At 34.8% G+C, this 288358-nt stretch overlaps 23 protein-coding genes and 2 long non-coding RNA genes across 44 annotated transcripts in view; 14 read left to right on the forward strand and 11 right to left on the reverse strand.

Annotated features, from left to right (window-relative positions):
- LOC140675979 (monocarboxylate transporter 9) overlaps positions 1-4755 on the forward strand; it is a 16629-nt gene extending 11874 nt beyond the window's left edge. For all 3 annotated transcript variants that reach the window (XM_072910566.1, XM_072910575.1, XM_072910571.1), the window contains 3 exons: positions 1-809; positions 916-1201; positions 1313-4755. The exon at positions 1-809 is cut by the window's left edge and continues 2035 nt beyond it. In XM_072910566.1, coding sequence (XP_072766667.1) covers positions 1-809; positions 916-1201; positions 1313-1494 — 1277 coding nt within the window. In that variant the 3' untranslated portion in view covers positions 1495-4755. The remainder of the gene's footprint in view (positions 810-915; positions 1202-1312) is intronic.
- Positions 4756-5989: 1234 nt separating this feature from the next.
- LOC140663089 (monocarboxylate transporter 14) lies at positions 5990-14693 on the forward strand. Of its 4 annotated transcripts, none has more exons than XM_072886976.1 (7): positions 5991-6363; positions 11351-12875; positions 12953-13113; positions 13295-13448; positions 13513-13779; positions 13863-14084; positions 14166-14693. In XM_072886976.1, exons 2-7 carry the CDS (start codon positions 11550-11552, stop codon positions 14622-14624), a joined length of 2589 nt encoding a protein of 862 aa, XP_072743077.1. In that variant the 5' UTR covers positions 5991-6363; positions 11351-11549; the 3' UTR covers positions 14625-14693. The 4 variants fall into 4 exon arrangements, with proteins under 4 accessions (XP_072743081.1, XP_072743077.1, XP_072743079.1 ...); XM_072886978.1 differs by lacking the exon at positions 5991-6363 and adding an exon at positions 9932-10360; XM_072886979.1 differs by lacking the exon at positions 5991-6363 and adding an exon at positions 10437-10692.
- Positions 14694-14794: 101 nt separating this feature from the next.
- Positions 14795-20039, reverse strand: LOC140663090 (uncharacterized). Of its 2 annotated transcripts, none has more exons than XM_072886982.1 (7): positions 19698-20039; positions 19284-19396; positions 19010-19225; positions 17971-18389; positions 16620-17325; positions 16306-16537; positions 14795-16215 (listed from the first exon to the last, which is right to left on the reverse strand). In XM_072886982.1, the coding sequence occupies exons 1-7, from the start codon at positions 19789-19791 to the stop codon at positions 16010-16012; spliced, it is 1986 nt and encodes a 661-aa protein (XP_072743083.1). In that variant the 5' UTR covers positions 19792-20039; the 3' UTR covers positions 14795-16009. The 2 variants fall into 2 exon arrangements, with proteins under 2 accessions (XP_072743083.1, XP_072743082.1); XM_072886981.1 differs by having other exon boundaries at positions 16303-16537; positions 19698-20037.
- Positions 20040-22201: 2162 nt separating this feature from the next.
- Positions 22202-44734, forward strand: Step (cytohesin steppke). 3 transcript variants are annotated; one of them, XM_072886984.1, is made up of 7 exons: positions 22202-22362; positions 23668-23741; positions 39941-40546; positions 40655-40766; positions 41158-41385; positions 41528-41597; positions 41694-44734. In XM_072886984.1, exons 1-7 carry the CDS (start codon positions 22284-22286, stop codon positions 41779-41781), a joined length of 1257 nt encoding a protein of 418 aa, XP_072743085.1. In that variant the 5' UTR covers positions 22202-22283; the 3' UTR covers positions 41782-44734. The 3 variants fall into 3 exon arrangements, with proteins under 3 accessions (XP_072743085.1, XP_072743086.1, XP_072743084.1); XM_072886985.1 differs by lacking the exons at positions 22202-22362; positions 23668-23741 and adding an exon at positions 25485-25736; XM_072886983.1 differs by lacking the exons at positions 22202-22362; positions 23668-23741 and adding an exon at positions 27638-28478.
- A 653-nt stretch (positions 44735-45387) lies between these two features.
- Dd (CTD nuclear envelope phosphatase 1-like protein dullard) lies at positions 45388-49008 on the forward strand. 3 transcript variants are annotated; one of them, XM_072886988.1, is made up of 5 exons: positions 45388-46107; positions 46941-47007; positions 47098-47299; positions 47460-47677; positions 48016-49008. In XM_072886988.1, the coding sequence occupies exons 1-5, from the start codon at positions 46018-46020 to the stop codon at positions 48159-48161; spliced, it is 723 nt and encodes a 240-aa protein (XP_072743089.1). In that variant the 5' UTR covers positions 45388-46017; the 3' UTR covers positions 48162-49008. The 3 variants fall into 3 exon arrangements, with proteins under 3 accessions (XP_072743089.1, XP_072743088.1, XP_072743090.1); XM_072886987.1 differs by having other exon boundaries at positions 45389-46116; XM_072886989.1 differs by lacking the exon at positions 45388-46107 and adding an exon at positions 46520-46627.
- A 1730-nt stretch (positions 49009-50738) lies between these two features.
- Positions 50739-53436, reverse strand: Pex14 (peroxisomal biogenesis factor 14). The gene is made up of 4 exons (XM_072886986.1): positions 53257-53436; positions 52774-53097; positions 52358-52593; positions 50739-51395 (listed from the first exon to the last, which is right to left on the reverse strand). The coding sequence occupies exons 1-4, from the start codon at positions 53305-53307 to the stop codon at positions 51227-51229; spliced, it is 780 nt and encodes a 259-aa protein (XP_072743087.1). The 5' UTR covers positions 53308-53436; the 3' UTR covers positions 50739-51226.
- A 535-nt stretch (positions 53437-53971) lies between these two features.
- Dcp1 (decapping mRNA 1) lies at positions 53972-56516 on the forward strand. Its single transcript, XM_072887232.1, has 4 exons — positions 53972-54355; positions 54573-55026; positions 55113-55580; positions 55680-56516. The coding sequence occupies exons 1-4, from the start codon at positions 54147-54149 to the stop codon at positions 55917-55919; spliced, it is 1371 nt and encodes a 456-aa protein (XP_072743333.1). The 5' UTR covers positions 53972-54146; the 3' UTR covers positions 55920-56516.
- Positions 56517-56550: 34 nt separating this feature from the next.
- LOC140663227 (BMP and activin membrane-bound inhibitor homolog) lies at positions 56551-76267 on the reverse strand. The gene is made up of 3 exons (XM_072887235.1): positions 75735-76267; positions 58110-58367; positions 56551-57823 (listed from the first exon to the last, which is right to left on the reverse strand). The coding sequence occupies exons 1-3, from the start codon at positions 75874-75876 to the stop codon at positions 57561-57563; spliced, it is 663 nt and encodes a 220-aa protein (XP_072743336.1). The 5' UTR covers positions 75877-76267; the 3' UTR covers positions 56551-57560.
- A 2032-nt stretch (positions 76268-78299) lies between these two features.
- LOC140663226 (uncharacterized) lies at positions 78300-90161 on the reverse strand. Its single transcript, XM_072887234.1, has 5 exons — positions 87130-90161; positions 85989-86130; positions 84423-84881; positions 80351-80482; positions 78300-79139 (listed from the first exon to the last, which is right to left on the reverse strand). The coding sequence occupies exons 1-4, from the start codon at positions 87509-87511 to the stop codon at positions 80434-80436; spliced, it is 1032 nt and encodes a 343-aa protein (XP_072743335.1). The 5' UTR covers positions 87512-90161; the 3' UTR covers positions 78300-79139; positions 80351-80433.
- Positions 90162-95853: 5692 nt separating this feature from the next.
- Positions 95854-98408, reverse strand: Spx (Spliceosomal protein on the X). The gene is made up of 5 exons (XM_072887233.1): positions 98254-98408; positions 97940-98023; positions 97459-97733; positions 96817-97362; positions 95854-96317 (listed from the first exon to the last, which is right to left on the reverse strand). The coding sequence occupies exons 1-5, from the start codon at positions 98285-98287 to the stop codon at positions 96030-96032; spliced, it is 1227 nt and encodes a 408-aa protein (XP_072743334.1). The 5' UTR covers positions 98288-98408; the 3' UTR covers positions 95854-96029.
- Positions 98409-98493: 85 nt separating this feature from the next.
- Hbs1 (translation elongation factor EF-1alpha (GTPase) HBS1) lies at positions 98494-103324 on the forward strand. The gene is made up of 9 exons (XM_072887231.1): positions 98494-98725; positions 99045-99110; positions 99204-99497; positions 99567-99605; positions 101088-101637; positions 101723-101952; positions 102065-102260; positions 102335-102540; positions 102644-103324. The coding sequence occupies exons 1-9, from the start codon at positions 98683-98685 to the stop codon at positions 103096-103098; spliced, it is 2079 nt and encodes a 692-aa protein (XP_072743332.1). The 5' UTR covers positions 98494-98682; the 3' UTR covers positions 103099-103324.
- Positions 103325-103538: 214 nt separating this feature from the next.
- Positions 103539-104633, reverse strand: LOC140663228 (selenoprotein K). The gene is made up of 4 exons (XM_072887236.1): positions 104438-104633; positions 104246-104330; positions 104038-104112; positions 103539-103952 (listed from the first exon to the last, which is right to left on the reverse strand). Exons 1-4 carry the CDS (start codon positions 104454-104456, stop codon positions 103853-103855), a joined length of 279 nt encoding a protein of 92 aa, XP_072743337.1. The 5' UTR covers positions 104457-104633; the 3' UTR covers positions 103539-103852.
- A 244-nt stretch (positions 104634-104877) lies between these two features.
- LOC140676125 (transmembrane protein 209) lies at positions 104878-107946 on the forward strand. Its single transcript, XM_072910835.1, has 8 exons — positions 104878-105071; positions 105171-105296; positions 105374-105675; positions 105761-106078; positions 106187-106320; positions 106422-106748; positions 106865-107086; positions 107188-107946. Exons 1-8 carry the CDS (start codon positions 105025-105027, stop codon positions 107314-107316), a joined length of 1605 nt encoding a protein of 534 aa, XP_072766936.1. The 5' UTR covers positions 104878-105024; the 3' UTR covers positions 107317-107946.
- A 95-nt stretch (positions 107947-108041) lies between these two features.
- On the reverse strand, positions 108042-115433 carry LOC140676124 (uncharacterized). Of its 3 annotated transcripts, XM_072910832.1 has the most exons (4): positions 115217-115433; positions 114493-114570; positions 114042-114381; positions 108042-113452 (listed from the first exon to the last, which is right to left on the reverse strand). In XM_072910832.1, exons 1-4 carry the CDS (start codon positions 115388-115390, stop codon positions 109947-109949), a joined length of 4098 nt encoding a protein of 1365 aa, XP_072766933.1. In that variant the 5' UTR covers positions 115391-115433; the 3' UTR covers positions 108042-109946. The 3 variants fall into 3 exon arrangements, with proteins under 3 accessions (XP_072766933.1, XP_072766934.1, XP_072766935.1); XM_072910833.1 differs by lacking the exon at positions 114493-114570; XM_072910834.1 differs by lacking the exons at positions 114042-114381; positions 114493-114570; positions 115217-115433 and adding an exon at positions 113688-113843.
- An 872-nt stretch (positions 115434-116305) lies between these two features.
- On the reverse strand, positions 116306-120137 carry Spt (Spitting Image). Its single transcript, XM_072886407.1, has 12 exons — positions 120009-120137; positions 119622-119837; positions 119346-119534; positions 119098-119271; positions 118881-119005; positions 118304-118806; positions 118010-118212; positions 117739-117940; positions 117461-117652; positions 117282-117374; positions 116906-117193; positions 116306-116773 (listed from the first exon to the last, which is right to left on the reverse strand). The coding sequence occupies exons 1-12, from the start codon at positions 120060-120062 to the stop codon at positions 116463-116465; spliced, it is 2550 nt and encodes an 849-aa protein (XP_072742508.1). The 5' UTR covers positions 120063-120137; the 3' UTR covers positions 116306-116462.
- A 241-nt stretch (positions 120138-120378) lies between these two features.
- Positions 120379-121238, forward strand: LOC140662790 (MAD2L1-binding protein). Its single transcript, XM_072886425.1, has 2 exons — positions 120379-120797; positions 120884-121238. Exons 1-2 carry the CDS (start codon positions 120379-120381, stop codon positions 121236-121238), a joined length of 774 nt encoding a protein of 257 aa, XP_072742526.1.
- Positions 121239-122029: 791 nt separating this feature from the next.
- Positions 122030-123515, forward strand: LOC140662789 (probable alpha-ketoglutarate-dependent hypophosphite dioxygenase). The gene is made up of 2 exons (XM_072886424.1): positions 122030-122435; positions 122550-123515. The coding sequence occupies exons 1-2, from the start codon at positions 122217-122219 to the stop codon at positions 123150-123152; spliced, it is 822 nt and encodes a 273-aa protein (XP_072742525.1). The 5' UTR covers positions 122030-122216; the 3' UTR covers positions 123153-123515.
- A 1347-nt stretch (positions 123516-124862) lies between these two features.
- Positions 124863-129043, forward strand: H (transcriptional corepressor hairless). Of its 3 annotated transcripts, none has more exons than XM_072886417.1 (4): positions 124863-125826; positions 125955-126513; positions 126765-127577; positions 127691-129043. In XM_072886417.1, exons 2-4 carry the CDS (start codon positions 126171-126173, stop codon positions 127723-127725), a joined length of 1191 nt encoding a protein of 396 aa, XP_072742518.1. In that variant the 5' UTR covers positions 124863-125826; positions 125955-126170; the 3' UTR covers positions 127726-129043. The 3 variants fall into 3 exon arrangements, with proteins under 3 accessions (XP_072742518.1, XP_072742519.1, XP_072742517.1); XM_072886418.1 differs by having other exon boundaries at positions 125958-126513; XM_072886416.1 differs by having other exon boundaries at positions 124863-126513.
- Positions 129044-130093: 1050 nt separating this feature from the next.
- Mta1-like (metastasis associated 1-like) lies at positions 130094-144751 on the forward strand. 4 transcript variants are annotated; one of them, XM_072910116.1, is made up of 12 exons: positions 130094-131314; positions 133230-133297; positions 133555-133648; positions 136919-137101; positions 139156-139401; positions 139525-139793; positions 139911-140099; positions 140197-140619; positions 140719-141316; positions 141566-141712; positions 142380-142644; positions 143172-144751. In XM_072910116.1, the coding sequence occupies exons 1-12, from the start codon at positions 131200-131202 to the stop codon at positions 143308-143310; spliced, it is 2736 nt and encodes a 911-aa protein (XP_072766217.1). In that variant the 5' UTR covers positions 130094-131199; the 3' UTR covers positions 143311-144751. The 4 variants fall into 4 exon arrangements, with proteins under 4 accessions (XP_072766217.1, XP_072766222.1, XP_072766213.1 ...); XM_072910121.1 differs by lacking the exons at positions 130094-131314; positions 143172-144751 and adding exons at positions 132487-132689; positions 142805-142972; XM_072910112.1 differs by lacking the exon at positions 130094-131314 and adding an exon at positions 132490-132689.
- On the reverse strand, positions 144674-146166 carry LOC140675528 (uncharacterized). The gene is made up of 3 exons (XR_012048400.1): positions 145718-146166; positions 145157-145297; positions 144674-144862 (listed from the first exon to the last, which is right to left on the reverse strand). It is a non-coding gene; the product is annotated as an uncharacterized lncRNA (long non-coding RNA).
- A 598-nt stretch (positions 146167-146764) lies between these two features.
- Positions 146765-152826, forward strand: LOC140662779 (protein ECT2-like). 2 transcript variants are annotated; one of them, XM_072886408.1, is made up of 12 exons: positions 146765-146863; positions 147334-147544; positions 147659-147794; positions 147935-148144; positions 148416-148562; positions 150597-150731; positions 150902-150971; positions 151178-151302; positions 151385-151784; positions 151881-152303; positions 152379-152530; positions 152650-152826. In XM_072886408.1, exons 1-12 carry the CDS (start codon positions 146851-146853, stop codon positions 152785-152787), a joined length of 2160 nt encoding a protein of 719 aa, XP_072742509.1. In that variant the 5' UTR covers positions 146765-146850; the 3' UTR covers positions 152788-152826. The 2 variants fall into 2 exon arrangements, with proteins under 2 accessions (XP_072742509.1, XP_072742510.1); XM_072886409.1 differs by lacking the exons at positions 146765-146863; positions 147334-147544 and having other exon boundaries at positions 147663-147794; positions 147969-148144.
- An 8751-nt stretch (positions 152827-161577) lies between these two features.
- LOC140662785 (uncharacterized) lies at positions 161578-162743 on the reverse strand. The gene has a single exon (XM_072886419.1). The coding sequence runs from the start codon at positions 162741-162743 to the stop codon at positions 161625-161627; it is 1119 nt and encodes a 372-aa protein (XP_072742520.1). The 3' UTR covers positions 161578-161624.
- A 5867-nt stretch (positions 162744-168610) lies between these two features.
- Positions 168611-172490, forward strand: LOC140662792 (uncharacterized). Of its 2 annotated transcripts, none has more exons than XR_012046174.1 (4): positions 168611-168833; positions 169412-169587; positions 169677-169886; positions 171596-172490. It is a non-coding gene; the product is annotated as an uncharacterized lncRNA (long non-coding RNA). The 2 variants fall into 2 exon arrangements; XR_012046175.1 differs by lacking the exon at positions 168611-168833 and adding an exon at positions 168881-169049.
- Positions 172491-173598: 1108 nt separating this feature from the next.
- LOC140662791 (dynein regulatory complex subunit 7) lies at positions 173599-180515 on the forward strand. The gene is made up of 2 exons (XM_072886426.1): positions 173599-174445; positions 180334-180515. Exons 1-2 carry the CDS (start codon positions 174071-174073, stop codon positions 180481-180483), a joined length of 525 nt encoding a protein of 174 aa, XP_072742527.1. The 5' UTR covers positions 173599-174070; the 3' UTR covers positions 180484-180515.
- A 10-nt stretch (positions 180516-180525) lies between these two features.
- On the reverse strand, positions 180526-183942 carry Dan (uncharacterized). Its single transcript, XM_072886414.1, has 2 exons — positions 183444-183942; positions 180526-183332 (listed from the first exon to the last, which is right to left on the reverse strand). Exon 2 carries the CDS (start codon positions 182368-182370, stop codon positions 181084-181086), a length of 1287 nt encoding a protein of 428 aa, XP_072742515.1. The 5' UTR covers positions 182371-183332; positions 183444-183942; the 3' UTR covers positions 180526-181083.
- Between the last annotated feature and the right edge of the window lie 104416 nt (positions 183943-288358).

Consider the following 288358-nt stretch of genomic DNA (forward strand, 5'->3'; position numbering starts at 1 on the left):
AGAGCGAAAAGCTCTTTTCTAGCTTAGTAAGTCTGCCTACCTTCGTGAAAAATAGGGAGAAGGTACCTGTCGAGGTACTGGAACTACTTAGCACTAACAAAGCCGTTTACAATGTTCTCTTGCAAAACTATCCGAGTCTTTTGATATCGTCGAAGAGTTTTAGCGATTCGGGAGCGTTGCACGATCAGCTGAGTACACCTTCGGCCCGCTTTATACCTACGCCGAGTCCATTAGCTGAATTAAAAATTGAAAACGGTAAAGACAGGGATATTGGGGGGCGCGAGGACAATGACGAACAAACACTCCGCGGTGAGCAACACCACGGTGGGCAATCGGTAGAACCGGCGTACTTATGGTGGCTGAAGAAAATTGATTCCGACACTCCGTTGAGGCGTTGTTCTAGCACGCAGGAACAACCGAAGAGACTGCCAACCGCGTATCTAAATGACATCAGAATGCACAGGCATAGTCTGACATACAGAGGCGCCATGCTGAATATCAATCGGTATCGTTTGAGAGCTTCGAGCTGCCCGGACATTTATAGAAACTCGATGACCACCATCGCCAAGACGAAGCTTGTCTGGTACGCTGGACTCTGGGAATTCTGGGACTTGATTGTCGACATGCTCGACTTTTCGTACTTTGCCGATCCGAGGTTTCTGTTATTCGCTGTCAGCAATTTTCTCTTGCACACGTGGTACGACGTGCCTTATGTCTATCTGACGGATAATGCGATCGAGGTTGGATTCAGCGAGACGGATGCGTCTATTCTGATCTCGGTAATCGGGATCGCCAACATGGGCGGCGAGGTAAGCGGCCGAGCAAAAACGGGGGAAAGAAAATAGCTAAAAAAAAATGACGCTCCGATTTGAATAGTTGCTTGTGTAATAGTCAAAGTGGAACTTTTTATTACAGATTTTTCTAGGCTGGGCCGGTGATAGAGCATGGGTGAACGCGTCTATCGTCTATGCGGTGTGTATGGCGCTCTGCGGCGCCGTCACCGCTCTGATACCCATAGTTGTCAACGATTATTATACCTTATGTGCAATCTCTGGTGCCTTTGGATTATTCATCGCAGCGAATTACAGTCTCACCAGCATCATCCTTGTCGAGCTGATCACTTTGGAAAGGTTTACGAATGCTTATGGCCTTCTGTTACTGGTCCAAGGAGTAGCCAATCTTATGGGTCCTCCGTTAGCTGGTAAATCTTTCCTCTCTCGAATTTCGTTTTTTTTTTGTTTTTTTTTTTTTTTTTTGCATATATATTAGAAACATTCCGAGCGAATATATACTAAAGATGATTTTTTTTCAGGATGGTTGTACGATATTACAGGCACATACGATCTCTCCTTCTACCTGGCGGGCTTGTTCATCGCATTAAGCGGCGCGTTGTTATTAGTGATGCCTTTGATCAGCTTGTACAGAAAATATCGAGGAAATGAATCCGAGGAGGGAACTGTCGACAAGGATTTCAACGAGATAGATAATGTGTAAATATTTATCGAAAGAAGAAGAAGCCAGAGACGAGCGACCATTGTCTGCATATTATTATTGCACGATATTACAATGGAATTGCAACGCAAGATGCAAAAATTGCCACAGTACTCCTTAATTCCGTAGCAGTGTCAGAGTCCGCGATACATATATATATATATATATATATATGTATATATATATATATATATATATATATATATATATATATATGTATATATATATATATATATATATATATATATATATATATATATATATATATATATACTGCATGAAAGTCGCTCGAGCCGGCTGTGGTGTATTACATAGTTATAAGTTTGTGTCGACATGTCTTTGGCAGGTCATCGACAATTAATGCGACAACTAATGCGAGCGACTCAAAGAGTATTATGTAAAATGAATCACATGTAGCAAATCGTGTATTATCAACGGATTTTGATTCTGCGTGACTATCAGCGGACGACGTTTCGCTGCTAACTTTTGCTAAGGTTACCAGGTCACTTCTAATCTCTTAGACGTATTGCGTAAAGGAAATTATTTCGAGAGTGAGTATAGTTTTAATATTTTCAATAGCATAGAGTGATACTACGCGATATAGAGTAAATACATTGTACAAATTAGGGGAACGCGCTGCTCGTGATAATATATAAAGGGCCTGCGAAGAGAGAAAATTCGATTCGTTATAAGCTATTATTATCGCGTTGCTGTTGATAATTTGCCGAAGCAGATATATATATACATATTTGGCACTGCAACAACAACTAAGTATAATTTCGAATCTCAGGATATACTATCAACATTTAATGCGTATGTACATAGATTTTGAAATCCGACGCACGTCTGGTGTGACCTCTCTCATTTGCGTGTACAAAAAAAAAAATCGTACGAATTCTAATACAGCATGCTTCTAGTAGTCGCTACTCCTTCGTCAAGTGCGTTGCGTATTCCGAAGCTATATTGTACAATTGACAAGTTATCCCTCTCCTCGCCCTCGGATAACGCGAAAGGTATTGTAAATTAATCACCCCGCACCAGATATCCACGACCTTTGTAATCATCATCGTGTAACGTGCATCCTTCGCATAGAAGTGTTGCGAGTCATTCGTGCATTTTAACAATTCACTTGAATTAAATGTTTAATTAATTTAAATTACATGTGATTCGTATCTAGTTTGATTCTCCAATCAAATGGAAATGTCAATAAGTGCTTAGAAGTTTTCTCAAGCAACCGCGAAATACTACGTCATCTGGACCTGGGACATAAGTCCGTGAGTTTCAATGAAGGAAAATATCTCGCTCGAGTTTATTTCTTTTGCTTTTTTCAATTTCGTTTACTTTTGAATGCAAGCGGAACAGTAAGTTAAATAACCCGTAAGTTAAATCCATCTTTTACAAATGGAATTTAAAGAATAGAAATATTGTGTAATATTTCTTTTAATTTCTAAAACAAGCAAGTGAGACACAAACAGTTAATCGAAAGGTAACTTTAATAGAATTGGTAGCAGACTTTTTCATTTCGAGTTCATTATGATGCACGAATTTCGTTCGAAATAACATATGTCTATAAAATAGGCATGCGCGTATAGCTTTTCTGTGATCATAAACTTGCCTCTTTATCAATTTTGCGAGCTACAAATAGACTACTACCTCCGTTACCATAGTGTATATGCGTACATGCGTGCGTGTGTGCGTGCATGTGTTCGTTCTTTTTTTTTTTTTTTTTGTTTTTATAAAGTATAATCCATATTTGCACTTAGATATTATACACAAGTGATTTTTTTCTTTTCTTTTTTTTTTTACCAAAAAAAAGGGGAAACAAGTCACACGTCATTGTAGCGAGTTTCGATTGTAAATATATAATAACACGAGCGAAGAGAATAATTGTAAATTGAACACAAACAACACAATGGATTTATTGATAAAAAAGAGTTTTTATTGCTCTCTGTGTATGTGGAAAGTCCTAAGCGAAATGTACATTACTTGACGAAATTGAAATCGCGCCGTGCATTTCGATGAAAATTAACGTCAAACGAAATAGAAGTTTTTTAAAAAACTAGTCAAAAATCGCACTACAATATTTTAGGTACTGTCGATTTCACACAAAAATTTTATATTCCAAAGATTTCTCTTATATATATATAGTATATCGTCGTAGGAATACACGTACGTATAACATTATAATATACGAGGCCTTTACACTAAAAGAAAATACGAAAAAATATTTATTGCTTTGAGATATTAAGAATTAAATCGATTAGACGGCAGGTAACTGATTGTATGAAACGAGAGTTTCAAATATTTTTTATTAGTGCCGCGCGTAATAATCTGGTACCCGAAAGTAAATAATCGCAACACCCGAAATCGGAATTTTGAATTTCGATCAAGCGTATTTTTTCGATTCTAGAGATATGATCGCGATTGGTGTCTTATATAATTGTGTCCGGTGCCAAGTCCAAATTATGTGAATGTAATATAATTTTTCTCGCAGCATGTATGCTCGCATTATACATCACACGCGTACGCAGCCTTATATGGCATCTACGAAACGTATAAAGCAATATTTTAATATAAAAAAAAAGGAAAAAAATTGTGTATTTCATATATTTACGATATCAGGTCGCCGGCTTCGCGAGAGACTGACGACTTTCAACGGTAGTATTAAGCGATAGTTATTAAGAAGAGGAGAATGGGACGCAAATAATCTGTGAAAGAGTGAATTCGAGAATCTTTAATAGAATTGTCAAAGTGTGATTTCAATCGAATATCCCAGAGAACGATTCCTTCCAGTAAAAAAAAAAAAAAAAAAAAAAAAAGATGAAAAAAAGTAGCGAAGCACGAAAGCGTTTTAGCTGACGATATAATCAGCATTCCACTTATATTTATCAGATTGCGAAGTTCTTTTAGATTTTGGCATTCTACGAATTTCCGAAGAATCTTCAAAATGCTATCGATTATCAATTTCCGGCGATTTTAATCGAGTTAATTAGATCGTTACGATACCGATCTAGCGTGTCTCTACTACATCAAATACCTTATATATTGGCGCAAATCGTTATACGAATTTTCAACGTTCTTGTTGACTCTTAAATATTAAAAGAACGAGTCTGCGATTAGTCTTACACATGTATACATAAATTCTTAGCCAATGCCGATTCCTAGAACGATGCGATGCATCGGTTCAGTTTTACGTAAATCCTCTCATGTATTGGAAAATATCCGAAGATGATCCGAATAAATATCGTAGTGGTTTCTCGACAACATTTATATGATTGATTTCGTAATAGCGAATTCCACATTTCCCGTTTTACATACAAACTTTGACATTTACGATAAAAATATTAAAATAAAAATTTACAGTAGAACTTTTTAATAAACGAAAAAAAAAAAAAAACAAGCAAACTTGTTTCTAGAAACATCATCTTTTTATAATTTTTAAAAAAGTTTTTAGTTTTTTTTTTTTTTTTGTAAATTGAGTGATTTTAAATTTAGTTTTTATTTTAAATTGATTTTGTTCGTTATTCCGATTTATATATTAGAAAGAATTCTATGTAATTTGGATCATATGCGTTTGAATTGGATCACGCGCAGACAGCTGTATGTTGAATTACCGACGACGAATTGTCATTGACATCGGGTGGCATCGGGTAATGTCGGATGACGTAGGATGGCGTCACATTGCGCCGCATCGTGTTGACATAGTCGAGATAATTTTATCGATCGGTCATTTATTTTCAGATTTATTTTTGTGCTTTCTCACCGTGCATAAAAAACCTTTTCATTGCCGCGAATGTCGACAAATTTTGTCGAAAATATAAATAGTACGTGAATCACACACACATATATATATATATGAATATATTAAAAAAGAATTTTTATAAAATACTTAATTACATTTCATGAAAAAGATCGAAAATTAATAATTTATCATCATTTTTAATCTCAAATTAGAATATTTCGTTATTCATTTACATATATAATTATAAAACAAAAGATGGAAAACGCGATAAAAGTATCTGCGACGTATCAAATTACGATTTTATTCAACTTTGATAAAATACATACGATTACATGACTTTTTCTTATCAAGTATATAGTGAAAAAATTCATTGTATTGATAAAAACGTATTGCCTGTTTAGTATCAAAATGCGGTTAATATCGCGCTAATATTTTATCTCTGATATATATATATATATATATATATATATATATATATATATATATATATATATATATATATATATATATTAAGTGACGTTAGTCCCGCGGTATGCGCGGTTTTATCAACTTATCATAGCTTTCTCGCCAACGCAATTTTTCGACATAGCGAAAAACGATCGTCGAGAGAAACGAGTCGAGGGTCGAGGCTGAAGGCTGAAGGCGTAATGGCAGAGCCAGCCAGCCAGCAGCGAGCAGCGAGACGAGCAAGGTGAGGCAAGGTGAAGCGTGGTGGGGGAATTTCGGGAAGGATGGAGGGGGGAGAGGGCGCGACGAGACCGTGACTAGGCGAGGCGAGGCGAGGCGAGGCGAGACAAAGCCTGGCGAGACGAGGCCGACACCGACAACCGACACGCGTGCTCCGTTCGAGTCTCGAGTCAGGTGCGGCGCGTCGTCGAGAACCTTTCCTATGACGTGGATTCTGAGGCTTCTGAACCGCATTCTCACTCTGTCAGTGTACTGGGTGTCCCCAACCGAGACGGTCGCGTGATATCGCTCACGCACATTATTGGGAAAAACGTGCCGAGGGCACGCGGATGCTCGAAATCGTCCCTGCTATAAGTCGGCGCAAAACGCTCTTTCCAACGAGGATCGTGCCAGGCTACACGAGGTCTCCGGATTTTCTGACAATTTGCGCGAGTTGCTCGTTGGTAAGCTCGATGAGTAAATAAGAAGCTTTGAAACGCGTGGTGTTTTCGCATGCAATTTCCTTCTTTTCTCCTTTTTTTTTTTTTTTTTTTTTTTCGCACACTGAGCGTATGTATGGATTCAATAATTATACCATCTCCGACAATGTGACAAGGTGACTGAAAAAATTCCATTACTAACACGTAACACCATTTGTAATAGACGTCGTTACAATTGCTGTTGTTATAATTTTTTTTTTTTTTTTTAATTATAAACTTTATTTTTCGTCACCGTGATTCGGCTGCAGAAACGTGTTCCTGTGTTTTAAACTGTGCCGGTATTAGAGGCGCTAAAATTTGAAAAGAATGTCTAGAATTTTAGATGTTTCTAGACGCGTCTGTCGTTTTATCTGTTGTTAAAATGTGCATTTTTCATTTATCATGTACGGTCGTACGTACAATTTACCGGAAGTTCTGCGAGTAAATTGGAATTGTGGGAGTTTATCGAATAAATAAACTTGTTTATTCGCGTTGACATAACTTTTAGATAACAAAACTGAATGATTAATAATTGTGTTTACTTTAATTCCTCGTATATTTGTCATTTTATCACGATATGCATTTGTGAGTAAATAATTACCGCGATCTATTGGACATTTATGACCGCGTATTCAATCGTCAACTATCTGAAGAAGTATATAAAATATTTATTAGGATATAAATTTTCGGCCAGTTTGACAACTATACACAGACAGTTTAAAATTTATATAACCTTTTAATATCATCTTGATCTGATTGAAATTTTTTAAAATAATTTCTTCCTTTTATATATTTATAGACGCTTGTACATATTTCTTCCTAATTTTGATGAATCGCGTATATTTATTCTGAAAAATCAAATATATCGATATATTGATAAAAATTGAACATATACGATACATCGATTCTTTTTCTAAATGAAAGAAGAACATTGCTAGTTCGCTTTGTATATTACATAATTTTTTCTGTTATCTATAATTGTTTCGTCTAATTTATTCAATTCTATGTCAAGCGTTTACATTCTATACAATTGTATACAATTGATGCATTTTAAAGAGGCATAAACTCAAGATACATTTCAAAGAAATATAAGCCCAAAATTTTTCTCACATACAAAATTCATATAATCAATTCATATGAATATATTATATTTTTGCTATCCTCTCACTTTCTCTTTCTTTCATCAGCAATATTGAAAGTTCACTGATAGCCGCGTCTTGATTAAAGAGCAATTAAGGTGACAGATACATTAAATTAACGATAAAACTTTATTGTTTCAAGAATTAATATTTTGCAAAAGAACCCTGTTCATTCGTAAAATAATCCTATTTAAATACGCATGATTTGATATGATTCACATGATAACGTTTCATCATATCGATCCAAAATGTTTGATATGGTAAATTAAACATTTGTACGTATGTATCTGTGCCCGAGATAAGTAATCTAGTAAAACTCCAATTATTCTGATGATTTTATCAAAAATATGAAAGAAGTTAAATTTACTTTTTCATTGAAAAAGAAAATACATTTAATAGCAATTTCTTCATTTTTTTCAGACACATGAAACAAAATTGTCAATTTTCTAATGTTACATCACGAAAACAGCCACAAAGATCATTTATTAATTTTTTTAAATTTAATATATACAAGTACAGTGATGTTATAATTAAATTGCCTTTTTAAAAGGAATATAAAGCTGCAGCGCGAATGTTCTCTATTCGTATGCGCGAGTTGTTTTAAAAAATTTCTACGTGCACATGAATTTTATGGTATATGAGAAGTAAATTTTATTGGAAATTTAATATCCCTTTATTTTAGTAGAGAGACGGACATTCACGCAGAAATCGACCAGTCGGTTTCCATGGTGATCATACCCCTCCGCCAACTCTTATATGACTCTTAACTACCTACTTTCGAATCTTTTGCTTACATTTATTTAAACATATTTTAAAGACATATGTGAAGCAAGTCATTTGTGATACGTGCAATCAAAGAAATAATCGTTAATATTTAATTTATGTACCATCGATTGCATTCCCATATAAAATACGTTCTTGCATGACATGTTCTGCGAGGCATGTTAATGATACCCTATTATTTTTTTGACAAACCTTTTTTTTAACGTGACAAGCATAATCATAAACTAATAAATGTATAATGAGACATATAATGCTTTCTTCAGACATTTCGGCCGTAAATTTATGTCGCGATCATAAATTTTTATATTAATTTCATAAACTTTAAACGAGAAAGCAAAAATATTCGTGTAATTTCTTATCAAAATCAAATATTGATAATCGTACATGCGTAAACGTTTAATTTTTTACAACGAAAGCTCCGTAAAAAAAAGCTTTTAATGACATTTTCGGTGGATGATGTCATCACACGGGACAGGCCGAAGACTCCAATCTTACCAATCTTACGTCAATTAAAATATGACGTTCCTTAAACTTCTTGTTAAACTGACAGTTTATGCGTATGACAAGTATATATAAAATATAACGCTTCTTGATTCTAAAATTGCTTCTTGTCCCACTAATGACTTTATTCATCGAAAATTTGTTGAAATAAAAATTGTGAAGAAGTTCTTAATATACTGCAATATTAGTTCTCTCAGTTTCAAGGCTCATGAATTTGACGTTTCAAGCTTAGATTTATAAATACACGTTATTATGAATTGCCAAAAGAATTCTCCACTTTACGTCGAAAGTCGATAGTTGTCCAATGCCAAAGTATTAATAGATTATCGTCCGACGAAAGACTTCTAATAATAAATGTGTCTGCAATTGAAACTTTTGGGACGCTCAGGTATATTTTATACGAGAAACAATTTTTTTTCATCTGTTTATAATATAATATAATAGAGTACAAACGCCCCAGTGGCAATGCTAATACAATAAATATGCAAGAAATAATATTTTATATTTTTTTGAAATAAGTAAATGTTAAATATTTTTTTTTTGTATAGTTAAACTGCAGGTATATATAAATACATACATGATAATGAATAATTAGAGATAAAGACAGTAATTTCAAAGAAATATTTAGATATTACAATACTTTTCATATACCAAATATAGATAGTATAAAAAATAATAAAATTATAAAAAAAGCTAATATGTATATTGATAATTAATAATTTACTAAACAAACATTTTATAATGCAATTTGTTAAATATCTTACAAATTGTTTAGTACCCAATTATTTTGTATGCTGTTTCATTGGAATTAACATCGTGATTACGATGTTTGAGCAAATGTGTGCTCATCACAAATAAATTTTAACTCCGATATATTCTTGCACATACAATAAATTAGCAACACTTAAGCGAAAGAAGCGTTGATATAATTCCTTACAATTAAGCGCATGATACATGTAGAGATATATCCGATGAAAATAAATATACATACGTACATAGCGAAGAATTTATTTTTCTTGTATATTTGTTGATGTAATAATTAGTTTATTATAATTACATATTTTATATAAGTATATATATATATATATATATATATATATATATATATGTACCTAATTTACACATTGAAATATAATTTTTTTCTGTGTCGATAGAAGAGAGATTACGAGGAATGCTTCGCATGCACGTAACGCTCTGTAATCAATAATTATGCATGAATAGATATGCGCACTTTCTCTAGATTGGATCCTTTTTTATTTCAGGTATTACGCACTGACACGAGCACATTTCTTTCCTTGTTACTGATAATTTATTTTACAGCTTCTAGCATGGTGGATATACTTTTCTGGTCGATCGATTAAACGCCAGTCGCAAACGCTTTGCTTTACTTCTCGATTGATTAACTAACGAACTCACTTTATCTAATCCCACTTTTCTTTCATTTATCAATGATTGTATATTATAATTATTGCTCACGCCGACGAGTGTCGCAAGTACTTTTCCTACACCTATACACGCATGCACGTCTGCGCAAGCACGTTATTTACATTATCTCGATGGTGAGTAATTACTGATTTTTCTCTTTATTATAATCACTTGCTTTATTTCTTTCAAAATCTCGTCTTGAAATAATATAATACAAATTATTGCGTGCACGAGATTTTTCTCACATGCATATATTGCACAATAACATACTTTTTTGTATCTATCAATATGAGTATCAAGTGCCAAAACGTGTATAATTTTGTCGCCGCTTGTTACGAAAGATATAAAGGTATAGAGAATTCGCGTACCTTGTTTGTTTTGTATCTATTACAAGGATTTTGCGCACACAACATTTGGCAGTTGTATCGAAACCTTGACATCAAGTGGATCTTTGTTATCAATAAGCGTTTGTAATTTAACCGTTTTCTTATCGAGTACATAATTCGATATATTATTAAGAAAATGCTTAAATAGTTTAATACAGCATTAATAAATAAACATGTTGCAACTCCAGTAATTGATGTGTATGCGATGATACATACAATTATACACTCAAAAAAAATATTTTGCTAATGTAGATAGATTTTTTTTTCTAGATGTCTCAATTAAAATTTGTCGCTACTTTTTGTATCTGTTGGAATATTGTTTGTCACGTATAGAATTTATAGCAGCAATATTCTAGCAATATCTCTAGAAAATTTAGATCTCATTGTCAAATATTAATCATAAATATAATAATTGTCCTTGACAATAGGTCTTAAAGATAGGCATCGCAGAAAAATGTTCTGTCTAAATTACACTAATAGTACAGATATAAATTCTGTCTCATTTAAATTGATTACGTAAGTGGGAAATATATGCAGTATCACAGTATTTGCTAATAATTTATCTGTTTCAGTTAATTTTTCACACCTAGAAAATTTTTCTTAATTTTCTAAGTTGCAAGATCATTTTTTTGAATGTATCACCTGTATTTCTCACGCAAAGATTTTGTCGAAATTCTGTTCTCGCATGTATATGCGACACGTGCGATCTTATTAATATATTTGAAAATCCTTTTATAGGACGAGCGACTCGAGCGACTCGAAGGTGCGTGCATGCTGAATTCGGTGCGGTCAACGTTTTGCGAATCGTCCAGGATCGTTCCGAGGATCCTTATGGTAACCGGAGGACAAGGTGGATATCATCCGAGCGAGTTCCAAGGGCTGAAGGGCTGGCGGCGTCGTTGGATTCACTCGGCCATTACTTATATTTAGAGAGACAATGGCCAGCAGGAACGAGGCTGACCTGCAAGAGATTCAAGTAGAATGCAACGACGACTACAATAGAAACAACAACAGACATGATAATAATTACAGCGATCGCTTTGCTGGAAAGGAAGATGGGTGCGCAAAGAAAAACCACCAGAGAAACCATCCGAGTCAGCCAGGCAAAGCCCCTTTGGTGGGCTGGCGAAATGGGAGTCCCACGATCTGTTTCACGACTTCCGTTAAAAATAATGTCGATTTGGTGGACAACGCAAGAAATAAACACGAGACCAGTCTGGATTCGACGGAGAAGTCCAACGACGCGTTCGAGCCGATCGAGAGGAGCGGAACACCGAGGAAGGTTCAAGAAACACTCGATCGCGAGAAATATGTCGAATCGAATGTTAATACAATAATGAATCGCCGAGTCAGAGATTCTATCGATTCCGATAGTATTATTTTAAAACGCGAGGATTCCGTAGGTTCTATCGAAAAAGAAACAAGGCGTAAGAAACCGAAGATACCAGACGGCGGTTGGGGCTGGGTAGTCGTTTTGGCCTCTCTGATCATCTCCATGATAGCTGACGGCGTCTCCTTTAGCTTTGGTTTACTTTACATCGAGTTCCTTCATGAATTCGGCGCGTCCAAGTCCAAAACTGCTTGGATCGGTTCACTTTTTATGGCTGTGCCGCTTCTATCCGGACCGATCATGTCCGCCCTCGTAGACCGTTATGGATGTAGGAATATGACCATCATCGGCGGCATGATATCGGGATTGGGCTTCATACTAAGTATCTTCAGTAACACTATCGAGGTAATGTACTTGACCTTTGGCGTAATTGCGGGTCTCGGTCTGGGTTTGTGCTACGTCACCGCGGTTGTGAGCATCGCCTTTTGGTTCGACAAGAAACGAACCCTAGCTGTAGGTCTCGGCGCATGTGGCACCGGCATTGGTACGTTCGTATATGCCCCGATGACGACATACTTCATCGCCGAGTATGGCTGGCGAGGTGCTTGTCTTCTCCTGGCCGGCACATTCTTCAACATGATCGTCGCGGGGACTGTTATGAGGGATCCGGAATGGTGGATCCTGGAGCAACAGAGGCAGGATCAAACCGTGCCAAGGAAATCAAACATTCGATCAGACGGTACAGTAAAGTCAAACGGAAGTCCATCGGACGAGTTCCCAGGTGTCGAGGAGCTCCGACGATTACTCAGAAGCGACCAGGCGCCCGAATATTTTTTACAGAACCTAAGTACGAGTACCGAAATGGCCGACGGTGTTAAGAGACATACGACGAGCGTGGTTAATCTGCCGACTTTTGTAAAGCGGAGTGAAAAGGTGAGCGATAAAGCGACGATTTCTTCGATATTGTCAGTTTTTGTAAATGAATGAATTGAAATGTATGAGATTTTCAGGTGCCTTTGGAAGTATTGGAGTCCCTACTAGGCAATTCTAGGCTCTATACTGTTATTCTGGAAAATTATCCTAGTCTTCTAAAGTGTAGAAGTTTGTCCGATAAACAGCTGCAGGATTCGACGGGGGAGATTAATAAAAGAGGAGTCACTATGTCAATGAGGTTAATCATTTACTACCTGTAATTATAATATAGGTTTTAGTGATAATTCTTCATCAAATCCCTCTTTTCCATCAATATGTTCCTATATAATAGTTTAGTTGCGCGATACTTTAATATTCGAATACATGGAATCGAATACAACACGCCGCGGTATTTAATATTTCTATTACATTCTACAAAGGCTGAAACGAGCACCGGAATCAAAAGTGATCGCCGAACAAAGGAAAGATTCATGTCCGACATCCACTCATGCACCGACGAAACTTGTTTCCAACAGAAAAATGTCCAAGAAGGAAATAGAGGAGACTAATCCCTTGCTGGCGAAAGAAGTCACGGTAACAAAACGTTACTTTCGATTATGGATATCGTCGACTCGCACATCAAGCGAATACTTTCTAGGTCATTCCGACGGAAAGAAGGAGATCCGTGTCTAAACGTTACGTTGACGTTGAGCCACAGGCAAACGTCATCAGGACCGATTCGATACCTTGGCTCAGACGACAGTTCAGTACCAACACCCATTATTTCAAGGATATCAGAGTCCATAGAAATTCTGTCATGTATCGTGGCGCTTCCCTAAATCTGCACAAGTACAGACTGAGAGCAAGCAGTTGTCCCGACATCTATAGAAACAGTATGATCACATTGGCTAAAGAAAACGAACAGGTATTTTAACGCTCGTCATGTTGGAAGGGGTAGGTTTGTTTGTGTGTACACTGTACAGATGTAGAATTCCGTATCTTATGCAGAAGTGGTACGACGAGCTGATGGACCTGTTAAAGAACATGTTGGACTTTTCAATGTTTCTCGAATTGCATTTCCTGCTGATGTCACTGTCGACGATATTGCTATTCACATGGTTTATCGTTCCATATTTCTACCTTGCGGAGCATCTGACTAGGAATGGTTACGATGAGTCCGATGCTGCTAATCTTCTCAGCATTATCGGCATAACAAATACCATTGGAATGGTAATCTTAAATCATTAGAGTAGTCCGCTCTATCCTCGAATCAGATGAGATTCTCTCATACTCGGTGTTGCTCGCTTTTAGATCGTTCTAGGCTGGGCTGGTGATCAACCTTGGATGAATGTCAGTAAAACGTACACCTGGTGTCTGATAGCGTGTGGAGTGGCTACGATATTGATGTCCGTCTTTACCCATAATTACCCGTTTCTAATGATGACCTCGGCAGCTTTTGGCCTGTTTTTCGCCAGTAATTTCAGCTTCACTCCTGTTATATTGGTCGAGCTGATTCCTCTGGAAAGATTTACTACCGCTTACGGTCTAAGTTTGTTATGCCAAGGAATCGGGAATCTTCTCGGACCTCCGTTAGCTGGATGGTTATTTGACGTCACAAACGCCTGGGAGCTTTCATTCTTTATGGCCGGCGGTTGGATTATTGTCTCTGGAATCTTTGTAGGTATTATACCGTATACAAAGAATAGAAAAATTTTCGGCAGTGGACCGATCGAGATGGAACGAACGAATGGAAATGACAGTTTAGCATAAAGCGAATTATATTCTTTGTTTTTACACATGCATGCACAGTTATTCAAAGATGGAGGAAAAACCGGACAAATATTTATCTGCTCGAAAAAAAATGTTAATTTAACGTACGAATCTCACTACACATTTACATCAAATATTACGCAGTACGACAAGATAAGACGTTCATCATATAATGAATATTTTTCAATCGTTTATTTATAGTGAGAATATATTTTCACGTATATACAACGTATTCCTTGTAACTTTCTTTTTTTGTACTTAAATTATTCATGTCGCGCAAATGATTATATTCATGTAATAAAACATACAAATCGGTTAAAAAAAATATATCATGCACTTACTTAAAGCTTTTTCTACTCAAAGTACGCTTTAATAATGTACAAGTTGCGTATGACAGACTTAATTGAATAGAATTACATAAAAGCGATAAATATTTACTTGTTTGTAACGTACTTACAATTAGTCTTGTTACAAGACACAATGGTATTAAGAAATCAAAAGATATATTTTATAATGTGTTTTTGTAAAACTCATATGATGAGATGAGTTTATTTTCAGTAGAAACTCTTGTAAACGCTTAAAACATTTAAATACATGTATGCTTTAATAATGTAAAGAAGCGACGTGTTAACAATTTATAATGAAATTTGTTTCCCAGATAATGAAGTTGTTTCATAGTTTTATATAGTATATTATGTGCTTATGATGTAATATCATTGCACGCAAATGTTTTTAAAAGTTTTTTTTGTAAAACTTTTATTACTTTAAAGATCCAAAGATTAGATAGTCAAACTGTGACATATTAATGTTCACTATTATGTATTTAGAAAGAGCGTGAAAATTTACCAAAAAAATTCGCAGCTTTTCGTTAAAGGAAATCTGCCAATCGTTGAATTTTTATTTATTTTACTTGTTCGATTTACATTGTTGCGTGTAATATATAGTGTGATATATGACATTAAATATGTAAATCTGTTAGTATAATACAAAAAAGATGTAAACATGTTTTATCTTCCATTTAAACAAGCATTTAATTTTAAATATCAATATTATATTCAGGTACTTTTTTGTCCGAAGAAAAACTAGAAAATTATTTACGAAATGGAAAGATCTTTGTATGAATAGAATATATTTACAATTTATTAAGTGCTCTAAAGCTGTCAGAATCTTATATGTCAAATAATTATTATGTTTACATGTATCTTTTCCGAAATGTGAACAAATTAAATATTTATTATTAATGGTGTTAAAAATTTTATGTTACCGTTTCACGTTACCATGATCGGGATCGACTGAATATTATTTATCTGAAAAGACGTGAGAGAAAACAGAATGAAAAAAAATTCAATTCCCCGTCCTTTCTCTATCTCCATTGATGAGTTATCTTAGTATCCTGGAGATGTCATTGGATTGAGTGCATTAGGGCTTGGACTTCGACTGGATGCCCTCGGGACACCTAGAATGCTGGCGAGATTTTGTATACTTTGAGGAAACATTCTCGCTACGATGAAATGCTGCGGGCTGATTAACGCGTCTCCCATTACACCAAGGCGTACGCCGTTTCCAAGCCTGTGTAAAGTTATTGACATGTCTAAAAAAAAAAAAAAAAACGTATACAACTTGATGCAGTGAAAAATACAACGTACAATAGATATCGCGCGAGTAATAAAATATATACTACAGTTTCCTTGCGGTGGTCGCCAATAAATCGCACCGTCTACGCCTTCCACAGGTAGATCACCGTCGACATGCGTCAGACACAGAGAATATCTTTTCGACAGTTGATTCAAGAGTAATTTTAAAATGATGGCAGGTACGCAGCACGAGATGAATCCGCAGGAGGTTTCCGCTGCCGTGATCGCATAAATCGCGCTCTGCCTAGATCTGGCTTCTTGAATGTTTCGCTGAATCACCTTTAGGAACCGTGATACGAAAGCGTTGGAGAGAGTTGTTCGAGCGAGTTGTTTCATGCGTGAATAGGTATCCGATTCTCACCTGTAGTATCTCGACAAGATCGTCGTGAAATAACGGCGTCCTGGTGGGTAACGCAAGACAGAGGATACCTCGGGCCTCGTGATTCCGCAGGAAAACGGCCCGTTGACTCACAAACTTGACGGTCGCGAGCACGTCGTCTGGAATATCGACGGCCGAATGCCTGAAATATTCCTTCAAGGTGTCTACGGTGGCTGCTAAGAGAATTTCCGTCTCTGTCGCACCGGTTACGTTGGCGATTTTCCGCACGTGTTCGATGTCGATCTCCTCCGACCAGGCCACCACCTTCCTACCGCACGGAGAGATAGTCTGCAGTTGATTTGACTGAGGATGCTTCAAAAACAACTCCTCGACGATGATCTTGGGTGCTGTTACGGCTATCCAGCTGATGGACACCACCTCTCGGATCGCTTGGAATATCAAAGGGAGATAACAGGACAACATGTACGTCAAGGTATCCGGATAGTAATGTTTGTGTCGTGATTTTAGGGCTTGCAATTCTCGAACGAGTAGAAGCGGCGTTCTTAAGCACGACGTGACCATGATGTACCAGGACAAAGCAACGCAAGAGTAAAGGATGTCGACCGGATTGAAAGACTTTGCGATGGACTCGAGAATCATTCCAGAATTAAAGTTCCTCTTGCTCGATTCGCGTTGGACGATTGCTAAAAACTCGAGGAATTTCAACCCTTCTGACTTTCGGCATTGTCTGCAGAGAGTTACGGAAAAAAATTAGTATTCAAAGTTGAGACATATAGTTGTTATCAGAGTTGGGAAAGTTTTACTTTAATAAAATAACTCGTTACCGTTTCCGTCACTCAAAATATATGTTGCCTAGAAAGTAACTATAATTTCGTACTCGTTATTGAAGAATGTAACGAAGTTAGTTTTTTCCTTACAAAAAAATTAATTTGTAACGCCGTTACAATTACCGCGAAAAAAAGTAACTGTAACGGTAACGACGTTACAAGTAACGCAGGTATATTATATATTACCTTTTTTTTAAACACATTTCAATATTTAATCAAGTAAAAAAGCTCTCTCTAATTCAATAAAATGAACAGGTTTAGAATAGGCATAAAGAGCTATAAAAATAAAAAAAAATAATATAAAAATATGAATTTAATAATTAAAAATAACGTGATTTGTTAACATCCAGATGTAACATATCACGTTATTTTTGATTATTAAATTCATATTTTTATATAATTTTTTTTTACAGCTTTTTATGCTTATTCTAAACCTGTACATTTCAATATTGCTGTTAATTTTGTTTAAAGTACATTTGCCTAAATAAATATGTACGAACGAGAAAAAAACAATTCTCAATATCTGGCAGAGAAATCAACCATACCTGGCCAGCTCTTTCAGAATACATATTAGCACTATCACCGCAATTTTGACGCATTGAGACACTGCTATTCGCTTCTTCAGGATCTCCGGTCGTTCGATGGGATCATTGTTGTAGAGGAAATCGTTCCAATAGTTGCTGAAGCTCTCGATGAGCATCTGTCGAAGGCGCGGTAGAGCGGTGGGCTCAGCATACAGGTTCGTAAAGGGCGAATCGCTCTCCTGACACGTCCAGTTATCCGCCGAATACTTCAACGGCAGGAAATCCGCTAAAGTCAGATGTTCCTGTCGCAGAAGCAAATGATGCGCCCGTACGAGGCATATCTGACGCTCTTCTCCTCGTACGAAGCAATTCACTACGTGCACCTGCCACGGCGATAATCTCCTCGGAAGAAATTTCGACGTCACGTCGCTTATGTAATCCTACGACAGAATAGTTGAAATCTTCCCAGATAGCAAGTACACGACATTTTGACGTCAAAATATGATCAATTCGAACCAAATATAACGTGTGATGACGATATTTCAAGACGTTAAAAAGACGTGACTTTATGACTATCTTAGACCTATTAGTGACATTTTAATGACATTTGATCACGAATCTTCTTCTCTAGCGTGAATTCGTAAAAAGTGAAAAATTCATTCACAAATATTGAATTCCTTAATGAAACTTTTCACGAATTCACGCTAGAGGAAAAGATTCATGATCAAATGTCATAATCAAGTCCCAGGTTATAGAGGAAATTCATGTTAGGACCCTAAGGTATAGAGAATTGTAAATATCGAAATTATACACACAAGATTATTTTAATAATTTAAGATATTATGAAAACTTAAATGAGTTTTTAGTTAAAAAATAACAATACTTGGGCGATTAATAATAATGGCATAAGAATCATGATTTTATGACATTATTTGATCACGCGACGTCATTGAACCAGAAATGACCAGTTTTCGATGTCAAAATGACATGTGCTTGCTAGCTGGGTTGCATTGAAAGCCAGAACCGATCTTTGCAATTAAAGAACAAGATAGATGCCGACCTGTATATTGTTGTCGGTGATGGGACGACCGCGAAACGAGCACGGTGAATTGACGAGGTGGCTGTCGACGGAGTAATCAAGTTCCTTCCAGACGTAGACGCCCCATCGTGTGAACAGAGCCGATCTGAGGTATTTTCTTGTAGACGCTAGATGCACTAGGTGATTCTTCACGCCCTTCACGATCGAGCGTCCTTGCACGAGAAGCGTGCAGATTCCCTGTATCGGTGATCGCAGTAGCGATTCGAATTTTAATTCTTAATTCGTCAATACTTACATGAGCGCGTCCCTGATCCAAGATACTGCGAATACTACTCTCTTCCACCACGACGTAATTCGGATACTTCCACTTGACGAAGCGTATCCAAGATCTCTGTGTCCACGTCACCACTTAAAACACTCACGCATGTTATATATATATATATATATATATATATAATTAAAGCGCGATATATCTCGTAAAATGATTCAAAGACGAAGCAGAAGAATGATTCATATCATATACGCGTTTATATGTATATGTGCACAATTTTTAAATTACAAATGAATAAATATCAAAAGCAATCCAAAGTCACACAAAGCAAGAAAAAAAAATCGTTAAACACGCTTGATCTATTATCTGCAGTGCACGTAATCTTGATAGGTTTTTAAACTACCAAGTAAAATAGTTTCCTTTATCGAAGATAGTTACCTAAATACCCGATAAAGAGAAGAGGGACCAGAAATATCGTCAGCGCGAAACTGAAGCCGAGATTTATCATCCAAGAGACACCGACGCCGACCATGACCTGGTTTGCTCCGTCAATCACCGATATTTTTCAATTATTTAACAATGGGAGAGCTTTGGACCGGAAGCGAGCTGCGCTCTTGCAGCTTTCGACCTTACTGCCAGTGATGCAAGTCGGCGGAATATAAGCCGCGGCAGCATCCGCGTTCGCGTATCGGGATGCAGACGATTATGTATTCCGAGTCTGACCCTACGACCCGTTACAAAAAAAAAAAAACTTCGAGAGGCCAAACAGACACTGGTGAGATATTATTACTCCTCCACCGTCTCGCCATTGAATATCAACTTGAGAGGTCTTGTCAGAAATATACGAGTTATCATTGACAACCGTTCGCGATGGAAAGGGCGGGGGAGGAAGATAATGAATGTCCTTTGGTCCCGAAACTTCTTTCGGGCGAAGATGACTGTTGATCTGAGTATAAAGAGTTGCCGCTTTGATATAAAATTCAATCGAATATTATGCTGATCCGATCTATTTAACGATGAAATTATTTTCTTAATTAAAAGCGTAAAGAATCTTCACTCCTTCTCTCTCCCTTTAAAAAAATCTAATTTTTTATTTTGTCCAATCTATTATCTGTTGCGTATATTTTTTATATGTTTCAAGTTAAATATTGTTATTAAAATTGTATTCGCGGAATATTAATCTACTTCAATTATTGCATCTCGAACAACAATTAGCACAATAATTTATGTCTACGCGTAAATAATGTAAAGTATATTTCACATGATATCTATATCAGCATTGAGTAAGGTTGTGTCGTAAATTTCAAAATTACGTTTACATGAATTGTTTACATATTTCTACACGATATTTACATGGATTTTTTTTTCATAGATTATGTAAACAACGTAAATTATGTAAGCAATTATAAATTAAATATTTGTAAAACAGTAATTATTATAAAATAGAGAAAGACAGGGAAAAATATTAATATAATAAAATTAATAAATATAATATAATATTTTATAATACAATATATAGTATTTATTTTTTTAACAGTATGAAATTCAGTTTATTGAATCCTTTGTTGAATTTTCGTGATCATTTTCGTCATCATAAATATTAAAATTGCGTCATTATCTATTTAAACCATATACAACATAAACGAAACATTTTCAATAAACTATATTTTACAAATCATCCATTGTTAACCTAAATGATATGTTAAATATAGTTTATATTGTTTACGCGTAGATGTAGACTATCATAATTATGAGTAAATGTCCAATTTTGATATTGACATTAAATGTCATTATACTATATACAGGGTGTTCTGTAATTGATGAAAAACCTGCTAATGGCAGATTCTTAGATCATTTGGAGACGATTTTTCTTCAGCGAAAATGTGGAGGCATCAATAATTTCCGAGTTGTAAAAGTTAATAAAAAGAAGGCGCTTTTCGCAAATTAAATTTTTTGAAGTTAAAAAATTTACCAAAACTACATTCTTCAGTTAATTTTAGATAGAGTTTACTCTAATAGAAATTTTATAATCCATATAAACTTAATACATGAAAAATTGATGTAATTTTGAAATTATGACACACTAACTCTTTATTTCCAACTATTATCGTTAATCGAAAAGAAGGTTTTCAAATATTAAATGTAACCGGAAAATAAAAAATAAATTATATCTAAAATACCGACGTAATGGCAGTGCTTATTCAATTTAAATTTTCGCTAACAAAAGATTTGTCCAGCTTTTTAAACTTTAATTGAAGTACAATATTCACGAAAGGAATACATTTTTCGAAATTCAAAAAATATATATTTTATTTATTATACTTTTATTTTTATATTTATTCTTAATCCTTGCCTTTCGACTTAGGATGGAATCCAGCTTACATGTTTTATGTATTTACATATAACTATTTCATATCTTGAATTCTATAAATCATATGAGTACTCTAATTTTACCAAATATAATCCAAAATATATAAAATAAAATAAACTAAACTGAAATGAACTAAATAACTCTATAAAAATATAGAAAACATAATAAATATCATATATATATATATATATATATATACAAACATCTAAATATAAATATAAAATAACATAACTATATAATTTATAATTCCTTGAAACAAAATATGTCAATCTACTTTTATCCAGAATTTTAAGTTAAAATAAAAATCAAAATTACAATTAAATAAAAATTAAACTTACAATTAAAACTTAAAATAAAAATCAAAATTAAAATTAAAATTAAGATTAATATCATAAATATTATTAATTAAAATTATAAGATTAAAATTCGAAATATATATATATTTTTGAATTTTTCATTCTCTTTGATAGTTGATAATGCAGTGCTCGTGACTCGCAACGAGTTTCGTAGAGTCAGCTGGAGATGTCGCTGGCGTAACGTGAAGCTGCGCTTGACAGCGCCAGACAGCGCCAGTATCAACGAAAATGGAGCTGCTCGTGTGAAGGTGGGCGACTTTGTGCGCGCGTGAGTCCGGAAAGTGCTATTTCTCGGAAATGTGGCAAGATCTGGGCGGTCTAGGAGGTGTAGGAGTGAACCCCGGTGCTCATCAGGTCGACCAGTTCGGAACGACGGGTGAGCATTTTTCGCCGGGATAAACTCGGACACTCCGATCGTGCGTACGCCAAGACCCCGTATATATGTACCAAGTTACACCGTAATCGAGTCTCTTTCTACGCGAGACAAGGCGCACGCGCTCTCACTCTCCTTGTCTGTTGCACGCGTACATACGCGTAGTAAACAAAACGGAACGCGAACGCGAACGCTTCCTCTCGCTTCGCCCTCGCACGAAAATCTTCCGATGCAGCGAAAATCGATGGCGACGCCGTTGCACGTCGGAGAGGCGCGACTCTATTCCTCTCCTATTTGACATCAATTCCGTAATACCTCGTATTTGTAACGTCCAGCTGAGAAATGTATATTTCTGGGAGAGAAAAAGGATAGAAGAGTTTTTTTTTTACAGATTTTTTTTTTTCATCCGAAAAAGGCACAATTTACGTTGTGCTCGTCTCACTCTTCGGAGCAACGTTTCATTAAATGTATGTTATTTCGCAAACGATTCTTATATCCGAGATTTACTTAATGAAGAGTGAAGTTGGTAGTACGTAGTATTCCCCCCCCCCCCCTCTCTCTCTTATTCGTTTAATTGACGTTTAGGATGTGTGAGATATCCAAGGTAATCGGAGAGTATCTTGAATGAAACGATTGACACGTTCAGAGTGACGTCGTAGAGGAATTATTTATTTATTGTTAGATAAATTCAGAGCTTTTCCTTTTTGGTTCGAGATCTAATCAGGCATTGATAGAGCATTGTTTTAATGCGGAAGTCGGAAACCGTTATAGTGACTATTAAAACTCCAGTCGCGCGCATCTCGAGTTTTAATTATTCCGCCCAGTCCCCCTTTGATATACTTAACTTACTTAATTTAAATTATTATCTAAGTTAACATTTATTCGGAGAAAAAGATTAACGTAAACGTAAAATATAATTTCACGCGAAATAAAATTATTACGACATCAAGATGTGAAAGTGATAGCTTAATTAAAATTGTTTCTAATTTAAGAAGAATTAAGCTTGATTGATTCAAGTTTACCTATCGCATCGCAGAATTTTTACAAATTATAACGATCGTTTAAGGTTTCTATGGCCTATATGCAGCCTTAATTTAAAAGCCCTATTTTTAGATCTTTCGGTAAATTGCTGCTAACGAGGACTCCCAACGGGGTCTCGCAACGGGGACATCCCGATGTGTAATCGTCCGTTCCTTTAACAATTATTCGAGACGCAGAAATTTAGAGAAATGAATCGGGAAAGAAATGCGCATGTGTTTTTCTTGAAATCGATACATCTCTAATTTAGTGATTATTTTGTAATTGCAGAATTGACTCCCGAACAACAAAAGATTCTGATAGATATTAGACGAAAGAAAACAGAGTTGCTGCTCGAGATACAAGTGAGTATGCTCTATTTCGACTATAATTTTATTTTATAATAAAATATAATCAGAGAGAGAGAGAGAGAGAGAGAGAGAGAGAGAGAGAGAGAGAGAGAGAGACAGAGAGAGAGAAAAAAGAAAGGTAGAAAAAGAAAAAGTAACATAGCTTGAAGTAAGAAATATAAATAGAAAATTATTAGAGTGTAACTTTCAATATTAATATCTTTGAATGTTTCTCTGATTGTTATTGTAAAAGCTCTACAATTACTCAAAGTATGTCAAATTTCTGAAATAAATTTTCTATATTAATTAAATATTTAATACTTCATCTACACTAATTTTATCTAAATTAATTTTGCATAATTAATATAATTAGCTAGTTAAATAGACATATTTATGAGTACTTATGAGTAATATTTATATACTTAGTATTTATGAGTACTTGTTAAATCTTTGAAGAGAATACAAAATTAATGACATTTCGCTATTTAATGTAATGTAAAGAAACGTAAAATATTTAAAAAATTACTTTTTCCAAAAGGAAAAAAGAATGCCAAGCGTAATGTTTGAAAAACAATGAAATGATATTTTTTGTATAATATTTTGCATAATTTAACAGGCACATGCGCACTTAGCGTGCTCTTCTTTCTTTTTTTTTAAGATAATATTATACTCGACAGCATTATGATAAATATGATAAAAAACAATAAGTCGGGCGTCAAATTTTTAATAAAATATCTTTTCCATAAATGGCGAATGACATTACTTCTCAGAAATTTATATATCCACAACAAAATAATACATATGTATACAATTAATAGAATGCAGTATGAAATGTCACGTTTATCATTCGTAGATGCAGTGATACAAAACGAACCTGTTTTACCGGTGTATTGTGTTCCGAGTAGATCTATACTCACGATAATGCTATTTAAATATAAAAATTTTATATTAAAAAAATTTCATATTTTCTCGCTGATATCATCAACTTTTTTTTATAACGACAGGTTTTTTTAATAAAAATTAAACAGATAAATAAGCAGACATGTTGGACATGAAAAAAACGATAATAAAATAATATTTAAATTATATTCAAATATTTGAGATGGTTTTATTGCGAGGCATTCACTACGAGTCTTTCGAATTTATATACAAATTGTTTGGCAAAAAATAATTAAATTGTAACTGTTAGATTATTTTTATCGTGTATTGAAAAAAATACAAAATTTATCTTTTATATCTCGTTATAATTTTTAAATTACATTAGTTTCAGTAAGTAAATATTTGTTCTGCTTTTTTATTATGGAAATTATTTTATGAAACTGTAGAAAAAATTACTTTTATTCCTCGCGCGTGGTGCGTATCATAATGCAGCGATTAATGCGTAAATACAACGGCATATGCAGTTCCATAAGAGCACGCATCTGTGTACATATTATATACATATATATTTAACCAGAAAAATTCCAGGATGTTCTTATGATAAGACCGTTTCCGTAATGACAACGATAGTCTTGCTTACTCATCTGTTTGTAAGCTGTTATCTGTTCAACGAAATGTACGCGTAGTTGGAGACATCACGAGCATTTGGATAGATTTCAGAAAAAAAATAAATAATATATATTACCATTAAATGATATTACTAAATTTGATGAAAATCTCATTTCCGTATCATTTCCGTATCATTATTCTGTTCGAATTTACGCGCTCGTTTCTCCTTCTAGTTGTGAAATTTGGGATATATCTAAACAGAATCGCAAGTCACATACGTCGAAAGTTCTGTGTACAGTTTATCGCGATCGATATAGCATTCGATAATTTGTAGAGATAAATATCATAAGGACGCATCGAAAGGAATCTTTAGATAAGTTTCGTCGTCGTTGCTCGGTTGCAACTCTTAACGCGTCAATGATACGAAATTCTTCTACGTTTCGAGGCAATTGGAACAGATTCGGGACAAACTGGTCGTGTTCATCGAGTTGTCTTGGTATACGAAGCAGACGTCGTCAACAGGTGACGCACAATTAATAGCTTTTTATGTGAATGACATTTCTTATCATTGAAAAGTTGACGCGTTAGGTCAGATTAAATTCTTACCTGTGTCATTGACGTTGACAATTATTGTGTGCACACAAACAACAGGTACAATTAATTTATTGTTGTTTATTCTAACCGATTAATTAGTTGAAAATTTACGATCTGAGATCTCTTAGAGTCTTGTTTTTTTTTTCGGTTGAATTTGCATCAAATTGCGAAAGCTGCTATAAAGTACGATGCATAACAAGTTGAGAATTAATTCAGATTAGCGATGTGAGGAATATGTCAGTGGATTGAACGGTGCCTTTTTTTCTCCAGTTTAATCGATTGCACGGGTATTATATTCGCCAATAGTTTGAGCTTGGACAGATTCCACAAGATAGTTAATAGTAATTTATTATAACATATAATGTATAATGTTGTCTCAGGAAATCCCGTTTCAGAAATTTCCATATATATTTCCATTGTGTAGATACACACGCAAACACACATATCACATTTGATATAAAAATGAAACTAATTACACGCATGCAAACAATATGTTGATAAAAACATGAATCTTGTACTTCTTGAAAACATTTATAGAAACTGGTTATAATAAAGAATATTTGTACAGCACACATTGATACGAATACAAATAAGGTAACTTTAGATTATTAATGATGTGACGCATATGCATAAATTGTACACGACATAAGTAGTTTCCAGGAAAAATAGACTTAGCTGACCATTAACTGACACATCTACTATTTCATAATAACGTTAATGAACCAACGTCATTCCATTCTTTATCCGCGTTGATCGAATCGTTATCGACTAGACGCGTTATATACTTATATTAAATTGTATAAACGCATATAATGTAATTATTCAATATAAAAATATTACCCTACATTTAGATTTTCGTGTTATTTAAGTACGCGACTAAAAATGGATCCTCGGTTATTTTTAAAAAAGAATTATCGATATAATTAACGCTTAAAAGCTTTTATTCGAATAATTTCTATTGTAGTACTTAGCAGCTCATTAAAATATGACTCGTGTTCTCGTCATCCGCGATTAATAAGTAATCTGAATTTGACAAAAGCCTTGAGACTCGATAAAATGGAATGGATATTAAGAGCAATCTGTCGGATTGATTTAAATGTATAAAATAAGCAATATTGAAAGGCATTTGGCACAAATCGATTATCGATTACGCGTTTCCAATGCGAGATTATGCTCTGATCACGATCACGCGATTAACATGTGTATGCATGCGAAACAGGCGCGTGTAGCAGGTCGATCTTCTTGCGGTCGACCTTGTAACATGTATAGCAGGTGCATCGCCGAATTCCAAATCATTATTGGACGTTCGTTAAAAGTTGAAGGCCACATTCATTATATTTTTATTCGATAATGTACGCCCCGTTTTTTTTTTTTTTTTTTTTTTTTTTTGTCGATGACCTTTAATCATCTTTCGGGTCATTTAAAATAATCCCGACCCCCGAAATTTTTTATCTTTCCGAGTGAGAAAAGCTGGTTCAGGCAGAGAGATTTTTACAAGAATCTCTCTCTCTCTCTTCAGAATATATATCGTCATCTGCGAAAGAAGACAAAGATTATGAGTCATCACGGTCGAAAATTGACATGAGATACAATTATTACGCGCGAGTTTTATCAGAGATTTTTTGCATATCTCAACGAGATATTTAGTATTTATATACGTATATATACATATATATTATACATATACATTATACATATACATATACAACGAATATATACGTTCTTGGAAACGTGCGTCTCACGACGATTGCAAATATTTGCGCGCGAGTGCAAACCGCGGCCGCTATGAGGCGCCAGTGTGCGGCAACCGCTGCGCCGCGAGAGGCGACAAGCGCTCGCCGCCAGTTGCGGGGAATCGCGCGAGGGTGTCGGACGTGGTCGGTGATTGTGGTCGCCGGCTCCAGCCTCTGGCTCGCTTTCGGTCGGTTTTCGGTCGGTCGTTGTGGTTTATCGCGCTCGAAACGTATCGTCTTTATCTTCCCCTCCCCGTGAAACGTATTTGTTGCCTTTTCACGTGACTCGATTATTCATCTTAATGGTACGCGAGGAATTTCACTTTCCCACGAGTAGTATATACGCGAAAACCGGGAAGGAAACACGCACAGGTATAATTATATAAAGCGCGCTTAAAAGAGTCACCGTCATCATCGTCGTTGTCGTCGTCGTCGTCGTCGTCGTCGCCGCGCGGGTCGGTCGTTGCACTTCCGACCGCGTGCTCTGCGACCCTTGTACCTCGTCTATTCTTCTTCGGGTCGATGTATAACGCGAGCGATGTTACGGCTTAAATGTGACCGAGACGGTGAACGACGCAGATTCGTGCGAAACGCGTGTCGTTCATCATCCGGGAAGACGGGACACGGTGAGGACGGGAAGTGAGGGAGCTCCCGGGGACCCGGGGAAAACCGGGTGGATAAAAAAAGTGTGCGGTGCGCCGGAAATATGATCTTTACCGGCAGATCGGTGGACGCTCTCGACGAGATGCGCGGCACCGTTGCAGCTGGTGTCCGTTCGGCAGTGGATGGCGGCGGACGTCGAGATGCGAGCGCGGTCGCGATCGCCGCCGGATGGTTCTCCAGTTTGCGGAGACCTGGCAAAAAGAACAAGAAGAACCTGAATCAGAAGCAGGCTAAGGCTAAGAGCGCCTGGGACCTCAGCGTCTTGTCCACCCCGGTTAGTCGGCCTACGATATTCAATTTCGTATTCTAAATTTGTGAATTAAATGCGGATCGCGGAAATTGTATAGCGACATGTACAAAGGTACACACATCGCCACGATCTTGCAAGGCGGGCTCGTGCCAATTCGCCAGATTTATTTCTAGATATCGTTCGCAGCGTTGCCTCGTCAACACGTGTGTAGTGATAGATGTTGAAGGGGCGTATGATAAACGGCCAGGAAAAAGTTTACCGAAAGAGTCGCAAAGTTCTTAGGAAAAACCTGTGATTTTACAAACGAGAATGACGTCAGTATTGTAAAATTAATGGTTCGATTAGTCTACGACTATTCGTGAAAAAGACATTACAACGAGTTAAAATTCCATTATATTCAAAAGTTTTGCTCACGAAAATCGCAGCGATGTTTCAACTCGAGCTGCGACATTGTCTTCGTGACTCGTTTCAGGGTCAAGAATCAAATGCAAAATAGATGTTGATCGTTTCTACCGGCATGAATGTGATATTACATACACGTGTATGTAATTGTGCGCGCGCGCGTATATGACGACAGGCTCGAATCAAAACCGTTTAGTGATTCATTCTTTATCGGTGACAGTAACTACAATCGAATATTTGTCGTTAATGATGCCTCACGAAGATAATAAAATAGTATTACTCCGCGTGTCGCGTGACGTCACGAGTTGCAGATCGTAGACCGAGTTAGAGAGATTTATTTATAGATAGAACCGGGACGTCCACATTTTCGATACGTTTGCTATCGATATATATACATACATGATCGCGTTATAGTTTAAACATTATATCAATATTTTAGCAATATGTGCTATACAAAGAATAGATAAAAGAAAATATTATACGTGATATGTTTGTGTGTGTATATGTATACATTAATTACATATTTATGTCCAAGCAAAATTTGATTTTGAAGCCGAGACCGAAATCGAATTTCGGTTTTTAAGTCAGTTTCTACCGAAACTTTTTTTTTTAGTTAAGTTTAATAAATACACAGTAAAAAATAAAATATTAATTTTAACATTTTTTGCATGCCCAGAAAGTCCGCTCTAAATTTTAAATTAAAACTCATTTATTGTATGTTACTTATTGACAAATTAGAAATGTTAATAAGTAATTTATTTTTGATATTGTGACTTTAAGTGTAATGTAAAAATAACATACAAATTAATTAAAAAAAGTACAAAAGAATAGTTTCAATAATTTGTAAGAAATGTTGATAGACATTTTAAAGTTCATGATTACTCGAAAATTTATTTCAACTTTTCTTAGAATGTTAAACTGATTTTGAAACATGTTGATTGTTTGAAATGATGTGTTAAAAGCACTCAAAATAATATTCCATTCCTAAAAGACATACACAAGTGTTAAGTTATGAAATTGACATAAATATAACACATGAAAATGTTATAAAAATAATAACGCATCAGTTGTATGTTAATTTTACATTGAAGTAGTAATCAAAACGTGGTAACACAAGAAAATTTTAACATATGGACGCAAAATTTTTTTACTGTGTATTTATCATCAAAAACGATAAATTATTGCTTAAAATTTCGTTTTTAGAATCCAGTAATGAGAATTTCTAACGTTTATCATACCAAACTTATAATTGGAAAATTTTTACTCTTATTTTCTTTGCGAACTATTTATCATAATAAATATCTCAAAATTTCAAATCAACTAATATGCTCGTAGTAATATTTTATTCATGTTGGTTAATTATTAAATTCAATAATTTGCCAATAATTTGTCAATAACAATTATTTATAACTAAAATAAAATAAACGTATTAATTACTTATTTGAAAAATAAGAGTTTCAATTACATGAAATGTTACAAAATAAAGTTGAAAATTCTTTTTTAAAAAAAGAAAAAACAAAACAGAAAATATATTCCATATTTCTATAGACAAAAAATACTTATCTTTTCTTATTCTTATTTGAAAAAAAATAAATATAATTAATAATTAAATTAACGGAATTAATATACTCGTAACATTATTTGATTAACAATTTATATTGATTAACAATCTCAATAATTTGTCAATAACAATTATTTATAACTAAAATAAAACATTAATTACTTATGGTAAAATTAGGAATTTCATATGAATTATATATGAAACGTTATCAATTAAAACTAAAAACCCTTCTTTGAAAAATAAAACAAAACATTTTCTTCGAACAAAAGATCTTTTCCTATTCCTATTTGGACAACAATAGACGTAATTAATGAAATTGTTTTGTGAGAATTAATTTCCCTAAAGCTAGCAACAATATTGAACGACGAACGTAATTTCGGTAGCAGCTGAACATTCGGGCATTTTTTTAGATCAAAACTGAAACTTACAATTAGTCGAATCTTTACCGGAATACTACATATAATTATTATATATAAATAATTTTAGAAATACATATATATTGTTAAAATTTCTTTTTTCCTGAATGATGAGAAAAAAGTAGACGGAAAGATTAAAAAAAAATTCTATACATATGTATTACAAAATTTAAATCTTTTTACATGCATTTTTCATTGTATTTAAATGATTTCTATTCGTATTTTATTCTATACGTATTTTACTACATATATCGAGAGATTTTGTTTGTAGAATATAATATATTCGACTCTGGTGTGTATATGCGACTTGGAAATGGCAAAGTGCCTCTCGACGATAGCGTGATTTATCTCGACAGTGTAACGCGAATAATTGCTCTGGCAATTAATTCATTTATTAATCGTATAAGAAGAGTAATGGGTCGAATCTAATGTTTCGTGACGTCTCTCCTCCCGCCGTTCTTTCCCTAATACACTCGCACCATTTACCGCCGATAAAAGAGATTAGCCGGGTCAGTGATAGACAGACCGTCCCGTTCGAATTCGGTGACACGAATACAGTGACACGATAAGCGCGAATGGATGGATGAATGTGTTAGCGAGCGCGTAACGATAGATTTAAATAGCTTACTTTGACATGTCTTTCACCCGGGGTTGTATCCATTTACATACTAAGGGGGATAAATATAATTCTCGCAAGATGAACGAGGTGTGTTTGCGACCGGCCATTCGACCCATATATCCCCGAGAGCGTACTATATTACGAGGAAAAAAAGTTACGTCGATTTAATCAGCTAAAGTGGATTATGCAAATCGGAAAAAAAAAAAAACAAGAACGTAATATCGTAAATAGTCCCCTTGCGTTCGCGACATTCTATCGTTGCTTCGTCCAATGATACGATACGATCGCACGCAACGCGGATCGGGAACAAGAATCAGATGGATGTGATATGTACAAAGATAGACAGAATTTATCTCGCGTAACGTTCGACTAGACAGCGAATTAACGAGAACTCGTTGGTGACGCGTTGCTTCCGACGCCCTAAGTAACCGGATACTCGCTATTTGCACACCTAATATACGAACATTAACGCGAGCGTGGTTGGCGAGAATCAATGTGCATTGTTGATTTAATGACTAATCGACAACTTGCGTGTTCGCTTACTTCCTATTGATTCATTCAGCTGCGTCGCGTCGAGATATCGTTATCGTTTGCGCGCTGCAACAGGATGTCTATTCTCTGGGAAAACGTGGAAAACTTGGAGTTTTTAAAGGTTTTTCAAGGGTTTTTATCTTTCAAGGAAAAATCAAGAAATTCTCATGGAATTTTATCGAGACTCGGGAAATTTTTTTCAACACGTAAAAAAAAATATTTTGTTAACGTAGATAGATTTCTAGATGTCTCGATTAAAATTTATCGCTACTTTTTGTATCTGTTGGAATATCGTTTGTCACGTATAGAATTTATAGCAGCGATATTCTAGCAATACCTCTAGAAAATTTAGATCCCATTGCCAAATATTAATCGCAAATATAATTATCCTTGACAATTATAAGCCTTAAAGATAGGCATCAGAGAAAAATTTCCCGTCTAAATTACACTAATAGTACAGATATAAATTCCGTCTCTGTCATTTAAATTGATTAAGTGCAAAATATATGCAGTATTACAATATTTGCCAATAATTTATCTCTTTCAGTTAATTTTTTACACCTAGAAAATTTTTCTCGAAGTTGCAAGATCATTTTTTTGAGTGAAACAAATTCTTTTCTGTTCTTATATTGTAAACTGATAAATCAAATAGTGAATTGGTTTTAAACTACCTGTCTTTCCGTTTATATATTCAACATATCTTACCGAGTGTTGAATATGCAGTACATATTTTTTATTGTAATTTTCAGTGATAAAAAATGACACATGTTATGCAAATGAAAAATATTTATTTTACGAAAGCTATTCAGTATTTTCAGTAAATTTGCAAATCTAACACTTGAAACTTGGGTGGCTCTGTGTTTTTTTCTTCGTATGAGTAAAAAACTGAGGGAAACCGTGTACAATAAAAAATCTTATTTTAAAACGTTTCAACAAAAAATCTTTAAAATATTCTCTTTACTTGGAATTTTGAACAAAAATACCCGGAAGATCAGAGAGTTCTTTTGCAAGATTTAGTTAGGCAGACATCCTGTGGAAGGTTACCCGGGTATTCAACGCGTTTCTTTCAAATTCCTTAAACATTTCCTTGTGTGTTTTAGATATTTTTACAACAGTCGGAAATAGAGAGACTTTTGTGCCACTTTTGTGCCACTTTAGAGGCCGCGAAACCCTAAAAGCTCCAAGTCATTGTTCGTTACACTTAAGTAACGGGAAAACTTTCATCGAAGCACTTGTACGCGCTCGCGTTTCTTCCGCGGATTCGTAACTCCTGGACAACGGCCAAGCGCGTGGTTCTCTTCAGCTTTAGGAGAAACCGCGTAGAGAATTTGGCGCGCTTGGCCGCCCTCCAATTACAACCCCCCGCCCCCGTCACGTCACCGCAATCTTATTGAATAATTCTTGCGTGAACGATCATTTGAGCTTTTTATTTTATCTATTATAGCCTCATAGTTTAAAATAAGAAATTAATATTAACTTGAAGAATTATTAATTATTAAAGAAAAAATTAAAAATGGAAAACCGAACATTTGTGTGTTTATTTAAATTATTAGTTGGAATCAAAATGGATCGTGTGCTGCTTCTGGGCTTTACGCGGTTTCATAAAGTATTACATTATTTTATCGGGTTTCATAAATTTTTCAAGTAGAGTATAAAGTGTAATCTTTCTGTATATCTGTGCGAAAAGTATACAATTGGTAAAAAGTTTACATTTTTGTTAGATATAAAAATAATTAGAGAAATCACGTATATATGTATATAATAGGAAATTATTTTTATTGTGGATAAAGATAGAAAGTATAATAGATGCGAGATAAAATATTTAAAACCTTAGGATATATGTATTCATATTTCGTGCAATGTCCATGACACAATTGCATTATTTTTGCATAATTGGCAGCATAAAATCACCATATACATCACATCTTTTGTCGAAATTGATGCGTGAATGGTTTCGCATTAACATAATATCAATCTTACAATTAGATTCTGACAGTGATTTTCAGTACGATACTTTATTTTATTAATGATTATTACAGCTCGATTTCGCGCGTTTATAACAATATGCTATTTATATTTTTAGTTTATCGATTATTTCGATTAAACAATCTAAATGTATCAAAGTGTCTATTTCTTGAAGAACCTTGGAAAACCTAGTATTCTCAAGGATTTTTGTACTAAAATGGAAAAATCAGGAAATTCTGATAGAATTTGATTGCGAGTGAGAGATTTTTTCAAAACCGATTATCTCTTTGATAATTTTGCCTTTATATTGTAAGAAATCGACAATCAATCATCTATTTGTTTAAAATATAATATATTATAAAGCTGCATCCAAAACAAATCTCTAAAAAAATTATCTTTATCTAAAATATCGAGTAAAAAAAAAACTTGATTTTCTTTTAAAAAAGATTTCAGAGTAGACACTTGATGTATTTGCGCTAAAGTAAATTGTAATCCGAGCCTTTATTAGTTCACGACAACATGACAAAAAACGAAAATATGATAACGATATTATGCACAACAATGCGTATCCATAAAACATAATTAGCCTTCGTGACAACGCACAGCCTAATGAGGCGCTAAATCACTGCACAGGCATGCAGTTTGTTCGTGTACGACTTTTATGACGCGGACTAGTTGCAAAACTAACACGTATGTACTCTCAGTATCAACTAGATAAAATACGTAGCATCTAACCGAACAGCAACTTTCGCTCTTGGTTTGACGTTTACGCCGCTTTCATCCTCCGTCCCGATCCCGTCGAGATCAAAGAGACACTATGAATGGTAGATATCGAAGATTATATGATGGTTATGACAGTGATTTTTCATAAATTTTGCACTCTACGTTTAATTACGCGTGTCCTTTATTCGCGACAGCGGTGACTTTGAAAATTGGATATCATGATCGAATATTAAACGCGTCTTGAAATAAAAAGAGAAAAAACAGCAGGGTATCTACTCGCTGGAAAAGCGGGAAAAACAGAGATCCCTTTTGTACTTGGAAAAATCAAAGGACTTTTATGGAATTTTATTGGGATTCTTCTTGCTTTTATATTGTAAGCAATCGGCAATCTATCGATAAGCCAAGTTGTAAATTATACATTTAAAGTATATTATAATTATACATCTATCTGCGTTTATATAAAATGTTAAGAAAATATTGGTTATGCAATACCTATTGTATTTTATTGTACATAATTTTTAACGATAAAGAAATGAAAATGATATACAAGTGAAAAATGTTTATCTTACGAAAACTATTCAGTTTTTTTTTTTCAACACTGGTGCATTTGTAAATCCATCATTTGAAACTTAAGTGACTTTGTGTTTTTTCTTTGTATGGAAAAAAAACATATACAGTACAAAACAAACTTATTTTAGAAAATTGATTAAAAAAGATCTTTAAAATTCTCTTTACCTAGAATTTGGAGTAAATACTTGGAAGATTACACAGAAAAAAAAGAATATTTTTATTTTGACAATATCTTTAGTTTCAAAATGTAAATCTTGAAATGAGATTATGTTGCGTTAAACAAAGAAAATTTGCTTGAATGAAGACTTTATATAGTTCAACCAAGAAAAATATACTCTTGTTATTTAAGAATCATTTTCTTGAATGGAGAGGAAAAAATATTGGATAGAAAATAACACATGTTCAAATCGAAGATTATAATTTTCTTAGAGTTAAAATAATTATTTTATTCTTGAAAGGACAATTGCAATATTGAAATAAGATTATAATATTGTTGAAATTTAAGATTTTTAAATCCTTCTAAAAAGATTATAAATTGTTACGTATATATGAAACAATGATTCATATGAGTATATAAGCTTTGATTAGACACTTACTTGTTTTCTGTGTAAATATACATCTATCTCTATTTATATATCCAATATTAAGAAGATATATTGGTTATGCAGTACCTATTGTATTTTATTGTACATAATTTTTAACGATAAAAAAATGAAAATGGTATACAAGTGAAAAATGTTTATCTTACGAAAACTATTCAGTTTTTTTTTTTTTCAACACTGGTACATTTGTAAATCCATCATTTGAAACTTAAGTGACTTTGTGTTTTTTCTTTGTATGGAAGAAAAAGATATACAGTACAAAACAAACTTATTTTAGAAAATTGATTAAAAAAGATCTTTAAAATTCTCTTTACCTAGAATTTGGAGTAAAAATACTTGGAAAATCGGATAATTTTTGTAGAATTTCTTTTACAAGATTTGAGTAGACATCCTAGATAAAAATACGTCGCAAATACATTTTCTATTGTAATTGTCACATTTTAGTAACGTGGGAGATATTTCAGTCGAATATTTCGAGATGGAAAATACTCTCGAGAATATAAAGGAGATATTCTGTAAACGCGAGTTATTTCAAGTAACGAGCGTACTACTCGTAGTTGTCGCGCCAAGTAATCTTCAACTTCTCCGTATATATAAATGCGGATGCCCTTCGCTTCGTTTCTCGTTTCGCAGGAAGGAAGCTAGTTGAGTGCTGAACTTTCGATCGATTGTACAGGACGCGTTACGCGAACGACAGAAATAGAACGGAATAAAGCAATCATTCTGCACAGGTCGAACAGTAAAAGGGAAACGTGCGCCGATTCAAAGGCGAGTTATACACTTTTTTTTCGACGAAATGAGAGAAATTTACACGCGAGCCATTTAACGAAATCTGTCGCTGATAGGTATCTTGACGAGCGAGAGCGCTGGCATATTAATTTGCAAAAAAAAAAATTTATATATAATATAGTGATTAAATGGCGAATTAAATTTATAAAAATATTAAATATATAAATGAATAAAAATCTTGCAAGCGCATCACGATTTTCAACTAGTCTTCATTTTCTTCTTGTCGTTATTTCATTAATTTGCAAGAAAAAAAAAAATTATATATAATAATATAGTGAATTAAATTTATAAAAATATTAAATATAAAGATGAATAACAATCTTGCAAGCGCATCACGATTTTCAACGAGTCTTCATTTTCTTCTTGTCGATATTTCAATTGAAAACCTTCAGCAGAACTCGCACAATTCTTGGTCGCGTACATCTCGATTCAACGATGACAAAGCGATAATTAACAATGCTAATTGTACTTCGTATATATACATACTTATTTTATCGGGTAGATTCAATATCACCATCGTGTATATATACACATATATCTGTGTGTTAATTGTTTCTTATATAAACTAGATGAAATTTCGCAAGTGGCTGGATTACGAGGGAATTTTTGCGAATGACGTAGACGCGGAAGCGAAAGAAAGTTTTTTTTCCCAGCATTCAGTGCGAGTTATAATTTGTCAGGTTCACAGGGCATACCGGTTTTTTTCGCGCCGTCGAACACGGCCTTCTTCCTGTCGTGAGACCGGATGTGCGCCGATAAGTACAAAAGAAATGCTACTATACCTAACAGACAATACTCAGGGCCAAGTTATTATCCTTGTTGTTATCGCGACGACCCATTAACAAGTCTCATCGGTTAACAACGTACGACCATTTCCGGTGTGTATGTGTATGCATATTTGTGTCGGTCTTTCCTCTTTTCTGAAACTTTTTTTTTTACAGAGGAAGACGCAGAGTTTGTCATAAATTCCCCACCCTGAGGAAGAAATTTCTTTAAAATCTCTCTTGTTAATTCGAAAATTAGCTTCAAAGGAGGAAGGCCCGATTTTAGACCCCTCAGGATTTCGTTGTAACTCATCAGAATTACTTTTTAATACATAAGAAACTAAATTTAGCCTAAACGAACATGTTCAACTTACTCGTTATCCTGTTTAAACACAAAAATTCGTATTTATGGATATTTTAATCTAATATTATGGACATCGTTATTATCATAATTTAAAATCATTTTTATACGTAAAATTGATAATGTCAGTGAAATACGTGAGATAGTGTACACATATCTGGTCGGAAAGTCGTGAAAAATGAGTACTTTTCATTGTATTGAATCTATAAGGTGCAAAAAAATGTGACTTTGATAATCTAGTAGATTATAATTAAATCTGACGTATTTCATTGACATTATCAATTTTACGTATAAAAATTATTTTTAATTATGATATTAATGATGATATAATAATCCAATATAATATTTAAGATTTTAGGCGAGTTGTGTAATATTAGACAAAATATCTATAAATACGAAATTTTGTTTGAACAGGATAACACGAGTAACGTTAATCATTTCCGTTTAGGCTAAAATTAGCTACGAAATCCTGAGGGGCCAAAAATCGGGCCTTATTGACCCTCCTCCTTTATATACTGATTGTGTTAATAAGGCGTAGGTATGTTAATACACAGAAAAAAGTTAGTGTCAAATCAAAACTTATATACTCATATGAACGCATTCATTGTTTCATATATACGCAACAATTTATAATCTTCTTCGAAGAATTTAAAAATCTTAAATTTCAACAATTTTATAATCTTATTTCAATATTGCAATTGTCCTTTCAAGAATAAAATAATTATTTTAACTCTAAGAAAATTATAATCTTCGATTTGAACATGTGTTATTTTCTATCCAACATTTTTTCCTCTCCATTCAAGAAAATTATTCTTAAATAATAAGAATATATTTTTCTTGGTTAAACTATATAAAATGTCTTCATCGAAGCAAATTTTCTTTGTTTAACGCAATATAATGTCATTTCAAGATTTACATTTTGAAACTAAAGATATTGTCAAAATAAGAATATTATTCTTTTCTGTGTAGGTCTTTTTGGAAAAAACATGGAAAACATTAAATTCTTAAAATATGTTATAAATATTATAAATATTTATCTTTAAAATATATTATAAATATTTATCTATCTCTGTTTATATATTCAATGTTTTAACAAAATATTTAATATGCAATACATATTTTTTATTACAATTTTTTAACGATAAAAAAGTGAAAATATTACGCAAATTAAAAATATTGTTTTACGCAAACTATTCAGTTTTTTTTTTTTTTAGTACATTTGTAGAAACTTAAGTGGCTCTGTGTTTTTTCTTCGAAACAGAAAACATTAAAAACGCATTCAATAAAAAAAACTTATTTTAGAAAAAGTCACATCAAAAAAATCTTTAAAATATTGTTTACTTGGAATTTGGAACAAAATATCTGGCAGATCAGAGAATTTTTAGGCCATTTTTTTAGAAGATTTAAGTATACACCCTGGTTAGTGATAATAGGTTCACGCAATAAATTTACAATGATAAATGTTCGCGATGGTGAAGTGTCAGTTTCTAGGTCGCACTATTAATGTACAACAGTAAGTTTATAGCGCTACGAATGGATACACATCGCGTTGTTATTTGCATTGTATTCATCGATTTTTTTTGTAGCACGACATGTGTCACAACGGTAAGCCTTAGTATCGCGTCGAGAAAGTCTCTTTTAGTCAAAAAAATTATTTTATTCCTCGCGAGAAGTAAAAATATTTGCAAAATATGAGGAGATAAATTGCGATATTTGGTATCACGAAGACGAACGGTGGAATTCGCCATTCGCAACGTGATCATTTATCGCACCGATCCAATTAACATTATATACGTGACGCATATGCGTTGTCCTTCCTTTCAAGCCGTCTATTCGAAACCGAAAGAGATACGATCCTGCTTACTGTGGTATTCGCGGAATGTACGTTGAACTGAAACGCATGGTGGGAAATAGGCGGACGGTGTCGACCGGTATTCGAGCGAAACAGGAAGCCACTGTTGTATACCGTGTACAAGATCTACAAGAATCGCATCGTTCGTCGTTCCGAATCATTACATTCCCCGTTAATATTCTCCGTTAATACCCTGTAAACTTTGGTGAACTTTTTTTTGTATCGATTATGGATTATGCGATCGCGAAGAAATATCCAATATTGTTAATATTATTATCTATGTGGATTTAAATTTCGTTTTTATAATTTGTCCTGGGCAATCTGTTTTCAGCAACTGAAAGATGAATTGGGCGAGGTTGTCGCAGAAATGGAGGCGATGGAGGGCGGCGGACTTACGGCCGACGAGACGAAACCTTCCAACAAGGCCAAGCAGACGTCGATTGGCCGCAAGAAATTCAATATGGATCCCAAGAAGGGCATCGAGTACTTGATAGAGCACAACCTGTTGGCGCCGACACCGGAAGACGTCGCTCAGTTTCTTTACAAGGGCGAGGGTCTCAACAAAACTGCGATCGGCGACTATCTTGGTGAACGGCACGACTTCAACGAACGGGTGCTGCGAGCCTTCGTCGAGTTACACGATTTCACCGATCTCATATTGGTGCAGGCCCTACGTCAGTTCCTCTGGTCGTTCCGATTGCCCGGCGAAGCGCAGAAGATCGATCGTATGATGGAGTGTTTCGCTCAAAGGTACTGCCAGCTCAACCCGAATATCTTCACCAATACGGACACCTGCTACGTGTTGAGCTTCGCCATCATCATGTTGAATACCTCGTTACATAATCCGAGCGTTAAGGATAAGCCTAGCGTGGAACAGTTTATTTCGATGAACCGAGGGATTAATAACGGAGGAGACTTGCCGCGAGAACTGCTTGTGGTAGGTATACTCGTAGAAGGTTGACACCCATAGTTTTTGTCTTTTAAATCACAAAAATTGTTGTAGCAAACATTTGCTGCTCACTCAAATATTCGTATTTATTTCTAGAGTCTATACGAGAGTATAAAAACCGAGCCTTTCAAAATACCAGAAGACGATGGTAACGATTTGATGCACACCTTCTTCAATCCTGATAAAGAGGGTTGGCTGTGGAAACAAGGTAACGTCTGCTTACACATTGACGTATATGATATTTAAATTAATGTTACTGCACTTTACATAAGAGAAAGAGAGATTCTCGATTTCTTTTCACATAATACGATTCCAAAAAGAAAGACACGTTTTCACATTCTTGCGGGCCAACAAAGACTCGCGGTATTTTATTCCGTGCTATTAGTTCTGAATTACATCTCATATATATATATATATATATATATATATATATATATATATATATCCCTCGACTTTTGTTACATTCATCGTTGAAAGAACGCTTATTCTTATATTGTATGTATTTTGTTCTTCTGCTGCCCTGACGGAGACAGCAGGTAAATAATATATTTGCGTAAATCATGGGTTCTTAATTTTATATATTCCTCATTTTGTTGCAGGCGGACGGTACAAGAGTTGGAAGAGACGATGGTTCATATTGAACGACAATTGTTTATATTATTTCGAATATACAACGGACAAGGAACCACGTGGCATCATTCCGCTAGAAAATATTCAGGTCCGAGAGATTCAGGATCGACACAAACCGCACTGTTTCGAATTGTATGCCGCTGGTTCCGAGTTCATAAAGGCATGCAAGACTGACAGTGAGGGAAAGGTTGTTGAAGGTATATAATTCCTTAAAATTTAATCTTTTATATCAACCAAAAAGAAAATAATTGAAATTATACACAAAGGGAGGAAGGAAAGGTTTATTTTTTAATAACAAAATATATTTCAACTAAATACTTATATATCTATTATTTGCAGGCAAACATACTGTATACAGAATGTCCGCAGCGACCGACGAAGAAAAGGATGAATGGATCAAATGCGTGCGGTAAGTTAAAAGAATTCTTTATACTCTACTGTACAATAAGATACAGTAAAATTGTGATGAAATGTGTTTTGAACAAATGACATTGTTCATTTCTAGGCAAAGTATATCGCATAATCCCTTCTATGATATGCTGGCGGCACGAAAGAAGAAGGCACAGAAAACCAATGTACATTCGAAAAGTTAAACGCTGCCACAGCCGGGTTTCTCGGCGTATTAGAAGACTGTTTATTTGCGATCAAACGTTACGTTTGATTATGTATGGTATCGTAGAACACAACCAAATCATACACAATGACGAAAATTCATTGTGAGAGCACGCCGAAAGCGTTATAAAACATGTCAGAAAGTAGGCACGGTGACATGATATGAAATATGGCTGCAGCGAATTGCTGCGATTGCATACATATAATATGACATCGCATCACATTAACATGACATCGTTCGTAGAAAGTGCACGGAATATAGAATCGGCGCAATGTCCCTCGAGTGCAAGATAGATATAACTAGATGAAAATTATATCGATGAGGGTAATGTACCATAACGCGCCGTTACAACATGACGCTCGATCATCATTATATCGTTACGAAAAGGATTTTGCACTACAGAGGCCTAGCCATAAATTTAAATAGATTGCTTCTACATTTTCTTTTTTTTTCATAAAAGAAAACAGAGTGATATTGCTTCGCATATATTGGAAATTAAAATTTTTACAGTAAATGATTACTGTATTGCCAATCAATTGATACTAAAATGATATATTTGCGAGCAGACAAAAAATTATTCGAGTTTATTTAACATTTCATACTTTATGAAAAAAAATCATAATTAATGTATAATATCAAGAATAGTAATTGTGCAAAATAGACACTTTTTAACGTTGTTACTGCTAACAATACCACGTGATGCAAGTTATGGCAGGCAGAACGGAACATTTCTTAATTTTCCGGCAGCTCTGAGATGTCATTAAAGTCTTAGCTGATTTTACGAAGTTGAAGGTAATGTTTGAGATATTTTGTTGTGCAAAAGATGCAAGTAATATCGTCCTGTATCATGTAAATAAGAAAAATTTGTGGTTTCCAATTATATTTAAAAAAAAAAAAGTTACGAAGTCGAGGACTCGAAAGAAAGCTCGCATTCATGTATGTGTGTGTGTGTGTATTTATTTGAGCAAATATGTACAAAAGATAAAAATACGTGATATATTCTGTGCGTTAAATAAGATTGTCTTAGTGATTAGGCTATTCATGCTTGTACAATTCACGAATAGCATGATTAGTCGAGTGTAAGTGCTATAATGTTTGTTTATAATTTGAAAGGGCATGCGTACGTATATCGAGATACACATACACTCATAACGCGCCCTTACATACGTACACAATCCAGAAAGAACGTAGTGATTAACGTAATATATAATATCTTGGTAAGATCTGATGGGAAACCTGCAGCTCGACCATTTATTTTATCCGAAAAAGAAATATAGCAATTTGTGTATGTATGTATATATGTATTATATGCATATATACATACATATATACATATATATATATGTATATGCATTATATATCTATATAATTTATATAAAATATATATATATATATATATATATATGCCTATATAAGTATATATGTATGTATATTTATATGTATATAGAAATATAATACAAAATTGTCTGATATATATATCTTTCTCTCTTACATATTACTTTCTAATAATTAGCAAGTATAATAATTTCATATAGAAATATGGTTATATATAGCAAATGGAATTTATAATTTCTTTATAACTTAATGTTATTAGTAGCTTTTTATGTATGCTGTTGCATGTACAGCTAATAAAAATTTAGCGGCAGAGAAGCAGGTGCCTTTGAGATCTTTGAGCTAGTCGTAATAGCTGATCCGTCATACATACGTGAGAAACTCATACATACAAAAAATACTTTCTGTTGTTGTATCGCAAGAAGAGTTAAACATCGAAAACGCCTTATTATATATATTAGATAACGAAACGCTAAAAAAAATATTCGTAGAACAGATAATATATAGCGCATAATTTTTTGAATATCATACTATTGTTGAAGAGATATAAAACGTAAACTCTGTTTATCATAATACAGCAATCTCTAATTGATAATAAAATTACGACGAACAAATTTTTTATAACAGTATTGAAAATATTTGAAAATTACGAATTATTATTAATCACTTAGATATTCATCTTTCGCTGCGTAAAGAAAGTTTTCAATTAAAATTTCACAGTAAAACGCACTCATGCCTGCCAACACATTTCTCGAGACGTTTCTTTCATAATTAATCTGCTTCTGGAGAGTCATGGACAATAACATTATGTTATCAAAGAATTGTATATGTAATACGATCAAGGATAAATGTGGAAAAATGCAGGATTTTCTCCTTCCTCCTTACAAATAATCTCGTTTTCACGCGGTGTTTGTTAAGCTGTTGTATGTAATATATTTTGTATTGTCTAATTTCTAAAAGTTTAAGTTGATTAATTATTTGTGCTAGTACATAGATTTTTTTATGTAACTTCCAGAGATAGTTTTGTAAACTATTTTACCTTTTATTATCAGCATTGATGATACATATATATCGTAGATTTATCATTGTGGTTTTTTTTTTTTTTTTTTTTTTTTTTTTTTTTTTTAGGAAAATCATAATCTTTTCCTGAAAACTAATGTATGTATATTAAAATCAATGATGAAATATATTTTGATAAATCTATGATATATATATATATATATAAATATTGTACATATATATAATATATACACACAATCTCCATAAGTTATAAGTGTATTTATATCGAATGAGATATAATTGATTAATTTCTCTCCTTTTATAACTCATAATTTGTAATTTTCTTCTATGTATATATTTTGTTGTAAAGTACAAAAGTTAAATATCTATGCAAGGAAACGTTCGACTATGTATTAGCAAAATAATTGATCGAATTTAAGGAATTGTATAAAGAATTGTACTTTATTCATGGAAATTTGTACATTTTGTTGTTTATTATTTGATAATGATATCACTAGGTATACATAAATTGATCATACATTATATTTGGCAAGCAAATGTAATAATTTAAAAATGTAATTAATAAATTTATTTCTAGCAAATATTTCCCATTTTTTACACATAACAATGTAATGTTCACAGATCGTTGTGTGAACAAAAGATCTATAAAATATATTCAGATTTTTTTCAAATTGAATTTGATTCAAGTTTAAGTAATATTATGTAATATTCGATTGTTTATGATTATCCTAAGTTTTTAAGGGAAATTCAAACGAGAATAACATCAAAGATGATTCAACTTGAGTTTTAATCAGTCTCTGATTTTAGTAAAATCCATCTTTATAATAACGTTCAATTAATTCGCAATATGTGTAACTTAAAAAAAATACTTTAATGAAACATTGTTTTTAATTATTTTTTTGGTACATAGAAAATTGTATGCAGGAAAACATTCAATTTAAACTGTAATATTTATTTTTTACGGTTTTATTAGAATTTTTCAATATATATATATATATATATATATATATATATATATATATATATATATATAAAATAAATATATATATTGAAAAATTCTAATAAAAAAAACTATATATATATATATATATATTAAAAAGTGTTACTTAAATATCTTTGGAATCAATATTATTAATTAATTTTATATATATATATGTATATACATATATATATAAAATAAAAATAATAATTAAATTAAAGCTTACAATGAAAAGTATACGCTTTCGAATGCTGTCTTTCGAGAAAGCTTCGTCGATGGTTCCCAGGTCCCAGGTTCGAAGAGGCGATAAACGATGGTAGATGGTAGAGAAGCGAGAAGCGAGAATAGTGCGGAAAAATTGGGTCGATGCGCGGAAGATGGCGGCCGCTGCGTGATGCGCGTAAGAAGGCTCGCGAGTCGCAAGTCCGGTCTCGTCTCGGGAAAAACATGAAGGAACCGCGGTAAACTTACGTTTGACACATGCGAAACGGGAGCCGTCGCGCGCCGACATCGTGTATATGCACGTAAGACACGCCGTCCTCGTCGGCTTCCGTTCTTGAATCGCGGGGGTGCTTTACGTTTTGTTTACGATAAGCGGGAGCGGAAAGCGTTGGAGGAGGCCCTCTCTTCTCTGTGCGCGCCTCCGCGGACGCTTCCCCGAGGACGGGTCCTCGTCGCCGCCTGCCTTCTCCAGGTGTATACCGTGCGTTCGCGATTTGCGATTCACCCCGAGTCAAGTGGCCAGGCACCAGGGACGCGTTTGCGACGGGGGGGAGAAGGAAAAATAGAAGACACTCGGAGCGCGCGGAGACCCGGAGAGAGAGAGAGAGAGACTGGAGAGATAAAGTGTTGCCGGACTTCGGCCCGGTGAGAAGACCAGTAGAGATGCTGAAGCAATTGCAGATGGGAATGAGAGCTTTCCTCTTAATGGCCTCCCGTGTGTGGACCTGCATCTGCTTTCTACTCAAGAAGCAGGTTAGAGCCGTAAGTAGGTGCTTCGCGCCTTCTTCCGGAGCCAGCCAACGGCGAGGCATGTTACGAATCGCCGCTCTCTCTAGACGGCTCGCTTCCCTTTTCTTTTCTCGCACTTTTATATATCTACACTGACGTTTCTTGTTTCGATCTAACGAGGGTCGCGAGGGTGATTATTGTACATTCGGATAGGTATCACACAGACCCGTTTCAGATAAATAATTAGCTTACATTTTTTTCTAATCAACACTTATTTCACGAAGCCACAAATGACAAGACTCTTATTACTATGTTTTCCAATTTCTTCTTCGTTAATTTTACAAGACTATGTGGCAAAAATACTTTTGTAAATTCAGGGTTTTATTCTTACCTCTTTTTTTGGGGGGGGGAGGGGAGGAAGGAAACAGATTTTTTATTACAAGAAAATTTTTTAATAATATACTATGTATTTTACTGATTTCTATTTTGGATACACTTGTGTTTCATATTACTTGTATCTGCTTTCAAGATGTAAATTAAAAGTGTAAGTAGTTATTTTTAAAACGCTGCTATTTAATATCTCTATAATCTATATTTTTATTATAAAATATGATACATCACTATGCACTTTTGGTTTCTTCCAGTCACATGCATCTATTATTGTCTATCAGACTATATTGTGTATAATATATTTGTTACATTATTTCACTCTGAAATATTATAAAAAGTATCTTATTTTTAAAATTTTTTCTTATGTAAAAGCAATTTATGGCTACTGCCGTTTTTGCAATCATATTTATATTATATTTTACAAATCTACAGTATATAAATTGCATGTATTTATCGCTTTGTTTCAGATCTCGCAGATGCAACCAGTCAAATATGAAATCTTCCCACTTTCTCCTTTATCTAGGCACAGACTTAGTATGTATCACAATAATGTGTGAATTTTTATACTTGTTACATTGCGATCGATGTTCTTAATATTTGGTGTGTAATATGAAAATGTTTCAGGTATAGTTAAAAGAAAAGTATTAGTATTGGATTTAGACGAAACGTTAATTCATTCTCATCACGACGGAGTGGCAAGGCCGACCGTGAGGCCCGGCACCCCTCCTGATTTTGTTCTTAAAGTTACAATAGACAGACATCCTGTTAGATTTTTTGTTCATAAAAGACCACACGTAGATTTCTTCTTGGACATTGTTAGTCAATGGTAAGTATTATTGTATTAAAAGGAAAGACTACTTAAGTATTCTATTGACATCTATCTTGAAATCTCATACTCACTTAAACTTTGTACTTTTCATACGTTATCAGATAAGATTGCATCAATTATTCTCTTTTATATCTACATATTAATATTATGTTTATAGGTACGAGTTGGTAGTTTTCACTGCATCCATGGAAATTTATGGGGCAGCAGTTGCAGATAAACTAGATAACAACAGAGGTATTTTAAGGCGCAGATATTATAGACAACATTGTACACCTGAAATGGGTTCCTATACTAAAGATCTGTCAGCAATTTGCTCAGATCTTTCTTCAGTTTTTATTCTTGATAACAGCCCAGGGGCTTACAGAGCCTATCCACGTAAGTATATACATCTTTTGTGTTGAAACATAATGTATAGAAAATTGTAAGGAGAGTTGGAAATATAAATTAAGCATATTTTTTTTATTTTTTCCTCAAATTGAGCATAGAGTTTTATATTCTTTACATTGAAAAATGTCATATGCACTAATTTATAAATATTCATAAAATTAATTTGTATATAATTAAATATCTGTTTATCCATTAAGAAACAATCTGCGTTATTTAATTGCGTCTGTCGATTCGATTTATAGGACAGCAATGCGCATAAGAGATAATTACATTTCAGGACTTTGAATGTCTTGCTTGTGTATTATTTTTTTTTCTTTATGTCATAGATAATGCGATACCTATAAAATCATGGTTCAGCGATGCGGGAGATACTGCTTTATTAAGCTTACTTCCGGTCTTGGACGCTCTTCGTTTTACGCAAGACGTACGATCCGTTCTTTCAAGGAATTTACATTTACATCATACTTGGTAGCATAGCTGAGATTAAACGATACACTAGATATTCTAGAAATGAAACTGTTAACAGTTTCAGTTAGTGTGTCTAGCTTAGGATTATTATTGTTATTGATAATAGCAACATTAGATCGCTGCCCGTATAATGAGAGACAATGAGAGAGCCCCCTTCTTCAATCCTTGTTTTTTTCTATAAGCGACGAGTAAATTTAAAAACCGAAGGGAGGTGATGTATGCAGCCAATAATTATGCCGGCACAAAACATCCTAGGATAATTTTTTATGTTGTACAGTCCCCATGTGTGCAAAATCGTGAAATGAATTTTCTTTATTTTCTCCGTTATGTAAACTTTTGCCAAAGACCGAAAGATACGAAAATAAGATAGGACTGCTGGCCAGCAGGATTTTTTCGTTTTAGGTAAGAATTACTTAAAGTTTTTATTTATATATGTATTCTGGCGGCACACATTATATATGGAAGGAAGAAGAAAAGAATATCGAAATGAAGTACTTTCATTATTGTATATTATTCACTTAGGATGTATAGAGAGAGAAAGAGAGAAAGATAAATGTACACTAAGTCAAACGGATTCTGCTGTAACTCACTGTATCAGTGAGGCAGCTGTACTACTGGTTATCTATAATAAGAAGTATTAATATAAAACCAGGAAAAAATAGAGAATCACATCTGGTCTCATAAAAACTTCCGTGAAATGAAATATTATAATCTGTAATGTTGATTACATTGGTTGTGTTGGGTTAGTATGCTCCCACTCTAACAAGAAGGAATTTATGACATTCACGATTCATCAATATTTTTTATGACATACAGTAGTTGCAACTACTATTCTATAAGTGAAAAAGCTTCTTAAAAATTCTAAAGAAATTTGACTGTAAAAGCATACATAGTGTTTGCGCCTTATTATCAACTATTATTGTTAAGCATTGTCAAGACTGACAGTGCATTATTTAAGGCTGACTTGATAACTGTAAGAGTAAAATAGTAAAATTACAAAGTACATTCAAATCATTCTATACAAATACTCAGTCATTTGTATAAGAACACATTTTTTTATAAGATAATAAAATATTATATAAATCTCATAAAAAAGAAAACGTTGCAATTTATAACATTTTCTTTATTTGTATATATTATATTTAAATTTGTATTATTTTATGATAAAAATTTAATTATAAATAAAATTGTTATATAAAAACTATAGTATATATATATATTATATACTTGCTATATATAGAAAGAATATATATATATATGATGCTATATAATATTTTCACTATATGATTTTCTTAATTATTGATGTTCAAAATTACAAAAAAATAAAAAATCTTACAATTTAAAAACTTGTACTCGGTTGTTGCAGTTATATTCAATAACTATGTTTGTATGTTTTATCAAAACTATGGTCAAATTTTATTACAATATTTAAGAAGAAAGAAATGTGTCTTCTAATTTATATATTAGATTACATAATTTAACTGCTTTATGCTGCTTACTGCTCACAAAGAGGAAGAAGGTCGATGAATCGTATGTCACGAGCTCTTTTTGTATGGAGATAATAGCAAGATAATGAACCCACAACATAACACACACATACACACTTGTGTACTTCGTTCGCTCATTTAATCATATAATAGTAATATCGGACATTATACAATTTGTACATATTACTCGGAATGTATTTAATGCAGCGCGAGTGATTTTTGTATGAATGATCGATATATAATATAATATAAGTTATGGAATATATAGATTTCATCTAAAAAATATTTACATATATGTACATATATATATATATATATATATATATATATATATATATGCATATATATGCATTTATATATAAATGTAAAATCGATTTATTCATACAAACTTAAAAAAAAAAGAATAATATGCCCATGTGTGCATAAGATCTAATAACATCAATCATTTTCCAGAGTAAAGATTTCTTTTATTTAAGTATTTATCCTATTGTGTATTATAGAGAATTGTTCTTTCTGTTGTACATAACAATCAATCATTCTCTCAAGATACGATCCATGGGCGATGCATATAGTATTCTGAATGGAAATAATGTTAAAGTCTATTTATTCGATAAAATTATATCTGGACACACGTACATATATACGCGCGTATCTATAAGTCTATGACGCAGATATGGACAAGTACTATAATGTAAAAATACAGAAATTTTTCAGTTTGTAATATTAACATGACACAAAATTTCATCTTTGATACAAAACTTATGAGATTCTTTAATTTATACGATACTTTGTATTGTGACTGTTTGTGATTTAACTCGAGATTAAATCTTTACATAAAATATTAAGTAGTTAATTAATTTTACAATTTTATTTCTTGGCAAATTATTACATTTTGTACAATATATACATTAATTACCTTAAATCTCGCAGTTATAAGATTGAAATCATTCTCTCTAATCATTTGCAAACTTCTTAAAAATTATTAAATAATTTTTAATTTATATTTTCTCTCTATTTATCTTATATTTGTACAGTGATGGTATAAAGTATCGAAATAAGAAATTATAAATACCTTTAGATCTTATACAAAGAACATATTTTATTAAATTTGCAAGTAAGGAAATATATATTATCCATTCATTCACTACATTTATTCAACCAATTTAATCATCTTATTGTAACAAAGATGAGAGATATAAAATTTTTATGATTTTGTTATGAATTTTCAAAGGTGTTTTTTGTAATGGTTGATATTAAAACATCAAAAAATCATGAATTTTATTAAAATATAGATTTATGCTATCACAAGATGTTAAAAAAAGTTTTTTCTAATCCTGAACCTTTTTTATTTAAAACCTTACATATAAGTCTATCTATGTAAAAATAACACACCTTTGATTTTAAATATTTATAATAAAAGATTGAAAACATTTTTATTTTAAAATAACACATTTTTAAATATTGTACAATATTGAAAAAAAATCATAATTCATATTTTAACTTTTTAACATATTATGCAGACTATATCGTACATTGAAAAATATATGATTACATCTGATTACAATATACAAAATTCTTAAATTTATTCTTTGGGTGGGTCTTCTCGGATCATTTCCAAAGAGCTATCTGAATTGTTAGTACTACTTCCACTTCCAGCATCATCCTCTCGTTCAGTAGTTTTTTCTTGACTAACGTTTGTTGTATCCAACTGCCATGGTGGAATAGAAGCAGGGGCACTAGGAAACTGTTTCCTAATTTAAATACATTGAAAATTAGAAATAGATAATAGGTATAATTATAAATAATCAACTGTAAAAATTTTGAAATTACAATTAACTTTTTTTGTGTATTACATAAGTGAATAACGAAAAGATATATGTACGTATATGATGAGAAAAATGTTTACAATAAAAGATTGATTCAAGAGCGCAAATGGTCAAAAGTAGGAGTAAGATGAGAAAAAGCACAAATTTATATTTTGAAGTTGTATTTTGTAAAATCATATAAACACAATTCTTGTTTAAAAAATTTTCAGATCATCCAGATGCGCAAGTATCAATTTTTTAAGCAATTTTGAATAAAATTGTATGTGTACGAGTGTGTAAATTGCGAGGTTGTGACAATGGTTGATCTCTTGTAAAAAGAATGATCTTAATATAAGCAAATATTACATACGAGAACAAAATGGCAAATAATGTCCAAATGAAATAATCTTATTGTATAGCAATAAATTGCTAATACTGACTTATGCATTATTATCTGTGATATACAGACTGTCCTATTTTAAATCATGTATGTATCTTTTTAAAATCATTTATGATATTGAAAAGTGGTTCGGATGAAAATTAAATAATTTGGAGAGATCAATACAGGGTGAAAAATCCAATCAAAAATATATCAAAGATATGAATCATTAATATCCGACTTGAAAAGACCACTGTTAATGTGGATCAAGACAAAATATGTTCAATTCAATAATAACAGTTATGCTAATTGATTTGCTTTCTCAGTAAAAATAAGTTTTAAATTAACTTGTTAGAAAATATATGAAAAAAAATGAATCCCTAAATATTTCAAAAAGAGAACTCAAAGACAAAATTGACATCAATATAAAAAAAAAATTTGATTGATATCAGATTATGTTTCCCTATTTAAGATAGGACAGTCTGTATATTTATACAAGACATATAAAAAAAAAAGAAAATAGGTATACCTTGATAAAAGTAAAGCTTTTAGACTAGACAAATCCTGCTTCAGTTCATGCACCAATTGTGGAATAGTAGGATCCAATGCTTGATGCTGAGTCAGTTTCTGCACATCATTTTCCATCTTCAAAATAGAGTCTTTCACTTCTTTCATAGAATCTTGAACATTTTTATCTAATTCAGTTATCCTGTCTTCTATATTGCTTTTCTTTTTTCGACCAAACAAAAAGGGTTCTATAAACTTCTGTAAAATTAAAAAACACATTATATTTGATTAATATAAAAAAAAGGAGAATTATTACTCCATTCTTATTTTGAATATTTAAATCCAGAAATAATCAGAGAAAAAATGCAAATTGTTAGCAAGTTTTTACAATATCTTACACAAGATCTGTATAAATTTCTTTGCACAGTACAAATATACCTTATAAAACCAATAAACAAAATACACTGTTGCTCCAATCAACGCAGTCGTATTAAAGATATCTTTGACTTTCTGCAAAAGTGTCGACTGATAAACGCTTGTCTGATGATATGGATAGATAGGTGCTTGTGACATTTGTATGGTGGTGTATGGATTCTGATTCTGGATCGCATTGCGATCGACCGTATTGTCAACAGTTGCTAACTTGAAAGCTGTTTTTATCTCTTCATCCGTCAAGCCCTTTCTCTTGAGAAATTCTTGTTTTTGGGTCAACGGACTTGATGATACTTTAGGATTTTGTAGAAACTGTACCGCTGTTTTTACCTTTAATACATAAATGTACATTAAAACGAAGCTAGAGTGAAATTTTACTATACGTTGTGCATGCATAATCTATTATAATTAAATCTACAAAGTATTTATTGCGCAAAATAATTCTTTTTACATTTATGTAACCTGTAATAAACTTTTGCAATAACTTACTAAACTTTCCCGTAAAGGGAGAGCATTATTATTTGTATCTTGATCGGTCATTTTAACTAGTCTTCGACCCCGCACGTTCTTATTATATACTTATAATTAAAACGACATTACTCAGGCAAAGTCCTACATTACTAAATTGCAAATCACATTTTTCTGTGGCTGTCTGTAATAAACAAACCTGACATGCGACTGCGCGCGAAAATGATCAATTAAATCGAGAAAACGCCATCTAGACTCATTTTCGTTTTTCCGAATTTTATAATGTGTGACCTTTGACTACATATATACATACCCAAAAAATCACCTTCTTTAGGAGCTATCATATAATAATTTTTAATAATAATCTATTAAAATAATCTCTTTAAGTTCTATATAAAATATACATATTTGTAAAAATAATTAACAGTTTTAAATAAGGAAATTATTGTTCCAATCAAATTGTAGTCTTTAATAAAGATTACGTTCTAAAATTCATTTTTTGGAATAAAATGTTTGATTAACCAATCAGGACAGAAGGAACTAAAATTTCGTGATTCTGATTGGTCAATCGAACGCTACTCAACTCGAGCAACTGAATTTTGGAACGCAATCACGGATATAAGAGAAAAGCAAACAAACAAAATTAAAATCACTAGATTATAGTGATTTTAAAACAAAATGCGTTGCCGTGCCATCTTTCGAACACTTGGCGAACTCTTTAGCGTCATAGTCGTGTTAATCTGGAAATCTAGTATGGCGTTTATTGAAGGAGCAGCTGCTTACGTTATTTGAAAATACGTCTCTTCCGTGACTGGTACGATTGGCCGAAAGGCGGTGAAAAGCATACGTTTACGTTAACCTACTGATTTATTCGGACCTCTCGTAACCCGAGCTCAACAATTATCATCATCATGACGGATCGAACTGAGCTGAGGATGAACGTGGCTGCATTGAAACGAGTCGACCCTTATGTCAAGGATATCCTGGAGACCGCGACCCATGTTGCTCTATATACATTCAACGGAGATGAGAATGAATGGGAAAAGACCGACATTGAGGGCGCTCTATTTCTCTATTCAAGAAATGGCGAGCCATACAACAGTATTCTCATAATGAACAGGTAGCATACATTATTCCATAATGAGAAAATTTAGTATATATCGCAATTACTCAAAAGAGCACAAACTATTTTAATCCAAGTTCCACAAAATCTCTCATACCTATTTATATATTTTTTTTTATCAATAGTACTGATAATATATATATATATATATATATAGTATAATTATTTGTCAAAAAAAAAAAAAAAAAAAAAAGGAAAATGGAATCTGTTGCAGATTAAATACAAATAATCTAGTAGAACCAGTTGCTCCAGGTTTGGATCTGCAACTGCAGGAACCATTTCTGCTGTATCGAAACTCCAGATGCAACATTTACGGCATTTGGTTTTACGACAAAGAAGAATGCGTTCGTATTGCGAATATGTTGAATAAACTTCTGAAGGAATGCGAAGAAAGTCGCAAGATTAATAGCAAGCCGCAGAATAAAAATAAAAAAATCTCGGGACCTAACGTAAACAACGTGGATATATTCAGTATGCTCAGCAAGGCGCAAGAAGACTTCAACACGAGTAGAGTCAGCGGTGGTGGTGGCGATAGTGGTAACACAATAATCGGATCAAAGTCTCCATTGATTATACCCACAGCCGACAATATTTCTGGTCCGTTGTCTGCTCCCTTAGGACCTGACGTTACCTCGCAAAGTGTAATGGATTTCTTTGCTAAGGCTAAGGTTAATAGCATTGTATCTTACTCGCTGTACTTTAGAACAAACTGTGTATTTTATTTTTTATTCATTATTTGTATATTGTCGACCAGGTGAACACTGGGCAATTCAAGCCAGGCGATCAACCTACTTCAGGAGGTACTGTTGCAGTCGAGTCGAATAAACCTTTACTCGCACGTTTAATGTCCTATCCGACGGCGCACACTTTGGAACATATTGAGAAACATATTGAGAAACAGAGATCTATAACGCCGCAGCCCACTGTTCATCAGTCACAACCGATGACGATTCCTTCGGTGAACAGATCTAAAAGGCGGAACAAACCGACTTCTCAGCAAGAATCGGTAATATCCACGTCAGCGCCGATCTCGCAAGATCTGCCGCTACCTGTAACTCAAAGCGTTAACGATTCGAACGGAACGACTGGATTCCTCAGGATACAATCTCCAACCAATACACCGACGTCTTCTACTTTAAGAAATCATCAAGCTTCAAACATTACCAATACCAACAATGCTAATCCGCTTGCGTCATTATTTGCTCACGCCTCCGGAAGCACAGTAAGAAATTTCAAAAATCGTCATCCATTTTATTATAATTTATTAAACATATGTATATTTTAATTCTGTTTCTTTTTTTTTTTTTTCTATTTAATCCAGTCATCGGACGACATTATTCCGGCAGCGCCTACGTTGTCAGGAAGAGGATCGGCGCCAGCGTTAATACCTCCTGTAATGTTTGCCGCTCCCAGCCCACCCGAGCCCTTGAGCAGACCGTTAGAACCGTTGACGAGGAATCAGCTTTTACAAGCGTTCAACTATTTGTTAAAAAGCGATCCGGATTTTATCAACAAACTTCACGAGGCCTACGTAAAATCGTTTGGAGAGATACTTTCTTAAAATCTATTATTATAATAATATTACTCCGGAAAAAAACCCATATCATATGGGTTGTGACTGATAAAACAATTAAGCTAAATCTCGATATTTCTATGTTATATGTGCATGTACATATATAGACAAGACGCGTAATTTCACGCTCAAAATTCAATTGACTTGAGAAGATGAGAACTGCTTCTTTTAAAAGAAAGGTACATTTTTTCTGGCTAAGGATCAGAAAGTAAATACAGGAAAGCGATACAGTATACCTTGAACAGTATTTTTATAAAATAATGCACCCTTTTTGGAACAGAGTAAAAAAGAAAAAAATGATCCGTAAGACAAAACATGTAATGCGAAGCAAATTGAATATGATGACGTTGAAAAGTAATGAACGGTTTTTAAACTGTGATGCTAAAAAGATGTTTACATTATTATATATTATACGCGTCTTTTATGGGGTTAAAAATCGCACGATATCATATTCAGAATTGGTCAAACGGAATACTTATTTTATAGAGTAATGACGTATCTCCTTCCTATATATACCGAATACCGAATATGGTATGTATATGTTATCAATAAAAAGGAACAAATAAATAGAGACAAAACATAACACATTGAGAAGACGCTTAAAAATACACTTTACTTCAATTTTTTTTTTTTTTCGTTCACTTCTCATAAGTAGCACAATGTAAAACAAAGTGTAGGCAGATCTCTACATATATTTATTTAGCCATTATTACGTCGTACTATATATCACAATATAGTGTTTATAAGGAATACGCTTAAAAATATATAGTTAAGTTGCTAAAGTACGCTTTCTTTCACAAATTTAATGGCTGTGACTGAAGTCGCAACGGCACAACAAAATTATGTCAATTACAAATTTATTTCCCGTTACGAGGTAATTTGTGAAATATTATAGTCCTTGCTTACTTTAATCGAGGGGCACTGTTTGTAAATTAAAAATTATATATAATAATGTTTTTAGGGAACAAGAATTCACGATGTTTGTATAACGGTAACAGATCGCGAGTTACATCGTAATTCCAGCACAACATCGTCGAATTCGCAATATGATAAAAAATACGATATAGCTACATATTATATCTATATTTACAATCCTACAACGACACAGAAACTGTACGTTTTGTCTGTATTGTCGTAACGTCATGTTCAGAGGGCCTTTTAAACTCTCGACCCCTCGTTCTCACTCTTCGATCTCACGCCGCCGCGACGACGTTTCGAGGAAATGCAACAAGTAAAAACGTACTAATCATTACGATATAATTTACAATAGTTGCTTTTTCTTCATAAAATTCACAGCCAAGTGGAGCCTTCGAAGGCCCGCTAGCTTTTTAGATAGCCTTAATGGCTGTCTCTTTTAGTATATGACTCCGATGCATCTCTATAAAATCTCGCAGAAATTTGCATATATTAAACACAACTTAAGAAATCAATGGAGTTGAAACAAAATTAAATATTGGAATAAGATTGTAATTTACTGTAAAATAATTTTATCCGAAGTATATCTACCCAGATATATGGCACAACTCCGATTGTCCGTGAGTCATATACTAAAGCCAGCTCAACTAATTAAACTATTACTTCGAACACCTTCGTCGAGAAACTTTGTCTTTGGATTGCGCGGAATTTCTTTTAAGCCAGAGGCACTTTCGGCGATTGTTTAAGTAAGGGCGGTCCGTTGTCGGATGTCCTACACGGTACGAATTTGTTTGTATTTTGCGGCGGTATGGGATGGAGCCATCTGACAGCTAGAATGGCGATAATCAGCAGGGCAACGAATCCGCAGACAGCCACGACGATCGCGCTCGGAAACCAACCGACCATCGTCTGATTTCCATCCTGACCTCCATCCTGACTGTTTGGATGCAATGGCACTCGCCGTTCGCTGATCATCACTACAAGAATATCGTAAATAAATCAATAAGAGCAGTTCATAAATATTCTCCGCAAATTTGAAAAATCGCAAGATTAAAAAAAAAAATTTAATCCGATTGATATTGTGAAGCAAGATTCTAATCGCACATGGCGATGTCTAAATATTGGACAAAAGATATTATATTGCAATGATAGCATGACAGATATAGATGACAGGAATGTTGAGAAGGGTACACTGAAAGGTCGCAGAGGAAGAGAGAGAGAGAGAGAGAGAGAGAGAGAGAGAGAGAAAGAGAGCGGTCGAACCTCGTAGAGTCTGGTTGAGTCTGTTTCTCATCGCAGGATTGTCTACGTGGTTGCAGAGATCCTGATCGCAGCAGAGGAATCCTGCGGGGCATGCGGGATTTTTAAACCTCTCGTCCAGGCAACCGCTGTGTTCCGCTCTCGAGAGCGGCGCGTTTACGTTCGACGGTAACTCTGTGAAGCATCCTCTACCGCGACACATGTACCCTTGGGGAACGCATTCCGGTTGATTGCAGTAGCATCTCACTTCTTTAGAAGAATCTGAAAGAAGGAAAGGAAAATAATTGATACGATAATCTCACAATGAGACATATATACTTTTCAAATTAAATGTTGAACGGAATAAATGAAAATTGAAAGAAATATATATATATATATATATATATATATATATATATATATACGAAAATATTCTTATCTGCGTTGTATCAGAAGTGAAAAATTGCTTCTGAAATTGAGATAAGCGTATAAAATTTTTTAGACATTTCAATTATTCCAGTTTAGATAATTTTTTTGTAAATGTATTATATTATGAACAAATTATATTAGAGATTAAACCAAATATTTTTCGATTACAAATTTAAATATTGTTATATTAACAATAAAATTATATATATTTATTATGCATATTTTATATTGTATATTAAGATTATATATATATTAAGATAAATCCAAATATAAAAACTCGCTTTTAATAATTATAACAATATTAAATTCCTAATATATATATATATATATATATGTGTATATGTATATATATATATATATATATATATATATATATATATATGTATATATATATGTATATATTACTTTTTAATTTTGTCAAGCTTTAGAATTCTGTAGTACCATTGCAATTATTTTTTTAAAGAACGCTGCGAATATAACACAAGTGATTATTTAGTCATCGATCTAGACGACGGATCTGAGCTGTCCGATTTCTCTTGAAAGCTTTTGAAGCGTGGATAAATCGCTTGAAAGAAAGGTAGGAGATGGTCTTTATCGAGATTTCGAACAAGTCTGCGTCAGAAAAATTTGGTATCCGAGCGCAACAACGAGGGTGGCCGCATCCCCGACTGTGTGTTAATGAGAACCGTACGAGATAAACGAGAAGAAATAGAAAGAGGGACGAGAGATATGTTTATTATGATATTGCGAGGCCATCTTTATCCGCGAGCATGCTCGGCTTCGTTTGCCCCCAACCCCCGGGTCCACAACCATCTTGCCGATTCCCCCCCCGCGACCCCTCGTCTTTCCCCACCGGTTTCTTGCTAATAAACCCGCAGCGATGTGTCTTGCTGCCTGTGCCTCCGTCTTTCCTCTCTCTCCCTTTCTCTCGCTCTCCCTTTGCCAGCGAGAGCCGGCCCTCTCTCCGTTCGCTGCCTGTCGGGGTCCACCAGCTCATCGGGGAATAAAAAACGCTAAAACAGCCGAGTCACAAAAGAAAGATTAAAGTGGAGAGGATATATGGGGAGAGGCATGCGACGCGCATATCTCCTCTCCTTCTTTCTCGAAGCAACAAAGAATAGGGCCACTTGAGACAATACCATCGCGGTGATTACGTATTTCGCGAATTGGAAAATTACGGTAGACTGCAACAAGTCGCAAGTATGCAGTTTCAGGTTCTCGGAACGTTCTCGCATTAAGTGTGTATACATATTTCAGTGATGAAACTTTTCGTTTGCTTTAACCGTTTGGTACCGTGAGAATTTCGCTCAAATAAATATGCTTACGTTTTGAAGTAAGGAAAACGGTCAGTTCTTACGGATAAAGATAATCAGGGTAATCTCTATGTTTCCTGAAAAATATAAAAAGAATGGAATTTCTTTTATACTTCGAAAAATGAGGACACCTTTCATTGAGACTGTCAAGGTATTAAAAAAAAAAAAAAATCTCTCTTTAATACTTTTGCTCTTTTATTGTAAACAATCAACGAGCCAAATTAATTATGTGTTTATATTATCAATATATACATATGTATCTGTCTATCTATTAAAAACATCTTAACAAAATATTGAATATGCAGTATATATATTTTCTATTGTAAATTTTAGTGATAAAAAATGAAAATGTTATACAAATGAAAAATATTTGATTTTATAAAAGTTATTCAATTTTTTTAGTACATTTGCAAATGTACAACCATTGAAGCATTTTCCAAATGGATTCTTCTTCGTGTGAATAAAAAGCATTCGAATCCGCATAATAAAAAACAATTATTTTAAAAAGTTGCACCAAACAATATTAAAAATATTCACATTAAAAAGATCAGAAGGAATTTAAGACATCAGGCATCCTGATAATTCTTTTTCGTACAATAATTATTAAATCGAAATACATTTTCAAAGAGAAGCCTATTGAAATTGTTACTGTAAAGTTGAGTCGAAAGAGACGAATAAGAAACAGTAGCTTCCGAAAGGAGACTCTGAAGAAGAAGCACTCGAAAGACAATTCCGTACATGTGTGCGTGAGCGCACGTTTAAAATAAAAAAAAGGGGGAAAGGGGGGGAAAGCAGCAGGAGATCGAGGGGCCCGACTAAAGAGAGATACGACCGGCAAGCCTGAGGCTGGGGAATAGCCGTCCGAAAACAAACAGACTGCATCGCGGAGTCGTTCGTTATGCGTCCATGGTATATTAATTATTCCACGGCCCGGTCTCGGCGAGTTATCCTCCCTCATTTTTTTTATTACTTATATTTCTCTTTTCTTATTTCTTCGATAGCGGCCCTTCCCCCCTCCCCCTGCCCATCGACAAGATTGACATTACACGAATACCGCGAACATTCTATTTGGATTCTTATTGGAATTCAAATATGATTTTTAATTTTTTATTTCCGCAACCGTATCATGCTGCTGATAAAATAATTATAAAAAATAAATTAACAATTATTTTAGCAGAAATAAATTATAACTGTTCCCCTAAAAAATAGCTTGATCCAGAAATGCATATAGTGTAAAATATTCTTTATCCAATAGCTATTGCCTCTCCTCTGATTTAGGCATAGAAATCGATAAGCAATCGATGGTGTTATCGTAAACGCAAGTGCGAAAAGAGAAACGTTTCAAAGATAAAGCGCGATTAGACTCGCGTATTTATCTTATTTGTATATCCAAGAGCGAGGCTCGAGCCACCCGCCCCAGGATAGAAAGCTCTGACTAAACTTGATTCGAGCGAGCACTATTTGTATGTACATGCAATTAGAAGAACGGCGATCTATGCACGCGTATATACGCGATATGTAATAGGTATCTAAGGCCAGGGCCGCTGTTAACATAAAAGATACTTAAATGTAACCGACTTGAAAAAAAAAAGGTAACTGTAATTTTTCAAGCGTAAAAAACTGATATAGTAAAATCAGAAAAATTAATCAAGTATTTAAAATCTTTCAATTAATTGCTAATAAAAACATATTACATTAAAAAATAATATTAGATAATATTAATTTTTATAGAGTTTTTAAGATAGAAAAATTTTTTAAATTCTATTAATTATTAATTTGGTATTTCGCAATAAAATCTATTGATACTACGGAAAATTAAATAAAAAGTTAGATCATCGTTTTGATTATAAGATTGACCTTAAATAATAAATAATGGTATTATTTTGAGACTCGAAATATCATAGTCAGATGCATAATGACTGAATGAAAACATTTCATTTGTAATAATAAAGCCTTTTATACATAAACCTGTTCGATTTATCACTGGTTGACGGCGGCCCTGTCTTCCAAGGCATAGACGCCAGTGTTTGCTACGCAGTGATGAAACTAACAAGCTTCCTCAAGTATATCCATGTAATCCGCGTTGCGCAACGTTTTGCATAGGTACATTGCGAACTCTGTATTAAGCCAAATGCATTAGCAAACGCGCTTTTCTAATTAGCGTTACAGTCTGCGTAACAGTAATTAGCGTGAGAGCGAGAACAAATCGCATCTCTGTTTTGCGCGAGGATAATAAAGGAATATTGTGCGAGTCGCTGCAGCAACGATTTCGAAATACTTGGTCAAGTGACCAACGAGCCAGATCGTAATTAAAAAATAAAATTGGCATTTTATTTTTTCCCTGAAAATTCTTTCTGATCTTTCAGATATTTTTGTTCAAAATTAGGTAAATATGAATATTTTTAATATTGTTTGGTGCAACTTTTTAAAATAATTGTTTTTTATTATACGGATTCAAATGCTTTTCATTCATACGAAGAAGAATCCATTTGGAAAATGTTTCCAATGTTACATTTGCAACCGTACTGAAAAAAACTAAATAACTTTTGTAAAATCAAATATTTTTCATTTGCACAACATTGTCATTTTTTATCACTAAAAATTACAATAAAAAATATAATATATTGCATATTCAATATTTTGTTAAGATGTTTTTCTTTTGTCTTGCGTATTCGCGAAGAAAGAAATGCCAGTGAAGATATCCTATTAGGAATATTAAGGTAGCGATGAGAATTATAAATGACTGGCGGATCGAAAAAGAAGAATCAGCTGGGATCGAGAATCATGTCCGACGAGACACCTGTTCGTACCTACGAGCGGACGGGTTATGAACTCGCGGAGAGTTATGCGAAAAGAGAAAAAGGGACGGCGGCTCATCATCAGCATCACGTGGAAAGACGAAAGGAGTGGCCGAAAAAGCGTTGGCGATGAAGAGGACCGGTCCGCTCGTCGTCGGTGGTTCATGAGAAACTTTTGTTCAGAAATGCGCTCGCGCAATTCGAGTCTCGATGAAAATCATCCGTTATACAATCGTATGATCCATTCGAGAATCTTGTCGTGATCTTGGAAAAAAAATTGAAGAATGTTGAATTTTGACAGAGCGCATAATTTGTTTAGAGGGAAGCAGCTCGCCCTCATTGAAAAGATACAGTTGAATAAATCATCAACCGTGATAGTTTTTGAGGAATAAAATATAGGATTTCCAACTTCTCGACATAATTACACCGAGACTAATTATTTCCATATCATTTTTTCGCTTATTAATTTTTATTTGCATTTTTTTCATTATTATTATACTATTATTATTGCAATTTTTATATTAAATTTTGTACAAAATTGTTATCAATTGGTAATTTTTATTCGCATGTTATTATCTATTGCAAACGTTCAAAGAGAGGCAATCTCACGAGATCAACAAAAAAAGACGTGAAAAATGTCGCACTTGCGAAAATGCAGAGCAACGCTGCGGGAATCATCACCTTGGGAGTAACTTCCTATGTTTCTGGAACGCATCGTTTAAAGAAGGGAATAACAGGTAAAATATTTTTGCTATGCGGTAAACGAACCTTCCTTCGGGGCAAGAGACGAAAGGGGCGTGGGACAATCCCGAACGATCCCGCTCGCCCGGCTTTCGGCCAATTTCCGTTTCACAAAGGTGCAGTACCGAAGGTGGTATTTGCGTTGGGACTTGTAACTATCGAGCCGAGCTATCCGAACCATTATAAGAAGGGCTGGAGGGGGACTTAAGCGGGTGGATGCCGTCCGGACGGTTACAGCGGGGTGGCAATTAGCAAGAACAATGGGAAGCCGTGGTCCTTGTTTCTGGGAAGTAGGCGGAGGGTCTCTCTCCGGGGGCCCTACCATTCCATAGACTGGAACGAGAGAGAGAGAGAGAGAGAGAGAGAGAGAGAGAGAGAAAGAAAGAAAGAAAGAGAGTAAAAGAGGAAGGGAGACAGAGAAGAGGAGGTGCACCAGGTACAACCAGTATCTAAAGCCCTGACCGAATATAGTATAGGGACCATAAGTATATACACGGCCCCGACGTTTCGGCGTTAGAAGACAGGTTCTTGATGTTCTTGAGAACCCTGGCAACCTGGTGATTAGCCCTACTTAACTGCGGATACGCGGACGCGACGCGAGCGGCTCATCGGCGAGTAAAAGGCATCCTCATCAATTATATGCAATTGCCAAATTGCTCCAAATTACATGCGTTGGTCCTTGAAGAACACGGGGCCCTTTATGATAATTTTCGTATCTTTTCTTTTCTTTTTTTTTTTGCAAAGCCAACTCACCGCAATTCACCTTTGATTATCGCTCGCCGAACGCGCGCGTGATTAGCTCGGGGTTCGAGTTAATTAAACTTTAAATCATAACGTGCCTCGTGTTGAGAAATATGTTCGACGAACGATCATCTCTCTATCAACAATGGATTCGTCTCAAACGCCAGTTGTTTCATCATCGACGATAAAATCATCCTTCAGTCTGTCTGTTTTCCGATCGATCGCATATTTTACGGCTATATATTATCGCATCTTGGATAAGAGATAATATATTTGATTTCTTATTATTCTGTTTCTCGCGATTGTGGAAGCGACGGAAAGATAAAGCGGTACTACCCTCGCGAGATAATGTCCCTTTGAGACCTTTGTTCCCGCTCGTTTGCGTGCGCAGTTAACGTGAATCAACAACAGCATCAGCTGGTGCTTAGCCGACGATGTTAAGCTAATTGCGCGAGACAAATTGTCGGGCGATGCGTGTCGCGCAATGCGACCTCAAATTTGTGCGTCACACACGCAATCGCAAATCCTATTTTCGCATCCTTTCCTTATTCAAGATTATGAGAGTGCAACATAAGCGTCGTTTGTTGTTCAATAATATTTTTTGTTAAGTTTATTTTGACAGATTTTTTTTTTGGAATATATTATTATACTATAGCACTGGATGATTTATTATGAGAGCCAGAGACGTGTGAAGTGATGAGTATTCAATTACGTCTCTTGCAAATTTTCAATTAATTAGATCACTATACTCTGAATATTCCTCGAGTAATATTCAAAACATTTCAAATATTTTTCGAAGTTACATAATCTTGAAAGTCTTGATATATATAGACTTTGAAAATTTTGATTAGTCTTGAATGATTTATTATTTCGCTCTTTTATCTATCGACAGATAAATCGATAAAAATTTTATTTCTACATAATAAATAAATAAATAAATAAATAAATAATTCTTGTTTAAATAAAATGTAATCTGTTATATTAATTCTTGTTTAAATAAAATGTAATCTGTTATATTTATTTATAATATCCCAATACCTTTTTTACTTTCCCTTTCTAAATTTTATTAAAACATTCAAGACTCTTAAAACCATCGAAACAAAAAATTATCAAAACCAATCAAGATTATATAAATTCAAACTAATTTGTTACGATATTCGAATCAATTCCAAGCATCTTGACTTCCATCTCATTAAGCGTGTGTAATATCTATACGAATATCTAAAGGAAGTGCGAGCCAACCACCCGAAACACTTGCGACCCTTTATATCTTTGTTGTACGACGAGAAAGAAATGACACACCTAGGACGAGCTTTTCGTCTAGTAGTAGAGCGCTTAGATTAATTTTGATATAAGAGTGATACACGTAATTTTGTGATTTTATATCACAAAGCGCTCTCCTAACAAAGTAACGTAGAATGTAGAAATTGGTAAAATTAGATACAGTTTGGCTCTCGCACACACATGTCAATATTCGCGACAGCAGGTAGACGAGCAGTCGCGTGTCAAGGTGTGCACGCGGACGACTACTAAACGGTATCGCGTTCCTCATTCGACCACGCTTCATCGAGCACCCATCAATGAAATTGGAGCTATCCATTCTCTATTACAGAGATGAGCATTATTTTTATTTCATTCTACACATGCAAAGATTTTCGTGTGTATATATCGCACGTTGTATAGAATTTCATCAATAATAATTTGACATGAATTCTTGTTAATCTGCCGTTACTTATAAGAAAGAAATGCAAAATTGATAGGAGATATGAATAACTTGATGCGTATTTATAGACACGTTTCCTTGGAATCGTTGACATTGATCCCGAGAATCTATCGCGTATGGATTTATTTATAGAAAGATATTGTGTGACTGCATCGATACGAGAGTGTTATTACTATATAAGAGACGCGTATCTGGTCGTCAAATACGTCGTGAAATCTATTCTGGCAGAAATAGAATCTACGAAGCAATGCCTGCAGGTAAACGTACAATTTTCTTCCGTCCGGGAATTTGCGCGAGATAATTAATCATCGACATTCCTTCGCAATAATACGGTACGGAACATGATCGCCGAGATTCTCGTTCCTCTATTCCGCGATTACTTTCGCTCGCCTCGAGCAACGCACGTCATCGGGCCGCAAAAAGCGCTGCCACGAAGGGGGAAGCTCGGAATCGCGTTAATTGATCCAGAACGGTCGCGCCGTTATTGGCTAGCTATGGCGAGTGTTGGTGGCACGTGATCTCGATGCGAGGCGCGATTCAACATAAAGAGAGAAAGAGAGAGAGAGAGAGAGAAAAAAGGAGATTTCTATTCCAGCAATTGGCAGCGAATGCGAGGCGAAAATGCAAATGAATGTACAAAAGCACGTTGAGTTCATTTCAAAGCGACAGACTTTATCTATTCGCATTCCTTGTCAAGTTAAACTCACGAAAATCCTTGAATTTATTATCGTTTAGGGGGAAAACTCTGAGGGGGGAAAAAAGTATCTTGGAAAAGATAAATTTTAATTTAGAAATTCAGCGTACTTTAAACCGAGGAACTGAAAAAAATATAAAAGAGAGAGAGTATGTGTAGTGTTTTGATAAGTATAATTTTTGTTCATAATTCAGGATGTCTACTCAAATCTTGTAAAAAAAAATTTCCTGATCTCCCAGGTATTTTTGGTCAAAATTTTGAGTAAATAAAATATTTGAACGAGTTTTGGTACAACTTCCTCTAAAATAAATTTTTTATTGCATGCGTTTTGTAATGTTACAAAAAAAAGACTTCCTAAGACTTTCAAATTTTCTATGTTTTTCCAGGAAATGACATCTTATAATTGTTTAAATAATTACTATGTTAAAAATATGCAAAATCATATTAAAAAAGGAGTAATTTAATCTACTTTCTCTTGATTAATTTTTTCCATTTTTTTTAAATTTTATTATATTATTAATTCATTTTCTTTAACATTTATATTGTTATTTTATTTATATTTATTGATTTATTTTTCTGTTTTATTGTAAAAGGGAGTTTCTACTCGTTTATAATAATAATTTTTCTCTATAAAAATTCTTTATATCTTTTTTTTCGCAAATAATGTGAAATAGAAAACAATTAAATTTTCTAAATTTTACTTCTTCGAATTTAATCTACTTTCTTTTGATTAATTTTTTCTATTTTTTTTTAACTTTATTATATTGTTAATTCATTTTCATTAACATTTATATTCTTATTTTATTTGTATTTACTGATTTATTTTTCTTTTTTTATTGTAAAAGGGAGTTTATAATAATAAAAATAATTTTTCTCTATAAAAATTCTTTATATCTTTTTTTTCGCAAATAATATGAAGTAGAAAACAATTAAATTTTCTAAATTTCACCTCTTCGAATGAATTGGAAAACAATAAAAAGAAAGAGCGTATTACATGAAGACACTCTGTGTATATTCCCAAAGTTTCATAACTCTCTGAATTTCCAGGTCGAAGGGATCCACTTTTTCCCTCTGTCTCTCTTCATTCTTGTTGATTTAGATTATAATAGTTGGCGCGCGTCTCTTTTCTATCCCGCTCAGCTCGCGTCACTCATCGCGCATCGCAAGTTCGTTGATCGCCCGAGCTGCCTGGCCGAAGCCAGCGGATTGCGACAACGCTCGTTCATTTGGATTCGACGCATCTCGATTCTCGAAGTTGCACATGCATGCATGCCGCATGCACGCGTGCATGCGTGCTTGTGCTTGACGCGGCGTCGCGTCGCATACGAAGAAGCGAGTCGATTAACATAACGCGCGCGTACCTCTATTCCGAATGCCACGAATATAACACACGCGGTGATTGATAGCCGATTGTAAATAGCGAAAACCAAACGTCTCCTCGGGTATATAGTTATGTAGTTATGCGCGGAGCGACGTGCGATTTTGCGTCCTGTCGTACATTTTTGATGAGCGATATCTCATGTGGAATGCGCCTTGGGCGCCAAAGGGTGAAAAGAAGAGTTTCCGTCTGTTTATGTATGTACTTATCGTGAGAAATCTCGCTAAATGAGGCAAAAGAAATCTCGGAAATATTCTAGGGGAACTATTATCTACTTAACTTTTACTTTTCTTATTTTTACCCTTTAACCGTACAGGTGGATCAGCGTATTTTCGATGCGTTTATTATAATATATAAAAAAGTTTTTAAAAAATCTAAAAACATTCACTCAAAAAAAAATGATGTTGCAACTTCAAGAAAAATTTTCTAGGTGTAAAATATTAACTGAAACAGATAAATTATTAGCAAATACTGTGACACTGCATATAATTTGCACTTAATCAATTTAAATGACAGCGACAGAATGTATTTTCTGTACTATTAGTGTAATTTAGACAGAACAAGTCCTATTGTTAAGGACAATTATATTTATGATTAATATTTGGCAATGGGATCTAAATTTTCTAGAGGTATTGCTAGAATATTGCTGCTATAAATTCTATACGTGACAAAGAATATTCTAACTGATACAAAAAGTAGCGATAAATTTTAACTGAAACATCTAGAAATCTATCTACATTAGCAAAATATTTTTTTGAGTGTTTATATATATTTTTTTAATCCTTCTAAATATAAAGATTAATAAATTTGAAAAATAATTTGTTTAAATGTATTGTTTTATGATCATTCGTTTTCGAGAAATTAATCCTGCTAGAAAAATTACAGGTAAAAATGACCCACCGGTACGGAATAAGGATTAATAAATATTAACCGAAATGATTTTTCCTGGATTATTCAACTTCCGCGAATTTAATAGGCGGTTGTGCCGCGCTTTATTTCAAGTTCAATAAAACAAGATATACGTTCCGAAAACAGCTGCATTTATTGCAAGATCGTGCACATGATCGCGCGTTTACGTGATGCGAGAAGCGCGCGTGTAATTTTTACATAAACAAAAAGCGGAAGCATCACGCGTGAACGAGATATTAAATCGGATATTAAAAGTGGCAGAGTACAAATATGTGCGATAATCGGCAGAGAAATTTACGGATCGATATAAATAAATAAGATCAAATAAACACTGCCGCGTTATAGCCAGCAGACTTTTTCAAATGAGAAATAAATTTAAGTAATACGGAAGAATCGTTTTTTCCCGATAATTTCAAGTCATTTCAAATCGATTTATAAAGGAGAGTTTCTTCGTCGCGTATATTTGGTCGCGATGCTTCTGATTCATCGGTAGAAAATTCGCGCATATTTGATTTAAATCCGCTACCTTACTGTATAAACACGTCCATGTTTCAGCGTTTACTCGCTCATTCACAGAGTATCCTTGTTCTCGATACATACTCTTCGCAAACGTCGAACGAACGGCACTTTTGCGTAACGAAAAAGCTTTCTCAACGCGAGCTTTTCGAACGACTGTGCAAATATCATGGAAAATTTTATTACGCGTTTTTAGAAATTTTTTATCCGAGAATATATCTCATATACAGATTACATTTTAATTATCGATTAATAGTGAAAGAATTAAATTTTATAATATATAATTTATTTTATTAACCGACAATTTTCTAATATCACGACGGATGGAAAAATACAGTGTAAGATTCTTGTGCAACGATTACTCAAAAATTTATCGCTACTTTTTGCATCTGTTAGAATATTGTTTGTAACGTATAGAATTTATAGCAATATTCTAGCAAATTTAGATCTCATTGCCAAATATTAATCATAAATATAATTGTCCTTGTCCTTAACAATAGGACTTGTTCTGTCTAAATTACGCTAATAGTACAGAAAATAAATTCTGTCGCTGTCATTTAAATTGATTAAGTGCAAAATATATGCAGTGTCACAGTATTTGCTAATAATTATAATATCTGTTTCAGTTAATTTTTTACATCTAGAAAATTTTTCTTAAAGTTGCAAGATCATTTTTTTGAGTGATGTTTTCTCGTTCTGTACGGAACGATTATACAAACATTCAGAGACTCTCTATGCGGTTCCGGTACTTGGAATGATGCCGGCGCAAGTGGCATTAAATCGTAAACAAGACTTGAACGAGATCGGGACTACATGAATTAGCATCTCGGGACGCCTGTCATTCGCCTACACGTGCACAGTCGCGGCGCAAACAGATCAAGCGCATAAATTTCGCTGTCCTTAAATAACTATACTAAAACACTGAGAAAGAGTGGGTATAGATAGGAAATACTTGGACGAACCTTGGCCAAGTCGTTTGCGTGCCATCGACATGGTTTTCCGACATCGATTAACGAGCTCTAAACGGAAAGCTTGCATCAACAGACATCGAACGAGTAGTTAACTTTATGCGTCGAAAGTTTTGTTCAACCTGGATGCAGTTTATTCACAGTTAGTATTTATTTTTTAGATCCAATTGCCAAATATTAATCACAACTATAATTGTCTTTGACAATAGGCCTTAAAGATAGGCATCGCGGAAAAATTTTCTGTCTAAATAACGCTAATAGTACGGATATAAATTCCGTCTCTGTCATTTAAATTGATTAAATGCAAAATATATGCAGTATCACAGTATTTGCTATAATAATTTATCTGTTCAGTTAATTTTTCTTGAAATTGCAAGATCATTTTTTTGAGTGCATACTACTCATCCATCCATCCATACTTACATTCATTTACAAACAAATATCACAAACCTCCTATCTCTATTCAAACAATAAATAATTAACTAGATAGCTATATAGATATATAAATAAATAAATTATCTAATCTAATCTCGCGGAATGTAATATATAACATACATTGATGAAAACTAATCAATTTATTGAGATTAGAATCTGAGATACTGTCAACTAGACATGGTTCGATCACCACGTGCGACTTGGCAAGAGACACGATCGTGTCTCTTGATACGTGTCCTCCGTGTCTCTTCCGTGTCTTTTTTGCGTGTCTCTTTTGCGTGTCTCGCGTGATTCAAAATTCAGATATTCAACGAGCTTTATCACGGGAAGTATTGTGATTCTTACTAATGTCATTTCGGCGCGTTTTTACACGCCACATGCGTGTGCAAGAGCGTTCATGATTATGTGCGGCGGTATGGCCGTTTCCGTCTGTCATTGTTGCGTGCAGACAGAACGCAGTAATGAGGCATGTCAAGGGTGTCGCGGCAAAAACGTCGGACGTATAGACAGCGTACGTACATACATACACTGACATAATAAAATAATTCTAGCAAATAATTATCGCGCATTCATCGCGAAACTAATGAGATCGCCTCGAAAGGTAAAGCGCGGTATCTCAAGCGAAATTCGACGAAAGGGAGTCACAGAGACTCATATCGTTAGGAATCCAAATCGCGATCGTTTCCTACACACCGTGTATATACGTATACACACAGTTATCCGGAATATTTATGTATATACGGTACATGTATTATATTTATATGCATATACATACGTAACGCAAACCACACACAAACGTATAAATAAAGAGAGGTACAAACTCGTCACGCACGCATGCATATACGTATCCGTGTGGCCGACAGGCGCCACCGAGTTGGCGTGCGTGTATGTGCGTGCACGTAGCGTAACGCCAGCATGCGCCAGCTGTAGTCGCCGCCGCCGTCGTGCTACTTACGACATGCGCGCGTGTGTGCCAGCGATAAACCGAACGAGAACCAAGTGTGTGCGTATGCGTGTGCGTGTTGGTGTGCACAGGCTTCGTTCTCCTCGTCGTTGGCGTCGATGAGCTCGCATTTTTCGTCGCCGGCGCGCCACTCGAAAGACAACGGCGGCTCCACCACGACGACGACGACGACGACGACGACGACGACGACGACGACGATGAGTAACGAATCCAAGTCCCAGGATCGAGCAAAACTTTCAACTAATCATCTACAATACAATGTCACCGATAAATTTATCTCATTGTCTTCAAGAGCAATTACATGTACTCAGGAACAGAGAACTCTAGATGTAAATTATGTTTAGCTTCTTCTCATAATGGAATATTTATTTTAATCTCAAGGAAAAGATATAATAAAAATGTAAAATATATAAACACACATATAATAATATTATAAATATATAAAAAATTAATCATATACATACTTTTATTCTCATTAATATTACATAATAAACAAATGCATAATCTCTTTAACAAACAATAAAATAATTTACAATTTTAATAAATATCCTAATATCTCATTATATTCCAGCTTTACGAAAATGAATGTTGTTAAAGGAAATATATTATTGTTTAAATTGTAAAATTCTGCACAGAAAAAAAGAATATTCTTATTTTGATAATATCTTTAGTTTCAAAATGTAAATCTTAAAATGACATTATATTGCGTTAAACAAAGAAAATTTGCTTCGATGAAGACGTTTTATATAGTTCAACCAAGAAAAATATATTCTTGTTATTTAAGAATAATTTTCTTGAATGGAAAGGAAAAAATGTTGGATAGAAAATAACACATGTCCAAATCAAAGATTATAATTTTCAAAGAGTGTAAATAATTATTTTATTCCAGAAATGACAATTGTAATATTGAAATGATTTTTAAATTCTTCGAAGAAGATTATAAATTGTTGCGTATATATGAAACAATGAACGCGTTCATATGAGTATACATATAAGTTTTGATTTGACACTTACTTTTTTTTCTGTGTGTAGTCTCCTTGCATGATAAAGGAATAAAGAACAGAAGCCACAATCTGTGAGCACAACTTCGACAGAGACATTTGATTCGCAGTAATAAACTAAAAATACATAATATATATTCGCAGCCTTGCTGCGAATTTATTTTATATTTTTCGATCCATCGTATCGATATGTAAGTGAACGTGAAGATTTAGATTCACAGAAATGTAACAATCTACATTAATGTCGAGTGAACGTAGTTCGGCCTCGATTCGCGACTCATTAAAAAATCGGCTCCATTTCATTAGGCAATGATCGACATTTCATTTTGCTCCTATATACTTAAGAGACGAGTCTTTATATCGGATACGCTGCCATAATATACGAATGGTTTAACGAGCAATTCGCCGAACGCATTGGGATTAACGACCTCGCGATATCAGAGTTTGCGGCTTTGCCAGAGATGCAAAATGCATTCGAGAAACTATAATCGAATGAAATGGTTCCGCGGAATTGACGATCGTCTCTCGAATAGGCCAATTAAAAAGGCTAATTTCGTCCGAGAGAACGAAAACGATTAATTTCGATTTTTATTCTAGTGTAGAAAGAGTGCATACAATCAACACGGTTGCATATAAATCTGTTTAGAATATAGCACATCATTGATGTTTATCGGTTTTGAATAATTATATCAATTAAAGAAGGACGTTGAAGGGTATTGATTAAATACGCATAATTTGCATGCAATTAATCGCGTACACAGAAATCGATTTCACTCTTGTAGGCTTCCTTCGGGAAAATAAATTCACGTTTATTATCAGCGGGATAATCCAAGGATTTCAAGAATTATTTATATATTTATTTATTTGTCTTTAAAGATTTCTTTACCAGTTTATTACAGTAAGTACCTATTAACAGTTGAGCAAATATAATTGTTCAACTCTAAATATCCTTTCAAATTAGCAAATGAAATTGAAATTGAGAGACAAACTTGACAAAGATAATTAAATGATGCAGGTTTAAAAGAATCAAGCGAAATATATTAAAGAACACGAACGCGATCGGAGAATTTATTTGATGCCAGTGAGCATATCCAATTTGAAGGTTTATTTTATTATGCAGTGAGAAAAAAAAGAGGACAAGACGCAACAATATACGCATGCAACAAGCATGTATGTACTTTTCTATCATGTATATAGCTCACTATGTAACTCCGTTATTCGCGCGCCTCGCTGGCGCCCGGCGTATTTTTATCGTCTCTCTCTCTCTCTCTCTCTCTCTCTCTCTCTCTCTCTCTCTCTCTCTCTCTCTCTCTCTCTCTCTAAACTCGCTATCGTGCGAACAACGAAATTTCAATATTTATTATACTCGCATACCGCACCGCCTTTGTTCGGCTACAAAGGAAACGAGAGAGACAGAATTGTACATATTAAGGAAAATTGTACAGAGATAACGTTAATTATGCGTTACATCAAGATACGCAGTCACTCACACAGACAACGTGACGTTACTTGACCGGAGTTAAGAGATGCATGTTGACAATAGATAGATATAGATTGACGGGAACAGGGAGGAAGGGTGGGGGGGGGGCGGGAGGAGAGGAACGCGCGACAGGCGCCGCTTACGGATGTAAATCTATCGATCGATCGTGAATCATTCGTACGTCACGTCGTGCCGCGCGTCTCGTTGCCCCGCGCGCTGAGCTCGAATAAACGATTTTATTGCTCGTTCGTTGAGCATTCCGCGAACGAGACGAGAGATCGACCCCCTTTCGAGGTGGTTTACACCATCGCGTAATGGCCTCTGTTTGTTTGCAGCGAAAATTGCTCCAACAAACTCCTCGGCGCCGAGTATTTTCGGAGAAGCACGTGGAATCTTTTCTATCGGCCTCTCTCTTTCTCGTTCTTTTTTTTTTTTTTTTTTTTTTTTTTAATCCAGATTAAAGAATTTAAAATTAAAATTAAAACTTGTTTGCACTCTTATTTTGAGGATTTTAATTGTAAATTGCTTCGCGTGATTAGAGAAATGTATCGCCTTTTTTTTTTAAATACAATTAAATAATTTATAAAACTTGTGTTCTTTTATTTTGATGGAAATGATTTTATCGGCCTCTCTCTTTCTCGTTCTTTTTTTTTTATATCCAGATTAAAGAATTTAAAATAAAATTAAATAATTTCAATTTAAAATTAAAACCTATTTGTTCTGTTATTTTGATGATTTTAATATACAAATTGCTTCGCGTGATTAGAAATGTATTCCCTTCTTTTTTAAAATACAATTAAATAATTGGTAAAACTTGTGTTCTCTTATTTTGATGAAAATGATTTTAGTAAATTGTCTCACGTGATTAGAAATATATCGATTACTCAAAATACACACAAATGCATCGAGAACGTCGAGATCGATATATTTTCTTTCCTCGCGAATTTTTTAATTGTCAGTTGAAATCGGTATTTCCTTTCTAATTTTTATATCGCGATTCTCATATAGACTAATGTAATTGTACTAATTCGAGTAAAGCTGCTATCCTTGAAGAGATACCAATTACTAAATTCGCGAGAATTAGTAAAACAAGCGTGCCGAGCACGTGCACACGTCGTGTTTCCGTCTGCGATCATTCGCACGCAAGTATCTCACCTTTGCTTTGTAACATAATGGATATCAAAAAAATTTTGATATGCATCTGCGTTAGAATAATGAGAGAAAAAATTGAAACATAAAATTTACGATCGGCGAAAAAAAACCGAACCGATTTTCTTATCGATACATTCGCAATAGCACGGAATAAAAAAAAAGTAATACGCGATACGAATGTTTGGCATATCTGAAGGGTGACAGTATCGCGAGAAGTATAACAACAATGAGGTTGATATCACTTCCATGTGGAAAAACACAACCCCACTGTAGCCGCTTTCGCACTCGTCGATTTGTTTAAGTGTAACATGTGTCATATATACATATAGGAACATGTATAATATCCTTTACATATACCTATAAAAAGAACACGTTCGCTTTGTTTACTTATGAAGATATGTCATTACCTTTATCGACAGGTCGCGCCTCGTTGTCGGCCAGCACTTCGTAATCTTCCGAGTCTAAATCCGCGGGCGTGCGTCTGGTGACAGCGGCGGCGGCGAGACTTGTCATTAACGTCACGAGGGTCAACGCGTCGCGCGGCAACATTCCGCAAGGATACGACTCTCAAATCAGCTTCGAATCTCGAGGACAGAAGCGCGACAGCTGATGTCGCGGCAACGTGTAACGTCGCGTGTAACGTCGAAACGGAAGGTCGTCCTCCTCCGAAGGGGATCGGGGCACATGTGTTGTTTCTGTCTCCCGAATTAGATCTTCGGGATCATCGTCGTCGTCGCGTGCCACCGGCGGAATCGTCACGATCGATGGATCGCTCTCGCCCGTCCGATTATCGCGTCGCGCATAACGAGAGATAGCGCGCGATTGTTGGTCTCGCGAACGGGGAAAGTCGGCGAGAGAGCGACGAGGCAAGACGGAGCGTCGGCGCGGAACCACGTGCTACCACGTCGCTGTCCGGCGGCTGACTGACTACTGACTCACGACTCTACGCTATGTCGGCGCCGTCGCCGCCGCCGCCGCCGCCACCGCCACCGCCGCGCCGGTCGTCTCGGAGCCAGCCGTGGCCGGCGCGCACCCGCAGGCAGGCAGGCAGGCACCCGGCTCTAGGAGCACTCGCCTCTTTCTTTCTCTCTCTCTCTCGCTCTCGTAGATACTTTTTAAAACGAAAAAGCCTTTCCCTCCTTCCGCTCCTTATGTCGATGGCGCGCGCTCGTTTTTACTGTGCGTATCATTGGAGAGAGATGTTGAAAAGTTATTATTTTTTTAGTAGAAAAAAAAGTGTCTTTTTTCATTGGGGAATATTTTGGTTTTCTTTTCATTATTGTGTTTTTAATATAATTTAATGCAATAGTAAAGTTTTTTATGCTTTTAATTTATTTTTCTTTTTGAAAGTAATTTTAATGGATTAAAGAGATTTTTACAGTAAATTATACCAAATACAACGTAATTTAAGTAATTTAAATTCAATAATTCAAATAATTTACAGTTAGATACATAACAAACATTTTTATTATACATCTAACAGTAAGTGAAAATTATCCCAATTATATTGTGTTTGGTATCATTTTAACCACAAAAATCTCAATAATCCCATTAATTTATTAAAATTTTCAAAAAATTAAAATAAAAAATAAGAGGATTAAATCGTTAACTTTTAAAATATGGATGGACGAAGCCGATTATAAGAGACTTCGGAGTTCTTTAGATATTAAAGATACATAAAAAAATACTTACATAATTAAATTAAATAAAAAAATAAATTTCTTCACAAAGAACCGTATTTTATGAAAAAAATAAAAACAAATTTCTTTTCCTATTTGCATCTCTAGCTCAACTTGCCGTCGACGGATACGCGATGATCTCGCGAGGTGGTTATCTCCAGTCTTTTTTATACCCCGAGATACGTTTGCTACGCAAGAGCACATTTTTCGCCTATACATTTGGCGGTGAAAGTTTATCGCATTTCGCGTGTCGCGATAAACGACGCGCGGCGAAGACCAGAATTCGATTATTTTTTTCAAGGAGGGCACGCGGCGCCCCACACTTACATTAACGACGCCGTGAGGCCGTACGTACAGCACGTACACACGAGCACATCTTCGACGATCAGCCGTCACCGGGACGCTCGTGTACATACGTGACGTATGTGTCTTCGGTAGCGTGTGAAACAGTGTGTGCGTGCGGTTTGTCGGCGGAAAGTCGGTGAGACTGTTGCGGCCGGAGGGGGACACGGTGGCGCCTGATCCCCGACGCCAAAGTGGTGCGACGCGACGCGTCTTTGCCTGCTTTTTCCCGTCAGCCGTTCATCGGGGGAGAGAGAGACACAATCTTTTTCTATCGCCATATACACGTTGTCGTATACGCATTTGGCTGCCTACATCGCTCGCTATTGTTCTCCCTTCACAATTTAAACGCGAGACTTTAAACGATTGGTACATTATTATTGTTTAACCCTCCCTTAGGCGCGACGTTCCATAGATATTATTTTTAAGTTACTAACACATCGATTTCTTTATTCATTGTAATATTAATCAATTTATTCTTTACATATTTATTGTTTTTTTTTTTACATATTTAATACCTGGTTTGTTGGCCAAGGGCTAAAGAAATTGTTTTAAAAGCAGGGAAAAATATAGTGGGAAAATATTGCGCCTAACGGAAGGTTAAATAGAGGCAATTTTTATTCTTTCGACAAGCATGTCCGATATGACTTTATATTTATTATCACATTAGTAATATATATAATTTATTAATACTCTGTCTTTTTTTAACGACAATGTGATGGATCGATTTTTCATCAGACACAGAATAGTCAAATATAATTTTGTTATCTTATTTTAATGTCAGATCGCTGTCAAGAAAAAAAATGATAGGAAATATGGAAAACTGATAAAAGATTATATATTACATTGTATACATATATATGTATAATTAAAATATATTATTTTTTTAATTTATAATTTAACATACACAATGTAAAACTTTGTACACTATATTCTTTTTTCTCTCTTATATATATAAGATTTTAAAATTATATCCTCTAAAATTAAAAACAATTAGTCAGTTTTTCATATATCTCTAATTATATCGATATAAGAATCTCCTCTTAAAACTTTGCAAAAAAAATTTTCTTTTTTTGTGCTTCAATTATATGATTTTACATCGTTAATTAAAATCATAGAACGCATTGACTATATTCACGAAAAATACAGTGCGTTTTGCAATTTTGCATATACTATATAATTTTTGACGTATTTGAGAGCCGCGATGCATATATTCTTGAACGCATCTTCTGGAAGCTTTACATATCCAGCACGCCAACCTCGAAAACTTCAACGCGCGATTATGCTAGACTTACAGAGGATTCACTGTACTCGCGCACGTCGTTCTTTACAACTCTCTTCATCAATTTATTTATGTTAGATTGAACCCTCCCCCCCCCTTTTCTCTCTCTTTCTCACGATGACATAGCGTTTCGGGCGCGCGTCGTGTATATGTTATTTCTCTGCCGTTATTCGTTTGATCGTTTGGCAGGATGCGTGCACGTGTATGTGTTGAACAACCTGAAGGAGGATGACTAATTACGTTGAAACCGGGGGCCAGGATCGGTGGGGCCCGGTTCACCTGGCATACACTGGGCGTCCCTCGAGGGGTCTCGCTCGACGGCGGCGAAGAATGCGAGCTACATCGGCCGTTAGTCATACGATGTAGAACAAAGGATGCCAGAGAGTTGGTTTGCTCTTCAGGAAGCTTCGTTAAAATACGCGTACGCCGGCTCTTGTATCCCCGAATCGTCCGTCACCAGGCTGACGTGGCTCTTTTTCCCCGGGACCTCCCCGGTTGTCCAGTTATCCCTAAATAGAGATAAGCGAAACTTCTCTTCGTTACTCGGCATAATTGAAGATGCCACAAAAAGCAAGCAAACCAATTCGGATATATTTAATGGAAATTATAAACGATGAACAAAATCAAATATGATTTTTCAGGGTCTCTATTCCCTGGAAAAATATGAGAAATAAATTCTAAAATTCACTGATAGGTGAAATTGTGAATTATGTGTTTAAAATATTATAAATATTTATCTCTATCTCTATTTATATATTTACATGTCTTAATAAAATATTAAATATACAGCACATATTTTTCATTGCTATTTTTAGTGATAAAAAAATTAAAATCTTGCACGAGTGAAAAATGTTTATCTTACGAAAGCTATATATTCAATTCTTCTTGTCAAAATATTTGCAAATTTACCACTTGAAACTTAAGTGAAAAACATTAGAAAACGCTTACAACAAAAAAAATTATTTTAGAAAGTTGTACCAAAAGATCTTTAAAATCATTTTTTCTCCTTGAATTTTAAATAAAAAAATATCGTAGATCAGGGAATTTTTTTTACAAAATTAGACACTCTGTTTCCAAATGTTCAGGTATCTTTCGCAAGAAATTCTACTTACAATGTGGCGAGATAGATTAAGTTGAATTTGTCCTAACAATTTCGAGAGAATTTAAAAGCCGTCGATATGTTACAGTACATATCATTTCGAATGCTACGATTGAATAGATATAGTGCGTTCGCTGAGAGGAGAGATAAAATTATTAACATGCGATATTCAATCGCAACCCACGATCCGACAGCCGCGCCGGCGCTACTGTTTCGAACTCGAAAGCTATTCAGCGGACGTAACAAAAAATCGCTTTAATACAGAGACTCGACCGGCCTGTCGGCAGCAGTTATCTCCCGCACGGCCGACTTCTATTTATATTTTCCGTTCGTTAGTTGATCAGCGGCGTGTGATCAAGACGAGAATTATACTTAAAAGCGCGCGTGCGAGAGAGAAAGATAGATAGATAGATAGATAGATAGAGCAACCGCGTGTTTAAGAAGACGCGAATAAGTTACATTACAAGATGCACACACATTGCATGCATTCCTTTCTCATGCTGTCATACAAATTAATTTAAATGTAATATAATTTAATTTAAAATAATTTAATTTAATAATCAAATTTTTTATAAATATATCTCGCAGCGTAAAAGATACAATGAAATATATATACATTACCTATATCATAATTTCACCCCACTGAAGGAAAGACCACAATTAGTCCGTGAAATCACAATGTTAAATAAGTCTCGACGTCCTATTCACGAGTAATTTACAGCGTCGATTACATAACGATTGCTTCTCAGGAATCTGTAACATTGAATATATTTATCATCACTTAAATTTCCGCTTATTTTCACGCAGCATCTATCTCGTATGATTTTCACGAGAGTGTTTATTCTGTCTGACAAAAAAAAAAAATAAACATGCGAATGGATTCATAAATGGATTCGTCACGGTATTATCGTGTCGACTCGTCGCGAGCTTCCTGTGTATAAATCACGATCAAAAATCGATTCGATGCGCATCGTATCCGGAGATGTCGGTCCACTTAAAACCGGATCTTATATCCCGACTTCCCCCTACGGGCTTACTCGGATATGCCCGACGAGGATTAGAAACCGTGAATAATGCGACGGAAAACAATTCTTTGACATAAAACGCGCGGAACTGAAATCATCGTTAGCAGTACCATGGTTGAGGGAATCAATTACGCGCACAAAGACACTTATTAAATTATATACCGAAGTCGAGGTCTTTATCGGTTGGAAAACAATAATAATGGATAGAGAGAGAAAGAGAGAATTTTTTTTTATGGATTTAAATTTACATCTGAACGTAACTTACGATGGATAAAAGCGGGGAAACCGGCATTCATTATTATAGACATTGACGTGTGTTAACGTGACGCTATCAGCACATCCTATCAGATTCTTCAGTCGTATTGAATGTGAAAAAAATTTTCTGCCAACTTTATAACAATGGATTATATACGAAAATACTATATTTCTGTACAAGAGAATTAATCTTTTTTATTTTATTAAATATGAAGTAGAAATAAGAAAAGAAATGTTATATAAAATATTTATATAAAATAATTATATAAAAATGTTAATATATGTATGTATAATGAATATATAACAATAAAATTAATTTATAAAATACATATTTTAAAATGTATTCAACATTAATATTTATATATATGTATATATAAATTAAAAAAAATATATTTGTTTTTATTTTATTATATAAATATATAAAATACTTTATATTTCACGGTACGTGTATAAAAATTCGAATCGCGAGATCAAACAACAAATTGCTACTCTTTCGGAAAGGAAATAGCCCCGGGCACTCGGTTGTTTTTATCGCGGTCGTGAAACGCGGCCCATCGCATTATGGAGACTGAGCGCGCACGATGCCATCCATTTCGAGATAAAAAGAATAAGGGACTAACGACGCACGGGTTTGCTGAGGTGTACACGCGAGATGGGTCGAACCGAGACATTCCCGAACTCGAAAACCCACTTAACCATTCGGAGGAGCAAGATTAGAGGGCAGGTCTATGAGTGGTCCGCAAGTTGCGCTATCTACGGCTTTCAGGGCCTGAGGCCCAGCAGGGACCCCTCGCCGAGAGGTGGACTGATAAGAGGGCGGCTTTTAATGCTTCGCGACAAACTACCCCGAGAATGTGCGCTCGAAGAATGCTCGGAGAAAGGGAAAAAGAAATGGGACAGATAATAAGGAATGAGTTTAAAAGGAATGCTGTCAATTAGATGAAAAAGCATCGACGGACTGAGTGGATACACACACACATATATATATATATATATATATATAATTGTAGATGTGAAAAAGAGAGAGAGAGAGAAAGAGAGAGAGAGATTTAAAACATATATACAGGATATATCAAACGATTAAACTTCTCTAGTGTGTTCTATGAAGTAGAAATAAGAAAAAAAATATAAAATAATTATATAAAAATGTTAATAAATTATATAATAAATATATAAGAAAAAAAATTGTTATAATAAATATATAATAAAAATATATAATATATAAGAAATGTTATACAAATATCAATAGAAACATCTTATTATCATATTGAAAAAAAAGTTTTTGTTTAATTTTCTATTTCAAAATACCGTCCCTCGTTTTAATGCAAGGTTGACATTGTTGAGAGATTATTGAATTTAACATTCTACGAATTTAATATCTATCTTGCTTCAGTTCGGTGAATGCATCATTAATCCTATCTATCAGTTTCTGTCATGAATCGATATATGCTTTAGTTCTCTCTTTCTCTCTGTTATTATCTACACATATACGAACTACTGAATCTAATTCATAATAACAGAAAGTGCATTATAGATTTTTGCGATTCGAAAAATCGCGACATGATTTACTGTTTCACGTGGGAAAAACGAGTCCTATGTCGTGTAGGTGGTTACTATAAACGTATACTCTCGCCTCGTGTGGCCTCGATGCTCACGATCTGTTACACAGGGTGGTCCCCCTGCGGTACAAAAGCACTGCTTTCGAATAGATTTATCTCTTCGCCGATCGTTAATTATATCCAATGTAAATTAACGATCGGCGACCTGCGTGCAACCTTGCGTTATTGCGTACTGATATCTTTTTGCACAATGGAGTACATTTCCTATATTAATTCTTATTTTCAATTTTTCAATACTAATATGTATTAATTTTTTATTCAAATATCTTTATTCTAATTTAGCATTTTTTTAATTATAGTTAAGAAAATGTAACGAGATATTATTCGATATATTATTCGATATACTTCTCTTCGAGAATAGATATTTTAAAGATATTTAAAGTAAATTTAAAGAGAATAATTTTAAAATTATATATTATATATTTATATATTTCTATGTTAATCTTTATTTTAATTTTTTTAATTCTAATAATTCTATTTTTTAATCAAATGTCTTCAGTCTAATTTAGCATTTTTTATTATAGTCAAGAAAATGTAACGAGTTTGATTATTGTTATTTAATATTAACTTTCCTTCGAGAATAGATATTAAAGTCGATAAATGTAAATGAGAGTGTATTATTCGATATACAAAACGATTGAATTTTATGTTCGTAAGTAGATGAAGTAAAAAAAAAAGATGTATACGATATTGCGTACTGACATCTTTTTGCACAGTGGCATATATTTCCTATATTAATCTTTATTTTAATTTTTTTTAAATTTTAATAATTCTATTAATTTTTCAATCGAATATCTTCAGTGTAATTTAACATTTTTTATTATAGTCAAGAAAATGTTACGAGATATTATTCGATATTGATTTTTCTTCAAGAATAGATATTCTAAAATCGACAAATGTACATGAGAGTATTAGTAAATGATTGAATTTTACGTTTGTAAGTAGGTAAAAAAAGAGATTTGAACGATATTGCGCAATGACATTTTCTTTTACACAATGACATATATTTCCTATATTAATCTTTATTTTAATTTTTTTAATTTTTTTAATTTTAATAATTCATTAATTTTTCAATTGAATATCTTCAGTCTAATTTAACATTTTTTACTATTAAGAAAATTTAACGAGATATTATTCGATATTGATTTTCTTCCAAGAATAGATATTCTAAAATCGATAAATGTAAATGAGAGTGTGTTAGTAAACGATTGAATTTTACGTTGATAAGTAGGTAAAAAAGAGATGTGTACGATATTACGTACTGATATCCTTTGCACAATGACATATATTTCCTATAATAATCTTTATTTTATTTTTTTAAATTTTAATAATTCATTAATTTTTCAATTGAATATCTTCAGTCTAATTTAATATTTTTTACTATCAAGAAAATGTAACGAGATATTATTCGATATTGATTTTCCTCCAAGAATATATATTCTAAAATCGATAAATGTAAATGAGAGTGTGTTAGTAAACGATTGAATTTTACGTTTATAAGTAGTAAAAAAAAGAGATGTGCACGATATCCTTTGCACAATGGCATGTATTTCCTATATTAATCTTTATTTTACTTTTTTTCAATTCTAATAATTCTATTAATTTTACACTGAAATATCCTGAGTTTAATTTTCGCATTTTTTACTATCAAGAAAATGTAACAAAATGTTATTCAACATTAACTCCTTTTCAAGGATAGTTATTTTAAAATCGATAAGTGTAAATGAGAGTGTATTAGTAATTTGATTGAATTTTATGTTTGCGAGCAGATGAAGTAAAGAAAGAAATGCGGACCTTGTAACCACGTAGCAGGATGCCAGGACGGATATGAGGGCCGCGATGGCGAGGACAAGGACGGCGACGTGCAGCGCCCTGACGTGATCTCGTAGAAGTCGATCGACCGATTTTGCCGAGTTGTCTGAATACTTCCGGTCAGGTTCCATCGTCGGCGTCGCATCGCGATTCGCTGGACCATCGTCCAGCATCTCGCGATCCATCACGGAAGGCGTCCGCTTCGTCTGCGTCTTTTCCCACGTGTTCGCGTTTCTCACGTCCTCGCTATCACCATCGTCGTCGTCATCTTCGTCGCCGTCGTCATCGTCGGCGGCGTTGCAATAATCGCGGTTGTCGCAGCATTTCAATTTGGGCCAGGGCACGAGAACCCGAGGACTGGCTGGTGGTTCCAGAGCGTTGAACGATCGCGTTGACCTCGTGATCCAGGACTTTGTCTCGCACAACAATGGCGTGGCACTCCTGCGTATATAATATTGTGAATTTATCAATTGATAAAATTCTGTGAACCTGTCAGTTGCAAAGAGGTATAGTCGAAACGTCGAAGACATTTATTACGCGATGTCTATAACGTCATCGAGGCGATATGACTGTTGCAATCCATAAATGTCAACATTTACTTTAAATGATAATTGTTTGGAATTTAAGTTTCAATCTTAATTAAAATGATTTCTACATCGAGATGGACAGTCTGTCCCAGTGACTTGAATCGGATGATTGAATTTCAAATTAGACAACAAGACTTTCTGTAAAAACAGATAAAAGGAGTAAATAATGACGTATTAACATAATATCCGGATTTTGTTGAGCGAATCACTGTCGCAATCATCACAGGCGGTGATCACGCTAGTAATATTAATGAGACATTTAATAAAACTCGCGGAAATTTTTTTCTCTCCATTATCTCGTCAAGGTTATTCGTCGTACCATTACGCATTCCTGAATTTATATTATATAGCGTTGTCAAACTCTCACAAAACGCGCATCCTATTTTAAGAAGAGGCATAATAATATCTACAAAAATTGAGAGACGAAGTGAAAAAAAACTTAAATTTCCGCAAGAGATTTTTCTTCATCTTAATAGAAAAATATGATTAGAGTCATTTGTATCATTATCTTTTTCAGACGACATTTCAAACATTTTATCGCATGTGAAAAACATTATATACAAGGTGTCCTATAATTGGTGAAAAAGACGATTTTTTTCTCATTGAAAATGCCGAGGCATTAATAATTTCCGAGTTATAAGCGAAAAAGGTGCTTTTTACAAACCTAAACTTTTTTTTGAAAAATTTTCAAAACTACACTCTTCAGTTAATTTCAGATAGAATTTACTTTAATAGAATTTTAATTTAAGGCTTAATTACAAAGATATATAATGATAAAAACTGGAAACTTGCAAAAAATAATGACGTCTCTCGAGATTTTCGTTGAGGAAAAATCAATTCCAAATGATCTTAAGAATCTGCCATTAGCAAGTTTTCACGAATTACAGGACACCCTGTATATCTGTTTATTATGTACATAATTTTCGTTAAAAATCTCGGCAGTAATTTATAATATACACACTCTGTGCATCCTCTTGTGACCGTACTTTCACCGATTTCTTGCCCCGTTGTCAGAATACGTTCGGTGTAACAGAAGAATCTCGTTTTACAAGTATCCACGCCGGCTTCCTTGCAGGCTTTGCTCGTACACACGCACTTTCTTCCTATGAAACATAATATTGTATAAGACCAGACGGTCGAGGCGAGTCTGAACAGCTTTACAAATGTAAATTGTCATGTTTTTACAAATTTACAATCTTGCGTGAAGATAAAAAGTCGCCAATTAAGAAAAATACCAGAAAAATAATTTTCCTCAACGAGGATTCAAATTTCTCGAAAGATCATCTCTTCTCTCTCCGTTATTCGAAAATCGATTTTCATTCACACGAAAAATGACCTTTACAAAACTATGTGATTTTTTAAAAACACAGTCTGTTCTAGCAGTCTGAAAAATTGATGATTTTTTAGCATTTTATATATATTTTTATTGTGACAATTTTAAACCTTGTATTTTTAAACCTTGGATAGTTTTTTATCTAATTAAAAAATTTAATTTAACTTTATTTATTTCGTATAGGACATTCTGTATGGGATACTGAATCCTAATTTGATTAGAAAAAATTGAAAGCAAAATCAGAAAAATATTAAATGATTAATGTTCTAATTATAGGTTCAGTATATTCTCCAAAAAGTATTCTCTTTCATTTATAAAAAAATTGAGTTATTCGATTCATTAATTTTCAAAATATCTGTCACGCCAACTTTGAACAGTCAAGAGAAAAATGTGTTTCAAGTTTCGCAAATTTATTTTATAAGATTTATACGTCATTCGTCACTATTATATATTTCAAAATCCTACTCAATTTTGCAAATTTTTTAATAAAATTTGAAAGATATCTATTCTCCGGACAGCATACTTTTAGAAAATTAAAAAAAAAAGATTTTTTTTTACCTTGTAAGGTAGACTGAACGCTTAAACACACAATAGGTCAATTATATTTATTCTTGATCCGATTTTTTATAATGTTACTAAATTGTTTGAACAAAGTGAGTATGTTTAATTAATGGCGTGTCTCTCGTCGTCATTAACGAGCATCCTTTGCCAATTAAGGAACCCAATGACATGCGGCCGGTGACATGCAGTTCACTTACATATTACATACCTTCCACTTGCGCGAGGCTCGTCGGCAGCGACACGATGCACATCGCAGCGAGATATCCGGCTAACGATCGACCGATTATCGATCGACGAGCAGGCATCTCTTCTTTCCAAGAGTCCCGAAAATTGCGTTTATTGGATCGCGGAACCTGGATCTGTCGTTCGCCGCCCGTTAAAGCGACTGCGGGCCATAATCGTTTCGCGGACGATTCTCTCTCTCTCTCTCTCTCTCTCTCTCTCTCTCTCTCTCTCTCTCTCTCTCTCTCTCTCTCTCTCTCGAGACGATTGACGGTGGAGCAATCGCGGACGCGAGGTGTTATCGATTCACAGGACGATTTGAAAATGTTGGATGCAGAAGAGGAGGCCGAAAAGGCGACTACTCTCATACTGGCACCTCTAATTTTAGCGCCTCCCACTAGAAGGAACCGCGTCGCGTCGCACCGATGTTGTCGTCCGGTGTTCGACAATTTACTACTCTCTGTATCTATTTTAATTCCGTCATCAGCATTTTATTTGACGCGGCCGCGAATTCCGTCGCACTTGCCCGATTTATTTCCGGTGCTTTTGGCCCTCGCGCTCCCTCTCTTCTCGCGAGAAAATCGGCCCTCGTGCTCTCCGCCCTCCTAAAGTCGGCCGATTTATTAGAATAATAACACTCCCTCGCATGCGCTTTTATATATTTATTTCGTCAGACTTGGCCGCATTCGTCCCGCCGATGACGATCCGGGTGTAAACGAGCCTTTGACGGCGCCCGATGGCGAGAGGGTGAGGGGGTGCTCTGTTGAAGACGGCGCCGGCGACCTGGAGTCGCAGACCTCGTTAGAGGAAAAATCGAAGGCACACAACACGGCGTCTTCTTTCTTCTCTTTTTCATCGAAAGATATTTTCTCATAACTTACTTGCCTGGCCCGCATAGCGTTATATTTATTCGCATTTTTATGAATGGTATATGATTAAGTAAATTATACCTAGAGCGAGATACATATATGTGCTCAATTTAGTATATTATTTTGGGACGGAGATCTGAAAAAAGACTGGAGAAAAAAAGAAAATAAAAAATTATTGAGAAATATTGCTGATGCAACAAACAACTTTGGATGAAAGAGATCGAGCGCATGAATGGACGAAAATAGTATTTAAAAGTTTCGTGATTTTGAGAATTACATCTCTTCCGTTTTGCGGTGACGGTATAGGTATATGTAAACCTCTGTAAACTAGATCGACAACACAAACGTCGACAGGAAATGAGTTGAACGGCAATGTTTCGCCAATAGCGTGCAATGTATATGTGTTCCGTTCGATTGACATATTCAATGACTCAATCGCGGCGCGCGGTCATTAAGTCTTTTGAAGTGCAACAGACACAGACACAGAGAGAGAGAGAGAGCTGAATTCCTCGCTTTGGTTTACTGTACATGCAACATTAACCAGAGCCTCTCCTCCCCCGCCCGTTGCACATTTCTTTATCGACCTCCGTGGTAAAAGCCGAGTTGGGTTATCGGAAATGACACTTGGTTACAATTTAATGAGGTCGCGTCAGAGGCTTAACAGCCTGTTCGTCAATCCGTTCTTGCTGCGCAAACGGATCGAGTGTCCGCGATAAAAAGATTTACGGATGAGGATACAAGGATTTCTTTCACGTATGATTAATTTATTATTGTAATCTCTAGCCTCAGTTGATCGCTCTTCTGGATCTATTTAGTAGGAGCGTGCGGGACAAAATGCCAATCGAACGATGTACGATGAGAGAAAATATATTAGACATGTCTTAAATAGAGTATAACAATCTGTATATTACATCTATACATTATACGTGTCTTCGCAGTCTTGGTAGCTTTAAAGAATTTTCTAGAATCTCACAATTTCGATTTAATACGATTTTCCATAGATAATTAGATCGTTTTATTCACAAAAATAAATTATACGCGTGTTAACACTGATGCTTAGCTTTCTGCATAGCATTATTAATTTATTTTTGTCGCACATACAAACATTTAAATAGATGTAAACGACGCATATAGATGAATCACGAAAATATTGTACTGATAGATAATGTAATAATTGCTTTAATGTTTTCCCGTAGAAAGAATTGTTGTTTAAATACACTACGTAAAAAAAATTCAAGAGCCAATTTCTTTCATATAAAAAAAGACCAATTAATCGAAATATGATCAATAAAAGAACGTTTCAAAGTTTCTAGTTTTAGAATCTTGAAATGAATTTCAATTCTTTCTATTCAAAATTACAAAATTACATTATAAGAAAGCGGCGTCTATCAATTGAACAAATTTTTCAAAAGTTTGTCCAAAAATACCGAATTAAAAAAAATCCTAACACTAATTATTAAACCTAGCATTAAATGGATGTTAAAGAGCAGAGTTTTAGCGTTAATTTCTTTTTTTAACGAAGCTTCTATAAAAGTAATGATCGTATAATAATTATTTATTTAAGTTTTTGAAATGTATAGAAAAAAAAAACTTAACACTCCGATCTTTTGTACGAGTAACTGAAATGCTTTTTACTTGCAAATGTTGTAGAGTTCATGAAAATTTTAGCGTTTTTTCGTTAACTTTCATTGATTTAAATAAAAAAAGATAAAAATGCAATTTTTATTTGATTTTTAAGTAACAATTACGCTTTAAAAAAAAATAATGATTGAAAAAACGAAAAGAGCATTTTAAAGTGCTAACTTTTCCCTTTGAATTGCCTTTTTAATGATTATTGTACCATCATTTTTTCACTAGTTATAAGCGTTAAAAGTCAATAGCTCGACTTTATTTTAATAATAAATATCTCGGTGAAAAAAAATCATAGAACATTCGCTAAAAAACGAAATTAAAACTAAAACTCTGGTCTTTAGCACCCAATTAATGAAATAGTGCTAGGATTTTTTATTAATTCGGTATTTTTGGACAAACTTTTGAAAAATTTATTCAATCGACGGACGTCGCTTTCTTACAATATAAATTTTGTAACGAATAGAAAGAATTGAAATTCATTTAAAGATTCTAAAACTAGAAACTTCAAGCTTAGAAACGCTTTTTTATTGATCTTATTCCGATTATTTTTAAAGAAATTGCAAATACTTAAAAATTAGTCTTTTTTTATACAGCAGAAAGTGGCCTTTTAATTTTTTTTGCGTAGGGTATATAAGATTTTTAAAAGAATCACAAACATGTATAAATAAGGCGGTAATAAAATCATCGTCATGTGTTTATTTCGAATATATTATATATAAATTTATTAGACGAACGTGGAATGACAATTCGCGTAAATGTCAAAAGTCTCCGCTAAAAAAAGAAAGGAGCTGTGCTGGGAGTTGTGATGAGGGAATCTCCCTCTTTCTTTCTCTCTTTCTCTCGGAGAGGATCATCCGAGCGGGGCCATTCTTTTTAATTAGCTTTTGCACTCTCGTCCTCGTTCGAACACAATCACGTAGACACGGATGATCCTCTTAATTGTCGGCGGAGAATTGCGTTCGGTCGCGAAGAACGAGTTTTCGAGCAGGTTGCTGCTGCGCGAGGGTCTAAGTAAAGAGCACGGCTGTATCGTTATCGTGATTATCGCCGTCCTCGGAGTACGCCGGTAAGATGCTGCTGAGAAAGAATACGCGTTGATCGTTTAAATCGATCGAAGCCGAGCGAAATCACAGCGAGCGGGCCGAGGCCTGTAATTCTCCCGTAATATAGCTTCGGGGAAGATCGTCGTTACTTTTACACATACACATATCACGCACGCACACGCACACACACAGACACACACACACTGCGTACGTAGTTACATCTTTACGTGAATTTGATCGGCAGATTATCGTCAACGACATGAATGAGCCAGAGTTGAAGCACCGCCGCTACTTTCATCGAAGCTAATGGAAAGTGATTACGGTTAATCGATGACTCGTGAAACGACGATCGGCATTTTAAAATAATCCTCTGGCTAAAAATTTCTCATTACGGAACATTCGGAAATTTCATGGTTTAATTCGGTTTAAAAATTCTTAATTATTCTAGACTCGTAGGAAAGTTTTATTATTTTATTCATACCTGTACATATAGAAAAGAATTAAAAATAAATAGCGATATTTGTCGAAATATATTATGAAAGTGTGAAAAGTTATCGCGCTTCGATAAAACTTGGATACTTTATATTTAAATTTTGTAAAAATTCCCGCAAGTTCTTTATTCAAAATTTCAATAAGATAAAGAGAATCTTTTAGAAATTTTTTTGAATGCAACTTTTTAAAATAAGTTCTTTTCATTGTATGTTTTTTTTTTTAAATTCATTCATTTTTAATATCTTTTTTAAATTTATTCATACGAAGAAAAATAAAGTGCCACACTTAAATTTCAAGTGCTAAATTTGCAAATTTAAAGATTCGAAAAAATTATATTAAATAGCTTTAAGATAAACACTTTTCACCTGTATAACATTTTTATTTTTATCATCACTAAAAATTACAATAAAAAATATAAATTACATATTCTATTAAAACATGGAATATATAAACACAGAGATAAATATATTTATAATTTAATACATTTTAAGTACATATATAATTTACAACTCTGATGAATTAACGATTACGTATGATGTAAGAGCAAAAATATTAAAATGAGAAAAAAAAAAATATTACTTGAAGAAAAATCGCCCATTTTTCCAAATATAAATAATATTCCTGAGAATTCTATTCTTTTTTTTTTTCATGAAGTAGAAACTATGTAATAGCATAATATAGTAAGAAAAACATAGTGACACTTATTCAGTCTAACAATTCTAAATCCACTACGAAAGTTGACATCAATTTTTATATAAAAAAAATAATCGTAGGGAGATTCATATCTCGAAGAGTATAAAAACTCTTTCTCTGTCGCGACTATCGGAAGTTCTTTATGTTCGTGGCGCACTTTACAATCAGCTACCGGCTGTTACACGTGAGCGAAAAATAAATAAGTGTACTCGAGTTAAGTGTTGCGTGAGTCTCCGTAATAGAGCGAGACTACGACGTTTCGCCGAAGAGGAGAAGACATAGCGATTATATGCGTGCCATGGCGTGTATTATCGTGTTGCGAGATGTAAGCGTTGCAGAGAGGACGTCACGTTTCGCAGTCTTTCGGTTTCGCAACCGGCAAAGTGGCGCTTTGTTACGCAACGACGGGTGCTGCAAATATAAATCAATATTTTCCACGTTTTATTAGGGTGTAAATGTGCGCGATATGTGTATATATATATATATATATATATATATATATATATATTTTTATCGCGCGACATTATATATATAAATGGTTCGTGTTGCGTGCAACTTTGCCAATCCATAAAAAGGATGACCTTAAGGAGATGCAAATTTTACAATGAAATGATTAATTATACGATGACAAAATAATTAAATACGCTCTTCTCGGAGAAAAATATTATTATTTGCATATTTAATAAGTTTCCAAATATTTAAATTTCACTCTAGCAAAAAGTTTTATTTTTTTAATTTCTCCTGAAACCTAAAATTAATTTATATTCAAATTTTAATTTGAAATTGAAAAAATTATATTTCTTTTTATTTTTATTTATTAAAAAATCAATTTAAACTTACTATCAATTTTTTGAGATATACATATATATATATATATATATTATAATTAAGAATTAATATAGCGATTCGTTTATCAATATATAATATTTTTACTCTCTTGATATAATTATAATCGATATAAAAATTAATTAAATAATTAACACTTCGAATATTAAGTTCTTAATTTAATTAAATAATTAAATTTTTGAAATAATGATAATTAAATATTTGAATTAAAAGGAAGTGATTTTATTATTTAATTGATTTTTTAATTAATTATTTTTATTATTTGTTATTTAATTATTTAATTTTATTTTCTTGGGAAAAAGAGCATAATATATTATAGAATTCAATAATAAAAAGCCATTCATATGGAGGGATAAAAAATCAGGAGAACACACACAGAATTATCTTTAGCCTGCAGACTTTAGGAAATTGAAAGCCTTAGTATGAAATGTCATAATTCAAATAAAACTTATTAGTAATGTTATTAATATTATAATAATGTCGATTGTTATTAATAATATTTATTATATTATTAACATTCGTTATTATTAATATTATTAACATTATTAACATAAATTCTTATTAATAATTATTATAATGACGATCTTATTCAAGTCAATAGCTTTACTCGCGATCTTTAGTTTCGCTCAATGTCAATCTCGAACGATTTTTCACAGATATACACATGTAAGTGAACATAATATAGACTAGCGGTGAATGTAAAATGAGATAGACATTAGTTTCCCTTACTCATGTGCATGATGCTCGGCTGCGCATCGATTATCAACATTTTTCTTTGTGGCAAAAATGTCGAAGAAATTACGCTTATAGATATCTGATCTTGATTATGTCTCGGCTCGTTGGACTCCCGGTCATTTCGTCTATTATCGTCGACATTCTGGGCATTTTGTCCGATCGGAATTGAACCTTGAATGTTATGTCTGTGATTACTGACTAGGTAGCTGCTCACCTAGTTTTAAAACGAATCAAAAGTTTCCTTAGCTTAGTATGACACGCTCTAAATAATGACGTAAATAAATGTCTATAGACATAGAAAACTTATTATTCTCTTTCTCTCGTTTTCCGTTAAAATCAGTAATATTAAAAATAAAGATATTTTTTTGAATATCAACTTGCGAGGGAGTATTAACGTCCACAGGATGTCTACTCAAATTTTCTAAAAGAATTTACAAATCTTTCAGAGTATTTTCCTTCAAAATTGCAGATATAGAAAATAGTTTTTAAAGATTTTTGGATACAATTTTTTAAAATAACTTTTAAATAAGTTTTTTTTTATTTCTAATGCTTTTTTACTCATACGAAGGAAAAATATATAATTATTTAAGTTTCAAGTACTAAATTACAAATGTAATGGAAAAAACTAAAGTTTTTGTAAAATAAGTACGTATTTGTTTTAACTAAAATTATAAAAATATAAAGAATGCGTGCTGCATATTCAAAATTTTATTAAGATTTGAATAAAACATTCAATAAAGATATTGAATATTTTATTAAGATATTGATATAAACTAATATGTATTAAAATAGAGATAGAATTAGTTAAAATAGAGACAGATATATCTATAATATATTTATAATATATTTTAAATACATAATTCACAATTTGACTGATTGCTTACAATGTAAGAGCAAAATTATCAGAAGGAATTAAAAAAAAAAGTCCTGAATTCCAATAAAATTCCATGAGAATTCTTTGCTTTTTCCAGATACAAAAAAAATTTCTAAACTTCCACGTTTTCCATCTTTTTTCAGGAAGTAGACACTCTACGTATCCCAGTAAACGCTAGATATTCCTGAAATATTTATAAAATGTTCCTAAAATCCAAAATTAACATTCCAAGAATATTCAAAAACATTCCGAAATATTTAAAAGAATGTACAGAGAATATTCAAATAAGCACAAAATGTTCTGATTGTTTATCATTTTGTATACTGTTTTATTCTAATTTTTATTTTACTTTTTATTTTCCATACATATATCAAAATTTATACTGAATGTTCTTTATCACACATACAGGCAATGCTCATAGAATATTCTGAACATTTCACAATTATTTAAACATTCTATGAACATTTTTTTACTATTCCAGGATATACAAAATTTTTAGAATACGAATGAAATATTTCAGGCCTATCTAGCGTTTACTGGAGATACATCCTGCGCGTATCGAGAGTATATTCTATGTGAGAGTTCAATTTACTTTTTTTTTTACTAAATGGCAACAATTACACAAGTGCTCACCGAAAAAATGAGAAAAACAGCGAGCAAAGCAACGCCGAGCCAAAAGTACCAGGTCTGCCAGAGATGACGTGGTGGTCGCCGTTGCAGTATTAGACAACACTGCGAATTACGGCAATACAAACAATATTCGGATGTGCACTCGTATGACTCGATCGCCTCGCTGTCGTTTTTGAAATCGATGTTACATTCGTTATACAATTGTATCATGTCTATACTATTCGGGTATTCGCATCGCACTTTGTACTTGTCTGCATGACACGTAAGAGCGTATTAAAAATTTAGTCGACGAGATTGCTCATATTTCCATAATAAAGCATGCGGTCGTATTCAATGCGCGATGACAGATCGAAAGAGCATTGTGTCCGTGTAAATGGTCTAAAAAAAAACTTGGTGTTATTTTCGGAAGTCGATTCCCTCTTTTTCCGCTAACACCTGTTCTTTGTTCTACTTACCTAAATTAAGATTGCAAGGTGCGACGAATCGCGCCACAGATTTTCATTTAGGAATTTATCCTTAAGAAATAACTTTATCACTTTTTTTTATTTAACGCGACAAATCTTTAAAAGTCGCTTGACGCAATAATGCTTCCCTAAAGGACGTTCAACAGTGTAGACTCCGTGTTCGACTAATGCTATCATTTACTGGGTTGGACAGGCACGAAATAATCGATAGAACAAACGCGGTAAGTTATTCACGCAACACGGGCAAATCGATAAAAAAATGACCGAGCAAAAATGTCCGCGCTGTTATAATTAGCTGTTGTTCCACTCTCACGTGCCATTGACTTATTTAGCATTATTATTAAATAATTATTTATGTCAATTAATTATTTGATTCAAACTAATTATTACTTAAGCAGTTAATCAATTAATCTAGAATTTCTACGCAATATGTATATGTATATGAGAACAATAAGTTTATTTAGATACAAAGAAGTTAATTTAAGCAAATTCTGAGTTTTACAAAAATAATAATATATTCATCAATAATATCAAACATTATATTATATTGTTACTATCTTATTAATTATATCATCTACGAGATAATTAGAAATGTTAAACTATAAATATTAATATTGATTGCCGTCATGCGGAGGTGGCGGTGGCGGTGGTCCTCTTGGAGGAAAAGGTGGTCGAAATTGAGGAGGCGGGGGTGGCGGTGGACCACCCTGCGAGACAGGCGGCGGTGGTGGATGTCGCCAAGCCGGGGGTGGCCTCGGCGGTGTTGGTTGGAACTGTCCGTATTGCGAGGGTCCTGTAGCTGATGGCGGCGGAGGCGGTGGAAATTGTCCTTGCGGAGGTCCTCCCATGGCCCAATGCGGTGGCGGCGGTGCCATCATCCTCGAGGGCGTCTGCGCCTGTGATTAGTGATGGAAATCAAGATGTTTCGAATTAGTTTGAATATAAAATAATAAAATATAAAAAAATTCAAATCAGTTTGAATATTATTCGAATTTATGTAATGTGGAAAATTTTGATTGGTTTTGAAAACTTTTATTCTTGATGGTCTTGAGTGTCTTTAAGAGTCTTGAATGTTTTAATAAACTTTAGAGAAAAAAAAGTAAAAAAAATATTAGCACATTATAAATAGATTTAACACACATTAATATTAGATTTTATTTAAACAAGAATTATTTATTTATTATGAAGAAACAAAATTATTATCGATACTTGTCGGTACATAAGAAACTGAGATGATTCACTCAAGATCTTCAAGATCAATCAACATTTTCCAAGACCTGTCAAGACTTTCAAGATTGTAAAATTTCAAATAATATTTAAAATGTTTTGAAGCAGAACAATAAGACTTAATTTGCAAGAACTATATAACTATAATAATTGAATGTTCATCATTACCTGTGAAGTTGGTACGGGCATTGGTGGCAATGGTGGCGGCATACCGGGTGGTAGAGGAGGATGCGCCATAGACATTGGTGGCAGAGGAGGCGGAGGAATGTTTGCCGGTGGGAATCCACCGGACGGTGGAGGCGGCACGGGTGGCGGAGGCGGATGACCCATCGGTGGTCCCGGTGTCGACGGTGGTGGAGGCGGCGGTACGACCATTCCGTGATGCATCACATGCTGCGGTGGATGATGAGCAGGTTGATGAGCGTTGGCGTTCGAATTCGGCATCGGCGGCGGTGCCAATGGTGGAGCGTCCGCGAACAATTGATGCGGTCTGTCCGCCTGGCTCAGAGGATTCTGAGCAGCTAAAAGTCTTTCCGCTGCACTACCATGCCTCTCACCTTTGGCGTCACGTTTGAATGCATACGACACCGAGATTGGCCGATTGCACAAATACTGGCCGTTCATCGCCTCGATACTCGCGTCGGAAGCGTCGAAAGAAGCAAAGTTGATGAAAGCGAAGCCTTTCGAGTTGCCAGTCTCAGGATCCCTCATTATCTATAATGCACAATCATTAATTGAATTCAAGAGAATCAATATAATGGATAGCTAAAGATTCTATAGTTCCTAATGTAAAATTAATAAAGTATGTACTTTTGGCGTTTGCAGGATTACACCAAATGCGCTGAATGTGTCATACAGCAATTTTTCGTCCACTTCTGGATCAAGATTTCCTATAAATATATTTGCTCCAACGTCCAAATTCTTTTGATGCGCACTAGCCTTGTTCACCCGAATAGGTTTGCCATAAAGTTTGATCATGTTCATGATTTTAATAGCATAATCTGCATCTTCTTCTCCCATAAATTCAACAAATCCATATCCTTGATGCATTTGGGTTACTCTATCTTTCGGCATGTGTACATTAACTAAAAAGAAAGATTGTGTCTTTTTAGAGATTATTCATATTATTTATATGTCACATATTCTAGAAACTTAAATATTGTATATCCATTTTCAACCTCCACTAATTAAAATAAAATTGAAATTTGTTTTATATGCTTTTCAGATATCTTTTTAAAATATTTACAATATATATGTAACATATATAATTGTAACATGTAAACTTGCTTACCAACGGGTCCTGATTGAACAAATAATTCCCACATGAGGGACTCTGAAACTTTGTCATCCAATCCTCCGACGTATATTGTTGCATCTGTAAATTTTTATATAAATATCTCTATAAACGCATGTAAGACAAATAAATTTTCTAGAAATATAAATACATTTATTGAAGACTAACCTCAATCAAATAATCAATCTAATTTTTTCGATCTTTTTAAGTATTATTAATCAATTTTTCCTTTTAAACATATAATATCGGAATAAAATTCTTAAAATTTATTTAAAATAATACATTATTCAAGTTAACAAATTAAGATTTACCTTGATTACGCTCCGCAATCGGACCGGCTGCCATAATTCTAAACTTTACTTTTCAAGACCATGGACCATAGACATATAAAATACATAGAATAAGGAGCATAGAGATAATCTCTATGATCGCTATTGCCGAGGGGGGAAGGGGATTAAATTGACGCAAGCGGGATGCATCGGGTCTTCTTGGGCTTTCGGCTCCTTTCGGGTAGACTCGGTTCAGCTGGATACTTGTGTGTCAGTGGATTATCTAGATATTCCTTCGTCTATGACGTATAGCGTCATTACAGTCATGCTGTGCTGCAATTATAACCAGTATTTATCAGCTATGTTCATCTGCAATTAGCAATTTCACTGCGCTAGGTGTACATTCGAAATCACATGGAAATTTGTAAATAATTTCTCATATATCGCAAAATTTCACGTTACATATTAAATATGTCACGACATCGAGACGTCCGTTGTATGAATTATTCAGATGGTAAATGATTATTATAACACATATGTGTATAAATTATCTTATTTTATCGAATGTGTAGCTGTAATTTATACTTTTGAGCCTCTTTTATTTTTATTATCGGCCTAATTAAGAAATATATAAAAAATGATAACGTTTTTTATTGTGATTTAATTCTAAACAATTTATTCTACATATTGCATATACATGTGTTGTTTGACATTTCATTAAAATTATATATATAAAAGTTAATAATCTTTATATAACAAAAAATATATGATAATCTTTATGAAATAATATATGATAAATAATCTTTATGAGAACAAAAATATGTTTTACACAGAATATGATGGTTACGATGATGTATATGGACATTCAGTGGAAGATGATTATTGCGTATCACCCAGTGGTATGTTGTTTGAGATTGATTTATAGATTTCTCTCAGTTTCTTAATAAAACATAACTGTGTAATAATTGTGAATCTGATATATATATATATAGCGGAGCAGTTTTTGTTTGACCGAAGCAAACAACAGAATATTGCTTCATTTATAACGGAACCAGATATAGTAGAAGACAATGAAGACATTGATGAATCTTCGTCATCACTCAATGAAGATAAATATAATCTTCCCGAATTGGAAAAGACAAAGCTAATATCATGTTTAGAAGCAATTAGAAACGTCATAGGTGATTCTGTGTCTGAATTTAAGTTGAAAGAAAAAATTATTGCATCAAACTTTAATACAGATGTAGCGCTTGATGCTATTTTAAAGGAATCTTCGCCAAAAAATGGTAAATTTATTACATTGTGAATATTACAAATATAGATTGATATAAAAAAATGTTTAAATATGTTTACAGATCCAGCAATAAGCAAGGAACGATTGGAAAGATTTCCAGGTATGTGTTGTGTAAGATTATTTGATTTGAAATAATGCTAATGGCTTTAGCATTATTTCAAAATAGGCTGAATATTTGAAACAATTTAATGACCTCATGCTTTTGCTTTTTTTTCATGTATCTTGTATGGAACTTGATCGGTAAGGTAAGGTGTTTCAATTGATAAACTTAACACATCTATGTTTACAATACCCAAGCTTTCTTTCGATAAAAAAGATAATTTACTTAAAAATTCTACCATATATTCTCATCCAAACAACATAGATAGTTCAAGCGACGAAAAACGTCTTGGAACTTTTTCGTCATTAGCTGGACTCATATCCCATCATACAGCATCCACACATTCAGATATGACAAAAATATCTTCGCAGAATACAAATGCACAGTTTGGTTCTTTAGCTGCTTTAACTGCACATCATTTACAAAAATCTAATGCAATTAAATTTTGTGAAAAGGAGCAATCGCTGAATTCACAGTTTGTTATCCCAAAATTGTCAATTAAGAATAATGATGACAATAGTAAAAGGCAGCCAGTACATACAAATAGCAAACATCCAATCAATTTACTCGAAAAAGATTTTTCAGACATGTGTATCTTAGAAAATAATGATGTGACAAACGCAGAATCGAAAAGACATTTTAATCCAATAAATGTTATAAATGAAATACGGACTCCGTCGCCTGACGATTGGATGATTGATTTGAGTACTGCTTTAAAGGAAGCAGAGCTTTTGACTGACTGCACTTCTAGTAATGCTAATTTGACTATTTCGAGAAAGTTTTATCATGATATGCCTAATTTGGAAATATGTATCGAAGATGATAAAAATAGCGTAATATCGAATACGCTACCCATCACTTTAAATTTATGCCCATTGAGACATATTAAACTTCCATATACGAAAGAGAACGTTTCAGTATTTGGGAGAACTTTGTGTAGAAATTGGAAGACAAGAAAACCAGTTCTTAAAGTCCTAATACAACGTTACAATACAATTAAAGCTTTTGATTTTTCTACTCCATATCAAAAGACAAATCGAGCTTAACGATTATAAACATTTATTTTTTTATTTAATATATTTAAGAGTTGAATGGAATATGTGTGATACTTTTTATTGAAGATTATACCTTTTTTTATTAGGTTTTTACAACAATTTTAGATTTTATTAATGAAATTAGCAAGGATATTTAACTAGATATTCAATTATTCAAATGATTGCACATTTTTCATTGTGTATATACATATAATATATATTTTCATTATTTGATATGCAATGTGTTGTAACAGTATCACATTTACGTTATAATTGTATACAATATAATATATTTGTATTGTACAATACAATATATTTGTATTTATACAAACAATTCCTGTATAATTACGTTAAGAATATATATACATACGTACACATCTACAAATTATTTAAGAATTTATTCTATCTTTTCATGTAATTATCCTAGCATGGCTAAATTTCGTAATAGGTAACAAATTATCATCTAAGCCTGCATTGCAAGTTACAACGCCTTCTACCGTGAAGGTTGTTCCCGCCGGGACGAAACCCGTTGTAAAGGGTTTCGATCTAAGCGGTGTAGAAAGCGCTGATTTTCTGAATCCACGCTGCGAGAGCCCGTCTTCGAATCGAAACAGTCCCGAGACCAAACGCAAGGAAGATATCATACAAAGAGAGAAGAAAACGGTTTCGTCGAAGACTAACAGTCCGAGATGCCAGTCACCCATATCAGGACACGTAACACCGGAATTTGATCCTAAAGGAAAATCCAACACAACTAACGAGGAGAAAGTTGACGTCCAAGCAATATACAAGAGTAAGAGAGGCGATAGCAAGGAGCAGCTTCACTTGGTAGTTGTGGGACACGTCGACGCTGGAAAAAGCACGTTGCTCGGACGATTATTGTGCGATTTGGGTCAAGTGCCACAGAGACTCATTCACAAGTATCAGCAAGAGAGCAAGAAGATAGGGAAGCAATCGTTCGTCTACGCTTGGGTGCTCGACGAAACCGGTGAAGAAAGGTAATTACTCGACGTCGCATCATTAGTCCTCCTAAAATTATTTCAGATAAATATATTGCCACAATAATTTATATATCTTTAATAGAGAACGGGGAATAACGATGGATATTGGTCACTCGAAATTTGAAACGGACACAAAATCCATCACTCTCCTAGATGCGCCTGGCCACAAGGATTTTATTCCAAATATGATAACCGGTGCTACGCAAGCGGACGTAGCTCTATTGGTGGTTGATGCGACCAGAGGCGAGTTCGAAACTGGATTCGATAGCGGGGGACAAACACGCGAGCACGCATTGTTACTTCGATCTTTAGGTAATCCATCCCCAGCAGTCCTAATCTATTATTTTGATTATATAATAAATATATATTTAACACCAATTTGATTTCTAAATTGCGTTATCTCAAATTTTTATCAAATATTCAGGAGTATCGCAACTGGCAGTAGTCGTAAACAAACTTGATACTGTAAATTGGTCCAAGGACAGATTTAACGAGATAGTCGACAAAATGAGCGTTTTCCTGAAACAAGCCGGCTTTAAAGACACTGTCACTTTCGTACCTTGTAGTGGTTTATCCGGCGAAAATATCGTGACGAAACCAAAGGAACAACTCTCTAACTGGTAACTATTAGCGCATTTCGATATTCCATAGATGCATATTTTTATCTGTCTTTCATCAAATAAATTCTTTACAGGTACACTGGACCTACTTTAATCAATGTAATTGACAATTTCAAGTGCCCGGAGCGGCCTGTAAATAAACCATTCCGTTTCTCAGTCAACGACATATTTAAGGGTACCGGATCTGGCTTCTGTGTATCTGGTCATGTTGAGACGGGTATGGTGTCTTTAGGCGACAAGGTGTTGATACTACCTCAAAACGAGATTGCGGTTGTTAAAGGTTTGTAAGTTAGTTGAATCCACAACGATCATTGTACAATAGATTGTACAATATGTGAAAAATATTGTAACATTTTTATAATCTTTTACATGTTTAAATGTAGGTCTTCAGTCGGACGAAATCTCGACGGCAAACGCATTCGCCGGTGATCATGTCGCGCTGACATTAGCGGGGATCGATCAGCAAAACGTAGGCATCGGCGATATTATTTGCAATCCGCAGAATCCAGTGCCCGTAACGACGTGCTTTCAAGCACACGTAGTTGTGTTTGCGATAGCGAGACCGATCACAAAAGGGCTTCCAGTGGTGATGCACCAGCAGTCTCTGGTACAGCCAGCGTTCATCACGAAATTAATAGCGCAACTTCATCGAAGTACCGGTGATGTGATCAAGAAGAAACCACGCTGCTTAACGAAAAATTCCAGCGCGATCATCGAGGTTACAACACAAAATCCAGTTTGCATGGAATTATATAAAGATATTAAACAGCTAGGTAGAGTTATGTTACGATTAGAGGGTACGACCATTGCAGCTGGTTTGATTACAAAGATTTTGTAAATCTGAACCATCTCAAAATTGGAGTCTCAATAATATGCAACATGCCACACAATTTTTTTTACCCCCGCTCCCTCTACCCTCAGAGATATTATTTGTAGATCTAATGTATACATTGCTTTTGTATTTGTACATTACACAAGATGAATAAAAACTCGATAGGTTGTTACTTTATTTTATTTACAATAATACAGAAGATTATTAATTTAAAGACTTTTCTTAATTAACATATATCATGTAATATATTTGTAAGTGTTTGTAATATATATTGAATGTAAAATTAATTTAATATGTCCAATAAAGGTATAATCATATTATTTTCATTAATAATTGTATTGTAGTTTTCTGCATTATTTAAATTTCTTAATGATTAAAGATTTTATGATATTAAATATATATTAAAAAGAAATAGTCTTTGAGCATTATTATGTTTGTCATTCAACAAATTTTGTCAGATATAAGCTTGTTGTATGACAAATATAATAACACTCTTTAGTTATAGCATTAGCTAATATACATATAAAAGACTCGAGAATATTATAAAATTTACAAAAATATCCATAAGAAATAATTGCTGTAAAAATAAACTTTGATATATTAAGATAAAGTTATTTTCTATTCTATAACAGAAAATTCTTGACAAATTGACACAAATACAATTGCATGTTTAACCTTTCAATTATATCAGTGTCAATGTCATTTATTGCAAATTTCTCTCATTTATTAAATTTGTACATAAATTTTAAAAAATATTGTTTTAGCTCACGCAACTACTACAACCTCCGGAAAATGGAATGTCAACATTATTTCCTGTATTTGGTCTACCAAGTCTACGTGGACCTGGTGGAGGACGCGGCCTGTATAATAAAATTACAAAAATTATTATCTCATATGTGTGTGTTTATCGCTTAACGCAGATAATGTTAAAAAAAAATACTCTACCCAGACCCTGGTCGAAAGTCTCTTGAATATTGACCTTTAGCTCTATTCGCGCCAGGACTGATTAATGTCTGAAAACTATTTCCAGTATATTATATTATATTAGGTGTTAAAATAGAGAAAAATGCAATTATATAATTAGTAAATCAAAAAAATTAAACTAAAATTTGATGAGGTATTATATTACAGTAAACAATTACTAAGTACTTACAACATAATAACCATGTAAATTACTCCTGTAAAGAGCCCGAAAATTCTCCTTAATCCCCATGGAGTAGATTGTACTACATTTCCATCTAAACATAATTTTTTTCATAAATTAGTGTTTCTTTTTCTCTGATTTGGAGATATTGTTAGAACAATTTTTTAAACATAACAAATCAATTTGGTTAGAATATATTACCGTCTGTCACATAAACCATATTTGAAGCAGCAATTTACACGTTCGTTAGCAAGTAATCTTTATAGATACTAACAATAAATTTCTTTTTGATTTTAATTTTCGTGATATGTATGAGTTTTATATGCGATTACTACGCGTATTTTATGTTTCTTGTATTCTCTCTCACAGTTTTGATACCACAGACCTCTATATATATATGGATGTCTGTGTTCGATACATACGTCATACGTCACATGTGACGTTCACATACGTCAGAGCTTTACACGAAACTCGATTGGATTGGAGGATCGGCTAGAAAGTGGAAAATAAGTAGAGGAAAGTCCCTATTTAGTACTTATTAGTGTAATTTTTATTGAGATTTAAAAAATTCCCTATTTTCTCAGTAACCAATCGACATTCGAACGTAGGGACTAATAATAACAGAAAATTACGCTGTTGGCAGCACATTTAAAGTACACCATTTGAATGTAAATGGAAATCACGTTTTGTGCGTTTGAAACGCGAAAATAATAGTAATTTCATTGAAATGTACAGAACAGAGTGATATTATAATTGTTTGGCATTAATGTGACGCATACTTTTTTAAAATGAGCAATTTTCACTCTCCTATGAAGTGTATATCTCCTAATGCGAGGTGAGAAATTTTAGACATATTATTTGACGAGGTTAGCTCGTGTTTACATATGATTTCTATATAAAATTCTTTAAATTGAATTAAATATTTTATCCACAGAGTTTTAACGCCTAAGCCGCAGGTGGAGCAGCTGCTGGATTTAAGGCAAATGCAAAATAAAGCTCGTAATAGTATTACATGGTTCTTCATCAATAGCGTATTGCTTGGTATTATAATATTTGATATGTAAGAATCTCCGTTAGTTTCTCTTAAGCAGTATAAAATGGGAAGTAATACTCTAATTAATTTGGTTTTGTTTTTAGAGTATATGGTGGACCTGCTTATAAACCAGTTTATTGGATCGAATGGTGTTTAGCATCAATATTTGCACTAAACGCCTTGTATCATATTATACGATATACATGGGCTACCTTGAGTTTAAAGCCAATCGCGCTGAGTCCCAAACAAAGACCACTTTTAGGAATCACGGAGGATGATCCTTTGTTCAAGATTGAAGAGCCTCAGAAACAAAAAACTCCAGAGCCAAGCCCCTCCTTGAATTTGTCTTGCATAAATTTTAGTAGACGTACAACGCCTCTTGGATCTTCAGTTTTGAGTGATATTAGTATGTAAAATATATTGTTTGATCTTTTATTATGTTTTAATATATAAAGGATAGCTTCTTATATTTATCTTTTTTTTTTTTCAAGAGGACTGTTCGACGTTTCTTAAATCTTCTTACTCTAGCCCTATATCTCCCAAATCAGCCACGAGTTCTAATGGATTGTTTAGATCCTTAAACATTTCTTCAAACAGTAGTCTGACAAATGAGGATCTTATTCAAGATGAATGTGAATTAGAAAGTTATCTCAAAGAGATTGAACAGCAACGAAAGTGTGTACTGTCCACAAAGGTCGATCAGCCTTCCAATCTCTTGAGTTCCTTCTGGTCTCATCCTGCTACTCGAGCTCCTGGTGAAGTATCTCCACTGTTAAGAAGATGTGCTTATCAGCTTGCACCTACCATTGGTAAATGAGAAATTCGTCTCATATTAAATATGGTTTACATTCTTATTGTTTTACATCTTTGTGCAAGATTATTTTATGTGTAATGTTCTTTATACATATTATTTATAGATAAAACAAAAGCAACTAGTCCTGGTACTGAAGAAGGGAGCTCTCCAAGAGGTACATTTGGAGCATTGGATGTGTGGAGAAAGTACAGAGTTGATTTAAACAAGGTGAACGAATGGACTGCCAATCTTCGTATGGTAAGAATTACATTATAAGCAAAAATATGCTATACAAGATAATATATATATATATATATCTATATATAATTGAATAATTGTAAGTATATAAAAAAATTTAGTGGATTAGCAAAACAGTTGTGGAACGCGTGTCTTTGGAGATAGACAATATATGCGCGGCATTGGTACGTCATGGTTTGAGTGATTCGCAACCGGGCCATGTGGGGCTTGATAGGCTCCGAAAACTTGCGCAAGCACCATTTCTGGTCTCCGCCATTCCTACTCTGCCCACATTGGTTCCCTTTTTGGAACTCTCCAACAATCAAGAGTATCTCGTAAAGCGAATCAAAATACTCGCGAAGGGAGGATCAATGAGCGAATTTAAATGGAACAGTGGTGGGTCTCATAATGGCAAGGAGTGGGACTCCAGCTTGCCAACCGATTCCGCGGTATATATAGAAGCATATATAGAAAATTATATAAATTTCCTCTCTAGCTTAAATATATATTTCTAAAAATGTCATTGATTTTTTTTGTAATAACATTCTATGTATATTTTTTGCAGATAATAATGCATTTAATTTCGACTTATATGGACACACAATTGGAAGCGCCTTTGGATCAACCGGATGCTAGACCGTTTACATCGAGGTATATGGCGAGATCTGGTATGGAACTACCGCGAAACAAGGGCCCGATAATAGTCTGTCAGTCTGTGAACCCGCCACACTATAGTTTAGCATTATCCGGTGACTCGCTTCCAAGTGATTATGAAGAAGTACAACGGGTATAATTTTTAAAAATCTATCATATAATACTATATAATAATATATAATATAAATATATATAAATATAAATATAATAATATATAATGTATTACATTTCCAGGGACGCAATAATTTGTTTCATACGCTTTTACTCTTCTTATATATAGTCAAAACACGTGATCACGGTATGTTGGGACGAGTTAATGCAGGATCATCCGGAATCAATATTCTCTGGGTGATAGATAGCTGAGATAAAACAATGTTTTCATTTGCTGTCTAATAAAATTGTTAAAAAGAAAGGGATATTAATTATCAGAAAAAGACATTATGTGTATCATTGGAGCATCCATTTGACTCATAATATTTTGATGACTGTAATGTACATCTTTTACATGTATATCCTATTGATTTAACAATTGCTAAATAAAATATTTATATCGGAAAGAAACCAGAAAGATTGTCTGAATGTCATGAACTTTTTATTCACATGTTTGCATATAAAAAAATCAGATATTTATGATCCTTGGTTATAAAGATCTCCATTTTTTGTACTTTAGAAAATTTTTACCAAGATTGATTACTTTGTTAATGATTAAATATATCATTTTGATTTGATTATAATTCATTGAAAAATGTATATGGATATATAAATGTATATACATATACAACATATCTTTTTATATATCTCAAAATGAAATAAATATATCCTAATTAAATTGTAATTTTTATGTGCAGACACGCTACACTTGAAAATATTTGCATTATTTTCATCAATTGTACTACTCTGTAAGCTCGATTGTTATCACTATATCACTTTGCATAGATATGATAAATATTCATTTCAATCTTTCTCACATCTGGACGAGACACAAAAAGAGAATGAATTGTATATAATTTCTAAATAAATATTTTTCTTTCATTGCTATGCTCAATTGATCATATCGAAATATATTTAGTATAAAAGAGAAGATCGTATTTAAGCGAGGTTTTATAATTTATTACTCTTTGGGTTATAATGCATTGTAAAATTACAAATGATTCTTTCAGCGAACCGATATGTATGTACAATAAAAGTTTAATACAATAAGTGTTTAGTAACTTCGATATCATAAACCACGATATAAGATTAGAACAAATACTTTATTTATGCAACAAAATCTAAATAAGAAATCATATATCTTACATATATATTGTAACAACGTCCATATAATGTATTTATACACGCAATATTACGTTTAGTCTCGTACTAATTTTACAGTTGTTACGCAGACACGAATTATTATAACGTGTAAGAGTTTGTAATAAGAGCACATTGCGAATAAAATGTATCTATTGCCAAATTTACACCTTCTAAAATCTTTGTATAATTTTGGAAGAATGTCTTCTAAAAGACATAATCAAACATTATATGCTTTAACGGAAAAAAATGATTAAATTGAACAATATATAAAATTTATAAGACACTAATTACTTGGCATATAAGAAATATTTGTTTTGAGGATAAAAATTTCATGTAATTTGATTTTATATAAGAGTTAGTATTATAAAATCGCTTAAGATACTTTTACTCTTCAATCAAGATTCTCATACAAGAACTAATTACATGTGATACCCTGATAAGATAGTATTGATAAAAAAAAAATAGCAAGTACAACAAAACTAACTTCAAAAAGAAAAAAAGTTTTACGAAGATTTTTATAAATCATGATATATATGAAAATTACATAATATCATATACTTTTTACTATTGCTATTATTAATATATTTAAACAAAAATTGCTCTGTATTTTCTAAATCAAATAATATCAATTATTAAATTTTACATAAAATTTCTTATTTCGAATATAAGACTCTTAATATTTACAAACAAACAACTATCAACCTGGCAAATAAAAGCCATACGTAAATATTAATGCGTAAATTTCTTTAAAAATTAATTTATTCTGCGAAAATTAAAATGTGTGCATTTTGAAAATTCTATACCCCCTCTTAATCCCGCTAAAGAGACATAGACGAGAAATTTACGCATTAACATCTGCGTATGGCCATCTCTTATTCGCCAGATTGATAGTTGTTTGTTCATAAAATTTCTGTTTGCGTCCTGTTTGCAAATAGAATATTTTGCATATGGATTTTTTGTTAAAAAAAAAAAAAAAAAAAAATCTGGAAGAACAAATTAACAGAAAAAGTATAGATATTAGCATTTAGTACATTAAGCTTTAAGTATTTAAAGGCTTAAACTTTCTTAATTCTATCATGTGTGTCTCTTAAGAGGAAATCTATATTACATGTACATTTATGACAAGGATGTCTGCTTCCTCCTATCTTTCCGTAATGATTTGTCAAATACGTTTACTCTATTCATTTTTGACATGATACGCGTTATTATATGTGGAAAGGTACACATCTCTTGGAACTTCTAGATAAATTATACATATATATATTTATATGCTTTATATTAACGCCCTCACCCATTGCAAAAATAAACTTCGATATAACGTTTCATACATAATCGAGAAAACTGATTCTCTTTCTCTTTCTCTCTTGGAAATTCACATAATCATTAGTATCAACAGTAAACCTAGTACAGAATATCACGCATACTTCTTGTTATTCAATGCAAGCAAATTCTCGCGATAATACGCGACATCCATACAATATCGATTCGGCGTAACACGTCGTATAGCATCGCTTCCGGTTTTCCCGTGGGGCGTCGAAAAAATTGCGGGAATGAAAACGGGAGGATCACCGAGAGAGAGCCATAGAAGATGATGAGAAGAACTCGTTCAGTTCGTTCATTTCAAAATGTATCTTGCTGCGCAGAAGAGAAGTATGTTTCTCTTTTTATATCTTAATCGAAAGTAAAAGTTGATAGCTTGATTAAGAAGTGGTATATATTTTTGTACCCTCGGGTAGTATCACCTCCTCGGCTACGTCGGCGAGGGTGACGGTAAGCGGCAAAATGAGGGGCATCAGGATCTCCTGTTGCATTACTTGCTGCGTCGTGCCTACCGTGTTCGGTTCCGCCTGTCTCGTTATCGCGATCGTCTTAATGTTCTGCGCTTTGACAATCTGCGTCTGCCCGAGCGTAGACTGATGCAGCCTGACTTGCGACTGCTGCTGTATTTGATGTATCTGTACTTGTGGTGGTTGCTGCTGCTGCTGCTGTTGTTGCTGTTGCTGCGCCTGTTGTTGCATCATCTGCTGGGCGCGATTCTGATTCTGCAGGAGGTTCTGCTTGCAGCGCTTGCTGTGTGCGTAACGGCTGCCGTTGTTGTTGAACTTGCGATCACAAGTCGGACATTCGTAAGGTCGCTGACCCGTATGAATAAACATGTGTTCCTTCAGTGACTTCAATCGCCGGAAGTTCTTCGGACAGCATTTACAGTGATACTTGGCCTCGCCGGTATGTGACGTCAGGTGATTCGCGAGAGTGTCGGCCCGCGCGAACGCTCGAGAGCAATACTGACAGATGTACGGCCGTTCTTGCGTGTGCGTACGCATATGCATCTTCAGATAGGCGTTGGTGGTGAACGGCCTGGAGCAGACCTCGCACACGTACGGTTTGATGCCGTTGTGCGCGCGCAAATGAGCTACCAGCGTCGTCGATTGCGTGAAACTCTTGCTACAGATCTCACAGAGGAATCTCTTCGAGCTGTCGGTTTCCTTGTTCTTCTTGAAGACACGATCGTGTTTGGACAGATGATTGTTGAGCTGCTCCTCCTTGATGAAGCGCTTGGTGCAACGAGTGCACTTGTACGGCTTTATCATGTTGTGTTTGGCCACGTGGATCTTGAGATGTTCCCGCCGATAGAACTTCTTCGGACATATGTCGCACAAGTATTTCTTGCCCTCGTGTACCTGAATGTGTCGCAAAAGACCTTTCCTGGAGGTGTATTGTTTGTTGCATTCGGTACACTCGAGACCCACAATGTCGGTTCTTCTCTTCCGGCCGATTTTCTGGCCCGGTTTCTTCTCCTCTGGTTTCGGCTCGATATCCCTCAAATCTTCCTCCGTTAAGATACCCTCAGTGACGTGCTTGGCCCGATGTTCCCGCAGAATCTCATTATTCTCGAAACTGTCGCCGCATATATTGCACTTCCTCACCTGATCGGGATTTTTCTCCGAGCACTTGTCATAGTGGGCCTTTAGTTTGTCCTTACGATAAAACTTGACGTTACAAATGTCGCACTCAAAGTTTGGTTCCTCGTGCAGCAGCTGGTGCCGCAGCAGCGATTTCTTCGTGCTGTAGCGCTTCTTGCACGTGGTGCATTCGTGACTTTCCATCGGCCAATCGAGACCGCTCTCGAAATCCGAGTCGTCATCGTCGTCGTCGTTATCGCCTGTCATATTGTTTGTTTTCAGCGTCTCCTTCTTCTCCGAAGCTGTTTTCTTCAACTTCTCCGCCGCTTTCTCGTCTTTCACATGCTGTTCCATGTGCTTCGTCAACGCTTGCTTCGAACTGTACCTCTTATTACACGTCGCGCATTCTAATTCCTTCTTATAATTCTTTGGTGTAACGTCACGCTTACGGCGGTAATAATGCCCGTCCAATTTGGCGTCGTAATCGACATTGTCGTTATCGTCGTCGTAATCCTCTAGACCGTCCTCTGTTTTGATCTTGTCAATGATCTTCTGTGCCGCTTTAGCGGCCACGCGCTTTATACGCTTGTTCGGATCGTATTCTTGTCCGTGTATAAACGTTTTATGATTCGTGGCAACCAGGTGATTTCTCAGAGTGAGTTCGTTGCCGAAAGTTTTGTTGCACTGAGTGCACTTGAAGGTCTTTATTCGCGCGTGCTGTTCGGCGTGTCTGCGTAGAAGATCCTTTCGCGGGAACTGTTGACGACATATCTTGCAGTCGTAGCTGATAGCCCCAGAATGTGCCGTGTCCATGTGTCTGAAGAGCAACTTTTTGCGCGAGAACGTCATTGGACACTTTTGACATTTGAGTTCCTTTGTGTGTTCGGCGGATTCGCCGTCATTATCCTCCTCTTCCTCGTTGTTTTTGTTGTCTTTGTCATCATAGTTCTCGCTCTTGGTCATCATTTGCTTTATGTCTTCTTCCAAATCCTGCTCTGTGAGTACGCCTTCGACTACATGTTTCGTTCGGTGATTCCTCAGTTGGACCAAAGTGTCATACTCCTCATGACACACGTTGCACTTGAAGCTAACGTGCGTAAGCGAATGCTTTTGCAAGCTTCGCTTCGTATCGAATTTCTCTGAACATTTGTCGCATGCGAATTCTTCGACGCGGTTCCGCTTTCTTCTTTTATCCTGGTCGTTGTCGCTTGTCGTGGCATCATCATATCCGTCAACTGTACTACTTCCTCTCCTCGTTCGTTTTCGACATTCTCTATCCGAATTGTTACCATCAAAATCTAGACTATGCTCATCTTCGTGAAACGAAATTTCGAGCGGCATAGGGTCTTCTTTCGTCTCCTCTCGTTCTCGTTCGTGCTGTTTAATGTGTTTAGTAAATGAGTTTATGTACAGATACTCTTTACCGCAATAAGGGCACTTGTTGGCTTTTTTTCCAGATGGTGGAGTTTTCATGACAGAGATGTTGGTCTGCACCTTCTGCGGCTTCTCCGGCGTTTTCTTTAAGGAGAGTGCTTTCCTCACTTCTTCATGAGAATGCATGTGCTCCTTCAGAACGCTCTTTGATAGAAACTGTTTATCACACAAATAACACATGAAGAAAATCTTTTCTGCTTTATCCGCTTGTGCTTTTTTCAGTCGAGAACTGAGATTCAGATTTTCGAAATAGTTTTCTTCGTCGGAGTCTCTCTCAGCGAATGTCCGACGAGCTAATCTACGTTTACTTCTTCTGGTTTCGTTTTGAGGTGAATCTTGTCTCTCCGCTACCGGCTCGTTATCAGTCGTAGACATTTCTTCATTAAAAGATTTCTTGTTGTCACTTTGATTTTGCTCAGATTGATTCTCTTGAATTTGCTCTGCTTGATTCTCTTGAATCTGTTCAACTAAATTTTCTTGACTTTGTTCAGCTTGATTCTCTTGAAATTGTTCAACTTTAGTCTCTTGAATTTGTTCAGCTTGATTCTCTTGGTCTAATTCGGCTAATGTTTCTTGACATTCCACTATATTTTGCTCAACTTGTGTGTCCTGCTGTATCCTTTCTTGCAAAGAAAATTGTTCGGTAGGTAATACACACTGTTGCTGCATAATGTAATCATGTTCCTCCGTTGGAATTGCTTCTATGTAACTCGGAGTGATATTTTCGTTTATACAAAGTTTCTGATTCCTAGATTCTTTGACAGTACATGACATATTATCTTCTGTATCAATTAATTCCTGCTGTGACTCTTCTGAGATGCTGTGACTAACTTCTTGTGTAATCTCCTGTGAATTATCTTGTTCTGGATCTAAACAAATTCATAAATTAAATGTAATATATAAGCTCTTTATAAGATATAAAATTAATTTAGAAAATTGGCAAGTAAGAGCAAACGCTGTAGTTCTCCATTTAATTATTTTAAAATAAAATAATAGGTTGGAAGCCTGTATTGAAATAATTAAAAATCAACTTACAATTTCACTAGTTAATAACAGAAAAAAAATTATAGATATTAGAAGAAACACTGTTGAATTGTAACTTACATAATTGCTCCAAAAGTTTCTTAACTATACCGATGTTTAACTGATCTTATAATAATGGTAAAATAGTCGACAGTTATATCTTTGAAATTATGAATCATAACAAAGTCATTCAGGTCGTTTAGATTTTCGGCAATTCGTTTACAATGTTTAAATTCTACATATCTAATCTCTATCGTTAGGAAATTACAGCGTTTGCTCTTACTCGTCAATTTTCTAAATTAATTTTATAAACAAATTCAATATGTTATAAAAAAATTCAAAAAGTTTTAAATTATTTTTATTATTAAAACAATACTCTCTTTGAATTTGAATCTCTTTGAAATATCATTTGATTATTAAGTACATTTTACTCACCTTGTTGGATTTCTTCTGTATTTGTCAATTTTTCATCTTCTAACATCATTAATTGCTCTTTCAAGAAGTTTTTATCAGCGTCTGATTCTTCTGGTAAAACTGTGACAGTAGATTCATAGTCAGTATTGACATTCATCTCTTCTATATCGTTATTCGTTTCATCGTCCAAGTGTATCTCAACTTCGTTAAGAAACAATTCCTCTTTTATTATTCCTCCGACAAATTTGTCTCTGAGGACACTGTCAGCCTGTTCCACTTGTAACTTAAATTCGTACGCCGATTCCAGTTTTTCTGCGCAGACACAGCATACTTGTGATGGTAGACCATCGCCTGGTAACATCTGATTGAAATATATAATCAGAATACATGATTAGAATACATAATTCAACATAGTAAAAAATAATTATTTGTTATGAGTTTACAGAAAAATATATTTGTGGAAAGTCCATACTTCATTCAACATAAATTTACATGTCATCCCACAGCCTCGCTCATAGTCGTTAATCTTGAAATAGAATCTTAACAAATTCTGAAACACAAATTAGTATTAATTTCTATATCATTTAACACTTCTTGAAAGTGTTGCTTGAAAATATCTGTTGCTATCTTTTTCCTGAAGCATAAAAGTCTCGATTCCTTCAGAATCAACCAAAAAAAATCTTCTGTCACGTTCAAGTCAAGAAGTGCTAAATGATGTATTACTTAACAGTAATTGTATTCAAAATTTCTCAAGATTCTACCCCAAAAGATCAAGGATTCTAGGTAGACTGGAGGAGGACATACTAACTGTTGACATATAAGCTTGCTTGTTTAAAATAAAATTTTGGACTTTCCACATGCGTTGCATCTTTCATTGAATCCCTAGCAAATGATTACTTTCCACTCCATACGTTAAAACAAGGTCTATCATAATCATCATCGGACACTCTTGGCGCTCGTTAAATGTAAAAAAATCAAATTACATCAGTCTCATAAAGTATGTACAGGATGTAAAGACTGTCCTACTCTCTTGACAAGGTACGCCTTGTATTTGACGGATGGGACAGCGAGAAATTAGAACCTCGCCCGATCGAAGATCGATGCGAGATCGTGGGAGAGAAAAAGAAACGATTAATATAATAAGGAATAATCGCGAAATTTGCGTCGGTATCTAACCTCCAAACTGTATGTCTAACCTTAACGTTGGTGAAGCTCATAGCTTTCATTGACAGGGACGCGACCTCGCTCCCGTGGAAGAGGTCGCGCATCATCAGGTTGTCGAGCAGGCACACGCGGCATATCTTCACCGCGGACGCGATCGCGTCCTCACTTTGCGGCGGATCCGACGTATTTATTTCCACGGCGTCCATGTTTTGTTTGGTGGACCGACTTAGAGCAACTGCGAATTGGACTGTCTGGGTCTCTCTCTCTCTCTCTCTCTCTCTCTGTCTCTCTCTTTCTCTCTAGTCCGTTCACCTTCTTTCACCTGCTACTCATACTTTGACATATCTGCGAATATTCTCTGTATGTTTCCGAGGAATTTTTTTTATTTAGCCTCTACACATTCGTTCTTTCATATAAATTTCATTGATGTAAATGAGAGGAGGGGGAGAGAGGAAGAGATTGTGTGTGAAAATGTATATAAAAAGTGTTTCTAATTTTCTTTTATATATAATTATTTTTTATAATAAAACGTGTTTTTAATATTTTCCGATTGAAAGAAAATGAGGGGAAAATTGCGGGAAAGCTGAAAATTGAAGGTGGAAAGATAAAATAAACCAACCAATCAAAAATCTGAAACTTCCAATGAGTTTTATATCATTTCACAGAATGTGACAAATGAATGATGCGCAAAGATATAATTCTTATTTTATTAGATAAACTTTCAATTCATATATATTTAATAATTGTATAATGATTATTTTAATCAAATTATATATTTATTGTAATATTGAAACTGACACATAATTATTTAATCAAAATAATTATTCACATACTATTATTATTATTATTATAGACATTAATTTAAAAAAATAAGAATTATTTCATCAGATTTTGTTTATTTGTTCCACTATGCATTTGAATAATCAGGATCTAATGTCAGGATATCATATCTCCTGAATTGAAATTAATAAAAATTAAAGGAAAAAAAACTACAAATATAGAATAAACATTTCTACTTTTTATTGTAAAAACAATTAAACTTTTATATAAAATTTAACATTTATACAATTCAAATTTAAATTTCATTAAATTTAATTATGATATATTGGAATTAATATTGTAATATTTATCGACATTAATATACTCACTTTATCATGTTTAATTACATGTTAATACAAATTGTATTAAATGTGTACATATTAGAATTGCAACTTTAAATATTCTTTGTAATTAATGAAAATTACGCTAATATTTCATAAAAAATACATTCTTCTCTTTCTACATCTCATGTTTTTCTAATGTCGATTTTTGAATTTTATTACTTGAACCTTGAACGCTATTAAGTTTTTGATAAGTCTCCATGACCAAAGATGCATCACCACCACCAGATATAGTACAATCATCCACCTTCTCTGTTAATGTAGATTTATTTGCACAACTGTCCGTTTCTCGTTTAACTGTTTCAGATAATTTTTTTGCAGTTGTGTTAGAGACAATTTTTTCACTTGTGTTTTCAGAAGATATCTTTTTTAAGGATTTGTAAGATGAATGTCCCGATGAAGATGACAAAGAAATATTCTTTAAGACAGCTGAAAAAAAACAATTTTTAATGTAATCCTACCATGTATATAATTCTATCATAATCTAATGTAACATATAATCCTATTATATAATTTTAACATAATTCCTATCTGTAAATGACTTCTTCAAGTATACAGTACCTGTTAAATCTATGCTATCTTCAGATATATCATCGCTAGTATGAACTTTAAAACTATCTCTACTAAAGAGATGTTGTCTAATGTTAGACAAATTCCTAAAGGATAAGTCACTTTTGACAACTGGTTTTATTGCAGCTCTATTTTTACGTGGTGTATTATACATGATGGAATATTCGCTGCGCAAAGTGCGACCGCTTTTTATGTAGGGTATCATTTGTGATAAATCTGATGGTTTTTGCATTACGCTATTTGCTGGTTGAATGGACACCTGTGATTTATGCACTTTTACTAAAACATAAATAAGATTTGTGATATTAACTTAAAATATATAAATGCATGCAAAATACATACAAAATATTTCAAATTTCTCACAAACCTGTGTAGGGTGTTCTGATATAAACTGTACTATTTTCATCGCGTGGTAAACTATAAATTGTGGATGGAAAGTTCATAGTATTTGAAAGAATACCTGCAATATCAAAAATATTTCTTTAATTTATTAGCAAAGTGTTTGCATCCTATAAAATATTATTGAAATAGAATAATTTATCATACCATGGCTGGACTCTCCTTGAGTTCTTACAGATTTTTCATGTATTGTACTATTCATGATCATGGCTAAAGCAGGTTGCAATGTTTTAACAACATGCAATACTAATTCACATCGTTTTATCACTCGCAATATTTGAGGTTCTGTCGCCTCTTCATTCAGAAGAGTTTTGGATGCTTTATTGGCTTCATATATAGCTATAGTAATGAAATATGTACGTAATCTTGATGTAAATTTTGTTGTGTGACAAACTACAAGTTCAAAGAATAATGTAACATGTTACCTGTTTTTAATTCTCTTGTCTTCATTATTGTATGACGATCAATGTTTTCAGTACCAATATCATTTACAATCGTTGTTATTTGGCTAGATAAAGCTGAAGCACGTTGAACGATGCCTTGTACTTGAAGTTGTGTTACTGGTTTTCTGTTATCTAGACAATCTGAAATTTCCATTACACGTTCTTGGAGAGTGCCCATAATGATCTAAAAAAAAAAGGATATATTCAAGTATTCTTTAAAAATATAATTGTTTATAATGTATTCGATATTTACTTCACAGAAGGCAGCTGAATTTATAATAAAGTTTACGGAAGTTTGAAACTTGCTCATCTCTTGTTGCCATTGTGTAGTCAACAGTTTGACACTAGAACGCATTTCTTTATTATCTGGATGCAAGTAAAAGGAAGTTATAGCAGAAATTAATTCCGTCTCTAAGGATTCAAATCCGGCGAGGCAATTGCGAATTTTATTATTACCTGAAATAAACAATTTTATATCAGATAATTTTAGTAACTCGAAAAGATTTTGTTGATAATACTTTTTGCTTGATAAAGAAAAGTAACTGACGATTCGTGTTCTTGCAACAAGCAATAGCAAACTTTCCAATTTGCATAGTTTGGTCAAAAAGTTGGTCAAAGTCTTCTATAAGACTTTTTAGATCACTACTGGATCTTGTTTTCGCACTTAACGAATTTCCACACGACATGACGAGCTTCTTTAAAGACGCATAAGGATTGCCGAATACCTCCATCACGAGTGTTAATACTGCTATATTGATTTTACGTTCTAAACGATAAAGAGCATCGGTCAAGGTGTGCATAAACAAGTTATTTAATGATGGATCTGGTGTTTCCGATAGTAATTGCTGCTTTAATTTCTCATATTCCATTACTATAGACTGACATGATCCAGTTATGGCATTAAAATTGTACAGTTGACACACTTGGGCAATCGCCATAGCATGAGAAAAAACATCTTCCAATCTCAACCATAGTTCTATGCATTGAGATACTTGCTCCTGATGCGTTTTGCTTGACATTTCTAATATAATGTCCAACGCTAAATCCATTCTACAAAGTGTACCATAATATCAGAACCAGTTAAGTGCAATTACAAAGTATTAGAAATATCTTTTTTTTATTACCTATAGACGAAGTGATTCTCCTTTTCGGAAACTTCTTCTTCTTGCGATGGATTTGAATCATCAAATAAATTTAAGATCAGTTCACAACAAGTACATATTCTTCCACAAATATACTTCTTGCAAGCCTGTAAATACATTTCTCCAATGAGCAAACAATTTAAATAAAATACACGTAAATAGACATAAAAAAACAAAGATTAAATATATAATTTATTACATAAATGGGTGCATTTAACCGGTGCTGCTCCTGAGTCAAGTGTACCAGCATCTCAAATGATGTGCATAGTTGAGAAGAATAAAGAGCCAGCTTATCTGACAAGAAAGCAGATATTAAACTTCTTCTATATTTTTGCAATGGTTCAAGTAGTTCCAATATTGAAGTACCAAGTTCCTTAAAAAAACAACAATTTTAATATTAATATTAAAAGATGTGATTCAATTCAGATTTATTTCATCAACTGTTACTTTTATATTTCGAAGATCCTCAATCTGATTTGCCATGCTCATTTCTCGAACATAATTCAGACAATCTTGAACCCTTTGCTTCAATGGCAAACATTCTAAATCTTCTAAAGCTCGCAGAGCTAATTTGACATTATTGAGTAATAAATCTGTGATATGTTTATCAATATTATTTCTGTTAATATTTTCAATCTAAAAAAAAGACAATAATTGAATTTTAAATTTTAATAAAACTAAAAAATACAAAATATAAAGTATTAAAATTCTTTTTCTACTTACAATCTCATCGATATCCTTCAATAAAGAAATATGTTTTGACTTTGTCACTGTATCAATTATCTTTACATTTTCTTCTTCAAGGTCACAATTGTCATTAGTTGCTAAATTCTTAAATCTCTGAGTTAAAAAATGCAGTTGTTCGACGAGCGTTGCCTTTGTAACCAAAATTTCTGACGAATTGGAAACATTGGTTAGCAACAACTGCAGCTTGCTTATCTAAAAGAAATAAAATAATTTTCTCATTTAACATGACGTGCATTAATATTATAATTTCTATAAATTTGAAATTTAATAACAAGTGAATCTGAAAAATTTTATATTTCTCTAGATAATGTCTTAATAAATATATCAATTATTAAATGTGCAAAGAAATATTAGCTTACTCACCTGCTGCTGTAAAGATTCCAGTAGCTTTTTCATTTGCTTAGTTTTTAGATCCATTATCGTATATACTTTATATTTCAATAATCTCTCTTTGTTTTCTTTTTTTTTACAGCCTTCGAGAAACTTCAAAATTCATATATTTCAACGGTGGATGGCGGATGTAATAAATAAACCGAATTTAGTAACTAACTAGGCATGGCAACCAACCGTCGGTATTGCGTAAAGTTGGCTCTATCTCCGTCCCAACCTAACCCGATTCTTTCCTTTCATAGGTCAGGTAACCCAACCTCGTACCTGTTTCGTATTTAAAAGGAGGAAAAAAATTAAAATAAATAGTACCTCGCGGATTCTGAATTTCTCCTCGGCAAAAAAAATGTTTTCCAGAGACAAGAAAGGCGAAATGGAGATCGATATAATGTTGGACGAGCCGCTGACTAATGATTCGTGCACAAAAGTGGTGATGGAACTTGTGAAATACGTTTTATATCAAAAGGAACAGATACCATTCGCTTACGAAGCGTTGGCCAGGTTTCAGACTAGCATGAAGGTGACAGATAGGAATGCGACCTCCTTTAAAGCCTTGTCGAGTATGCTGAAGAATGTCTCGGATCAATTATCTTCGCAGTTCTTTCTCAAGGGTTGCGATGTAAAAGAAATAGCTATATTGCTTGGCGCTACGATACTCTCGCCAAAGCTCTGCATCGTAATAGAGCTTCCCTCGTACATCCTCAACAGCAAGCAGCATAAGGAGTACCAGCACTCTTCGAGGAAACCGCTTTTAAAACTCATGAGGTTAATAGAAATAAGGGAAATGTAATTGTTAGGTTGTATAAAAAAAAATTCCAATACGATAATATTATAATTTTATTTGCGTTCAGGTCTCTGTTGGAATGCGGCGAGTTTCAAGAGGCCATGGATATACCTTTAAATATGACAAACATGTTTATCATGTTGAAGAAAAATGATGGCAATTCGATATCGGACTTTTTCTTACCTAAACCACAATATGTGCCACCAGTACAAAGTTGCTTCAGGATCAAACTGTACCAGAATGATCAATTGGATATGCAGTGTAATTGCGGGTCTCTTGTTGCAGTATACCATGATTCGTATAAGATGCAGATAGAGAATGAAGATAATGTGCAATATACTCAATACAATAGTTCCACTCAATCTTTGTATCAGTGGTATCAATCAAAACAAATTATAAAGGGCTTTAAATTCCGTTCGTGACCATAACTTTATGATGTAACAATTATAGTGAAATTTCAAATTTTTTTTTTCTTAAGTACATTAGATAATTTTATCACTTTAGGATATCATAAAGCCATTTGCATCAAATAATTTAATTGAAAGTCATGAAACAGTATTAAACGCATTTATGTACGTAATTATAAACTTTTTTTGTCATATATGCAATGACATTGCAATGACGCGAATGTGACACAGCAAGGCTTTAAGGTCATATGATAGAAATTTCCATTCGCTATCAGAAAGAGCCAATACGATGTTTTTGCTCATATCAACACAACAAGATAAGTCTTAATGCATGTAAGCTTATGTAATCAAAAAAGTTGACCACAAATTATGCAATAATTAAACATTTTATTGATCAATATACATATAAACAGATGAGAATTATGTTATTAGTGATCTATTGTAAGAAAAAAATTAAATTTTGTATAATCACTTTGATATTTTATACCATATAAGTATATTCGTAAATATAATGTTAAATATTTTTATCTTGAATTGTAGTTATTTTTATCTTGAATCGTAGTTATTAATTATTACATTGTTTACAAGATTATTACACTAATCTCTCTCTCTCTCTCTCTCTCTCTCTCTCTCTCTCTCTCTCTCTCTCTCTCTCTCTCTCTCTCTCTCTCTCTCTCTCTCTCTCTCTCTCTCTCTCTCTCTCTCTCTCTCTCTCTCTCTCTCTCTCTCTCTCTGTCAAAAATAAATGATTTAACTAAAAGTCTTGGAAATATATAAGCAGATTACAAAATTTTATAATCTTAAGAAATCAACATGTATGAATCTGCACATTTCATTACAGTAGATAATCCCTACTGAGGAATAATTTTTGAGGAGTGGGATAGTGTATATCTTAATGTATTTGGCGTGAGACACGATATATTGAGTCTTGATACCGAAGGAGAAACGTCTTGTTTATGTCTTGTATAAGAAGTGCTAAGATATATCGGACACATGGCTAGCTTGAAATTTTTAACATCAGAGGAGAAAAAATTCTGGGAAGAAAATGGTTATATAAAGTTGACAAACGTATATTCACCGAAGGAAGTAAACGAGATATCAGACGCCTACAATGAACTGTTCGAGAGAAAACATCGTGAAAATTTGGCAGGCTTGGAAGCTCGCTGGGCCGGAGAAGACATGAAAAAACTATCTGGATACATCGATTATACTGTAAGTAAAAAAGTATACACAGTTATATTTTGTATTTTGTGAAATGAGTACGAAATGCATGTATATAAAGTATTTAACAAAAAATAATTATATAATGTATATTATATTTGCCAGGTAAAATCTATTCACAATCTGCAAATGTTCAGTGGCGTTTTCACGCGGCTGATTACGCATCCAAATTTATTAGACGCTCTTGAAGATATCATGGATACCGAGGATATTTTGCTACATCATACCAAGGCACATGTAAAACCGCCGGAGAAGGGAGCGCCTTACTTGATGCATCAGGACTATCACTACTTTCCTTTCAAAAAGCACACTATGCTAGCCGTGTTTCTACACTTGGATGACACGACTCCGGAAAACGGTGGCTTGGCTGTATATCCAGGCAGTCATAAGCTAGGACCGTTGCAGGATCATGGACTGACCGACGAGCAGGGTGAACAATTTCATTACGTCGATCCCGAGAAGTATCCCCTATCGAAAGCTGTGCCCGTGACGGCCAAGAAGGGTGACATTATCGTCTTTTCTTACTTGCTGCTTCACGGTTCGTACTTGAACCTGTCCGATAGAAGCCGACGTATGTTCCTTATGCAAGTGAGAGCCGCCGATGACGAACCGCTCGAGGACGTTCACAAATCTCCCTGTCAAGGCCTGGTGCTTCGCGGTAACAATTTTTACCGACAAGCAACAATGGCCAATAGATTTACTCATTAATTAATAGATTTAAGCATTAATCTGATACGTATGAATTATGAACTAAGCAAAGATTTGCTTTTAAATCAGGTTGCATGTAAGAGAGCATAAAATCGTAGAATATGATTGAATTGTTTCTTGTATGATATTTTGTGATGTTTCTTATTACATGAATGTTACTTAATTATCCTTTCTGCTTCTCTCGAGCTTTATTTTGTTCTTAGAAATTATCATAAATTATTAAAAATAAATTCTCAAAGATCTGAAGTCTCATTAACTGTTATAGAATGCATGAGAAATATTGTATCCCATTGTTTAGTTCCATATTATCATGATACAATGGAATAATATCTCTTTCTCAATAATTATATATTTCATAAACTATTTTAATGTCTTTTTAATGCACACACAAAAGATGTTGCACATATGTTTATCAAGAGTATAAAGAGTATCACAAGAGTATCATATAATCAACATCATGTAATATAACATATTCTCTTTGAAATAATTCCAATTAATATATAATTTTTATATTGTAATATTGTATAAAATTAATATATAATAATACAAAAATTAATAATATAAATTTTTATAATAAAAAATTTCATTTACAAAACTTATCACATTTTATAAGCTGAAATACATAAAAAGTAACATGGAGAGTAGAAAATGGAGAGATGCTTTTTCATGAAATTATAAAACTGTACAAGTATCAATTTTTGTTTTAACTTATATCCAGGATTGGATAAGTAAAATATTCGATGTAAATTCCATGGTTTTATATACTCGATGTAAATTGCATGTAAAATATAGTATTTTACGTCCTAAGATTTTTAGTATAAGATAAATATTTTAATTCTGAGTTTTTAAAATAAGTAAAATAAATACTTTAAGTCCTTAGTGTTTTACATGCTATAAAATACATCAAAGTTTGATGATCGAACGTTGAATGTGTCCCTTTAGGGTTGCTAAAACTTTTTATTCTAGTTTTGTTACAAATTGCTTGTCGCTAATGCAAAATAAACGTTCAAATTTGTTGATAAATTAGTAAAATATATATTGATTTTAGATAAAGTTTTAGGCATATTACTTTTTTTTTACATATTTGATGTATAATAATGCATATATTACGTGTAATATAAAAAAAACCATAGAATTTGTCAAATATCCCAATCCTGCTTATATTATAAATCTCTAAACGAATGACATGTCTGGTGACAATTATTATTACTTGTATTCATAGAAATCATGATTAGACGAATTTTCATGCTATGTAAAATATAAAGTAGCGCAAAAATTTATATTTTTAGATATGCCTAGGAAATAGACGAGCAAACTTTTTCAGAAAAACAATATCTTACTCGTGCAACTTGGAATGCTTCTCCGCGAAAGATTCATTTCGCATTTCGTTCGTTGGAAACGTGCGATTGACAGCGTGAGAAAAGGAGAGGCGAGATCGATACAAATCTCGCGCGAGTTTTCATCTCGCGTCGAGAAGCGGGAATCCGATTGTACGGAACGCGCGGAACGAGAGATCCGCGATTTGACATAAATTGAGATCCGATAAAACGCGTAAAAGCTCGCTCGCGAGGGTACATCGACCTTTCCAAACGGGAGCGACGCGCGAGACGAATTTCGTCGCGCGAGTTGGCGAGAAAAGAAAGAGAGAGGCGGAAAAATATCCGAGGTAGGAAAGAAAAAAAGAAAAAAAAAAAATAACAATCGATTCGACTGACAAGCGGCGATCCTCCAACGAATGGTCGAGAGTCGTAAATCACGGGTACGAGGTACGAGTCGAACCGCGCGCGAGAACCGCGGAGAGAGACGCGGGGAACGCGCGGAACGCGAACCGCCACCGCCAGTGTTGTCGACACCGAGAAGGGTCGACACCGTCGACTCAAGGAGGGCGAACCAGGAGAGTTTCCTCGCTTTTTTTTTAATCCCAGACGACACGGGGGCGAGAGGATCACGCGGAAACACGGACGCGCGTTTCACGGCGTGCTCCCGCTGGATATATCACCGGGAGTGGCCCCGAGTGGCCGGCGAACGGACGCGCGGATCTGAACTCGCGGTGAACGGGTGAAACACATGTGTCGCGCGACCGAGTGGTACTCTCCGCCACTACTACGGACTGCTGCTACCGCCGCTGCTGTTGCTGCTGCTGTCGTCACCCGTCCCCGTACCGTCGTCGTGTCCGCCGCGTGAGATTGTCGCGCGTGAACCTCGTGGGAACCCGTGGACGACGGTCGACGCGCTCGTCGGCGCGGACGATGCGAGAGAAATAGCGAGCAGAGGCGGAAGGCGAGTGTGTGCGTGGGTGGGTGGGTGTCTGCCACATTCATGCTACCACCGGATTTCTCCGAGCGCAAACTGTCGCCGAGAACGGACTGACCCCCGTCGCCGAGGGCTGTCCGATAGCATAATCGGCTCGCTTTCGATCGATCCGCCATACGTCGATCGTCGCTGCACGTTGTATTTTTCTCGAGTACAAAAAAAAATATGTCGCCCCCCTCTGTCTGGAGCGCTCTGCTCCACACTCGTGCGACTCCGATGATGACACCGTGATCGAGCCAGCTACGGGACGACCCTGGGAGGATGATCGCGGGATTCTTCAAGGCTTTTGTCAACGAATAAATATATAAACACAGTTTATGATCGAGCCAACTTGTGTGTTTGTCAGCCATCATAATTTACTGTGAGTCCATATAACTGTGTCCTGTATTTATTTCTAATGTTTTGTCTAAATGACACGAATATCAATCACTTGTCAATGATATGTGTGCCTCGGACTTTGTAAATTATCAATTTTCTTTCTCTTGTCAGAAGAGAGAAGACGGAAGCTTGGAACATGAAAGAATGTTTTTTATCCAATCTGTGAGTGCTGCGACATTTTAAAGAACATGGGTTTAATCTTTTGAGCGAAGGACGACAGGAGACCTCGTGTAAATCCTGTTACCTTATCGCTTATCGTATCGAGTGCTGACAAGTTAAAGTATGAGAAGCCCGGTGGAGGAAAATGGATACCGGTAAAGTATCAGCATGCGTGAAAAGTCAGCAGAATGTCATGCTCACGCAGCTCACGTGAGGGGCACGACAGAGATGTGCTCGCGTGATCCATCAACATTGCACCCAACCCTTGCCAAGGCAAATGGTAAAAATTCAAGTCCCCAGCCAGCTCATCACACGGAAGCACGCATAGATAACAACCTGCCGCCGACTCCGGGAGGCCGCTTGAAATTCTTTAAAGATGGAAAATTTATCTTGGAACTATCTCATCGCAGGGATGGAGAGAAAACTACATGGTTTCCCGTGCCAAAGAAAACTTTTTGGCCACCTGCTAGCACTATTCCAAATCGACAAGAGAGCTCTACTTCCCTTAGTGGTGAGTTTTAACGAAAATAATAATACTTGTATATAAATTTTTTATATAATATAAATTATATAATATCACCCTACTTTCTTTGTATATTTATTATATCTTTTCAAAAAACTAAAAAGAAAAATAAATTTTATTACAATTATTATTTTTTTCATAATAAAACTTTTGTATTTTAATTTTCACTATTATATAAAAATAAGTAGTGTAATTAAATTAGATAACTCGTAATCTCTCTACATTATATTTGTTTTCAGTTTCCGATGATAATTCGTCGATCCAGTCCAGTCCTTGGCAGAGAGATCACTGCTGGAAACAGACCCATCCCCGACGCAGGATAACCACGGAATTTAATTTTTACTATCGCCGAAATCCGAAGACTCGTCTGTGCGCGCATCCTCGTTTAATAGCGAAGAAACGCAGACGTCCGTTAGACCCTACAACTGCAATTCTCGTTCCGGAATCAACGGCTTATCCGACGAAGATATCTCGGAAATTGATAAACGGCACGTCATCGTCAGGCAAGGTTCTGGGACTGATCATCGATAAACTATCGCGTCTGCTGGATCCTAATGTCGTATCGCCTCGCAAACGTATACTCCGAGAGTTGGAAAGAGTTTCGCTGGAGGATCAAGCATCCAAAAGACGAGCTACTCCGCAACCAGTTTGCACGACGAGTGCGCCACCGACTCCCTCCGGGAAACAACTATCGTCGTATAGTATAACGAGTATCCTGGGAGAGGATAAACCAAGTCCCGAGCCAGGCTTCTTGCGAACATTGCTGAAGCCAGATGATCGGCAGTCTGTAAAATACTCATCGACCAACACTTATCCGAGGGTACGAATCGACCCTTACATTGGATCTAGCAATACATCCGTTCATCATCCGCTCTATGGATTACCGATGTTGCCTCCTGGATCATATAGAGCGGCGCCTCTATGGATGGCACCCCAATATTCGTCTGCCGTCCACTATCCGCCTCCTATGCAATTGTATGCACCGCCGCATCCTCATCCATCATCCCCACATTATAAAGACTACAGGGAACAAACTCTTACACCTCCTTCAGGTATTTTTTTCATATTCAAATATTATTAGATTAAAAATCTAATAGGATAAGATGCGTTATTAATAAATAATATAAAGTTATAAATAATAATATAAGTTACATCTCATCTACAGATATGCCTCTGAATCTGTCGAAGCATGCGGGTTGAATCTCAGGATCCAAATAGAGTTGGTGCCTTATCGATGGATGAAACACTATGCAAACACTGCCCGTGCAACGACAATGCGATATATTAGTATTTTTTTATTCATAAAACAATAGTATCTTCTTAGTAAGTAGAGATATGATGAGAAGCCAGATAGTTGGATTCTGGGAGAGCTGTACTTGTATATACAAATGCATAAATTGTCGATGGCGGCATAGGTATTTTATATTAATATTACAAGATTTAAAAAAAAAGAAAATTACACGAGTGGTATAATATATACAAAAAAAACATGGGGGAAAAAAATGCCACTCTAGGTGTGTGTATATGTTACACATGTTTTTATCATATGTGACTTGTGAATTAAGAAAAGAAAAAAAATTTTTAATAGAATTGGCGCGCGAATTTTTATTATTTAAAATGATCGTAAATCTATCTGTCGTCAATATAAAAATGATCAGTGATCGAATGATGATGCTAGTGATATTGCATTCATATTTTCGATTCTTTTTTTTTTTTTTTTTTTTTTTTTTTTGTCATTTACTATTCGTATTCGTATATATTGTATACATTATGACAAAAATGGATGTGCATGTATAAACCTGTATCACGAGCAGGTTTCATACACACGCCCCCTGTGCATCTCATTTATGCATTTTCCCGTTATTCTTATAATGTTACTGTCATTATTACCATTAGTAAAAATGGTATATTATCTATCTTATATAAAAAAAATCGATAAGAAAGACATAGGATTATGTACAGAACAGATTATTATATTGCCTCTATATCTAGCATATTAATTATTCTTAAAAATAGAAACGCATAATAAAAATTTAGGTTCTAATAGAATATCCACACAACAGTATACAGTTATTTATATGATATTAATGCAGAGAGAATACAAAATTACTTTAGTAAAGACCGTGGGGTGTGCCTTACAAATAATTACCGAAATTCCATGAAATTAAATTACATATAAATATTCTTACGAATATGTATTATAAAAAAAGGCACTATATGTATATAAAAAAATATATATCTTTGTGTTACGTATATATATATATACATATATATATTTGCATCGAAAATTGACGTTCATTTTTTTTATTCTATTTATTATTAGTCAGGCGCACATTAAAAAGCATTTCACAAAACAAAAGGCAAGCTCGCACAGGTTCTACAAATGAGTAATTTTAATTATTCAACTTACGCATCCTTTAGCGATTCAAACGAATTGGAAAAGTATGTGATTGCGCATTAGAGCAATTGTATAGAAAGAAAGACTAATTTCGTATAAATATAAATATTTCATATACTATTTATTATTAGCCTCACCACGTTATTTCACTTACCATCAGCTCTCTACCAGTTAAGAATTTAGAATTTCTCTCCTCTTCTAGAAGTAATTTTACACATTTATTCGCGCTATATACATATATATACGAAATCATATTTTCTTGTAATATTAAATAAATCTATCTTTTTTCCAATTACTTATTTATTACAGTAAATATCGCAATAATTTCTCGAAAATCCTAACAACTGATTCAATTACTGTGTATCATTTAGTTTTGCCGTAATAATTTGTGTGTAATATATTTATAAAACTAAGTCGGCTTGATATATAATATTAGAATTTGCCGCTTTCAATTTGAAATATAGAATAGATGAGAGCTAAAATATATGAACGCGCGGAATACTATTGCAAAATAAATATTTTTATTATTTTAATTATAAATAAATGATATCCGACAAACATGTATCTCAAAAAAAAAAAAAAAAAAACAAACGAGATATGAGTAAAATATGAAGATGTAATTTTAAAATTTATATAATCTTTAGTTATACAAAAAATTTACAACATTTAGAAAATATCGAGTCGATAATTTCCGATTGGTTACTCAAGATGTAAAGTCTTACGATGATAGAACTTTGTCCGAGAAATTTGTAGCCAATAAGCTTGCTGGGTTTCCGTAAACACTGCAAGCTGATTGGCTACACATTTCTCGAAACTAGAACCGAGTTCTCGACTCGTGGACACGAGACTTAAAGCAGTCAAATAATGTGGTGTAAATTTAGAAAAAAATGTAGAGAGTAAACATGGGAACCAATTTAATATTATTTAATTAGAAACAAAGAATTTTTTTAATATTATTATTTAAACGTCTAGCATGTTAAAATGTGTCAAAAGTTTATTTATCAAAAATTCAAATATAAGCGGGAGTTTGCGAAAAATGACGGACCAATGAAAAGCGGCCGTCTCGAATGTCGCGGCTCTTATATATCGTAGGGTCTGCGCTCTAGGTCAGTACTCGAACGGCGGTCCTGTTTTGCGCGGATCCTCGGCAGATCCGGTGGTAGCGCTCGTGTACCGCGCGTTTTACGTCGGCTACTCTCCTCCGCTCTCTCCTCGTCGAAGAGTTCGAGTGCGTTGGCTTCTCGCGAGAGAGTCGGAGTCGGAGTCGGAGTCGCACAGGCGCGAGCGGGAAGAGAGGCGATCGCGCTCTCGAACGCGGTGGAGGAAAAAAAAAAAAACGTAAACGTAACGCACGCGGTGAATATTGTCGAATCGGTGGTGCGGAGAGAGTGCGTCGAGAGTTCGGGGAGTTTGGCCGAGAGTTCTGCCCGCGCGAAATCGGCGAGAGAGGGGCCCTTGGTCCGGTCGTAGCGCTCTCTTAGCGGCTCGCCGAAATGAAAATGGCGGGCCGTGTTGGTGGCAGCGGTCACTATCGTCGCCGACAGTGCTAATCGTCTCGTGTAACGGACACGTGCGGTGGCGATCGTCCAATTGCTACCTGTACCTGCTGTTCGTTGGAATTTTTTTTCACTTCCGGTGCGCGCGCGCGCTCTGCGCGCCGCTCATTGTTGCTCGAGCACCGATCATAAATCAGACTGTTAACCGAGAGAAAACGGTGTTAGTACCTTAGTATATTGTATCGGTTGAACGTGAACTCTCGTTCGTGGTAGTACGTATCCTCCGTGTCCGAAGGAAGAGACACTGTAGCGACCGTGCGAATCAGGAAGGAGGAAGGAAAGGAGGGAAAGAGACGAAGAGAACGAGAGAGAGAGAGAGAGAGAGAGAGTGAGAAATAGAGAAGGACAGAGACACAGGGCAAATAGAAAGAGCGAAAACCCCGAGGGGTACAGCACAGTTGGACAGAGGACGCAGTGGCGGCGAGATATAGGACTGAGTGAAAGTTAAATAGCTTTAAATCGACAATGGACAAATAAACACGATGGAGTGATTACGCCGCGAGGTGTTGACTATTCGATAGCGACGAAGAGCAGCAGCGTGCGGGACTGTGTTGGGAGAAACAGAGAGAGAGAGAGAGAGAGAGAGAGACAGAGATAGAAAGAGAGAAAGAGAGAGAGAAAAAGAAAAAGAGAGAGATAGATTGATAGAGTGCCGCCGATCGGCGGTGGCGGCAGCGGAGTCGTGAGATCATAACACGTTGCGGAGGACGAGAAGCCTTGATGCCGATGCCGGCCGAATACCACGAGGGCCACGGTAACCACGAGAACGCCAATTTCGCTCTCGGGTCCACGCAGGACGCCAGCAACATGACGGCCAACATGTACCGGGTGGGAGGTAAAGTAAAACCGCATTGCATTCCGCTTTGCCGAACGACGCTTCCCCGCGAGTAATCCGACAGAGATCGAGATCGAGAGAGAGAGAGAGAGAGAACGAGAAAGAGATAGAGCGTGTATGTATGTGTATGGGTATGTATGTGTGAAAGAGAGAAAGAGAGAGAGAGAGAGAGAGAGATAGCGGCGGTTTAATTAACTCCGAGAAATTAATGTTTGCAAATGGCATCGCAATGGCGTCCCCTATACCCTCCGCGCGGCGCGTTCTTCCCCCTCTTTTTGGTTCCACCGCTCTCTCTCTCTCTCTCTCCCTCTCTCTCTCTCTCTCCTTCTCTCTCTCCCCCCGCGTTTCCCTGCGCGCTCCCTCTCTTCTTTCCACTCTTCATCTGGATCTCCCTCGGTACCCTCCACTCCCCCCTTGTCCCCTTGCCGCCCTGTCCCCCCCTGTTAACGTCCTATACCTACCTACCTACGCGCTCCGGCTTTTCCTCCCCCTTTCCCGCCCGACTCCTCCATTCTTCCTCTTCTCTCTTCTCTATCCTCTCTCCCTCCCTCCCCCCCGTCCCCCTGCCGCTCACCCGCCTTTACCCTCCCCCCATACACCCGCACACCCGTCCTCTCTCACGTCCAGGTCACGCTAATTTCTTGCGCGACAAATCTCGCGCGGATCAAAATTGGATCCCGGCGATACTGTATTAGAATCGTCTCTATTCGCCGTATCGATGTATTCGATGTATTTGAATGATGTGCCATGTGTACACCATCCGATTTCTTTTGGCAATAAAGGAGCGATGCTGCCCGCTCGTCTCCTCTTTCGATTTTGTATTACCGGCGACAAATGTATGTATGTACACGCCTACGGAAAACAGAAACGGAAATTTTTATTTCCGCTTTTAACACGTGGCGCACGAAAATTTCTTTTTCCAAAAGATTATTTGTTCGGTTAAACACATCTTTGAAATACATCTTGCACACACGTGTGGGAAATTATCGAATAATTCTTTTAATGATTTATTTCATTATTTTATGAAAAAAAAAAAAAAAAAAAAAAAAAAAAAATACTGGAGAATCATATTTATTGCAACTTTTCACATTTTATATACAAAAAATAAAAAGTTACAATAAAGATGATTGTTCAGTGATTTTTCAAAAAATAAAGAAAAAATTAAATTGGCTAAATTTATTTTATACCTATTATTATCAAGAATTATTTAATATTTTCGGACATGCGACCTTACACGTGTTTTTTAAGATGTATTTCCAAGAATTTCACCAGTTAAAGGAGCTCTCTAAAAATTTAGAAGATAAAAGAACCTTTCTCAAGACCTTCAGCAAGAAAAAAGCGGGACTAAAGATTTCCGTTAGGCGTGCAAATACAGGTAATTCAAAATCGAAAAATAACACGAATAAGTAGCCTCGGTCTTTTATTGTCAAAAGAAATGAAGGTACGTTCCTCATCCAAACACGAAATTCAAATAAAATGTGAAAATCGGAAATTGGAAAATCGCAATAAAGATGCCATTTATATATATTTCTTGATATTAAATTTTGTTCAAACAAAAGTTTATTTCTACACAAAAAATTTAACAGAATATGTAATTGTCATCTATTTAACTCCTCAAAAAAATTTAATTTGCAAAATCTTTTTAAATTGCTTGTAGTTCGAAGATTATTGACGTCTCGACATGTTTGCTAAGGAAAAGTTGACTCTAAAGAATATATTATTACAAGGACATTCTCGATAATTTTGAGATATCTCGTAAATTTATAGTGGAAATTTTAAGACATTTACATTCTCTTTTTTAAAGGTCTTTATAAGATAATTAAAATTTTGAAAAAAAGAGAGGAATATGATAATTCTAAATATATAATTTTTATTATTTTTACAGCAGGATCATTAATTGGTTGCTAATTTTTAGATTATGTTTATTTCGAGACGTCCACCTCATCACCGTACCAGATTAGAAGGATAGAAGAATTAAATAAGGTAAGAATTATATATTTAATTATATTAAATTACATCAAAATATAGTATCTTCGCATTTCATCGAAAAAAAAATATGAGAACGAGAATTACTCCGTATTCGTGTATACATCTAATGTAAATTCTTCTTTTTTATATAAATCTTAATTGCCTTATGTATTAATTTTTTCAATATATATAATAAGTACACATATGCATTAATATGATAGGTCCGAAATATTCATCTTTTAACCTTTTAACACTTGTTTCCTGTTTTTCAGACCGCAAATGGAAATGTGGAAGCAAAAGTCATGTGCTTCTTCAGGCGGAGGGATTTGCCTTCTACCTTAGTTATGCTTGCGGACAAACATCAATGTAAGTAGCACATATCTACGCGCGCAAACTACATGTTATCGTAAATATTTGTAAATGTATGGGAAGATTGTTTGTGTTAGAGTCTCGGTGTCAGAATAGAGTTTATTTAAATTTTCTCTATTATTCCATACACGTTTTTGTACAAAAGAAAATAACACTTCCCTTTTTTTGTATAGTTGTAGCTAAGAAGCACAAACTTCCTTAAAGATCTATTCTGATGAGCATTTTATGACTTGATCTCAAATAGTATACTAACACATTACTAATAAAATACGTCAAAATCTTTTTTTTTTTTTTTTTTTATTATTATTATTAGTATAACACGAGAAAAAAAAGCGAATGACATATGTCTTGGACATTTATTTATTACTTTCTTCGTCATTCTAATGCTGTAACGCTTGCGAAAACCTTTACAAAACTGAAAAATTTCTTAATGTATAACGAAAATTCAACATATACGAGCGAGACTATGAATTATCGTAAAGTATATAAGAGTAAAAGGACGAGAGAGAGTTAGTTTTAACCTCGCCGAGTACAGCAAATCGATAACTGTTCATAGGTGAGGAAAATTTATCCGCGAACACACGAATTTCATCTCCCAACACGAGGAAGATTCTGGAAGCAAATTTCCAGACGATATCGATTTTCTCCGCTTTGGCAATCATTTTATTGACGAGAGACACCTCGCGATACGGTTGTAGTCAACGATGAAAAGTCGAGAGAGAAAGAGTGCGAGAGAGAGAGAGACAGAGACAGAGAAGGAGAGAAAGAGAAATATATCGGGCGACACCGCGTGTAACGCGACTCGTCAGAGCGGGAAGAGTCGCGTGGCGTTACCACCTATGTAATCGTCATCGCAACACATAACACGGCTGTAATCGCGTATCTTGGGTCATTTGTCGAGGAAAGATCCGAAGGAACCCGCGCGGGGATGTTTCTCTCCCGTATGCTATAAAGAAAAGATTATGATTAAAATTATTTTTATTTCTTCTTTCATCTCGATCGATTAGAATCTCTCGGAGATGTAGGTGCGCTTTTAAAGAATCTCGCGCGAGATCGCAAGAATACGCATATATAGTCAGTTTTAGGCCGCGAAACGATCCGTTTACGTCGCCGGACATTGATACGTTCTCCAAAAGGGAGAAAAGAGAGAGAGAGACAGACAGACAGATAGACAGACAGAGAGAGAGAGAGGAAAAAAAAAGATTGCACTCCCAGGAGATGTAACACACACGCACGCGCATATTTCTGTTTCTCTGTTATAGCAAGCACGCGCTATGTATACAGTTATACGTTATTCCCGGGCTTTCTCGATTTTTCCTTCGCAATGACAAAGATAATGAGACGCGGGGATTTGGGGTGGGAATGTATAATAAGTAAAGTTGCGGGGGTGGTTGGGCGGGTTGTGAGAGACGGGGGTTGTATCGATCTGCCTAGGGGGGGGGAGAAAAAGGGGGCAGAGGGTGGACGAAGGGGGACGTTGGTGCACCCGCTAGGTCCCCCTTTTCCACCTCTTCATCCTCCTCCATCTCCATCTACCTCCCATCGCCCTCTACCTCCCCCCTTCTCCCTCTTTCCCCCTACACCCACCCGGCCCACCCACCACCCTCAACTAAATGGATGGCTGACGCAGGGGTTGCTTGGGTATATGTTACGTGTATTCCTCTCACACACACACACACACACACACACACACACACACACACACACACACACACACACACACACACACACACATATATATATATATATATATATATATATATATATATATATAATATACACAGACGCATGGATGTGTACGTGTGTGCCCGGGCGAAAATGGTGGGCCCTACTAGCCATCTTCGTTTTAAGCATTCGCTACCACTCTCCCCCTACGTTCGTCCCCCTTGCTGAAGCCCCCGTTCCGCTTCTCCCTTCCCCTCGTCTTTCGCGCGCCATGTATATATACATCTCTCTCTCTCTCTCTCTCTCTCTCTCTCTCTCTCTCTCTCTCTCTCTCCTCTCTCTCTCTCTCTGTCTGTCTTTCTCTCTCTTTGTCTGTGTCTTATTCGTGTGTATATGTAACGGCTCGTCGTCCATGTGTATGCGTTCGTCCAGCGGTATTTGCTCCGAATTGGGTTTCTCCCTTCTTCCCCCCTTTCCTCCTTCTCCCTTCTCCTTTCCGCCGTATTCTCTCTCTCTCTCTCTCTCTCTCTCTCTCTCTCTCTCTTTCTCTCTCTCTCTCTCTTGCACTCCGGGTATCTCGAATTTTCGCGAAAAAAAGAATATACGCTTTTCCTTTGTCTTTCGCGGAAGTCGATACACCATGCACCACGGGCGCTATTGCACACCCGGGTGTGCCCGCGTGCGATTACAAACGGGAATAGCGAGTGGGGGGAGGGGGAGGAAGGGAGGAGGAGGAGGGGAGGGTGGGTCAAAGAAAAAGGGCAGCTTTACACAGAAATTGGTTTTAGTCCATACTCTCTCTCGCCGACCTATACAGGTTCGCGAGAATGGATGGCAGGAAAAAAAAAAAAAAAAAAAAAAAAAAAAGATGGAGAAAAAAAATCAGCGGCTAATTAGACGTCGGCCAAAAGTTCGACCAACTGTAATAATAATTTTTACCTCGCTTTTTACCCTTGCGATCGACCAGCGCGTACGCCGGATGCGAAAACACAACGCGCGCTGGGTGATTTTCATTTTATTTTACATGCATGAGAAACATATACAACACGGGTGGAGAAAGAGCTCGAACCGAAAATGCACGCGCGCTGATAATTACACCGAGCACTTACTCCGTCGTATTACGCACGTCTGAAATACGAAATGAATAATCGATGCCCGGGAGGAGGAGTATATTTTGATCCACACTCTCGCGGAGTAACGGTCAACGTGGTGAGGTATTGATCTGATATGTCGCGAATGTGAAAATATACGACGCGGAACTATGAATGGGTAAATAGAAACGCGGATGTGTGAAATTGGCTGAGATAATGAGACTTATGAATCTAATTGTTTAATATGCAATCCCTAATTGCGTTTGACGAGGGAATACATTTGACGGAGGAATTTTGTTCTCTTACAATTAGTTAATATGTAAGTTAATGAGATAAAAGAGCGGAGTAAAGGGATGAACGCGCGATTCATCGTGCTTTTCTTACGGGCTGTAAGGTGGTATAGTAGTTAGTATACAGTCGTACGTACATATGTCTTGAAGCGTTCTCTATTGTGTACAAGATTAGAAAACGAGAAATACGTAGAGTGGGTTTCTTGTAATGAAAATTCCAGTGGCAAGCGCGGAGCAGCAGAGGTCAGAATCCCCTGCGAGCACGCAGAATCAGAAACTCGAGAACCCTGACACTACTAAGGAAATGACTAGTAAAGATGGGATTGGGCCCAAAGTGATGATCAAAGGGGGCGGGAAAGGGGGCTGGCTGAAGGCCCCATTATCGGAGGCCCAAGAGCCTCATGGTGAGTGAGAGTAGACTGATCAAAAGATGACCATTACCGATGAATCTAATCGAGCTTTATATCTGCAAAATAATTCGTGGAAAATAGTCATTGCGCGCAAACAAAAAGAAATAGGTTTATTCAACATGTATATAATATATTAAGTTTGTACATTTTATTTATATTTTTATATATATTTTATATATAAAATATATATAATGTACTAACTTAATTGTACTAACATTAATTTTTGTACATTTTCTTTATCGTATAATGTAATTATTAATTTTTGTTGTTTATTATATTTTATATAATCCAATTGAAGACGTCTTTTGAGTAAAAATATTTTATTGACTTTTATCTTATACTTTTTTATTTAGTTTATATTTTTAATTTTAATTGATACAATTTTATTTTTTAAAATAGTTTTTTAAGTACTGTTTTATATATATGTGTAAAATATTATTATTATTTTTATTATACATATATATATATATATATATATGTAAAATATTATTTTTATTATATATATACATATATGTAATTATTATATATATATGTAAAATATTATTATTATAATTTTTATTATATTACAAATTTTTAACTATTACAAAAACCTATATAAAATTTTATTATATTTATAAAATTAAAACTTGGATATATTTTATTCACAGAATTTAGATATAAGTATATGTATTTAGTAAATGCAGAGGCATAGATTCGTCGATAAACGGCATACGGCTTGCATCTTTTGATTATCTCATTAATCTTGTATAGAAGCCAGTGACGATACAAGGCTACTGATTATAGCGGCGGGATTTATGAAAATTCTTTGTAATCTTGGTGTGTACCGCGAGTTAAGGTAAATTTCACTGTAAGGCCAAAGAGACAGTAAATTGGGCACAACCGAGCTCCTTTTTCTTTTTCAAGTTATTGACAAGGGGTTCGGCGATTTTTTTCTCACAAAAAGTGCCCATACATGTACAAATCATTCATTCATTCATATCATTCATACAAATACCTTATCACCTGTATTATTGCATTTTTTTTTTTCGTAGAATAGAAAGTTCTCATAAACATATACTCGGCACATCTTGATCTTTATCTATTCGTCAACTTCAAATATATCCGATCTTCACTTATTATCGAATTAACTAGTTATTAACCCGACATAGTATACCTTCACCGTCATTTCACTTGTCATTTACACAGAAAAAAAATCCCGCCGCATCGTACACGATGACACTTTAGTAATCTGAGGCTTCTCTAAATGACGTAATTCTCTATCGATAGTTAATCGCTTTTCCGTTGCAAATTATTATTATTTTTGCCTTGTATACTATTCTTCATTTGTCTTTATGTTGCCCGCTCTTGCTAATGTTTCCTTTTTTGGTTTTACACTGCTCGAGTTTTGAATGATTCTGTGCCGTCCCCGCGTTTTATTTACTTCATTACTTTAACTTGGAGCGAAATACAATCGGATGAGTAAAAGATTAATCGAAAAGATAATATATTATCCCTAGGATTCTTTTGGTTAAGCGAAAAACGAACGTTGCGGAAATACGAGAAACTAATTTTTACTTAATACTAATTTTATCATAAATAATATAATTAGTAAACAATTAGTAGACGATTAGTAGAAAAGTATAAGCGAAAACAATGATGGTAACTTCATTGATATTTAAATGTGAATTTTCAATTTTGTTATTCAGTCTGTTCATGTTTTTATTCATTATACTTATATATAGTGTACCTCTCTTAGTATTATCATACATATCTTTTTTTCTGTGTATTTTTTAATTAAAAATTGATCTATTTTTTTTTTTTTATGAGAAACCCTTATATATATATAGATTTAAAAAAGGAATGTTTATAAAAGTTTTAAGATTATTTGCATAAAAAATGTGTATTATTATTATATGTATATTTGATTATTCTCTCTCAGCTTTTTCAATTTTTTTTTATTATTGATATTTTTTGTAATTTAAATTTTAATCGATTTGTACAACAGATGATATATACTTTATTTTATAGTATTATTGAACACAAATATTATTTCGATTTCTTATGCATAGGGATGGAGGACAGTGTTCCTGGTGGAGTAACGGAATTAAATACTAAGCAACGTCACCAAATGAAACACAGAGAATTGTTTTTATCGCGACAAGTGGAGACCATGCCCGCTACGCATATTCGGGGCAAATGCTGCGTAACATTACTGAACGAAACCGAATCCTTGTTAAGCTATCTAAACAAGGAGGATTCCTTTTTTTACTGTTTAGTATTTGATCCTGCTCAGCGTACTTTGCTTGCTGATAAAGGTAACTATATTAAGTTGAAATCGTTTTCTTTTCTATTAATGCATACATATTATACATATTGTATCTTCTCTTCTACAAATAACTCAGAAATTAATGAGAGATATGATATCTGTTATGTTACAGGTGAAATTAGAGTAGGTAATAGATATCAGGCGATAGATATACCGTCGGTTTTGACGGCCGCAGAAAAAGAAGCGGATTCTCGTAAGTTACAAGATCTGGAGACTCTGGTTTGGACTCCACGACACAATTTGACGGATCGTCAAATTGATCAATTCCTTGTGATTAGTAGATCAGTAGGCACCTTTGCAAGAGCCTTGGATTGTTCGTCCTCCATCAAACAACCTTCTTTGCATATGTCTGCAGCTGCTGCATCTAGAGATATTACTCTAGTAAGAATTACACTGTTTTTCATCAAGAAATTCTTCACAAGCGCTCTATGTAAAAATTAATAAAAATTAATTTTCTCATGTTTCAAAGTTTATTAAGTTTTATGAATTGCATTACAGTTTCACGCAATGGATACCTTACATCTGCACGGCTATGATTTATCGAATGCCTTAGCATCTCTAGTACCTAGTACCGGTCCGGTACTATGTCGAGACGAGATGGAAGAATGGAGCGCGTCCGAGGCAAATTTGTTCGAAGAAGCACTTGATAAATATGGGAAGGACTTTTCTGATATACGAGCGGACTTTGTAAGTATACAATTAATACAATTGTGGACGAATAAGAAGAACCTAACTGTAAATAAACTTAAAACAAGTTTGCTAATATGTTTTCTATGTTTTTCAGTTACCATGGAAAACGCTGAAGAATGTAATCGAGTATTATTACATGTGGAAAACGACGGATCGATATGTTCAACAGAAAAGAGTGAAGGCTGTAGAAGCGGAGAGTAAGCTGAAGCAAGTTTACATACCAAATTATAATAAAACTCCCGCATCAACTACCGCACCTTCTACGGCCACAATCGTATCTCTGGGCAATAGCAACAGCAATAGTAACGGAAAGCCAACCAACATTTTGAATGGTAACAGTAATGGTAGCATGGTGGCCGACAATTCTGGAATACTTATGGTCGGAGTCGGTGGAAAACCGTGCGAAGGTTGCCAGGGTGTGCAGAGTCCACAATGGTATGCATGGGGACCGTCGCACATGCAGTATCGTCTCTGTCAGTCCTGTTGGACGTACTGGAAGAAATACGGAGGACTTAAGGTTATATAAGGCGCATACGATTGCTTCAATAACAACATGCTTTTGATAACATTAGTACAAGTATATTTCATATTCCTATTTTATCATCGTGAATCACAGGTGCCATCGCGCATCGACGACGTCGATCTTGAGAGAAAACGTACAGGCGCAGGATCGGACGAAGAGAGCAAGGGTATTGGCGGCGCGCATAGACCGCATCGATGCAACGTTCCCACTTGTGGCAAGGAGTTTAAGTTGAAGGCCCATTTGAGTCGTCACTATGCGAGCACGCACGGAGTGGATCTGCGCGGTGCTGCCGGAAGTGGCGGCGGCGGAAGTGGATCACCGCGACCAGTTATGAAGACTCGATCCGCGTTCTATCTGCGCACCTCCCTATTAGCCCGCGCTGCGCGCCGACTTTGTCCCACGCAACTGCGAACGCGTCATGCTGCGCGAGCGCCGCATCAACCGGTAAATACAATGTCGTTGCGACACTTCTGCGTCCAGCTGGGTTCCAAGACTCCCGCGGAACTTCGTATCCTGGCGCGCGCCGTACGACCGCGGCCGCGTCCACGTGTGACGGACATCGCATCGCGCCTGGGTGATTTGGCTTCCGAACCGCAGACTGCTGGTGACTGGGACTGGCTGGCGCTGACCACCCCCGCACAACGCAAGCAGCCCGATCGAGTTTCGTTTCCACGTCCACCAAAGGCACCTGGTACGTAACAATCATTTTATATTTACATACGCATACGCGCACATGTATCATAAATTGTGTTCAATTTTCAAATGATGTGTGCATCTTGATGTGAATATCTTGAAACCTATTGGTAATATAAAAACCTATTACCTATGGTAATATAAAAAAAAGTAGACAAAAAATTGAATTTGAAAAAGTTATAATTTGATATCGATAGTTTTTTTTATTATACGCATTATTTTATAAGAAACTTTCAATGTTGCATAGATGGCAGTCTTTTGTACGAGAGAGTACCAAATAAACCTGAAGTAGATAGGCTTACGTTGACGCCACCCCAACCGCAACCAGTCATGTCGACCCAGCAGAATATCTTGAAGCGCACAAGACCCTTTGATGAAATCAATGGTTCAGATGGTAAGTTTTTCAATTAGATGCGTAGTATAGATTAGGTCGTATAATTCCGAATAATAATGAATTAAATTTTGTTTCTGTTTATTTATATATAAATTAGAATAAAGGTAAAATTGAAGTTTAGTGATTGCATGTGAAAATGATAATTGCCATCGATAAGATATAATAAACTTGAGAGTGTATATATTTAAAAATCTTTCATTTATATTATAATTAAAAATTAAATTTATCATGTAGTATGTATGTAATATTGTATGTTTGTCATTTATTACGAGAAATAGTCTTATTAGGTTTGATAAATAGATGATCAATTTAATAAGAATTAATGTTTTCAGATGAAAGGATAATTTCTCGTCTCTACTTATACTTTTTTTTTTTATTTATGGTAAATTATAAATATCGAAGAAGAAATTTTATACACATACATATCTATTATTAAATTTTTCAAAATACCTACTTTGTCTTCATCTAGCCGTTACAATTGCAACCGTTTGCAATTATTATATTATATAGATGGAACTTTCATAATTGTATACTAGTATTTACACATTAAATAATTAAAAAATCATGATTATTATATGGGTAGAATATTAACATTAATTCTGCGAAGATATCTGGTAAATCAAATTAATTCTTTTTAAATCTAACACTTTTATTTTTTGGTTTTTAGGTATTGCCCTAAATGCGGCGCTTCCTCCCAGTGGACCTCCTCCCCCAAAAAGGATTCATCACGCGCAGCAACTGCATCCGAAGCATGCGCTAGAACACCCTGCGCCTGCTGTTCTTCCTCTCGCACCACCTCTCAACGGCAGAGCTATTCATCCACATACGCTACCCCACGGTGCACCGTTGTCTAGAAGTAATGCGCGTAAACAAGTTATATCGTGGATGGATGCGCCTGATGATGTATATTTCCGCGCCACTGAACAGATCAAGTTAGTATAAAAATTAGTGTAAAAATCAAAATAAAACTATATTTATTTATATATTTATATTTAGTTATTCATTTATTTAAATTTGCTTCTTCAAAGTTATTTTCACAAAATAATTAAAAGTTTTGCAATCAGAAAAACTATAAATGATTTATAATTTCAGATTCAAACATGCGAACACATCGACGTATGTCATACGTACAGATAGATATAATCAATTTAAATGTGAATCCAGAAAGTCACGTTACTTTCGATTTGCTTGATTATCGTTTAATTACTGAAAATAATTGTGAAGAAGATTGTGCAAGAAATTACATATATACACACAATGATTTGAACTGGTTCCTACCCTGTCCATTTTTATTTCTTTATTATAATTTTTTTAATTTTTAAGACTAATATTATCGCAAAATTATAGCATATAAAAATTTTATCTAAATCTAAACTTTTACTAATAACTTTAGTAATTACAAATATACAATATAGCGTGTTGGAGCGTATATTAATTTTTTTGATTCATTGAATTGCAGACGAGTCAGAAGAACCTTGGCCTCGATGGAACTACGAAGAGCAGCGCGTAAACCGTGGCGCAAATTGTCGATCCCTGTGCATCCGCCTCATCTTCAAAGAACGGTGCGCAGTGAAGACATGGTCGTCATTTTGGACTGAATCCGTAATACAATCGGATAATATTGTGTATGTTTGTTTACACACGAAATAAACGACGCTGTTATCGATCTTTAACGAGTGAACTTACGCAAAATAAAGATTACAATTTTGTGTATTATAATAATCGGCAGCTCCGACCGAGCAGGGATTGCTATCTAAAAATGGAAAGATCCCGAAAGCTCCTCAGAATTTTTTTCCTTATTGGAGCTGAGCAAGTCGCCGTAATCGAGAAAAAGGCCTCGTTTGACCGAACGCGCATGCTAACAATCGACAACATCGTTGAACTGTAACGACTTCATTATGAAGTACTACTGAAGAATTAAATCTTTTGTTTTCTCACTAGTCATATCGAATAATAACGTAAAGAGCGAGAAATAAACCTTCTTGTAATATATAAAATACGATAGTATTTCGAAATTAATTATATAAATTAATTATATAAATTTTTTCATATATGTCATCATTCGCATTCGATGATATTCGGTGATATATATTAATAAAATTTATCGGAAATTCTCTGTTTTATTATCTGGTATAAATAATGTACATCTATCTCATGTGCATATGTTCTGCACAATCAACGAAAATAAATTTTATGACAACTGATCCACCCTTAGAGCTATTCGTTATATGATTATATAATTATTTAAAAAATTATATAATTATATGAGTGATCCCGATTTAAAGCTATCTATTATATCATTGAAAGCAAATAATGACGTAGAAAACATCTATTTCGATGTTATATCTTGCAAGAAAAAGTTATTTAATTTCTCGTTTCTGACGTCGTAATTACATATGATGTCAATGAGGGAGCACGAGCTTTAATATTCAGCGAACTAAGTCATTCAACGTAAAATGATTTTCTATTCGTATTAATTAATTATTGTTGTTATTAATAATTATTAAGAATTGAATGTGTATATATACATATACATCGTACCAGACATAGCCAAGTAACACTCATACACACCCATACACACATACATATAAACACGTATACCAGGTACCGATATATCGGTATAATAGTAAAAAAAAAGATTGATCCATACCTGCGAATAAGCTCATGAATGGCTGCGTTCAGAAACACAACGGTTGTGTGACTTTCCAGTGACACTGAGATTGAGTATACTTCTAGATCAATCGAATCATGTTTTTTAAAAATCGATCACCCAACCGTTGCATTTTCTATAGTAGCTAATGTTACGGCCATGCAGGCAACAGAGACAGACGAATGTATGAGCGAAAGTGAATGTGTAAGAGAGAAAGTGTTAAGCGAGAAAGAGAGAGAGAGTAAGAAAGTGAACGAGAGAATGAATTAGTACGTACGAGAGACAGCAAGAAAGAATGCTCACTGTGAATATTTTTATTAAATTTTCAAGTTTGATGACTCTCTTCCGTCGCAACAATTAATAAATAAACATAAGCATAAGTGAAAGAATATCCTAATTATTTCTCTACTGGTTTATATTGGTATTATACTTCAAAAAATTGAAATGCGTTCAAAGTGATATATACAGCTGCATATTCATTTGGATCATCTTTTGTACAACTGCAAAAAAAAAAAAAAAATGAAAAATCTTTCTAAATTTATTGCATGCTGTGGTATTATTTAGTACCAATTAGTACTAATAGTATTGTCAGAGTGAGATTAATACTAAAAATCAGAATTGAAAAGTGTTCCTTGTAATGTCATTATTAGTTATTATTTTTCAATAATTAATTATATATCACTTTTGTTATATTTTCATATAAAAAAATTAATAATTCTCCAGCCAGTAAAGCCACAAACATGATTCCAAGAGATCATATACTCGCAGGTTCTGCGTGATATAGTCTTATTTACCTCTTGAATACCTCTGGTGCAACTTATAAGGTAATGTTTCGCACTCATTTTTCTAATAAATATTCTTTCTCTTGTATATTGCATATCATTGTTAGTTTAGAGTCATATTTAAAGTATCTTCAAATTATTATCATTTATTATCTAAAAAGTAAAATCGATTTTTATGCCCAACTCTTTGATTATGTGGATACTCCAGAAATTGTCTAATAATGAATTCAGCTCTAGTATGCACTAGTGCACATTAAAGATTATCATACAAATTTATATATTATAAATTTAAAACATACATTAAAATAATTATAATAATATATATTATTATCATTACTTGACGACATTATTGAACAAATAAAAATAGGTCCTGGTATATTTTATTTTTTTAATTATTTATGTCAATGTAAATTAGTGTGCACTAGTGCAAATAAAATATTCTTGTGCTTCCTATATAAATACCTTATATATAATATATATTTCAATATAAAATATATATTTCATGTTAAGTTTACTGTGCTTTCTAAAGTATTGCACAATATTTGGATTTGACAACACACGTTAAATACCTACCAATTTTCTTGCGTTTTGATGTTTCTCAATGTCAGACATTTTTATATCACAATTATATTTGGTAGATTTGTTTATGACTAGTTTGTTCTCGCTGTAAATTCTTTCGTCCAAGGTATGCCCAAGAAATCAGCTGTCTACGAACTCGATCACACATTTCGACATGCCTTTCTTTATTCAATGCAACGAAATCTTCGTCCTTGTTAGCTGTGACAGTTAAATATTCAAAAGCACGTGGTTAATGGAGAAGTTATACCGCGCGAAATTATACTTCATCGAAAATCGGCGTAAAATTATTGTCACTCCTGTCAATTATTTATGATTTTACACGAAACTATGGAGTGATAAGTGTACAATTGATAACATAATCGCTCTAATAAAACATCCGAAATTAGTACGTTTCTTCCGGAAGCCTATCAGAAATTCGTGCAATTCCGGACCACGTGATAGAGAGAAAGAGGAAGACAGAAAGAGAATTAATATAAAAAAATGTATATAAACTTTGTATATAGATTTATATATAATTTTTAACTTTGTAATAACGTTAAAAAGGTAATGAAAATTGTATTGATTAAAATTTATCCAGTAACGTAAATGAGTTATCGTTGTAAATTAATGACTTTCCAACTCTATTTTATAAAATAAGATATACATATATAGATAATAATAGATCAGAATAGAATATAATTGCAACCGAAAACAATTGTAAAGGATTGATTGGCATATATGTATACGTACATACATAATATTATTGACATTTTGTTTATAATGACACTAGCAGAATTGACCAATCAGAGAGTTCTATTTTGAATTGACCAAATGGTGCGCCATTTTTTCGGATCGTATTTTTTTCGGATTTATCGCATCTAGTTATTCATGCATTATGGCTATAAGGCTATATTGGCTTAGTTTACATCAACATACTTTAATACGCGTACTAATCTAAATACTACTGGCCAATCACAGCCATTCCATTCTTTAGAAGACTGGCCATGATTGGCTAGTATAGTACTTAGTACGTGTATCAAGTGCTCGGTGTAAACGAAGCTTATGATTAGTTAAATTGTTTATGATTTACGGTTATAATTTTCATGTTATGTGGTTAGGTTAGATCACGTTAGCACGTGAATTATTGCATGCGCTATATGGGTATGTATATACACCTGATTTTTATTTTACTTACATTTGTATGATTTTATTTACGTTATTTATTGGCAGATTCGATGAGAAATACAATATACTTTGTATATATATGTACGGCTTCTAGTGTGTGCAAAAAAAATTCAACTGAAATTTAAATAGAAAGATTTTTACTATCTCGAATTTTATGATAAAAATTTGACAAAGACCGATTTATTTCTTGAAAATTAGTTATTATTGTTTGCAACAATTTTATTTACATAATATATATTTAATAAATTATTTTTATATTTTTATTATTTTATATATACACTATTTAAAAAATAAAATTATCAAATATTTGATGAAAATATAAATCTTTTGTAATGTCAGAAATACTTAATAATTTTATTAAATGCTGATATTTTACAATAATAAGTTAATTATTTCATTATAAGTGATAAAAAAGAGATTAACGAAAATATTTTCATTTTTATTAGACTATAGAATATCATGCAAAAAGAGAATATGTTTAGTTGGTGCAGCTAGCAATGATCCTGCACTTAATGCTGCTGCTCAGCAGCTCAAAGTCTCTGTACTTAAATCTGAAACTGGCATTGAATATAGCAAAGACACTACCTATAATACTTACTTCGTATTCAAACAATTCAAGGGTTTTGCATTTTATACTTTATACCATACTCGTCACAAGTTAGTATATCTAATAGTATATTCTTATGATAAAAATTTGAAATATATTTATAATTTATATTATAACTTAATAATAACTAAAAATATTTATAATTTAATATTATTTCTTTATAGTATACTGGGATCTGCAGCTTTGCTGCAACTGGCAGAGGTAAAAGCATCTTTGCCTAGTAGAAGTCCAATATTTACACTATCGATGAAAAACATAATAGTGGTGTTTAGCGGCTTTCGAGCTAAAGAACATGAACTAGTAAGTGTATATTATCTATATTTATAATTTTCATAAATATAGATAAATATATTTCATATTATTGTGATATTGTTCATAAATCTTGATATACATATATATAAAATGTGTATTCACATTCTCACAATAACATTTTTTAACAGTGCAAGTTAGTTAATATGGTTTGTTTTATGGGAGGTACCATTCGAAGAGAAATGGGCACTAAAGTGACGCATCTTATTGCAAATCATTGCAGTGGATTGAAGTACAGATATGCTGATGTATTCAGATTGCCTATTATGTCAGCAGAATGGATAATAGCATTGTGGAACGTTAGAGATGATATCTCCATTTATGCAGATAATGAGAAATTAGTAAGTGTATTTTTTAAACATTGGGAAATAATTTTAAAATACAGCTTTTTATATATTTAATACTGCATAGAAAAATTATCGCATTTTGAATAAGATATATTTTTAATAATTATTATTTCATGCTTGAAATAATCTACTGTAATAATGTACAATATATGTATAGATTTTTTATCATCAAATGATTTGTTTTTATATTGAAAATCTTGTATTACCTTTTTATCTTTTTTATATTAATTTTATATTAAATTTATATTAAATTTTTTAAATGCAGATTGCAACTTATAAGTTGAAACCATTTTATGGGGCAAAAGTATGTTTTACTGGTTTTCTCAAAGAAGAGGAGAAACATATGTGTGCAATTCTGGAGCAGCAGGGTGGTGAATCTACTGAGATTAATGATCCAAATTGTACTCATGTCGTGAGTTAATAATTTTAATTCTTTTACAAATTTTTTTATTTTTCATATATAAATATGATTACCTGATTATTACATAAATTAATATTTACTCATTATGTAAATGACACACATACTAGATGATAGATGTAGCACTTTCTACAAGAAATCTAATGCAACATGAAGTTATATCTTGAAAATTCATTTAAAATTTTATAATTCACTCTCCTTGTATTTTAAATCAATTTCTTTTATAATTCTTATTTATAAGTGTGATTTATAATATAATGAGAACTAGTAATTGTGATTGCAGTATATATTAATCAAGATTGACAATGCAAATTCTAGAAAAATTCAAGATAGTTCTTCTCCATTAAAAAATATCCGTCTGTTGTGTAATATATAGATGAAGAACAAAATATATGAAATTATTTTATTTCTAGTATGTTATGTTAGTCAAGATTCTGCTATTAGTATGGATATTTATTTTGTCTACAAAACTCAAATATTATATTTATATTATATTATATTATATTTATATTTATATTATATTTAGCAATGTTGAACAGAAAGAGAAAGGTTTTTTAATTTTGAGAAAATTGATGTGTATGAATTAGACAAATGCTTATTTCTTATTTAATACATTATAGAGGCTATTCAGAAAGTAACTATATACACTTATTTCAAATATTAAACAAATATATTTTTCAAATATTATTAGCAAGCTAGTCTTTCTTCATAAAAGATATTGGAATATACATTTTTTATATCATTACAGCAACATCAATAATGATAAGCAATAAAAAGGTTAAATGCAATATTTTTAAAAATTCCTTACTTAATTCTTTACTATAATTTTCTGTGTGAAATTGTGTCAAATCTCCTAGCAAAATTAAATGATTTAAGATTATCTACATTATGAAAAGAATTAATAAATACTGTTTATATGTCATTGATAAGTAATAATATTTTATCTTTGAAATATATCATAAGAATAGTTTGTTGTAAAGTATTATGAATATTTATTATTCCATACATAATGAATATTCATAGTTAAGAGCTAAAATAACTCTCAAATAATATATAAAACGTAAAAAAAATTAATTCTTGCATTTTTGTTCATAAAATGCTGATACATGAAAAATATAATGATATGTTTTTTATATAATGCATTAGGTGAAAGTATATTTGTTACACATATAAATCACACACATCAATTATTTCAAAATTAATTTCTCTCTCTGTCCAAAATTTTTTGATAGTAAACAAGACACTTTTGTTAAATCATTATTTTCTCCTGAAAAATTTTCTTTAAAAAGAAATATATGTTCTTATCTAAGTTTTTTCAATTTTTCTATAAAGATTGTACAAAATATCGTTCAAGAAACACTTTTAATTTTAATAGGGAAAAATTGCGTTGTACAATCTGCATCATATGACATAAAAATCAATTACCCAGATATGAAGATTCAGAAGGATAAAGCATTCGTGGTATTTTAATTTAAGAATATTTTTTGTTTTTGTTAAAGTACTTTGAATTGTCCTCTAATTTATTTTTTATTTAACTAAAATGTAACAATATATTTTATATATAATACTACAGTTACATTGAATGATGAGGAAAGAATTTAGGACTTAATATTTATTAACCCGGGCAAAAAATATTTAATCTAAATAAAAATTAATCTTGTCAAAGTTAAAAAAAAAACTTCAGTTTTAATAATATATGCAAATGACTTTTGGTTTTGTGTTATGGTTTGTAAAATATTCTGGTTTATGTTATTTAAAATTAACTTGTGTATAAGAGATATTAATATTTGCAAAATTAATATTTACATTAGAATATCAAGTATTTACTTGAAGAAGATGATACATATATGTCATGTGTTTAGTTTCTTTAAAATTTGTTATTGTATATTATTATAAATTGTGTCAATGTTATGTGTTAACTCTGTCTATTATCTATTTTACTATTGTATTCGCATGAAGATTAGTATAATAATAATTAGTAAGATAAAATACTACTATAATATATTAAAGGTGTTTTTTATTTTACAGATTGTAAATGAGTCTAATGTAAATGCACTATCAAATCTTATTACAGTGTCAACTTTTATAGTCACAACTAGTTGGTTTTGGACATCTGTACAGGATGAGACAGCAGCAGATGAAAAAGACTATTTATTTGAAAATGTAAGTTGGTAATAATAATAATAATAATAATGATAATAATAACTTTTGTTCGAATAATATTTTTTATTATTGTTGTTTAGTATTTAAAAACAGTTTTGTCTCCTGCCACATCTAGTAGACGAAACAATCAGATTGTGGCATCAAATATAACATTATCTAATATATTACAGAATGAAGCAGGCTCACTAGCCAGGGGAAATTTACTCGATTGCACAGTAAATCTAGATAAACAATTAAATGGTATGCATATAATGGATAACAATATTTTTAATAGTTAAAATGTATTTGCTTCTCAATATCTTTTAACATCATAAAACAATTTAAATGTCAAATGATTGTTAAAATTGTTATTTAATATAAAATATACTTTATATAATCATCAAATTATAAAACAAATTATATAAAAGCAAGAATTATATTGATTATTGTTCATTATTAATTATTAGGTATTCCAGAAACTGTTGGGCGCACAGAATACGGAGATACAAAAAAATCGAAGCGTCATCAAGTATTTTTGGAGCTAGTTGAGACTGAAGCCAATTATGTTGGTATTCTCAACACAATTATGACGGTAAGTACTCATGCATCAAATAATAAAAAAACAAATTGACTCATATACTTTAACCATTTTTAACAATTTATGCACTTTACAGCTATTCAAATTACCATTGGAAAATTTCGTAGGAAAAAGTGAAAAAGAATTGTTAAATAGCACAGAAATAAAGATTATATTTGGTAATTTTCCACCCATCTATGACGTTCATAAGCAGTTATTGGAAGTTTTACGTTGCAATGCTGCTAACTGGAAAGAAGATATTAGTATTGGCAAAATATTTCTGAATTATGAACCAGATTTGGTTAAAGCATATCCATCATATGTTAACTTCTTCGAAAATACAAAACAAATGTTGGAAGAATGTGATCAAAACAAACCACGATTTCATGCCTTTTTGAAAAATTGTCAGACAATACCAGAATGTGGTAGACAAAGTTTAAAAGAGCTGTTAATTAAACCAATACAAAGATTACCTAGTATTAATTTATTATTAAGTGGTAAAATCATTTTCAAATAATATTGATTTTTATTTTTTTCTAGCTTAAACAAAATTTCTTATCAAGATGTCATCAAAATGTTATTATTTTTTACAGATATTCTTAAACATACCGACAAAAATAACCCGGACTATAGTGCTCTGGAAGCTTCCATTAACTGTATTAAGAAAGTTATGACATACATAAACGAAGATAAAAGGAAAATGGAGCGGCAATTAGCAATGTTTAATATTTTCAATGAGATTGATAAATGTCCACCACATTTAGTTTCTTCGCATAGATTATTTATCAATAAATGTGACGTAATGGAAATTCACGAAGAGCTTAGTAAACAGGGAGATCAATTAGTATTATTTTTATTTACTGATGTTCTGATAATATGCAAAAAAAGATGTTCTGGAAATATGCAAAAAAGTTTGCAATCTAGTAAAAAAGAAAGCCAACGAAAACCATATAAACATTTAAAATTGTTATCATTGTGTACCATACGGAAAGTTGTGGACATACAAGAAACTAAAGGTAAGAATACATATATGTATATATAAAAGATTATAATTATTAGGAAAGGTTATAATTATTTTATGATTTTTCTAGAATATCCTAAACAATTTGCACTCATAGTACGTAGCACTCAAGAATCAAGGGAAAAGCTCTTTTCCTTCATAATTACCGAAGAACTAAATAAAACAATATACTTACAAACCTTATGCAGACAAATGGCTCTTGTCTTCCGTATAGCTGATGCAGTATGTATATAAAATTTATGACATATTGGATAAAGTGATATAAGTCTAATAAATATCATTATATAATATATAATCTCCGTTTATTTATTTATTGGTTTATTCAGTCTTTATTTTTTCAGGATACATTACTTATTAGATGTGATTCTTTTTTTAAAGATCGTACTAATGCAAGATCTTTAAAGAACACAATTAAGCGTGTGTTTTCTCGACGTGAAAGTATACGTAATTGGAGTACACACAAGCGGAGAATATTGTAAAATACATATAATATTCAATAAAATCGTCTAATATTTTAATTTGAATGATTGATAACTGATTTAACCCATGGCTTAATCTGATGATAAAATAGAATTATATAGTTTCGCAGATATATTATGTCCGGGAATATTCTACACAACATAGCGATTCTTATTTAAAACTTTTACTATTCTATAAGCCCCTTTATATACAGGTTTTAATTTTTTATTTTCACCTCGTTTTCTCTGTCCCTTACTAACACGAAATCGCTTTCTTTGTCTTTCGTTAATGTTTTGTGTCTAACGTCATAAAGTTGCTTGTTGTAATTTTGCACCTGTTGTGTGGCTAATTTTGCAATAAAAAAAAGAGAAGCGCAAAATATATTAAGGATTAATGTTGATCTCTTACAAAAATCGTGACAGTCTATGCATATTCTTTGCGTAAATTTTAGTTTGTACATTAATTAAATTTTCTCATAATATATATATATATATATAAAAGTTTATTCTGACTTACACGCGCGTAAGAGATTCAATCAATTACAGATATATATGTTACATTGTTAAAATAATTTAAAATGATGATGATGTTAAGAAAAAAAACTGGGTTACAAAAATGACAATTATTTTTTAAAAGAATAAAACAAAGGCAAATTCTAACCAGAACATAAATATATGAACGATAAACTTTAATATTGAAATTCCTTTACATTTACATACAAGAACGATCTTTCGACGTTTATTTTCCACTCCGTTTTCACTTGGAATTATATAAGTTGCAAATAAAATAAATTTTACATAAAGAAACAGAAACTTTAAATAATAAATGTATCATTATGTGTTTCAATTGAACCTTGTAGTTTAAGCAATCATACAAAATTATGTCAAACAAGAAAAAAAAACGGAAAATGAGACAACTGATTTAGTAACTAAATAAAGCTAATATGTGTATAAAACAAGAATCTGACATTATTGTTCAAATTATCCTATTAACGAATAATTGCATAAAACTAATTGAAAGTATAAGTAGTTTTTAATAAGCAGTAATTACATTCACATGGATGAATCCATCACCCTGTTTGGATACCCTGTGTGTCCGTGTGTAAGTAACGATACGTAGAAAAGTTTAAAGGTTTAGCTCATCTGTCCGTCGGCACAAAGTATGGATGATTTAACTATATAGATAAAAAAACGCAAATACATATTCTTTTATTCTTATAATTATTCTATTAAATTAGAGCGTAGTTATCAAACTCTAATAGCCGATTTCCTCCAACGGTCGGTTAACTTTAATCTTATTTTAAACTATATCTTTGTCCTTTTCAAGATTAGTTCAAGAGAAAAAGATAAAAAATATCATTTGAACCGATAAAATTAATCGACATTGATGGAATTGGCCCTAAGAATTAATGTAAAGATAAACGCGTAACCCACGCGATAAAAAAAAATATATAGTAAACTGACCTTTTGAAAAACTGACCGTGAAATATGAACTCACAGGCCAGAAGTATCTGTATAAAATTTGTCAGAGGTAACAATTATATTAACATAAATAGATCAACAGTCTGATCCGTTACACACATTATTAGTCTCGATCATCCTCCTAGTGCGTACATTCGTGTTAGAGACTAACAAGCCATAACAGACAGAGCCAGGTAGAAACCGAGAGAAGGAGCACGAAAAGATGATCTTCAATAAAGCCGTGACACGAGCAAAACATGAGTTTCGCGAATGATATATACATCGCGAGATAGAGGCACAGAAACAGCATGTGTTAAATTCAACGTCGAATCAGTCTACTCAGAAAAAATAAAAATAATACCCAATAGATTTCCACGCATTCCGTTCTGATTGAAGGAGAAATCACGCGCTTGCGCCTGAATCATATGTTTAATATAACTGACATAGATTAATTATTAAATGAATTTTTAAGATACACGTGTCGTTAAAAAATATGATATATGTATTATATATATTATATATATGGTCTATAGTTATACATTGTTATCGTTATTACTAGAGTCTCTTTTTATATTTACTTGTACATATATTATACATACATATTTTGGCCAAACGTATAAATGATTTGCGACAGGTAAACAAATAGACATAAATAGATTTGCGGTTATAGCTCTCTCTATTATAACGGTGAATCTCGCAATGTCAAGTTAACGTCTTACATATCGTTCTTTACCTGCATAAATCTTTAAACACTGGTAAAAATCTGTCCAATGTTGTATACTACGAGAAGAAGAGAAAAGAGATCATAAATAAAAGTAATGAAAAGGTAATTAAGACATATATGTTTTACATTTATTTACAATATATTTAAAATAACGCAGCTTTCTCTCTCTCTCTCTCTCTCTCTCTCTCTCTCTAAAGGCGTAATTATGTAAATAGCTTTAGATAGATAACGAAACAAGCAACAGTATTTCCCTTAATATTATCGTTAGTTTTATCGTTTATAATAGATTGTGTATTTAGAAATTAAATAAGGATCACTTTTGTGTAAAGAAATAAATTGTTTTGTCGTTAGACATTTGCGGTTTGGCTCAAATTTGCTTTATTCTTTTGAGCATTTATTTTGCAAGCCAATTTTATTTTATTTTTAATTAAGCTTTATCTATGATAAGTTTTTCAATAATATTCTTTTTATACAATTCTTATGCTAACAGCGATGAAAAAAGAAATTATACGAAAGAAAATGTATCAAAACCGATGTAGATAACTCTTAAACCCACATATTTCTATTTCTGAGCAAGCAAACACTTATCATACACTTAATTATATATTGGTTAAATTGATATAAATATAATCCATTAATTAATTTAGTTAAAAAGTCTGCAGTATTATTCGTTGCTTGATAATGTGTTATAATAAATTAGTTTGCATCGAGAAGTCTTGAAGTTTAAAAGCTTTTCTAGAATTTTCTTTGGTAATTTGAAATAAGTAAATAATAAAAAATAATCTAAAAGTAATAATAGCAAAATATTTTTTTAATAATATTATATTATTTCTACATGTTTGTTGGTTTCTAAAGTTGTTTTGTTTTTTTTTTCATTATAACCTTTACTATTCCCCTAGCTTTTTGTTTTGTATTTACCTTATATTATCTTATTTTATATTATTTATTATTTATTATGTTATATTATTTATATTAGGTATTTATGTCACGTTAGCCATTAAAAATTTATATGACAAGGCAAAATTCTATCGATATTACTATCAACTTTGACTTATTTGTTTCTGTATTTATTTTATTTATTATATTCTGTATTTACTTCATTTATATTGCATTATATAGATAACTTACTTTAAAAAGTCCGAGATTACAGATGATAATCTGTCGGATTTGAGAGAACCGTACAAGACGGACGGAGCGACATTCTCGCTTCAGCTGTTGCAACAGGTTGTCAATACCGGAGCATACGTAATAAATTTCGTCAATTAATACGTTGAATCTCGTCGCATTTAACTTTTCTCTATCTGGAGTTCATAATCCATTTTAAGAAAACAGAAGTCTTTACTTCGTTTGCGTCGCTTGAGGAGCTACCCAACAATTACACGCAAAATTTCAAACATTTTTTGTGAACCTGTCAGTTTTAAAGACTTCTCAGATTTTAATTTTTGTCGGTTTTCAAAAAATTATTTGTTCAAAAGTTTAAAACAAAATTATCAAAAAATATAATATAATTTGGTAGAGAGTCATCTCTGACAAGTAACTATCACTTAAAAAGTAAAGCCAAAAAACAATAGTATATGATATTAATATATCAGTTTTGATACCTTTTTTAAATTATTTTAAATCTATATTGTGACCTGTAGATTTCTTTAATTAATATCGGGGCTTTTTGGAATCATTCTTGGCCGCTGGAATGGCCTACAGCATACCTTCGGCGCGATTGTTCTTTTCGATCGATATACTATATCCCGGAACGATACTAATTTTGGACACTAGGCGCGAAAATTCGCGCTACTCTAAACTCGGCACTATAGAATCTCAATCCACGAAAAACATAAAAAAAATCGTAATAACCCACGTAATCAAAAATGCGCGAAAAAATTGCAAGAGTTTGCAAGGGCGCTCATGCATACATACATATATATATATTGTGACGTGACGTTTTCGCCGTCCGTCACAAAAGCCGAATGGCCTGATCGCGAAAGGTTTCGCGGGACCTGCGTCTTCCCAAATTTTGAGAGAGAGAGTCCTCTATATGTATATATGTATATATATATATATATATATATATATACATGTATATATATATATATATATATATATATATATACATATATACATATATTCACAAATATTTTATATATTCAATATAGATAAAATAATACCTAATTATAAAAATGTAGATGTTATTGGTGTCAAGAGGCGAAAAAGAAACGAAAAAAATATAAATACAAAAATTATAAATAAATTACATTAATGTTTTTTCATAATATAGAGTGTAATTCCATAATGTTAAATATTATATACAGCACATAATATTTAACATTTATATCATATTAATATGGAATAATTATAATACTGAATATAATTTTTAAAAAAAGTTATTAATATGTACATTAAAAATATTCTAACTTAAGTCTCTCTTAACTTAAACAGAAATTTACATCTACTGGCATTCGTCGAAGTACGCCGCCATATCCAGAATTGTACACATGGCATGAATGTGCACAGTTTCTCAATAATCACGTCACGTATCAATCACTGCATAAAGAGTTTATTATGGTAAGCAAATCAAGCAATAACATACATTTAATATAAATAAACAGTTAATATAAATAAATTTAAAAATAACTGATGTACAACTTATGCAAAACTAACTAAAAAAATAGGAGCTAGAATATATAGGAATCGTAGTATTTGCGCTTATCGCGTGCTATTTTTCTCACATAAAAATGTACATAATAATACAAGTAAATCAAAGAAAACAAAAAGCGATTTATATTAAAACTATGAAACTGACTCTTTTTAAATTCTTTATTTCATCGCATTTTTCATGGTAAGTTGAAGACTACTCATATCTTATGACAACATACGTGTGAGAAAAAGAAAATAATTCACTTTTTTATATAATACTATTATACATTAATGATCAGTTATAGATATACAAATTTGATATACACATTTATATATTTTTACATACATATACACACTCACAGGCACACACCTATTTAGTCTTTATCTCGTTCACACACACACACAACACACACACGCACGCACGCACGCACGCACGCACGCACGCACGCACGCACGCACGCACACACACACACACACACACACACACACACACACACACACACACACACACACACACACGCACGCACATACACACACAATATTTTATTTTTCAGCAATTAAGTACCATACACGTTATTGATTGATTAAATTGATATAATCCATTTAATTAATTTATAAATAAAAAGCCTATAGTGTATTTGTTGCTTATTGATGTGTTAAATTAGTTTACAGCATTTTGAAATTCAAAAATTTTTTTTTCTATAATTCCTCTGTGGTAATTTAAATAATCTAAATAATAAAAAGTAATTTAAAAGTAGTAATAATGGAATATCTTCTTAATAATATTACATTATTTTGTTGGTTTTTAAATCTCTTTTGTTTTTTTCTTACTTTTACTATTCCCTTAGTTTCTAGTAAACATCAGTTTTAAAGGTTGAATTTTCAGATCTTAGTTTTTGTCGGTTTTCAAAAAGTTATATGTTCAAAAATTTGAAACAAAATATAATATAATTTAGTAGAGAGTAATCTCTAACAAATAACTTTCTCTTAAAAAGTTCAACTGAAAAACAAAATAGTATATGATATTAATATATCAGTTTTGATATCTTTTTTCTAATTATTTTAAAGGTTTGTCATAATAACATTTACATTAGAGGCATCTTGCTTATTAATTTCTATCAAATCACTTTTTATTATATATATATTTACATAAAAAGTTGTATTTAATTTTCTACGAATATTATTTAATCTATATTCGCTAAGTTTTATAAATAATCGCTTAAAAAGAATCAATCATAAAAAAACATATAGAAAATAGAAAAGGATACAGGATAAAAAAATTAAGGATATTTCAAAAAATTATTTTTAAGATATTTTTTTTTAATTTTATATTGTATGCATTTTTAATAATTTTTCTTTATAACCATTTTTGTTGGTACAAAGACATAATTCCCATTACAAAAATTATTAAATTATGTCAAATAAAATATTAACGACGACTGATATTATAATTTTTCGAGAATGAGGGTATGCCTAAAAGAAGAAGAATGTTTTATAATCTGTCATAACTTTACGTTCATATAACTTATATCCATACCATAAACTTTATAAATTATACGAGCGCCAATATATAAAAAATATTAGAAGATACGTAAATGGATAGATATGAATAAGGGGAATCTTTTTAATGAAATATATAATTTGTATGATTAAATACTCTTGCGGAAGAATTTTTGTGTAAATATTTTTTAATCTTTTTAAAAATATTTTTAATAAAATATCTTTTTTAATTGTTTAATTACACACCAAAAATTGTATTTAATTGTTTGAAAGATACCATATATATTATATACATATGTATATTTTTTTTCTTCTTTTTAAGCATAGTCCTCAAAAAATTATAACATTAGTTGTCACGTTAATATTGCAATCTTATTTGACATAATTAAATTTTTGTAATAATTTAATTTAACATAATTTGACATAATTTAATTTTTGTAATATTTTTGTATTAATGCTAATAATTTTATGAAGCAAAAATATAAAAAGGAATATTCGAAGTGTGCCAAATAGTGCAATCGCATTTTTCCTGTTTTACGTCAAAGAAGATCACACAATGTGACTATGCTATTTTCTTATCTTTATGACAAGCACTTTTTTCGATTATTTATTATTTTAAATCAATTAGTTTATGAAAACTGATTGCGCTGCATGGTATTCAAATAATTAAAATAAAAGTTTTAATGTGTATTAAATAACTAAAAAAAACATATATTTAAAAAATATGTATATTTTTAAAAGATTTAAGAATATTGACAAAAATAATTTAATCAATGAAATATAATGTAATAATAAATAATAATAAATGAAAAATAATGTAAACTTTTAAATATTGAAAAGCAATAGCGCATCATATAATCAAATTCTGTCATATGTGTGACACACAGAAATTTTTTTTATATAATCATTTTTAATTAATAAAATTTACTTTATTATAATTTACTATACCCAAAATATTTTATTATAATTTACCTGCACTATTTGCATTTAAGTGCAGGGACCAGTCGCATTTTTAATTGCTTCACAGCACTAATTGTATCATTTGGTATAAGCATTTTCTTATAAATCTATTTACTTTAAAAATTAAATCGCTTTATATATATTTATACATTATATATATATATATATATATATATATTATATATATATATATATATATATATATATATGTGTGTATATACATACATACATACATATATTTACAAATATTTTATATATTCAATATAGATAAAATAGTAATTATAAACATATCAGTAGATGTTATTGGTGTCAAGAGGCAAAAAAAAAAACGAAAAAAAATATAAATACAAAAATTATAAATAAATTACATTAATGTTTTTTCATAATATAGAGTGTAATTCCATAATGTTAAATATTATATACAGTACATAATATTTAACATTTATATCGTATTAATATGGAATAATTATAATACTGTATATAATTTTAAAAAAAGTTATTAATATGTACATTAAAAATATTCTAACTTAAGTCTCTCTTAACTTAAACAGAAATTTACATCTTCTTGCATTCGTCGAAGTACGTCGCCATATCCAGAATTGTATACATGGCATGGATGTGCACAGTTTCTCAATAATCACGTCACGTATCAATCACTGGATAAAGAGTTTATTATGGTAAGCAAATCAAGCAATAACATACATTTAATATAAATAAACAGTTAATATAAATAAATTTAAAAATAACTGATGTACAACTTACGCAAAACTAACTAAAAAAATAGGAGCTAGAATATATAGGAATCGTAGTGTTTGCGCTAATCGCGTGCTATTTTTCTCACATAAAAATGTACATAATAATACAAGTAAATCAAAGAAAACAAAAAGCGATTTATATTAAAACTATGAAACTGACTCTTTTTGAATTCTTTATTTCATCGTATTTTTCATAATAACTTGAAGACGTAACTCATATCTTTTAACGTACGTGTGAGAAAAAAGAAAACGATTCACAACTTTTTTATATTATACTATTATACATTAATTGTCAGTTATAGATATATACAAATTTTATATACACATTTATATACACATATTTTTACATACATATACACACTCACAGGCACACTCCTATTTAGTCTTTATCTCGTACACATACACTCATACGCAATATATATTCATACATGAAGTTATGGATTCATATACAGATGTTTAAGATTTTAACACAGAAATTTAGTTGTTTTAGATTTTGATTATTTTACAAATCTCTTTCTACGTTATTTTAGCTAACTCATAGAATTTGATTTGTTGTTTGATTTTATTTCTCTGGACTTGATCCGCTCGGTAAGTTGGTCTACAGTGGTTTCTACTAGTTTTATCTGTTGAAGAGTAAAAATGCGTCCGTTTTCTCTCAACCATGCTAAAAATTGTATACCATGTTCAGCTGCTTCATGGATCCCTGATGGAAATATTAAATTTCGGTTTTTTATCTGATTATTATTTCTATGAATATTATTATTGTGGTTTTTTACTGAATTGTTTGGTACAAGTTGCCCATCTAGTGAAGAGCAAAACGGAATTTCTCACGGTGGAAGTATCGAATTAATATTCGCTGGTACTTGTTTAAGTTGTTGTTGTTGTCTAGATTGCTGTCGCAGTAACAACTGGTAAGTTATGTCATGTATGTTTTTTTTATTTTGCGACAGCTTAGACATAGTTGAACCAATGTTATTCCCGTTCACTATTCTTGAGGATGTTGATGGCACTGAATTATTTACTCTTTCAGTGGTCGGCGATAAGCTTTGTCTTTTAGAAATCCTGTCGAAAGTACTTCCTTGCGATGTGAGCATTCCACAATGTCTTGTCTTTTTTTCATTGATGTCTATTTGTGAGTTCATCGTGTTAGATATTGTACTATCCATCATTGATACGTTGGCAAATGATATATTATTAGTGGATCCTAACGAAGAATATCCACTTCCTTCAAGCAAATTAGGCGTATTAAAAATTCTATTAGTATTTATTAAAACTTGTTGATCGTAAAACTGCTTTAAAATTTGCGGATTGTCTATCATATTGTTGCTTAGCATATTGTTCATTTGTAGTGACAAAATGGCTGAATTGTATTGAAACTCATACTGTTTTATTGATGATAATGATGTACTACTCGTAGACGTGGATAACATATCATTGTCCATTTTCATACTTTTTTTGTGTGGTTCCACTTCTTCGGATGATTCCTTTGTGTCTGTTGATATGGACGCTTCTGTTAAATTTGTTAAAGGAGAACACGATGAAGATTCCGGTGTATTGCTTTTTGAGAATGATGAAAGCCTTTCCAAATTTCTATTGTTTTTTATGAGAGCTTGGTTTATAAGCTTATGTGCAGCTTTGCACCATCCTCGTAAAGTGGATTCAGGGACTCCGATATCTCGCGAAACCGATGCTTTCGTTTCACCATTACGAATCCTTATTATAGCTTGCAGTTTTTGCGACAGAGTTCGTAACGGAAGTTTCCTTCCCAGTCGCGATGGTGCTTTATTCCGTGGCATGCTTAATTTTGAATCTTTGGTCAAGTCAATGGCAGAGTTTATTGCCCATTGATGCTCCATGGTTGGCGATGGTGCTTTATTCCGTGGCATGTTTAATTCTGAATTTTTGGTCAAGTCAATGGGAGAGTTTATTGCGTATTGATGCTCCATGGTTGGCGATAAGTTTCTCGTGTAGCGATGAAAACGATAGTAACAATTGTACTCGATCTTTCAGTCCCCCTTCTCTTTCCTCTTCTTACGCTGCAACAGCTGGTCGGGGAAATAATACTCCTGATGGAATATGTGCACAAGCCTTAGCGCTTTCTTCGCTCCTGCGGTTGCAACTATTAACCAATTCGCACTGCGCACGGGAAACGAACTGAAAAAAATAATTTTTTTAACTGCAACCAAAATATATTGTGCACCTGTTTTGATTGATAACATAAAATGTTTTATTAATGCTAACCAAATTTATTATACAGAGAACAAAATTGAAAAATTAATAGTCGATTTGAAAGATAAAGATTTTCTCCTGGATTTATTACATATATAGGTATATACAAGTTGATTCAAAACAATCTGATGTCCTTAAAATGACATGTTCTTAAGCGAATTCTAAGACGATTTTTCCTTTTACAAAATTTTGTCTGAAGCTTAGTGTCTGAGTTATAATTGAAAATAGTTAACTAATATTTACGAACCGGATATAACGGGCATGCAGGAACGGCGCAACGCATCATGAAACGAATGGCTTCTCTGCGGTCATTAATATTGTATAATATTGTATAGAATGCAATAATAATTCGATAAACTTCAAACGATATTGTATAATAATATTGTATAATAATAATTATTATTATTGTATGATATTAATTGTATAAAAGTCATTTATTTCATGACGCGTTCCACCTTGCCTATTGCACTCGGCTCGTAAATAGCTAATTATTTTTAATTATAACTCAGAAACTAAGTTTTAGACAAAATTTTGTAAAAGGAAAAATCGTCTCAGAATTTACTCAGGAATATGTCATTTTAAGGACATCAGGTTGTTTTGAATCACCCTGTATATATAGTATATATATATATATATATATATATATATATATATATATATAAATCGAATTAGATCACAATTATAAAATATGATTAATCAAAAGAAATTTATTTATCAAATAGGCAAAGAGTGTATGTGCGTACGTGCGTGTGTGTGTGTATATGTTAGGTAGGATAGATAAGTTTGTAAGTTAGTAATTGTAATTAAGGATAATTATGTAAATGCGAAGAGTAAATGTAATTACAAGTTTAGTAAGTGGTACTTTGTGATGTATGGATTTATGTATAATTAATTATACTATATTATTGGAATTATTATTATATGTACATATATTATAATTGTATTATTATTGTAATCCCCTGAGGGGAAGCAATAAAAAGGTATCTATCTATCTATACTTATAATAAATAATTTTTTTTTTACATTGATGACAATGAGTAACAGATAATAGCGACTAGGTATATACAGGGTGTTCAGAAATTAAACCGACAAACTTTCAGAAACGTATCGTTACAGCGCTATGGCACACAGTGAAAAAGGTCGGAAAAAAAATCGAATAACTTTGAAACGACTGATCCAAAGTAGATAATAATATTTTGAAAAGATTTCGAGGAGAGTTACAAAAATATGCGATGAAAACTAGACGGTTTTATTTAAAAAATTCAAGATGATCTCGACCTGATCTTAGCGACGTTTCCGACTCTAGGTTCACTTGCAAAAAATGATCCTTTTGTTGTCCCCGACAACTTCTGAAAGTTTGTCGGTTTAATTTCCGAACACCCTGTATAAGTATTAATATTTATTTGAAAATTATATGTGTAAAAATTTAAACATATATTGAATTTTATATATTTTTTTTTACCTTTTATATATTTATACCTTTTTACCTTTTATATATTTATATGTATATTTTTATATATTTTATACCTTTTTTGTATATTTTATATTGTCTTTAATTTTGTATCAATAATTAGAAAATAATTTATGTAACAACATTATATTTCTGAGTTTGATATTTGGTCATTATCTATTTGTTGTATTTTTGTATGCACGAATAAAAGATTATTTTTAATATTCCTATTTTTTTATCATAAAAACAAAAACGATCTGAAAAAATTCATTTTTGGAGTGTCCTTCATTTCCTCTGGCCCTTCAAATTCAAATATACAGTCTTTCTCCTCTTTATATGCGATAAAAGAGTTAACCGGCGATGGTGAAATTGGCCCTAAGAAAGCAAGCCGCCGCGATTACATTTTCACACATTTATATATATATATACATATTTATTTCACATTCATTTCGAAAAATACACATTTTCGAAAAAAATGTTTCATACAAAAATTATAGCATTTTAAAATAGCAAAAAATCTTTGCATTGTCAGAAATTTTTTCCTATCGCGATAAGTCACGGAGCGCTTATTAATCTTTTTCTTTAATATAAAATATAATAAAATATCACATTGGTGATACTATCATTCCACACTGCCAGTCATCCTATTATCCCACCGATGTAATATCTTACATTAAAACGTTGCGCGACAAATACTTACATATCCCAGGTAGTACTGTTCGTTTTATAAACGTTTTCTAAACGTATCTAATATGAAAAGATACGTCTGCAATCTGAAATTTTCAATGTTGCACTTTTCGATAATTACACTATTGATCAAACCGATGTTATTGTACGATTTAATTATTGATTTAATTAAATTACTAAACTTTAACACTTTAATTGAATATTAAACCGAACTCTGATAATACAGCTGGTGCGAGACTAAATTCACTTTTCTCTACTTCTCTACTTCTTGAATGGTACTAGTTGTGAGAAAACTAAAGTTCTGAGGTGGTTATTGAGATTTTTTGGGTTTTCCCTCACTCTTTGCCTCTCTCTCCACGTCTATGCGATATATGTAGAGGGGCAATAATAAGCGCATTCCTGTGATGTGTGAGCTCAGAGCACCCGATAGCAGAAAAGTCATTTTCAAGGCTCGCAATAGAGGCCAAATAGAGGGGATAAAAGCCGGGAGAAGGAATGATGCACACAAATACGAACCGCTTACGTGTGTCACAAAAGGCGTGCCAGCTGCCAGCGGTGACCGTCGCGCGGATTGCGTAGCAACGAAATGTTTGGCGCGCGAGGAGAGTGGGAGAGCCGGCCTATGAACGAGCAGAAGAGCGTACGGCCCATTCGCCGATCTCTTTTGACCCTTCCGATTGGCCGGCGTAGGTAGGGCGCAGTCGGGCGCCGCTTGTGCCCTCCCCCTCTCTCCGTCTCTCACCACATCCCGGAAATTCTCTAAGCGCGGCTCGCTTCTTGTCTTTGCCTTTTTTCCAAAATTAATTATGGATATGAGTTTGTTCCAGAAACTTGAAAGTATTTTCACGAAGTTTTACAGATTTTTTGAATTAATTTAAATAAATGAAAAAACAGTCGGACTTGAAATACCCATGTGTGTATGGGCATCTAAATGTAGTGTGTATCGGGGTTAATTAATATTTTGATAATTATTGCGAAAATCGCAAAATTATCTAATACTTTTTTGTTCAGTTCCCTTGTTCAGTAACATAAAAATTATCACAAGATATATAATATAAAAATGACAGAATGAGAAGACCATATAAAATTATTACATACATAATAAAAATGAAAAGTAATAAATTAGTAAGGTGTGTCGAACGAACGTTTCGGCTTGATTTTTTACAATGGTACTAAACGCAAAAAAGAAGATTCTTCCTATTTCACTATCCCGTTCCTTCCTGAGAGGCTTAACTGAGAATTTTGGAGAGATAGTTAAGAATACCGGAACGACTGTTTCATTTTTTAGTTGCAATAAACTCAATAACATTATTAAAGTACAAAAAGACACGATTCCTAAATTTTGCAATACTAACGTTGTTTACAAAATTAAATGCAACGATTGCAACGCGTCATATGTCGCACAAACTGGTAGAAAATTAAACACTCATTCAACGAACATTCAACGAACATCGACAACACATCCGCAAGAATACTACCAGTAAATTCGTTATAACTGAACATCGAATTAACAAAAACCACAATTTTGAACAATGTCGATATTTTAGATAAAGAGACTCATTACAGAAAGCGTCTAATCTCAGAAATGTTGCATATAAAAATACAACATAACAGTTTAAATCTGCAGACCGATAACGGAGTGCTTACCGGAGATCTATACTAATGTGATTAATAAGATCCCCGCTTCGCGACATTGTTGAGTACAGTAAAGTTCCATTACTTTCTTTTTTCCTTTTTCAAATTACTTCGATGTGCAGATTATCACCACTATTTATTCCGTTTCCAGACGGTCATATAAACAAATGAATATTCACAGTACGTTCCTCCTAATCAACTAATTAGCGAGGTACAATACTGCAGAACATTCCGGGAAATTAATCTCTTTTCTGTTGATTCAAGACGGCAAACTATGAATATTTTAAACGTTGAGTTTATATATTTAGCAGTAATTTTATTATACAATGACTCATTATAATATTTGAACCACTAGCGGATTCTGGGGGGGGGGGGGTTAAACCTCCCCCTCTCGAAATGAAAAGAAATCAATTTTAATGAATTTTGTTTAAAAAAACATGCCACCTATTTCTTTTATAATTGAGTTTAAGGAGAGCTTTGTAGCTCCACTATTTCGTCCTATCTTTGTTATTTACAGAAATTGATTAGAGCAGCTAAGTACCGCTACATAACATTTTCTCGAACTCAGCCTGTATAATAATAATACATAGACACGAGCGGGGACTGCGCGGTAGTGTGTGTCTCAACGAAAAATTTCTTAGTCATGAAAGTCTATTATAGTTTTCAGTTTCTGTTAAAATCTTCACCTCTAGACCAGCATAATTTGTATCTTTTAGAAAACATTCTTGAAATGTATAAATCGGATTGCTGTCAGCATTAAAAAATTAAAGTATTATTATAGAGCATATTTAAAAAAAAAGATTAGTTTTATCTTGCAGTTTCTAATTCTTGAGTGCTGGCATTTATGACAGTCTGAACCAATGTATTCATTACTTCAAATTTTAATATTTCATTCTTAAAACATTTTAACATTGATGCCACAAATGTTCAACAGGATCTGACATATTATTTAAAGGATTCAAATTGTTTGTACGTACATCCGTTGATTTTATAATTATAGGTTGCTTTATTGAATCTGCTAATGCTTCACTAGCTCTAGTATAAGCATCTTCATTTGATTTACGTATCTTTCCAGATTTTTTAATTGACGAAAGTAAATTATTATGTCATTTTTCTTTTCAATTAATCTGCGAGAGTATACTTTAATGCAATTTTTTTCGTATAACTTAACTGCGATGTTTTGATTGGTTCTCGCAATGAGCACAGGATCATGCAAGAAAAATAGTCCCTGTTCTATCACGAAAATCTAACAGATAAGTCAGCAGCGTAATCAACAAACATATGATTTCCAGCCTAGCAGACAACAAGATTGCCAGCACAAGGGCACACAAATATTCCAGATGATAAAACAGATAAGATCCCTTTCAACCGATAAAGTAACCGCATAGCATTTTATTGGTTGAACGAGATCTTAAGATGATCTTAAATATAAGAACGGACTATGAATACCGGCCCGTGTGCCGCTAGCTTAACGCATGCGCTATGGTGTCTGGCTTTCTGCTTACGGCTTCAGCAATTTTATGTGCTTCCACCTTAAGGCTGGTTCTACAATAGCTGTCGTAAGTCGGATGTGAGTCATGAGAGTTGCCCAATCATATTCGATTATTCTTCTCTAAAGTCAACTGTGATTGGTCAACTCTTCCGACATCCGACTTACGACAGCTATTGTAGAACCAACCTTAAGGCCGCAGCACACAATTTTGCATAATGTATTATGCATAAGGAATTCGATTGGTTGAATTATAGACCAATCAGTTTTTTTATGCATTTGTGTTATGCGTTATGGAAAAGTGTGTGTTGCGGCCTTTAGGAGAGAGTAGACACAGTGCATAGGCAATTTTCTGTCCATGGTGTAAATGAATGTAATATATTGTAAAAGCACACACGGTGCTTGTTTTTTTAGTAAATTTGTTGTGCACTATTTTGTTGACTACGTTGTATGCTGCTAGTTTTTTTCAAGGAAGAAAAATTGTCTTAATAGTTGGAATAGTACTTTATATAAAACACGTTAGAATTCTTTTTTTAAGAAATAAAGGTATAAAAATCTATTTACTATGTATATGTCGTAGGCAAATGGTTATTTTAGGAAAATAGCTTTTGACTAGGCAAATGCTATCTGGCTGGCCACGTGGCTTTTGCACATTTATTTTTATGTTTCAATGCTATTTTCCTAGTCAAATGCTATTTCACTGAAGCGCTGTTAGGCAAATGGCTCAACGAAGCGTGCATCGATGCATTCAGTATTTGTTTTGTAAGATTATGAATGAAAAATTATAAATGTAGTGTAAGAGTTCGGACATAGGTTGAATTAAGATTTTACATTGAAACTTCCACACAATACTGTCAGTTTCCACACAGTACTGATAGTTTCTACGCTCTCAAGTTTTGTTATATTTTTTTATGCGGACGGAGCTTCGCCCCGTTCTCCTATGCACTCCCATCTAAGCGTTCTTTTCTGCAGCATGTACATACTAGAAAATACATCTTGAAAAAGAACGCTTAGATGGGAATTTCCAATAATTTACCATGATTTTCGATAGCTTAGGTACATTTTTCGTACACGGATATTTTATGAAATTGTTATTATTAAGCATTATTTATTAAACTTTACAGGACAAACCTCTTTAAGTAGAATAGGCGAGAACGGATATCTCTTATGGGTATAAATCGACGAAGCAGAATCTACAATTCTCGTGTCTGGATATATTCTGGATCGGAATTTCGAGTTAATATACAAATAATGCAGTAATTCGGCAACAAATTATGTTATATTATAAGGAATAAACAAAGTAAGTTCTTTTCTCATACTCGTTTTAAGCTATTTTACAATTTTACATAATATAAGACGATATCTAAACTACTGAAAATTTTTTTACAGATGAAGATTTTGTTTATGTCAGTTATGTCAGTGAAAGTTACAATGCAAAACTCTACATGCGTCTACGTAGCATCAAACTATTTTTCGCACTAACTATCAATTGACAGTTAGCGTCTTCGTTATTTTAATTCGAAAGGAAGAGGGTCAATAAGGCCCGATTTTCAGCCTCTCAAGATTTTGTTGTAATTCATCAGAATTACTTTTTAATATGTAAGAAACTAAATTTAGCTAATTTTAGCCTAAATGGACATGTTCAACATACTCATTATCCTATTTAAACAAAAATTTATGGTTATTTTATCTAATATTACACTTGCCTGAAAATTTTAAATATTATTGTGGACATCATTAATATTATAATTAATCAAGTAAAAAAGCATATATAATACTATAATTCAATAAAATAAACAGGTTTAAAAAAGGCATAAAGAGTTATAAAAAATATGAATTTAATAATCAAAAAATAACATAAAAGGTTACATATGGATGTTACAATTTAGATGTATGTGTGGGCATTTTTTTAAACCTGTTCATTTTATTAATATTATAATTTAAAATCATTTTTATACGTAAAATTGATGACGTTAGTGAAATACGTCAGATAGTGCACACATACCTGGTCGCAAAACCGTGAAAAATGAGTATTTTTCATTGTATTGAATCTATGAGGTGCAAAAAATGTGACTTGGATGATCTAGCAGATTATGTATTTTAATTAAATCAGGAAATCATCCGGAAATAAATTTTATTCAACTACTCTCGAGTGTCCAATTAGTGAATGTTTGGAATCAAAATGGAAAAGAGGAATAAAGCAAATGGAGCAAGAGAAAAAGGAGGTGAAAGAAAGGAAAGAAGGGCCATATTTTTTTATTCTTAGAGCTTGATTTAATTATAATACATAATCTGTTAGATCAGGCATGGCCACGGGGGCGCCCACGAAGTACGCGAGACGAATGTATTCCTTCTTCACATTTTTTACGTCAAAATGACTACTTTTGCTACCTGGGTAGATTATAAAAATCATATTTTTTTACACCTTATAGATTCAATACAATAAAAAATACTCGGTTTTGCTACCAGGTTCGTATGTGTACACTATCTGATGTATTTCACTGACATTATTAATTTTACGTATAAAAATGATTTTACGAATTTTTGTTTAAACAAGTAAAATTTATAATATAATATTAAGAAGTAATTCTGATTAGTAACAACAAAATCCTGAGAGACCCAAAATCAGGCCTTATTGATCTTCCTCCTTTAAGAGTACGTCTTTATAGTCTTGTACTTCTCCGCAATGATCTTGATCTTAACATATGTTGTCATGATTCCGACAAGAGGAGATTTACTACTGTAAATCACTATACGCTTTTAAATGGTCTCGCGACCATTCCAATCGTAGTGCGACTTATAGAGAATCTTTCAGTTAATTTCCTCGCTTTTGTGTCGTCTTCCAACGACCGAGACGAATATTTTTCCCAGTTTAACACAAAACTTTTGTAACACAAAAATTGTAGCTCCATTTTTTTTAAATCGTGACATTGACAACGAATTTATAATTAATATCCATACTATATACAAAACTTAATTCATTTTTAAAAATAGTGACATCAACAACGAACAAACTTCAACATCACAAAACGCGTGTTATTCCATTACGTAGAGTTAACTGTCTAAAATTTTATATGTTGTAGAGAAAGGTCTCTCCTTTCTGCTTGAAAAAATCTAATAATTATAGACATCTCAAACTTAGAATTATTTTCAATCACACTGGCCATTTCCTTCGCATGCCTTACTCTGATTAGTGGCTGGTAAAACAAACTAGTCCTCTCGCCCCTATCTTGTAACAATGCATGCCCGTGACTTCAAGATTGTGCATAGAGATCATTTTATAATCAACGTCTATACCTTTGTTATAGGACAGCCTACGTAGCTAAGTAGATATAACAGATGTATGAAGCCACATAAGGATACATAAAATTATGAGCAATGTGAGAAACCGCCGCAATTCTAAAAAAGGAAAGAAATATAGAAAAACAGATGTGATGGAAGACTTACAGCTAAATAATTTTGGAAGGTTTCTGAACTTGGATGTGCAACGAGACGGAAAAGTAAGATGAGAGTATAGAAACGAGTGGATGAAATAGAATCAGTATGAAAGTCAGCGTTAAAATGAAGGAAATTACAAAGATATATACCATGGAGTGTTAGATCGAATAATATTGTAAAACGGAGCAACAAAGATGAAGTATGAATTGCTGAATTTTATATAAGACTGTAGAGTATTCAAAAGTGTCAAAAATTGAAAAGTGAATATGTAGGCGAGAGAGAAGCTCTATATTTGCAACGTTTCACACAGAGCAAGATTTACACCGTTCAATATTTTTAATACGAAACAAGATTTATAATTATACGATACAACAGTTCTATCTAGGTTTCCAATTTTCTCGAGAAATGAGATCCACTTCATTATCTGATGCTTTGAACTTTATTCAAACTTGCTTTATTTCATTATTACATAACAAGCATTTGTTTATGTTCTTTATTATAGCTTTAAAATCATCACTATTTACGTTTAAATAATTTATTTTAATCCATTCTTTTAACCCATTTCTCAATCTTCAACAGAAACAAATAAATACGAATATACTTTTTATCTTTAAAATAATCATATACAAAAACCTAGTAACATAAATAGTAATTATCTCAATGCTGTAATGAAGATTATAAAGAAAGATCACAAAATTCATTATTTAACGTTAGAACATTTACATCTTCTTGAATAAAGCATATGCTTCATTTAGAAATTTCAAATAGCTTGTGTAATATTTTTTCTCGAACACTTTACTCAAACTTTTATACACAAAATATTTAGAAGGGAATCTATGTATACAAAAAATATATACATATAATTCCATTAAAGGGCAATTGCATTTTTATAGTGCATAGTTATATTTAAGAAAAAACTAAGTGAATAGACGAATAGATTTTAAATATCTATAATAGAGTAGACACTATTATGCTATCCAACTTTTGCTTATATCATTTCTGTCAGTATATAGTGCGGATATTAATTATGAATTGTGTTCAATATTGAATGTTTTTTTTATTGACCGGCAAAATCTTGATTTGCATACTTTCATCTGTTAATAATTTTTTAATAAACAATCGACAACTAAAATATTTTGGGGATTATTATTGTCAGCATCAATACTTGGATAGCGTAATATATGTCATAATCGATTGATATAATATTATGAAAAAAGTTTACATTAATATAAAGATTTAGTCAATCTAGTTTTGATTTTAATCTGAGCAATATTATGTTTTTGCTTTTGTGTTTTTGAGGTAAAATTTAAATAATCTAATAATAATTTTCGACAAAATAAAAGAAACTAGAAATCAAAAATTTCCCTATTTGTGCAAAAGTGTTTATAATTTTACAAAATTGAATAATAATTGATTTATTAGAATGGATTTTTCATTTTGTTACTAAATACAGCTCGTTTCTAATAAATCAATTATTATAATTCTCTGACTATTATATACTGCCGAACAATGATTTCGTTCCCCTAACAAGTTTACATATATTCTGTTACATGTTTTATATTCATCTCTCTAGGGAAATACAACGAATCATTGGCCAACGTGTATATAGTTCTTTTGCTCTGTCGTTAAAGCTAATACGTTCATTTCCTTCTGATAATAATTTTCCATAAATATTTTGCAGTAGATATATTTTAGCGGAAATTTTCCTTTTTCAATAATGTGAAGTATATCAAGAAAAACTTATATTTTTTTCTTGTAAACATGATGATTATATATATAATTAGCGCAAATAATTAAATGTTATGTATATGTAAATAAACAGTAGTACAATAAATAAATCAATAAAAGATTAAGTCAGTGTAAAGAATTGGTTAACGGTTTAAATAAAATTTAAAACTCTTCACCGCAATTATTTATCATAAATATAATATAGAATATAAAATAAAATGAATAATGATATAATATAATAAATAATAATATAGGGCGGTTTTAGAATTGAAATAAGTAAATAAAGTATTTGTTTAGTATTTATTTGCAGCCATGTAACGGTGGGGAATAAAATTGAGTGTATTAGTTTTTATTCTGGCTCACCCTATATTAAGAGGGAAAAACACCCTTGTTCCGTGCTGCCATCATTCGAATTATCAAAGAGTTTATCCCGATAACAGCGTCTAGAGTTCGTTGTTATAGTAACGACGGTTTATTTACTTATCAATCCGAATTCTAATCGCGGTTTCGTAATCGCATTGATAAACAATCACGGCCGGTTAAATACGTATTTCTCTTCATTTCGGCAATCGAAATCGCGCATCGCCGTCACGACGTGAATCAGATGTATCGCGAGGATGGATCAGACGCGCGAAGAAAAGTTCGACGACAGCCTGAATCTGCCGGAGAGACGTCTCGAAAATGAATCCGAAGTCGAAGAATTTATGGATAGTAACGGGCAGAATGACAGTAAAGTGTTATCGGAAGTTAGATGTACCGAAGAGATCTTGCGGCAAGTGCAACGCGAGTTGTGCCTGATCAAATTATGCTGGTCGGATATCCCGATAACCAAGGATCTTTATGCGCAATCACTTCCGGATACTTATCGATGTGTCAACGACAAGGAGAGATTGCTGTTGTGGTACGCAGAAAACTTTCGTCGACAGATTCATGCGAAAGACACGAGTCGTCGACCGCTATTGTTGGCAAGTGAAAATGAATGTGGCGTACAAGTAGGTATATATATATATATATATATACAGATATAAAATTCCATTCGACGAAATTACATTATTTTTTTACTGATATTAAAGAAATTGCGGTGTCCTAATAAACCAATATAATAAGTTGGAAAATTTTGTATTTTTATTTCTAAAAACTTTTTACCTTAATTCAATAAAATTATCTTACTTTTTTACGAATAATAACAGTGATCTGATAAATTATGTGTAATATCAGCAATTAATAAAAGAAAAATATTAAAGATGTTGATCTCTTGCAAAAATTGTGGCCGTTTTTTTTTATTCTATGCGTATGAGTAAATTTCAGTTTGTGTATTAACTAATTTTTTTTTATAATATATATGTATATATTTGCGTATCCCATGAATATAAGTTTATTGCAAGTCATATAAGAGAGAGATTAGTCAATTGCACAGATGTATATATTACGTTGTTAAAATAATTTAAATTGTACGATATTAAGAAAAATATGTTACAATGATAACAATTATTGTCCAAATGAATAAAACAAGAGCAAAGCAAAGACAAATTTGAGTCAGAAATATGCAAACGATAAACTTTAATATCGAAACTCCGTTTGCATACCAGAACAATCTTTCGACATTTATTTTTTATTTCAACAGTTTTCATTCCAAATTATATAAGTTACAAATAAAATAAACGTTACATAGAAAAATAGGATTTTTAAATAAATGTAATTAAATAGGTGTTTTAATTGAACTAACCACATTTGTTTAAGTAATTATATAAAATTATGCCAAACGAAAAAAAAGTGAAAATAAGACAACTGATTACTATTAAATGCAACCAATATACATGTATATAGAATCCGACATTACTGTTCAAATGATCTCTGCCAATTAGTGAGTAATTACATAAAAATTAAATGCAAACAAAACAATTTTTAATAAACTAAATAATTATATTACCTGAAGAAATCCATCATCGCTTGTATGTGTGTGTGTGTGTGTGTATGTAGAAAAATTCGAAGATTAAGCTCGGTCCGTTCCAACAAATTATACCAACGTGTGATGATAACTACAGATACAAACGCAAATACACATATATTTTTATTTATTATACTAATATAGATTCTAGTTTTCAACATTAACCTTAGTTTTCAAAATCTAAAAATCATTATGTAAAGATAAAGTGTGTGTCTACGCGATAAAAAAGAGAGTATCGTAAATAAATAAATGAAATAACGTTGTAAAAAACTGACCGTGGAGTAATGGACTTGCAGACACTTGTAGAAATAATTGTATGGAATCCGCAAGCGATAACGATATATATTAAGTAGATTCGAGAGAATTTAATTCGTTACGTAGATTATTAGCCGCGATCACCCTTTTCAGCGAAAATTCGCGGTACAGGAGACGATCGCGACTCACGACTCACGACTAATAAGCTGTAACGGACAGAACCAGCGAGAAACTGATTGTGAGCGAACGAGAACGAAACGATGACCTTCAAATAAACCGTGACACGAGCAAAACAAAGCACGAGTTTCGCGAATATACACATCGATTGCGAATCCAGGCATGGAAACGGCACGTGTCACACTCAACATCGAATGACTCTAGAGAAAAAAGAAAAATAATATCGTATATCCTCACGCGTTAACTGTTAAGGGCCGTCTACAATAGGTGTTGTCTACCTATCCTGTATAGGTAGGTCTCAAGCTATAAATTAGCAATTAGTCAATAATATTCGATCTTCTCTAAGATCGACTATGATTAGTTAATTTTTTGGCCTACGACTTACAACACCATTGTAGACGACTCTTTACAGAGAGATTACGCGTACACGATAAAAAATTTTGTGTTAAATTTAACACATTTCTCATGTCCCAATTTATCCACTCTAATTTTAATTTTAATTTAACAGAAGGCAAATATGTAAACAAATAACACAAATAATACGTAAAAAATTAACACAAAAATGTGAATTAGTGTCTGATTTACTTGTTTATTGTATTGTTTTAATTCTTAGAAACGGTGAATATTAACTCAATGCAGAAAAGTTAAAATAACATAACGACAGTATGTTATATTAACATAAGAGTATGTTAAAAATTTAACACAAAAATTTCTATACAAGAAAATTTCAACAAAAATACAAAATGTTTTTTACCGTGTATGCGCCAAATTAAGAGATTTCTTGAATTATTAAAAAATTTATTAAAAGTCGTACGTGTCATTTAAAAATGTTATGATATATATATATATATATATATATATATATATATATCTCATAACATTTTTAAATGACACGTAAATATATATATATATATATATATATATATATATATCTCATAACATTTTTAAATGACACGTAAATATATATATATATATATATATATATATATATATATATATCTCATAACATTTTTAAATGACACGTAGGACTTTTAATAATTTTTTTAATAATTCAAGAAATCTCTTAATTCGGCGCATACACGGTAAAAAACATTTTGTATTTTTGTTGAAATTTTCTTGTATATACTAGTCTGTAGTATATATTATTATATAGTTATACTAAAGTCTATACATATATTAAACACATATGTACCTAAATACATATTTCGCGCAAACGTACAAATGATTTGCGACATGTATACAGATAGATAGAAAAAGAAATTTTGATTACGGCTCTCTCTATTATAAGGGCGAATCACGCAATGTCAAGCAAGGTTTTGCATATCGTTCCTTACCTGTATAAATCTTCAAACACTGGTGAAAATCTGTCCAATGTGGCATACTACGAGAAGAAGAAAAAAGAGATCGTAAAAATAATAAAAGTATAGTACTAAAAAATAGAAAAAGTAATTAAAACACATTATAAATTTTACATTTATTTATAATATATTTAAAATAACACAGCTCTCTCTCTTTCTCTCTCTCTCTCTCTCTCTCTCTCTCTCTCTCTCTCTCTCTCTCTCTCTCTCTCTCTCTCTCTCTCTCTCTCTCTCTCTCTCTCTCTCTCTCTCTCTCTCTCTCTCTCTCTCTCTCTCTCTCTCTCTCTCTCTCTCCCTCTTTCTCTCTCTCTCTCTCTCTCTCTCTCCCCTCTTTCTAAACGCGTAATTACGTATAGCTTTAAGCAATGAAACGGACGCCAGTATTTTGCCGAACATTACCATTAGTTTTATTCTTTGCAATAGATTGTGTTTTTACAAATTAAATAAGAATCACTTTTGCGTGTAAAGAAACAAGTTGTTTTGTCATCAAATACTTGCGTTTTGGCTCAATCTTCTATTTTCTTTTTATTATTTATTTCGCAAGCCAATTTTACTTTATTTTTAATTATGCTTTATCAATGATAAATTTTCTAATGATATTCATTTATTCTTATGCTTAGAATGATGCTAACAAGAAACTGTACAAAAGAAAAAATATCAAACTGTAATTGACGTAAATTTTTTACTTTTATTTTTTAGCAATTAAATACTATACACGCTATTGATTGATTAAATTGATATAATCCATTTAATTAATTTATAAATAAAAAGCCTATAGTGTATTCGTTGCTTATTGATGTGTTAAATTAGTTTACAGAATTTTGAAATTCAAAAATTTTGTTTTCTATAATCCTCTTTGGTAATTTAAATAATCTAAATAATAAAAAGTAATTTAAAAGCAGTAATAATGGAATATCTTCTTAATTATATTACATTATTGTGTTGGTTTCTAAATCTCTTTTGTTTTTTTCATTACTTTTACTATTCCCTTAGTTTTTAATAAACATCAGTTTTAAAGCTTGAATTTTCAGATCTTAGTTTTTGTCGGTTTTCAAAAAGTTATTTGTTCAAAAATTTGAAATAAAATTATCAAAAATATAATATAATTTAGTAGAGAGTAATCTCTAACAAATAACTACATCTTAAAAAGTTCAACCGAAAAACAAAATAGTACATGATATTAATATATCAGTTTTGATATCTTTTTTTCTATTTAATTATTTTAAAGGCTTGTCATAATAACATTTACATTAGAGGCATCTTGCTTATTAATTTCTATCAAATCACTTTTTATTATATATATATTTACATAAAAGGTTGTATTTAATTTTCTACGAATATTATTTAATCTATATTCGCTAAGTTTTATAAATAATCGCTTAAAAAGAATCAATCATAAAAAAACATATAGAAAATAGAAAAGGATACAGGATAAAAAAATTAAAGATACTTCAAAAAATTATTTTTAAAATATTTTTTTTAATTTTATATTTTATGTATTTTTAATAATTTTTCTTTATAACCATTTTTGTTGGTACAAAGACATAATTCCCATTACAAAAATTATTAAATTATGTCAAATAAAATATTACTGACGACTAATATTATAATTTTTCGAAAGTGAGGCTATGCCTAAAAGAAGAGGAATGTTTTATAATCTGTTTTATAATCATAACTTTACGTTCATATAACTTATATCCATATCATAAACTTTATAAATTATACGAGCGCCAATATATAAAAAATATTAGAAGATACGTAAATGGATAGATATGAATAAGGGGAATCTTTTTAATGAAATATATAATTTGTATGATTAAATACTCTTGCGGAAGAATTTTTGTGTAAATATTTTTTAATCTTTTTAAAAATATTTTTAATAAAATATCTTTTCTAATTGTTTAATTACACACCAAAAATTGTATTTAACTGTTTGAAAGATACCATATATATTATATACATATGTATATTTTTTTTCTTCTTTTTAAGCATAGTCCTCAAAAAATTATAACATTAGTTGTGACATTAATATTGCAATCTTATTTGACATAATTAAATTTTTGTAATAATTTAATTTAACATAATTTGACATAATTTAATTTTTGTAATATTTTTATATTAATGCTAATAATTTTATGAAGCAAAAATATAAAAAGGAATATTCGAAGTGTGCCAAGTAGTGCGATCGCATTTTTCCTGTTTTACGTCGAAAAAGATCACACAACGTGACCACGCTATTTTCTTATCTTTATGACAATCACTCGCACTTTTTTCGATTATTTATTATTCTAAATCAATTAGTTTATGAAAATTGATTGCGCTGCGTGGTATTCAAATAATTAAAATAAAAGTTTTGGTGTGTATTAAATAACTAATAAAACACATATTTAAAAAATATGTATTTTTTAAAAGATTTAAGAATATTTACAAAAATAATTTAAACAAAATGAAAAATAATGTAAACTTTTAAATATTGAAAAGCAATAGCGCAACATATAATCAAATTTTGTCATATGTGTGGTACACAGACATTTTTTTATATAATCATTTTTAAATAATAAAATTTACTTTATTATAATTTACTATACCCAAAATATTTTATTATAATTTACCTGCACTATTTGCATGTAAGTGCAGGGACCAGTCTTATTTTTAATTGCTTCACAGCACTGGTTGTATCATTTGGTATAAGCATTTTCTTATAAATCTATTTTCTTTAAAAATTAAATCGCTTTATACATTATATATATATATATATATATATATATATATATATATATATATATATATATACATACATACATACATTCGTATATTCACAGATATTTTATATATTTAATATAGATAAAATAGTAATTATAAAAATGTCAGTAGATGTTATTGGTGTCAAGAGGCGAAAAAAAACGAAAAAAATATAAATACAAAAACTATAAATAAATTACATTAATGTTTTTTAATAATATTTTTAATAATATATATAGAGTATAATTCCATAATGTTAAATATTATATACAGCACATAATATTTAACATTTATATCGCGTTAATATGGAATAATTATAATACTGAATATAATTTTTAAAAAAAGTTATTAATATGTACATTAAAAATATTCTAACTTAAGTCTCTCTTAACTTAAACAGAAATTTACATCTACTGGCATTCGTCGAAGTACGCCGCCATATCCAGAATTGTATACATGGCATGGATGTGCACAGTTTATCAGTAATCACGTCACGTATCAATCACTGGATAAAGAATTTATTATGGTAAGTAAGCAAATCAATCAATAATATACATTTAAAAAATCCGTAATATAAATAAACTTAAAAATAACTAATGTACAACTTATGCAAAATTAATTAAAAGTAGGAGGTAGAATACATAGGAATCGCGGTATTTGCGCTAATCGCGTGCTATTTTTCTCACATAAAAATGTACATAATAATGCAAATTAATAAAAAAAAAAAAAAAAAATTAAAACAAAAAGAGTTTTATATTAAAACTGTGAAACTGACTCTTTTTTAATTCTTTATTTCGCCGCATTTTTCACGGTAACTTGAAGATATAATTCATATCTTTTGACAACATACGTGTGAGAAAAAAGAAAACGATTCGCGACTTTTTTTAATATTATACTATTATACACTAATGGTCAGTTACAGATATATACAAATTTTATATACACATTTATATATTTTTACATACATACACACACACACTCATATGCACACCTTTATTTAGTCTTCATCGCGTTCGCACACACACACACAATATATATTTATACATAAAGTTATAGATTAATATACAGATGTTTAGGATTATAATACAGAATTTTATTTACTCGTTTTGGATTTTGATTATTTTATAAATCTTTTTCTACGTTGCTTTAGCTAGCTCGTAGAATTTGATTTATCGTTTAATTTGATTTCCCTTGATTTGATCCACTCGACAAGATTGTCCATAATGTTTTCTAAACATTTTATCTGTTCAAAAGTAAAAATGGATCCACTTTCTCTCAACCATGCTAAAAATTTTATACCGTGTTCGGCTGCTTCATGGATTCCCGGCGGTAATGGTAAACTATGTTTTCGGTTTTCAATCTGATTATTATTTTTATGAATATTATTATTGTTGTAGTTTTTTACCGAATTATTTGGCACAGGTTGGCCATCCAGTGAAGAGCAAAACGGAGCCTCTCGCGATGGCAACGTCGAATTAATATTTACCGGTACTTGTTTAAGTTGTTGCTGCCTAGATTGCTCTCGCAGTAACAACTGGTAAGCTATATCATCTATATTTTTTCCATCTTGCGACAGCTTGGACATGGTTGAGCCAATGTGGTTTCCATTCACTATTCCCGACGATGTTGATGGCACTGAATTATTTATTCTTTCAGTCGGTGATAAGCTTTGTTTTTTAGAAGTCCTGTCGAAAGTACTTCCTAGGGATGTGGACATTACACGATGCCTCGTCTTTTTTCCATTAATGTCTCTTTGTGGGTTTATCATGTTAGGTAGCGTACTACTCATCATTGATACATTGTTAAATGACATATTATTAGCGGGATACCCTAACGAAGAATATCCACTTCCTTCGAGCAAATTAGGCGTAGTAAAAATTTTATTGGCATTTAATATAACTTGTTGATCATAAAATTGCTTTAAAGTTGAAGGACTAGTTATCATATTGGTGTTTATCATATTGTTCATTAATAGTGACAAAATGACTGAATTGAATTGATCATACTGTTTTATCGATGATGATGATACACTACTGGTAGACGCGGATAGCATATCATTGTCAATTTTCATGCGTTTTGTGGGTGGTTCGACTTCCTCGGATGATTCTTTGATGCCTGTTGATGTGGAAGCTCCGGTTAAATTTGCTGAAGGAGGCCGCGATGAGGATCCCGGTGTACTTCTATCGCTTTCCGAGGGTGATGAAAGCCTTTCGAAACTTCCGCTGTTTTTCATGGTGGTAACTTGGTTCACTATCTTATGTTCCGCTTTGCACCATCCTCGCAAAGTGGACTCGGGGACTCCGATATCTCGCGCAACCGATGCTTTAGATTCACCTTCGTGTACTCTCTTAATCGCATCAAGTTTTTCGGATGGCGTCAACGCTCGCAACGGACGCTTCCCTGCCGTCCGTTGCGGTGGTGTTTCGTTCCTCGACATTATTTTATCTCTCGTTAATCGACGGTTGTCCGACGTGCCTCGCCCCGAATCTTGGGTGAGGTCGACGGCAGAGTTGATTTCAACTGGATGCTCCAGTTTGGCGACAAGTTTTTCGCGACGATGACAATGACACGAATAATCGCACTCGAGCTCTTCTTTCTCCTTTTCTCTCCTCTCGTCCGTCTTTTTTCTAATGATTTTGATGAATTTCAAAATCGCACAGAAAGTGAAAAGCAAATTCTCTTTCTAAAAAGAATGCACGTGGAATTGCATATACAAAGAACGGAAGAATGATCCGTACGCCACGCTGTCGGTACGGCGTGTGACGCCGATTCGTATCTCGCGCAGTAGTAAATAATGCCGTGTGTAAACGTAGTTACGCCGCTACAGCCGGTCGGGGGAGTAGTAGTACTCGGTCCTCCTCCGTGGTGGAATAGCACATGCGCTCACAGAGAGTAATAAAGAACTTTTTTATGAATGAAACAAGTCGGTCGGTCGGTCGGTTGGGCGGCTGACTACAACCACCTCTTCTCTCTCACTCTTCTTTCTTTTTCCCTCTCTTCTCCGCGTGTTCACACTGCTGCCCTCCGTTATAGCAAGGCTACCACTGCTGTTGATTCCACTGCCGCTCTTCCGCTCTTCCGCTCTTCCGCTCTTCCGCTCACCTCTGCTCCTCTCTGCTCCTCTTTGCTTCTCTCTGCTCCTCTCTGCCTGACGGCGCTAGCGCGAGTAAAACGGTGCGCGTTGGCTTGCCTCAGCACTCCTCTTGCTCCTCGCGGTTACAGCTACCAGCCAATCCGCACTGCGCGCGGGAAACGATATTATTGCTGTACCACGAGGAATAGAACGACTGGGGTGATAGTCGAAGCGTGAGCGAGACGGACGACGAATCGAACGAACTGAAGACGGTGATAGATACACAAGTTCCAGTAAGAGGTTGCGCACTGCCACGAAGATCAGTCCTAGACAGCCCAATCGCGATTTGTCAACGTCGTAGTTTAAACTTATTATTCGCCCTAATCAGCGGATCAGCCGATCAAATAAATACAAGTGTATGTGTAGAGATACGGTACCTGTATATATATGTCCTTCTTTTTGACCTCTCGCGTTGCTACGATGTACCCACGATGTATAAGCATTCCGATGAACAATCAAAACTCTCTCTTTTTCCAACTCGAAAATCAAAGACGATCGATTGTTTTTTTGTTTTTTTTTTTTTTTTTTTTTTTTTTTTTTTTTTTTTCCGTCTCAGACGAAACACACAATCGTTTCGAAAAGTCTCGCACTTCTCGAACTCGAAGTCAACGATTGATCCGAAACGATGATTCGAGTTTCGACTACTGATGTATTTGTATCTCGTATTAGAACGTTCCACGCAGTACTCACAATATAAGTAACAGCATCAGTCCACTGTGTGGAACCTTGCTGGATACTAGTACACTGTTTGGACCAATGGTCAACTGATCGCACCAACTTGGATTGAGCTAACTCACGCGGTACAACCTGGTATTTATAATCTCTACGGTCTCGCGGCAGGCGGCCGAACGCGACTGACGCGACCGAGACCGCACCAACGGTGTAAGGCGTAAGATTCCCCTCCAATAGCGATGCGCATACGCCGGTCGCGATTTGCGCGACGCGAACCCCCACTCTCGCACCGTTAACTTGCCTCGCTCTCACTGGCGTCGTCAACGAGGGAACCGTCAACCGTCTCCTCTCTGACCATCACCTATCCTATTCACCCTACTCCTTGCCCTCCCAAACTCTTCTTGGCACCGAATTGTCCGCGTTCCCCCTCCCTCCTTCCCCTTTGTCATACGCCTATTTTCTCTATATCGCATAACTTGACGATAATGACGACCACCGACAGAGTGTTTAGCCGTGCTCACGGTTCTTTACTCATTTTTGCCTTTACATCTATATGTAGAAATCTATAGAATATCTATAGATCTATAGAAATTTTAAAATGTAGAAAAAAAGTGAAAACTTACAAAACTTACAAAACTTGAAAAATATAAAAATGTGCAAGTTAAAAAGAATTCTTCTCATCGTGCGATTCATCACGCACACGCACACGCACACGCACACGTGCACACATTCTCTCTCTCTCTCTCTCTCTCTTTCTCGCTTCTTTTTTCTATAATTAATTTATTAATTGTATATAAAAAATAAATAATTTAAAGTAAATAAAAAATTAAGTAAGTAAAAGGTTTAATATAAAAATTATTCACATCCAGTATCGTCTCTGTCCGTCACAAATGTTTAAACATTAAGCTTAAATGAATATTTTTTTTATTTAGATCAATTAATTATTCTAAATAATAATCTGTTGACTTATAAGTGAGAAAAACAAGTTTGATCACCACTAACTAGGCCAGGGGTTCTCCAATAAGGGTTCTCATCCGCTTTCCAGACGATTTTAATAAGCATCGAACTGTCAAAAGAGCGATCGCTATATTCCTAATAATACATACATATATACATATATACTATTCCTAATAATGTTCCTACTTCTAATAATGTCACCTTAATAATTATCAAAAATTTCACAACGCGAGTTACACAATCATATCGTACGTAAAAAAAAAAAAAGAAAATACGTATGTAAAATATCGTATGTAAAAGGAACAAGTCTAGCGTGGACGAAACTTTACGTTTCAGATAAGAAAATTCCCCGTAATATTTACAATATTTACCGAGAGCTGTCGGTCTTTTGTGTGAAATATAGAAGTAAGAAAGAGTGAGACAGACAGAGAGAGAGAGAAAGAGAAAGGAGTAAAGGATGTTGGATGCAGCAAAACCCTTAAATCCTTCCCGCCACCTCTGCCAGCAATTCCCGAGGGTGAGCCGGATTTACGAGTGCGCGGCCTAAAATCCGTACGAACGTTCGACGCGGTTACAACGAGCGCGATGCGTTGCAAGCGGCAAGGAGTTGGCTCTCGCGATAATTTTCGCGGGTAAATTTACCGCGAGTATATCACCGCGGCATCGCGATATTTATATTAATGTCGCGCGTGAATGCCGTACGCGATGTCCAGTGTACCTGCACGACGCATCGACAGCGCAGTTTCGCCGGCGAAACACGCGCAAGGACCAGCCGCATTTCGTCACGTATGCTGGCTCGTTTTTCATCGCACGCCAGAAGGAGCGCAGAGAAGGAGGAAGAAAAAGAGAGAGGCGCCCTACTCTCGATAATTATCGCTGATCGCACACATTTAGGGTTTTCAGACGTCCACTTTGCTAGAATCGTAAATGGAAATTTATCGCGATGATGACATGGACGAACGCGAGCACGTGTGTCTATTTTAAATGTCCTTGAAATGTTATTTCTGTATTATTATTAAGATGATGTTTAAAGTATACGTACGTGTGTGCGTGTGTATATATAAATATATTTTAACGTATGTAATATATTTAAAAATGTATAATTTCTTTCTTACTAGAAGAAAAAAAAAAAAAAAAAAAGAACAGCAGAAATTTTCCTATTTACTCCGTCACGAATAAGCAGTACGTAGAGAACAGAATTTCTTAGGTATTCGATCGAAAAATCTTATTCGGGCGAAAATAGCGTAGCTTACAAAATAAAATGTAAGTTGTAAAATAAATAAATAAATAAAATGCTAAAGACTAGAAATGATAAATAATTAGCCGGGAGACGAACCGAGATTGAAACGCGTAAGATGGATTTGAATATACTTGGCTAAATAATGATTTTGGAAGGCGCACGACATCGCTATCGCGCATCGAGATTGACTTGCGAGCGGAAGAAATAATTTTCTTTTCGACGAGAGACCACGTCACGCACACGAACGCGAACGCGAACGCGAACGCGAACGCGAACGCGAACGCGCTGTTGGTATCGCGAACGCGGCCTGTGTATCGCGGAGAGCAGCTGACCCCGGCGCGAATTATTACGCGCGCACGACGGTTATGGCGTTGCTAAGAGCGCGGCGACAACAAAAATATGATTTCGCGGATAAGGCGGTAGTGCGCGCGCGTGTTCGATCTACGTTTAACGAATCGAGTCTCGCACGCGCTATACCCGCGTATATACGCCGCGAGGAAGCGTTACGCGGAGAGAGAGAGAGAGAGTCGACGAACGGAAAGGGGGAGGAGGTGGGAGAGAAGGGTGAGCGCGAGGAAGGAACGGGGGAAAGCGACAAGGCGACGACGACGCCGAGAGGAAAATCGATCGATAGCGTCCTGTGTTGTAGAACGCGTCGCGAAGACGCGCACGCCGTCGCGAGTATAAACGCGGCTAAACGAGAGACGGTGAGCCCTTTCGTTGATTCTCTATATATTCGAGTCCGCGCGACCGACGCGACGGACGCGCGAGTCGATAAACCTGTACAATTAATTTTCACCTGCTTCCTTCGGCTCCGACGAGCCAACGAGCCGACGAGCCGAACGAACGGTGTCGAGTCGCGTCCGTCTCGTCCGGTCCTTCTGCCTTTCGCGGAAGGATAATATACACACATGTACACGCCAGCGCAACGCACGTGAACGCGCTACACACACACAGTCGTGCGAGCTATTTGCGCGACATGTGTGCCGCCGAGTCGCGCCGCGGCTCGAGTTAACGGTCGCTATCGTTCCTTTAAGGCGGTATGCTGCCGCTGGCCGTATGATAATATCGATAAACGGCTCTCTGATTCTCGCCCCGGCGTCTCGCTGTCGCCGATACTTGCTTTGTGTTCGAACTATTTGCCGAATCGTCCTAATGACCGCGTTAGTCGTCGTGTTTAGCGACGTATACATATATATGGTATAATCATTAGTTGAGGAAAATGTTTGGAATTGAGTGAATAATATCGCGTGAACGATCGCATGTTGCTATTCACGTAATTTACACAATTTTCGCCAAACTTGCTCGACAAAGTGAGGAAAAAGCATGGCACGCGCGCGTACTTCAGATTTTGATAATAATGTTCGGATAATCGCGAAAGAACTTTATATATTCTCACATTTTTCCATATTGAAAAATTCGAATCGAAACTTTCCTCCTGTGTTTTCAACTTTCATTTTTTTTTTTTTTCACATTTTTCGATGCTATAAAATTTGAATAGATTTAATTTATATAAGAATTAAGCTTTTCTAATACTTTGTGTATCTATTCTGTATCTCTAAATAGACACGTAAACGAATATTTTTCCATTTTCTAATATTTACAAGAAGATTTTTTTTCGCAAAATTACAGATTAAAGTGAGCGATTTGATTGCTTAAAGTATCAAAGTAAATATTAGATTGAAAATTGACAACTGACAAAAGAAGGGACAAAAAATATTATGTATATATCTTTCTTTTATCTGCTTCTTCAGTTTACAATTTCCATCTACAAGCTCATGAGTTGAATATAAAATTGCATGCCAATGTAACATATCGATCCATTTATTGAAGATCAATCGAAAGATACATAAGTTATTGCTGCCTATCGTCGACAGGATCTTTAACTTCGATGAATGTCAATGTCACGTTTAACTCGATAAACTCAACCTCCTGTGCGAAAACGGTATGACGAATAAGAAAGAGAGAGAGAGAGAGAGAGAAAGATTAAATAAGAGACATAAGATAGAAGAGATAAGAAAGACGAGAGATAAACACGCGCCGCAGAGAGAGAGAGAGAGAGAAGAGAAGAGAAGAGAGTTAAGTTCATTCATAAAAAAGAAAATTATTACGAGCGGCGGAGGAGTGCGACTCCCGCAAAGTGAATGATACTCCTGCTACTCTTACTTCTCTGCCTCCCCTCCTGCCCCCTTTCCCCGTTCCCGCCGACCCCTCCGACTTCTGAACGGCGATTATCCCCACCGTCGTGCCCTGCGCCGTCCTTGCAACCGTGAAAGATCTCTCGTGATAAACCTCGATCCTTCCTCCTTCTACGAATCATATCTCTCTTTCTCTTTCGTTGTTGATACGCTGATAGGAAATCCCGTGAAACTTGTACCTCTACTTGTGTCTCTTGTCCCGCAACTTCTTCGAATAACATTGGGATTAATACTTGGTAGAAGAGACCTGACTGCTATATACGTAACTTGGAAAGAGTCATAGACGATGTATCTATCGCATAAGACTCGATATATCGGACGAGAGAGAGAGAGAGAGAGAGAAAGAGAGAGAGAGAGAGAGAGAGAGAGAGAGAGACTGGAGACCTGTACGCCAGAGAGAAGTGGCTAACCATTCTCGACCCGTTGACCCCTAAAGTTTGCAAAGCGAGAATTCACATTTCGTGAATGGAGTGACTCATGAATGTATATCCCAGTGTCTCTCACCTTGCGCAGGCTTTCCAAGCGTACGCTCGTTCGTGTGCCGCATACATTCAAATGCATGCAAATTGTTCTATTGTGTATATGAACTAATATGAGATGCAATTAATTGATTAAATTTCTAATACAGAGAAATTATACACACATTGATTTAACATATACAGACGAAATTTGCAACTCTCTCGTATAAGCTAATAAAGATAATAAATTCTATACATGAAACAATTTTTAAATCCGAAAAGTAGAAGAGGAACATTTTTTCCTTTAGGCCTTTTTTTTTTTTTTTTTTTTTTTTTTTTTTTGAAAACTTTGATTTAAAAAATTGAAAAATTAATATAATTGTCAGTCTTTCCTCTTTCTGTTAAACTACGATAAACTCTAATGACATTTTACTCTACGAACTTATTTCACATACAAACACACACAATGCTTTTATCAAAATTATGTAAAAACTACAAAATTTTATGTCAAGAAAGAATAAATTATTTCATACGTATTTTCAGCAACTTAAAGATTATTTTAAATAATTATATATTATATAAAAAAATATTCTATTCTTTTCTTCGCAACCGTATGTATCAGTTGAAACAGGTGAAATAACATGACAGACTCAATTTTTTTCCAAATAAAACGTGTTGTAAATAAAAATTTTATTATGTACTTTTGATTTATTTTTGTAGGAAAAAAATCATCTCTTTTTCTTATTATATATGCTACATTTTTCGATAATTCCTTTATTATATATATATATATATCTATACATATACGTGTCCATGACATATCTGAAAAAGTAAAATATTTACTTGTCAAATCCAGAAGATACTGTACAATATTGGTCGACACATCGGAGGACAATTACGTTCTATCGAATAAAACTGTCCGTTAATCGTTAGGCCCGGACGATCAAAGGGTTAAAGTCGCGTTGCATTGCGGTACTTGGCGCGCGCAAAGAGGTTTCATTATTTTTTGTCAGAATCAATCTAGCCGATGCCTCGCGCGATCGATCAACCCTACGTCGCGGGGGTGGACGTGTTCCTCCGTCGCTCTTGGTGGTGTATTGGCCTATCGGCCGTCCGATGGGTGCCTCGCCCTCCGTTATTCGCGTCCTAATCGAACTAGTAGTAGGCCCTCCGACGCGATATCTCTCCTGCACCCTTCTCTATATTACCCAGCCATCAACCCGTCCGTCCCTCTTGGCCTCTCGCCGACCATCCTTAATCGAGCGGGAACCCTTCGGTGCGCGATTTCGAAATTTCCAGCCGATAAAAAAGAAAATCGATGTAGCCTTCCCTCCCCCCTGCTCCCTCGTCCCTTCCGCGTTGACACATCGTTGCACGTATCTCGTCATCCGGCTCTCCGAACACGTAAGCGGACACGACTCGCAACGAGCGGTAGCTCGCGTAATCGCCGCGCGGGAAGAAATCCCGATGCGCTAGCAGATGGTCTATCGTGTATATCACAAAAGACGAAGAAGATAGAACGGAGGAAGAAGGAGAGCGATGATGAAGAAAATCGAGAGCACGTTAAGAGAAAGCGCGGCCGCGTATATAGCAGGTACACCGGCAAAGCCCGTGTCGCAAGGGTGGCATATCTGTGTGTGGCTCTGTGGATAGCTAAGAGAGAGAGAGAGAGAGAGACAGAGAGAGAGACAGAGAGAGAGAGAGAGAGAGAGAGCAGGTATATCGAGTAGAGAAGCAGTAGGGTCTCCGTGGAAATTTACCGGAGCGCGAGTTACGGCAACTTGCCTGTGGCTCGTTGGAGAGAACCTCGCTCGGTTCGCTCGCCTCCTTCGCATCCCCCCATATACACCGCCGCGCGGCTTTCGCATCCGCGGCTAAGAGCAAAGGGGCGCCAAGGGTTCGGGTCCGTCGTCGGGTGGCGGCGGGAGGCATCGTAGGGTAGGTAGGTAAGAGGGATGGGGAAACGAGTGGTGGAGGAGGAGGAGGTAGTCACAGCCTGGAGGGTCGTGAAGAGGCGGACGGCAAAAGGGGACAGCGGGGCGCCGGGGAAGAAGGGTCGGCGAGGGACGAACGGAGGGAGGGGGGGGCGAGGGCGCAACGGTATACGCGTCGAGGATCGGTCGAGGGAACGCCGAAGGGGGTTGCAGGGGGACAAGCACGGCAGGGGCGACGAGCGAGTCGCGGACCACGTCGAAGTAGGTCGTCTCGCTCTCTCTCTCTCGCTGTCGTTTCATCTTCCTCCTTTCTCACTCTCTTCGCTTCCCCGTGTTTTCTTCGTCCCTGTTTCTATCCCGATCTCCCTCTCCCTATCTCTCTTTCTCCGTCGCGTTTCCTCGCGCCTCGGTCTCTTTCTGTCCCTGCTATTACCGCCTTCTCTCTCTCTCTCCCACGTTCTCTCCAGCGTGCGCGGTGTATTCCGCGGTAAACGGCCAAGCCTGGTCGACGGACCCTCGCATGGCCTGCAGCTGTCTCCTAACCCCTCGCGCCTCCCCGATGCCCCTTATCCACTGGCTTTCCTGTCTGCCGTCTCTCTCCCATTTTCGGTGCTGATCTCCCTTTTTCTCCGTCGCTCTCTCTCTCTCTCTCTCTCTTTCCCTCGCCCTCGCTCTCACCCTCTCTCTCTCTCTCTCTCTCTCTCTCTCTCTCTCTCTCTCTCTATCTCTCTCTCTTTCTCTACGCCGCTGGTTAGGTCTCTTCGCGCCGCGCTCCTACTGCGTGTTCTTCGCCACCCTACACACCCTACGAAGAGGAAAGGAGGAAGGAGCAAGAACGAAGCGAGACGGAAAGACAGAGAGAGACTATCATCCTATGTACTAGATATCAGGGCCGAGAGCGAAGATATAGGGAGAGGAGCGAGGAAGAGAGAGCCCGATGGCTTGCGAGAGAGAGAGAGAGAGAGAGAGAGAGAGAGACGAGAGACAATCCACCCTGGTGTAAATATATACTGCGCGGCACAGCTCGACATTCTGCGGCACAGACGTGCGGCTCTCTTGGTCAAACTGAAAACTCGGATTGCACTAACAATAAGAAAGTACCTGAACAGCTAATAAAAAATACAAGAAAATTTGCCTGTCTGCCTACCACGTGCCTGCCTACCTACCTACCTACCTACCTACCTATCTAGAAAATCTGCCGAAAAAAATTTTTGCGACAGCAAATTATTTGCCGCCCAAGTTCTTTCTTTTGTTCTGAATTTTGAACTGAAATTTTCAGACACACCTCGTCCTTCGAAAGCGGTTTTTATTTTGTTTGGAAGAAGGCCGCTTCAAAAGATGAGGTTGAAAAATTTGGTGATTGATTGATTATTCTGAAATGTTTTTTGAGAGAATTTTTTTTTTTTAATTTTCCGATATGTACTACGATTCAAAGAACATTCAAATAAAATCTATAATGTTGTAATGCCTTAAACCAGCATTGTAAAAAAAAGTTACTCATAATTAAAGTTAAATATGTTATTTATTTTATGCATTAAAAAATTGCACTTTTGTTTAGGAAAAACTTGTAAAATGCTCGATTTGCTTTCTTTAATCAAGTAGATAATAATCAGCTCGTTGTATGGGTAAAAAAATTATGATGAGTCGTTGAAGGATGTTGGTTAAGAATCATTGCAGATATCGAAACTCTGTTTAATTGGCGATGATAAAAATCGCGGCAAGTTATCGCAATAAAAATTTTTATTCGTTGACACGTGGAATGTGCATTTTTACGTCTTACAAGTAAAGGATTTAACTTAAAGAATATTTAAATCTTTTTATTTAAATATAAATTAGTTAATAACTGATACAATTCATAATTAACTAAAATTACCTCACCTATGCAACTCTTTTAGAACTGTGCTCTTTGAAACTATTTGAGTGAGCAAAAAAAGGAGCAAAAACTCTTTCCGACCTTCCAGGTCGTTCTTAACACTGTCGAAGAAACGACCGAAAAAAGAGTCATGCAGAGAGAAAAATTGCCTATCTGCCTATCTAATAATCAAATACATACTAATCTAAATAGCAAAATGAGACTTGTAAATTAATAATTGTCATAAACGTCATGGGTTTCTTCACACATTACAAGAACAACAATATTATTTATTAATTATGTTTTAATTTAACTTTTTGATACATAATAATTCTCTGCAAAACTTGTTAAAATCAGTCAAAAATGAAATATGATTGTAAAACCTCTTAAATAAATTTCTCGTAAATATAAACTTAGATAAAATAAGTTTATCGAATAAAATAAAAATATGACTTTTAGTTTTTCGTTTTATTTTTATGTGAAAAAAGTATCGTCTCTCATGTGGTCTTTAAAATTAAACATTTATACAGATAGCTTAAGAATTTCAATTTTTTTCTATAAAGAGAAAAATACAAGAGATAGATAATGCGATCTTTTTTTAATGTACATTATGTTATCGCAACTAATTTCTCAGTACTGCAATAGATATACAAAGATAATTTGCATTAATAAAGTGCATTGTCAGAAACAAAAAGATGGGCTGGAATTTCCAACAGTCCCGCAACGATCGATTACGCGGATGTCAATTAAATCGCTCTGCTCAATTAGGTAACGGTGTTATTATCAAATTAATCGGTACGTGGCTTTTGTTTGCCGCCCTCAATCGGAGATCTCGCGTTACTTAATGGCTCCCGTTTCATCCCTTATGATAAAGCCATTACGGATGCTCGGAGCGTTGTATTGTGTGAGTATATGTGTACATTTAATGTGTGCGCGCGTCTATGTAGTCATATATCAGAAAGCCAGCCGGAGTTATAGAAGCGGGTCGATCCTATCTTTCTGCTCGGGGTGGCAACGCACTGCAACAAGTGCACAACGATAGCCACATTGAGATTCGGTCTGTTCCATTCATCGTCGAAACAGTTCCGACCAGATGCTTTAACGATCGGCACTCAGGCCAAAACACAAATTATCAAGTTAGGTACTCTCACTTCTCCGAGTGAGGCTCGCGCCTCCTCTCCCCCCGTCCTCCGTGTCACGTGCACGAGGGAACAGTCGCAAAGTAATTTTAATTAGATCGCATGCGAAAGCGCCTGTAATAACGACTATTATCCGACGGTGAGTTTCGCTTTCGTTTCACCAGCCGGCGTCCGTTTACCGTTTTTATTGCGACGAGCTCTGTTATAGATAGCGAAAAGTACGTCGAAACTCTCTCTCTCTTTCTCTCTCTCTCTCTTCTCTCTCTCTCTCTCTTCTCTCTCTCTCTCTCTCTCTCTCTCTCTCTCTCTCTTCTCTCTCTTCTCTCTCTCACCCTCCGTCGCTCACTCTGTGTGTGCGCATGTATTTATGTCCGCGTGTAGTATGCAAGCCGTCCTTGACCCATAATACTTTGCGCTCATCTCTTTACGGTTATTGCATTAGTAAGTAAAAGCAAAATTTAGATTCGGAGAAATAGACTAAATTGTAAAAATATATAGCGCTATTATATATCATTTCTCTTTTTTCGATATGTAAATCCTCAGATTGATATTTATATTCGATTTTCTATAGCTATACGGAGCATTTAATTTACAAACTGTTTATCGTTGCGAAAGTTATCTCGGGACCGAGACCGCATTTCTACAAACATCGTATCTACGTAGTATTCTATCGGCAGAAGTATGGGTTAGCTCCAGAAAGAGAGAGAAGGAGAGAGGAAGGAAAAGAGGGAGGGAGAGAGAGAGAGAGAGAGAGAGAGAGAGAGAAGGACAATCTCTGTATACGTATACACACATAAAGTAAACGCAACAAGTTTCCTTTTTATGCGGTGACCTACAGGTTATTCAAAAGGAAACTTAAACCGAGAGGGACAGTATTATTACTGTGGGAGGTCACGGGGATGGGAGAGAAACTACTTATTGGTCTTCTCCGTTCTTCTTTCGCGAACGGGGAAAGGGAAATTTCACGACGAGGGAGAGGGATCGATTTTAATGCTCCGGAGAATTAAAGAGCCAAGCTCTCATCGATCCGATGCCGAAAGCGCGGCCCTTTCGCGTTAATCGGCCGATGCTCCCGTAAAATACTACGTCGACTCGCCGTACCGATTTTTCTTTTTCTCTCATTCTCTCTCCTTTTTTTTCCTTGCCAAGTAGCGATCGTTTCACACGGCGACAAAAATGTTCCCCCCCCCCCCCCCGACAGAGTATGATATTTAACGAAGTAACGTGGCGTCAAAGGGAACCGTACGAGCTTGGAAAAAAGTATCGCGCGCCATTGGTAGTATCAAAGGCCCTCAAAAAATTACGCTCCACTTTTTCTTTTTTTACTTTCATTTTATTCTTCATATATATATATATATATATATATATATATTTTATTTATTTATTTATTTATTCTTATCGAAATATTTTACATGTATATAAAATGCGCATATATCCGTGCGCCAACTCGAGTTTTATTGAACGCTTTTTCTCTACAACCACCTACTGCGCACGTTTCTGTTGAACGAGACATTTCTCTCATTGTCTCATGCTCAAGGTTATCTTAGCCTAATAATTCTCTTTAAATCGTAAATCTTTTGACAATAACAGTATTTTTGACAATTTGATATAGAGTCAAAGAAAAAGTATAAAACTCCACGCTTAAAATAGTTGTAAAAATTCATGGTTTCTTAAAAAGTACAAGCAGCAGCTAAAGATGAAAAGAAAGAAAATTGAACCGTGTCCGGTCAATGAATAGATTAAGTTTACTTACAAACACCACAAAGGATTTAAGAAATGCTAAAAAGAATTGTTTGTTGTGAGCGTTGTAAATATTATTATTTCTTTATTTGTTCAAGTATCTTATTGTCCAAATGAAAAATATTGAATTTTCAAAACAAGATAAATTTCTTAAATCAAAACATATTAACTTGGAAAAACTGAAGTATTCTTTTCATTAATTCAACGATATCTTTTTCCTTAGCTAAAGTTATTACGTAATTACTAAAAAAAGTTGTATTTTATCAAAAAGTTTATCTAATTTATTGAATTGTTCTTATTTTAATAAATGGAATAGTTTTTGCATTTTTTTTTATATTATTGTTTATTTTATTGTTCTTAAATTTTACTCGATACATTTAATTATATATCTACTCGTGTAAATATCACATTGTAAAGTGTTAATTATTGTAAAGAATATAATAGTGATAAAAAAATATTACGTATTCTATTCGATCAATAAAGAAATTATTAAAAGTTATGAGATGACATCATTCAAAAATTCACATTATTTGCAATAAAAATTTGAAAATCATTGGTAGGTATATGTATATATATATTGTAGTACGCAACATATCAATCTAAAGGTTAATTTAAAATTAAATCAGTCACCGTTTCTAACTTATTTTGCAGTAAATGTACTTATATTGTTGAACTTATATATTTTTATTTATGTTTAATATTATTTTTATTAGTAAAGTTCATAAAATTCACAAATTATCTTAAGAAGCAATTTTCTAAATTTACGTATTATATTGTTACTTTACCTGATTATTTTTTTATGTGAAATCTTTTAGAATATTACAATTTATATAAAAGGGAACATCATTTCTCCCCTTTTCTCCACCTCTTATTGTTAGTACGATAGACCCTCGTTGCGTAATGTTATCTGTCGACCGAGAGTAACAAGGAGCGCGAGCACTTATCACGGAGATCATGGATGTTTTCGTGTAATACACGTCGCTGATAAAGTTTTATTGATTTACAGATACAAGACAAATTGTATTATGACTAGTTTTGCTGAACTTTGTATGCTAACTAATAAACTGTAATATTATATGAAGAATATTCCGTTGCTTTTTTTCATTTGTTTTTGCATTTTTTTCAATATAGAATCTTGAGTTTGCGGGAACAACTAGCAAGGATATATATGAAGATGTGATTTTAGTCGATGCCGCTGACTAGTTGATCATAAAGAGTAGAGAGTATAAAGGCAGAGAAGTTAACCTTTTCATTTTTGAAAATTATTGTTTCATCACTTAGGTCATTCTTTTCAATCTTTCTTTTTTTATCCTGACAATATTAGATTTTAACAGTGGTCAATAATGATTAAACATTCGAGAAAGGCGAAAAAATCCTTTTTAGAATTTCTTACGTTTCTTCATGGTGTTACACAATACAATGGCACAATATATGTGTCTTTCCTAATTTTTTTTTACCTACACACATTCATTTATTTACCTGAGATACAATTTTTACCTTTAGATGGTTTTTTTTCTTTTTTTTTTTTTTTTGTCAAAGATTCTTTTGAATCTATTTTTTTTCCTTTTTTTTTAAGTGTCGATTTGTAAGTTTTAGTCTTCGATTGAAATTATAAGTTATGGTCGTAAAACATAGCAATATAAATTAACAACTATTGAACACCCACCTAAGAGTCAAATGGGATAATCATAGATACACGGTAAAAAATTTTATGTTAAATTTAATACATTTCTCGTGCCCCAATTTATCCACTTTAATTTTAATGTTAATTTAACAGAAGACAAATATGTAATCAAATAACACAACTAATATGTAAAAAATTAACACAAAAATGTGAATTAGTTACTTGTTAATTGTGTTGTGTTTTAATTTTTAGAAACGGTGAATATTAACTCAATGCAGAAAAGTTAAAATAACATAACGACAGTATGTTATATTAACATAGAGTATGTTAAAAATTTAACACAAAAATTTCTATTCAACAAAAATACAAAATGTTTTCCACCGTGTATATACAAACACCATTAACACACACACACACACACACACACACACACACACACATATATAATTGTTCTCGTTAATTAATCATCTTACTCGTGCCGCTTGCAATTCGATAGCACAACTCAAAGTTACGAAAAAAATGATAAAAAGAATATATGCTACAATTCCAACAATATAATAATAATGACGAGCATCGAAGTTTTGCACGTGTGGCATTAATCGATCGCTTAACGTCCGACTAATGTGATGATGTCAACGTCGACGTTTTTTTTTACTTTTATTTTTATCAGGTATCGAAGATATTACATATTAGATATCGAACATGAAATTTGATCTTTTGGTTAACGATGCGGATTTTATGCGAGCAGCTTTTCGTTTTTTCCAAGAACATTAGAAACTGTAGAAGAAAATAAATAAATTCGCGATTGCATCGCAGCAATTTATTTGCCCTTTGAACGTGTTGTACATCCGACGAACGTTTGCTACTCAATGATGTTACACGAGTTGTATGTTATTTTCCGCTTGCCGTCTTTTTCCAAATCATAAATCATAAATATAAACATATCCAGCGAAAAATTGAATTATAACGATACACGTCCCGGCGATTGAATTAAATTGATAATAAGACTGATTGATATTCTTTTGGAAATGAAGTCTCGTGTGTGGAAAAAATATTCGATTTTACATTCCCCATTTATTTTAGCATACAGAATCACGTCCTTTCACGATTGTTACCATTAATTACCAGACACCCCGTATACAGCCTTAATCGATAATTGGTGCACCTAGCCAAAGAGAGATTCGGCGCTACAAAGCAGCGCAGTTAGAGAGCACAATTTCCAGAATTTCAGGCGTATTCGTTGATGCGCGTAAAATGCGCTTTTATCCAGCCCCGGACGTCTGACTCCTCGCGTCGCTTTAATAAATAGCTTTCGCGGATGGCATAATGGTAATGGTCATGGTGTGTAATCGCCGCGATTTTCTCGTCTGTGGTTGCGCTGGTAGTGGCTTTAGTAGGTAGGTACGGACGAGACGTCAGTTTAGGTACAGAGGAGAAGGAAGCAACGCGACGTCGGGAGAAGGGCTCCCCGCGGTAACGGAATTGAATTAAAAGTTTGAAAGCCACACGCTCCCGACAAATCTTTTCGATACTCGTTATAACGACTTGGCGTAATATGTTACAAGCACGATGATACACGCGCCGTGAGAATACTAATAGCATCGATTGCAACGTGTTAGCGAGAAGATGAAAATGACATCGAGGAATGTTAGGAGAAAAAAATCTTTATTCAAAAACGCAGTCTACTTTAGCGGTATGAAAGATTGATCATTTTTAAACTTTTTTTTTTTTTTTTTTAATATTAGAAATTGATCTTTGACGTTTTATACGTTTCTTCTTTATTGATGTTTAAACAATACATCAGTATTTTTACATCTTGAATATTTAGTTTTTTTTTTTTTTTGTTCGTTTTGAGATATTGAACCTAATTTCATGGAAAAAAAATTGAAAATATCCTAAGAAAATTTTAAAGATTCCTTATATCAATCTTTATGTTTGAAAACTTGCGGATAACAGAATTTTGTTGAAAATTATTCTCCACGTCCATCTTTATAAAAATAAAAACTCAGTTAAAAATATCCTAAAACCTGAAATCGATTTTTTCATTTCAGATAACTATACGTATTAAGCAAGAAAAAAAAAAAAAAAAAAAAAAAATCTAAATTCATCCATCGAGATTTAAAAATATTGACGTATTGTTTAAACACCAATACAAACATATACAAAAATCAAAAAGATCAATTTCTAATTTTCTCTAAAAAAAATTGCTAAAAAATTCAATTTGTGTGCTCCTAATGGACTGTGCCCTAAGAAACTCATCTTTCTCTCTTTATCTCTCTCTCTCTCTCTTATGCGTACGTCGAGATGATATCTCTCGACCGATTGGTGAGCGCGCGTCATACTTCGCCGAGCGATAAATTTGCTTCCCGTGACGTTCTCCGTGCGTTCTCGTCCAGCTCGAATAGCGACGACCGCCACGGTAACTTCCTCCGGTTTATCTCGAAGCGTGCTTAGTCGCTTACTACTCAGTCTGACCTCTTTCGAATTCGCAGCGGGCGGCCTTAAAAGCGAACTCGTAATCTCGGACGACTTACGAGCGGTTCGGGTAGCGGAGAACCTGAGACGAGGAACGGTCAGGGGAGAGAGAGAGAGAAAAAGAGAGAAAGAGAAAGAGAGAGAGAGAGAGAGAAGCGGAAAGAGAAACCGCGACCAGATAGTCCGTCTTGTCTACTTCTATACCGTCGCGCCGCATTCCTCGCGACTCGCCGCCGTCGCCGTCGTCTTCGTTGTCGTCTTCGTCTTTGTCGTTGTCGTCGTCGTCGTCGTCGTCATCGCCGTCGACGGCGGCGGCGTCCCTCGATTTCTCGCTTCGCGTCGCCGGAGCGATATGACATAGCGCGAGCGCGGCGAATCGATAGTCGGCGCGGATATCTCGTATACCGCGTGGCCTATATAAATGCGACCGAGAGAAGAGAAGAAGTTGCGCATCAGGGGAGGGATCTCGACCCCGAGATCTAACATTTTATGGTACGCACGCACGCACGCACGCACGCACGCACGCACGCACGCACGCACGCACGCACGTACGTACGCAACGTGTCGTTCACGCGGGAAATTTGAGCGCTCTTCCGTCTCGACGCGCGCGCTCGTCATCATTACGGGAACATATGGGGAGTAGGAGCCCCGCGAGAGCGAGAGAAGACGAACGCACGCATGTGCGAATATGTATACATAAAGCGCGCGTATCTGCGTAAACGGAGGGACTTTACGCGCTGCGGCACTCTTCGCCATCTCTTTCTCTTCTCTCTTTTTCTCCCTCTCGCTCTCTTGCGCTGCTATAAATTATCGGGTTACCCGCGGCACAGGCACTTGTTCGAGAGAAAGAATATCAGGAGGGGCGTTAAGGTGTGTTTTACATACGATCGCTTTTCTATCGCGACGTGAGATTGTGAAATTTTATAAATCGATGAGTTTTTTTTCCTCGAATTCTTTCGTCGCTTTCTCACAGCCAATCTGATTATTTTTTTTTTTTTTTTTTTTTTTTTTTTTTTCACTTTAATGGTCTATATGCGTATGTACATAACGATTATTAAGGTTCTTAAAATTTGATTAACTGGAGAAAAAAGAAACTAACTTTATGTTGGTTAAAAAATATAGTCGTTAAAAATAATGTATATAAAATGTAAAATATCTTACATATGTTATTATCACATCATGATATAAATAAAATATAAACCGATTGAGCTTTCTTTTTTCCTGCATAATTATATAATCATGTTGGATCGTTTGTCTCTTTAAATGACATTTTTCTTAAATTAATCTCTACACTGATTGAAGAAACATGAACAATTGGAACGATGTTGAATCCGAGACGACTAAACGTACTTTTCACGAAAGTCTGACGCTACAATTATGACGAACAAACGACGCCGGAGCGACGACGAGCAGGCTGAATTCCAACATTCGCCGCGATATCTCGTCGATATCTCTGTCCGTCTGGAGAGGCCGGAGGAATGTCAGAGCGGGCGACAAAGTCCTTCTTTGTTCGCGCGAGGAAGGAACCGCTCCGGAGAACCGCGGGCGCTCCTAATTGACGGCTCTCTCGCGATTTTTACCTCGCTCACCGAGTTCAGGCCAGAAGCCCGCGAAGAGCCTTCTCTCGCATCTTTTTCTCCTTTATCTTTTTCTTTCCCGTCTACGCCCTCCTCACCCCGCGGCCCTCCCCGGACCCGTCCGCCTCCTCCTCTCCCCCTTTTCCCCCTCGCGCGCGCGCGGTCTCCCCTTTGCTCGCGCTCCTTCACAGCGAAGGAGAGATCTTTCGAAGGCCGCGCGAGCAAAGGCGCATGTAAAAGAGAGGAAAAAAAACTTAGGGACCGGAGGGGTGAAGAGAGAAGAGGCGGAGGAGTTCGCGAGGGAATCGCGAGGGGATCGCGAGGGGGGCCGCGAGACGCCCAAAGCCGCATTAACGCCGGCGCGGCTCGTTCGCGATCGGCCAATAACCACGGCTGAAGCCCACGGTTAGCGCTCTCGCTTCTCGAACGACGGGATGCCATTCGTCTTGAGAAGAAGGCTCCGCGAAATTTCTGCCCGAATCTCTCTCACCGGTCTCTCACCGTCGTTCGAGACCGACGACGATAATGAATGCGTTCCGCGAATAAAGGCGGATGTTGCGCGCGCGAGTTTCGCCTCTTCGCTTGGAGCTCGAAACGCAGCGTCCGACGAGGCTTGCCAAAAATTTATGAAATTACACAAATTATTCAAATAACGCAGAGTATTATATGCTGACGTATGAATGAGAATATAAACATTATTTTTAAATGTACTCTTTTGAAATACTCTTTTTCATCTCTCTTTAAATAACATTGACTAAATATTAATCTGTGCTGATTATTTAAACAAATAAAATGTATATTTGGATTCCATTTTGTAATACGGATTTATATAACGTCAATTGACAAAACTTATAAAAAAAAAAAGTACTGGAATATTAGAAACAAATAACGCTGTTTTTTTTTTTTTAAGATAAGAAAAATTTTGACGGAAAAGATTTCTTCCCAGAAAGATTCTTGTAGCTTTTAAAGAAATAAAATAATGTACCTGAATCGTAACATATATTTTATAATACAGATTTATACAACGTCAACTGAGAAAATTTCCAAAAACGAAAAAAATATACCGGAAGATTAGAAAACAAATAATGCTCTCTTTTATAGAGTGGAAGAAGATTTTTTCTCAGAAAGATTTTTGCTTTTAAACGTTCTCAATTAGTCATATTCGCGACGTACGAGATATTAGCGTTATCATCGTGTGTGCGTGTGCGTGTGTGTGTGTGTGTGTGTGTGGTCGAACGTGGTCGCGAGAATGATTACGTATATAACCATCGTTGGCCGAGCGAGAGCGAGACCCAAGTTACGTCATCCCGTCCTTCTGCGGCGCGAACCCCGCAGCACCAGCAGCAACGCGGCCCTTCCTTTGAAGGTACACCCCGTGATAGCGCAAAAAACCCACCCGTAGATATCCCGTGACGTCCAATCTCCCGATTTTGCAGCGAAGCGGTTTTGTGTACGGTTCGCTGGATCCTCACCTCTGGCCTTTCGAGGATCTACCGTGAAAGCCGACGGTGACGGCGACGACGACGACGACGACGACGACGACGACGACTACGACGACGAAGACGACGATGACTACGACGACCAACAACGTGTGGTCGTCTTGTTCTCACGTACGTGCATACGTATGTGCGAACGTAAGAGCTACACCTACGCGTTCATCCGCGCATATGTGCACACCCATACAGGTCGCTCTCGTAAAAGTGCAAACGTGGGTGCTCGCTCGACCTTCTCGCGCAGCATGTGCTCCCGATACCGACATCGTTCTTTTCGCGGACTCGCCTCGCTTTCGGACAGATGGATGATAAGCGAGTCAACGAAGATAAAACATTTTTTTTCAAGAATTCGAGATGAGTATATATATATATATATATATATATATATATATATATATATATATATATATGTAGGTGTGTGCGTGTGTTGTTCAGACATACACTACCCGGAAACTATACTCATCTCGCATTTGATTTATCTTGACCTCCCCGCGTTTTCCAACCTACATACTAACCTATCTCTCCATAGTCTTTCTTTATCTGTCTCGTTCGGTTTATATTTTGTCGGTCGGACAGAGTATTCCATTACGGCAGAAAGAGTTTATGAATGAAAAGAGATTCTCCGAGAGATGCTTCCGGAACCGGTGGCGGTTCTCTCCCCCTCTTCGAGCGATAATCGTGAATCCGTAGTATGTATACCGGCTTTGTGTTGGCTGTGAGTTACGAATGAAGTGAATGAAATGAATGAGAAAATACATGCGCACGAATATCATCGCATATTAATCTTTTTCTTCTTTTAATCGGCTATTTGTAATTGTTTTATTTCATCTGTCCTGCAAACCTACTGAATAGGTTATTAGCAAATAGGAAGGCAAAATAGAAAGGCTTAAATATTCGTAGATTTAGATTATTAATTTTTATGACCTTTAAGCTTTGTATACTAAATATTCAGTACAAAGATTTTTAGGTTTCAGTTTCTAAATCCTTTTGAAATTTTTCATTTCGTTTCATTTTAATTTCTTGCTATAGATTATGGACAATGGAGTTTGACAATTGATTAAAAAATAATTATGCTTCTGTAGAAAAGACGCTTGTCGGAAAAATCTCTGGTGAAAAGAAAAACTAGAAGAAAAAAAGTCGAAACTTGGAAAACCAAACAATTTTTTAATGATTTTTGGAAAAAAAATAAACAATTTTATTAGTATCATGTACAGCATTACGACATTATTCTGCTATATTATATTAATTAACTTACATTTATATTAAACTCCAATTCTGGATTAATTGCATTACAGAGTTGACAAGATGAAAATTTATAGCGCATTTTTTCTTTTAAAAAGTGCCAAAGATTTTCTTTTCGCGAAATACAGAAACTATAAATACAGAAATATACCTACATATTGATTTTGTGACTATTGAAGGACAACCAAAAAAGAAGTATTTGGCATCTATCAATCTATCTACTATACTATATCAAATATGCCATGAATGAAAAATGATATTTAAAGAAAATGATTTATTTCAATTGGGACAGAATTCAAAAAGAAATAGAATTATTTAAGCAATTCTAAATACAAACGTTCGAATTTCAAATTCATATATATAGAGATTGTATTGATCGAATCCATTTTAATCAACTTTTAATATTCAAAAAAATTCGAATATTTGAACATTAAGGAAAATTTATGCACAGATAATATTCATTACAAAAATCATCTGTGTTTCATTCTATTCTCACAATTTGTACATGTGGACTAATTTGATATTATGATAAATCCTAAATCTTTTAAATCTTTTAATCTAAATCCTTTATTACCCATTATTTTTCTTATCTAAATCCGTTTATCTTCAAACTTCAAAAAATTCGAAAATATTAATAAAGATTATGATAAGAAGTTTACCAAAAATCAATTGTTCATTGACCAGAAAATTCTGAAGACTCATTTCGACGCGTAACAAAAGAATTTATTTCATTTTCTTCAACAGGAAGCCTCCTGAGTAACTGTTGAAGTTTTTCAGTAAAAATAATAACTTTTTCATATTCAATATGATTGAAAAAGACAATAAAGGCTTCGCAAGATGGGACGTTTTGAGCGAGTTAACACGCTGACCACATGATAAATCACGATCAGCTTATCTTCTCAAAGCCAACCAACGAGTCCTATGATGAGAATAAATAAAGATAATGTATATAGAAAAAGTATATATCTAAAAAATATTTTCAAAAATATTTTTCTTAACCGATACTCTTTTTTTAAAAAAATGCAGCTGTCATTAAACATTAGTCATAAAATTATTCTTTTTCTCCATTTCTTTAGAGTTGGTAATCTAAAGTAGCCAACGCTTTCTCTCAGGAAAGATAAACTCCTGGACCCCCTACGTCCACGGTAAACATTTGTTCACGAAAATCGACCAACTCGACCGGAAGGAAATTGCCGACGATCGTTTTGATAACCTGATTCAGCCTGTTAAAATAATTTGCACATACCTAAGCGTGCTCATTAAGAATCGCCGCTATTTTGTCAAAGATCGATGGTTATCAACGCTTATTACATATGTGACATTTAAAAAAAATATTTCGTTTCCTTTATAAAACCCTTGCAAGAAAGGAGAAAATATGTAAAGTTGTACTGTCTGAGAATTCACCTAAATGTCACTTTTCATATAAAATAGAACATGCATGTTTTGTGAGGAATCTCTACACTTATAGTTTTATATATCTTTATTTTCTTTCATATATAATTATTTATTTAATATATTGAACAATATATATATATATATATATATATATATATATATATATATATATATATATATATATCAATTGATATGTCTTATGTCTTTTTTTCATAATCATTTTACTTAATAATAACATTTAAATAATATTAAGCAACATGTATCACCATTGATATTGCATATATATCGATCGATAAAATAAAAGAGTAGGGAAAAATTGCGAAAACAGATATATAATTATTGTAACTCGTATAATTATATTATAAAGATCGTAAAGATATATCCCAGTTTGTATTTTCGCAGAATATTCACACGATGAATTATTATAAAATTATAAAATTTTAGAATTTTTCCCCGAGCGTCGTCACGGTATTACTCGATATGCAGAATATTCCGCGTTTACACGACGACAACGTCGTAAGAACGGGGGATGTAAAATCGAGGAGCAAGGTAAGGCAATCTTCCGGGAGGAAGAGCGTCTCCCTGCAGCGCATCTATTACCGGTCAAGCTCGTGGATTTACAGCGGGTCGCGCGCGTTTTACACCCTCGTGTTCCCGCTTCGCGAGAGCGTAATTATTTAATAATAACGTTAAACGCCCGCGCAAATCAATATATATATATATATATATACATATATACAATATATGTATACAGAGAGAGAGAGAAAGACGAGGGAAATGATTTACATTGGGCCAGGGTCCAGCCGAGGGCCCCGAAAACAACAACGACGACGACAACGACGACGACAAGGACGACAACGGCGACGACTACGACGACGACGACGACGGCATATACGACGACGGGATATATTACGGTCTTGTCTGTGTATTTAAACGTCAGTCACCATCTCCGGTGCGTACTACTACGGCAATATGGAGCGCGGGAGTCGCTATCGATTATAGATAATCGACCGGTCGTTCTCCGTCTCTCTCGCTCTCTCCACCAATCTGCGATTCGTAGCCTCGAGGGGTAGGGCTGCCGGCGGCGATGGTTAGGATAAAGGACGAGAACTGCGGGGTTTGGCGCGGAAAGGGACGGACGGACCGACCGACCGACCGACGGACGGATGGACGGACTAGCGAGCGGGGGGGACAGAGGGGAACGGATGAAAACGCGCGCGGTGCGAGTCGCGGGAGAGAACGAGCCAAGGAAGGACTTAACGAACGAGCGGATAGAAAGAGAGGGAGGGACAGAGAAAGAGAGAATGAGAGAGGAAGAAAGGGAAAGAGAACGAGCGAGCCAGCCCGTCGACCTGGAGTCGGGAGTTAACGCTCGAGGGGTCGTTAATTTTCCGATCGTGCCCTTTCCGACGATGCCCGCGGCACACTCACGAAGAGAGGAGCCCCGGATGCCTGAAAGGCATGCGCCGGAAATGGCGCGGTCGCGCCACGCTGTGCCGCGCGGTCGCCACGCCGCACCGCACCGCACCGCACCGCACCGCACCGCACCGCACCCCTCCGCAGGGCACCGTACCGTACCCATACCGTACCGCATCGCATCGCGCCGGTTGGCCACGCTACGAAGAATTCGCGCGGTCACGATTAGACCGTCGGTCCTCTCTCTTTCTACCTAACCCTGGTCCCTTCGTAGATACGAATTAAGGGTCTGCCGGCGCCGCCGTGCGGCTCTTTGTGCTCGGCCGAACCGCGCGCAGAGTAATCGCGAGAAAATCGTGCGCGGAAAAAAAAGAAAAAAAGAACAATGGCAGGAGTGGTCTGGTCGGTCGTTTGGCATGTTTGGGTCGTTGGGCATGGTAGGCGTCGAGCGCACAACAGAAAATGCGTAGCCAGCCAAGGGACAGAGAGAGAGAGAGAGAGAGAGAGAGAGAGAGAGAGAGAGAGAGAGAGAGAGAGAGAGAGAGAGAGAGAGAGAGAGAGAGAGAGAGAGAGAGAGAGAAGGAAAGGGAGAGAGGGAAAGAGAGGAAGAGAGCGAGAGGAGTTCAAAGGGGACCGGTGGAGAGAAGAGGAGAGAAGAGCGGGAGATCGCGCCGCGGCTCGGCTGGCTCGTTGATTACGTAAGTCGTCGACGCCGCGCCGCGTGTCCTTCCTTTCGAAAGCGTTCGCGCGTGCGTCCGGAAAAAAAAGTCGCGCTGCTGCGTGTATAATCGCGGCGGATTAGAATTTCGAGGCGGTCGACGATGATGATGACGACAACGACGAAGGTGATCCGATATTTGGAAGTAGCGGCGCGATATTAGAGAGAATGTTGCTCGGTGAGAATTTCAAGAGCGCCATTCTCCATCGTCCATTCGATCTCTCTTTTCATCTTCAAAAACTAATGGAAAATGACGCAGTTAATAGAGTAGAAGAATATACTTAATATACAAGTATATACATATATGTATATATATATATATATATAGAGAGAGAGAGAGAGAGAGAGAGAGAGGATAGATTGTGTAAAACGTATTGCTCAAAGTTGAAAATTTGCACGGGCTTTATGATTCACTTTTGTATTTTAAATCGCAACAGCTGGCAAATAATTCTCGCGCTTGTATACGAATTATGCCCGCAAAGAAAACGTGTATTTTCTCTTCTCTTCTCTTCTCGTGTCAGAGTTGAATTGTAAATTCAAACAAATACATTTAAGCGTGACCGTTAAATGTTTTAGCAGCATCTTTTCCATTGATTTTTCTTAATCTTTTTAGAAACACAAGACGTCACATTCAACTTTGACCACCGTTAGTGTTCAAACTTTTTGCATTTATTGAACAATAAAAGAGAAAAGGTCGACAGTTACGTTGACAGCTGTCAGACAATATACAAAGAGAAAGAAAAATGATCTTTAGTTTTGAAAATCATAAAGGACAAGGACGACTTTCCCTAAAATCGTATACCGCGGAGCTCGCGTTTTAACGACAAACCAAGGAGAACAACATGCAAAGACGGGAAAGGGAAAAGGACAAGGGATAAGGGAAAAGGACCGCCGTTAATTACCCGCCGGCTTACTGCGGCAGGGAAAACGCGCGATAAAAAATTCTTCCTGTGCGACGCTCAGGCAAGCAAACAGGCAAACGGACAAGTCAGGCCAGGCAGGCAAGCAAGCAGGCCAGGCAGCAATGGCGCCGTTGCTGCTGGCGTCGATGGTGAGAATGGCGACCGTGCGGACGGTCGGCCACCGACAAACAACCTCTTCTACACGCTCGCGACTATGCGGGCGTGGATCGATCGAGGGCCCCAGCACAGTCCTCTCTCGCGAGGAGCGCGCGTGTGGCGCGACGACGATGGCGAGGGGGATACGAAGGGGGAGAGTGAGACAGAGGGAGACGGAAGAGGAGGGGTAAAGAGGGGGACACGACAGCAGCCGCCTTTAAATTTCACGCGAGAGAGAAGCGCGCGTTCGCGCTTACGACGCGACGGTTACGCGCTCCGACTCCGGCTCCGGCTCCAGCTCCGGCTCCGGGCTCGCCTTTAGGGCCGTAGCGTGTTTGTTGCGCGTACCCTCTCTCTCTCTCTCTCTCTCTTGCCGCACCTTCGCAAATATTTCAAACGGCTCCGCGGAAAGTTATCAACGCGCGGCCGCGTGACGTGACGTGACGTGACGTTCCACATCCGCCGCGCGAGAGAGCCGCTTTATGATTTTGTCCCACGAGGAATCTTGAAACGTCGATCCCCGATATTCGCCGATTCTTTCTGTTTTACATTCCTTTTTTTTTCCCCCCGCACACATATGTAACGATTAACACATTAATACGATACTTTATATGTACAAAATGATACATGGATTGTATCGTAATTGGAAAACTGCAATTTCTTTTAGAAAAATTGTTTGGCTTTAAGGTTCTCGTGAAAAATTGCAGAATTCACCAACATTTCGATAGTATATTCGTATATTTATCAAGGGCTGATTTTTCCAATGACCAGAGTTAATTTTAAGCTAGACTTAAATTATGCCTTTTATTTTTTTCTTGATTTTATGACACTTTTTAAGGCACCGTCTTTCTTCGCTTCGGTAATTTGTATTCTTTTTCCTTCTTAGAAATTTTCTTCCATAAAAAGGAAAGGAAAAAAGTAATCTGAGATATGTGAATAGAATAGGCCAGATTTTCAATGGATATAGCGTAAAGGTTAAAATTAACGGATGTTAGAAAAACGAAGCGTTGTTACGTTTCCGTAACACAAGTAAACGGCGTCAAAAGTGAAAATATGATCAATAAAATAGTGTTGAAAATTGAGATAATTGAAAATACATATATACATACAACAGATACAGTTATAATACTTTTCATTCATGTCTTCAATATATAATAACTATCGAGATTATAATCGATAAACTAAAAAAAAATAAATATATAATCGTATAGCGTTAAAAAAAAATATCACATGCGTTTCGGGAAAAGAAAATTATCCGATTAATGTTCCAATTTTATTCGAAGAGTAACGAGCGGAACAAATTCGATAACTTTGAACGTTATTTAGAAACTGCGTAATAAGCGATGTAAAAAGTATTTGCAAAAATACTGGCAATAAAACAGTGTTGGAGAGATTGATAATTGAAAATATATAAATATACATGGTTGTAATATTTTTCATTGATGCTGTCAATATACTTCGTACAACTATCGAGATCATAATCGATAAAGTGAAAAAATACATATATTCAAATAGCATTGAAATATATCACGAGGGTTTACGGAAAAAAATTATCCGATTACTGTCCCAATTTTGTTGGAAGAGTGGAACGAATCGTATACGATCCCCTTTAAAAATGCGGCATAAAACGCGGATACGGGCGAATAATATCGCTCACGGGGATATTTAAAGTTTGACAAAACACCATTAATTCACTTTACCGTCTTCTTTGCGTGGGTGCAAAATTTCTACGTTGAAGCATACCGTACAGGTGTTTCAGTCGCGTCAGAACTCGATTTATTACAAGTTATTGTCGGTCGTGCCCTTTCACAATTTACCCGAAAATTTCACACGGATGTGACGAGAGAGAAAGGATCTCGGCTCGATCGGTGGCTGAAACGCGTTTGCGGCTTTGCGAGAACGAGTTTCAGGCTTGTCCACGATGAAAGCTGCCATTTTCTCGCGTGTAAAAATTCGATCCCGCGATGGATTGTCATTACTTTCGCCATTTCGTCTTTTTACGTCGTTTTTTTTTTCTTTTTTTCTTTTTTTTTTTTTTTTTTTTTTTTTTACCTGCAAACTATTTATTCGACTTTTCCATCTTCAATTTATTATATTTATCTCTATTACGCAGAGCCTTCGGATTACACAGTGATACATCTACTTGATTTCTGCGTACTTGACTGTTGTCGAAAACTTGATTCCTGTATATCAATCCAATGATGAAGAAATTTCGCTCGCACATCTCGCAAATTGCAACATAACGTGGCGAAATCACGATTCGCGGAATCTCTTCGACAAATAATCCTTATTAATGGATTTTTTATCCACGCGCATTCGACGTAGTGATCTTGCGATATATTGGCGGAAGTTTTCGCAAAACTTTATCGGAAAGTTATTCCGAGTGCGCTCTCAACTTCTTACAACGTTTAACTACTTTCACTGAGGATATATTTTTAGGAAAAAAATTCTCTAAAGTATTTTTTTTTTTTTTTTTTTTTTTTTTTTTTCTTTCAAAGATCTCTTATGTATCGTCATTTTCTTGTTAGTTACAATTTGCTGTAAAACAAAATGCAAACCTTTGCACGATATTACCTAATCTGATTACAACACAGAAATTTAAAAGAGTTTAAAACATTTCATTATTAATCATTATTAATATTATAATTGAAAGAGAAAAATACGGGAAATGCTAAATCTTTTATCGATATAAATTTCATGTAAAGCGGGAATTTTATTCAACGATGTTGCTGAATTTTTATTTCTGTTATTACGCGATCGCCCACGCATACGCACGCGTTCGCATAAATCGGCGATATTACGGCGTGAGATTAATTGGAATAACGCCGAGTGCGCGCTCCCGTTCTCCCCGACCCGAAAGGTCGGAAGAGTTTGTAAACGATCGTAAAGCCACAAGGTCGTATTTACGAACGCATATGCGTTCGCTTTCAGCGTCCGTGAATAACCTATATGCGGCGTGGTGCTATCGTGGTGTGCGTGAATACGCATGTATATGCGTCTCTACGCTACGTGTGGTCGCAGGTCTTTGGATGTCGTTCTGACCTGATCGTATACGCACTAGGCTTCCTATTCGACCATTGTCTCCTTAAAAGTTACGACTCTTCTCTGTCTCTCTCTTTCTCTCTGCGATTTTGAATAAAAAATATAACGCACCGCGTGCTTTTCACATTTGACCTGCCGCAACGATCAAATTGTTTTCGGATAATTAAAAACATGGTGTTACGCAAGAGAATGTTAATTATGAACTGACACAAGAATTGATGTTATGTTTATATAAAACGAGAGTTTATGATATCGCGTTACTTAGGATTCGGCGGCGAAACAAATCGCGTGTAATAAAAATTTACTTATCTCCTTTTATGAGTCTTTATAGTGCCAGTATACGTGTATAAAATTTTATTTACCACTCTGATTTTTACAATAACGCGACACGCGCTTTGTAAATAAAAACTATTTCTTTTCTTTTGTTGTTTGATATATGGTTTTGTATTTTTACAAAAATACTTCAATTTACAAGGCTTTTTCAGTCGAAATTTATCAAAACGCTCCGTTCATTAAAAATTCCGCAAACAATACCTGCAATAAAACAATTCAGATTCGAGCGCTTTTCTCTTAAATTCTTGTGGGAAAGTTCGATAGAAACACAATTCTTTTATGCGCTCTCTACATAAAACTTTACGTAAAATCACAACGACTATCGAAGATTTAGGATAGAAAAAAAGTGTAAGATATATGCGATTCAAGCTACAACTTGCGGTAAAAGTTGTAACCTAATTTTTATAACAAGACATTTTATAAATATAAAAACTTTAAATAAAACTGTTTTTTTTTCTTCTTTAAAAAAAAAAAAAAAAAAAAACATTATCAGATATACATAAATATTTATTTATGTGTCATAATCTTTTCAGGTTATTTGACAAGAATCTCTTTCACACGTAATTTCCAAAATTTCGAATCCTCTTTTTATTAATTAAAGGCAACTTTTTCAATGAAAAACAGACAAAGAAAATAGAAAAGGATACACTAGTGTGCCTAGAAGGAAGAGACGTAATTTTCGAAAATTTTTGAAAAGAAATCATTTCTTTCGCGTCGAGCTCAGAGTAGGATAATGAATTTCACTGTAAAGAAGAATATCCGCGTCGATAGCGGCCGAAAAACGCGAGGAATGTATTTACACATGAAACGTCGGGCAGAGGCGATTTTATCTTGGCGGGCGCCGCGCGATACGCGAGGCAATGCGACGCGCACGCACGCACGCACGCACGCACACACGCACGCACACTCAGGCATCGCGCGTTTATACCATCAGGCAAACGGCACACAGAAATCTCTAAGTACCGTTATGCGCGCAGAGACGAGCTCTTCACAATGGACCGGACAAGCCGGCCGAAGTCTCCTTAATGTTCTCCTTGCTGCAGTGGCCCGGCGGGCATAGAAGTTGGCGGGGGAATCAGCAGGCAGTCGGCACAGAAAGAGAGAGAGAGAGAGAGAGAGAGAGAGAGAGAGAGAGAGAGAGAGAAAGACAAGGAAGGACGAAACGAGAGAAACCGAGCATGACGACGGCTGGTGTGATGGAGATGGAATTCAAAGGGGACAGAGACGACCACGGGTGGAATACGCGGACGAGCAGATCGTGGTCGCTTGGCCGGTTGGGCGTCGAGGCAGGCTTTAATTAGCACGGATTTCGGCGAACGACGGCTACGAGCAGAGAGCTCAGCCGTCTGGGAAAACCGTCTTTCTCTCTTTCTCTCTTTCTCTCTCTCTCTCTCTCTCTCTCTCTCTCTTTTCCGTCGCGTCAATATCAAATAGATTTTCTGGAAAGTTTTTCCTAGAATTTTTTACAAGGTTTTTACCTAAAATCTAAAAGAAACGAGAATTCTCTTGTCTGTCCTTTCCTTCTTAGTCTCAAGGGACCGTGCGATCTATAGATTTCCACCATTTCTCGCGTATCGTAGCGAACCATGTACATCAGTGGAATTTCGTCGCTAGCTAAGGGATGTGGAAAAAAACAGCCGTCAGAGCGGGAAAAGAGCGACGGAAAAGGCGCGGAAAAGGACGGTGGAGAGACGTGGGATTAGGACGACGGGGCCAACGTTGATGGCTAGGACGAACGGGGATGAAAGAGCGTAGCCGAAAAGAGAGGAGAGAGGAAAGGGGGACGAGGGGGAAAGGGAGATGGGTCGAAGAGGACGAGGACGAGGGACGACTAACGGAAGGTAGTGGAACGGGCGTGAGCGATGAGGGGGCGGTATTCGAGGGGCGACCGAAGGATGGTGGTGCCCGCGGCGTGGGACGCGCGGGATGAAGTTGGGTCGCGCAAGCAAGGGACGCGAAGAGACGCGAGAGAGCGAATGCCCGCGCGCGCGCCCGGCTAAATAACGGCTTGCCCTATCCCTCTCGCTCTTTCCCTCTCCTCCCACTCGCGTTCTGACTTTCCTTCCCCGGAGACCCTTTTCCCCTTTCCTTCCTCCTCTCCTCGTCCGCGTCCTCGTCGCCGTCGTGGCACTACTCCTCTCTAGTCTCATCCTAACCCTCTTTTACCCTCCTTACCGTTCACTCGTTCTATCTACCCATCTACCTACCTACCTACCTACCTACCTACCTACCTACCTTCCTACCTTCCTACCTAACCCTAACACTCACTTGCCTGCTCCCGTAGGATATTTTTGATTCTACCTGATGATGTGAAAAAGAAGAGAGGACGGTGCCTAAAAAACAAAAATGTGACCATCACGAGACCGCGAAAACTGCTAAGAAAACCGCCAACCATGCTTTTGTTGCTTTAATCGTGCATTTAACAAAAGCATATTCATACTAGGCACATTCCTATCTAGTGGTCAATTTTTCTATTTGTCTACTTTTCCTATTTTTATTTTTTTCTTTTTTTTCTTTGCCTGTGCCACCCCCCTCCCTCCCTTTCTGTCTGCGTTTTTTTTTATTGCTCACCCTTTTCAGGTTCGCATTCCGTTTAGTACTAGGCATTATACTTGGAGCGAACCGTGCGTCTTCTTTTCGTTCGCTCGGTTATTAAATGGGAAAACGAGACCGGCGGCTTAACTCAAAAGGGGAAGAGAGAGAGAGAGAGAGAGAGAGAGTGAGGGCCCCGACGACCTCGCGATCCGCGGCCAGGCCGCCGTGCACCGCGGATTCTCTGGCAGCGGTTCGATATACCAGAGGTTATTTAGACTTAGCGAACGCGCTCTCTCAACGCTGCCTGCCTCCGGGCCGTTTGGTCTAAAGTCGATATCGAGGAAGAATCGGGGGGAACGAGAGAGAGAGAGAGAGAGAGAGAGAGAGAGAGAGGGAGATAGAACTTTCGTGTCACCGGCCATCCCACCGTTCTACGCTATAACGAGACCGCGTTGCTGGCGATTTGTCCGCGTTCTACGAACGAGTTTTAAGTTTCAACACGATTTTCGATCATGATTAATTTTGCAAAAGTATTATCCGAAGCATTGAATATCGATCGCATTCTGTACGTGAAAAAAAAAAATATTAGTTGTCTCGCTTTAAGTTGCTTCTTAATATTGTGTACCGTCCACGTAATACAAAGATTGCGTTAAGCGTTAATATAAGATGAGAATCAGATAAGCACAAATTTGTAATGAGAATACGGATCTTTTCGAGCAAATTGCAGAACAATACTACTTGTTTTTCATATCAAGATGGTAAAATCACATGCGCGCGTACATTTATTTTGTGTAGGCGTTGCTCTCTGAAGTTCGAAAACATCTGCATTATAATAAAATTAATTAAACCAAATTTCTTTACACATTTTGCTGGAGTGTGCAAAATTTACTATACTTGTTAATAAATTTAATAAAATAATTGACGGACAAAACAAATTCTAACTTTCAACATCACTCATGTGTACAATAATTTTTTTTAACTGTTAGAGATACGAGAGATAGAGAGAGAGAGAGAGAGAGAGAGAGAGAGAGAGAGAGAGAGAGAGAGAGAGAGAAAAGAAAAACATTAAATAAATAAAAGTATAGTTGTTTGTAGCGATACTTTTTCCCAATATAATCGATATAAAATAAGTAAATAATCATACGGAAAAATGAACGTAATTGAAAATATTCCGCGAATGCAATTACGATAATTTTCATTGGTGTGCCACCGATATGGCTCTCGCGTGTGTCGGATCGCTAATGCTCGCCAATTATCTCTAGGCTCGTTGCGAAATCAAAAATGCGTGTCGCGTCGCGTCGCGTCTCGTCGCGACTGCGTCGCCTCTGCCTCCGCATATATCCGGCGCGATACACGTGGCGCGACCCGAAAAAGTATTCACCGTGCTCTCTCTCTCGCAGTCGCGGTCGCGCTCTTGCGTCCCTGGAAATCCGCGAGGCGCTTGAAAAATGTATTTGAGTAAAACAAGCCGCGTATATACGCGTATATATAAGGAGAGCGAGAGAAAAAAGGAGAAAGAAAGATAGAGAGAGAGAGAGAGAGAGAGAGAGAGAGAGAGAGAGCTCTTGTAAATATAGCGCCATCGCGCTGACGGTTTATCCGCGTCAACGAGCAGCCACCCGTGTTTTCAGGCTTACGTGTAACGCTATATAATACGCGTTTATACGTGGGCGGTATATATCCCTTGTGTGCAACACGCCCTTTGCTCCTATCCGACGCATACACGCGGTCGTCGTATCCTTTTCCTTCTCTCTCTCTTTTGCTCGCTCTCTTCCTTCTTCCTCTCCCTGTTCCTGTTCAAGCCGAACATCTCGCTTATTAAACCAGAAAATGAGCCGACAGCGTTTCGCGAAAATGGAAATTCCGAAGCGCGGTCGCGGTAAGCGAGATCGAGAAGAAAATGAGAGAGAAAGAGAGAGAGCGCGCGCAATTTTAGGCAATCGTCGAGAGCTTGGGCGAACGCACCGCGGACTTTCTCCGCACGATTGTCGTCGGCAAATTCGTGACCTTGCGAGACCTTCCGCTCGTGGCACCCGGCCGCTACGTGGCTGATGACATTGAGATTTCGCGTCTTGAGAGACCATCGTCGTACGCGATCACGTGGAGCAAAACACGCTCGCTCGGAAACGTCGAAAGCCGCAAGAGAGAGAGACAGAAAGAGAAACAGAGGGAAAGAGAGAGAGAGACGAACCGGTATAACAAACGAGGTTTCCCAGTTCGCCCCGCTTCTCCACTTGGCGGCGAAACGGTACGCTTCAGTTGCGCATTCCTATACGTCTTCCTTTCGCTCTCGCTCATGCTTCTATATCGTTCTCAGTTTCCTCTCTCACGCCGTCTCTCTCTCTCTCTCTCTCTCTCTCTCTCTCTCTCTCTCGCTACCGTCCCGCCGGTACCGGCGCACGTCTCTTTCTCCCGATCGTGGCAAAGGAGAAGAGAGTCTATATGCACACCTATATCCAATACATACACATGTATATATATATATATATATATATATATATATATATATATATATATATATATGTACGCACGTACATACGTATAACTACACATAACTCGGTCTCGAGTTCTCTCCAAGTGTTTCTGTTTTACCTACCTACCTACCGTCGCCGACTCGTAAACGCAGTTTAAGCGACTTGGAGATGGCAGTCGGCGGCGCCGTTCTCGCATTACGGAAGCGAAGTTTTCAAGTTCCACGACACTGACCCAGTTTGCCCTCTCCGCTGCTGCCGTTTTCCGTCTCTCTCTTTCTCACTCGCTCTCCCCCGCGCGCTCGCCCTCCCTCCCCCCGTCGCCCCTCCTCATCTAATACTTCTACTACGGACGGGCGGGCGGGTAGTTACAGTTTCCCGCAAGTACGTATGAATGCGCAGGCATCAAAAGCGCTCTCACTCTCGTCCGCGCCGTCTCGGATGTCTCGCGCGCAGGTCGGTGATCGACGCACGACCATTCTTGAGTGCGTCGAGAGAGCGGAGAGCGTCGAGAGAGAGAGAGAGAGAGAGAGAGAGAGAGAGAGAGAGAGAGAGAGAGAAAGAGAGAGAGAGACGGAGAACCGGATGTGTCGAAAACCGATGCCGCGCGGCTGGCTCGATCGTGCGTTCGATCTTTTTCATCGACGCCCTCCGCGCCTCGACGGCCGCGCGAACACAGGCGTTTCAATTACGTTTATTCGACGCGAACTAAGAAACATCGATCGCCAATAATTAAAACAATGCGTTATTGTCGAGCAGTAATCGCGAAACCGAAAAAGCCTAACGAAAAAATTTGAGACCCTGTGAAAATTATCGAGTATTATGCCGTTGAAATTATCGATAATTTTGCCGTTTTACGATTAAATTCGAAAATTAACGCGTAGAGAATATTTTACAGTGTTAAAAGAATATTGAAAAATTTGTTATCAACTGACTTTTTTTTTTTTTTTTTTAACTAAACGAGATGCACAAATTTTATACAGGTCTCCAAACTAAAACTTCACTCAAAAAAATATTTTGCTAATGTAAATAGATTTCTAAATGTCCTAATTAAAATTTATCGCTACTTTTTGTATCTGTTAGAATATTGTTTGTCACGTATAGAATTTATAGCAGCAATATTCTAGCAATACCTCTAGAAAATTTAGATTCCCAAAATATTAATCACAAATATAATTGTCTTTAACAATAGACTTTAAAGATAGACACCACAGAAAAATTTTCTGTCTAAATTATACTAATAGTACAGATATGAATTCTATCTCTGTCATTTAAATTGATCAAGTAGAAAACATATGCAGTATCGCAGTATTTGTTAATCATTTTTCTGTTTCAGTTAATTTTTGTTGAAGTTGCAAGATTTTTTGAGTGTTAAATACGAGAAACTGATTGCTTGTGTTGCATATAGCGGTAAGCAAGCGAAGGTAGCCTGGTTTGGCTTGGTTTAGCCATAAAATCATCATTACATAGAAGACGAAAAGAAATCTCTTTAATCAAACGGATAGATGTATTATAAGTATTTTCCGTTTCGCCGAAAAGACTTCTTTTCAACATCTATTTAAGGATTTTCGCGCTTTGGCTAAACCAAGGTTCCTTTGCTTATCGCTGTACGACGCAAGCAAGCATCCATTTTCTCGTATTTAACAATAAGTTTTAATTTTGAGACGTATATAAAGTATTAAATATATTTAACAAATTTTGGAACCTTACATAAAATCTACGCACCTCACACCAATATATATATATTTTCTTTTTCATATATATTTGAAGATACTTTTTATAATTCCAATTATTTTACAAAATAGATAATCACTTTAGAAACACAGAAATTTTATAATCAAGTATATTACGTAATATAAGGAAGCGCGTAATAATTTGCAAATATATATATATATTTAAAAGTCGATAATTTAACACGATACTGAAACTATCGCACGATAACGAGTGAAATTTCTTTAAATTTCCCCGAATAATGCGATTTTCGTACAGATATCTGCAGCAAAAAAATAATCGCCACTACAGATAGCGTGCGTTCTTGACCCTGACGTGTAATGACATATAAACGATTATCGCGCGCGAGTAATCATTTATTATCATATACAACGTAATACAAGTTCCGAGTAACTGAAAAGCAGGCCATTTTTGAGTTTTTTTTACTGATTTGTACTTCTTTTTATTTCCGCGGCTGCATTGTTGTAGAATGATGAAAATAGATAGATAAATTTAGGTAGGCATATTTGATAGTTTAGTAAAATGTCAAAATAATAGAATAGCAAAGAAGGAATATTTTTTCTTTCAAAAGACTTTCTTGCTTTTCCAATTTAGCTAGACGCTCGTTTAGAATTCTACCAAGCGAAAAAATTAGTCAACGTTTTCAATATGTCCTAACCAACCGTAACAAAAGCCATAAAAGTCATTGCCAAATCGCCATCGCTGGTCTTTCTTATTTTCGCGTTTTCCACTTTCTCTCACGGCCATGCCGCGAGAATAGTCGTCACACTTCTTATTTTTCGTTTCTATACAAATTCGGAATCGCTGTAGGAAACTCTTTATTTTCTTTTCTTTCTCTGCTTCATTCGCTTCATTGTTATTCGCGTGTTCGCATCTGTACTTCATTTATCTTCTTCGCCATTGTTGTTTGAGTGTCATTATTATTATATCACAAAGACCTGTAGAATAATAAATAAACTCTCAGTCGAAAGTCGGAAGTCGTCAATCGTATTAAGATTTAACCGGTCACAGTTGGATTTAAGAAAGAAGAAGAATAATTAAATATTCATTTCTTAAGACTTGCGAGTAACTATAAAACGGGTCTAATAAATTTGCATAGCGACATTTGTTTCTGTCTAGTTTTTACCAAGATGATATATAACCATATAATTGAATTTTTACACTAACGTTGTTGCTTATTTATGACTGACTTTGAAGTTGTGTCGCAAGATAATACATGCAGGTAGCAAATTACAAAACCCTTATCTTTTATGTAGTTCGATAATATATAACACAGAATAATAGATAGCGAAACTGGTCAAAAAAAAAAGAGCGCTGTCAAATTAAGAAGCATCGAAACCTCGGCAAACGCGACTCGACGCGCTTTGAAACTAAACAATAAAAGGAAAACTTTACAAATCTTCAGAATATAGGAAAGGTCGGGACATTCCTATTGAAGAAGAAAAACACTTAGAAAAAACACTTTTTTTCTTTTTACTTTTCTTTGTACTTTTCAAAAAAATTTCCTTTAACTAAGTTAATGGTTTTGTCATTTTTTACCCGCATTCGCGTCGTGAATAATCGGCTTATCGTATTGAAATGTTTAAAGATTTAGTTTAAGAATCTGTTTGGTTCTTAGTTCTCGGAAAGTAAGAATTTTGTAGTTTCTATAATAAGATAAAGAGACGCTTTATATCATTTTCGAATGACGCTAAAACTGTTGTCCAGCAAAAATTTTATAATCACGAGCATTCTTATAACAATATGATGCTTTTGTTAGTTTTTTATTTAGTGTCTTTTTCTTTACAATCTTTATTCGAAACGGCAAGATTTTGATCAAATCTCTAAATGATCTGGTAGGTCATTGAGCACGATAAAACACCTTTAAAATAGTATAACGAAGAAATGATACAAACCATATGACTGAATTTTTACACTGACTTACGTTGTTGCTTTGTTCATGACTTTGTAAATTTTTTGAAGTTGCGTATTACTTGTAGAAAAGCTTTATTTCGACTACATTGTTAAATCTTATGTACTATTAATATGAAATACTAATATTTGACTTGCATTAGCAGATAGTGTCGCGAATAATGCGTAAAGGAAATAGTGACTCGAAAAAGAAGTAAAAAATCTGAAAGGTTTAAGAATAGGAACAATAGGGATGAAGATGAAAGAAAACCTTTTTCAAGATTTTTCCAAAGGTTTTTTTATTCAATTATAAGTTTTAAAACGCAGGTATATAGGATATACAAAATGGTACAGTGGTACAATGGTAAAAGATGTGTAATAGTGGTGGTCCACATATTTTTGCGTCGTTTTTCCGATCCACCTTCCGCGGAATCATCAAGGAGGAACCATCATAAAGGAAAGGGACTGCGCTGCTAATTTACATTTTGTCGACACTTTACATTTTTCATTTTGTATAAAGGATTCAGTTTATTTTGGCAGTACGAAAAATTAATGATTTTTAGGAATTTGTATTTTAAAGAATATTAGAAATTGATCTTTTTAACGTTTTACCTGTATTTTTTGTTTATGTTTAAACAGAAAAATGTAATATAATTTAATTACCAAAGATTAATCACAAATTGGATTATTTGATTTAAAAAACTATAAATTATTATGATAGATGCATATAGAAAAATGACTCTATATAATAGTTTTCTAGTTTAAATATAAAGCTTTGAAAAAATGCAAGATCTTGATATTTTCCAAAAAGTATAATTATCCAAGAATATGAAACTGATTAAAACTGATTAATTTTTAGTAAAGGACAAATAAAAAAAATCAAATATCGTAAAGAAATAGGCATTTTTTTATTTTTGGTGCAAAAATAATGTATCCATGAAAGTTTCAATGAAATAATATTTCGTAACATAAAGCGATTCGATGAGTTTGATTTCCAAATTCATTTTTTCTAAAATAAATGATATTTTTAGAAAAAAATTTTTTTAATTAAAACAGACAGTTAGACATTAATTTTGAGTAAAAATAAAATACTTTCTATTTATATAAGAAAGATTTATACAAAATTTTCACTTACCAAAGGATAAAAAGGACATTTTAAGTAACTATAAACATAAATGCAATAAATCCATAAATCCTTAGAAATGAATTTAGTGCTGATCATAGAAAAACGAGATTGTTTCAAAGCGGCTTGCTACATAAAAAAGTTTCTTCTATGACAAAGAATAAATTAGAAGGAAGAAGAGCTCGAAGTTTGAAAAAACTATCATGGACAGAAATTTTCCTAAGACGAAATAATGACCCATGTTTGTAAGCAAAAGGTTAAAATATAAAATTAATAATTAATTTTTGAGTTAAAAGTAAAGATTTGTCCTGTAAAATAAAAATTGTTATTAAAATGAGAATAGGCTTTAGAGAGCAAGAATATATTGTCAAAAAATATTATAAGGTATGTACAGTATTAATAACGAAAATGAATAGATGTATTACAAAAAACCGAGAGAGCTGTTGTGTATATTTATTTAAAAATTTGTATTTTTATGAATTTTCGTGATATAATTACTATAAAACGAAAGTTTGATCTAAAAGTATTTACGATTTTGAGATGAAATTATATTATCAATACGAGACTGACAATGAGTATAGCATGTTTAAAAATGCACTATTCAACAGGGTAATCCTCGTGTAATTGTCTGAAATGAAAACTCGATTTTATCCCGTGGGATATTTTTGAGATACTAAACCGAATTAGAATTTAGAAAATTAATTATTTAATATTTTTCTGATTTTCAAGAAATGAAAACATTTTAGCAAATGAATATCTAAATGAATTGAAATATCTAATTTTACAATAATATTATTTTGTTATTTTTCAATTTTTTCTAATGAAAATAAGTTTAAACACAGTATCTCAAAAATATGTATATAGTATCCCACATTTTCATCGTGAACACACTACGTGCAAAGACTTGTATTGAACGAAAAAAAATAAAAGTAAAATAAATGAAAATTTAAAAGTACTCGTATACTATTTAATATCAACGAAAATATATCGTTGTCATTGTACCAAAAGCACGAATATGCAATTTTGTAGTTATTTTACTTTTGTCAATTGATAACAGTCAATAGTAAATACGTCAAGTTTGACGTTATTTACTATTGCTATCGCATTCGCGACTCTCTGGCGTAGCATCTTTATCTAAAATTGGATAAGAAAGTGGCATTAATGAAAAATGGAAAAATTTGCACATTCATAGTTTTAATATAAGGTTGACGATATGTAAAACGCGAAAAAGATCAATTTCTAACATTCTTCAAAAGAATTTCTACAAATCGTTAATTTTTTACACTGCTAGAGCAAACTGAGTCCTTAAGAGGGGACCTATTTCACCGAATAACGCCTCTCTCTTTCTCTCTCTCTCTCTCTCTCGCTATTCCCCTTGTTTTCTTATCGTCGCCTCCTTCCTCTCTCGCCGCGGACGCGCGTCCGGATACGCGGTTCGTGAGCGAGGAGCCGACGATACATATGGCAAGCGACTACGACGCAGGCGAGTCTGAAACGCGCGGCCGATTTAACGCGCGCGCGCGCGCGCGCGCGCGCCTCGATGGAATCCTCGCTGCTCGCTCGCCCGTAAACAATCGTAACGGTCTCGGGTTTCAAAACGCGCTTTCGAGAACGCCGCGCGTTATCTCCGCTGCACGGCTCCGCATCGGCCAACTATCGCTAATATGTACGGAGGGAGGGAGCGGGAGGGGGGATGGGGGAGGAGGGCTATCCGCTCGATTCCTCGAGGTGGAAGGCGCGCGAGAAGCGATTGCGTCCGATGCCGATACCGCGCGCGCGCGCTACGAGAGATAGGCGCTAATACACTCGGCATTATCGCTGACCGCGAACCGTATAATACATAATACGATTCCGCGAATGTTGCACAGAATGTGAAAAGACAGAAGAAGAAAGAAATTATCGCGTCCCGATACGCGTATTTTGAGTAGACATCGAGCGATCACGCGATCTCGAATACCGTATCTAATATATGGACACGTATCCTCGACCCGTAATATTGATCTTAGAAAGAAGGCTCTTCCTGCGAGGAAAACGTTTGTTTATGTAATACATAATAGGCAAATTGATAAGGGCATATATTGTACATTTATGTGAAAAATTCTTCGGCAAAATCGATCGTGACATTAGATAAGAAGATTCTGTTATGAATCCAAAAAGAAGTGTCATAAACGGCTCTTTACATAATAATAAATGAATCAATATTTTTCCTCGATAGATTATCCTCGGAACGATATTCGTATCCGATGATTGCAATTCCACAGCCGTAAACATCCCGGCCGACGACGCCGCGCGACGTATCAATGATACACGTATCGATCTACGAAGGCTCGAATTCGATAGAGATCGTTCTTGTGTGTCGACGTTTATCGGAGTATCGGTATTTTATCTCTCGACGTTGATAAGTTATCGCGATGCCGGACCGCGCGCGCTCGGTCGCGCGATTGCCCTCGCATAATCGCGAACGTTCCCTCGAAATTGCGAGCGTAGCACGGAAACGCTCACGGCTTCAGCGAACGATACCGCCTCGGCGAGTCCGTGGGTTCCACGTGGTACGTTGCAGAATACATGGCGCGAGAAAGAGACAGAGAGAGAGAGAGAGAGAGAGAGAGAGAGAGAGAGAGTCGGGTACCCGGACCGTGCTGCTCGTAAATTCTCGAAAGGAACGGTCCGTAGCAGCGGCTCTCTGTTACCTTACCGCTCTTCCCGCGGTAATATTACTCGGCTTATATTGCTCGGGACTCGGCGGCAAGGCATGGGATAGAGCGAGAGCGAAAAAGGCAGAGGGAGATAGAGAGCGGGGAATCGCGGGAATGAGAAGCGGGTGCGACGAGGACGCGGGACGAGCAGCAGGACGCGCATCCGTTGCCTCGCCGCGGCTGGCCGATCGTTCGCCGTCTGCGAGAGCCTGAGCGTGCGAGAGGAAAAGGCAGGCGAACCCCGAGGGATCGTGGCAGGCCCAGGTACACGCACACTAACGCATCCGTATCCGACGGCCGCGGGCCGCGGGCCGCGTCGGCTTGCGTACGTGTGCATTAGCCCGGCACGTCCGGCTTTACGTGTGTAGGTTGCGAGCTCTCCCGAAGCCACCGTCGCCGTCGCGCGCGGCGGCGGCAGCGGCGGCGATAACCTATACCCAACTCAAGCGGCGTGTCGTGACGCGGCGGCGTTGCCGCTCCGGATACCGCGCGCATCCGCGCCCGACCGAGACGACGACGGGAAAAGAGGCACAAACGAGCGGCAACGACGACCATGACGACGACGACGACGACGACGACGAAGAAGCAACGACGTCGATTGTGACCTTTTTTCAGGATGGTTGTTTTTTTTTTTTTTTTTTTTTTCCTTTGAAAATTCAAACTTGCAAAATTCATAAAAAGTATTTATTTCGTGAAAATAAATTGTCTGGATGAAAACTGCGGCAAATCCGGATTTTTGGCACTGATTTCGATAAGCTTCATAGAAACTGCAGCGGCCGAAAGAGAGGAAAAGAAAGAGGGGAAGGAGAGAAAGAGGGAAAATTTCTTGTTTCTCTCTTCGTTTTTCGTCATTATTATAATCTGAATATGGTACCATATTTTACTGTTACGATTCGTGAATGATCTATGATTATTAAATAAATTATTACGTCATGACACGATACAATACACATACACATATACTTTTTATGTTGAAGATGCTGGCTAATGACTATAAAATATTGTTAACGAGATTAATTTACATGCCGATCAGGATCATCTCTCTGGTCATATAATCGCCATACGATCCAACATTACTCAAGGAACAATGAAAAGATCATTACTCAGTGATTAATGACTCAGTGATTAATCTTTAGCCCATTGAAGACGGCTATTTTTTTTGCAACTTTTTACAACATTCAGAAAAAAGAAAGTATTTATTTAATAAAAACAAACATAGTATGAAAAATGAGTTAAAGTATACGGAAGTAATCGGTTACACAGAGATCAACATCACACTTTACATATTTATACCTTGACTCTGATCTCTTCTTTTCTCACTGACTACAAACGACATGTTCTTTGTTTTCCTTTTTTACCAGGTTCAGATTGAATAGAGAAGGCAAACGTCTATCTCTTTGAATGTTTTGCATTTCTTTTTCTCAGTTCTAATTGATTTTGCATATCGATTTCTTTAATCAATTGAACACTGAAATTTTAGAAGGGTGTGAGAAATGAGTGAGAAAGATGATAAAACTGCGACATCGATCGATTAAAATTAAAAACTCATATATTTGTCTCCTTTTTGAAAAAAAAAAAAAAAAAAAAAACCCTCAAAACGTACATATATGTCGTCTTTAAAGAATTACAAACGATGATAAAAAGACAAAGAGATTATAACATGACGATGCCGCTACGCGATATCCGATACGACTACGTCTAACAAACGCGAATACACCGATGAGGATAATTGACGTCGACGATAAAGATACAATGTAATAGAAACGACGAAAGTAGTAACAATGATACGATAATAGAGATTGGGATAGAGATGGCTGTGTAGCAATTGCAAATATGATGACGATGATGAGTACAACTCGGCGACACCGTGACGATAATGACGACACCGTGAGCGCTTCGCACGGTGTGAGAACGGCAGCTGGTCAGCACCGCCGTGCATGCGACACCTCTCGTGATCTTGGTCGCGGGACCCGCATGCCAGGGCGATCGTCGATCGTCTGGCCTGAGGGCCCAGATACGCGGCTTCTCTCTCTCTCTCTCTCTCTCTCTCTCTCTCTCTCTTTCCTTCTCACATGTACGCACACAACGATCGCACAAAGGCGGGGGAGAGAATACGTGTGGGCCCCGCGGGGTGTGCTCACTCCGGGTCGTCTCTCTATCGCTCCGGATATGTCGCGCTCGAACGACAGCGAGCTCGGAGAGCGAGCGAGCCTGTGCCGAACCGTTATAATTCATTCGCGCGAGCCTAATATTCGACGGCATACTTTCGCGAATACATCTTAGACCGGACGCTCCCAATGACGCTCAAATTTTTATCCGATATCGATTGCTAGCTATTCATTCGGCAGATCGACAAATTTTTCGAAAGTTCTACCCATATGTTTTACGTAGAACAGATTATAAAAATATATCTGTCTTTAAAACTAATATTTAAATAATAACAATATATATATATATATATATATATATATATATATATATATATATATATATATATATTACATTTTTATTGTTAATCGACATGTAACTATTTTCTTTCATTATCAAAAGTGATATCTGTATTATTATTTAATGCAATAATGTAATTAATTATATGCATATACATTTATATATTTATATTATTATATTATATTTTATTTATGTTATTAATATATTTATGTTATACTATAGTTTGATGTTTGAAAAATATTTAAAAATTATATTTTCTTATTTTTGACATGCATGTCAAATATGCTATTATAAATATCGCTACAGATGTATCGAAAAGATAAAATATGAAATAGTGTGACGAATATTCAGTATCGACAGTTAAGAATCGATATCAAGCAAGTATCACCCGCGCCCTTATTCGAGACTCAGTTTTACGCGCGGATCGTGTGTTTGATCGATGCACAGCGGGAACGAGGAGAAACGACGTGGCGCTCGTTTGCACATTAATTTCTTGCGTATCTGGGAATATAGATGTGGTGGCCACTACCGGTTCTCGCGCGTGTAACGCACGTGTATTATATACGTATATATATATATATATATGTATTTACATATGTATATACACTTTGTGAGGAATTTTATCCGGAATTTGGATGGCACGAATATCGGTTGCTTATTGGTAAAGTAATAAAGCGATGCCGCTAATCGGATTATCGGGATTGCGCGGTAATTATCGAAAAGGAAAGGGAAGGAAGCGCGCGTGCGCGTCATTGATAATATTTCATAATATTTCGTTTCCTCCGCGAAGGTTATCGCCATGATGGATCACTCAAGTGGAATTCGTCCCGCGATATTTTACGCCACGTGTTAGCCATCCGGCAATTAATATCGACGTTTATAAGGCACCGAGAATCGCGCGCGCGCGCGCGCGCGCGACATCGATTTGGACTTTGCTTTATGTACAAAGTACCGCGTCTTTGGATCTCGAATTAAGGATTGATCTCGACCGCGAACGTGTTAAAATCTTGCGCAGACAGACGTAGTCGCGTGTTGTTGAAATCGCGCGATCCACGTTCGATTGAAAGGCGCAAAAGACGCGGTGTATGTGCGTCGAAATAATTTACGCGGACCGTAGCAGGAAACGCGAAATGTTATCGCTCACGATGGCGAGTTGCGAAACACATGCCCCGAGCAGATGCAACAAAAGAGGTCGTCGACTTACGCAGCGACAGCGGAAACTTCGTTCTCGCGATTATTGGACTAATTCGCGCCAATCGATAATAATCAATTTGCGGGACAAGGTAACAAAAATATCACAGCTCTTTCGAAAAACGTCTTGTTATCAGTCAAACTATTTCAACTTTTCTTTAGGGCATTAGAACTTTGAATTGCAAATATATACGAAGGTACTAGATAACAATTGGACAGAATAAAAAAAATCTTATTTAAACTCCATTCAATTTCGTTAACAAATATTCCTCCTGTTTCTATTTTTTTCAAAAATATAAAAAAAAATAATATACAAATATATAATATATACGCGCACGTAAATATATATATATATATATATATATATATATATATATATATATATATATATATATATAAAGCACGCGTTCTAAGAAATTGAGAGACTGTTCGACTACAAGATATTGCCTCTTGACTTAGGACGTACATAAACATAAAGCCAAGGACGGTCATGGCGCGAAGCAAAAAAAAATTTTAGCTATTCTGTCGGAAGGAAAAATTTGGAAAATCCCAGGGTCCTGAAGAACGTCGAACGAAACTAATTCGGAAAACGGCTTTGTTAAGCGATTCGTCAACGTGCGACAGACAAAAGGAATCGGGCTGAAGCCAGGCAAGCGGGCGACGCGACGGGGGGGGGAGGGGGGACCGAGGGTCAACTAACGGCGGCGCGAACGAAACGCGAGGGGGACGATGAAGCGCGGCGACGGGCGACGGTCGGCGGGTGACGGGAGACGGGAGACGAGAGACGGGAGACGAGAGACGGGAGACGGGAGACGGGAGACGGGAGACGGGCGACGGGCGACGGGGCCCTGCCAGCAGGAAGCTCGCGATGCGTGACTCACACCGAACGACCGCGTATAAGTGAACGAGGCGAACGCGCCGCGGGTTTGTTCGTTGGTTCGTTCGCTCGTCCGCGTTCGCGCGCGAGCGAGCAACTCGCTCCCCCTCACCTCCTATCTACCGATTTCCCCCTTTGAATGCCCGCTGCCTGATCCGAGGGAGAAAGAGCCCCCTCGGTCGTCTCCTCTTCCCGTCCCCCCTTTCTCCCTCCCTCGGTCCCTGCTCTCGGGTTCCTGTCTAGCTCCTAGTACCCACGTCGCGGAGCCTTTGTCCTCTGCCATCACCTCGCGTTATTTCGCACTCTCTCGCGTGCACGCGCGCGAACGTGTGCATGCGCGTATATGTATGCATATATGTGTGTGTGTGTGTGTGTGTGTGTGTGCGCGCATCGAAGCCTCTCTTGGCAAGTTCGTTCGGCGGGTGAGTTGCGTGCGTGCTCTCGGATCGCGGATGCGTGCGTGTTAGTGCGTGCTTGAGCGGCATATGCGTCCGCGGCGCGGCCTGGCCCGTCCATCCGCCCGTCCGCTTGCCTGCCTGCTTGCTTGCCTGCCTGTCTGCACGCGTGCACGCATACGTTCGTACGTGTATATGCGTGCGTTCGGGCAATCGCGGGCGCGAGGTAGCTGCCGCTCTCGCATCGCTAACTGCTTGCGAGCGAGGAATTAGCGAGGAAGGAGCGAGAGACCACGAACGAGCCGCGCTGCTCGTCACGTTCGTTCGATGGCGAAAAAAAATGTGCCAGGGGGATGGGAAAAGATATAGGCATCTCGTCTTTTTATTCTCTTATATTCGCCCATCTTAGAGGAAAAAAAAAAAAAAAAAAAAAAAAAAGAAAACTTGGGCACAACCCCCATTACTTTATTCTGACATAAAAGGACTGCTACGTCATTGCGGTTGGGAATCGATATATTACGTTGTAATAATAAAGATGATGATTTTTCTCTGTAATTCTTCCTCGATCTTGTTAACCGAATTCGTGCGAACTCGCGCGCGGATAATTGCGTCGAATTTAGGGCGACACGATACGATCGCGTAATCTGGAATTTCGAGAGAATTATGCGCGTTCACGATTTTCGTTCGGAACTTTCCGCGCCCAGGCAGCTGCAGTCGATCCCGAACGGTCAACTCGCGCTTTGACGAGATACCTTTGACGATTTATTTCGCCGGAGCGCGAGACCTTTTCCTCTCGCATCGCCGTTTCGTCGGTTCGTTACTCTCGGGACTACAAAGAATTTGAGATTTATCGGTGTGGGAATTAGTGCAATCGGTTTCGCGTTCGACTAATTCCAAAATATTCTTTCAATTATTCTGCGACATCGAGTTCTAATCTGTGGACGTTATTTGGTAAAAGAAAAAGTCTGATTAGAAGCTTGGATCGAAATTTCGTAAGTGGCTTAGCCAGCGGTTAGCAAGTAGAACGTATTAATTGACATTAATCGAAAACACCAATAGCTAACGGCTATCTTTCTATCTCGACGTATTTTCGTCGTCGTGTAACTTTTGTTTGTTTTCTACGCCGTTTGAACGTACGTTTTTTTCGAAGAAGTAACCCATTAGTCCATTAGTCCATTCTTGTTGGGAAAACAAAGACTTTTGTTAACCTGGCATCGTTAGCCATCGAATTCGAATGTGTATGGCACAATTAAGAGGGTTAATTTATTGCTAATTTCTATAATTCCTATAATTTCAAATTTATTGCCATTATCGGTTAGAAGAAAATTGATATTAAAGATGGGGATGCTTTAATATTACTCCAGTATTTCTCTCTCTCTCTCATCAAAAAAAAAATTTATATTATTATATTATTTCCGGAAAAAAATATTAATAATGATAAAAACAAGCAAATGCAAAGAAGGCAATTGCTAAGTAATGCAGTGCTTAAAGATACTGCAAATAGATTTCAAAAATATAAAATATATGTGAGAATACTATATAATTGCAACACAAAATAAAACACACAATTAACTTTATATTAAATTGTTTCGCGAAATATCAGAATTTATTGCTCGCGAAATAAATTAAAATAATCGAAAATGTTGAAACGCGTTAATATTGCTACAAAAATAAACCATGTTAATTAAAATAACTAAATTAATCTTCTGATTGTTTAAAAAGTTTCCTAAATTAATTAAATAAATTTATGATAAAAAAAATGTAATTCTCTTCAATAATAGCTTTTTATCTTTTTATAATGATTACATTGCACTGATTGTAAATGATGTTTCTTAGACTTGGATTACTTTTTTCAGGAAAACCTTTTCTGCCTGGGACTTTTGGCATTTTTATCATAAAGTATAAATCTTGAGCTTATTTTGAGCTGTAACTTGAGAATGTTAAAATAAGATATACTTTTTGCCTGGACATTTTATAATCATTTCTGGATTTCTGGATTTTTGGATTTCTAGATTTTTCCGACTGATTAAAAATCTGTCCGTAAAAATGGCGTATCACGTTAAGCTTTTAAAAAAATTTCTGTCAAAGTTGCTAAAATACGCGTTTTTGATATACTTTTACATTATTTTTATATCTTTCGTTGGAAACGTGTTACAGAAAGCATCGACAGTTCAAAATAAAGCTCAAGACTTATAATAAAAATGCCAAAAGTTCCTGGCAGGAAAGGTTTCCCTGAAAAAAGTGATCGAAGTACGCCATTTTTACGGACAGATTCGTAATCGGCGCTAAAAATCTACCAGAGGGTCTATCATGACTTATATATGTCAAAGCAATATGGTTCGTGTCGACCAGTGTTATTTAACACACATTTACGTTTTACTTATATTAATATATTTTCCTTTTTTGATATTATTATCATATATGTGTTGTAATCGTGACATTTATTTTATGTTTCCATTTTTGATCAAGCGTTAATTCCTTAATTCAATAAATAAGTAAATATTCCCTTGTTTTGTTTTTTTTACCAGATATATTAATATATTCACACCTCTTTTTAGAAAGAGAGAGTGAAAATGAAAACGTCTACGTACAAGCGAAATGTATCTTTAAGATTGTATTTGACAATTCTTTATTTTTTTAGTAGTTTTTCATCACGTTCTCCTAACTTGTCTCAAAGTTCTATTATGCGTAATAGTAAGCAACGTTCAATGCAAGTAACACACTGATAGAACTAAAATTTGACGAGCAGTAAGCCGCTTAGTCTCGAGTGGCCAAACACAGACCGCGTAGCTAATTCTTGGTCAACGGTGCATTAAGCGTACAATATTTATATGGAATTACTGTTGGTTCTAATTATTCGCTCGCTATCATTCGCGTCCTAATGTCGAAAAAACGTATAAAATTGATCGTTGATCGTATCAAGCAACTATCACTCTTATGAAAACATGATACTTATTGTCAGTACAATCAATGTATTAGATCAGTATATTAGATATAATCAAATATATATATATATATATATATATATATATATATATATATATATATATATATATATATATTTTAAAACCGCAGAAATAACATTTCTCGATCTCTCATATATCGACTCTCTCAAGTCGAAATTTTTCTTCCATTTTCAATCTCTATTTTTTATGTTTAATGTTTTACGTTTATGTAAAAAAATTCTAGAAGATTTTGATAAGTTTTATTGATATTTTTTTGTATTATACCTCAAATAAATAACTAACAGTTTCCTATTTACAATGCAAGTTTTGAAAGAGAAGGTTTCGAAGGTTTATAAAATTATAAATTAAATATTTCTATAAATATGGGAAACTAAATAAGAGCCAAGTGTGAAAACCAATATTTATAGATATATTTAATATATTTATAATATATATAGATATATTTAACATGTCAGAATCAAAGTGTGCAATTTTTCATTTTTTGTATAGTTTTTATTAATTAATCCATATATTCGAACATTTCGCTGGATTGGACTATCGTCAAATATGTAGTTAAATAAAAAGCCCTTGAAACGCTTTTCTGTGATTTCCTTCCAAAAGTTATGAACTTCCCTTGATTAGCCATTGAGAATAAGCATTTCTGTAAAGCATTATAAACTTTACAATTTTTTGGGAGGATTCATTTACGTGTCTTGAGATGGATTTCACGCGTCTGTGTGAATAATTAAGTATTTGATCAGTGCACAATGTTTTACAAAAGTGTCAGCGATAGAGAGATCGAATGGATTAATTATTAAACTACTTGAAAAGATAAGAATTTGCGCTCTGTTTACCACGGTCACTTTCATTTAGCTCGTTTCTCATATTTCGTAAATATATTTAATATTAGAGCCCTCAAATTCTAAAATTAATTAAAATTAAATAATTGCTTAAAATTAAATAAAATGGATGATTTAACTGCTTAAAGTAGATTAAGTATCAAAATAGATATTAGATGGAAATCGAAAGTAGAAAAAAATGTCGACTAACAGCATTAATATTAACCAAAAAAGACGTTTCGTTATCTTGAAATTCGGTATAGAAAAAACAATATAAAGCGAAGATATTCAATATTTTTAATTTAATAATAGGAAAATTGAAGTTTTCTAAATAAAATAATCTTTAAATAAATAAATATATAATTGATCAAAACGAATTCCTACTGGAAGTGCTTCTCAAATGCGAGTATTCCCTGTAAAAATAGAGACTTTTTGCATAATATCCTTTTTTGCGAATTGAAATTGAAGAAAAGATGATCATTTCGATCAATTATATAAAGCGAGTAATTCTTATATACATACAAGGAAACTAATAATATTATATACATATACATATATTAAATTCTTCTGTCGCTTTGTTTTTTTTTTCTTTTTTTTTTTTTTGTACTGAATTTCTATATTGAATTTCAAGATTGAAAAGTGCTTCTTTTCGTACTATTAGCGCTGCTAGATTTATTTGCGGATCGAGAAATGTCGACATGTCTGTGGCGACGTGGCTAACGCGTGGCACAACCGCGAAAGGCCTCGAAACGCGAGAAACTCGCGTCCTTTCGGCATGTGGGGACTCGCTCGGTCCCGATATGTTAATGGATAAGGTTAAACCGTGACGCGACGATCTTTTCGCTTGCGAAACGACGGCACGTTAAAACCGCGCGCTTCGTCCATCGCGGCGTGCCTTGGTCGCGCTCGCTGGCTCTCTCGCGCCTCGCGTCTCGCGTCATGCGTGTGACGTAATCGTGGTTAGCAGCAGACACAAGATTACGCGGGGTATACTCGGCTTGCGATTTCTATTCATCGCACATTGACGCATTGCGACGAGATTATGGCCAACGAAAGATATTTTTTTTTTTTTTTTTTTTTTTTAAAGCGAGAATGGCAATCATCGTATAGATTTTATTACAACTTTTTGATTTTGACAATCTCTTTTAAAGGGATAGTAATCAATTTTTAAAATATTTCTCTTCTATATTCATCTATCTATTTCCAATGTGTACTCTATCGATATTTTTTTTATTGATTTTATAAGATAACGGCGTATTTAGGAGCAATGATATTATTGAAATAATGTTAAAATAGACACGTCGGTCAGTTCGCACTCGTATTTCATTTAGACTATGTAAATCGCTGCGTCTATAATGTTTTACCGTGTTGGATTTATGCCATTCTCCGAATAAACGGCTCCGGTTCGATCGACTTCGTATAGCGTGCGATGATTTCGTGAGCTTATTAAATTTTAAACTGTCGATCTCCAGGCCTTTGACATAGTAGTTCAATAGCTCGTAGAAAGATTTATACTGTTTCCGGCATTGAATTTCCCGCTATTGTTAAATAATTTTCACAATTTTGTTTAAATAAACCATCTCTCTCTCTCTCTCTCTCTCTCTCTCTGTTTTTAAATTCTTAAAGTGTTTGAATCAAAAGTGTAAGTTTGTAGTAAATAAGAAAAAGTTATCGATTAATAAGCGACACACAACTGCAAAATTTGTGTTAAATTTAACACAAATCGCATGTCCCAAACGGTCCACAAAAATTATTCTGTAAAAATATATCAGGCATATGTTAAATAGTAATATTAATATTATGTTATATTTTAACATAAAAATAAATGTAAATTTCATAGTTTGACATAATTTTTGTGTGAAAATTTAACGAGAAAATAATGTTAAAGTAACATGTTATATATATTTACTTTAACATTATTATAATGTTCACATGAGATCATGTTGAGAAGTGACGGTATTAACAATCACTCTTATAGAATAAACTCAACATTTTTTTTTTATAAATTTTAACAGATTATTATTCGTCTTTTAATTAAAGGCTCATTAATTCCTAACATTTTTAAAATTATTTTTTTCTTGCGTTCGAAAATTCATTACTAGGATTGGATATTTATAATATTACATAATGAATTATAGATTTTTGCAGTGAATTTTCGAACGCAGACTGTCTCGTTCTCGTTATTCTGTGTGTGTGTGTGTGTGTGTCTTCTTCTTTTTTCTCTATCTCTCTCATTCTTTCTCTTTGTTTTTAACTTCTTTTCTCGAGTTATGCTTATTTCGTAAATTTATGCGCGTTATTAAACATTGGCAGAGAGAGAAAGTGCGCAGTTGCAGTTTTGATTTCCACTGTCCGGCAGAAACAGAAAGATTGATTATTTAATAATTTTTACAATTTTGTTTAAATATATCAGTCTTTGTCTTTACTTCTATTGTATATTACTCTTTGTCTTTGTATTAAAGCTTGTGCAAATTTAGCAAATAGAAAAAAAAATCGCTATGACATGCGAATAGCTAAATTTACTTTTTTAGGCAAAAATACTCTGGAGATACGTAATAATGCATTACATGCTTTGATCATATTAATAACATTGCTAATCTTGGCAATTATACCAATAATAATATAATTTTTAGAAGAGTTTATTTTTTTTTTAATTTTTCATTTTTGTATACAAGTACGAAACCGAACAAAAATTTTAAAAGTTAGGGAACAATTACGTTTATGACTCTTGAAAATTTATCCCTTTGAAATAACATATGCCGTTATGCGACTAAAATTCATTCTAGTTTTCCTCGAAATCATTCTTCTTTGCAAAACGGTAAGACTTACCAGATATACTAGATTGCTCCTTCTCAATGAGAAAGAATCCATTTCTCCTTTCTGTTCACCTCACGAACCTCGTTCAATCGAGACGCGTCCTGATTAACGAAATTAAAACCAACGGATCAAATTGACGGCACGGCGCGACACGCGCGGTGCAACTCGAATAGAGATGACTGTGCTTTGTCTATGCATGAACGGGATACGAAATATTCGTGTATAGATGTATACAGAATACGCACCAATAATTAATCATTTGTCGAAAAATGTGTGTAAAGCAATTTTTTTTTTTTTGGCAGAAAAACTTTCCCAAGTCTCTAATTATTAAAACTGATATGTGTGTATATTATATATAATTAAGAAAGATATTTATACAAATGTTATTTATAACATTAACGATACTCTTAAAATTATCAATTCGATATATCCAGGATATATATTTTTTTACAATTATTAATATATATGTATCACTCTTAAAATAATTTAGTTTAATTTTATTATATATAACTATAAAGTTCTAAATTAGAATATCTGAAGACATACAAAAGGCATATATATGCTTGGTATGTGTGTCTTGCCTCTGGTTTTCGCAATATGCGTTCCGAGAAGATTAATATTTCGCGATATTTTATCGATGCCGCGGCATCATTTCGAAGGAGAAAGAGAGAAAGAAAGATAGAAAGAACGATGCGCAGTGGATAATTTCGCGAAACGTGAGAGGCGAAGAGGCGCGCGATTTCGACGCATTGCGTGGCGAGGAGGACGCCGAGGATGCCGAAGAAACTTTAATTCGCGTGCACTCAATAACGCGTATCAAAACCTCTCCTTGTCTCGAGTCTTTCCAACGGCGATCTCGTCGTTTCGTCTGTCTCTCTTTCTCTTTCTCTCCGTCTCTCTCTCTCTCTCTCTCTCTCTCTCTCTCTCTCTCTCTCTCTCTCTTTCTATCTTGCTTCTCCTTTTTTTTTTCCTCCGCCCTCTACCGCGTCCGCCTTCCTCTCTTCTCGTTCTCGCTATCGGCAGTTTTTATCACGCACCGAAGGCACGGCGCTCGCCTCCATTATACCCACTATCCATTCTACCGTGGCCTCGCTGGAAAAATCTGGCATGGGGCCTTTCGTCGGCGGACGGAGTCTTCCCCTTTCCCCTCGTCACTTCGTCTCGCCCTCGTTGCTCCACCTCTTCCTGTTTCCTCGTCCTCTTCTTCTCTCTCGCTTCTCTCACTCTTTCTCCCGATTTTGGCTTCTTCTCTCTGGAGTTATGCCCTTTCGGATCTCGTTCCGCAAATTCGTGCGCGTTATTGGGCGTCAGCAGAGAGAAAGAAAGAAAGAGAGAGAGAGAGAGAGAGAGAGAGAGAGAGAGAGAGAGAGAGAGGAAGAAGGAAAGAAAGAAAGAAAGAAAGAAAGAGCGTCCCTTTTTCGATTTTCACTCTCCGACAGAAACAGAAACCGCGTGGTTCAGAATCAGTACGAGGCGACAGTAGAATTTATTGCGGTCGCGCGGAATTGCGGGCGCGCACGAGAGAGAAACGTTTTTCCGACCTGCGGATAACGTCCCTCGAATGTCGCATTTTGGAAAGTCCTCGCGCGGAATCTTCCGCCAAAGTCGAACGATAATATGTCTCGGTGTCCCTGTATTGGCATTGATATTCAATTGGCGATGTTTCACGTGCAACGAACATTTTTACAAAATACAAATTCTACCATCGTGTCATGAAAATTTGACAAACAAACTAAGAAAAAATCATAATGTACGAAAAGAAAAATATTTCGAGTATAAGGCTCTTAATATTTACAAATAAGCGACGATCAACTTGGCGAATATGGTAAGAGCCATACGCGGATGTTAATGCGTAAGTTTCTGAGAAATTAATTTTTTTCCACGAAAATTGAAACGTGCACAGAGCACATATTTTTTACTTGGTGTATTTTACAACTCCTCTTTACTCCCCCTCCCCTCTCCCCAAAAAAAGAAGATATTTCGATATCTCAGATTTAGCATTTAATATACTATTTGTAACGGAATTAATATTAAATTGTTCGCTACAATTATAATCAACAATATATAGAAAAAAATCTTTCTTTTTCTATAAATAATTACTGGCGTTCATCAATTTAAAAAAATAAAAAACGAAGATATTTCGACATATCTCAAATTTAATATACTTAACGGGAAATTGCATTAAATTATTCGCCAATAAACATAATCAACAATATAAAGAAAAAAAATCTTTCTTTTGCTAGTAATTATTGATTGTCCATCAATTAATCAACCTCGCATATCCCTCGAGCTTTTCTCGCGCCCTTAATTCAGGCGACCAATGGGTTAGAGGGACGCGTAAAATGCGCAGGGCTGAACTCTGAAAGCGAAACGTTATGGAGGAAGGAACAATGTTGGGGTGATACACGTATAGATTGATATACGCGTTCATTGTTCCGCGCTGGCCTAATGGCGCTTCTTCCCAGAGTCAACGTATTCCTAATGAGATAAACAATACCGTATTCGTGAATCTGTTACAGTTGCTAAGTATCGTCGTGTTAAAGACGTCCCGGTTCGCGCAACGGTTCGTACACATGACCTAGATCCATCTATCTTGGTCGAAACGTTATTGGCAGCTACAGCTCTGTCTCTCTCTCCTTCTCTCTCCATCTAATTGCATCTAATTAAAAGCTGTAAGCTAATTAACGGTCAATATTAAGGTATTGTTTTAGGTAAAGAAAAAAAAAAAAAAAAAAAAAAGGATCGTGCAATCATTTTATAATTTTAGATTGTTAGTTTACTCATTCGAAAGCGTTAGAGAAACATTATTATTTAATAAATTTTTATCTCGCCTATAAATGCGTACGCAAATAAAACGAATGAAATACTCTCTGGCACGTCTATCCAGAGAGAAGAAAATTCGACTCTTGTCCTTTGAAATTTCGGGAATTACCGGACGCAAAATTTGCCCGTGTCGCGTGTAACGTCGACAATTGGAATGCCGCTAGTTCAGATACGGGTTTCGGCGAATCGATCAATCGATCCCTTCGCGTTCATGGCACGACGAGGAGAATACGATTCCTCGGATTGAGACGAACGGAGAAGGGAGCAGGTAGGACGAGATCGGGATAGAGAAGGAGAGAACGAGCGGTGCTCGTAGTCCATACGAGTCTATACGAGGCAGAAACGGGAAGAGAGGTAATACGAGAGAAAACGAGAGAGAGAGAGAAAGAGAGAAAGACAGTGAAGAGGGAGAGAGAGAGAGAGAGAGAGAGAGAGAGAGAGAGATAGAGAGAGAGAGATAGAGAGAGAGGGAGGGAGGGAGGGAGGGAGAAGGGACGTCTCAAGCGACATATCCGCTCGATTTACTTTCCCGGCTCCCTTCTGTCTTCCTGTCCTCCCAGCTCCCGCTTTCTCGCTGGCCTTTGTGCCAGCGAGAACAAAAAAAGACTCGCTCGTCCGTGCGAGTCTCGCGCGAATATGCACCGCGAGCGCAATTATACAGCGAGTACTCTTAGACCCCCGAGGTGGTGTCGCAGCGCTATTCCGTCATTCGTCGACGTGGAAACGAGAGGGAACAAAAATCTAGCCGACGCACACGCGGCCTCTTCCTATTTTATCGCGCTTCCCTGATTCACCCCTCTCCCCATCGGTCTTTTGTCATTTTCGTCGCGCCATAATAGCGCGCATTAACTGGCTCTACGATTTTATCGTCGATGACTTTATGCAGCCAAAACAACGTTTAAACAAAAATGTATAACATATGTAATATATAATTTCGTATAAATATATATCTTTTTGTGATATTTATCGAGCTGAATAGCTCTCTCTTTTTTGTCACGCTCAAAGAAATGATGTTGCAACTTCAACAAAAATTTTCTAGGTATAAAAAATTAACCGAAACAGATAAATTATTAGCAAATGCTATGATACTGCATATATTTTGCACTTAATCAATTTAAATGACAGAGACAGAATTTATATCTGTACTATTTGCGTAATTTAGACAGAAAATTTGTCTATGATGCCTATCTTTGAAGACAATTATATTTATGATTAATATTTGGCAATGGGATCTGAATTTTCTAGAAGTATTGCTAGAATATTGCCGCTATAAATTCTATACGTGATAAACAATATTCTAACAGATCCAAAAAGTAGCGATAAATTTTAATCGAGTCATCTAGAAATCTATTTACATTAGCAAAATATTTTTTTGAGTGCATATTTACCGACTTTGTTATTTTTTTTAAAGGAAGGAGAGGAATAAATAAAAACATTATTATAGTTTTCCACTTTAAAATGTTTGAACACAAATAGATAAGTGTGAAAGAACTGATGCATTGAGTTTGCAACCCTGTTAACGCGTTGCAGACTGTATGAGCTAAACTTTTTAAAAAGCACATTTTTTAGAACATATCAAACTACATTAATTAACTGAATTGCAAGTTTGTCCGACAATAATGCCGCATAAAAATAAAAACGTCGATCGACGTATCCAATCTTTAATGTTTTAAAAATTAATAATATATATCAATTCACATTTCTGATAATGTGAATTAAAAACGAGATTGAAATAGAAGGAAAAACAGATTTATGAAAACGTTAAAATAAATTAGTCGCATTATGATATGATACCGCGGATAACAAAAAAGCTGCGCTTAAAATAGACAAAGAATTAAATTATCTCTCTTCTTATTTTGCACACGAGAATTTTGAAAGATAGTCGTAAATATATATACTTTCACACAAATTGACGTAGCGATAGTGAAGGTTTTTAAAAAATGTGCGTGATAAAAAAATCACACAATCATCCACAATATCAACACTCGTTCACTATCATACCAACTAATAGCTCAAAGAAAAAAACAAAAGATAATTCGAAAGATAATAAGGATGACGTCAGTGAAAAGGACATTTCACGTCCTTTCCTAAAGTTTCCTAGAGATAATCATTTATGATTACGAACACATGTTCTTTTCATTTCATCCCTTTTTCTTTTACCTGCAACAACTGCACGCACTAACAAATGTGACAACATGTACTATCGTAGTACCTTAAAGAGAAAGCGTACATAAGTTAGTTAGGATAACATCAAAAGAGTCGCGAATGAATTCTTTCTGCTAAGATTTGCTATATTTTCTTTAGAATCCATTTGAAAGATGAGTCGTTAGTTGACCATTTTTCATTTGTAATGACTTTCGGCTGTCGAACAATCTGACAACTGTTTATGATTACGAACAAGGGTCCTTGCTCTTAATTATTTAATTCTTTTTTCTTTCGCGACAAAAAGTTGTTTTTAAAGAGGCGTTTGTAGAATTCTAACAATAAAAAATATTCTCACAAAGGGCCAATTCACGACAGTGCTATTAGCTATAAAAAAAACCCCGAGTTTCACCTTCATTTTTTTTTCATATCGCCGTTTATTATTCTTCTGATATTTCTTTATTCTTTAACAAGTGAAATTTTGTTCAAAAGATTCTAAAATCGGAAAGGTATTTTACAAAGAGATTAAAACAGCGGATGATTCGAAAAACAAGATGCAAACGAATTGTATAGCGGCGACTTTGTACGACTTTATTTCTTGTTCTTGGGAGAATGAGCTTTGTAAACGTAAGATTATACGCGTAGAAAACAAGGTGGAAAAAAGTGAGAGTAAATGAAAGGAGAGGTAAAAAATACAATGCAACGTTTTTTCCTTTTTTTAAAAACCTTTTTAACGGTTTTCTAGCAAAAAGTTATTTTCTAGACATTTAATAAAACTATTTATCTAATTATAAGGATACATAAAAAAATCTAGAAACTTTTGAATTATATCGAATTTCGAGAGAAAACAAAGAAAAAAAGTAAAATGTAAAAAGGAAACGATTTTACATTTTTTCTAACCATGATTAGAAAATTCTCGGAAAATTTCTCGGTGTATTATAATGTACAAGGCCAAATTTCTGAGTAAAATGATTTTTTTGACAAGAAGAATATATGTATATAATAGAAATGCCTACTACTTTAGAAGCTGTTGATGTCTTTTGTCCCAACATTAGCAAATAAACGTGACAATATGTTTTTCGGTATATATTGTTAAAATGGAGGAAGCTTTAACGGGAACAATACGTTTCGTTTGTGACGTTATCCCTTTGGTCATTCCTAATCTTTTGTATTAGTATTTGAGGTAATATCGAATAGTAGTAGTCGGCCACATTCCTGACATGTGCACATAATATTTTTATACTGACTACACTACTATTTCATGCTATGTCTATTCCAATTATAGCATTGTTATTGGAAAAATAGTATTCTTGAAATGTATATTTTTTAAGCCCTCTTAATAAATATTCTCGATAAATAGAGATATTTTCTTTTTTAACGTCAAAGTTTTAATAAATAACAAATGTCCATTTGTATTTAATAATCCGAAATATTAAATAACATAATGATCAGGAAATATCTCATTCAGTATATATTCTTACATGTTAAGATTATCTGAAAGTATTCTACGCTTTATAGGATTTCTCTCTTAAATTAAAAAAGTGCTTGGAGCACTTATTTTAGAGAGAAATATTATAAAGATAAATGAAACATAAGATGAGAATATAATTTTTTTCGGTGATAGTTTTCATCACGTGTAAACTATGTGTGTATGTACATATGGAAAGAAACAAGAGCTATTATTGAGAAAAAAAACTTCATTTTATTGTCATAGGTCATGTAAAAAGGAGTTTTGAAGCCATTAAAGGTTTGGAGTCAATTGAATTTTGAGCCTCTACCTCTTAATATAACAATTGTTAAAATGTAAGGTAGATATAATTCTTCGATGATATATAGATTTCAGAAACTATACATATATCTGATTAAATATTAATATAATTGCGAGAATAATCAAGTACTAGATACGCGACGAATATGCACAAATAATTTTAAACTTCTAAATGATAAAGCGGCGATTACAAATGCAACGAAAAAAAGATTTCAATGGCTCAGTTTTATTAATTGAGATATCGGTTTGTCAAAAAATGGAATAAGATTTGATAAGGGTTGTAGAAATTATGAGAAATCTATTTTTTATTAATTAATGCATATATAAGAATAACAATAAAATGAAATATATTAAAATTATAATACACATACAATAGATATTTTATCGAAATAAACGTACGATAAATCGTACGTAAATAAAATACATTTTATATAATTGTATATAATATGTTATCATATATAAAATACATTTTTACATACCTCAAGTCTTGTATACAAAAGTTTTGAAAAATTTCAAAATGATTTTGCGAAAAAAACCGCGAATAAAATATCAGTAAAAAAAAAGCTGAATATTTTATAGTATAATATGATATAAATTTTATTTATAATTTTATATATATATATATATATATATATATATATATATAATATATATTTGATAAATATACATTATGGGGGGAGTAATAAACAAATAAAAATAAATTAAAAAGATTTTTATGAATAGTTTTAAAAAATTATGTAAATAATTTTCATGCATATACTTAACACATGTTTCCGTTTCTCGAAACTCGAAGAAACGCAAAGTGTTTCTCAACGCTTATCTGATTCTTAACTTGTTTATATTGAATACGAAGTATATGCATAGGTGAATTCACACAGAAGATGGGCTTGCGAGACTCTAGAAGTGCGTCAGTGAATATACGGTATATAAGAAGGAAATTTATCGTCCCCTTTTTTATGGGTTTAAATTCCCTCAAAATCCCGGAAGGTTAAATCCGCGCGTGTTTATACCAGACAATCGTATTTATCTCGTATTTAACGAACTTTGTATGCTACCCGTGCATAAACTTATTACCTATATTTACCAAGTTATATGTGTTCGGATAAAATTATCTATAAAATCGGTTCATGTCTTTAAGAATGCTTTAAGAAAATAAATAAAATGTATAAATAAGATATCATCGAGAAATAATCAACATACACGGATAAATTTCATATCTCGAAAATACACAAAGCATTTAATTGTATAAATCACTTAAGATAATGTCTTGAGAAAATGAAAATCCGTGTCGGATCTCATTATCGCTAAAATTGAATCAAATATTTTTTTTTTTTTTTTTTGCGCATAATTCTTTGAGAATGTGTACTCGTAGTGTGATTTGTTACGCATAATATAATATAACAATATAATTGGCATAATTCATTTTCCATTGTTTACTTATGCCGGTCGTGTCTCTGCCATAATAGATGAAAGAAGATCGACCATCCACGAATAAATGTTTGATTCACCTCCGAGTAGCTCGTGACAAATCCAAGTAACAACGTTAGGTTTATCGAAGATAGCTGCAACAAATCAAAGATTACCATTTTTTGCGTCTTATCTTTATTTAACTTTACTCTCAAAAGTAACTAGCATTATTATTTCTCTCTCTCTCTCTCTCTCTCTCTCTCTCTCTCTCTCTCTCCCTCTGTCACATGTACGCTCATCTAACCCTTATATAACATATGTATATGTGTGTACGTGCGTAGATAGGGTGGCAGAGAGCGGTAGCCATGGGTCGCGCAGCACACGACGCGGCACGATGGCCAGAGAGCGAGCAGCAGCGTGGAAAGGGACGCGAGGGGGACGGGGGGGACGACAGAGGGGCGAACGTCGACGCGGATAGTCGCGGCAAGAGAGATGGCGAGGGGAAAAGCGCGGGACGGGGGCGGAAGGGCAGCGGGTGGCGAGGGAGAAGCGTATAACGCGACACGGTGGCGCGCGAGGGAGAGCCAGGCGCGCGAAGGAGAGTGGCGTCGAGGGGGAAACGGGGGGGGGGAGGGGGGAGAGAAGCAGCGTTAGCTCAGAGACCGTGGTGCCCGAGGGGGTACGCGGGGAGAGGGTCGACGGAAAGGGACGCGAGGAACCGACGTTGAGGGGAGGGGGGGGGGAGAAAGCGACGGGGGGGAAGTAGAGAGACGTACCAGGGAGGACGGAGGTAATTTGAGCGTCACACGCCGAGCGAGCGGCAACGAACGAACGCCAGGCAACGTCTATGTGCTACATAAAGAGGGTCCCCCCCTCGTGTCCCCCCTTCTGCTTTCGCGCTCGCACTCGCGCTCGCGCCCTCGTCCCCCTGCTCGCCGCGCAACTCCGCGCCACGTCCTCCCCCTTATGTATCCGACCCATCGCGAACCTACGATGCGACGCGACCCATGTACAACGCGTCCCAAAAGTCCCGCGTTGCCTGCCTGCTTGCCTGCCTGCCTGTCTGCCTTGCCTGCCTTGCTTGCTTGCTTGCTTGCTTGCTTGCTTGCCTGCCTGCTTGCCTGCCTGCCTGCTTGCCTGCCTGCCTGCCTGCCTGTCTGCCACCGGCTTGCCTGCGCCGCGCCGCGCCACGCCGCGCCTCGCCTCGGTTCGCTTAGAGAGAATCGCGCTTTCGTGGGATACATAGGAGGGTATACCACGGAGGAAAGACCACGGCGCGCGTGTTGCTGGGCGAAGCACTAGCTAGGAAATGGCTTTAACCCGGGTTATCGAGGGAGAGAACCATCGAGAGAACGGCGGATGAGATGGGGCGACGGGACGGAGGGGGTGCCGGAAGGCAAAGGTAGAGGTGAAGCGAGGCAGGGCTACGAAATTTTTCAGGAGCCACCGACACAGGACGATTTTCTACGGACGCGGACGCGCAGTTATGGCAGCCCGAGATGCGGTTTTTGGCGGCAAAAGAGACTCTTATAGAGATAGAACGAGAGAGAAGGACAGAAAAAAAGGAAAGGATAGGAGAGTCGCCAGTAGAAACGATTGTCCGCACGTTTCTCGTTTCCCTTTTTTTTCCCCTTTTCTTCGTATATACCTGCGGACCCTTCTTTGAAGATACATTTTTCATAGAGATAGTGCGGCTATAAGTTTCGCCACACGCGCACCATACGCGTCCCGGAAATTTGTGCGTGCCTATACGGATATTCTTACGTCATCGCGACGAAGAACGTTTTCGCGCGTTTATTTTCTTCTGTTTCATCTAAATATATGCACAATAAGAGAGAGAGAGAGAGAGAGAGAGAGAGAGAGAGAGAGAGGGCAGGAAGAAAGTAGCGCTAATGTCATACGACGCGCTGTATTAACGTTCGTGACGATAGATACCGTTGTAAAGAATAATTATAATGAAACCACCACTCCAACGTTGGATTTACGTCGAAATATGTTTGTTTTATTAACAATAGGAAAAACGGAGTTATTTTAGTTCAGAATATACAGAACAAATCGTCAACTCAGCACGAAGATAAATGTGACCGTACCATTTCACGCAGGGATACTACATTACTACACCATTTATGTTTAAAATACCCTAAAATATTACGATGATTCTATTACTGTTCTCTTTGTATGGCTGTCAAATGCTTTTCGGGAACAATAATAATTATAAACAGATTTATTTTTCGGATATTTATGTTCTCTAAGTATGTATATTCTTAGTAATGTCATAAACAACTTTTTTGAACTGCTAAAAAAGTTTCTTCTTGGGACAGATTAAAGTCCTTCTTTTGTACATCGAAAAAAAAAATTCTCCAACTCTATAAACCTTCTTAATATATATTCTTAAATGAAGATATTTTCTTAATAAATAAGAATATTTTCTTACGTGATATTTTTTGAAATTATTTATAAATTAAATAAAAACTATATAATTAAAGTTTTCGTAAATAGTAAATGTCTATTTGTAACATTGTTTTTTATTATCATTGAGATTAATAAGATATTAAATAATATATGAAAATATCGCTTTCAGTATATATTCGTATGCTCTACTCTTTAGAAAATTTCTTTCTTTTAATTAGAGGAAATTTAGAAAAAAGATAAGTACTATAAAGATAAGTGAGAAGATAAAAAAAAATATTAAGATGAGAATATAATTTTTTCGGTGTTGAGTTAAACTCAACTGTTGAGGGTTTCTGAATACCTACTATCGGACCGAAAAAAGAGAACCACTATCCATTCATGTTCTAATCTTGTAATCTTGAACATATCTTAATATAGATTGTTTACACTAACTGCCTTTTACGTAACAGTAACGCGTTATACGTCAAAGTAACATACTACTTATATCGATACCTTTTTGCATTAGATTGAAAAAGTCTACCGTTATAAGTCACTGCAATCTATTTTCAAAAATATAAGAATAAAACGTGTAGCATTTTCTACGTAATAGTGCAAAGGTATATCGTACACGATAAATAAATGTAATTTTCGAGATAAATATTTTTGACGCAGATTTGAACGGGATCGCTCCTGTGTTACATATACAATTTTCATAATCAATTTGACGACGAACGAGAAATTATAAAAGAGATCGTTAATCGCGTGATTACATTTACTAAATTAAGATAAATGCATAAAGGCGGCTTCAAACGGTGGGGCAAACATTAATAATTCTAAAAATGTAAATAACATTACAAAGAATCGAAGAGAAGCGGAAGATGAGAAATTATCACCGGAAAAACTGTTGAAATCACGGCGAATAAACGAGTCGAGTGTTTCGGTCGACGAAGCAACGCGCATTTTAGAATTTTTTTTCTGTGAAATACTGTAGCAAAAAAAAAAAAAAAAAAAAAAAATGTTTTCGAAAGATTTTTTGACGATATGAAGAATTTTTTAGACTCTCAACGTTCCCTGGCTTTTGTTCTCTATAAAACACAGTGTTATTTTTCATATGCTTTTATAACGGAGATAATTCATGATTTTGGCGAAAATTATTTTGAAATAATTTTCATTAAAAATTACGCGAAATGAAACAACGACCATTTGGGGAAACTAAATTCGAAATCTATTGGATTGTTAGGCGACCGACCTACCTGACTGAGCAACCCGACAACAAAATTTTTCACACATTGAAGGACTGCGCGCAGGTGACGCTGTTCTACGAAAAGAGGACAAAGAAAAAATGATAAAGAGAGCAAAAAGAAGAGGAAGAGAAAGGAAAAACACGTTGGACGCGCGTATCGGGTAGCTCGCGAGATCATTAAAGCTGATAACGACCTCTCGATACGGTGACCTCTCGCGCTCGAGCGGCTCGGAATTCACGAGTCGAACTTCCTGAACGTTAGTAAGTCTGTCCCTCACTGAGTTTCCTCGTATTTTCCGAACGACGGTGTATAGGTTTCCCGACGCCAGTTCTGCGCTTCATCGCTTCTCTCGTATCGTCATCGTGTCGGATAGAACCGATACTGGAGATACTCTCGATGAAATGGAGAGAAAGAGTGAGAAAGATGAAGAAAAAAAGAGAAAGAGCCGCTGCCTATTAGGCCGCAATTTATCCGTATAGCCGCGTCATTAATCACACACTAATTAGTGAGCTTCGCGCTACTTACGTTTATGGGCGCACATACGAGAGTTTAGTCGAGCCGCTAGATGTTGCGATAGGGAAGGGGGCAGGAGGGGAGGGAGGGAGGAAGAAGAAGTTGATGAAGGAGAGAGAGAAAGAGAGAGAAAGAAACAAAGGTAGGCAGTTCCCAATCGATATTAAGTGTAAATATTTCGAAACTAAAGTAACCAAGTATAAGAAACTAACAAAATAAGTGTAAAGAATAATAAGTATAAATATTTTAAACCTAAAGTAATATATACGTACGTTCAGAGATTAATTTTTCATCTTTCGGAGCAAGACAGGACGTATATAAACAGTTTGAGATTTTTTTTAAAAGACGACAAACACAAATACAAATTTTCAACATAAATATAAAATTTTAACTTTAATCCATAAATGTTCCATTTTTCGCGTTTTTCATTCATTTCTCTCTTAAAATTTGAAGTTTTCTGAAAATTGAATCAATTTGATGACTTTTAACATACGAAATCAATTAAAATCGAGAGAATATCCAAGAAAACTTATTGATAGACATTTTTTTTTCCGTTATTCAATCTAAGCCTGAAAAAAAAAATTAAAAAAAAGTTATATTTTTACAGCTAATTTATGTTAGTATTACTATAATTACTATAATATCTATTAGTATTATGTAGTGATATAATGATTTAACTAAAAGTCACAGATTATTCACGAGATCCTGATAATAATGATCATATTCATATTATAATAACGATAGACGGAAACAGGAATTTTCTCTCCAGCTTCTCCGCTCTCTCTTTTTCTTCCGGCTCTTCCGGCTGAAAGTGAGAAAAGCAAAAAGATCAGAGTCAAGGTATGATGTATAGAGTGTGAGACGTTGGTTTCCGTGTAACTAATTACTTCAAGGAATATCATACTTTTATTCATTTTTAATTTAAATTATATTTATTTTCATTAAATAAATAAAACTTATAAATTTCGTAAAAGTTTAGTTTAAAAAAAAAAAAAAATAATCATCTTCAAAGCGTTAAAGATCATTAAACGCTAATGATCTATTCATTGTCCCGAGGAATGTAAAATCATATAGCGATTAAATGACATTGGTTGCAGTATTTTATTTTACTTTTTCGATATAACAGACACCGATAGATGTAATAACTTAATATTCTTTAGATATACATATTTTATATCTTCAAAGAGAGAAAAATCCGTGTGTTGTATTGTGTCGTGACGTAATGATTTGCCTGAAAGTCGCGGATGATTGACGAGATTGTAAAATAATAATGACCATATTCAGATTATAATAATGATGAAAGACGGAGACAGGAATTTTTTTTTCTTCGTTCTCTCTCTCTCTCTTCCGGCTCCTCCGACTTCCACGAAGCGTAAAAGCTTATCGATATCGGTGCCGAAAATCCGGATTCGTCACTCATCGATTATAATGGGCACGGAGACTATGATAATGGGAAAGCGCGGCCCCATCGTCGCATCTTTCGAAAATTCCTCCAACGTGGTTTACGAGATACGTATATCAGGTCGGTATTAGAACAGGAAGGAACGAAGAGGGTATTACACATGGGCACCGAAACGCGGTCGCGCCCACAACACACCCACCTACACACACACACAGACACACACACACACACACATACACGTGCGTATTCGGCAAACACGGTAGTCACGCCATATGTCCGCGATGGAACGTGACGATAAACATGACGTTTGAAAAGTCTTCCGTCGTCGTTTTCCGAGATAGGTCCTCGGGCGGGTAGGTCGCGATAAAGAATCGGTACGCGCTGCGCGATAAAAGGATCGACGGGGCGGCGTCGGCGACCGCTACGGGACCGGAACAACGGGCATTAACGAAATTGTTGCGGCGGAAACCCTCCCTCCCGCTTTCAGACCTTCGCCATACTCGCCGTCCTCTCTCCTCCATTTGCCCCCTTCCCCCTTCACTCCTCCCCCCTCCCCCTGCTGGTCGTCCGCGCGTGTACCGCGTTCCTGAGGTACCGCACTGAGGTACCGTATCGCGGAAGGGTTGATGAAATTGGCGCGCTGATTAAATTGTTGCCAGGCGGGAAAGCCGGCGCGCATACATATGTAAGAAATTTCTGGTCCTTCGAGTCTCTCTCCTCTCGACGCTGCCTTCCTATCGTGTTTCTTCGTTCAAGTCGACCTTCTCGAGCGAGATTGTCAGGAATAATAATTCGATTGCCGATATATTCGTGAAAAAGTCAAAAACCACACGTGTCGGAAAAAATCGATTGCGATTAAGAAAAATAATATTATGTTAAATATAATAAAAATAATATTATTTCATGTATTGAAATGTGATTGTGTCTGTAAAGACGCTAAAGTATATATATATATATATATATATATATATATATATATATATATATATATATATATATATATATAATTAAAATATTTGTTACAAAATTATTGTTTTATATTATATTTTATTATTTACATTAAATATTTAAAAAATTAATAAATAATAATTGCTACAGGTCCTTGATCGTAAAAAGAATTTAAATAAAGACTATGAGCTTATTTATCATTTCGTAGTTTCATTTATACATTTTAGTAAAGATTATCGAAACAATTCATAATCTCGTTATCCAGTCATCGTCAATAATAATGGACGGCGTGAGAAAAAGAAAGAGAGAGAGAGAGAGAGAGAGAGAGAGAGAGAGAGAGAGAGAGAGAGAGAGAGAGAGAGAGAGAGAGAGAGAGAGAGAGAAAGAGAGAGAGAGAGGGTACAGTTAAGAAAATTCTGATTCGATATGTGCTGGCTATATATAATCATATACGACGAGTTCGTGTAAAGAGAATCAATCGTGCAGATAATCCGGCCATGAAAGTTCTGAAGAAGTTTCCACGATTTCAACGAGTCGCAGTTGAAAGCTCATGAATGAACGGGCGGCACAGCGAGTTTCTACTACACTCGAAACAACATATACACCGAGAACCCATTTCTTAGTGGAATGGGGAGGACTCTCCCCCTTTCTCTCTTTCTCTCACTTCGCATTCTGAAACTTCCAAGTAGTAAAGTTGCGGCGGTAACGGCGCGAATGCGCGTAGCAAAACGCGGACGGCAGAAAATTAAAACGGTCATGCCGCTACAGGCGCGTGCGTGAGTTCGTTCGTTCGTTCGTTCGTGCGTGCGTGCGTGCGTGCGTGCGTGCGTGCGTGCGTGCGTGCGTGCGTGCGTGCGTGCGTGCGTGCGGGCGTGCGTGCGTGCGTGCGTCGTGCGTGCGTGCGTGCGTTCGTGCGTTCGTGCGTTCGTTCGTTCGTTCGTTCGTTCGTTCGTTCGTTCTTTTATTCGTTTTTTCTCCTCGTACATTTTTCACGCGAACTCGCGTGGGGCGAGGCAGAGGAGGAAAAAAGACAGGGAAAAAAAAAAGAACCGGCGAGGAAAGACCGCTCCCGAGATAAATTGATATCAACTTCGTAGAGGAGAGCTCGCGGTATCTCGCGAATTTCTCACGAAAAGCGAGTACGTGTGCGTCCAACGGACAAGTTCGCGTGACGTCGACGACCATGACGACGGTGAAGACGACGACAACGACGACGATAACGACGACGACGACGACGACGACGACGATGACGACGATGTAGCAAGGACGAATCGCGAACGTCGGTATTCGAGGCGCGGTACAAAGAGGATAGGAGAAGGTTGATGGAAAGGTCGAGCGGGGCAGACGAGAAGCGGACAGGCACGGGGTAAGAGCAGGGGGAGGGGAAAGCGGGAGGGAGATCGAGGGGGACCCACCCGGGGGTCGAGGCGGAGGGTCGCGCGATTAATTCGCAGAACGGCGAAGGATATTCCCGCGGCTGGCCCCATATAAGCTCCCCCCTGTCCTCCCTACGTCCCCTGCCGCCATCACCGTCGTTGCCGCCGCCGTCGCCGCCCCCGCGTCTCTCTTGCCTCGCCTCGCCTCGCCTCGTCTCGTCTCGCTTCGCCGCCGCCGCCGCTGCTGCCGCGGCTCGTCTCTCCCTCCCCCCCCCGTCCCTTTCCCCCTCGCGCGCCACCGTTTCTCTTCTCATCTCCACCGGTGTCCGCGGCATTAGGCGTCGATCTACCGAGATACGGAGATCGAGCCGGCGGAGAGCGGTGGTGCGCCTCTGGCCTCGTCGATGCCAGGCACGTCTGCCTTTTGGGGCGCACCCGAGCACATATGTAGATCCTAGCGCGCACATACCTATCGCGGTATATAACCTACAACACATGCATATATACATATATATCTCTGTGTGTGTATATATATATATATATATATATGTATATATATATATACCGCGGGATACGTATATACATTTTCACGTCCGCGAACGCGCACATACGCGCGCACGACGTGGCTCGGACGACGTGGCGCGGTATACCTAACGTATATCCCCCTCGTCCCGCCCACCCCGGTCGCCACCATCCCTCGCTTCGCGAGGGTATATAACGTAGGTGTATGTACCGGCAGGCAGCCGTGGCGCGGTATGCTATGTAACGCGGTGCCGGGGCGCGGAGGAGCGTTGCCGCGCGGTTATATACGGACGGATCACACGACGGTCGGTCGGTCGCCGCGTATATAGCGTTGGTCCCATGTAAAGGGCGGTAGGACCGCGCGCGGGCGATTCCATCTCTCTCTCTCTCTCTCTCTCTCTCTCTCTCTCTCTCTCTCTTATGCCACTGCCGTCGCCCGATATTCCCGTTCCCCCTTCTGCCTTTCTCCTCTTCTCCCTCGGCGCGCGGCCTCTATCTATCTCCCTCTTGCTCCCTCCCTCCGCCCCCCTCCCTCGCTCTCCCTCATCAGCGCGGCTCCCGCGAACCGGGGTCACTTATGTATATAGGACCCGACTCCACGGTCTCTCTACCTACCTACCTACCTACCTACCTACTCGCCTCGCGAACTCGCCTGCAGACCAGATCCATAGTTAATTACCGGCCTAATCTCTATTCGCGATTGCCCGAAACCGCTCGTAAATCCCTATCGGTGTGTGCGTGCAAAGCGCCATCGCGAACGCGCGGTTCTCTCCCTCTCGCTTACCGTTTCACCATCTCCGCTTCCGTCTCTTTCCCTTTTGCTCGTCGTGGACGTGTTTCGCGCCGGCACACACGACACGAAAAGTGTATCTGTGTATGTATATACGTATATATATATATATATATATATATATATATATATATATATACATGTGTGCGTGTGCGGGTACCGGCGATTGTGGAACACGATGGGGGAACGTATACCGCAGGATCGATCTTTGCGATCGATCGCTGCGATATATACCGTTAAGAGAGAGAGAGAGAGAGAGAGAGAGAGAGAGAGAGAGAGAGAGAGATAGAGAGATAGAGAGAGAGGGAATCGACGAGATCGCCGAGTTCCTGGCTCGAGATCCGCGTCGCTTCCGGTCACGAGGAGAGAACCGCGGCGTCCAGCGAGGAAGCGCCCCGCGGGCATCTCTATCTTTTCCTCTTGGCCGTTTCCTCTCTGCCGAGCAATACCGCGCCAAGCCAAGCCGCGTCGGTTGGTCGAACGCGACGTTCGATTCTTTCGTGATGCGGTCCGCGATCGCGCGCGAGCGCCGGAACGACGAGGAAATAACGATCGTGAGAGAGAGAGAGAGAGAGAGAGAGACCTCTGCGCTTCTCCGGATTTCGAAGTCGCGACTGTACCGTTGTAAAATTACGATGTGTGAATTACGTATCACATTCTCTTCCCCGCCCTCCCTCCAAATAAATTTATATACTTTATAAAGGACGTTTTCCAGCAAGCAGATACAGAGAGTCACTGTATTACATAATTGAATACAGCGTTCTTGATGGAACAATCTAATTTTTGACATATATATATATAGTCACCACTTTGTGCGGATGTAAATTTTTTTTCTTAATCTTAAATCACTTTAAATAAGTATTTTTAATTCTTAAGAAAAAAAATATATATATATATTGTTGAAAGAGAGCAAGAAAATCTATCAATTATAATTTAAAAAATAAGAAGGTTGCACTATTTTGACATAATCGTAATTTTAATTATGTTATTAAATATTAATTAATTTTTTGCAACCTAAATTTTAAATTGTAATGATAATTTTAATGCATAAATTTTTTGTAAAACAATTTCCCAACAGATATTTTTCACCAGAGAAAGCGTGTTTATTTAATATCCAGCGCTGCAAACGTAAAAGTTTAAAAAATTATTGAAAAATTAATCATTATTTTTCTACACAAATATATTGACTCTACAATTATATTTACTTCACAGCAATATCGTCGTAGGAAAACCTTGTGTTGACACTAGTCGTTCGTGCGTTGTTTGCTTGGAAAGCACCCAAAACCCATGCAAAGAATATGCAGAGTGTCGTTGGATGTTATCAGAGATGCAGGAAGGAAATATTGTCTAAAAATTCGCAATAATCTTAATTAAGACAATCCCCGCGTCACGATCGAAGTGGATCCCGATCAATCTCGCTTCGGTAAGAGTCTGCGACACATCGCGATTCAGATTCGAAAGGTATCGAAAAGATCGGGTACAAAATTGCATCGCGTCGGTGAAGAAAGGCGCGGCTTTAACGAGGAAGTGCTCGATCGACGTCTCCCGTGACTTTTCCGCTATCGTCCTACAAGCACGAATCTCAACGACAATCTCAGCGTACGTACAAAAGCTGAGGCTCGTTGAAAGTATAGTTTGCATTCAGCACAATTTTCCGTGACCGAAAGGTTAAAATAGAGACCTTTAGAGCGTGCAATATATTGTTTAACAGTTTCGTTGCAAAGGAATTTGTGTATTTTCGAATGGTTGGTGCAAGATAAATTAGTTAAAAATGAAGCAGTCGCGCATTGTTTGCATTGTCGAAAAATGGCACCGATAAATCGTTTTGCTTATTCACGATTGTTAAAGACCAACATATGTCTTTTGAAAGAAAATATTTCTCTACGACTGTCTAAGGAAAGCTTTTTTTTATTTTTGTCTGCTGTTATACTATCATATGTTAATATTTTTTTTAAATAGGAGCGATAAAAGTATTTAAAAACAAGAATATTTCTTTAAAACCAATACTTTGCATAAGATTAGAATAATTACCATTTTATTTTCTTCGGATTTTTCTAATTTTTCAAGCGTCTAGCAACATGTGCGGAGGTATTTTCTAAAATACAGTTTGGTAGCACGTGCGTGCATTTCAAAATTATAATAATGACTATTAATGATTATTAATAATTCAAAATAGAAGATTCTTCTATTTTGATCGTTTCATCAGTAATGACAATAATTTCATAATATGAATTATAGGTGTCCGGGTTTTAATCGAAAAAGATCGGAAAGGATTTTAAGTAGGGTCGATGATTTGGACCGGGTAAGATGATTTGATTAGTAAGATATCCGGGTATCATCATATCCTAGTTTTAACACTCTCAGTTCCAAGGTCGGTAATATTACAGATGGTAGCCTACACATAGTATTTGAAAGTTAACCGATTAAATAAAAATGTAATGTACAAATTGTAATATACAAATTGAGTTGTAATATACAAATGTAATATATAAATGAAGTTAAAAAATTACCAAAACTACATTTTTCAGTTAATTTCAGATAGAGTTTACTCTAATAGAATTTTAATGTAAAGCTTAATTACAAAAATATATAATAATGAAAATTGCAAACTTGTAAAAAATGATGACGTCTCTCGATATTTTCACTGAAGAAAAATCGACTCCAAATGATCTCAAGAATCTGTCATTAACAGGTTTTTCATCGATTACCGGACGCCCTGAAGATATTAAACACAATAGAATTTATTGTTGATTTCTGATTCTAACAGTATAAGAATAAATCGACAATATTTACTTAATCTTTTTATTTATTCTACTTTTTTTTTTAATTCTTTAATCTTTACCTAAAACTATGAAAGAGAAAGTGTCATTTGTATATACAATTAGTTTGGCATACACTAAATTAAAAAAGAAAACAAGATTAAATAAAAATAAAAATTAATTCATATAGGTTGTTAGAATTTAATCTTTTGATGCCATTTTGAATACGGAATATTGAGCGAATGTGTTTTCTTCTTTTTAATATAATGTGATAAATAAAACTAACAATAAGCTTTCGGACCAATATTTATACAACAGATTTTTCTCGTTTCTACATTGTATCACAGAACATTGACAGAGTTTATCGTTTAACATTGTGATATCCTTTATAACGAGAAGTAAAAAAATGTAGATTTATTTAAAACAGATTTATAAATAAAACAGAGATTTATTTAAAATAATACTCCAATCAGATCCCATGATAAATAAACTTGCGATTTTTATATATATATCAGCTTCTCCGCAATATCCTGAACATAAAATTTTGTAACAAGTAATCAGAGCGTAATCAGAGAATGATTATAATTAGCGCAAACTATATTTTTACAATAAATCTCCAAAAAGCCTTCTCAGTAATATTATAATAAGAATTATTATATTCATCCTGTAATAAAATACTTAATATTGACTTAGTGTCACGAAAGTAAATCCGATCGTATTCCGTGAAGGAACTATATATATGATTATGAGGTAGAAAATGAAGATTAAGCTTTCGCACGAAAATAGATGGATCAGCGCGATTGGTAAAGGCGATCACGCGCGGTCGCGATGCCATTAAACTTGGTCGCAATCCGTCGTGAAGTCCACTCTCTCTCTCTCTCTCTCTCTCTCTCTCTCTCTCTCTCTCTCTCTCTCTCTCTCTCTCTCTCTCTCGCTCTCTGTCTCTCGCGCGATATCTCCCCGCGGTTATTCGCCGCGGATTCAATGGCTTCTTCTTCCATGGTCACCGTTCGCTACGGTCTTCGAATCGCTGAGCCATGATGAGGCTCGGCCATCGTCGCGCTTTGGATTTTAACGCGCGTTTGTATAACACGTATTCTCGCTCTTCCTGTCCGCGGTGCTAACCCGATGTCCTGACAGCAGGTAGCAAGGTAACTGCGCAATTTTGCACGTATACGAAATTCGAGCGGCGGAAGAAGGCGGGGTGAGGAGGAGAGAACCGATTACGACACATTGCAACACATTTGCCACAAATCTGATATCTCTACATCGATCGTAACGCGACTGCGCGCCTTTCGATTGCAAGGCAAAGTGTTGTTGAAAATCTTTCAAGAGCGTGTATTAATTTTTAAATAAAAGTTATTCGCATTTTAACGCTCAAAAAAATATTTTGCTAATGTAGATAGATTTCTAGATGTCTCAGTTAAAATTTATCGCTACTTTTTGTATCTGTTAGAATATTCTTTGTCGCGTATAGAAATTTATATAGCAGCAATATTCTAGCAATACCTCTAGAAAATTTAGATCCCATTGCCAAATATTAATCACAAATATCATTGTCTTTGACAATTATAAGCCTTAAAGATAGGCATCACAGAAAAATTTTCTGTCTAAATTACACTAATGGTGCAGATATAAATTCCGTCTCTGTCATTTAAATTGATTAAGTGCAAAATATATGCAGTATCACAGTATTTGCTAATAATTGATCTGTTTCAGTTAATTTTTTACACCTAGAAAATTTTTGTTTAAGTTGCAAGAGCATTTTTTTGAGTGTCTATTAACTTGATTTTTTTCTCCCTTTTTTCGTTCCACTAAGTTTTCTATTTTGATCATTTTTTTCTCTCATATCATTTTATTATGTCTTATTTGAATCTCAGATATATCTTTTGGCCCAATTCGAGAATTCTTTTTTTCACATTTATAATTTCAAAATACGAAAATGATTGTTATCAAATTAGATCTTCTTCTATCAACTAGTTAATTGCATTCTATCGAAATGCTTAATTCAAGTATTTGTGTCCATGTTGCAAAGAGAAAGAGTCCTACAATTGTCCATTTGTGATATTTCGTAACGAGTCGTCGTGCGTAAGATCTTAAGACCTTAAAGGTCGATAGGACCGACGAGAAAATTTCAGCGCCACTGTCACCAAAATTGAAAAATGAATTCTCATTCAATGTGTTAGTGTATGTCTGTACACGCACGAACATCATTGCTTTTCAAGACAGACAAAGACGACGTTATTGTCTCTCATTGTCTCTCCTTAGCAAGCGGTGCTATCAACATCGATTCGTTAGATGTATTTTAGATACAGATAGAGATATCCGCATCGACAATATTTAGTTCATAAAGAAGTAATATTTCTTCGTGAAACTTTTTTTATATATATCTTTATATAATAACGCAGGTCGCCACAGAGTCAGATTTTGTATTTTTGATTCTGAAAAATTTATAATAGGTTGAATTCGAATTCAAGGAGCAGCTATACCTGACCCGCGGTAACTCGCGGTCAGCAGCATATTTTTGGAAATTTTATTTCCACCTTTTTCTCAAAAAACTCACCCTGTAGCGATTTGGACGATCCTACTGATTACAAATATCACAATTTTACTAAGACTCTCTTTGTATTTTGACCGTAATAATTCTTGCGAAACTGTAGTTCACAGCCGGCTGATAGGAGTTTTCACGGTACTTCCTGTCGACCCTTTTTGAAAAGATCAAACAATAAAGCTTATTTAGTATTTTGTTACTTTCCACGAAATTTCTTGACAGATTGAAATAAAACCGGTTAGACACAAAGAAATTTTCAAATTTGAAAGAGAACCATGTTGAAAGAAAAAAATCTTTCCGTTTTTTTTCTTTAATTGTTTTCAATGGTTTTTTTTCTTTGTATAGCAACTTTTATTCTAAACAATCATTCTACCATTTTTGAAGATAAGAACATTCCAAGTAGCTTAAAGTGGTATACAAGGTGTCACTGAAAAAATTATATTCTTGAAATGTACGAGTGTACTTTATAAATTCTCTTAATAGATATTTTTAATAAGTACATTTTCTTTATGTGATATTTTTTGAAATACCTTACTTATAAATTAAGTATAAACCGTATATTTAACTTGTCAAGTTTTAATAAATAATAAATGTCCATTTATAAAATTGTTTTTTGTTATCAATGAAATTAATAAAATATTCAATAAAATATTCAAACATTAAATAACATAAGGGTAAGAAAATATCCCATTCAGCATATATTCTTACATATTAAAAATATCTGAAACTATCCATCTTAATTATATTATTTATATTTTATTTGCTCTTTTCTTAACTTGAAATATAGATCATCGCCGAAACGTGAACATCTTTCGACGTTGTCCACGACGCAACGCGTGGCATATGAGTAGAGAGAACAGGGTGCCCATTACAGGAGGCGTGTGTAAGACACGATCGTGCCGCGGTACCGTCATGCCTAATAAACTACTACTAGCTGACAGTTACTGCTTTAATACGTCACCATCGTGTAATCATTCGTTTCTCTCTAGATCCAGAATTTTAGGCCCCGGATTGACGATTTTCCCCTTCTTCCTCCTCCCCCTGCCCCTTTCGCGCATTTATCATCAAATTATACTTTTTAGAGTCAACGTTTCCTTACAATAATTTACAAATTTATGCGAGCCTCGAATACCTCTTAATTGCCTCTAAAATACCTCGTGATTTAAAAATCAAGAGATTAAAAACTCATGAATAATTCACGCCCCCTGAGTAATTCATTTAGATACAGATAGTTCCGAACAATAGAGATACTAAGATGAGCAATTAATATGAGAGATGAACACGGCGATATCGGTATAAAATGTACATCAAAAAGTGGATTCATTTTACGTTTCGCACGATTTTGGTTTCTCCGCGCGGACCAAGTTCTGCCGGATGACGTGCACGTTTCTATAATTGCAGGTAAGGTTTCCGATTAACGTAAAGTTTAGGAATGTTTTGATAACGATTGCCTCGCGATTGATTGAGCTCGCCATTAATCGCAAGAGAATTAAAAAAAAAAAGAGACATCGAGGAAATATATAAGGGAAAAATATTTCGGTGACAGTTCGTCGCGGCCAACTTGGACAACGCGCGACAGGTGGTGTAATCTCGTTTAACTGCCGTGCCTGCATATCTTGTGCACGCATTGCCACGGCGGGTTGTCGGTTAAATTACATTCTACGCGCTCATCGTCGTCGCGTGTAACTTTGTCCAAGTATAAGTTGGAAGTAGCGGCGTATATAAGCGCGGCATACAAATTATCAGCCCCCGATAAGACGCGTGTCATCAAAGCGATGACTCGCTCTCGTCCTCTCTCTCTCTCTCTCTCTCTCTCTCTCTCTCTCTCTTTCTATCTATCTCTTGTACGCCATGCGATAACGTCGTGGCGCGGAAAATCCGGTATCCGGTAGCAAGCATCTGCCACATCCCGGATCGTCGAGCGAAATAAAGGGACGGGGCCGTAACTGCGCAATATTGGACCCTTCGCGTTTCTGGAGCGAGCGCGTCTTTGCAACGATGTCGCTTCAAGTCGATTTTTCGCCATTTAATAACAGTTTAATTACGTGTCATCTTTCTTAAGGATATTAAAATATCTCTTGGCGATTAGACTTTAAATGAAAATTCCCGTGTATATATATATATATATATATATTTAAATTTATCCTCTGGCAAAAGAAGTTAAAAACAGACGAGAGAGTTATAGGGCGTGGAGTGGAAAGATATTGGCGACCAGTATCGGACGGCATCGGTAGTGGAGAAAGGTTGGCCGTGTGGAATTTCCCTCATTGAGATTTTTGTATCTCGCAGGCGCGTGATCGGCACGTCAATCGATAGCGGATCGCGGTCATGATTAAAGGGGGATCCGCGATTCTGCGGTATTGGCGACCAATTAGAAACCGAGCGGAAGACTAGTCGTGACTGATACCACGTTATAGTGCGGAGGCCTTCGAAGGAGCGCCCCTCGCTCTCCTCTTTCTTTTCTCTTCTTCTCTTTATACAAACGCGCTTGGTTTCGTAGTCGCTTCGCGAATCAGGAAGCCGCGCATCGTGGCGTAAAAACAGGCGTTACACATCGAGGATTTTAAGCGTTTCGCACGCCTCTGCGGAAAACGGCTGAGAGATTACGCGGATCGCGCGAGATTGCTAGATTAATGGCTAAATTTAACGCGCATCGCAAAAGATTCTTTTCCCTTTACCTTTTCTCTCAACAGAAAAATTACGAATATCTGAGTTTCATTGTGCAAATTTTCGGAAAAAATTCTATAATTGCTTGAAAATTGAAATAAACTGGCAGCATTGAAACAAAAAGTAAGATTCATGGTGTCTTATCAAATCGTAAAACAATTCCCTGAAAATTTTCTGATTTTTCAGATATTTTTATTCAAAGTTCTAGGTAAAAAGATATTTTAAAGATTTTTGCAACTTTTGAAAATAGTTGTTTTTTATTGCATGCGATTTTCTAACCGAAAAAAGCTGAATAGCTTTTCACTAACAATAAGATAAACATTTTTCATTTGTATAACATTTTTTATCACTAAAAATTATAATAAAGAATTTATATTAAATATTCAATATTTTGTTAAAGCATTGATTATTGAAGGTGTTTAAACTTAACCGTGCCAACCGTTTTTCTCAAAAATAAAACGTCAGAAAGAACGGAAAAAATTTTCATTATTAGAGGGCACTCAAAAGTATAAGCATTGGTGATGGTTTCATTTTTTCAGGAAAATGTGAAAGATATAACTTAGGTCAACTTTGAAATTTCAAATGAGTCGAGTGGGATATCATTGGATATAGAGTTTTGAAAAAGAAACAACTTTTATTAAAATCATTTAATTATCCTTTACAGGTTGCAAGAAAAACGTTTGGAAATCCTTGACAAGTACAAATTTTGCTATGTTTATCCAAGGATTGCGATAATATACGCAGATATCCTGAAGATGACAATTGACTCCGAATTGCAGATTTATAAATAAATGATAAAAATTCTCCCGTGCTAAACGTCCCCGTGGATATTCTTGCCAGACCTGACGGAATCCTTGGCAGGATGGAGATTGTCTAGAGAGAAATAGGGAAAAAAAAAAGTGTAACATAATACGTTTTTTCGCGCGAAGCGAGTCGCCGTCGCCGGACGCGCAACTATCGACTGTGAGGACGGGAAAGGAGAGAGCGAGCGAGACGGGGAAAGTTTCATTAGGGCCGATTTCGTTTCAGCCGCCCTAAGCCGTGGGGCGATCGAAAGCTCGTCCGTTCGTCCGCGCCGGGTTTCCAGCTGGGTCTCTCCCCTCGTTCGTTCGTTCGTTCGTTCGTTCGTTCGCGCACTCCCGGCCCCGGCGTCGTCCTTCCGCCCGGTCGTCGCACTGTCGCGAACATTTCCAGGCGCGCGGCGATTTACGCGGCCATGGGAAACGCGCGACGGACGGACGGATGATCGGGGCAACGCCTTTCGCCGATCGGCGCCGGCCGAGAGAGCCTGCCTGGGTCGCTCGTTCTCGTGGAAACGCCCGAAGCGGAGAGACGGGTATAGTGTGTCGTCTGACCGTCCGACACCGGAGGAGAGGAAAGTATACAGCGTCGTCGCGGCACCACGCTAAATAAAGGAGGCAATGTCGCGACACCGTCAAACGAAGAATAGAGATGTCCACGAGAGAGTAAAACTTATTAATTCTCCTCATATTGACGGAGAAATTCAAGCAGATTTACAGATTGTAATTATTAAAGATTCACATTAACTTTAATCATTGAAATTATTTATCGCTTCGGGAAAAATACCATATGATAGAATATTGATAAGTATCGAAAATGTGATAAAAATCATTAACTTTAGCTTTACAAACATATATTTTGTTGTAAAAAATACTGTCCCGTTTGTTATATAATACTTTACTTTAGCATAATATTTATAATATTTATAATAAATCTTTCTGTGGAAAATAGAGAGAAATTTTCAGGTACAAAAAGAATTTTTTCTACCCGAATTTCTGTGAAAGAATTCTCATGAAATTTGTTTGTTAAAACTATAGAAATTATTTGTCACTCTTTGACAAAAGGCTATATAGCAATCGGCAAATTTATGAATTTATAATGCAATGTACTTTTAATGTATTTATATTTAAAATATATATAAATATACTATATCTATCTCTTTATTTTTATATACTCAATGTCTTAATAAAAGATTAAATATGCAGAGAAAAGTAGAGTACATTATGGTATAATGGTATATTGTTGGCCGGAGAGACTCAAAGTGAGAATCGAAACATTCCAACCATTGATGTTATTATTATAATAAATATTTAAGTTTCAAATAAATACTTACATTTTTTATAAAAAAAGCTCCTTTTAAATCTTATATTAATGCAGAGTACATTCTATTTTTTATTGATAAAAATGAAATTGTTATGCAAGTGAAAAATGTTTATCTTGCAAAAATTATTCAGTTTTTCAATATATACATTTACGAATCGAGCACTTGAAATAAAAAGCTTTGTGTTTTCCCTTTGTATGTGTAAGAAAATATTTAAAAACATATTTTAAGTTACATGAAAAATCTTTAAAACTATAATTAAAGATTTTCTATTCAAATCTTGTAAAAAACATTTTCTGAAAATTCCCTAATATATGTCCCAAATTCTTTGTAGCTAAATTTTAAATAAATATGAATTAAGGAATTTTTTTACGAGATTTGAATAGACATTGTGATGTAGGATAAGCTACATAAGATAATTTAGCTTGTCAGTTCTTAAGACAGAAAAATTCAATTCCTATTACATATCAGTTCTTAAGTTGAAAAATTTTGATCTTATATCCATTTTTTTTATCAAAAATCTTTTCTTTAATACTTTGCATAACTTTTAATTTTTCATTTCTATTATTATAAATAGAAAAACAAATCTTATAATAGTAAAAAAAAAACATTTCAAGTCTTTTTTGGGGGATAATTTTATATACTATAAAATATTAGAGAATTATATAAATAATAAGTATAAAATTACAATAAACAATAAAAATGTATAAAATTTCCATTATTTATTGTATAATTTTATACTCAATGTTTATACCTTTACATACTTTTTTATAATAGAGAAAAAAGAGAATACTGCTACAAAATGCTTTATTCAATATACTAGTACAAATAAAAACAATATGTTTTGATTTTTCCTACAATTATATTAAAAGTATCTATAAAAATATTTTGATAAAAGCACTTACAGCACAATATTCTTTTTTCTGTAAAATTACGAAAACAAGGTGTATGAACATTTCTTCATTCACGTTTCTATAAAAAAATGTTTCTTTTATTGAATTCGAGAGTAAGTACGTGTTGCAAAATAATCGTAACTAATCCTTGGATGGATCGATACAACAATATCGATATCATGCATTTAAAAACATGGATAAACTATAAATATTATAATTTTTAATGAGAAAGATATTCATTATATTGCATATATATATATATATATATATATATATATATATATATATATATATATATATATATATATATATATATATATTCTGTGCAGGATTATTGCAGATGCATTATTTGTTCTTAAATATATTTTAAATTACAAATATTTATTTTGATTGCAATGCACAGTTGGATAATTTGTCTTTTCTTGGTAAAAATTTTGCTAGTTATAATTTTTATGTTCTTTTAAAATTCTTCTTGTTCTTCTTGTAAAAAATGTTCTTTTAAATAATGATAATTACGTACTTTAAATCTTCCTTAGTTAATAAGAAACTTATGTGCAAAAGATAAGATCAAACTATATTGTAGTTATCGAAAATTAAGGTAAAAACCGATCCGAGTTCGGTGAAACGCATACTCCCCCCGTCTTTTTGCCAACCTCGAGTTGGCAACAGTCGGGGGTAATGACAGGATTTATCTATTAAAATTTATACAAAAAATATTGAGTTTATTCTATAATATATAAACGTGACTGTTAATGTCAACACTTGCATAAGACATAACATGTTACATTATTTTCTCTCGTTAAATTTTTACACAAAAACTATATAAAATTATGAAAGTTACATTTATTTTTATGTTAAAAATAACATAATATTGTGTTTTTAGTTAGTGTTTTCCTATTTAACATATGCATAATATTTTAAATTAATAGAGAAAATTTCTGTGTATCAAAATTTTATTGTTACTGAAGAACTTTATGTAGATAATATATACATATATATGAATTTTAATTTACTACCAAAAACATATATATTATAATAATTTATTATATTTTAAAGAATTATTTTATAAATTGTAACATTTAATATTTCGATATATAATTATAGCATAAAATTACTCGACATTTACTCAATTGTCCTCGACACATTTGCGTTATTCAATGTTAACTTTTCGCCAATGAAGGAAACAATGCTTCGCATAAATTTCGTCTCGATAGAAGCAAGACAGACACAAGGATCTTTCTAATGGTAAAGCCAGCGAAAAAACCGTCTCACGAGACAAAATGGGCATTTTACTCTCTTGCGCGATATTATTACTTGAAAAAAACCCCGTCATCGCGGTCGCATCGCGAGCCGCGCCGGCAGCGATCGTTCTTGCAATACGCGCGCCACTTTCCAGCAATTATCGAAGCAACGGAGCCTCTCGGTGCGGAGATCCCACACCGACTTCAATTTGTAGGCTGGCATTAATTCAATTGCCCCGGCGACAGTTACCAAGGTGGTATACGTGTGGGCGTTTTATCGCCTCGGTTATACCCATACGTCTCCTCTTCGCACACATACACTCTCTCTCTTTCTCTCTCTTTTTCTCTTACTCGTCCGTTCCTTCGTTCGCTCTTTCGTTTTGCTCTCTCTCTCTCTCTCTCTCTCTCTTTTTCGCGTTTCTCTTTCCATCTCGCGCAACTCTACCTCACGGTTCCTCTACCTCATCGTTTTCCTTTACGTTGCCGCCGAGGCGCGATCGTCCGTTCCGCGTTCCACGTATGTACATCGACCGTTTCACGATACCCCTCGCGATGAAAAAAAATCATCGGCAATTGCGTGTTGCTACATTGTGCAAATTCGCATGACGGCGCCGGCGATCGCCTGTAGCGGCAATTATTATCCAGCTCCTCGCGCGACGCTCTTCTCTCGCTCTCTCTCTCTTTCTCTCTCTCTCTCTCTCTCTCTCTCTCTCTCTCTCTCTCTCTCTCTCTTTCTCTCTCGCCTCTGTTCTTTAACTTTCGCAATGCCGTCTCGGGGCTATCCGAGTTGAATAATTTCTAGAGAAGAGAGGTCAATGTCAAGTCGGAAGCATAATGTCGGTCGCAATTCATTTTCTCATTTCGAGCTCTCGATGTGTATTAAACGAGAACCACGTGGATTTCAATAACATATGTGTGACATATAAAAATTTTAGTAAATAATTTTTAACAAAGTTTTGAAACTAATTCTATGTCACCTAGTCGTTATTAAATTATCCTCCCATGTTGCTTTACGTCTTTATTGCGCTGAGAAAAAAAAATTATTCTACGGACTAAATTTGTCAACAATTATTTAATTGTACTAAAAAAGGCTTAAAGTTTTTAAAGGCCTAGAGTTTTAACTTAACTATACTTTTTAGTGTAACTAAATAATTGTTGAATTTAGTAAAACTGAATAATTGTTGGCAAAATTTAGTTCGCACAACTTCTACCAATTCTTTTTTTCAGTAAGTAATACTTTATTTAATACTTTATTTAATGTTTAAAAATGATGTTTAAAAAATATTAAAATTCAAGTGTAAGAAATAATAAAGATATTTAAATAATATATAACATAATATTACATAATTTCGTATAACAACTGGATTCAATTATTATTACTTTTCGTATCAATTATTATAATAACAAGATCTTTTTTAACTTTGATAATAATTTACGTTTTAAAAATCTCATCATTACGATATTTGATACAAATACCAATAATAAGTGACTCAAGTCTGTTGCTGTCATAAAAAAATTGATGTAATATGTTATATTTATATAAAGTGTTGAAACATATTTTTTTAAAGCGAGATAATGCATCATTCTATCTTTGTTATTTGTTGAAAAAAGATAGAAAGCACCCGTGAAAAGGCGTCATTGTCAGTTTGCCTGCCGAATAATTTTTTTTTGCTTAATAGCTAATATTATTTATTTAATATATTAATAATTCTAAAAATATTAAAATTAAACCTAACCCAGAACAATTAGTTTCCACCACAGACACAGTATAGACCTAAAAGATAAAATATATATAGAAGAAAACACTCTCGAGAATGCGAGAACACAGTTCAGAATTCAGTGTCTTTTTCTACTTATATCTTATTTCCATTCCTCTAATGTTTGATATACGTTCTAGATAAATGCTTGCATATGTCTAAAATGGAACGCAGCTTATATCTATGATTTTCATGAAATGAGATGCCAGCTTCATACACCTAACTTAACTCAAATGGCATTGCACAAAATATTACTGCGATAAAAAAAATTAATTTCACGAATAATATGTCTCTAAAACTTACCTCATGATTGCTCCGACGAAGCCCGACGCCATCCCAGGCCTGCTCATCCTCTTTTTTTATTGATGCATTTTTGAAAGTACTTATACAAAACACTCACACTTGATTATTATGATCGTGAATATATTAATTACTTGAATCGCACAATATTTTGCATGACACCCCTGATAATAATCACACGCTTTGCGCACTTTGTTTTAATTGAGACATAAAATAACAAAAAAAATATATATTATATATGTATGTGTAATATGGAGCACTCAATTTCATAGACACCAAACAGGAATCTAACCTTTGTTGATGCATTTTCAAAAAGCATTCACGAAACATTCGTGCTTAATTACGATCGTGATACTAATTACTCGAATAGAATCGCGTGACATTTTGCACGATACTAATTGAAAAATGAAGCAATCGCAACTTGACTTTACTGTTCGGAGACCGAGATTGAATTGAAAATGTGTAGACGGCTACATACCATATATTTACTCCGGTAGCAAAATGAAGAAAGATGAAGAGAAACTGGCGCATGCACAGACATCAGCAAACATCAGCAGACTTTAGTAGCGTATGTTGTGAGTGCTTTTCCATTTAGCGGCACAAATCGACACAAACTTGATAGTTTATATAATAATTAATATAGATAGAATAATTTCTATCTACTTATTATCACTACTTTTTCTATCTTTGTTGTCACAGGATGTTGAAAAAAGACAGAATGAAGCTTACGTGTCCACTTATGTCGTTAAATAGAAACCAATTTATAAGCTAAACAGCAAAATTTTGATTGAAAAACGAAATAAGGAAAAGCAGTCTTTTAAAAGGTGAAAAGAAAAGATATCTGTACTTGTGTGGAAAAAGGGACACATATATAGCATACGTAGGAAGAGGAAAGTGTAGAGAGTGGAAGCTCATAAATTAACTATGTTTACGTTAAAAGTTAAATTAAAAAATTAAAATAACTTATTAAAATTAAAAGTTAATCACGCATATAAAATTTTCTCTCTAACAGCCAATCGACGCATCTGACAAATGAAATATTAGTTTTAACACATATTTTTTTACACATCGCGACTAATCATTTTCACACGACTTTAATATCGATAAATTATTTTAACTAATATAAAAAAAGTTAATAAGTTAACGTTAATAAATTTAAAAATATCTAATTTAAGGTCAAAGTTAACAAGTTTAAAATTAATTAAATTAAGTTAAAAGTTATTAATTTTTTAATTATTTAACTTACTTTTATCTGTTTAACTTTTAACTTTTTAACTAATTATTATCTAATCCTGATTATAGAAGGATATTGGACATTATATGCCTACCTGCATATCATTTAAGGATCCGTAGGAGAGATCTCTGAAGATTTTTGTTGGTCGACACTGAACTAATCGTTAACTACAGATTCGTTGCTGCCGTAATTTTCTTACCAGATTTTCAATGTTTGAAAATTTTCCAAAAGTTCTATGTAAAAATGATTAGATTATTTATAAAACAAATTAGATCATCCCAGTCGCATAAGTACCAAGGTGAGATGCTGGTTGTATTTTAATAGTTTAGTCGATTTTAAATGAGATTTCGCGTCAGTCTGTAATCACTTTTAAGTTCCAAAGAGAGAGTTTTATGCGTAAATATTATTAGAATGAAATTTTAAATAATTTTATTTTTACGTATTGAATACTCTCTGTAGAAATTAAAAGTAATTGCAGAACAACACGAAGTCTTATTTAAAGAACTTGGAACTTGTAAAACTATTGTAGAACTCTCAAACTTTTAGTACAACATCTAGTAAGAAAAATCGTCGGAAGACAAAGTGAACTTGGCGTTTTAATTTGTCTCCAGAATTATTTTTTTTGTTTAATAGCCAGAACTGTTTAAACTATCAGGAATTTTAGCAAGTATTAAAAATAAAGCCAAGACTCTGAATAAGTTTCCCCGAAGTGAGACGCCAGTTTCACACACATTCACTTAAATTGACTAAATCCGTCTTTAAAAGGATATACGATGGTTTTAGTCACCATATATATTATTTATCTTTTTTATTAGTTCAAAGTTATTTTATTTCACATTGATATTTCTTACAAACATTGAACCAGAAACCAGCATTACAGAGCAATATAAAATGCTTTGAAAGAAATAAAGTAATTTCGAAGAAAACTTTGTTAAAACAGTATTATATGTCGGTTTATACACTGAGCTATACATTACTGAAATTCAAGGGGCCGATCTCTTATATCATCGCTTGCAAAACACACGCTGTACAGGCTCGTACAGATAGTAATGCGAAAATATCGAAAGAGCATAATTATATTATATTAAAAAGCGAAATTGATTCTACAATATATCAGCTAGTCGTTATTAAAGTATCCTTCCATGTTTGCCAGCAGATATATCTTTACTGTATTAATGTCTCATTAACTGATGTTTAAAAAAAAAATATTAAAATACAAGTATTAATAAAAAAGATAATTAAATAATATAAAACATAATATTACATAATTTCTTAATAATTTGAGATTTGACTCAATTATGGATTATCCCATTAAATCGAAGCAGCATCTCATCAATGCGTCACGATGTTACTCGTTCGTCGCAGTTGGTGATTTCTCTACTTTTCCATCTGGCCGAACAACGCCAGCAACGATGTAATCGCCCTGAACGAAGGAATGCAAACAGTCGCCCGGGATCTCGAAGAAGGCGACGGACGATTCGTAGGAATCCCTTGTAAAAAGCCGCCGTGGAATTCGATCGCCGTGCAATTCGTGCGTTTTTCGTACGCATTTGCTCCATCGAATGAGACTGCGGCCTCTCGAGAGCGCGCGCGAGAGTTACGTTCTCTCTCTCCCTCTCTCTCTCTCTCTCTCTCTCTCTCTCTCTCTCTCTCTCTCTCTCTCTCTCTCTCTCTCTTTCTCCCTCTTTCTCTCTCCGCGCGACAAAGTTCGCCCTCGTGACAAATTGCGCGAGATTACGTCGGCCGGGTGAACGGTCCATCATCCGGATGAACCGCGATAATTTGACGATGGATAAGTGCATCGCCGGGTTGCCGCCCATCCGATGTAGTATAGCGCGTAGATATCACGCGATAACGTACGAATGCCGTTGTAAAACAGCGTCGCGAAATTTTGCGTAGTTTTCCCCGCATCTCGGCTATGTATCATTATATTACGCTTTAACCTAATTAACTGTAGAAACTGTATTGTCACTGTGTATTATTATTACGTATATTATATATTATTATCATGCAATTACTTAACGTAATAATATACATATAATGCAATGTAATAGTATCTGAATCGGCACGATTTTGAAAATTTTGCTCACGCGGTTTGACAATTGTTTTTTTTTTTTTTTTTCTCTTTTTTTTGCCGCAGAATATAATTAAAAAAGCTTCAGACTGCTGTAAATTTTTGAATTATATAGTCTGTTCTTATATTTAAGATCGTCTTAAGTAAGGTCTTAAAATTCTAATAGACCTTCTGATATTAGCTGAACATAGTCTTAAGTCTACCAAAAACATGACATATGATCTTACATATAAGAACAGATGCATATAATATATCGAGGCATCAATAATTTCTGAGTTATCAACGATTAAAAAAAAGGCGCTTCTCGCAGCCTAAACTTTTTGGAGTTAAAAAATTACAAAACTGCATTCTTCAGTTAATTTCAGATAGAGTTTACTTTAAAAAAAATTTTAATTTAAGGCTTAGTTACAAAAATATATAATAAAATATAAAAATTAGAAACTTGCAAAAAATGATGACGTCTCTCGATACTTTTACTGAGGAAAAATCAACTTTAAATGATCTCGTGAATCTGCCATTAGCAGGTTTTTCACTAATTACAAAACATCCTATATATATAATATATAATTATAACGTATTTATTTAATATTGACAATTAATCGCGATATATATTAAAAGAAAGTTTTGCAGAGAAAAATGATTTTGTCTTACAATTAGATTAAATTACAAATTCGTTGTTAAATGATGTAAAAATAAATATTACAAATAGTTCCAAAAACTTTGAAATATATAAATTTAATTTAATTATAAAATTATTTATTTAGTTCAGCTATTTCTTTCATGTGTATATGATATTCCATTAAATCTTTATTCTCCATTATATTTATGAATTTACATGAAACTAGATAATATCAATTAATTATACACGTCTGCGAAATTAAGAGTATTAAAAGTTGTTTGTGAGAATTATAGGTGATTCTCTACGTAATTTTGTGCGTTAAATTTGTATTGAATTTAGTCGCAGAAATTGCTTATTACATCAGGTTTTCGAGATAAATGGACTAAAATGGTCTAAAAATAACAGTTTTGAATCTATAACCCAAATCTGTGTTACCAATATAAATAAATTTTGTTAATTATATATATATATATATATATATATATATATATATATATATATATTTGTGTGTGTAAAACGGATTGGACAAATAATGTTTATAGTTAATTTTGGCTTTATTATTTGCTTTCCACCGAATCATGCTAAATTGTCAATAACTCGAGAATCACCTGTCATATGTGTGTGTGTGTGTGTGTGTGTATGTGTATGGAGTGAGATTTCACTATCATCTTTAATGTTTAAATATCTTAAAAAACCTCATATTTTATTTTAAATTATCGGAATTATAAAAATCCTCTTTTCTAAAAATTGATTATAAATTGACTATACGGGAAGGTTACTCTTAAAGATGTGTCCCTGCATAATTGTTATGTTTTGTCATGCTGCAAGACGAATCGTCAGATAAAATCACATAAAGGAAAAGTTACAAACAATTAATTCTCCGTTCGTAAACTACATTAAAGTTCGCAGTTAATTACTTAAGTGCCTTATTATCATTAGTTTGTTCTCTTTTTTAGTTTCCTTTTAAAAACATATGAGATAAGAAATATTTTGTCAAGGCCCAATTGCATCAACATTATTTTGGCTTCAAGCCAGACTTAAATATATGTTTGTGTTTGTTTATTTAGAAAGAAAGATAAAAATAGATACATGTTTAAGTCTCACTTAAATTCAAAATAATGTTGGGCAATCGAGCGTAAAATGAAGCGATAGGACTATTTCACTAAAATAAAGTAGTGACATATTTTCATATCTGATAGTATGATGAAGTTTGGAAAATATTTGGAAGGACCCCGCACTTTAATATGAAAAATGAGTTTCACTCAAATTGTTTCACACACACACACACACATATATATATATATATATATATATATATATATATATATATATATATATATATATATAAAAGTAACTTTGTTACATTTTTTGATAATGAGTAACGAAATAGTTTCTTTTATCGTTACTTTCCAGACAGTATATGTCTTTTGAAAAATGCTTAAAAAACAACTTAAAGACGTCTTGTTGTCTTTTAAATATCTTTTTAAGATCTCTTTGGTCTTTTTGTGCTGTCTCGCATTTTATTCAAATATACTTGAATATACTATACTTTTTCGAATATAATTTTCAAATGAAAAAACATGATATTTTTCGTTTTATGCATATGCACGCATTTTATATAGTACATGTAACATATACTGTAGATATACGTGTGCACATATTCGCGAAATGGAACTTAGGGTGATAAGAGTATTGAAGTGCAATATCACACAGTAATTAGTGGAATATCTTTCTAGTATCACACAGAAATTAGTGGAATATCTTTCTAGTATCTTTCTACTTCGTAAAAAACTATTTAAGTAGACAAATAATTTAATGATTAGTCAAGAATTTGGTATTATAAAAATTATCGTATTATGTTAGAATTTTAAAATCAAAAAAATTAAAGAGACGTGAAGAAAGCGATTTTGACCATATTTACAAATCTATTGAAAGTAAACTCATAATAAGAAAATCACTTTATTTACATTTACAGCATCTAAAAGTGTTTAAGAAAGCTTGTCTACAATCTTTTTCAAAAGTTTCTTTTATTTAAAATAATTTATTATCAAAATTATTACACATTTTATATCAATAGCGATATCACTATCAAAATTAAATCATTTTGATTACTTTAATGTAAAATAATGTTTAAAAATTTTTAGTGTTTAGTGTAAATTTTTAATTTAATTTGATTCTTGTATTAAATGATTTGATCTTGTATTAAAAAAATTTTTATGTAAAGTTTGTATTATATATAAAAAAGCGTAACGAAAATTGTAACGATTCGTTACTTTTTGAGTAACGGTAACGAGTTACTTTTATAAAGTAACTTTCCCAACTCTGTATATATATATATATATATATATATGTGTGCGTCTGTAAGCAATTTAAATAGATATACGAAACATGTCTATTTTTTATTTAATTATTTATTTACTAATAAATTATATACTAACAAGTTTGTTAGATCATATTATAATATAAATAATGGATTCTTATAATAATAGGAGTATCATGATAGTTTTATAGTAATTTCATAATAGAGGTCCTAACATACATATACAGATAATGTACAAACAAAAATCAACAGGTAGATAACAGAAGAGGTTTTCAGCTATTAAAGTAAATCTTCAGAGAATTGACAGTGAAAAAACAAACTCTCAGTGAGAAACCAAGAAATGTTTTCCAGTGGAGAAAACTTATTTTATTCGATACATTTGAAAACGGAGACGCCGTTTATTGCTGAAAATGAAGCTGATACAATACATGAAAGAAATATAAAAGAGACTTACTTAAGTACTTTTATAATAAGTACAATATAATACATAATATACGAAAAAAAAAATAAACACAATAGAACTTTTATCACCTTTAATATGTTTAGATTTATTGATCGTAAACTTTATAATTCACATTTTCTTGTGTTTTGTATTTCTCTTTGGGGTTAACACATTATCCACAATGATTGTAAAAGAGACACAAAAAGAAAGGAACGGATGACAAGTAGAGATATATGAAGGAAGGGACGGAGAAAAAGAAGGCAAGAAGAAACACGAGGAAAAAAACGAAGGGCAAGAAGAGAGAACGAGGAAAAGAGAGAGAGAAAGAGAGAGAGAGAGAGAGAGAGAGAGAGAGAGAGAGAGAGAGAGAGAGAAAAGGGTGAAAATGGGAATAAAGATAAAGTGAAAAGAAAAACATAGATTTGTTGTTACATAGCTACTCGTGCGGAATATTACGACTCGGTGACGTTTGTATTAGGACAGTTCCGCTTTAAAAAGAATACTTTAAAAGCCGGAGGGTTTATAACGGTGGCGGCTGGGCGGGGGGGTATACAGCGGAGAACGGAGTATAGTATAGGGAAGGAAGAACTACATATAGAAGTGTAACGAGCAGAACTCAACTCACGAACTCACTCCCAGTTTTTAGTAGCAACTTGTTGCTCTATGCCCATTCATACGGCTCTAACTCCCATTACGTCACGTCACATCAACTTATAATAATGGTAATAGCGGGAGAGAGAGTGGCTCTGCCGCTGCGGCGCGAAACCTAAATTCGAAACACGATTATTCGTATCTCCGCACAGGGTCGGGACAAAACATTTCTTCCCCGCCTCTCGTTCTGCCCCGTTCCCGTTTTGACAGATCAGCGTTAAATGGATTTACATATCCGTACGTACGATCCCTGTTTCGCGTATTTATGGATTTCGCGACACATAAATCGCTCGTTATTTGATGCCCCGTCACCTCCTGTTTCATGGATCATTTTTTTTCTCAAGCTTAAAAAAAACAAAAATATTATATAATTGTCTCCAATCCCAATGACAAAGTATATCAAAAAATAAGATAAAAGAAATGTCGATATATCGATTATTCGTGCTTTTTTAGTCTTTTCTTTTGGACTATAATTAAAAACGGCACGACAAATCCACGAATTGATTAACCTATTGTTTGAACGATTCTCTTTTTCTAGGATACAAGAAAAAATTTATTTTTTGTTGAAATAAGATTTTAGGTTTCTAATTATATTTCACACACACATTAGCATCAAAGAACTGTGTTAATAATATAGTAGACATTATTTTGAATTTTTTAGAATTTTTTTAGTATCTTTTTAACTTTTAACATTTTTCATAATAAATCGTTAATTATTTTAACTATTTTTTTTCTTTTTATATCACTCTATATCTTTAATTCTAGGCATATAATTAATTTTATTTTTAAGTCGTATATCATAAAAAAAATTATACAACACAGATAAAATCTGATGATTATATTATGATCATAATTGTAATTACTGCAATTTTCTGATATCATTATTATCAGTTTTAGCAGAAGCAATTACTATGCATTTAATTGATCGTAATATTTAATACCTATCTAAAGAAATATATCAGTGAATATTTACATGATGATTCTGTTTCTCTATCATAATAGGATAATAAACGGTTTCATAAATCTATCTAATTGTAAATATCTTTATTAGCTCGCGAGGAAACAACTGTGCTTCAATTTTTTCATTCTTTCATCGATTTCACTTTAAAAAAATCGTGAAATATTTTTAGAAAATTTTTTTAAAAAGGTATAAATTTCTCAAAAACTTATTTTATTTATTTTTGAAAAAAGAAGACATGCACAAGACTATACGACTCGCGATTTTTACTGTTCCTGCGTTTTTTTCGTACATTATTTCATGCATTAGAATATACAAATCACGCATGTAATGCGTGCTATTTGTTTCTTTACACTATATATTAATTGATTAATATCCTAAAATTAGAAAAGACATATTTTTCCATTGTAGAAAAATCGAACCATATATCAATGCATATAAATGCAACATATCATTTATGTTTACGGAATTAATTTAATCGTAGATATAATAATCATTCAAAATAAGTATGTTACGATCATGGTACTCATATGATTCAAATTTGACATAAAATTTATACCTAATTTATACCCGAATAAAACTATTTTTACTATGATTAATAAATTTCACTATCATGTCTGAACATTTTGAAATAAACATTTATTGAAAAAAGTCAACAAGTACGAACATGCAAACTATTTTCTGCGAAATACGCTAGAAAGACGTTGTTTCTAAAAATATTTATTTATTTTATATATAATATTTATCTTATAATATAAAATATTTATATTTTTTATATATAATTATATATCTGAATATAATTATTGAGACTCCACGTTTTTAATTTATTTTTTAATCCTTTTTTTTATTTTTTTCAAATATCTCTCACCTGTCACTATACAGATAAAGAAGTCTAGTATAACAGTAATCTGCAGATTCTGCGGAATGGAAATAAGACACACTTATTCTCTGTCATAGTTAGACAAAAACGTCTAATTGTGAAGGTAAACTATTGTGCAGATTTCGCGGACATCTCACAGTTACAATCAAAAAGCTACCTGTGCAGGAATATACGGTTAAATTTGGTTAAGAAAATTGTGTGAAAGAAAAAATTATGTGCTTTGTAGCAATTTATCAAAAAAAGGTCCATATTATCTCTTCTTTTGAGATCCATTTATCACGAAGGATGTAGTATAGTTATTTTTGTTGCAGAATTTTTTTTTTCTTCTTTTGTTCACATTATTGTTTGCTATTTTATTGGGTTGTCCGTATCCGACACGCATCATCATTATTAAGGAAAAGCAGTAAAGGTTTCGTTCATCTTCAAAGACTTTCTAAGCCAAAAAGGTGCTTAAACACGTCAAGAAACTCAGAAGAGTCTTAAGGAAAAAACATTTATAATGTCCCCTTTTGCAAGATTTTGTTGTAGATGCGTGCTTTTTTCCACACTTTTATTGAATCTGCCAAAATATACTCTTCTTTGTTACAATAAAACTTTAAAAAGGTTTGTAATTCGATATGACTTCGCGATAGTTATGAATTTGTTGCGATAGTTACATTTTTCTCATTATTATCTTACTCATTAATAAATATAATATAAATAAATAATGTCTTTATATATTGTTTTAATTATCGTGGGCAATAAAATATAATAAATTTAGGAATAATATTCAAGAATAATAATATTTTCAGAGTATGTTATTCAAAAAGCAATATGATTTTTTGCTAATGTTATTAATTTATTGTTAGTAAACTAGCTAATATAAGATGCTCTGTGGAAATGAACAACTAAGGTAAAAAAAGGTCAAATAAGAACTAAGCTCTGTCGTTAGTGAACATGTAATCGTTTACTAAATTTCAAATTGAACATTTATACAATTTAACAATTAAATTCCGTGCATAATATGCATAATAATAATAATAACATAATAATATTTATATATATATAAAAATAAAAATAATAATAACATAAAATGCACGGAATTTAATTGTTAAATCGTATGAATGTTCAATTTGAAATTTAGTAAACGATTACATGCTCACTAACGACAGAGCTTGGCTCTTATTTGTCCTTTTTTTTACCTTAGTTGTTTATTGTTAGTATTTTTAATTTTTTTCTTATGTAGTTATAAAATTGCATGTAAAAATGTATGCACATTATAATGTGTACCATAAGTTATACATGATGTGTTTCGAGATTTAATTTATAACTTTTCAATGCCATTATTTAATCACAAAAAAATTTTTTAACTTGAATTAATTTTATCGCAAACTTTTTGAAAACTTATGAAAAACTACAAAAATTTTATTTTAATATTTAATACATTAATATATATTACATATTTAATACATTAATGTACTTAATTTCAAATAAAAAATAAAATTATTTCAATAAATTACAAATATATATGTCGCATAGTACAATTGCATCGTAGACTATAGAAAATATAGTTTTATAGAAAATAAGTTTTTAATATAATATAAACGTTTCTTAAATTCTAAAATTATAATAAATTAATGACGATAGGATGAGCAATCAATTTCATAAACATTACAGTATTAAAAAACATTACAGTTAATAAAAAAAGTTATTTAATAAATTACATACAAAAACCTTAAATTTAATACACGTGAAAAGAATCTCCGAGATTCTCCTCAATGCATTTAAGGTAATTTAAAAAAAGCTTTTTTTAAAACGCATTGCATAATATAAATGTGAAGATATATCCGATAGTTTGTTTGTATTGTATTATATAGTCTCGTGTAATGAATAGAATGCCTCAGTATATCAATGTGAAGGATGATGACGACCCATCCACAATGAAAGTTACAATTTACCATTTGACTATACTAACAAGGGAACCTCGCAAACCCGAAAATTCTGATTTTTATAAAACTTGGCACACACGTAGAGAAGGTCAATCGATGAATTTAGAAATTTTTAATTGCTGCTAAAAAAGCAGCGGTTCTAAGGGTTAAAACCACCCCTCATATCTATAGTCGTTTTTCTCGATCTATCTGGATTTTAATGTACTTTAAAATTACATAATCAGATTTTTCAAAAATTGAGGGGAAGGGAATTTAAAAAAATATGGCATTTTTGGAAAATCTGATTATGAAGTTTTAAAGTACATTAAAAACTATAAAACTCTTTTATATCTTTTACCGTTTCGACGATATTTACTCAAAAATATAAAAACCAATTTTTCTCAAGAGAGTGTTTCTTCAATCCCTTAACGAGCGAAAAAACACGTATAAAAAATGCGAGTCTCCTATTTTAATCTTCCTTTCCTTATTTTCTATATTATTAATGAATAAATATTATATAAATTATCGCTTTCACAAATATAAAATATAGAAACCGAAAATCATTTTTTAAATTAGTAGAAAATCCATTTTTTTTTTTTAACCGCATTATCTGAAAAGAATTTTTACCTGCTTACAGTTATAATGCAAAGATAAGCAGATAAACTCTGTTTTTCTCAGAGGTTTGTTCTCACGGTTTTTTCTCACAGCCTTTTCAATTCAATACCTGAAATATAGGAAGTTAGTGTTTTCTAAAAATTTTTTTATAAAAAATAATAAATAAAAAGATATACTCGTATATTTTACGAATATATCAACGAGATATTCTTGTCGAACATTAATAAAGGACTTCCATAGCAAAGACTAATAATAAGTTGAAGCGTGGCGCTCTTTCTAAATCTATCTAGAATCTAAACTAGGATTTTAACATCCGCTTCTCTCAGCATGATGTGACAAACAGTGGTTGAAAAATGGATATATGCAAAAGGACATTTTCTGTTTTGCACATTTTTGACAAAACGTAAGAGGGAACACGATTGATGTTCAAAACCAAAGCGTGTTCTTTTATCCATACTTATCTATCTCCATTCCTTAAAATACAAGTAAACGGTCGATGTAGATACCATGTCAAACCTCTTTTTCCTTTGCTTGGTATATTCGTTTCTTTTTTATACATATTTACTTTCTGTTTTTTTTCTATATTATTAATGAATAAATATTATATAAACATAAATCTTTTCAAAAAGATTATATCTCACCAATCATTAATTTTCGTATATATTCATATATATATAGTGACATATATGTATTATAGTCGTGACTCCATATTATTATTTAAATAAAAATTTGATTTGAGTTAGATTTAGAATTTTCCACAACATGATTCAAAATGTACATGATTCTATTCATTCTATATGTAGAAATCAATATATGTGGAAATCGAAATAATCGGCGAGATATAATTTTCAGAAAAGATTTACTAAATAATATAATTCTTTGATCATATATCACAATGATGTACTGAAGTGCTTAGGTTGAGGGATGATAATGAATGAAATAATCAAGTCTTGATATATAATTTTAATAAAATTTGAGATAAAAAACTTAGTAGAGGCAGCCTATAATGTAACTGTACTATACATGACATTTGAGCATCATTAAGTGATTTTAAAAGATATTTTATGATAATTTTACATTTATAACAATGAAAATATCAATAACCTGAAGAGTTTAGCCCTACAAACGTGTGTAATTCATGTGTTAAATGGCATTAGAAATATTTGTATATTTCACAAGTATTTCTATATTTTTACGCTTCACAATATTCACGAGAAAATATATATATATATATATATATTTCAAAAAAAAAAAAAAAGAAGATGCTGAAGTTTTATACTTGGAAGTCGTTGTCTTAATAAATTAAGAAAACAGTGAAAGTGGAAAAAAGAAAGATAAAAGCCATTCTTAAACTTTCGCGTTTCTAATTTTGAACAATGGATTCTTCAAGTTAATATAATTGATAAGGTGTTGAAATTTCTCTCTTTCATACTAAAAAGAAAGATGGAGATTTAATTGCCAGTGATTTTGTAGATTTGAATAGCGCTTTTCAATTCGATTTATATCTCTCTCGATTCTTTCTCGAGAATTCTTTATTTTTCACGATATTCTTGCAAATTTTAGATGAGATCAAAAAAAAATAAAAAAAAATAACGAGTAATGAAGAAAAATTGTCGCAGAGTTCAAACGTTCTCAAATCATTGCATTATGTATAACCATCGTACTGTCTGCACTGTATATTTATAAACACACATGTATTCGATCGTATGTAATATATAAACTCGCATAATTGGAATGCCATTGATATACAAATGCAACGTAATTGACGTAATTGGGAAAGTAGTTTAACTTATCACTCTGTTACGCTTTCGAAATAGGTCATTCTGAAAGTATCAATGGAAACACTTTTACTTTCTCTTCCCCGTATCGTTTTGCTCTCGGTGATTGACTCGTCTCTGCAATAACCAAAGAAAGTAAAACTTGGTAATGGCTTTCTTCCTTTCCTCCACAATTCCCCAACTTTACCGCGAGATTTTTCGCACAACTTTTATGCTAGTGAGAGTTGGCGATTCGATACAGGTGTTGAGATATTAATGTTTCTCATCCAAGATATATTTTCGCTCGAGAATTCCCGAAAACTTGTATTTACATTCATAAAAAAAAGATTCAAACACCAGTTTATATTTTATCAGTTTAATAATAACGTAAAAGACCAAAAATGACGTTTGTATAATATATTTATAATATTAATAAATATTTGCAATTTTTCAATTGTCAGAAGCTTGTAAGATTTATCGTAGAGTTTCATAATTAAGTCCTCAATTTACGTCCTCTTTTTTACATTCCTTTCCAATAAATAGTCTTTTATGTTTTTTTTTCAGAGATTAATTTTTTGAATTTTTATTCGTATTTCAGGAGGGAATAAATTCTACATACAAGATATAAACTAACAAGACATAAGATAACGCATAACTGATAATCTCTCAAACACGACGCAAGCTCTCGCTTCGCCTTTCAATTACTTGCTTTAAGCGCGCACAGTGAAGTTTTAACGAATTTTTCATTTTATTTTTTTTTTCTAGATAACTGCGAGTGCACTCTTGACCCGCGTGTCGATATATCACGATCGGAGGAGGAAGCAGGAGGCGGACGGAAATTTTAATTAAGCATCGGGCACGCGGGAATCGATGCACACCCCTGCGCCTGCGGCTCGCGCGAAACGGGTCCCTGCGAGGTGTAACGTAGAACGTTTTCAGGGCCTCGGGCAGGGCAGATAGGAGGTAGTTAGCGGAGGCAGCCTCGTAAGATTTCGGTGTGGTGGTACGTGTACCTCTCATCCTGTCCACCGCGCTGATGGTTAAGCCCCTTTCATACCGAAAATCTTATTTCAATAATCCATTCTCGCTCGCACAAGGATTAAATATTAAAAGTATTAAATATAAAATTAGAAGATTATAAAATAGTATTAAATATAAACAGTATTGAATGTAGGATTAAATATATAAAAGTAAATACAAATGATGAAATATTCTCAGACAATTAATAATTCTTTGCAACTTGTGATACAATTAAGTATCAATTTGATGCGACGAGTTTATCGTATTCATTTATCAAACAAATTGGAAAGCGATATTGCATTTTTCGAATTGAATGTAATATAATCTAATATAAAATAAATTTCATATAATTTAATTTGAAATAAATTTAAATAAATTTAAGATAATTGCCGTTGACTTGAATGTATTTTTTTCACCTAGTTAAAGGATGTTTTTCGATTTTACATTTTCACAAAGATTAAATTCGTGATAATCTTTTACAAGAAAAGCAAGTGAAAGCATTGAAAATGTAGAAAAACAACAAATTTCATAGAAACTTGCATCATTTTCTTGGCGGAATCTGCTAAAAAAAATTTTTTTCTCCTTCTTTTGCGAAATACATACCTTTTGAATTTGTCGTACATATAAATAAATCCATCCAACTAGTTGTGAGTAATTTACTTTGTAATTTTTCTCAACAAATAAATGAATGTATTTTGTGTAGCCCGCTTAAAGTTAGGCGCCCACCCGCGCACAAACACACGCAAACGCGGCATCGTTATATACATGCAGCTCGCGTTGCACGTGCTTGTGTGTTTGTCTCTCTCGTCCCTCTCGCTCATCCAGCCTACTCTCTCTCTCTTCCTCTTTCTACCCTCGAGTACCGTTGCCCCCCCCCCTCCCTCTCTTTCTCCCTCATCCTCTCTTTCTATCTTCCATCTCTGTCTTACTCGCCGTGAGCACGTTTGTCCCTCCTCGTCGTTCGTTTCGGACCTGAAGACCGAAGGTAGATCGATCGGGCGATTTTCCTCGGGGTTTTCCTCGGCGACGACCACCCCGCGACGAGTCGAGAAATTGCTCTCAGGGCTCCCGATTCGAGCGTGGAAAAAAATTCAGGTCGATCGAACGCACTCTCGCGAGAAGGACGATGGGAAAGAGAAGTGGGAGCGAGGGTGGCTGGCTAGGTTCGGGTGGCGAGAGAGGGCCGCGAGCGGCGAGGGGAACGAAGAAAAAGAGAGAGCGAGAAAAAGAGAAGGGGATAAAGCGAAAAGGGTGTCCCCAAACGAAGCGTGGACATCGCGGATCTCCTGACGGATTTACGTCGGGGGAACGAACGAGGTCACGGACTAGAGAAAGGGAAAAGCCCGTGCCAGAGGGAGACAGAGAAAGAGAGAAAGAGCAAGAGAGAAGGGGAGGGAGAGCGCGGGAGGAGGGGGAGGACACAGAGGCGCGGCGCAAAACTTTAACGCGCAAATTATATCAACCTTGAGGCCGTGAAACGTGCCGCGCCGAAAAGCTTTTTTTTTTTTTTTTTTTTTTTTTTTTTCTTTCTTTCTTCCTCTTCTTCTTTTTCGCCTCGCGTTCCGCCGCGGTTCGTCGAACGCGACAGCGCGAAAGGCACATCGAGGACGATCCTTCGCATGCCGCGCCGATGCGCGATAACGGATCTTATCGGGGGGGGGAGGGAGAGGGGGAGGGGGGGGGGACGACTCTGCGAAACGAGTCCGTTCCAGTTCCGCGCGCTCCGTCCAATTACGCGATCCGAGAGCCAGCGCGGCGTGTTATCGCGCGGTATTTTCGCGCGCCCTCGCTCTCCTCTCCTCGTTATTCGCCGAGGCGGCGAATACAGACGGGAACAATAAAATATGCGGGCGCTCGCGGCTACGTACGGTCCTGCCTTTCGACAAACTCTCGGCACAAACGCCGCGCCGGCACCGTCGCCGACCGATAATTCGAGCCACCGCAAACTCCGGGCGTCTGCTCGCGACGGGCTCGCGACGCGAGGCGCAAAGTTGGCGGACGACCGGAGCGCGGAATGAGATCGCCGCCTGTATCCGGAGATAAATACGGCAGGAGAGAGAGAGAGAGAGAGGAAGAGAGGGAGGGGGAAAGAGGGGGCAAAAAAAAAAAAAAAAAAAAGAGAGGAGCGCCGTTCGCTCCAGGTGATATCGCTTCGCTCGTCTCATTTCGCTCAATTTTATTTCCGAGATGGTTAAATTTAACGATTCTTTTTTTTTGTTCATTTGAACGGTTGCACGCGGATATATTTATCATTTGTTCGAATAGTAGTCTATCGATTTAAATATACAGGGTGTTCCTAAACATGTGTGAAAAAAAATTCCGATGATGATTTCTTGGATAGTTCTTCGAATTGCATAGTTGCATCATGCGAAATAATTTATAATAAATATAATAAACCTAATATTTTTTAACGTTTCGCCAAATGAATGAAAGGGAGAATAAATTCATGTATCATGATGACTGGAGATGATTCGCTTCCAACAATTCCTATAATTTTGTTTAATTTTTGTTCTTGTCAAGATATCTTTTTTGAAATGTCATGTTATTTTTTTTAACGCCCAATAATTCGTAAACTATAGCTGCTTAGAACATTGGTGTATACAAAGTTTTCTTCAAGAAATTCCGCCACAAATTTTTCGTTATACGCGTTTAGGAGCGCTCTGTATTTATTTCCTGGCGATAATCGGAATTAAAAGTTTCCGTAACTATATAGATCCATGCAATTAAAAATAATTTGCGCATAATATAAAACGTAAACATATAATATCACCGAATTATCGATTACATGAATTTTTCGTGAGCCTGATCGCGCGCGAGCGATTCTCCATGCCACTTTTACGTGACGCCTCGAAATAAGAGCTAAATATACGCGGTCGTCGAAGTAAACGAAGGAGAAACGTGCGCCAATGCGAAATGAAATTCAATTGGATCGACCATACGAGATAGGGAATCTCGCGTTCTATCTTACGGTGCTCTTATGCCGATTATAGCGTCTTTAGCGCTCGCTGATACAGCTATTGACCGGTTTAGCGTGTCGTGCCTGGTCTGTTTAACCTGCACTTAGCTCGATCTTTAGCGGAATATTTAAGTTAACACCCGAAATATACTGTGCAAACGTACGTTTTCTATCGAGAAAATTCCAAGTCTATAACAATTTTTGAAACTCATAGCGAACATGTGACAACGAGAATTTCTACGAATTTCGTGTAACGCTTGTAATAATGACGGGATAAAGAGAAGTCATGGAGAAAAAAAATGTGTGTAATGCCTGATATTCTTAATAACGCGTGTATTTTTTAATGAACTGTTGCGATTAAGATATCGCGATACGCGATATCTTAAATGCTTCGTGAGATGAAGTCATATCCTTCGGTATTTTAATTTCGGCCCCTCTCGCGTTTCTCACTAGGATTACCTGCTCGCGCCCATTATCGTTCCTTATTAACCGTTTAATAAATTACTGCGAAAACATCGGGGAATAAAGGATCGATCGGCCGATCGCGGAACAGGTGGACGGACGTTCATTAATTCTAACGACCCGACAGACGGATAATGACGCGTATACGCGCATCGTGACTATTTCTCGATTCGCGCTCGAACCGGTGGCAAAATGACACCGTTAACCTCGTGCTCGGCGATAACAAATATCGAGAGGGCAATAATCGTGCACGCACCAGCGATCTGCCGGCTTTTAATGACTCCGATTCGTGTCGTCCAAGTTTTTTCTTCCCTCTAATATCTCCGATATATGTATTTAAATGTATAAGAAGTGCAAAAATATTAATGAGACGACGCTAATACATTTATTTGGTGGACAAAAAAGTATCTAAAGTAAAATTTTATACGTATACATATAATATACATATTGAATAACCTATGTATATAGTCAGTGTTAAAAGTTGAAATTTTAATCTATTTACCTTGTTCCAAAATTACTAATATTAGTTTATTGTACTTTATATATTATTTGTTTTTATTCGTATATTATTCAATAACTTCTTTCGCAATAAATTCGATAAATTCCAAGTATATTCTTGAGATCCAGATTTTAAGATAACCTTGTGTGTGTGTGTGTTTTAAAAAAATAATTAACCCTTACTCCGTATTGTTATTTTTGGCACCTTCCAACTGTACAGGTGGGTCAGCGTATTTTCGATAAGTTTATTAATATATGTAAAAGTGTTTTAAAAAATTTGAAAAAAGGTATATACCTTCTTTGAACATTCTAAATAAAGACTAAAATAATAAATTTGAAAAACAATTTACTTAAATATATTATTTCATGATTATTTGTTTTCGAGAAATTGACATTGTTAGAAAAATCACAGACAAAAATGATCCACAGTACGGAATAAGGGTTAAGGAGAATGAAAACATTATTATATACATCTATAATATCATTATACATAATTATCATAATTCGATAGAATTCGGTTTTTATTCGATCTTACTTGTAGTTGTTTGTTGGATCTAAATGATAAAAAGTAAGAGCGAAAACATATCAAAGAATTACAAAATGTTTATTAACAGCTGAATTATGCTAAATGCAGTCATTATTTTAAATAATTTAGGGCAGTTGATGCATTTTTCGATCTAAGATAGAAAAAAAAATAAATAATACATTCCATTATTCTCTCTATATAAAATCTAGATAAAGATGAGATAAGGCAATTTCTTCATCCATATCCGATTATCTAGATAACTTCATCTAGATAATAGAAAATACTGATGTTTACATATATTTTCATTCCTTCCTATACAACGTGATACTTTCTCAAACTCGCCTCACGATGTAAATACGTACGTCGGTTTCACAAAAATAACGCTGTTTCGCGTCGTCGAGCAACAATATCCACCCCACCTACTTACTCGCCGACACCCTCTACCCGCGCACACGTGTTATTTATGATTAGAACGGGATTACCTCGAGGGACATCGATATAATGACCGATTCTGACCGTCTCGACCTACGTTGGGACAACCTATGTGGGACACGCGCGCAAATTTTTGCGAGAACGAAATTGCCGACGTAAACCTCTGCGCGCGTTTTATAGAGACATGCGCGCGTCTCACACACGTGCGTAATACGTGTGGCGATTACGTGGCATACACAGGGCGGAACGGCATTTGCCGTGACGTCACGCGGCTCTTGCCACGACTACGCCTTTAACAGGAGAAAGAAAGAGACAGGGAGAGAGAGAGAGGGGGAGAAAAAGAGAGAGAAAGAACCGCTCCGATGACGTTATATTCCCCGTAAAACCCCAGGCTCAACTACCCACGTGGCGGCCTCGTGAACCCTTTCAGTAGAAATCTTCAAGTTCTCACACATCCAAAGTCCGCTGTATGCGAATTGACGATCGATGTTACATTGAATCAAAACAAAATTGAGCCGATAGTTTTGCGTATATATTAGTCAAACTGATATTCTCCATGATTTATTTATAAACGAAATGCATTTATGTATAAAGGGGAAAAAGAAATCTTTTTAGTACAAATAATTATAATTACGAATTATTATACATTAGTAAAAGGCGGTAAAAATCTAATGAGGACAAGTGAGATAATGAAGTTTAAAAGAGCTAATTGTAAGAGAAATATATATGAAAAAATCTACGAAAGATCAGAAAATTCGTTTGCTAAAACATATCCGGGACAAGCATTAAGGAACTTGAATTTACTGCAAGAAGTACGATGTAATTCCCTATAAAAAATTAAATTCTTTCTAAGAGGCCTAGCTAGAATATGCAGTCTTGTGCGAGGCAATAAATCAGGGCAGTATAATAATATGCTTACTAATGAATTTAAAGAGAAACAGTAAGTCTAAAAAAGTTTGTTATTTTTCAATGTTATTAACTTAATCTTTATTCTGAATTATTATTTTATTGTCAAATTTTACGTTTGATAAAAGAGTCCTTTTAATTGTTCAGTTATTGCAAGATCGATAATGATAATAGACATAGAGAAAGTAGACGTGAGCTTGACATGATATAATATCTCATGCAAATGATAATAATATAAATTTTCTCTTTCACGTGTGATGTCGATCGATATGTATAACGCGTTAAAGATAATCGCGTTCTTATTCCACCGAAATGTATACAGAGAGGAAGTTGTAATAATGTCTCTTTACGTCTCTTGAGCAGTTAAGCGAATATTTATGGATGTTAATTTCATATCGCCTTCTTTTTGTGATTCGCGAGATTAGCAATTACAATCGCGCTACCGCTTTAAACCCTCGGAGTTCTCGCGGATTATTATGTATTTGTGCAAACTTGCGAAACTTAGTTACGAGACGTTAACCGGATAATTTCCGCTTAAGAGTATACCTTAACTGGCCTTTATTACATTTGGCCACTAATCGTTTCAATGAGAATAAGAAATAAACACACGGACGAGAGAGAGAGAGAGAGAGAGAGAGAGAGAGAGAGAACGCGAAACAAAGATTGCGATGATAAAGAGTCTACGTTTATGATCTCAAGTTCTTAAAGGTAGGCTTTTAATCCGAGTACCACTCGGAAACAATATACTTCAATTATCGTTTTGGTTACAAACACGTCTTTTAATTATGCTATTGTTAATATTGTTAATGCGGTTGATAAAATTTGATGAAAATATTAAGCGACACGCGTGACGCGGGAAAATTACCCAACCGGGAAACTAAAATTGCACGCACAACAA

Source organism: Anoplolepis gracilipes, chromosome 2 (genome assembly GCF_047496725.1).
Source record: "Anoplolepis gracilipes chromosome 2, ASM4749672v1, whole genome shotgun sequence".
NCBI lineage: Eukaryota > Metazoa > Arthropoda > Insecta > Hymenoptera > Formicidae > Anoplolepis > Anoplolepis gracilipes.

Coding starts and splice junctions, on each gene's coding strand:
- LOC140663089 (XM_072886976.1), top strand. CDS start 11,550: ATGGCCAGCAGGAACGAGGCTGACCTGCAAGAGATTCAAGTAGAATGC. Junction 12,876..12,952: donor TTGTAAAGCGGAGTGAAAAG/GTGAGCGATAAA, acceptor TGAGATTTTCAG/GTGCCTTTGGAAGTATTGGA. Junction 14,085..14,165: donor TAACAAATACCATTGGAATG/GTAATCTTAAAT, acceptor GCTCGCTTTTAG/ATCGTTCTAGGCTGGGCTGG.
- LOC140663090 (XM_072886981.1), bottom strand. CDS start 19,791: ATGGTCGGCGTCGGTGTCTCTTGGATGATAAATCTCGGCTTCAGTTTC. Junction 19,397..19,697: donor TCTCTTTATCGGGTATTTAG/GTAACTATCTTC, acceptor GAGTGTTTTAAG/TGGTGACGTGGACACAGAGA. Junction 16,216..16,302: donor ACCACCGCAAGGAAACTGTA/GTATATATTTTA, acceptor TTTTTTTTTTAG/ACATGTCAATAACTTTACAC.
- Step (XM_072886983.1), top strand. CDS start 28,248: ATGATCTTTACCGGCAGATCGGTGGACGCTCTCGACGAGATGCGCGGC. Junction 41,386..41,527: donor TGAGGGAAAGGTTGTTGAAG/GTATATAATTCC, acceptor TATTATTTGCAG/GCAAACATACTGTATACAGA. Junction 41,598..41,693: donor GAATGGATCAAATGCGTGCG/GTAAGTTAAAAG, acceptor GTTCATTTCTAG/GCAAAGTATATCGCATAATC.
- Dd (XM_072886987.1), top strand. CDS start 46,018: ATGCTGAAGCAATTGCAGATGGGAATGAGAGCTTTCCTCTTAATGGCC. Junction 46,117..46,940: donor TCAAGAAGCAGGTTAGAGCC/GTAAGTAGGTGC, acceptor GCTTTGTTTCAG/ATCTCGCAGATGCAACCAGT. Junction 47,678..48,015: donor GGCTTACAGAGCCTATCCAC/GTAAGTATATAC, acceptor TTTATGTCATAG/ATAATGCGATACCTATAAAA.
- Pex14 (XM_072886986.1), bottom strand. CDS start 53,307: ATGACCGATCAAGATACAAATAATAATGCTCTCCCTTTACGGGAAAGT. Junction 53,098..53,256: donor TCCCTTTACGGGAAAGTTTA/GTAAGTTATTGC, acceptor TATGTATTAAAG/GTAAAAACAGCGGTACAGTT. Junction 51,396..52,357: donor AAAGCTTTACTTTTATCAAG/GTATACCTATTT, acceptor TATTTAAATTAG/GAAACAGTTTCCTAGTGCCC.
- Dcp1 (XM_072887232.1), top strand. CDS start 54,147: ATGACGGATCGAACTGAGCTGAGGATGAACGTGGCTGCATTGAAACGA. Junction 54,356..54,572: donor AGTATTCTCATAATGAACAG/GTAGCATACATT, acceptor AATCTGTTGCAG/ATTAAATACAAATAATCTAG. Junction 55,027..55,112: donor ATTTCTTTGCTAAGGCTAAG/GTTAATAGCATT, acceptor ATTGTCGACCAG/GTGAACACTGGGCAATTCAA.
- LOC140663227 (XM_072887235.1), bottom strand. CDS start 75,876: ATGTTGCCGCGCGACGCGTTGACCCTCGTGACGTTAATGACAAGTCTC. Junction 58,368..75,734: donor GGCGCGACCTGTCGATAAAG/GTAATGACATAT, acceptor TCCTTCTTTCAG/ATTCTTCTAAAGAAGTGAGA. Junction 57,824..58,109: donor ACTCAACCAGACTCTACGAG/GTTCGACCGCTC, acceptor ATATTCTTGTAG/TGATGATCAGCGAACGGCGA.
- LOC140663226 (XM_072887234.1), bottom strand. CDS start 87,511: ATGAGAGTAGTCGCCTTTTCGGCCTCCTCTTCTGCATCCAACATTTTC. Junction 86,131..87,129: donor GAGCCTCGCGCAAGTGGAAG/GTATGTAATATG, acceptor TATGTTTCATAG/GAAGAAAGTGCGTGTGTACG. Junction 80,483..84,422: donor TCCTGCTACGTGGTTACAAG/GTCCGCATTTCT, acceptor TCAATGTTACAG/ATTCCTGAGAAGCAATCGTT.
- Spx (XM_072887233.1), bottom strand. CDS start 98,287: ATGGCAGCCGGTCCGATTGCGGAGCGTAATCAAG. Junction 98,024..98,253: donor GATTGCGGAGCGTAATCAAG/GTAAATCTTAAT, acceptor AAAAATTTACAG/ATGCAACAATATACGTCGGA. Junction 96,318..96,816: donor TGCCCGTACCAACTTCACAG/GTAATGATGAAC, acceptor CACTAATCACAG/GCGCAGACGCCCTCGAGGAT.
- Hbs1 (XM_072887231.1), top strand. CDS start 98,683: ATGTCACGACATCGAGACGTCCGTTGTATGAATTATTCAGATG. Junction 99,498..99,566: donor GGAATCTTCGCCAAAAAATG/GTAAATTTATTA, acceptor ATATGTTTACAG/ATCCAGCAATAAGCAAGGAA. Junction 101,953..102,064: donor ATTGTTACTTCGATCTTTAG/GTAATCCATCCC, acceptor TCAAATATTCAG/GAGTATCGCAACTGGCAGTA.
- LOC140663228 (XM_072887236.1), bottom strand. Junction 104,113..104,245: donor ATTTACATGGTTATTATGTT/GTAAGTACTTAG, acceptor TACTGGAAATAG/TTTTCAGACATTAATCAGTC. Junction 103,953..104,037: donor GACTTTCGACCAGGGTCTGG/GTAGAGTATTTT, acceptor TTTATTATACAG/GCCGCGTCCTCCACCAGGTC.
- LOC140676125 (XM_072910835.1), top strand. CDS start 105,025: ATGAGCAATTTTCACTCTCCTATGAAGTGTATATCTCCTAATGCGAG. Junction 105,297..105,373: donor GGTATTATAATATTTGATAT/GTAAGAATCTCC, acceptor TTTTGTTTTTAG/AGTATATGGTGGACCTGCTT. Junction 106,079..106,186: donor TCAGCTTGCACCTACCATTG/GTAAATGAGAAA, acceptor TATTATTTATAG/ATAAAACAAAAGCAACTAGT.
- LOC140676124 (XM_072910832.1), bottom strand. CDS start 115,390: ATGGACGCCGTGGAAATAAATACGTCGGATCCGCCGCAAAGTGAGGAC. Junction 114,571..115,216: donor TGAGCTTCACCAACGTTAAG/GTTAGACATACA, acceptor TTTGTGTTTCAG/AATTTGTTAAGATTCTATTT. Junction 113,453..114,041: donor TACAGAAGAAATCCAACAAG/GTGAGTAAAATG, acceptor GAATTTGTTTAG/ATCCAGAACAAGATAATTCA.
- Spt (XM_072886407.1), bottom strand. CDS start 120,062: ATGGATCTAAAAACTAAGCAAATGAAAAAGCTACTGGAATCTTTACAG. Junction 119,838..120,008: donor TGGAATCTTTACAGCAGCAG/GTGAGTAAGCTA, acceptor TATTTCTTTTAG/ATAAGCAAGCTGCAGTTGTT. Junction 117,375..117,460: donor TCAAGGAGAGTCCAGCCATG/GTATGATAAATT, acceptor TTGATATTGCAG/GTATTCTTTCAAATACTATG.
- LOC140662790 (XM_072886425.1), top strand. CDS start 120,379: ATGTTTTCCAGAGACAAGAAAGGCGAAATGGAGATCGATATAATGTTG. Junction 120,798..120,883: donor CCGCTTTTAAAACTCATGAG/GTTAATAGAAAT, acceptor ATTTGCGTTCAG/GTCTCTGTTGGAATGCGGCG.
- LOC140662789 (XM_072886424.1), top strand. CDS start 122,217: ATGGCTAGCTTGAAATTTTTAACATCAGAGGAGAAAAAATTCTGGGAA. Junction 122,436..122,549: donor CTGGATACATCGATTATACT/GTAAGTAAAAAA, acceptor TATATTTGCCAG/GTAAAATCTATTCACAATCT.
- H (XM_072886416.1), top strand. CDS start 126,171: ATGCGTGAAAAGTCAGCAGAATGTCATGCTCACGCAGCTCACGTGAGG. Junction 126,514..126,764: donor GAGCTCTACTTCCCTTAGTG/GTGAGTTTTAAC, acceptor ATTTGTTTTCAG/TTTCCGATGATAATTCGTCG. Junction 127,578..127,690: donor AACTCTTACACCTCCTTCAG/GTATTTTTTTCA, acceptor TCTCATCTACAG/ATATGCCTCTGAATCTGTCG.
- Mta1-like (XM_072910112.1), top strand. CDS start 132,563: ATGTATTTCCAAGAATTTCACCAGTTAAAGGAGCTCTCTAAAAATTTA. Junction 133,649..136,918: donor GCTTGCGGACAAACATCAAT/GTAAGTAGCACA, acceptor TGAAAATTCCAG/TGGCAAGCGCGGAGCAGCAG. Junction 141,713..142,379: donor TGAAATCAATGGTTCAGATG/GTAAGTTTTTCA, acceptor TTTGGTTTTTAG/GTATTGCCCTAAATGCGGCG.
- LOC140662779 (XM_072886408.1), top strand. Junction 150,732..150,901: donor AAGACTATTTATTTGAAAAT/GTAAGTTGGTAA, acceptor AATATATTACAG/AATGAAGCAGGCTCACTAGC. Junction 152,304..152,378: donor GGACATACAAGAAACTAAAG/GTAAGAATACAT, acceptor TGATTTTTCTAG/AATATCCTAAACAATTTGCA.
- LOC140662785 (XM_072886419.1), bottom strand. CDS start 162,743: ATGGAGCATCAATACGCAATAAACTCTCCCATTGACTTGACCAAAAAT.
- LOC140662791 (XM_072886426.1), top strand. CDS start 174,071: ATGGATCAGACGCGCGAAGAAAAGTTCGACGACAGCCTGAATCTGCCG. Junction 174,446..180,333: donor AAAATGAATGTGGCGTACAA/GTAGGTATATAT, acceptor TAACTTAAACAG/AAATTTACATCTACTGGCAT.
- Dan (XM_072886414.1), bottom strand. CDS start 182,370: ATGTCGAGGAACGAAACACCACCGCAACGGACGGCAGGGAAGCGTCCG.